This window comes from Catharus ustulatus, chromosome 4 (assembly GCF_009819885.2).
Source record: "Catharus ustulatus isolate bCatUst1 chromosome 4, bCatUst1.pri.v2, whole genome shotgun sequence".
Lineage (NCBI taxonomy): Eukaryota > Metazoa > Chordata > Aves > Passeriformes > Turdidae > Catharus > Catharus ustulatus.
In genome coordinates, this window is record NC_046224.1 from 66,982,011 (window position 1) to 67,270,368 (window position 288,358).

At 40.1% G+C, this 288,358-nt stretch overlaps 2 protein-coding genes across 32 annotated transcripts; both read right to left on the reverse strand.

Annotated features, from left to right (window-relative positions):
* Window positions 1-87,376: 87,376 nt before the first annotated feature.
* ST8SIA1 (ST8 alpha-N-acetyl-neuraminide alpha-2,8-sialyltransferase 1) lies at window positions 87,377-196,781 on the reverse strand. Its single transcript, XM_033057967.2, has 5 exons — window positions 196,490-196,781; window positions 167,757-167,901; window positions 138,889-138,998; window positions 134,563-134,655; window positions 87,377-99,028 (listed from the first exon to the last, which is right to left on the reverse strand). Exons 1-5 carry the CDS (start codon window positions 196,732-196,734, stop codon window positions 98,542-98,544), a joined length of 1,080 nt encoding a protein of 359 aa, XP_032913858.1. The 5' UTR covers window positions 196,735-196,781; the 3' UTR covers window positions 87,377-98,541.
* A 17,633-nt stretch (window positions 196,782-214,414) lies between these two features.
* On the reverse strand, window positions 214,415-267,942 carry C2CD5 (C2 calcium dependent domain containing 5). 31 transcript variants are annotated; one of them, XM_033057218.1, is made up of 30 exons: window positions 267,778-267,942; window positions 264,385-264,471; window positions 262,798-262,969; window positions 260,726-260,821; window positions 260,059-260,214; window positions 257,692-257,890; window positions 255,037-255,188; window positions 252,029-252,223; window positions 249,651-249,736; window positions 248,738-248,770; window positions 243,298-243,406; window positions 241,506-241,571; window positions 232,186-232,300; window positions 230,411-230,506; window positions 228,473-228,664; window positions 227,587-227,773; window positions 227,144-227,308; window positions 226,677-226,817; window positions 224,900-224,963; window positions 223,077-223,138; window positions 222,524-222,622; window positions 222,021-222,110; window positions 221,699-221,786; window positions 220,566-220,652; window positions 218,859-218,909; window positions 218,038-218,091; window positions 217,744-217,815; window positions 216,733-216,923; window positions 215,240-215,386; window positions 214,415-214,575 (listed from the first exon to the last, which is right to left on the reverse strand). In XM_033057218.1, exons 1-30 carry the CDS (start codon window positions 267,865-267,867, stop codon window positions 214,444-214,446), a joined length of 3,474 nt encoding a protein of 1,157 aa, XP_032913109.1. In that variant the 5' UTR covers window positions 267,868-267,942; the 3' UTR covers window positions 214,415-214,443. The 31 variants fall into 31 exon arrangements, with proteins under 31 accessions (XP_032913109.1, XP_032913105.1, XP_032913101.1 ...); XM_033057214.1 differs by having other exon boundaries at window positions 230,378-230,506; XM_033057210.1 differs by having other exon boundaries at window positions 230,318-230,506.
* Between the last annotated feature and the right edge of the window lie 20,416 nt (window positions 267,943-288,358).

Genomic DNA, 288,358 nt, shown 5'->3' on the forward strand with positions numbered 1-288,358 from the left:
TGCTAAGGAAACAGCAGCAGTGTATGAGTTGTTATTGGATCGCCATATATACCAGCCAAATTCTTGATGTCTTTCATGATTAAATGGTGAAACAACCAAGTTCATGACTAAGTAGTCCAAGAGTCATGTAAGCCATAAAGCCACAATCCAGCATAAAAATAAGCCATGATTTTTTTTTTATCAGCTTAAGTGACCCAGAAATCTGAGAAAGACAACTTTGCCCTTCCAAATCTTCAGTGGAGGGATGAGAGGAATTTCCCTGGTTGCCCTTGTCCCAGAATGCAAAGAAGGGTTAATCTGAAGCCTGTGGAAGAGACATTGTCATCACTCTTTGTTTTAAGTTGTTTCTGTTTCATAAAATCTAAACTAAGTTATTAAAACTCAATTATGTATCATACAAAGGAATCTCAGTCTTTGATGGAAGTGTTACAGAATCACTACTGGATCATACTTTTTTGGTAGGAACAGCTATCTGAATTTGTCATCAGAAGTCCTAAATACATTCATTTGTTTATTCGACAAAGCAAAAAGGCACAGGTTACATTCTCTCTGGAAGTTTTCCAAAAACTTTGCTTTAAAAACTACAAGTACACAAAAACCCAAGGGAAATTGGCACTTACAATGAACTTCAGTGTGGACTGCAAGATCATAGCTAAAACTGAATGAGCTCTGAACTTCTCTGCAGCTCAACTGGCTTCCATCAAAACTAGCATGAAGTTTAGCATAACTCAATTTCTATTAGAAATCTCTTATAGGATCAGAGCCTCACTTTGATGGATTAATTTGTGATTATGCTAGGTAGGTGAAATACCACCCCAATATGGTATCTTGGTGTGAGAAATACTTCGTTTTCACAGCAGGAAAAAACACCAAAGATTTCAAATAACTCTTGGTGCCAGATGGAGTCACACCACTCAGAATACTTTGATACCAGTCAAATGAATCCAGCTGCATTAGAAAAAAACTCTTCACTAGCAATATTCTCCTGCTTGGGTCTAATCTGCCTACTTACGTTTCTTGCTAGTGTAAATGCGAGAGATGATGGGCAGAGTTTAGTACAGCAGAGCTAGACAGTTCTAGCATGGAGAAAATAGTTCAGAGAAAGCATCAACTGATTTTATTACTCCCTGTCAGTTCCACACTGATATAAGTGCATCAGGAAGCAAGACTAGGAGTGCTATAACTGTGATCAGTCCCAGTTCCCAGGGCAGTAAAACTGGCTGATGTAGACTTATCTGTACATAGGAACCAAGCATTAATTCTTCCCCTGCTGACTGTGTTAATGACCAGGACAGCCTGAGTGGCAGCAGGAAAGTCCAAGGTGAGCAGTGAGAACATCTGTAGAAGTCATTCTGGGCTGGGCTGCTAAGCTTAAGGCAGGTCTTCAAGAAATATCGTCATTCATGCGTTGTTGGAGACCTTGGTGCTCATGTTCTCAGGCTGACAAAGAGACAGGAGATTGGTAAAGTTAATTTTAAGCAAACATTTCCTGATGCCTCATATGGTGCAGTGCATGTTTTTCAGATGTCTAGCTGTGGCAGCAGAAAGAGTTTTAAGGGCTTTGGGAAATGAAGGGTAATAGCCTGTAGTGCGGGGTAATAGCCTGTCCTCAGCAGTTCCCAATTATCAAAGCAAAGGTAAACCTCTTGCCTCCTGAAGTAAAACCTGCATAACAAAGCTATGGATGGAAGGAAATTCAGACCAGAAAAAGCACAAGAAACCAGAGAGCTACAGGAAGGACAAGTTAATGGAAAAAGGTTGATGTCCTGATACTGGGTAAAGGCTGTGGAAAAGGGCCATCTCACATTGTGGAAGAATATGACTGCCACAGTGGCCTTGGTCAAGCTGTAGCATGCCCACTCCAGGCAACTTCATTCCACAGGTATTACTGGAGGCAGATATTTCTCTCCATCTGCAAGAACAAAAACTCACAACTAGTCATTTTTTTAAACTCTTGAAGTAAGAGCAGAGACAGCTCAGTTTTCACCAGCTGGTTAAAATTAATATAAGGCCAGATATACTTTATTGGACACCGTTGCAGTTTTTTTGTGCACACTTGTTCTACATGTCCCTGCTGTTGCATCTAGGGATTGTTGTCAGGGAAATTGAAGATGTTAAGCTCAAGGAATGTCAAGACAAACTAGAAACACAACATTTAAAATAGGGCTTGTAGTGCAAAGGTGGTGGGAAAGGAAACCGACTGAGACAACCAAAGCAGAAGTAAGTGATTAAATAATTTTCTCAACAGAAGGACAAATGAGATAAAAACCTCTAACTTCTAGCTCTTAATGGAGCTATAGGCCTTTAGTTTCCTCCATAGCCTGAATAGCTTAGAAGCTGGATGCTTGTCTCAGGTTTCTTGCCTTCTCTAGCTACAAAGTAATAACCACCTTAGCATGGAAGCCTCTCTATTGTTTCTTGGCTAGTGAAATTGTTCGCTACATAAGTCTCTTTTTCATCTGAAAAGGAAAAATCTCTAATTAGGGATGCCTTCAGACAACTCTGTCTTGGTTTTTGCTATTAGCCAAAGATAAGTATTTGCTGTTCAGCCAAAGTATTTAGGAACAGAGTGAAATTTTGATTTGCAAAGGGATAATAATTTATTTTTCTGTAGTGTCTTTATCCAAGAATACCAAATGCTTCACTAATGTTAATTAATTGGCTCTGTTGTAGCATCTAGCTGACATGCTGATAACTATTTTGCAAAATAGCTGCAATAGCTAAAGCATCAAAATACATGTAAGGTTACTTACAACAAAAGAGGTGATATGAGTTGCTTAGGGATATGTAGCAAATCAGTGATGTACCTCTGATGTGTATGAAACATCCCATATCACATCTCCCATTGCTTCTCAGAGGTCCAAGAATTTTCCGGCATCAAGGTATTTCTAAGTGTCCTGGTAAGTTAAGCATTAGTACAGCAATATATGTTTGCCCACATGGGTTCAGCACAAACACATCTGAACATTAGAACCACTTTTTATTTTGGAGTTGTTTTGGCCAGCATTGGAGCATATATGAAATAAGTCAGAAGTTTCAATTTGACAGTCATCAGAAAAGGAAAAGAAACTGTGGTTCAGCTGGCATTTCAAAACCCAGCATCTTTGACGATGCAATTCAATGCAGTGTCAGCCTGAGCAAAACTCCTTGTAACAGCACTGTGGTACTCTGCAGAGATGCTGCCTGGGATCTCTGCTTTTTTTGCACACAGCACTGCTTCACCCACTCAGTGAAGTCTGGCAGGGGCCCACAGCCATGAATCCACCATCCCAGACAGGAGTTGACTGTGAACCACAGTGGGGCGAGAGATGCTCCTGTGTTCAATCTTGTCTTGTAAACTAACAGGTACCAGGTAATTTTTGAGTGATGCATTCATTAGGAAGATCTGAAATTTTTTATCCCGGTCAGTCAGTCTGCTTTGAGAATATGCAGTGCACCTGAGGGCTGAAAATGCTTGTCCAGGATGCCAGGGACCCAAAATCCTGCTTTGATTCAATGCTGAATTTGCAGGCAGGTCTCACACGGCATCTGTAGGAACAAAACTACAGCAGTGACTTGCTGCTTGAGGAAGGATCCATCTCCATCTTTTCTTTGCAGCTATTAATTTTGGTGTGAATTGTTCACTATGAACTGGGCAAAGAAACAGGCTCTTGCCCCTTGAACTTCCTGTTGGACATGAGACAACTGCACAGTGACACTGTGAATCCTGTGAGTCCCTAGCACAAGATACACCAGCAAAAAGAATCTGCCAAAGAAGCTATTGATGCCCTCTCTCCCCATTCCCACCCATACTGGCAGGGCCTGTGAAGAGAGGATCAGTTTTCCTCACCCTGCAGTAGGGCTGCACACACCTCTGCACCCCTGTCCTTTCATTTCCCAAACCTCCCTCGTGTTCCACCTAGGTGTATGCTGTCCCTGCCTCTCCAATGTGAGCAGGTACTGGGACTCTGCCAGCCAGGACACGGTCTCATGACCTCCTCAAAAGCAGTTCTAATAAAATCAAACTAGCAGACCAAAACTGGCCAAACAAACAAACAAAAACCAACAAAAGAAACCAAATCAAAACAAACAAAAGAGATAATAATTTGAATTTTGAAGTGTTGCAGGAGGTAAAAGCTGTTTCTGCAGTGCTCTGCTGCACATACTATAGGTAGCTTCTTGCTGTCGTGCTCTTGCCCTTCCAAATCAGTCACTTACTCAGGTCCAGGGAACTGGTTAAAGGATTTCTCTAGGCATTTTTCTAAGATTTTAGGTGATTAATAAATTTGGACAGTTGTTGGCTGTGCTACTAAGGGGTTGCCACATTCCATGCTAGTGTTGGCTATATTTCCCTGATTACAAAAAGGGTTTCTTACATCTCTTGTAATTAAAAGTTTAAGTGCTAGTGGTCTCTTTGACTAAAGAGCCCACATACATAATTCACAGAAATTTCAGTTTTCTACAAAAAACCTTTAATTTTAGTATTTTTCAGTTTATATTTTTGGGGATTTTTTAAACAATTTTTATTGCTGCTGAGGCTGTTCTTTAAGGTAGTCTGTTTTCTTCTTTAAGTACTGTTTTTAATACCCCAAAGAGCAAACTTACAGTAGCCCTATGTAGTAGATTTTAAATATTAGTTGCAGCACACTAGTAATGGTGTAGGGAATGACAATATCTTCTTTAAAATCCATTCACCAAAATTACCTTAATAAATAACATGAATCTGATGCTAGACTAAAAATAATGAAATCATAAATCTTTACATATTTGCTGTTTGTTGAAACAGTTCTTTCCAAAAATTACCATAAATGATCTGAAATTTCTGTAAGACTTCAACAGCATATCCTATTTGTCTTTAAACAACCACTACTTTTTCCAAATTAACAAAAAAACATAGCATTTGATTTCTCAATCTATCCAGATATATTGCTCCCATAAATACTGGCTGCCCAGAGCTGTTCAGCTATGTTCTACCTCATTTATCCTTTGGCTAACACTTGTTTGCAGCAGCACCTGTAGCTGACCTTTCTCCAACAGCAAATACAAATCTTATATATTTGAAGGTTAGAAGTCCTTTGAGCTTAAGCTGCTAGCCTCTACTGGCTCCATAAAGCAGCAAGGCATCAACACAGACACCTTTGAACAGCTCATTGTGAAGGAGAGGAGCAATAATGGAAGATTGAGAATATTCCAGCTGTTCCTGAACATTACTTCATTCAGGAAGCAGATGAAGACTTTGGAAGATGTACAAAACAGAATGTCGGTAGGTAGCTTATGCTCCATCAAGATCCAAAGTATGTAGGTTTCTTATTTTCAAAAGGCCCAGTTATATCTGTGCAGATAAGTACATACATAAATAGGAATGTAGCATTTGTGCCTAAAGGACAACTTTGCCATCATAAGCAACTCAGCTTCCTGGTCAAAACATCAGGACATTTGCAAAGAACAGCTCTCTGTGAAACATCCTTGATTGTGGAGCAAGGTACAGTTGTTAAGGCATTTTTTTGTGCTGATACCCTGAGGACAGATTGTTCAAAGAAATTTAAAAGAGAAAAATGCTTATCAGTACAGAAAAATGAACAACCCATCCAAATAACTGCAGGAAAGGCCTGTGTGTCATCAGAAATGCTGCCTGTGTAATTTGATTTCTTTGAAGAAGGTCTTTGCTCCGTAATATGACCATTATCCAGCAGCCAAAACATATAAGATTACAAGTATAACCTTCCTGCTCTTATCTAAACTGGGTTTTTCAACCTCCTTTTACCTTTGCAATTGAAACATCTTCCAAGTGACTGACTCTGCAGCCTCCTACATGCTGAATGTAAACCAACCTGCCAGGAAGATGGCTTTTGTGTTTGTACCTTTGGGTGGACCCCTGAAAATCAGAGACACTTGGGAGCCCCCAAGGAAAGAAGTGAAAGGTACTGATTTAAAAAACTGCCCTCAAGGAGCAGCTGGAATGTTGCTGCATGGAGCAACCAAGAAAAATGAGGCAAAAAGCATCCCAAGAGCAACAGCCAGAAATGAATGAGGTGGGTGGGAGCAAATGTAGGGCATTTGCTGGCTCCTGCCTGCTCCCTTGGTGGGAATCCTGCACACACATCTCAGGCATATTTTGTACCTGCCATTCACACAAAAGCAAGGTATGTTCTAAACACTCATTAGAGCTTCTTTCCTCTGCACTAGAGATGTTATGTATGCCACATGCTGCTCTAATAAATACCTTTGTTTAACAAATAATATGTAGGGGAAGATCCATGATGTAAAAGACTGGTTAGAACAGCTACAAATCCACTGAAGAGTTTCAACAGGATTTGTATAACATTTCTCAAGTTCAGCTATGTACTATTAATGTTTTTTAGTTTCTGGGGGAAGTACCTATTTTGCCTTTACTGTGGTTCTTTCTCACAGTGCAAGATAGTTCATGCCCCAAGAGATGCCAGTGGAACAGAGATGGAGAGGAGAAAAGCCAGGCACGGAGAATGGAAAAGCACCTTATCTTTATAGTGAGCTGATGATTCAGTGCCATGATTTTCAAAAATTTTGGTAACAGGAGAATAAAGTGTCGTTTACGACTAAAAATCATTGGCAATTTGGTAAGATTGCTAATTCATTTTATGAAAACCACTGGACTGTGTGATGGAATTCCAGACTAGACCTGGCTTTTATATAAATCTGTTGGCCTTTTCTTTCACAGGGAGCTCCTCAAAGACAAGTTAGAAGGTGTTCAAATGTAGTCTTCCCTACACCAAAATCCTGACTTGCTGACATTTTAGATCAGACGATGACAGATGTCTAGGAGTCAGTTGCACAGAAAAATAATTTAAGAGGTTTAGAAATACATCTCTCCCTGTTCATTGTGTCCTAGAAAAGCAGACCATTGCTCTCAAGCTGGCTTTTAGGGGTTTTGGTTCGTTGCAGCTATGCACACTCAGCTCTCTAAGATATTTTCTCTTACATAAGCAGGCTTGGAGAGTGGTTACAGCTTTACTCAGCAGAGTTTCATTTCCCCACTGTGCTGCAAATTGCTGCTTTGCTGCTGCTTCCTCTGGTTTACCCCAGGATCCAAATATCTCTCTTCCTTAGCCAGATTCAATTGCTCCCTAGGGGAAGGAGCATACTTTCTGTTTTCAGAGACCTCTTTACCCACCTACTTTCCTCTTACAGGGAGATAATCTACAAAGCAAGGATAATCAAAATACATAGTGCCTGACACACAGAACTGTCACTCTTAGCAGATGACAATAATATTTGTTACTCTCTGATCACCATGTGATCCAGTGACATGACTTGATTCTAGCCTTTGCTCATGGCAGCTTCCAGGATGAGCACCAGGACCAAGAAACTCACTTTATAGCCTCATTAATACCCCTAGGCAGGCCAGAGGGATGAGTGCAGAGGAGATCAGCCATCGAGGCCACAGGGCAGGAGCAACTGATATGCTACAGATGAAGATAAAAAGAGAGGACATCATCAGATCCTCCCACAAGCTAGACTTAATGCATCTGAAGAGGAATTTGCAGCATCATAAACTTGAAAAAAGGGCATTTCTAAAGAAAGGCACTTGCTCTGACAGTATTTTAGGGGTGGTGGGTGTTATATTCAGAGTGTTGAGACATTGAATTTGTCAAAAGATTGGGAAGATGCTTCAGCCAAGAAGCCCCAAATATCAGTTGGGAACAGATTTCTTTTTCAGATCTGATGGAAGTTATCAAAAGAGTCAACTTTAAAATGATATCACCATATCTGCTGCCAGTAAATGTTCTCGGAGTGTGTTATAAAACTAAAACTAGACTTACTCTATTAGATCTTATTTTCTGTCACAGTGGGCATCAGACAGGGCTGCAGAATCACACACCAGCACAATCTTCATTTTTTTTCAGGAGTTTGCAAAAAATGTATGGTCAGTCATTGTGCACACGGGTGTGTGTGTGTGTGCTATGCATGACAAAATAATTGTCAGCAAAAGCCTGATGACTGAAGAAGTAAAGAACAGTTTCTTCCTTGTTCTGCTAGCAGTTCAGGATTTCAGCACTTCAGAGCATATTTTTTTCCAGAAAGCACCTTTTTTAACTTATGCTGTATTTGTGCATGAGAAAATAATCGCCACATAGACATCCACATCTCAATTATACCATGGCGATCTCTGGAGCACTACCACGATAACTGCAAAGTGGGTAGAAGCTGTTCCACTTGCACAAGCACTGTGTTGTCTCATCTGTTGTCCTCAGAAAAAAGATATTGTCCATAAAAAGACCTTTCTGCCCAGGGCAAAAGGTTCTTACTCAGCCCCAACTGTGCAATTTCTGCAAGGTGCCCTTGAAGGAGCAGGAAGATACCAGAACACATCAATGCCCCCTCAAAGTCAAGAGTCCTTCCACACTGAGGAGGCTCCTTCTGCAGTCCATGGAGAGAGTGTGTTAAAACCAAGTATAAGCCAGGCAAGGTCAGCAACATCTGGAAAGAAGCACCTGAATCAGCCAAGCAAAAGCTGCCCAGTTTCCTGGGATGGTGTTTGATGACAAGGATAAAGGCCTATGGATTCTTACAGGACAAGTCTTCACATCATAGTACTACCTCCACAAGCCATCACTCCTCAAAATTTATTGCTCCTGTGCAGGCAGATTATTAATGCAGGTGATAAACTCCTGGGACTAGCAAAGTGCTGTTACCTTCTGCCTCTGTGCTCGTGTAATCCACTGTGCCTCCTGTGGGTGTGCAGCTTTCCAGTAGGAAAGTAGACCATCTTGCTAGCATTTTCCTTCAAAACCACTAAATTAATTAAGAAAGTATCTGCAAAAAGTCTCAGTGGCACACAATCTCACTGCAGAAAATTATTCCTCACTCAGCAAAAAAAGGAAAGTGACTAAAACAATGCAAGTTATTTATATCATCCCACTTCAACAGCTTTTCAAAGGGCTGTGTGGGCATGCTACAATTTTTCAGTTTTTAACTGTACCTCACTACTGTTATGGCTTCTGTCAGCTACCTGGCCGAGGCACCGCTGGCCCCTGATATCCTCTCCAGCCCTGCAGAGACCCTTCACAAAATCTCATTACAACATGTATAGTTTTCATAGTAAAAGAAATTGCTTATCCACAATGGCATCACAGATAGAACAATGAGCTGGGAGAATCCTGTGTGCAGAAGCACTGACTCAGCTCTCACAACATCCAAATTCAGCATTTTGTAGCAGGTGGCCACAAAACATGGATACACAAGGTGAAGTTTGTACTCTCAGAACTCCCTCAACCTACCATACTTTGAGCATTCAAGGTATCAGTATTAGCCCCTACAACAGGGATAACACTGGGGGAGAACAAAACACTTGAGCTAAGAAGAAAATGGCCTTGAAAAACCTTTCTCTTAATCTTGCTGTATATTCATTAAGTCACACAGGCACAATTAAGCACACGTGTGGGCAAACACGTGGACCCAGAGGATTTGGCTCTCAGGGAAACCAGCAGTAAAGAGCATAAACACCCTTTTGAGCCCATTTTCACTTCTGAAACAGTGTTAAATAGACCCCTGTGAACTAAAGTTCTCTTTTCCTGAACTACTTGGGCAGTAGATCACAGCCTGTGTTATGTGAAGGGGAGCAAATATTTAATTTTCCTCCATACAGCAGTCTTGCATATCACTCCCAAATGTTTCTGCTGCTTCATCTGGCTTTTGGGTAAGCACCCTCTAATGAACACCACTGCTAATGCTGTGCAATTGTCAGGCATACATGAAAGAACGGATCAAAATCTTAGATTTCTTCTTGAGCTTTAACTGATGTTTTCCTTAATTAGAGCATTCTTTTGTTTTTCAATTCTTTTTTCCAAACGTCAAAGCTGGTGGCTTCAAAGGATCGTTTCAGTCACCCTTACAAGAAGAGAGAAAATTGATTAGAAAGATTAAAGGGAGCATGAGAGAAGGAGGTGCAGACAGTCAGAGGAAAGAACAAATATTAACGTATGCCTGATCCTACTCTCACCACAGTGCCTTTGCAGAGAAAATGGAGAGAACAAGTAATTTGCATCTAAGACACAGTCATGGCAGTATACCAGAATAATAAATGCAACTTTTGTGACATTCAGGAGAGATTTTTTGCGAAGTTCCTCTACTCCAATAAGGCAGATCCTGGTAGTTTCCTACTCCAGGTGACATATTGCTGATACTCATTCCAGCCCAGAAGAGCTTCAGAAAAGCAAATTTTAATTCTTCATTCTTGATTCTTCCTTCTCACAGCAATTTAACTTAAGCAAGATAAGCCTTAAATCACAACACCTTATTTTCCAATGTATTAAAGCTTTAGGATAGAAATGTCTTGTTTGACATATTTATAATATTTTGATGCTCTGCCGTCGCTCCAGTGAGTTTCTGTTGTAGAGCATATTGACAGAGAAATGTGTACATGTGGAAGAATTCAGAAGAAGGAAGTTCAGCTGCATTATTGTGCACATATAAGAAATATTAATCTTGTTTCAACCTAGCTATAGTAGATATCCATGTTTTTAACAGCCGAAGCTGTGGACCTGATGTTTTAAACAGTCTGTAAATACAAACCCACTGACTTCAGTGGGACTCTGCATTGAAATAAGAATATCTTTAAGCAGCACTGCCCCATTCCATGCAGCCATATCCAGAAAGGAAAATTCACATTAGCTTCCTCAAGCATTCAGCTTAAGCTTCTTCCCTATTTGGAGTAATGCTTATACTGCTTATGCAACTAGTGAGTAACAGAGGTTGCATTTCCTGGTGGGGAATGGATGACTCAAAAAAACAACTTTTTGTGCCAAAAGCAGAAAATTTGATGAAACTTTCCTAAAAAACATTCAGCTACAGTGCTGTGAAGGACCAGGAAATTTTAGGGCACTAAATAGACCCAGACCAGTTCCTCATTCTTGTAGGAAAAACCTACCCACTTCTAAAAATCTTCTTAGAAAAACATACCTGCATTGTAGGACACAAGTCTAAGAACCATGGATATTTCTAGTCTAAGTCTGGTGTTTTTCAAATACACAAACTACAGGAAAAGACAAATTCAATATCAGAAATGAAAAGACTCAAAGATCATGGTCTCTCAGCTTTCCCATTTACAAGCCAGCAGTTTATCTGCCCATGACCACATTTCAAAGAAGCCAAAACAAGGTATAAGGATGTAATCTGAGACTTGAGGACTGGAAAGCCTATCCTTATTCCAACACAAAAGACAAGCACTTGAATAGACATGATAGTGATCTAACAATCTCCAACACAGGAAAGCTGTGATATTAAATGGATAATTAACCTAGTAGCAAATAGTTCTACAAAATGCATTGATTGGAAGTTGAAAAAGTTCATAGTTAGACGAAAGACATCTCTTTTTTTGAGGTATCACACCTTTGAAACAGTGACCAATGAGGGAACTATTACACTAGCATTGCTTCCTGGGTCCAGCTCTGCAGTGACCTAAACACACTCCAAGCCCAGACACATAACTCTTATGTTGGGTCTAGTTACCTTTCTAGATGCATTGTAGGCATAAACATATGTGTGCAGTCACATTGGTACATACCCAAAAATGGCACGTGAGCCTCTAAGACTACTGCTTTTCCTGGCTCTAACCAAGAAATGCATGGTCTAGACAAAGTTATAAATCCCATAGCCATCCTTTCCTCATTTCCTTCCTCTCTCTTGCTCTTAATTGGGACCCAGGATCTCCTATTCAAATCTTTTCTTTTGACACTTTGTTTTTCTCTTTCACCTGAGTATTCAAGATCAGTGACAAAAGCCTTAACCCAGGGAATTTTTATTTTGTTCAATTTGTTGTCTATTGACACAAATTTCTGATCATTAATTGAGGTCAATAATTTGAGGGGAAAGAGTACAAATATTAGAGACCTTTTCATCCTTCTAAGGGTGGACATTGTAACAATCTGAACATAAATTTACTACACATTCCACACCTTGTTCCTGTCAGCTGGTTCACTTAATGTTGTAATACTAGCTGCAGATTTTGCACCTTAGCCCTGTAAAACTCACAAGCAAGAACATCATACCAATCTAAACTACTCATTAAACCTTAGCATAAAAAAATACAAACTTTGTTCCAAGATTAGTGTAACTGCAAAAGATACTAATATGTCTGTATAAAAAATGCACTGAGGGGTGCCGCTCTCCTGGATCTTCCTCCATGTACTGCAGCATTAACTGACATCTCACTTTGTCCCATCACTTGCAATTCCTTAACCCTCACCTCAGATTCTGTGGGGCTTTTTCTCTCACTTCATCAAACATTCTCCCTCTTCAGGAATCTACACAAGTCCCTACAAAATTGCTAGAAATGTAAAATATTTGCTTACATTTACAATTCCAAGCAAAGAAGAAGTTGAAGAGAGTAGCTGTGGTGTTTCATTTAGTTTTTTTCAGGCAAATCTGGGCACAAGATGAAGTCTGGGATTCCTCACATATGTCTAATCTTTACATCTCTTTGGCCTCAGAAGGAGTTGGGTAGAATGTGCAGGATAGTCTATTAGTTTTTTTCCTTCTGCTAGTCTGAGGATATGGTGCTTATCATAAACTGAAAAAAAATTACATGGGAGAAGCTGCTTAGATAATTGAAGTATTAGCCGTGGACATGAAAAAAAAAAGGCTTTTTGATCCATTCTCTTGCTGCTCTGCCAAAAATTGGACTATAAGACATTAAATCATCTGCAGCCAGGGTGGAAATTCTAATGATATCACAATGAAATAATAATTTCCTCCATGTTTACCTGCTTTTCTCTCTCTTAGAGAATGAGACAAGTAAACAGTGAGGGCAGTGGGCTTCAGAAATAATTTTCTAACACAAATAAATACATAAATAAATCTTCATGCTTGAAAACTCAAATGCAACAGAAGAGAAACCAATTAAGGTACTTGTCCTAAGCCTCCCTCACAGCAAAGAAGGCAGAAACACTTTGATGCATTTCTTTACTTGGCATGCCCATATGGCAAGTGACAATCCTAAATCTTTACCACACTTGCTAGTTCTTTACATGTGCCAGGTTTTGCTTTTCACTCTATTCACAGACATTCTCTGAGGCAGCCCTCTTTCAGATAGATTTGCAGAGGAAAGAAATAGAATATATATTTTGAAGAGACTCACATCACTTCATGCAGGGGTTCTCCAAACTCTCCTAAGTCAATGCATTCCTCATCTGAGCTATTTATCATTAGGTTATACAAAAAACACAAACTGAGAAAAACAAGGAAGAAATACGAAAGTGAATGAGGATACTGATACTGATCTGCATGCAAAGTTGACTGTTCATGCCTTGAGGTGCAGATATGACCTGAGGACATGCTTCCTTACCTGAAGAGAGGCAAATTTGAGATAAATTAAATCTAGATAGCAATAAAAATACTGGTTGATACAAAACCTTCAAAAATTCCAAAAAGAAAGGATTGCTTTTTACAAAATTAAGGAAGCCTTATGTTCCCTGTTTGAAATTAAAATTAGGAAAGATACATGTTTCATACAATGAGATCTCCAAGAGAAATGGCATATACTTTACACAATCTCTCCTTCTATTGTCTACTCGTATCTTTGACTTGAACTTGCATTCTGGAAAACTTTGTTACAAGTAAGTAAATAATTACATTAGTCACTTGTAGTTATTTTTACGTATTCTAGTCTCCTGTTCAAGGATTTAGGAGCAACTCATCAGAACAACTGCTTTTAAACCTACAAATGATAATGATTTCAGTGTGACTCAGTGGTGTAGTTTACTATTATTCCTCACCTTTCCTTTCCTCTCTTGGCTGTATCCTCCCTCTGTTTTTCATTGGATCTAATACAGATTTTGCAGCCATGGGCCGAATCAGATCAGTTTGCAGAAACAAGAAAAAAAACTTATCTCATTTTCTTTGAGATAAGTGGGGTGATGTCCTGCCAGAGAGGCTGCTGATCAGCACGCGGGATGGTAGAGAGGCCAATAGGGACTAGGCTGCCCTTCTCCTCAGCACATCAAATCAGAGGGGGGATATCCAGGGAGGGAGTGGAAATTATGGGTGGAGGCCCCAGGGGAGACTGATCAGGGTGATTAGGGTCTGTTTTTGTCCCCAGTGCCCTTACAGAAACCTTCTCCAATACAGTAAAATTTCAGATTTTCCCAGCTTCCTCCAGCTATTCAATTTTGGGCAGATGAAGAGGACATCACTTCTCTTTTAGGCATTTGTTGAGGAATACTTACATTTTTGTCCATCCTACCATTCATTGATCTATGTTCATGTGTTTTAGAAATGACTGGTATTGCTTAGCCATGGACTGGTAATTCTCATGGACAGAAGATGAAATTGAAAACATTCCCCATATGCTGACATGTAATTCCAAAACAACCAGCTCTAGGATACATTTGTTTCTCCCCTGTAGTGCTGCAGAGTGCTGCTGGACATGGACCACAGGAGCAGCTGGACTGTGCTCATTTAGACCTAACTCTATCACCAGGACTAGTCAGAGAGCACAGCATCATCCAAAACATGACTGATGCATTTTCATTTAGAGCATGAATCACTTTGTCCCTTCCTAATGCAGCAAGACAATCCAATGTCGTTGGTGAATCCCTGTGAGAGCACCTTAGTGATCCCCTTCATCTGCTCCAACCACAGCCTGTCCTTGGATGCAGTAGTTCCCCTCTTCCATGACTGCCTTTGTACCTAAAAAGCAGGAGTTTGGCCAGGAATCCCTTTGGCCACAGAACTGCTGATGCTGTCACCGGTGGGAAAACAGCACAGCAGGTGAAGGATGTGCACTCACTGCTTCATGGTTTTTACATGTCCCTCAGCTGAAAGTGCTACCAACCCCTCATCTGCTGAGAAGAATGATAGAGTGCCCATAAGGCAGTGGTGGTGCTGGGAGGGACTCATACCATTAATTAATTACTATTAATGTGCAAATTATTTGTTAAAGACCTTTTATAAAGAAGTGGTTTATCTCTTTTTAATCTCGATTTGCTGCCTTTTCTGTAGCAGGAGAGGAGACTAATGTGCAGTTTTTGTCATTGTTGCTTTCCTTTAAAAACCTGTTTGCTGTACCTTTTTTCTCCCTACATTTTTTCCCTTTGTTTAGCAGTGTGCTAAGATTGGGAAAGGATATATGGAGACATAAATAGCATATGAGAGAGGGAATACTAGACAGAAGACAAAAGACTTTTTCACATGAAAATTTTTTGCAAACTGTGACAGACACACAAAATTATTTTATTTCAAAATCTGTAGACTGAAAAGGGCTTTAAAAATACCCTATTTTAAAAATATTGATTCTTTTCTACCAATTTTGTTATCAATGTTTGCAGGGATGCATTTGCGTGATAATGACTTTTCAAACTATAACATTCTGTGAGAAGCAGCCTCATCTGATCAGAGCTTCTGAGAAAGGTAGATAATATCTTCATTGTGCTCAGGTTCCTATGTCCCCTGCTGTCACTTTCAATAAACATGATCTCAGATCAAGTTTTACAGGGTGTAAAATACAGGAATAGTAAAGGAGGTGAAATAATAATTTGGTTACTTTTGAATATAACCAATCCACATGAAATATTGCATTGTGACAAGTAAAAAAGGGGTAACATGAAGGGAGTTACATTTTTTTAATAAACTGGCATTAAGGTACATGAAAGCAATATGAGTCATATATGCACGAAAAGCAATATTATCATGCAGAGTTACACCATGAATACCAGATGTGCATTTCTTCTCTTCACATCAAGGTATGTTCAAAGAATTTTTGACACATGAAGCTTGCTTAAAAGGCAGAGAGACTCAAGCAGCATAAATAGACATGTCTCCTTGCAATTAAGCTGTGTCAGATCTTATCACAGACTGTGTGACCTGTATTTTTTATGAGGCATGAATACAAGTTGAAATTTTCTGTCTGCAGTTCTAGCACGTTGATATATTTCTGCATAAAGAGCTACGTTGTTGTCCCAGTTTTAAAAAACCGGTACGTGCTACAGAAAAGCAGGGCCTTCCCTCGAACTGGAGCTGATAAACCCCTCCCTCTGAATTAGTATAATGTTGGAAACAAGGGGATCTCAGACAAAGTTATGGGGATAGGAATAACAGTTCTTTACTGATATATCTAACAAGACAAACAAAACAACAACAACAGTGAAGTTAAAAACAAACAGAGCAGTAACCCAGTTCCAGTCCTTGGCCACCGGCCCCCTTCCCTGCAGTTATCAGTGGTGGGGCAGGTCCTGCACAGCTGCAGGGGCTCTGGGGATGATGGTGGCAGAGTGCCAGGCAGGAAAAGGATAGAGGAGAGACTTTTGCTCATGATGTCGGTCCCAGTGCTCAGCAGGATGCTTGGAGGTAGCAGGCTGCAGCAAGAAGGCAGCAGGGCGGGGATCCAACAGCAGAAAAAGTTGCTCCCTGTGTTGGGATGTTGGGGGAGTTCTCTGACTCCACGAGCAAACGGGGGCCAAGCCACTGCCTCCCCTCCCTTCACTTGCTGCTGATCTCGTGGTTCCCCCCCACCCTTCCCACCCCCTTTTTCCCCCACTTCTCCCTGTCACTAGCCATCAGTGTTCAGGCCTAGCCATCAGGGCTTTCTTAGCATGTCAATGGGGAAAATTCCATACAGAGGAAAAGGAAAAATCCAACCCCAAACAGCTGTGATTCAGGAGTCCCAAATCCTCTTAAGAGACAGGAAATAAAGCTCCTGTGGTTTGTGCTCCTTAGACATTCTTCAGGACATTCAATAGGAAGTCAGGTGTGAACCAAACTACTGTGGCCCCTGTCACTTTACACAGAGTCTCCTCCTGTACTTGGACTCTGTTAAAGATGTATCTGATGACATTAATTAAAATCACATTTCTGCTGCACATATCATAGTCCTGCTGCTTTTCGGGCGAGGGTAAGGAATCGTGCACAGATGCACTTTTGGCATTATTTGTACCCCTACTGACTAAGTTGACACAGGATTACCTGCAGGTCTGAGCTCTGTGGTCAGTTGTGACAATCGTGCCTTCTGTGTGCTTCAGGATCTTTCAATATGAAAGATGTTAATTGTTATAAATAAATTGGTCCCTAAATTATTATGGGCTCCTGAGTAAAGACTCTTCCAGGGATAAAGGAATGAAAACTGGACTCTCCTGAGCTTGCAAATGAAAAAGATACCACCTGAAGAGGAGGAAAATCCATGCCAACTTGCTGAGGAGCTGCAGAGTAGGTTTGCCTGATGCTGTCATTGCAACGGAACTGCTACTGAACATCTGAAATTTAATGTGAGTGGCTGAGATTTTTTATCCTGGATTATTGCCATTCATATGGAATTGCATAAAATGTTTTGAAGCTAAAGGGAGCAGCAGAGTAAACAAATGTATTATATTCCTTACCGAAAGGATTGCTCTGGGGTTTTTTGTCTCATTTGAGTTCTAATTCAAAGTTTTGTTTAAATACAATTGCTATTTTTAAACCAATTTCAGACAGCGTTTTATCAGGCATTGAAATGTTGAGCATATTGTTTGTGTAGACACACGGCACGAGAAGCATCAAATTAATTCCTGCTGGTGAGGAAAGCAGCTTACATGCAAAGCAGCCAAGGACACTTGGCTGTGACAAAAATGGAAGCATATCATCAGACAACTTGAATTTGGATGGTTTTCCCAGTTGAATGCATGCAATTCCCTTTCCCTTTTCCCACAGCAGCTCCATGTTGATTCAACAGATTTGATTTATGTGGAGTGGCATTTTCTACGCTTCTGCGTGTCCTAGGTCACAATGTAAAGATGTGCCCTAAAGTATGTATTCCATCACCAGGTGTTGAAACCAGGTGGGGCAGTGATCCTCATGTCTGTGGGAGATACCCTCTGCTAATGGGCCCTCTGTTAAAAACCAGGTGGGGCAGTGCTCTTTATCTTTTCCACAACCCATCTTTTCTCCAGGAAGATTTCTTCTGTTAATGGGCCGTTGAGTCCCATTGCAGGACTGATAAAATTACATCATCCCATTGTGAGATGCTCCACCCAGGGGGAGGAGCCAACCATTTCCCACCTAGATAAATATTCAGATTTGGAATACCAAGGCAGCCCTTACCCACTGGTTTCCAGAGAACAAGAGTTACCAGACCTTTCTACAGGATCACTACTTCAACAAGACTACTTCATCTGGACTGCTACCACCACTCTAACTAGTGGGGTGTCAAGTTTTATTCTGGCTCTGTCAGTGGTTTTCTTTTGTACTATTGCATGTATTTTATGTTTATTTGCCTCTTCCCCCGCCCTCCCAATTAAATTGTATTTCTGACTTGGAGTCTTTCACTGGTTTTGCTTTCAAACCATTACAGTGTGCAACTTTTTAACTGCTGCCTTGGGTCCTAAAGATTAAGGAAGGTCTTTTATGCAAGATGTAGATGCACTCATCTTCAGCCAGATGTGATTTTGGTGCATTCAACTGATAAACTCAGGTGTTTTTTTCTGTAATCCAGGCTTCATGGTTCTGTCAAAAAACCCCATATTTTTCCTATCTTGAGAAGGTATGATCTACCTCACCTTAGTTGCTGAGATCTAGATTTCTCAGCTGGTTTTCCTTCCAGGAGACAACAAAGCAGTGGATGCACAAGTGGATGCCTGTCCTTTCAGGAAAAGTGAAAGGATTAACGAAAGTGAGAAAAGGGAAGGAGAAAGACATCATAGTTGCCAAGTTATTTTTCCAGATTTTGTACTGTCTCTATTTGATCAAAACAGGTACAGCCATCCTTGAATGTAAAAATAGGGTGTAGAAATAAGAAGGTCAGTCTTTGGCCCAATCTGAAGTGTTTCCGCAAACAGGGCAAAGCAAATATATGAGAAAGGTGTTGAAGAGAAGATATGGTTTTAAGAAACATTTATCATGCTTTGAAAAGGATACCAGAAAGATAATGTCATAGAGCTCAAGGCATGTATTAAACAAACTCAGCAACACACTCTTCTGAAGAGAAGATAAAGATGATTTCCAGGGCAAGATGGATAATCTAGCCATGGGCACAAAGACACTTTTCGTTCAGAAGTGAGAACATTAAAACAAAGATTTAGGAAGCAAGAGTCATTGTAGGCTTTAAAAGGCACACAGGAATGTTAAATTCTTTCTGGACTTTCCTTAAATCCCAAACAAGTGTCCAAATCATGTGTACACTTTTATATGTGATCATTCTTATTATGTTCTCACACAGTGCCAAATTGAAATGACCAGAGAGTTGAGCATAAGTGTGGGAAGCAGTTTGGCTTTTGCCATGGCTCCTTTCTTTACTTTGATATGATGGCTTAGAGGGTTCAGAAATAATTGTGATCACAAAAAAATCATCCTTCCATTGTCTCACTGCTGTAGGACAAGTATTTGATATGTCTGCATGTCTTCCTGGATTCTCCTTTTCTGGAAGCATTGCTGAATAGTTCAGGATTGTCTTAGCTGTATTTGCCTTGGGATAACTCACCTGCACAAGCTATTGCAATGTATATACAAGAAAAACAAGTGTTATTGTTGAGAAGAAAAATATGAGCTATTGTCATTGTCAGTTTACAGAGGTACCTTCTGCAATAGCCCAAATTCTTTCTTTGTCCCATAATGTGCAAGGTTCAAGTTCATGCCAGCCTATTCAGCTGAGAAAACCCTGCCTCTGTCAACAGGGGTGTCATAACTTCAGTATGAAATACTGGAAAAATAAGGCCAGTAGAGAAAAGCCTTACAGCTTTCTGGCAAGAGGCCTTGGACATTTTGAAATCCCTTCCAGAGTTATTGTGGAGTTATTCTAGAGAATAAACCCGCAGCCACTGGGTGTGATAACTAATGCTGCTGAGCAAGAAAATCAGCAGGGAGCTAGAAGACACACTGCTTGCTGCAGAGGAGGAAAAAGAGGCATGAAAGGCACAGGCATTTGCTCACAGCTGAGCAAATGAGAGGCTATCCAACAGCAGCCAAAGGGAACTGGTCACTACCAGACACAAACAAAGAGAGCAAAATAACACATTCTCATTCCATTTTCTCCAGGGATTGGAAGTGTTTTAAGTCCTATTACCTACACTGCCCCCAAACTTCAAATCAAAATTGGTTGATCAAATTGATTAATTCTTTACCAAAAAAATTAGTGTCATTGAGTTTCTTCATCTGTGCCAAGTGCTTATGTTCTTTTTCTAAGCCCATGGTCAGGCCTCTTTGTTATCTCCAAAGCATGCCAGCATCCTACTCAGCTTGAGTTTTCACCTCTAAAGGAATATGAGGCACATACTATGCCATACTATGAGGCAGTTGCTGGGCTCTGGAGAAAACCAAGGCAGTATCTCATATCAGTTGCTACCCCAAGGTGAAAGTCATCATGGACACTTACCATTGGGGTTCTTCAGGCTCTTCCAAGTAACTCTATGTTGTTATTGCCTTGCTCACCTCAGCCCTACCTTTGGTTGGGGATCACCTTCCCTTGGCCCAACATGCACTACTGGCACTGCCTGTGGGACCTCCGGCACTACCAAGATCTGGGGCTTGAAATATTTGCCAGCCATGGCTGCAACAGGCCCATCTATCCTCATGTAGCCACCTGGCCTTATGGCCATACCAACTCTGAGACATCAAGTTTGAGCCCTGATGTTTACACAGAATGGTGAATGCATCTCCTTAGCACAGCTGGCTGGCTGGGTTGCTTTCAGTTCCCTCCTGGGCCACCACCCACAATGCCAACAAAGAACAGGTAGCTTTGTCCTGCAAAGCAAAAGCACTGTGAATAGGTCAGGTACAAGCCTCAGTGCAGATGCCTCGCTGCATCTGCATCCAGGAGTAGTACAAGTATTTGGAGGAAAAGAGGAGAGTGTGACAGAGAACCAGGCAAGGAAATGCTCTGAATGCCAAACACTTGTCTCAGCGTTAGCGCAGACAAAATGGAAAGTACTGCACATGTAGCCTGATGGAGGTATTGATGCTCTTTGCTTTACCAGACCTGCATAAAGACCCAGGAGCTGCAGTCCCTCTTTCTAAGTCCCAGTGTCATGGTACAGAAGGTCTTTTTTCAGATGAGTCCTTGGGCTATGTCACTAGGTTGAGAGCAGTGCTCATTGCTCCTGGACGCCCCTGCAGCAAATACAGAGGAGAATGCTTCTTACCTTCCTTGATATCCAGTTCCAGTGTAAAGCATCATGTTACTCCAGATCATCTCATTTTGTCATTTATGGCTGTGCTTTTGAATCTTACTCCTTCTCCCTCCTTATTATCCCAGGTTTATGTCTCAGCACATGCAGAGACAAAGGCAGCCTGTCTTTTGCATTTGGGCTGCCTTTGGCAGGGACACAACACAGGGAGATGTAAGTTAGCAGGACCCCCTTGCTTTCCAGTCCCTTTGTCTGCTGGAACAAGAGACAAGAACTGGAACAGCTCAGTGCGGGACGGTTGCCACTCTGCATCACCATTCTCACCAGGGTGTAACATCTTTTCCCAGTAAAGGTAAAAAATAACTCACTGCTCAAGTCCTTTTCCCCATATCCTTCATTCTGAAGTGCTGCAATGAAGTGACCTCATATGACTGACTGTCTGGGGAAGCCCTCTCATTCCTGCAGCTTTGTTTTTACATGGTTTTAACTCAGACCAGGCGACCCATTATGAAGGCACTCCAATTCAAATTGGCCCAATGACTTTCACTGCATTTCTTATTTACTGAACACTGGAAGTAAATGCACATTTGTGTTATTCAGACCAGAATTGTATTAGAGAGTTGGGAAAGAAAGATCATAGCTCTAATGGGAATAAATTGAGCCTTTGTCACTATTAATACAAAGACATTATTATTACATATGATGTTATTTTTCACTTATTAGCTTTTAGTGACAGAGCAATCCACAGTAAAATCTATTCTTGTGTTTGCAAACATCTGAGTAACTCTTCTGGAAACCTGGAAATTGCTTACAGTGCATGCAGTCCCACTTTTTTTTCTCCATTCTTGCATATTCCTTGTGATCTGGAAAAACAATTTCACACACAGTTTCACAATTCAGTCATTCTGGTTCCAAAAAGAATCCAGCTATACTTGCAGCCTTATTTATTCCATAAATATTCTGTTCATTTTCCTTTCATTCTAATGCTCTTAACTCTTCCTCAGGGGGAGATCTTTCCTTGCGTAGTGTTGAAGTCAGATGCATATTGTTCATAGCAAATTCCAGGACGCAGTCTGGCTTGCTGGTACCAGAGTGAATGGGCTCTCAGAACACAAGTAACTATAAGCTAAGAATAATGCACACTGGTAGCCCTCTCTCACTACAGGCCCTGGCAAAAACTCTGGAAAAGCAGTGATACAGGCAGGCTGTGGATGTGTCATGCCTGGATTGGCTCCCCAGCTCCAGGGAGATCCTCCTGAACTCTAACCCATGGGAACATGCTCAAGGCCAGTGGGTGCCCTTCACTGAAAGTGGGGCCTGAGCCCAGCATTGGCTGTGCCCTACCCTCACCCCTACAGTGTGCTTTTGGAACTGCCCAAAATACAGTAATTTCATGATTACAAGCCACACCTGATTATAAGCCACACTTCCAGCTGCACCTGATTACAAGCCGCAGGTTACAACACAGAGTGTGATAAAAGGTATCTATTCTATCACCATCTGTTGAGGGTGGGGGCAGTGATCCTTATCTCAATGGCAGATATTCTGCTAACGGGCCATTATGCTGAAATCATGAACTAGCTAGTTTTCTAGTCAAAAAACAAGTGAGAAACCCCCTATTCTGGGCCCAGTCAACAACCTTTAATTACAGTCCTGAAAAAATGGCTGTTGATGACTCTACCAGGAAATGAATGGAAGAATGACGAAATTCAGCAACTCAGAAGCACGTGCATGTTTACCAAGTAAAATCATTAGCTGATGTTATTTAAAAATTAATTTCTTTAAACACATAAAAAGAGGATTTTTCTGTCTCAAGAGGCTGTACGTGTTGGCACCAGCAGATATTGTCCACTTCATTCTCTTTACCACTGCTTTGGTGCTCAAAGGTCCCACCAGCAATCAGAGAAAGGAAATCCACAACAAAATAAGTCTGTGCCTTGAAAAACCGCTGAGATCAAGTCCAACCTTTGGCTGATCAACACCTTGTCAACTGGACGGTGGCACTTGGTGCCACATTCTTTCTTCAGTTTTGATTAATTCCCCAGGAGCTTTTGTGGGAGAAGTACTGCTGTGACTGTGAATCTTCTGCAGCTTCTGATCCTCTTTTCCCCCATGCTTTTATACAAGAATGTGATAAATGATGATACTGATCCCTCTGAGACTTAGTATCATATCTTCCTGACAACCCTGCTAGTCTTCTGCTGGCAATTGATCACTAAACAACAGTTTCAACCATCTGTCTCCTGAGGAGTGTCCAAATCTGATGATGTAACTGTATTTTTTCTTAAATAACGCTTTGGCATGTTCTCCTGTCATTATGTCTGGGTCAGGCCAAGTTACGGTACTCCTCCAACTTTTGGAAAGAAGAAATGTTTTTTTCCGCTGAAAACTGTCCAGGTGTTCTCATTATTTTACTTTTCTTCTCAGATGTCTGTGAACCATGAGTCTGAGTGTCAATGACTATTACAGCAATCGGTCATTGTGGAAAGAGGAATGGCATCCTGACTGATGTCACCCCAACCAGAACAGTTCTACAGGACAGGGAGATGGCCTTTTGGTGGCAATTTCTAGGAAGTAGGAGCTAGGTCAAATTCTCACTTCTGCATGTTTTCAGCATCCACAACAGCTATGCCAGTTTCCTTGACATCTCAAAGATGTTAACCAAATAATTTCTCCGAGTATTTCTGGTGTATATCTAAACTTTAAGTCATTTGATGTATAGACAGCTGTTGTCTGCTATGCAAATGTAGGGCAAAAGGGTTGATGGGCAGGTATGTAAACATGTCAAACTACTTTACCCAGCTTTCTTCTTGCTATGGACTTACTGTACACCTAAAGATTCTGATTTTGTTCTGCCAGTAAAGACTTTATTCAATAAAATGGGTAAAATTAGGTCAAAATATGTATCCAGGTTTATACGCATATAGAACAATAAAAATGCTGCTGCTGGTGATGATGATAAAACCTATTTTCACAGTCCTAAGTATGGCACCTCAATTGACTTCTTCCTGCTCATTCTTTTAAATACCATGAGATAATACAGCTTTTTCTATTTGTTGATAAAATCAAAAGGTTTGCAGAGCTCCTCAGGCTCCCTGTACTAACAGTGCTGTTTCTGGTCCCTTCCCTGCAAATGGCATAAAACCTCAAAGAAAATGACATCAAAGTACTGACTTCATAGGACTTTCCTGATTTCTGTCAAAATCACATTGTTTTTACAAAGAGAGGAATTTCATTACAGATGATCCCACAGATGATCTACTTTCCATCTGTGGAGAAAGATACACATTTTTATATATCACATCTGCAGTACAGGGGAGTGAAAGATATCCTGCATGGCTTTAGATGACCCATTTGAAGTCAGTGAGCTGTGGGTGAAAACAACTACATCAACCACTTTTGTAGATGTATAATTCAACTTGCATTATACATATAAATGAAGCCATATAATCTGGGAACTGCACTATTAGCCGTATTGGTCCAACAAAATTAAACAAAATGCAAAAGTCAAATGATAAATCAGAAGAAAGAATCGGAATTGTTAGATGGAGGTGGAAGATACCAGTTTTGTAACTTCTTATAAGAACACTGTGCTTCCAGGCTGAATAATTCATCTGTACAGTCTCAGTAGGAAAATCTTGATTTTGAATTATAGGAAAATGAAAGTACTATTTATAGACTGTCTAATACAAAAGACACTGTGATGTCATATCACAAAAGAGGAGAATTTGAAATGTCTTTAGTAAGAGGAAAATCAGTTAAGCCAGTGCTCTTTCTAAGCATTTGTCTGGTTTTTTTAAAGATTAAACCTTTGTTTTGTGTCTGGATGTCATTCATTGAGCTGAATAAAGGAGAAGAAACCCACAGATTACTGCAGGTTACAAATTTTGCATCAAATACCAAAACCTATACTTTTATTTCAGCATGTCAGAGAATTGCAGCTCACCAGAAATTCAGCTCCATTGAAATTTGGGGTCTGAAGCACTTCTCAAAGCTGTTTCCTTTTGGCGTGCTAGTTGGTGGCTGGTGCTCAGGCCCTATTTTTTTTTTCAAGTTGGTTAAAGAAATAGTTTTAAAATATGAATTCATTTTCCTCTCAAAAACTCAAATGTTCATGAAAAATATTTTCAAGGGGAAATTTAAAGTAATTTCGCTTCATTGATATTAAATCTGACTATTATTAGGCCTTCTCATCTTCTCTGGGAATCCATTCAAAGAAACTTTCATTCTGCTGCAGATCAAGAATGTATAGAGCTCCTCCAAATCCTAAAAATCTCATTACAAACAGCTTGTTAGCAAAATTTTCACTCATCAGGCAGCAACAGAAGTGTGTGTTACTGATTCATTTTTCACGTTTTTGGGAGTGTGCAAGTCCAGCTGTTTTGGAAAATGGATCAGCCTGTCAGAGGCCATAGCACCATCAGCCTGAGTTGTTATTATCTCAGAATCCAGTGAGTTTCCCAAACTCTCAAGGTCCTTCAGACTCCCACCTAGACTTTCTACCATGTACCAGCAGGGAGACACCCTCCCAGCCCTGGGCTCCTTGGAAAAGAGTTCTCTTGTCCTTTGGCACATCTGCTGTGGAAAAAGCTTAGCCACCTCTTGGATTTTTCAATGTTTTGCTGCTTTCAGAAGGACTGAGTTTGGGATCAGAGGGCTAAAAGGAAGAAAGAATGTTACTACCTTCAGTATTCATTTTTATAACCTTAAAAATGCACCAGGAAATATTTTACCTTTGCTCTTTTTCTAAGCTGGAGTTACAGCAACAAGGTTATTGTACTCCACTATCCACTCCAGAGAACAAATGCAATTCTACCCATTGTTTTCTCTCTTAATTTTGCATTTTCCTTTAAAGCAAAGTGCAAATTGAAGTATTCAAAGGTTGCATATAATCAGGGTTTATTCTCTGCTACATGAAGGACATAATTACCACTTCTTGAAAAGTCTTTCACTGACCAAGGTTTTGTTACTATGGTGACTTCTGTCACCATTTGCTTTGGTGTTTGCAATATGAGAGTGCATCAAAAGATTTAAAAAAAAAAAAAAATCCACCCATTCTGTCACTTTTCGAAAGGAGGTTTTCGTTCTCTTATCTCCTGTCTTAATGACAACTTGCAAAGGTAGAAATGGTATTTTAAGTTTCATAATAATACATTTGTAGCGGAAAAAAAGATATTTCATGTCGACAAATCCCACTCCAACTATTTCTCTCTGGTATTTGCTTTGGCAGACACAACATTTTCCAGGGCACAGGGTGGCAAGTGGGACTCTGCAAATCCTGAAGGGCTGGTGCAGCAAAGACAGGACCAGCATTTGTACTCTAAAAAAATGAAAACAGAAGAGCAGAAAGATCTCCATTAGAAAAAAGGTTTGAGTAGTACAGACACAGACGCAGTGAGTCCATCTGTGTTGCAACAAGGAGACGTGGGTCTGATGGCAGGTTTGACAGAAGTATTGTGACAGGTCAGGTTTTTGGTTATCCTGGCATACAGCTGTGACACCTCTTTTGGTGTAACAATTTTGATAACAGTGCAGGTTTTCCCTATAAAAATGTGATGCACAGGGTAGAAGCAGTTTTACTGGTATACTATAAATATCTAGTAGAAAATACTTTTATTTTCTGATCTATGTAACTGATGTTTAATTATGAAATGTAGGAATAGTAGTATATTTTTATGGCAGAAAATAATCAGAAGGAAGGACATACCACTGAGCAGTCAGGATGTTTTCTTAGATGTGCCTCAGTCCTGGTCCTGTTTCAGCATGTCCCTGGAGATTCTGTCCAGGCTGTCCCAGCTGCAGGGTGGCATGGCCACATTGTGACCCCTGCTGTCCCCAGCTATGCCATCTGCCTTGAACTGGGGATGGATCCCCTGTCACTCTCATGTGGACTTGGGCTCTGCTGGTCCCTATGGTGGGTGGTGTCTCAGGAGCTCGAGACAACCACCTGTGTATGTTGAGAGTCTCTGTGTCCCAGCCTGAGCACCGGAGAAAGAGTCTGGAGACATCTTCTGTGGTTTCCAGAAGTTGTTTATTTTATCTAATCTAAAAGTTCTTTCCCTGATTAGTTGAGGTCCTCTCAGCAAGTCAGCCCCAGGCACACTGCCTGCCTTCAGGGTGGGATTATATTTTTATACTATAAACTACGTAAACATTATTTACAATTATCTTCCAATACCTATCACTTATATTGTACAGTCTGGTTCTACTCTAAACCAATCTAAAAATGCCAACATCACCCAAAAGATGGATGCTAGGAAGAAGGAGAAAGAAGGACAGAACACGCCCAGGTTCCTCCATCTTGACCCTGGACCCCTATTCTAAAAAATCTTAAAATTCTACTTTTTCACCTTTTGATAAACTAACTTATACTCAACTTATTTTTCGTGACTTGTAACTCTTCATGCAAAGATGGTAATTTTTCCCAGGGGCTAAAATCAAAGGCACAGACGTCTTGGGCTCTGTACCAAGGCTTCTGAGGCCCCTGCCAGGGTCTCAAGCCACTCAGGGTATCCAGAGGGATGTCCTGGGTTCCCACAGGTCCCAACACAACCTGCTATCCCACAGAATGGAGCCACAGAGTCATCAAGAGTGGAAGAGACCTTCAAGATCGTGCAGTCCAACTGTCCCCCCAGTACTGCACTGTAACCCCCTAAATCACTAAACCACATCACCCAGCATCAGGTCCAGACACCTCCAGGGATGGTGACTCCATCACCTCTAGCTCATGAAAGGGGCTTGTGGCCCCTCAAGATTGCCAGGGCACAGAAACTGCAATCACAAATGCGCCTTGGTTTTTGGTCATAACACCGAGCACACTTTATGGAGGTCAGAGATTTCTCTTCTTTAGATACCGAGATTGTTTTACTGGGAAACTGGGAATTTTTTGGATCATCCTGTACCAAACCAGAGAGCACGTCTGAGAGCAGAGGATCTTCCTAGCTACTCATGCTGCAGACAGGAAATCATCCATGTGGTACCTGCTTTCATAGATTTACAAGTGACTGAAAAAGTAATAGGAAACAAAAGATTAAAAAACAGATTATTCTTCGAGTGGGGAGAGATTAATGGAGAGTTCAGACATCAGGGCACTTAGTATTGGATTATTTATTATTAACTTGATGGAGAAAATGGGGAGCAGGTTGGCAGACAGCAGTACAAACAGAAGCAAGTTTGTTTCACTTGAAAGGCCACAAAGGAGACACAGAAAATATTTGCAATTACTATAGTTATGAATTTAATATTGTTGAGAAGTATGTTATATCATAATAGATATTAATATTCACATTAATATATTCACATTTAATCTATTGGGGAATATTCATCAATGAAAATTGAGGAATTCCACCATGTGAAGTGTGTTTAAAATTCTCGCTTTTGAAAGGGGCTGGATTATTTGCAATTGTGACTTTCAAATTAGAGTCCACAGATCAATCTGGAAATAACAGAGACCTGCAAAGTGCATCTGTAAAAACGGCTTATTTTTCACAGCACATTTGTCCCACTGAACCAACTGTTGCACTCTTTAGGATTTCACAGATTAAAAAAAAAACAAAGAAAAAAAGAAAAGGAAAAAAAATATTTTAGAGCAATGCTTTAACAAAAGAAAGTTAAACAGAAAACCAGAAAGATTTCCATATTTTCTCCAAAACATACACTCTCATGAGGGATTTAATCTACATTTTGCCAAAAGTACTTCTTAGGATCATATTTTGCAAATAAAATCACTACTTCACAATAATATGACTGTAATTTCCCTTTAGGCAAATGCCATTGGAGAAATGTTATTAATGCTGAGGCAAAACCACACTCTTTAAATATCAGGAGACAGTCTCCAGAGCAGTTCCTTCTGTGTATTTGCACTTACAGCTGCCTCAGATCAGCTTGTTCCTCCTCCTTTGTTTTTCCCAAAAAGATTTTAGTCACAGTCCAAGAAACATGTGAGAAAAATCTGAGGGAAAAAGAAATTTGCTGTCTCACGTGAAAATCATTAAACTACACACAGTAGTAACAATAATTTTGGGAATTATTACAGCATGGGGCAGATGCAACAGAATAATTTATGCTTCTAATTAGTATTAACCTATTTTATTGAATTTATTAATTCAAAGGCTGCTCACATTCAGCCCCCTTCTTTGTCAGGTAAAACCAGGTTTGCTAGCACTTGTCATGGCTCAGTGCCCAAATCACAATTTTACAAGTTACAAGGAAACAAGGGAGGAGCTCCAGGACCATACATCACCTCGGTGGCCAAGGCAGGAACATTAACAATGTCCTACTAATAGAATAAGTAGAGCAACTCTTACCTGGTATCCCACCTCTCGCTGTCTTTGTACTGCAAAAGAAAGGGGGAGAAAAGACCCAGTTCTAGCACTGCCTATATTTCATTGTGGCATGTGCTTCTGATCTGCAAAGCCAGTGGGTTGAAGGGGTTACTCCTTTCCAAAGCAAAGCCCTGTATAGCAGTCCTTGCTTAGCACAGACCTCGTTTCTGAAAGCCAAGTGACATCCTTTTTAAACTCAACCCGCTAAAGCAAACCTTCGAGTACAATAAGGAAATGCTGTTCCAAGATGAATAAAATAATGTTTGAAAATACCCACATCCTGCAAAGGGTCATGGAATCATTGAAACATCTAGGTTGGAAAAGTCTCATCTTGCTGTCTTAGTTCTGTGAAAATATGCCCCCTGGGCTTGTTCTCACTGGTTATTTTCATTAAAGTTCTGGCCTGAGGATCTTAAATAAAGATGGTTATTGCTAAGTACAGCAAGTAGCATATACATTGTCAAATTAATATTTTGAATGTTGTACAAGGACAACGTATCCTGTTTTCTCTAATTGAAGATTTATGATTTTCAGGAAACTGCTGTTATTGTATAGCCTAAACAAGCCTGACCTTCCACAGCAGTATCACTGAGTAGATGGTGTGAAACACTGTTTGACATCCTAATCTGACTCAAAGCTGTAAAATCATGCACCCATAACAGTAACTTTTTCTGTCAAAGCTGTACTGAAAAGTCCTGCTTTTCCCTCACAGCCATAGGACAGCCATGCATATTCCATCAAGGGAATGATACCTCTAAAAACACTACTAGGGGGATAACAGTCTTAGAAGTCTGCAAAATGTGGTTTTATAAATTTAAAGCAAATATGAGAATTTGGTCTTAGGACATTTTCTTACTCCTGTAGAAATAAGGGTAAGTCAGTCAGCACTTAGTTGGGAGCCAGATTCAGAGGAGGGGATGTTAGTTTTTAAGCAGTAAAATCAGAGCAATTTGGAAACTTTGTTAGTATCTTTTTAGGTTCTATCTTTTGCCTAGAGTATACCGCATATACTGCATTAACTGCATATAACTATATACCACATATAACTATATATAAATACAATAATATATCTACATGATATGCAGAGTGGTACAAAATCCATATACTACATTAAAAATTAAAATAACCAGAGAATATAATTAAGAGAAGTGAAATAACACTTTGTGGCCCTGTGAATAGTTTGTGATAATAGATTCTGACACAGTATTTTGGCATCGGTATATTAAAATTGTTAAATAATCCTATTAATAATTCTATCTATCAACACACAGATAGTAACAACAGTCCATAGATTACTAGCTCTTAAATGAATTTAAGTTTCAAAATCACACTCCAGATTTCTCCTCTCTTGCAGTTTTCCTGCTCTGAACAGCAGTAGCTTAATTACCGAAACACACTCTGTTAAAAAGGGAGCCGCTTTCTTCACCACACTTTCCCTTGCTTTACGGACTCCTTCATGTCCTTCCCTTGTCCTTCCTACCACTCCATTGCTTTGTATTGATTTGCTCACCCATACACCACCTTGATATCCATAGCCAATTTTCTTGGCCTTGCTTACCTGCTCCTCCTATGACTCACATGGCCTTGCCTATTCCTCCTTCCCCTTGCCTTGCCATTCCTACCTAACCTCACATTTCACTGCTCTTCCTGACCATCCCTTGCTTTGCCTTGCTTTCCCACACTTTCACTTGCCTTAAAGCCCCCTGCATGTTCTTCCCTCACCAGGCAAGGTGAGGAAGGCAAGGCAAGGCAGGGCAGGGCAGGGCAAGGCTAGGCCAGGCAAAGCAAGACTAGGCTAGGCTAGACTAGGCTAGGCTAGGCTAGGCAAAGTAAAGTAAGGAAATAAAAGGAAAGACAAGGAAACACAAGATAAGGAAAGGAAACAAGGAAAGATAGGACAAAGAAAGGAAAGACAAGGAAAGACAAAACAAGGAAAGACAAGGTAGGGGATGGGAAGGCAAAGTCAGGCCAGGAAAGTGAAAGAAGGGTAGGACAGGGAAGTATCTCATATTACCCTACACGCCCATTCCCCACCTAGCCTTCCCTAACCCTTTCTTCTCTGTCCTTGCCTTGACTTTCTTTCTGCAATTGACTTGTCTTGACTACCCATCATTATACTTGCCTTCCTCTGCCCTGCCTTGCTTACAGTTTCTGGGCCTTCTCTTGCCTACTCTATTGCCTTTCTTTGCCATTCCTCTCCATCCTCTGCCTTGTCATGCCTTGCTACCCGTGTCATGCTTTGCATTGTCATTCATACCCATCCCTCCCTTTTAACTGCCTAGGCCTCTCTTCCCACATCTTGCTTCCCCTTCTCTCCCTCTCCTTCCACTAGCCATGCCTTTCCTATCTTTCTCTTGTCTTGCCTTACCAATCTGCCATTGCTCTGCCATTGTTTTGCCTTGCCTTTACCTTAATTTCCTTTATTTGCCTTGCCTACCCCTACCTTGCCTTGCATACTCCAACCTAGCATTGCCTTACTGGCTGCTTCCCCATCTTGTCTTTCCCTTCCTACTCCTCCCTTGCCTTGAATGATGTTGCATACCCATTGCTTGCCTTGACTTGCCCGTTCTTTTCTGTCCATGCCTTGCCTGTCCTGCTCTTGCTTTGACCTGCCTTCCTTGTGTACCACTCACTTTTCTTTTCTATGCTTTCTTTGCCTCGCCATGAATGGTTACAGTTCCATTGCTGTGCCTTGCCATTCATTGCCTAGCACTCCATTACCTCCGCTTGCTCTCCCCTGCCTAGCTGTGTCTTCCTTTGCATCACCTTGTGTAGACATTCCCTCCCTTGCCTTGCTTCATCTCTCTGATTTAATTGCTTTATTGATTCCTCTGTGTTCTTTCCTTGCCCTTCCTACCACTTCATTGCCTTGCATTGCATTGCTCACCCAGCTCCTACCTTGATGTCCCTTTTTCCCTGGCGTTGCCTTGCCTTGCCTTGCCTGACCCTCTGATGACTCCCATTGTCTTGCCTCTTACTTGACTCACTTGAAAACCCACCCTTTGATTTGCCTAGCCCTACCTAGTCTTCCCTTCCCTTGCCTTTCATACACATCCCCTGCATTGATCTGTCCTGCAGAGCCTATTCCCTGCATTGCTTTACTGATATATCCGTGTATTTCCCTTGTCCTTCCTACTTCTCCATTGCCTTGCTCACCATGTCCCACTTTGACTTCCTTGCCCCTTGCTTCCTGGCATTTTTTTGCCTGCTCCTCCTAGGACTCTTATTTTCTTTTCCTCTCACTTGCCTTGCCTTGCAAAGTGAACGCTTGCCTTGCCCTGCTACCCCTCCTTTCTCTTACATGCCCATCCCCTCACCTTCACTTGCCTATAACTTTCTTCCCTGGCCCAGCCTAGCCACACCAGCCCACTTTTGACTTGCATTGCCTTGCCTATCCAACCATTGCTTTTCCTACACCCTCCATTGCCTTGCCTTACTGACCCCTCTGCGTTCTTGTCTTGATTTACATTCCATTTCCCTTCCTTGTCCTGCTACCCACCCTTTGCCTTGCATTGCCTTGCATAACCCTCACCCTCTTTGACATTAATGCTGCTTTCCAACTTGGCCTTGCTCTCCTTTCCCTACTCCTCCCTATCCCTGTCTTATCTACACATCACTGGACTTCCTCTGCTCTGCCTTCCCTTCCTACAGATTTCTGGCCTTCTCTTGCCTTGCACTGCCCTGCCTTGCCTTGCACGGCCATTCAAACCTAGCCCCTGCCTACTGCCTTCTTCCTTGGCCTTGCCATGCCATGCCATGCCATGCCATGCCATGCCATGCCATGCCATGCCATGCCATGCCATGCCATGCCTTCATCCCATTTGCCTTGCCTTGCCTTGCCTTTCCTATCCCTCCCTTGCTTTACCTTGCCCTACCAACCTTTCCATGTTCTTGCCTTGACTTGCCTCCAGTCCCCTGCCTCACATTGCCTTGTACACCTATTCCCTGTCTTGACTAGCCTGCTCTTTTGTTACCTGGCCTTGCTTTGCCTAGCCCTTCCTGTCCCTGCCTGGCCTACCCATCACTGCACTTACCTTCCTATGCCCAGACCCACCTACAATTTCTGGGCCTTCTCTCACCTATCACTCCACTTGCTTTCCCCTTACTGCTTGTGTCTTCTTTATCGTACCTTTGACTTCCCTGGAAATGCCTGCACTCTGCATTGCATTGCTTTGCCTGCATGTAAGGCAAGACAAAGCAAGGCAAAGGGCAGTGAGCAAGGCAAGGGGCAGTAGGCAATGCAAAGCAAAGCAAAGAAGCTGTAGACAGGGTGGGGCAAGGGAGATGTAGGCAAGGGAAGGCAAAGCAAAGATAGACAGGAAAAAAACTAGGCAATGGTATTGAAGGCGAGGTGACATCAAATGATTCAGAGTCATTTGATGATGAGGTCCCATGGGGAGGTAAAGTCCAGCAAGAGATATCTTATAGAGATATCCTCCCTTTGCTAAAGAAGCCAACTTTGGTTCCACACATTGTATGGTCTTAGTAGGTTTCATGGCTTTTCCTAATAGGCAGTTCTATGAGTTAGAACCATTGAACTGGTGCAGTGGGAAGGCAAAAGCCAAGCTGCTGAGTTTTTTGTCCTGGCACCCTTAGCACACGAGCAGTCCCAGGTGCTGTTCCACTTGGATCCTCACTCACTGAGACTGATGGATTATGATGAGATACATAGAGCTGAGAAGGACAGGGCAGATGCCAGGGGGTGTGCTGCTAGGTCTTTGCATGCAGCTGAAGTTGCAAACAGCAAGAGCTTTCTCAGCTGGCTCTTCTGTGGGCTCCATTCTTGCCAGGTGTTTTCAAGTCTGTAGCCAGACTCTGCGAGAGTGAAAAGATTTCCCAGGGCAAAGCAGCTCGTGTCGCTGTTTGAGTGTGGTGCAAATAGGAATTAGTCCATGGAAGGGGAAGGTCAGTGAAATCTTTTTGTCCTGACACAGTGTATTGGAGAGCAGTGATATTTTCAGCTTGGCTCTCTGCACGTGGGGAGGTTGAGGGCAAGGTGAGTGCTTTTCCTTTTTTTACAAGCCGACAGCACCATTGTGTGGTTGTTTTGATGGTTGTTTACTTCTCAGTTGTATGTACCTTTACATTCAATCTCTCTTGCAATCTGACTAAATGGAAAGGTTTACATCTTGCACAATCAAATGCACCAAGACAAGGAGCTTAATCAAACCATGAACCTTAGGCGTTTAATGCTCTTTTCTATTGTGTCATATGAACAGCACAGTCTCACTGTGTTCTGCAATTTTCTACTTGGCTTCAGGTAAGGTCATGCACTTTCAGATTTCCAGAGACCAACGTGTCCTTATCCTTTTGTACAGAAATGTGTTCTGCACAAGAAGTAGGTGGACACTTGGCACTCTGGAAGAATGAAAAGGTGTGATGATTCATAAGGCTGAGAATGAAGCCATGGACCACCATGCTTGTGTGCAAAGTGTACAGGCTGCAAGAGCAGCATGGTTACCACTTGCTTGCCTGCTGAATTCAGGTTAGCAGTTGTAAGATTGAACATCCACAACAGCTACCTGTGCTTTTTCTTCTTCAGCCCTTTTTCTACAGGATCCCATTCCAGATGTTGGAAAAAGACCTGCAGGAGTGGAGAAATGTGACAGCACATATCTGTGAGAAGGAAGGTGCATAGTCCCAGTATGCTGTGCTCAATTTTGGGGTTGCTATAAAAGTGGGTAATTTAGGAACACCTTCTGTCCTGACACTTCCTCCTCTATGAGATACAGCTGCTGAGACTCGGGGACACTGAAGGTGTGTGAAAGTGATTGTGCTGTGACTATCCCTGTTTTCACAGGGACAGTCAGCAGATGCTTTCTGTCCTGGCACATCTCTCAGTCCAAACTGCAGCTGGAAATGCATAGTTTAAGCAGTGGACTCTGCCACTTTGAGAGACTGTGCTGTTGCTTATCTATATAGTTAGAAGGATCATTAAGTGTGTTTAGCCTAGTTTACAGCCTGCAAGGGGAGAATGAACTCCAGTACTGGCTTTTTGTTGTTGAATTTTTTCTTTGCAAGAAACTGCTGGATGTTTTGAAGGGGTTCAAGATCAGCTGAGCTTGGGAGTGTGGAGAGGTACATAGAGCTTGCAGAAAAGTGCATATCTCCAGGGAGTAGGACGCAACTCAGTAGGTGTGAGTTACCTGTTGAGCAGCTTCTCCCACAGAAAAGGTTCTGGAAGAAAGAGGCTGTGGTGGAAATTGCCTTTTTCTTTTGCAGCCTACAAAGTGCACAGGCAGCAAGGCAACGATTCCTCTTCCTTCCTGGCTAGCTGCAGGTTACATTCTTCCACTCTCCAAGAGCCACTAACTGCTCCCGCACGAATGGTGCTGGGCCAGAAAAGTGGTTGGCTTTTTCCTGGACACTGACAGCGCTCATGAAAACAACCACACAATGGCGCTGTCGGCTTGTAAAAAAAGGAAAAGCACTCACCTTGCCCTCAGCCTCCCCACGTGGAGAGAGCCAAGCTGAAAATATCACTGCTCTCCAATCCACTGTGTCAGGACAAAAAGATTTCGCTGACCTTCCCCTTCCATGGGCTAACTCCTATTTACACCACACTCAAACAGCGACATGAGCTTCTTTGCCCTAGGAAATCTTTTCTCTCTCGCAGAGTCTGGCTACAGACTTGAAAACACCTGGCAAGAATAGAGCCCACAGAAGTGCCAACTGAGAAAGCTCTTGCTGTTTACAACTTCAGCTGCATGCAAAGACCTAGCAGCACACCCCCTGGCATCTGCCCTGTCCTTCTCAGCTCTATGTGTCTCATCATAATCCATCAGTCTCAGTGAGTGAGGATCCAAGCAGAACAGCACCTGGGACTGCTCATGCACTAAGGGTGCCAGGACAAAAAGCTCAACAGCTTGGCTTTTGCCTTCCCACTGCACCAGTTCAATGGCTCTAGCCCACAGAACTGCCTATTAGGAAAAGCCTTTAAATTCACTGAGACCACCCAGTGTGTGCATCCAAACTTGCTTTCTTTGCCAAAGAGAGGAACTATAAGCCCATCTCAAAAGAAACAGCATCCCCTCCCTTCAAAACACCAAGCCTCCAGGGGCTGATCTCATACAAAGGTGCTGAAACACCATTACTGGGCATTAGCTACCCAGGGCAACTAAATCAGCTGCACGCCAAGACTCAGCGTAGCTGCTTACTTTGTCCACAAGCCTACTGCCAGAATTTCAGACAGACACCTCTGAGAAGGGGAAGCCACATGCCAGACTGAATCTCTCAGGAGACCACCTTCCAAAGACAGATACCAACTCTCTAACTGTCCAGACTGAGGCAGTGCTTCCGCACCAAATGTGCCAGGGCAGAAATGCACCCTTGACCTTCACTAGGCATCTTTTTACCTCCAACTACAGCACTGGGACTACCTGTTTTTCTTCACATTGCCATTCTTGTTCAGGGCCTAACCCAGCAAGAGTTGCATACCCCCCTCAGTATCGAAAAATGTTGAAAAATTGCTCCCACACATGGTGCCAGTACAGAAATGTCTTCCTGGATTTTGCCTACCGCTCCTTTGCTTTGCCTTGCTTTGTATTGCCACGCAGGCAAGGCAGTACAGTTGAAGCAAAGACAATTCTAGGAAAGCCAATGGAGAGGTAGGGAGGGCAAGGCCAGCAAGTGGAAAGCAATTGGATTGTTTGGTGAGAGAAGGCCCAGAAGTAGGCAAGGCTGTAAGAAGGTAAGCTCAGTGATGAATGGGCCTGGAAGGGAAGCCAAGGCCAGGCAAGAAAGGGGCAGGCAAATCAAGACAGGGAATGGGTCTACAAGGAAATGCAATTCAAGTGATGGGTAGGCAAGGAAAGGCAAAAACATGAAAGGATTGGTGAGACAATGCAAAACAGGTGTATCTTGTTAGAGAGGGATGCCACCACATAGCCATGGAGATCAATCACTTCCCCCAAAGAAGCAACCTCCCCTCTCCCCCCAACTCTCACAGGAAATTCTGGCTAGACTCTCACCCATCGAGGAGCTGGGGCAGCAACCACCCCGTACACAAAACCAAAACAAAACAAAAACAGATATGGGATTAAAAAAACATCCCAAAGACAGGGCACTGGGAGGCATCAGTTCCAAGTACCCTGAAAGGATCCACTTGACAAAATTGCACTTCAGATATGGAGTACTCCCCTGAGTATTTCAGTACAGTTCATCAGTGGTGTTCATTAGCAATAAATGCAAAGTACAGAGATAAACTGTGTCATAGGAGAAATTTCAGCTTCTATAAATTTCCCTATAGAAAGTACATACTTGTCATACCATCCACCAGTGACAATAACCCACTGTCATGCCCTGCAAGGAAGCTTTAATTATTTAATTATTTGATGCCTGGGAAATTAACCATTCTGATATAGTACAGGCAGGTTTATTCAGTAGGGAAGGGAGATCTGATCATTTTGCTGAGAAACGAAAACAGCTAACAGCAAAATTAATTAACTGCTATATTAATTGAACAAGTGGCACTAGAATTAAACTGAGGTCTAAACTGAAGTGTATCTGGATGGGTACTTGAATGAACATCAATTGTCAGGTTTAAGTCTCAAATGACAATGGTGGTTCTTTAACCATCTGGATCTGGGGAAACTTGCTTTTCTTTCACTGATGGGAAGATAATTGTCCTTCCCTTTGTATAAATCCAGTTTCCTGGGTCAGGTCCTTATGTGAGGTGAATCAATCTTTCTGTGCACAGCATCCGGAGTGACCCCACTCAAATCAGCAAAATGAACTTACTAATACATGAAGAAAACAGTGAGCCAGAAGACAATCTGGTCGCACAGCCAAAAGGCAATCCAGCCCCAGACAGGAACACAGGCACACAGGGAATATGGACACATACACTGTAAAGGAATTTTGGGCTTGCAAAGTGAAGCACTCCCATGCTTCTCTCCCATACTCATTCCTTTAGACAAAAAAACCAATCAAAACCCAGGTGAACAGGACCAGATCCAGCCTTTGCCCTGTTGACAGTTGTATGGAGTATCACATATTTGTACAACTAAAGGTTTCTAGCCAGTTCCTTATATTTTGAGAAAGGTTGTGTCTGAAACCTGCCCATGTTGTACCAATACACAGCTGCTACAAATGAACAGAGAGAGTTTAAGGAGCCAGACATTCATCTTGAAAAGCTTGTGAGGTATCAAATCTGCTCTTTTCTCCTCTTTGGGGCACAAGGGTTGTTTTTCTGTCCCATTCTTGTCAGTAATTGAAAACGACCAATTGAATCTTGTGCCGAAAGCATTGGTGTCACAGTATCAAGCAGACGGGACTCCGTTTCTTCATGCAGGAAAAGCCAGTTCTTCATACACATCACTCATTTTTATATAGTTTTCACAGACCTCGTGTTGAACTCCAATTACCTAGTAGTTTTCTTGCTATTCAATTAATTGGTTAGAAACTGGTATTTTACCTGTCCATCAAATCTCTCTATTCTTGGATTGTTGACATGTTTTCTTTACTGATTTTCATGGGACAGATTCATTGTTTGTGCAGGCGCAAATTTATTTTCCTCTTTAAGAATAGGTTGTTGTGTTAATTCTTATGACTTTTCCTTATTGGAACTTACAAGCCACTGCTAGCTTAGCTAGAGTAGCAGGACCTAAACCATATTTTATAAAGCCTTTCTTTTATATCTTTACCTGTCTGCAACACATTGGCTGGATTTTTCCAGGAAGTTCTTGAGATTACAGAGGTTTTCTTTACCTCTCTGAAGGAACTCTTTCCCACACACCCTTAAACACTGCAGAAATTTGTGGCCAAAATAATGAAGAGAGTTATTCTTATAGATTACTTGAATTTAAAAGGTTTTGATGGTTTGTGTTTTGTTTGTTTTTTCTGTAGAGCTTATCACACCAGAAGCAGGAACCAGACATATCTGTATCTCTGATTTTGTCACTGGGGAGCTTCCATGTTCAAAAATCAGTAATTACAGTGGTGTTTAGGAGTGGTTTTTGCATGTAGGGGCAAGACTTTCTCAATAGACAGACAGGAGAGGTGTGTACAGCCCAGAGAACTCTTCTGAAAATGGTGCAGATTTACTTTTCTTTACAAGCATCTGTGCCAGACTATTTCAATGGTTGAATATTGAAGACTGGGGAAGGTGTCTCCTTCTGAGGAAAATATAACAGAGATAATTTTTTTCTGGTTTATACCAAGCTTATTGCAATGAGGAGCTGGCTGAGTTTGCTTCAGTTTGCCTTGTTGCTGCTCTCTCCTATGTGAGCCTGAGAGTCAGCCTTTCCCACAGAACAGAGCAGGTAGGAAGGCTCACCTGAATATCCACAGAGATTGTGTCTCATCCACCAGAATCCTTGCAGGAGGTGCCAAACCCCCATGCTGCCTGCAAGGCTCACAGCAGCATCAGGTGAGAGGGAAAGGACTGCCAGTGCTCCCCCATTCTGGCACAGTGTGTCCCAGAAACCTCTAAAGGAATCCCTGCTAATATTCCCTCCCACAGTCCCCTGTGATAGTGTGGAACAAAACTTTCCAAACTGTGGATTGTGATTTCCCCATAGGAAAGGAAGGTTGGGGACAAGGAAGAGAAGTGCGTGAGAAAAGACTCTTTCCCACCCCTTACAGTCCAGAAAAGATCTTTCTCAAAGTCCCCCAGAACAGGGAAGATCTGACATTTTATTTAGTATAAAGTCACCTGAATTGTTGCTGGCATCCAGCTCCTATCTCCGGTTGTGGGGCTGCACTGAGAGCACAGATGTGAGGGATCTAAGCTCAGAAATCAAACTTCCTGGGGAGAAACAAGTGATGCTTTCCCCAGGATCATTTCAGAGATGGCCTTGTGATGTCCCTGGACAGCTGGGATCAAGACAATCAGGACATCACCTGGGTAAGGAAAGTGGAGGGTGGGAGGAAGGGAGGGAGAAAGGGAGTGACCTCTTCTGGCAGCTTGTCCACCGATAGAAACCTAGACTCTGAAAGAAAAAAAGTGGGCAGCATTTCACCATCTGGCATTGCTCTCTCTTTACCTTTCTTAATTTATGTGGGTTTTAGTATTAGTCCTTAAAGCAACTGCACTGTACTTAGCAAGCTGTGGTTTCTATTTTGGTTAAAGAGTGCAATAGAGAGGCACCTGTAAAGAGCTGGAGTCCTCTGAAATGAAGAAGAAGGTAACTCCCCTGAAAGCAGCCTTTAGTAGGGCTTGCCCTCTCCTCACCCTCACTGACCACACCTGGGACTGCTTCATTCCTTCTCATCCTCACTGACCACACCTGGGACTGCTTCAATCCTCCTCATCCTCACTGACCACACCTGGGACTGCTTCAATCCTCCTCATCCTCACTGACCACACCTGGGACTGCCCCAAACATTGATTTACACAGGAATTTCATTAAATCTTACTCTGAGTCTCACTCAATAAGCTGAGAAAACCTTGCTGCTTTTTACATTACATATGAAGCTGACTAATATGGAAAAATATTAAGATGAAGAAAAATAGAATTGATAGGGATTGCTATTACAAAGTTAGCCCGGATCGGGCCTGGAATATGGTATTGGGGGAAACCCAGACTGGATTTTCCCGGAATAGGGAATGGGGGAAAACCTGGACTGGATTTCACCAGAATACAGAATGCGGGGAAAACCCAGACTGGGTTGGAACTCATTCCTGGAGTGGGTGCAAAATGATGGGTTTTGATCCCGGTCTTTCATACTAGACGTGCAGCAGAAACTACACTTGTGTTACTAAGCCAAGAAAATCCAATTGCTTCAATCATGTGTGCTTTGAATCGCTGGACTGCTGGTGATTAATGACTCAAACACTCAACCACTTGCCGTAGCCACCCGGGTGCTGCCAGATGCTGGAGTGTTGTGTCTTACAGTTCATTTGTGCTAGGGACTCAAACAGTCGGCGCTTAGGTAATGATGTGCAGAGTGACCTCCTAGGTGCAGAAGGCTAAGGCTAAAAACTGGGTTTCCAGATAAAGCAAAAGTCTGATAAGAGGAAAATCCTTCAAGGCGGTATAAATCCTTCTTGTCATGCCTCATGCTAGCGTGGCTCAGCTGGGAAAATTCCACTCTGGATACTGGAACATTCACACCTCAGAGGAAGGTGTGAATCTTGCCTGATGGGGCACAACACCTGGAGTTGCCCCACCCATTCCTCATCCTCAGTGGCCACACTTGGAGCTGTGATTTCATAACTTCCTGAAAGCTTTTAAAATCTTACCCTGACCATCAACAATATGATTTATTTTATTTGCAAGGATACTGAATAATCAAGAGTCCTGCTCTAGAAGTAGTCCATGCACTTTTTGGAGGTATTTGGACATTAGAAGTGGCATGGCAATTATCAGGAGCTAGAAGCTTTTGTCAAAGTGACACCACCACACCACGACACTCTTCAGGCAGTGTGTTTGGAGACCAAAAACCTTCACCTTTCAGTTTGAGCCATCCCTTCATCTGAACCCGTATTCTGGGTTCAGATTTCTGCCTGCTACCACCTTTGGAAGTGATGTGTCATGATTGACCTCCCCAGGCAAAGCTTAAAATATTCCTAAAAGGTTGGTCTCAGAACTAAGATTCAGGCTTTGCCAAGCACAGTTCTATCCCACATTTTGCCATTTTGGATCAAACTTGGCTTGTTGGAGAGGGCAGTTTCCTGTTCCCATCATATTAGTAGCTCAGATCTTTAGAGAAAGCATATCCTGAGTCTACTCTTCCATTGGTTTTGGAGGGATATATTTTACCAACCACAGGGTTGCCTGAGCCAGGAGTATGAGTAGGCACAGTCTCATATAAATGAATATAAATGACCTCCTAATTGTGAGCAGGTACAAAAGGCATACACGTTCCTATACACACAAAAATACATTTTCATACTTCAACCAGTGCCAGGAGTGTGGGAAGCAATTCTTTTCCTGCTAATACAGTTCAGAAGAAAACTACTGCTTGCAAGCAAGGAGAATGCAGGAGAGGATTTGTAACTCAGCACAGAGCCTGACTCAGATACTTCTGGGAACCACTCTGAAGTGGTAGACCCAAGATCTACCCACAAATCACATTTATTTCTGACAATACACTGAGAGACTGCCACTACAGTTCTACTTCCAAAGCACAAGCAATATAACCAATAATATTCACTAAAGTGGATGTTTATTGCTTAATAAATGCAGACATTGGCTAAGAATGTTGAAAAAAATTAAATATTCAGAAATATGAAATGTTTTACAGAAAATTTAAAGGAAGCTTGGAAAACAAGGCACAGTTTTAGCACAAAAAGGTCTACAGACATGGCAAGATACCCTAGGAAACTACATCTACAGTGATTTGTCAGAAAAAACATTGAGGACTTTCTTCACCAGTGTTGCAAAGGGAATTCATATGACACAGTTCATTTCAGGGCAGCTGAACAATAGCAATTTGGGGAGGTAGTCCTTTTCTGTACCACTGGAGTCTCAAAAGATTAGTGGGAGATGGATAGATAAAGTAAATTCTGTGGGTGGAGTGCAGCATTCTTGGGGCTACAAATGCAATTTCTACTTCAAGAATAATAGGAAGGGTTTTGGAGTAGTAAGGAAAGACATAACACAGGGCAGAAAATTAGTTGATATAAAAAGAAATAGGGGCTTTTTTTTACTATTTTAATTAAGCAGCTGGAGTCATGCATCAATTTGTGTGTATAATCTTGGAATTTATCCTAAATCTATTTTGTATGCATGAATAAATGTGGTATACACCATACTATCAATGGTAAGAGGCCTATTTAACAACTTTTAAGAAAGGCAACCAATTAAAACTTAGCAGAAGACAAAACACATGCAATTTTTAGGTAATTTCCATTAGCAGTGTTTTATATTATAGGCAAAGAAAATACCATGGAATCCTGCTGAAATGAAAAGCTGTCATATAAAATGCCACATTATCCGTGCACTTCATGCCTCCTAAACCTTGTGATTTTTACACCATGCTGAGTACAATTTAATTAAGAATCTTCAGGCAGGCACTGTTATCAAAGAGGGTGTTTTTCTCTGCATGCCATTGCTAAAAGTAAAAAAAAAAAAAAATTACAACCCGACAAAAAGTGGAAAATCTGCCGCCAGATTCCTGCAAAGCCTCTGAGATGCCAATTAAAAGAGATTAAGCAAAACAGAATGTAATTTTGAGTTAGTTATTATTTCAGAAAGCACATCCATAAGCTATAAAGTACCATTCCCACTAGGAAATTGTGTGAGTATGAGGGACTGTTGAGTCTGAAATAATATTGTTCTTGAAGAAAAAGAAAACTAATCAAAAGCACCACTATGTTTTAAGAGCAGAGTGAATTAAGCTGAAGGGTGCTGTGTTGACAGTGCCCTGTTGTCCTGTAGCACAGGGACAAGGCTTGCCCTGCCTCCCAATCCCAAATCTGACCATTTTTCCTTTGCTCTGAGCCTCTCAAGCTTTCTAACAAGAAGGGTTTGAAAAATCAGCTTCTCACCTGTTGTCTTGGGTTACAATACAGAGTGTGATAAAAGGTATCTATTCGATCACCATCTGTTGAGGGTGGGGCAGTGATCCTTATCTCCATGGGAGATATTCTGCTAATGGGCCATCCATTGAAACCAGGCAGGGCATTGTTCTTTATCTTTTCACAACCCATCCTTCCTCCAGCCAGTCATTTTCTGCTCATGGCCATTGAGTCCCACTGTGGGACTGATAAAATTACTGCATCCCACTGGAAGTTGCTCCAGCCAGGGGGAAGAGCCCAACATTTCTTACCAAGATAAAAACAGAGGTTTGGGACACTAAGGGAGCCCCTTTCTCCACTGGACTCCAGAGGAAAACCGGATTTCTCCACATCACCACTGCACCTCCGGAGGGAAACTGCACCTTGTACAGGAGCACTGCTCCAACTGAGCCACATCTGTCACTGCAGGAGGATGCAGCCACCATTTAATGGGACTGCTACCAACACCCTGCCAGACAGGGGGTCAGGTTGTACTCTGACTTTGTCAGGGTATGGAGTTTGTTTCTTTGTAGTACTGTATTTCTATTTTAATTTCCCTAGTAAAGAACTGTTATTCCTAATTCCCATATCTTTGCCTGAGAGCCCCTTGATTTCAAAATTCTAATTTGGAGGGAGTGGGTTTACATTTACCATTTCAAAGAGAGGCTCCTGCCTTTCTCAGCAGACACCTGTCCTCCAAACTAGGACACCTGTCCAAAACAGGGCTTAACCTTCTAAGTTATTCAGCCATACTGATGAGAGAGAGCCAGAAGCCAGAAAGACTGTCAACATCTGAATGCTATAATTTATGGTTTAAACACCTTCGTGAAGGACCTTTGCCTATTATAGTAAAACTGTATTACAAATGCTTCAGAGAAGACCACCAAAACACTGACTGAACTGCTCGATTCCCGTCGATGAAGATGAGAATCCATTCACAGTGGGATCAAGCTTAGCAGCTTTGGGGTGGAGACAGACCACAGCCTCGGGGCTGTCAGCTGCCAGGTTTGCACAGACCCTCACACCAAAGGGTGGGGAGGAGGAGAAGTTTTGGGTGGGTAGTGAAAAAGCCTCTGGTCAGAGGCAGTTAACACCCATCCTCAGCTGTGCAGAGCAGCTCAGCTGTGAGACCCCTTCACCCTGGGCAAAGCTGCATCCATGTGAAGGACAGCAGAGGGGCTGACACTGCCCATCAAAGGCCTCCCAAAGGGGTCCCCAGACCCTGCAGCAGAGCACTGCAGCACGATGCAACAGATGCACAGTGTTGCAAGGGACAGTGTCAAAATTGCCCTCCCCAGGGGAGGCACGAGGGTGTTTGAATACTCATTCTCTGCCAGAACAATAAAGAACCAGATGTTTGGCTTCATTCCATGCTGACCTGGTTTGATATTTTTTCTATCTGGATATAATATAGACAACATAAAACCCACACATTCTGTTTAAAACAGAAGGAGCTGGGGCAGATTCTGGCTCCCTCTGAATGATCTGGCTGGTGCTGGGGTGTTTAAATGTTGTATGTTGACTTTCCTATTCCTAAAGTCTTGATTACTTTAATTCTTACTCATCCCATCCAATTATCCTGGCTCTAAATCACTGGCATATTCAGAGTATGAGAATCCAACCAAAGAACTGCATAGAAAACATGGGAGTTTGGCATTCTTCTTCTTGCACAGAGAGAAGTGGGGACACCTCTTTGAGGTACAGGATCTAGGGAGACACTTGATGCTCAGATGGGAATTGAAAAGGGATGAAAATATAAAGATAAAGGTCCTTGACCATCAGCTTGACTCCAGGGAAAGTAGATGGCTGCAACATCATCTGAGATTCACTTCAGGGATCTTCAACAGAGCAGCCTATTGCTCAGCTACTTCTTATCGAGCCCTTATTTCTCTGCTATTACTTTTATGCCTCTGTGCTTCTGGAGTATTAAAAATATACTTACCCTCCAAATCTGGGAAAGAAAGAAAGCACTGGCTTTGCAGATAGAGACAGAGTATACAAGTACATCTGACACCCAAAGCATCAGAGGAGTTTAGGTACCTGCAGTTTGGGAAATAGCACATGTGCCTAAATTTTAAGCAAAAGTTGCAGTGGAGACCTGGAAGGAGAGGGAGCAAGGGAGGACAGAGGAATGGCCCCACGTGATTGACCTAAGTTCTAGATGCCCATACCCCAATTATTTACCCATTCTGGTGCTGTCTTCTTTATTCTAGCAAAAAAATTTCCTAGGAATGCCTGATCTCCTGTGCCAGCTCCATCGAAGTGCCTGCATAGCCCAATATGCCCTCTAAACAAGGAAGGCACGTCACTACCATGCATTACCAGATTCCGGCAGTGGGTCATTTAGGATTGTGAAATTGCTGTGTTTAATAGATGCCTGCAGAGCTTTCTTGTATGCCTCTGTCTGGATCCTTTTATAAGCTACTCCAGAATTTTGGCCTCCCAGTATCCTGTAACAGGGAGGGCAGTAATTTAACTGCAGGATCTGTGAAAATTGTACTTAATTTGTTTTAAACTGGCAGCACCATAAGTTCATTGGTTCACCCTTTTTCTTATAAAACAATAAAAAATGTGGCCAGGATTTCTCTGGCACTGCATTTAATTTGGGACTTTTTTGTAATAACTAAAACATTCAGAATGCTTTAATCCTAATGATTATGGGAAAATAGGAAAAAAATTCAACTGGCAGTGGGGCTTTGCTTTTTTTTTTTTTGATCATATAGTCAGAAATAGTTTGATGCAAAGTTATTAAAAACAACAGCATCTACAGAAAAACTACAATTTACACAGTGTACTTGGATTGTATAGTAAAGAAAATCCAAAAGTAGAATTCTTCTATATTTTTTTCTAACACAGAAGATCTCTGTTCTATATTAAATAAGCCTTATGCCATTTCCCTAAATTAAACAATATTCCTATTCTGCAGACTTGCACAGAATTCTTAAATTGAAGCAAATATTCCTATTGAGAAAGCTCCTGGGCACATGGTTAATTAATTAAGTGGAAATGGCTCCTTATGGCAGTGAGGCCTGTGCTTGCTTTTACACTGACCATGGACCTTTCTAGTTTGGATTGTAATAAACATAACCCTGCTACCTCTTGCCAAGTTACTCGAGTTGGGATTTCAAATGAACCTACAGGGAATCCAACATCCAAGTCCTATTGAATTCCAGCATCCCATTCCTTTAGTGATCTTTCAAAGAAACACTAAGCAAGCAGTTGTCCCTATGCTTTTACAAAACGGACTAAAGAATGGACTAAAGCTTGGTAATGTGTTTTCCCTACCTAATATGCCCCTTGGATAAAGCATGATCCAAGTCAGATGCCACACAGTGGAACTTGTGGAAACTGTAGGAACCAACATTGAATGGAAGCCATGCTAGAAACTAAGTTTCATGCTAGTGAATAACAAGAAAAATGTTATTCCAGGGCATGGCAGGTCCATCAGTCATTGCAGCAGCTCTCAAATTACCCAAATGCTTCAGAAGAGATTGTTGGCAGCTCTCTCACATTCTCTCATCCACAAGTCTCATATTGTATCCATCACATTAATAAAGTAATCCACAAGCTGGAAAAATAATCTTTCAGAACAACACCAAATGTATGTTCTTGACCTGTGCAACTGAGATCCAGCAAAATCACAGCCTCCTTGTTCCCCTCACAAATCCAAGAAAACAGTCACAGGTTCCAAACAATTCCCAATACGAAGACATGGGGGCCATAAAGTCTGAGACCTCTTCAGAAGTGACTGAAAAAAAGCTTTCTCCCTGTTAGATTTATAACTTGGAAAGGCATTACAAAATTCCTTTCTCTCCAATAAATTCCACATCTTCTTTTAGCTTTCTGATTGATCCATAGGGAGAATCCATGTGGTCTAAATGCTATGCCTGAGCTCAAACACTGTTTTCCAAACATGACATGAAGCAGTTAAGTGGAGAGTTGTGGGAAATGCCCATTGAAAAACAAGTAAAATAGTCCATAGATGGGAAAGAGATCCACAGACTTCACTGAGAATTCACAGAGAATCACAGAATGGTTTGGGTTAGAAAAAACATTAAAGATCACCTCATTCCATTATCCCAGGTTGCTCAGAGTCCCATCCAACCTGGCCTTGGGCACTTCCAGGAATGGGGCAGCCACAGCTTCTCTGGGCAACCTCACAGGGAAGAATTTCATCCCCATACCCATTCTAAACCTATACTCTGTCAGTTTGAAGCCATTCTCCCTTGTCCTGTCACTCCAGACCCTTGTAAATTGTCTCTCTCCATTTATCCTGCCGGATATCTTCAGGTACTGGAAGGCCATAATTAGGTCACCCCACAGCTTCTCTTCTCAAGGTTGGTCCAGCATTGCTTGCTAGCAAATGCTTGAGAAAAAGGAAGATCTAGATAAATATTTATTGTTGTGACAACTCTCAGCCATGTTTTTTGTCCAAAACCTAGTTTTTATCAATGTGTTTGATCCATTTGTTCATCATTTTAACTAAAGGGTTCAAGCAGAGGATATTTTATTTTGTAGAGATTTAAACAAGATTCTGAGCAATGCTGGAGAATGGATGCCCAGAAGGTAAAATAATGATGCTCAGTATGGCCCTTAACTCAAACTCCAGAGTTTGCAGTCTGAGGCACAGTCTCACTAACCTCCAATAAATATCTTGGGAGACTGCAACACATCCAGCTATTAGAGAGCAACACCAAGAGGGATCCTAGTTTCAGCTGGGATGGATCCTAGGAGCTGGGACAGTGCTGGGGTTTGGATTTAGAACGGAAACAACCTTGATAACACACTGATGCTTTGGTTGTTGCCTGGTAGTGCTTACCTTAAATCAAGGATTTTCTGGTTTCCCATGGTCTGTCAGTGAGCAGGTGTACAAAACATGGGACAGATGAACCAAACTGACCAAAGGGATATTCCATAGCAGCATATACAGTGGGAGAAATTGGTCATGAGCTGCTTGAGAATGGGCTGGGCATTGCTTAGTGGGGAGTTTATTCCTCTCTCAGGTGTTATTCCTTTCTTTCTCTCCTTTTCCTTACAATAACAACAACAATAACAACAACAACAACAACAACAACAACAACAACAATAATAATAATTAGTATTAGTATTAGTATTAGTATTAGTATTAGTATTAGTATTAGTACTATATTTTTACTTGGTTCCAGCTATTAAACTTTTCTTACTTTTAAATTTTTTTTTCTCACCTCACCTCACCAGTTCAGCATAGGAGAAGTGAGTAACTGGTACTTCGTTGCTGTTGCCACAAGAATCTACTGAAGTTTTCCTAATTCTGTCTTCTTCTTGGCATTCCTGAAAGGACCAGTGTGGAAACCTACATGCAAACATGTTGACATTTCAGTTTTGTTTTCTCATTGAATAAAATAAAATAATTGCTGCACTTTGTGCATAATTGTGACATTTAGAATTCCCTTTGCACCATCTTTCCACATGGATCATGTGGAAAATCCTGGTGTATGGATTTTTATTTACATGCTGCTTTAAGGTATGAATGAATGCTCTTCTCTGCTGCAGCCTCTTGGTGGCAACAGCGTAAGGCAACATTTCTGAAAGTGTACCAAAGGCTACATTTTCCCATGTTTTAGGTGTTAGGTAGAAATTCTCTCTGGCAGGTCTGGAAACGTTTAACTCGAAAGATACAAAGAAACTCAAGTTTTCTATTTAGTCATTAGGCGTCCTTTTCTTCTGCTCCCACCTTCCCATCACTGACAGCAGTGCCTGGCTTTAACCATATATGCACTATTCCAAAGGAGTTCTGACTGTGGCTGAGGGCATTCCAAATCCTCAGCCAGACCTCCTGGGCAGCTGTGCCAGACAAGGAGCAGTGTCCAAGTCAGAACAAGCAATCATTTTGTAGCGAGGTGCAGGCTCTCAGCCCATGCAGAAGGTGAACACCAGTGCTAAATGCTAACACACCACTGTGCTCACGAAGGGTATATTCAGTCACCAGAGTACACACAATAATATTTTGGGGCTGAATTATTGATTCCTGTGACCTCTGTCTGAGAGGTTGAAGAGCTGCAGCCCTCACTGAACCTCCTGTACATTTCAAAAAATCTTTCATTTGACAAGTGATCTTCACTTGAGAAATCATTTTCCAGTACAGTAGGAGGTTAAATCTGTTGCCAACTAACTCAGCTCCTACACCATTTTCCTTGTGGTGGTACATGCACTTTCATGACTTTTTTGGTGCCCCATTGAAGCAAAGTGCAGTCATGGAAGGTGACAACTTATGGACTTCAGCTCCTGGCAGGTTTTACCAGCCTATTCTTGGTGTGGCACTTGCATTTAGTTGAAACATTGCATTTATTGAAGTTTAGTGAATTGCTATTGAACAGCATTGAGCAGGAAGTGTTACCAGCCTTTCCAAAGAGAAATGAGCACTCAGGCAGGCAATTTTTCCTTCTGTATCCCAGGGTATTGAATACAGACATATAAATTGACTGTAAATCCAAAAAAGAAGCTGAACAGAAAATATATAAGCTGTAAATTTTCTTTTTATGTTTTTTCCCGAAAGACATAATTTGGTTAGGAATTAGCACCTGAGATGATTTTATTGGCATGTCTCTAGTGACTTAGAATTTATTTCATGATATTTGATTAAACTGCATGCAAGGAATACTTAGTGCTTAGTGAAGATAAAACAACATTTTAAAGTTATGACCTTTTTTCTTGCTTTGCTAGCACCACTTAGGTTTTAAAATCATGGTATACTTGGTTTATTGCCAAATTGGCACAATTTCTAATCACTACTAAAGGTGGGGTGTTTGGCTCCACATCCTTCAGGCAGCTTCATGGTGGCTGAATTTGGGTTGTGTCGTACCCAGAGATGACGTACAATGTGCTCAAAACTTCTGGTTATTCACACTACCCCTTAATAGCAAAGTCAAGGGCATCAAACTCTCAGGGTGAAGTTTTGGCACAGAAGAAGCACAGTGCTACAGTACAAGAACTTGTCAGGATTTTGAACTACTCTGCATTTGCTTCACCTTTTATGGATACTGGGGTTTTTTTGGATTTTTTTTTTTTTTACTGTAACAGTCATATCTATGCATCACCATCCAAGACATCCTATCTAAAATTCCTATTCCAGGCTCAGGTTGAGGAAAATTTTTGAAAATTGCCCAATCTTGATCTAAGGGTGGCAAATGGTGCAAAAAGCAACCCCCTTCCCTTTCGCAAATTGTTGTATTTCCAAATGATCCACAGTTCTAAAATGTGAGCAGGATTTTTGTCTCTTGGATCTAGATACCTACTACCAAGAGAGATTCTTTTTACAGGGAGAAAAGAAGCATTGCAAAAGCACAGCTCCTCTGGCCTATATTAGATCAGCCGAAGACTGACCTAGACAAGTCACTTCTTCTCCCATTGTCTCCCTCTTATCCCTACCTCGACTCTAATTTTGACATTATTTCACCTAATGAAAAATATTTTTGTTTCAGACTATGATTTTCAAGCGTGAAGTCACTCCATAAGTATTAAAGCTCCCTCCAGTTTTTCAGGATTATGGGGGATGATGGATGATTCTGACAGCACTTTGCAAGACTGATCCCAGTGTATTTGGGTCCAGAGGCACTGGCAATAGGCACCTTATTGTGGTGCTGTGTCTGACCTAATTAGGCGAGTGACTCAACCACTTAATTCAGGAAAATTGTCATAGTGACATAATCATTCACAAGTGACACTGTAATCTCTGCATTGCCTTGTGTTGCACAGTTTAGACAAAAGGGGGTTTAGAAAAATGTCTTTGTGAATTGGATATCACAAAGAAGTAGTACAGAAATTAATTTAGATTACTATAATAAATGAAGAACAGTGCCCAGGCAGAAAGAGACCTGGGGGTGCTGGTCGACAGATAAACATGAGCCAGCAGTGTGCCCAGGTGGCCAAGAAGGCCAATGGCTCCTGGACCAGGAATGGTGTGGCCAGCAGGAGCAGGGAGGTCATTCTTCCCCTCTACTCAGCACTGGTGAGGGCACACCTTGAGTGCTGTGTCCAGTTCTGGCCCCTCAGTTTAGGAAGGACCTCGAGACGCTTGAGTGTGTCCAGAGGAGGCAACGAGGCTGGTGAGGGGTCTGGAACACAAACCCTGTGAGGAATGGCTGAGGGAGCTGGGCTTGTTCAGCCTGGAGAAAAGGAGACTCAGGGGTGACCTTATCACTCTCTATAACTGCCTGGAAGGTGGCTGTAGTCAGGTGGGGGGGTGGCCTTTTCTCCAGGTAGCACTGACAGAACAAGAGGACACAGTCTCAAACTGAGTCAAGGGAAAATTAAGTTGGATATTAGGAAAAAGTTTTTTACAGAAAGAATGATAAAGTACTGGAATGGTCTGCCCAGGGAGGTGGTGGAGTCACCATCCCTGGATGTGTTTAAGAAAAGGCTGGAAGTAGCACTTGGTGCCATGGTTTAGTAGAGGTACTAGGGCATGTGTTGGACTCGATCATCTTGAAGGTCTCTTCCAGCCTGGTCATTCTGTGACTCTGTGAATAAAAGGAAAATTACAATAGGAAAAAAAACCACTTAGACACTTAATAAACCTTACAATGGGTTGTCCTGGAGTAAGCTATTTTGATAGTATATTCCGTGATCCTTTGCTTTGTGCCACAAAATTGTTGATGTGTATTTAAGGCTAGGGACTGGATATCTGTGGGGCCTGTTTTGGCATGGGCATTTTTAAAAGCCTTGCTGTCCAGGTTTTCTGTGGCTTGGGGGATACTGCAAAAAGTGTTAAGTTTGGCCTGAGATCCTGTTGCCCTGTAGCTTTTTTTTTCAGCTCTGTGACCAGGTTCTGCCTGCTTGCTTCCCAGCTGTGGCCACAGCTGCCCCTGTGTGTTAAGCTCCAGGACTTCGATCTTGGTTTCTACACTGCAAGCTTGTTCATTTTTTTCCCAGTTTCCTGGCCATTTGAGTGTCCAGAGCCAAAGTGTGGGGTGCAACCAGGACTGTGCCTGTCTGCCAGCAGGCCACTTCTCTGCATGGTAGCCCAACACTGTGACCAAGCCCTTCTGGTTGTTTTTTACTGGTTTTTGTAGTTTGCCTAAAAGTTGTAACTTTCATTTTACAATTTAGATTTATTCACTTGATTTTGCTTACACTTTGTAAGTTTCAAAATTTTTCAAAACAAAATTTTTATAGCTTTGTTTTACCATGTAACCAACTTTCATGACTTTGTTTTAATTAATGTTTAGACCATTAGATAGTAGAATGAAAGGAATGAGAAGAAGGTGTTTTTACAAACAAACTGTGGGCCAGATGGTAGATAAGGCCAGATACTGAAAGGAGAAAGAAGCAATGAGGGAAATCATAAATTCCATAGGAATTCTACTAATTGACACAGACTGTAACTCGCTCAAGACTATGCTAAATATCTCGATTTAGAGAAAAGGAACCAAGACACAAGTGAAAAGAAAAAAAGGGGGAAAGGGCCCTACATTAGAAGTGGTTCTTAGGTCTTAGGCATTCTGGAAGTCTATACCTCTCAAGTACCTCAGCCAATGGGGAAAGAGAGAGGGAAATGCAGGCAGGAAACTGGGACAAAAAGGAGGTTGTGTCCCCTAAAAATTTGAGAGACCCCATAGGAAATGCCCCATGGCCTTTCCCTTTATTCGAACACAGTCGCAGGACTCCTCTATCTCCCTTTTGGACATAAACCTCTGGTGTTTGTGGATTACTTTTCCTGATAAGAGCATTAATAACCAGGGACTGAAATAGCCACTAGCTGTGGCTTGATTCCAGTAACCTAAGACCCTCAGAGTACTTAATAAGTAGAAACCATTCTAGGTGAAAGAGTCTTGGGTTTTGCCTTGCTGAGGCTAATTGCATGTGTCTCATATTACCAAGATAAGTGGGCAAGTCAGCACAGATGGGCTGCACGTGTGCAAGCATGGAAGTTCAAACAGAGGACATGATGAGAAAGATGCTCTAATAATATATGATAGGAAAGATGTGTGCTAATGTCTTTACAAACAATGTGATGGGTGTTATAGTCTTTGAAATAGGTCTTAATGTCTCTACTAACTTTGGGCAGCAGGGTCATTACAGAGCCCAGACAGCTTGGCTCCTGAAGCACACAAGGGTCTGCATAAGCTGAGTTTCTGAACTTTGGGGTAAAAGAGTAGGTTCAAGTGGGGAACATATGGTAGGCAGGGACAGTTGTACCTTCCTAATACCTCCACCAATGGGGAAAGAAGAGGGCAACGTGTCTGGGAGTTTAGGATAAAAGGAGGCTGCACTCTCTGAAACCTCAAGAGAGAAAACCCCATGGGCATGTGCCCCAATGAACCCTCTCCCTTTATTCAAATAAAGTTGCAAGACTTCTCTGTCTCCTTTTTGGGCATAAATGTCTGCTGTTTGTAGTATTTCCTGAGATATAAAACATCCCAAAAGCCCCAAATAAATGCTGCAGTTCTGAACAATGAATGGCAGATGACAATCGTTTGCCATGAAAACCTAAAGGACCAAAAACACAAAAAAATTCTGGATTTAGGTACTGGTTACATACATCTTTTAAACCAAGACATGGGTGTATTTCAATTTCATGTGTTCCTTAAATATCACATGAAGTAAAACAGTTTCCCGAAATACATTTTATATAGGAAAACTTCCAAATAACTTAATCTGGAAATCCATCAACAGAAATTGAGCAACCTGATCTAGGGGAAGGTGTTTCTGACCAGGGCCAGGGAAGTTGGAATGAGATTATCTCTAAGGTCCCTTAAAACCCAAACCAATCCATGGCTCTATGAGCAATAAAACTGCAATTCCATGATCTGTGTTTATGCCACAGCTGCTATTTCAGCCCTGTATAGCAATTACTTAATTGCCTTGAGCAAAATGAATCCCATGCACAATTAATGCTCACCAGAATGCTCAGGTGAGTGTGTCTGCCACTGATGGATGTGTTTTTAATTTATATTTATGGCTCTTAGCTTCCCAGGGAGCAAATTCCCACCCTGACAAACTTGATGATGAGGGAATCTGCAGATCTTCAAACCACCGGCAAATGAAATTACACAGAGGGCTGCAGCTGCTGCTTAATTAGCAGGATGAGAAAGCTCAGGGAAATGTTTGCCCTCTGTATGACAAAACAGTACTGTGGCTGTGGGGAGAAAGTCAGTCCCTTGTGTTGGTTCTTCAAATTCCCTCTAATACTGCAATCCTGGTACGTGACCTGGAGCTTCAAAACCACCCTGGAGAGAGAATGGGGAAAAGAAAAACTGCAGAATGCTTGGAACAGCAAATTTCAAACAGAATTGCACTAACAAGATTTTTCTTTTAAATCAAGGCACCTTTCCTTTATAAACCTATTTTAATGTGCAACTAAGAGAGAGAAATGAGTGCTCCAGACCTCCTACCCAAATCAGGGCAATTCAGTGTGTGCTTAGATCTCATCTACACAGTCCTAGGAGCTCCAGAAAAAACAGAACAGGAAAACACTAGGAAATGCGATATTTATACTTGAGTCTACATCATTATTTCTTCTTTTGAGTCATAGATTTTGCTATGCACTAACAATATGATGGGGGCTTCTTTAAAAACCCTCTTACTTACACAATCATATCCCTCCTTTTAACCAGATCATTCTTTTAGTCACTGGATAAAATTTGCATTCCAGCTCCATGGAATGAATGGCATTTCCTTATGAAGAAGTTTTGTCTCATTACTACAAGGATGCCCTTGTCTTAGTGACAACTCAGAACAAGAGTGTATAGGGAGGGACAGCTGAGCAGTGCAGCAGTCTGAGAGATTAAGAATTACTGGTCCCTGTATCCAGTTTTCTCAAGAGACATTGTACTAGAACATCTGCCTACATGGGAAGAAATCAATCCAGTCTCATTGTCCGGATGACTTTCAGCAGAAAAACAATTTAAAGTGGGGTTTAATGAAGACCTTAGTAAAAGACCACTCTGAAATAATTTATTTCCTGCTTGGTATCTGGAATTCTTTAAGAAAACAACTCAGATGAAGTAAAATTTTTCTGTTTTGGGAAGACACTAAGACTATAAAAGAGACTGTCCCATAGATGGGTTTTTTCCTGTATATTCTCTAATTGAATGGTTTCTCTTTATTTTATGACCTCTAGCTTCTTTCAAGATAAAAGAGAGATAAACTCTTTTACAAAGTGATATTAATGCATGTTTGACTGAAAGCTGGAGCTAATATCCTTTCTATTACTTTTCTCAAAGGTACCACACAATACAGGGGTCTTTTTTCCAGTCAGCTGCAATAAAGAAATCTGTAACACTGGCAGTCATTCGTTTTTCTATTTGTAGAACAGGGAGACAACATAATATACAATATCCTACACGTCCTCCTGCTGAGAATAATCTTGGCTTGTTCCCACAGAAATGGATGTGAGGGTTACATAGGCTTTTTCCAAGATTAACTAATCTAGAGATGGATGGAGAGCTGAGAGAGCAGCTTGCAAATCCCAATTTATTTGACAAACAGCAACTGTCTTTCCGTTCCTGATTCCCTGACCCCCAGATTCAGATCAGCATCAGGAAGAATTTCTTCAGTGAAAGGCTTGTCAAAAGGGGATGTCCATCAAGGTAGTAAAGTCTCTGTCCCTGGAAGTGTTCAAGTGACTGGACATGGCACCCAGTGCTCTGGTCTGGTTGACAAGGTGGTAATTGGTCAAAAATTGGACTCAATGATGGATTATCCAAAGACTTGGAGGTGTTTTCCAACCTAATTCTGGGATTCCATGAGGTGAAACAACTGGAGGAAGCTGAGGAACTATGGAATAGTTGCTTCTTATTGAAAATCAGTTAGTGACAAATCCATGAGAGGAGCTGAGGTTGTGCCAGACAGCTTTTAGAAAAGATGTGATATTCACTGCCACATCCACAGGGTGTGGTCCTCTCAGGATAGGCTACTCTAGTTTGGAAGCAAGGGGCTTCTCTCTTTATCTCTGGAAGTAGGGGGCCTGTCTCCATCTCTGGAAGCAGGGACCCTCTCTCTATTCAGGTCTCCCACTAGATCACACCTTTCTCTGACATCATCTGCTCCAGCGTGAGCACTTTTCTAACAGGCTATATGAGTGGATCTCTGTATCCACTGTGGATTTCCTGCATTACAAGGGACCAATTTGTTTCACCATTTCACAGCGAAATCTCAGCTCCAACGCTTCGAATACCTCCTCCCCCTATTTTTTCCAATGACCTTGGTGCAATCATGTTGTTTCCCTCACATGTCCTCACTTCCTCCTCTTCTCTGACTAGAAGAAAAACTGCTGCTCGTAGGAACCATCACCAAGAAATTCCACCAATCCAAAAGATTCCTGCAGGATCCCTCAGTACCGACATCTTGATCCCATCTAGGCTGTACACTGGAGAGTCACTCACCACGTTTCCGCTACCAGTCAGGTGGCTCCGCGGCCACAGAGCAGGTAGTGGTGGCCACCATGGCAGTGGCTCTATTGAATGCCCCTCCTCATGTGGGGCACAGGGAAGGGCTGTCCCTGCCCTTCTGCCTCCCAGGGCCACACTGGGATGACCATAGAGCATCGCCACAGGCTGTGCCGGGATGGCCCCTGGGGTGCCTCACCACCCCTGGAAAAAACTGTCCCTGCGCTGTTTTGATTTTCTTCCTAAATATGTCATCACAGAGGTGTTACCAACCTCTCTAATTGGGCCAGCAGCAGGTCCACCTTCAGAGCTGTCAGAGATTAGCTCTGTTGGACATGGCGTAAGCTTCCAGCAGCTTCTCACAGAAGCCACCCCTGTATCCCACCCTCCTGCAACAAACCAGACCGTGCCAGATTAACACAGACCACTTCATGAATAATAGAATTTTATCCCTCCGTACTCCAAGAGTTAAAATGCTGCTAATTGTTCCTGCACAGATGGGAGCAAGATCCTCTGTGGTGAATTTGCTGCTCTCTGGAGAGGCAGAGGTCCATTAGACAGGGATGTAAGTCTAATTTAAAAAGAAATTGATGGCTATTAGAACAAAACATGTTTTTTCCTTTCCCTGTGTTGTAATACAAGGAAAGGGAAAAAAAGCCCTGAATGATGGGTTGGGTAACAAAAAATTTAGGGTAATGCAGTAACATTTCCCAGAAATATGCTGCAGTATTTCTAAGGACACCAGCAGGTGCTGCTGCATAATAAATTTTGAATGTATCCATTCTGTTTTACTGATAGCATTTATTGATAGCAATTAGCAACATAAATAACAGCAGATTCTCTTTTGTGGACCAACCCCTTCTCAATGTTCATTTTAAGAAGAGTAGGACAGAATAATCTCCATTTATAAAAGAGGCAATACATATATTTCAAATTCAAATGTAAATATACACAGAATGGCTTTTTTTTTTTTTTCAGGGAATGATCTTGTGCTGCCAGAGAAGTCACACCCAATAGCTATTTACCCTCTTTGGCCTCTGATTTTTGTTTGCATTTAAAAGGAATATCTTCCTGGGATTCAGGACTGGGACATGGATTTTTCAGCACGTATTAACCTGCCAAGCCAGTCTGTTGAAACAAAATTAGTAAAACCCTCTACAGAAAATAAAACTGTGTGAGACAGGGATTGATATATTGACAGAGCTATCAGGACATGTGCAATAACACAGAGTATTTAAACTAGAAAAATCACCCTGTGAATAGTGGGTTATTTACTGACAGCAAGAAACAAATCTTGGTTTGTTCCACTGATAAATCATGGATATTTTTGCTTCTGGTTAAATGAAGTCAACTATAAAAGAGGGTAAATATGATGCCACAGTAGCACACAGTAATGTATCTCTAAATTGGAGTTCTGCTTGAAACTAAGTTTATCCACCTTGACTCTTGGCACAGTTCTAGGGATGGGGCAGCTACAGCATCTCTGAGCAACCTGTGCCAGGGAGGCATTACATTGAGTGTTTGCCTAGCTCTTTCTGGGGATTATCCTCTACTTAAGAAGCAAGAGATATTCAAATCAGCTGAACCAGATTACTCTGCTCGAAGATTTGTGCTACAACTACACCTGGGATACAATCCATCTGTGATTGCAATTGATGTAGGCACCATAAAGCTGAACTTTAGGCACACACAAAAGGAAGCTCATTGTCTAAAAACACAAACTAGGCAAGGGAAGAGTGAAGGAACAAAGATGAAGAGGGCAAGGACACACCTCAGAGACAGGAGGGTGAAAGTCTCTAGTGCCACCTCATTGCCTTGTCTGGGAGTCCACATGCTGCTTGTCTCCATGAAATCCAGGAGGAGCTGCAGCTGGCAAGAGCAGTTCCAAGAAATGTTACAGCAAATAAATTGCTAATATGTCACTTCTTTTTGCCAGGGTCAGGATTAAATGTGCACAACAGTATTTCTTGTTCGGTCTCAGATGTTTATTAATTCTTATCTATATTGCATTCCCACACACAGTGAGTTCTACAGCACTTCAAGGTAAGAAGCTAAAAATGGAGATGCATCTCTCTCTCTACAAGGCCTTATAAGGGCAAACTGTCTAATTAAGAAATGACACCTAAATTATTTTTACTTTTAACCCAATAACCAACCACCCATGGCCCACACTGTGGACTTTTCTATCCAGTTACTAAATACCACCTAGACCCATGAAGAAGAAAGTGAAAAAGAAGGGCAAACCTCACCGTAAAACCTCCATCTTTCTTTATATTCTAAAACATTAAAATCTAAACTTTCCAACATGTGATATAACACACTTCTATTCAAACTGCACACCCATTACCCCAGTTCTATCATTCAATTTTGGAAGCCTTCTCCGTGGCCTCAGGTCAAATGTACTGTACTCCTGGGGGTCAGTGCCTGTCAGCACAGAAAGTAATCAGGGTTCCAGTACAGATACTTGTCCTAGAGCCTTTTCTTTAAGGCTGAAGGGTGTGGGAAATAAAGTTTGGAAGACAGAGTAGGGGTAAAATAGCACCTGACTATAAGCCGCACGTTACAATACAGGGTGTGATAAAAGGTATCTGTTCTATCACCATCTGTTGAGGGTGGGGGCAGTGATCCTTATCTCTGTGGGAGATATTCTGCTAATGGCCCATCCATTGAAACCAGGCAGGGCATTGTTCTTTATCTTTTCACAACCCATCCTTCCTCCAGCCAGTCATTTTCTGCTCATGGCCATTGAGTCCCACTGTGGGACTGATAAAATTACTGCATCCCATTGGAAGTTGCTCCAGCCAGGGGGAAGAGCCCAACATTTCTTACCAAGATAAAAACAGAGGTTTTGGGACACTAAGGGAGCCCCTTTCTCCACTGGACTCCAGAGGAAAACCGGATTTCTCCACATCACCACTGCACCTCCGGAGGGAAACTGCGCCTTGTACAGGAGCACTGCTCCAACTGAGCCACATCTGTCACTGCAGGAGGATGCAGCCACCATTTAATGGGACTGCTACCAACACCCTGCCTGACGGGGTGTCAGGTTGTACTCTGACTTTGTCAGGGTTTGGAGTTAGTTTCTTTGTAGTACTGTATTTCTATTTTAATTTCCCTAGAAAAGAACTGTTATTCCTAATTCCCATATCTTTACCTGAAAGCCCCTTGATTTCAAAGTTATAATAATTTGGAGGGAGGTATTTACATTCTCCATTTCAAAGAGAGGCTCCTGTCTTTCTCAGCAGACACCTGTCCTCCAAACTAAAACAGCAACTGTTTGTTCTTTGTCCATATATAAGCCACACCTGATTATAAGCCACACTTTGGGTTCGGACCAAAATTTTAGTCAAAATGGTGCAGCTTGTAATTGCAAAATTACTGTAACTTTGGGGGGGAAAAAAAAGAAAAAAAAATCTGCCAGCTACGAATTGAGGGCTTGAGAAATGTCTGCATTTCAAAAGTCTTCCACATTTCCCCCTCACTGGCCCAAATAAAAATGAACATGAAACCAGGCTCCAAACTCAGCTTGGTAATTTGGCCCAAAGACAGTAGATAGGAATAAAACCAGCAGGCTGATGAGTCATTTGGGATAGCAAATCTCCATGCAGAGGAAATGGCATGTTAGCAAAGCCATGGTTTTCAAAAGACACTCATTTAAAATTAGATATTAGTCTTAAAAACGGAAGTAAGTTTTTTTGAATAAGTTTAGGCACCACTGTATAATTATCAAAAGCCCTTTGAACATCCAAGAATTTGAATAGAGCAGATGAGTAATTAACTTAAATCATTAACAGCATTCAGATAAATATAAACTTCAACCTTCCTACACCTCAGTGTTTCCCTAGAAAAGTCACTTAATGGTTTAATTAGGGAAATAAAAATTTAAATATGAGAGTGAGAGCAATAAAACCAACTCCTCAAGAGCAAGACACATGAAGGAAGGGAACACATTCATCTGCTCATAGAGAAGACAAAGCAGTCAGAGAAGAGCACTTGGATAGCCAAGAAATACAAAGCAGGGAGCAAGGAAATTTGGAATTAAAAGCCCAAGTAAAATATGTGACACAAAGAAAGAGAAAGTAGTTTTTGTTTTCATGCACAGGGGTGTGCTACAGTGATTATCTATCACTGTGTGCAGTCATTTCTTCCCTGAAACAAAGATTAAGTGAACATAGATATAAAATAAGAATTTAGTATCTGGTTCAGACAATACTTGACAAAGAATGGTTATAAAGTAAATTAAAAATACTTTCCTTGTAAATTATATAACCCAATTATATTTTCAACCATGTCGGAAATACACAGAGGAACAACAAATGTTAAAAAAGAGTCACCCCAACACTCATTTATCAAATAGATGTAGAATTTAGCATCAGCTTGTTTGAGAAAATAACAGAATTTGGGCAAAATAAACAAAGCTTATTGTGCCACAAGAAGTGAATTCACTTGGACAAGCTGCCATGCCAGCAAGTGGTAGGGATGTAAAACATGTGCCTAATTCCCAGGAGAAATGAACATCCCTAAATCAGCTGGCTTCCCATGGGAGAAAGATAAGGTCTCCAAGCATGAGTGTACTGCACTGCTCCTTTCCTTTCACCGATTCTCCTTGCCTGAACTACATCAGCATCATCCGACTAATTGCCAAGCTAAACTAACAGGAAAATCCAGCAAGCATCAGCTCTGCTAACCAAGATGGAATATTTAACATGTGGAAGGGCAGCTTCTAATATCCCTGCAGTGTACTCGGGTTTCTGGGCAGATGGGAAAAACCTAATCCAACAAAGTGCTGCTGGCTCATCCCCCAAGCCTTGTGCAGCCTCTCTTTGCAGGGACACTCTGGAGAAAGCGGTGGCCTGGATCCATGGAAAGGTCAGGGAGAAGAAAAGTGGTGCTAGCTGTCAAAGAGTAGAGCTGACCTCTTCCCAGGACAGCTCACACAGGGCACAAAACCAATGTCTAGAGTATCAAAAGAATAATTTTGCTCTCCCACGCCTGCAGGATCCTGTTACTTCCTGGTCATCTCATTCTGCACATCATTGCTGCAATATTAGAGTTTGAAGTTCAAGCCCTTGATTAATCTGAAACAAATATCAAATAGTCTCTGAGGAGCCCCTTAGCCTCTAGCCTCAAGTGCTAGAATATCCTACATTCTTTTCCTTTCATCTTTCTTTTATTTTTTTTTAAATTTTTAATTAATCTCTTTTTTCTTCAAGCATTATCCATTAAAATGCAAAAATGGCAAATACTGAGATCTCAAGAAAATCTGGGGTTTTTTAGCAAAATTTATTGAGGACACGTTTAAGTTCATTATCAGAATTCCTTGGAATTTCAGGGTTGCTAAGAGTATTTGATCTTTATTGATATTGAAATGTATACCATGTATCAGTCTTAATATAATTAGGGTTCTTAGGCTTTTATTAAAGTAGTTTTATTAACCATAACATTTCATACTCATAAATGCATCACCTGGAAAAGAGTCCTGGCAAATACTGATCTGAAATAATCCACAAGATGTCTTGTGTTGCAGAAAGATCAGCTTCTCTATCCAGCAGCAGCTGCCACAGGAATCAAAATATTCAGAAATAATGATTTGTCTCAGAGAGAATGGCTAATCAGAAAAAGTCGCAAATCACAAATTAATGAGAAGAAATAAACAGAAAACAATCACACAAATTCATTCTCAGCAGCGATAGCTGGCTGGTTAATCAGTTCTCAAATAATATCTAGAAAAACATTTTGAGGATCCTCCTCACAGACAGCTGATGACAAAATGACAATCAAGAATTTTCCATCTCTATTTGTGTGCATCCAACATCCACATATTTTTCTATTTTATCTTCTTTCAGTGATGTTTGCAATACCCTTTTCACTCAGTCTAAGTCAATTTCTACAATGGAAAGATTAACTGCAGATAATTTGAGTTTGTTGTCAACTCTCTAGCTTCACACATCATCAGTTGCAAATATCAGTATATTCATCATCTAAAAAGACTTTCTTGGGCTTCATGACACACTCCAGTTAGTTCTCTATGAATATAAAATCAGCACGTAAATGGCTTAGCTAAAAAAACAATAAAATCTATAGGTAGCATCAGAAATAAAGACGATGAACGACTTTTTATAAGTGATAACTTATTCAAAGTACATAACAAAAACACAGTCTGTGTTGCCACAATATTTAAAAACAACTGGGAATTAGAAAATTTCCTAAAGAGTGTATTTTTCCAGGTCACCATTAGCATTATTTATTAGAGTTACTGAAATCTCCTGTGGCATCTATAAAATATGCTTGATTTCAGGATTGCAGAAAAGTTATATAAAGCATCTATGAATATTATACAACCCTTTCAATGGTGTAATGTGATGGAAAAAAACTGGAAGCTCAATAATGAGGAGTTTATATCTTCAATAATTAAGAAAGATCAGCAGCAGACAAATAAGGAGATTTTTGTTTCCAATGCAAAACATTGAATTGTTTGGTGATTTCATTAAAAGCAACAACAAGAAAACACCAAAATTAAATAAAACCAAACCAAACAAACCAACAAAAAAGCACACAAACAAAAAAGCAACCAACCAAACAAAAAACCCCAGAACTCCACCAAACAAACAAACAACTCCCCCCAAAAAAGAAAAAACAAAAAGTAGACCTGCATGGGTGCCACCTCAATGCTGTGGTGGGACCCAAAGCCACATGTCAGCTCCCCTGCCTAACTCGTCAGGATTCCACCTGAGAGATGCTGTTGCCCCATGGCGCAGGGGAAGAAGAGGCTGGGCTCAGCCTGTTCTGGGGGAAGGAGAGCCCAGGGCCAGCTGCCATGGACTTCAAAATGGGGCCCACCATCTCACTCTTCCCCATCAGAAACCTGGCAGACACCTTCTCTGGCATGACATAAAAGTCATGACTCTTTTGTTCCATTTTCCCCCTCTCAGGTTATACCTATGTGAACCTCTTTAAATCAATGCTTTCCTGAACTATTTTGTTGGCACATTTGTCAATGCCACTTAAGTCAAAAGTAAATAGAAACAGCAACAGAGATGTAAAATTCTTAGAGGTAAAAAGTCCTGCAACCTATGGAAAAGGAGGCATGCTAAAATATACAGGAAGGAAGGGCACTGGGCACTTCTTGAAAACATAATGAATACTGGAAGATTTTTAATTTCCAGATCCCATGGGATGTTTTCTCTTTCAGATCTGAAACAAAGCACTACAGATAGTAATAAAATACCTTGCTAGTCTGTTAAAAAGACTTACATCTTACAGTTAAGAAGTTACTCACAGCTTTCTCATTGGCATAAAGAGAGATCAGTCTCTCACTTGTGATTAGAACACTGAATGCAAGTAGTATTTCCCACCATTTTCTTTTTAAATCCTGTTTATCAGCCACTGCTAAATGTCAATGAACAGTTTCAGCAGTGTTTTCCCTCATCATGTAATGTCGCCATTAGTACAAAATGATCCATCATCAAAAGCCTGATGCTTTGAAAGATCCTAGGAAATAGTCACTTGGAGCAGCAAGACACGATGTGCACAGAATGGATGTGTGTGCGTGGCTGGGTATTGCAGACATTTCCTCTTTCTCACAAACGTGTCTAAATGAAACTTCATTTGGGAAGTTGGATTTCCAGTTTTTCCCAACCCTGTTAGGTTTCCTAACCATGTCAGGAAACCACAAGCAGTAAGCAGTAACACAGATTTGGTTGTTCCCAGTGAAAATCTAGGAGAACAATGACAATTTAAGAAGGGGAGAAGGGCAGCCTGGAGAGTTTCAACAGGAATCAGCTGTACATTGAACTTACCTGGAATGATCTCTCCAAAAGGTGTCAAAATCATTTAAAATTCAACAGAATTTTATTGAAATGTTATCTAAAAACTTAAAAGAGAGAAAAAAATCAGAGCAAGCATGAAAGGCAGAGTGCTTCCAGATCATGATCCCACAGCCTTTTGGAGGCACACAGAGCAGAGAAATGAAGACAGTTTACCTGCTCAAAGGGATGTTTCAAAATCTGCTTCTGTTCAAAACATTTCCTGACTTCAGATTTTTAGCTTTGTCTCCATCCCATCCTTTTTTCAGTCTTGAACAGGGTTTGTTGCAATTTGTGCTCAAGTTATGGACATATTCCTATTTCTCAACCACTTCAGAAAATCTCTTTTACTGTTGCTCCCGTTGATCCAGTCGTAAAATGGAAAAAGTGTGGGATAAAAAATAAAACCACAGGGTTTTATTTTCTTCTTCCACATACTCCTAGTTCCTCCAGGTAACATTGCTTCTTAAATAACTGCAAAATCAGTGAAAAACTTATGGTGAGGGCAACAATCCTAAAGGCTGCTAAATTTTAACTTGCACTGGTTATCTACAGAACTCGGAGGGATTCATGTCACAATACTGATATTAGCTGTTCCTTCATCAGAAGCCCATTCCCAGACAGCAGTAGAAGGGAAATGTGACTTCCCTGGTGCCCTGTAGCAGGTTATTAGCAGAGCTGCAAAAGGGGCATATCTGAAGTGTCCTACTCCAAACCCAGTCACATTTGACTGCCCAGCAGAGCTAGGATTCATAATTCTGGTTTATCCTTTAAAAAACAGAAGCTTTGTCCCAGGATTGCCAAGTGCTATGATACTAATTAGAAGAGGAAGAATGTGAATCAGGCATCTGTTAGTTTGCAATAGATGCTAAATGCCTGATTGTTCTCTTTGCCCTTGCAAATCAACATTTAATATCAAAAGATATTATAAATCTTAAACAGCATGATTAAGGCATGAAATGTGAACCTAAAATGTACAATGCACAAACAGGTCCAAAATCTTTGGTTTGTGTAAATATCTGAGCATAAAAGACAAATGATGCAGTGGAAACATGGCCCCCAGTGTGAATTTGCAAAACCTCTGTATTTTCATGCCACCTTACTCCTCAAAATAAAGCAAGGCTTTCCTAGTTTTGCAGCCTGTTCTAGTAATGGTATTATGTGTCATGGCTCCTGTTTTTCCAGCTGGATGATGTGCACTGTACCAGCTGCTATAAGTCTGCTCCAGATGCTCACCTCCCGTGTCTTCGTGATTTCCTCATGGAAAGGGTTGTCAAGCACTGGAAAGGGCTACTCAAAGGGTCACTATTCCTGGAGATGTTCAGGAAATGACTGGACAAGACAATCAGTGTTCTTGTCTGGTTAGCAAGGTGGTGATTTACCAAAAGTTGGATAAGATGATCTTGGAGGTCTTTTCCCAAGATTCTTCTTTTCTCCACCTTAATGGTTCCATGATTCTCCTGCCTATTCTCCAAAAAGCCCCATGCCAGGTCCCCAGGACCCTCTGAGGCTAGTCAGTGGGTCCCCACAAGGTCCCTTGTGTACCATAGAGTGGCAGGACTTCGGTTCTCACCCCCAGGTATTTCACTGGTGGAGAGCATAGCTGCCCCTTTTTCAAGTGATTAAAGACAGTCTGATTTATGTCCTTGAGCACTGGACAAAATCTACAAATAATCATTACCCATGATTCCAAAAAACCATATATTAAGCATATTCTGGTCAGAGGTGGCAAACTGTACCAGGGTAGGATTTAATTATCCCAGTGGATAAGTGTGGGCAAGTTAACAATATCATATGAACACCCAAGGACTGTGCATTCCAGAGTCCAAGGCAGGAGATATTTCTCCATGGTACAGACTGACTTCCATTCAGGAATATGGACTTACAATCTGGGCACTTTGCCTAAAGAGAGACAAAGACTCCAGGCAGAAAAAACAAAGTACATGGAAAAGGTCCAGCAATGCCTATGATGCATGATTTTCAGCAGAGAAAGCAGTAATATCTTCCTAATGGACAAAAAGATGCTTTCAAGATAACCAGGATAAAAAATGTTCTCATTAGCACTGAAGATAAAACAAACATCAATGTTTGCTTAATTAGCAGTCACAAAAATTTAGCCTAAACAAGAAGAATTTTTATAACCAATAGAATAAGCAACCAAGGGAGGTTATGAAACCTGGAACCATGAAGGTGCTTAAAGCTAAATAAATACGCATAAATTAGAGAGCATTTACTGCCACTTTGCTCTGATTTTACTGCTTTGCAATGCACTGGCAAAATAGAATTGATCTTCATTTGCCAATGTGATATTTTCTTCCATAAAAATAAATGTGTCTATCCATTATAGTGGTTATTCCTGGGATGGTTTTTATACAACTAATGGAGATTTTACTGGCATTGGCTTCACATGGCACATTCCAAAAAGAGGACCCTGCTGGGGACATTGATGACAGCTCCAAAATCCAGGCATCATTTCCCTTTGGAAGCCTCCAGAGCACTCATCCTTCCAAGGTGGGCAGAGGTCTGCAGCCTTGGAGAATTCTGCAGATGTTGGAAAAGCATGGGGATCAAGGAACGAATTCTCTGTGGGGTTTTAGGATAATTTTTTTTAAAACTCTGATATACTCTACTAAATAGTTGGCCAATATTTGTGTTATTTTTGCCCTAACAAACTCTGTTGTCACTGGATAATTGAAACTCACTGATAATAGAAGGGAAAGTGCATCTCAGTCATGAAAATTTCCTGGGGATTGAACTCTGCCAATAAACGTACCTTAAAATGCAGCATTATTCCAGACAGGAATTAGCAGTTTTTGAACAAAGAAGAAATGACTGAAGGGAGCTGTAATGGTAGTGTTCAAATACATCAAAAAAAGCTTTTGGACTGTGATTATTGCTATCAGGCACAAAGAAGATTATTTACAGTCCCTGTGTTTCCATCATTGCACTCACAGAGAACCCATCAAAACAACAACTAACTCAGGAATACAACGTGGCATTTCTTCAAGGTGATTATTGAATTATTACAGCTTTTCAAGGGGATAGGGAGGCAGTGTTATTCCTACCTTTGTCAGTCCCCTGTCATCACATTCCTACTCTCATATCTTCCTGCCCGCCTCGCCGCTGCTGGCACTGCCACCTTCCCTTATCCAGCTGTTACTGCTTGTGACCCTCAACAGGCTCCATTCCCATCCTTGTCAGTCGCAATTTCACGATTATAAGCCGCACCATTTTGACTAAAATTTTGGTCCGAAACCAAAGTGCGGCTTATAATCAGGTGCGGCTGATTGGACAAAGAAAGAAAAGTTGTTGTTTTAGTTTGGAGGACAGGTGTCTGCTGAAAAAGGTAGGAGCTTCTCTTTGAAATGGAGAATGTAAACCCCCTCCCTCCAAATTATTATAATTCTGAAATCAAGGGGCTCTCAGGCAAAGATATGGGAATTAGGAATAACAGTTCTTTTCTAGGGAAATTAAAATAGCAATACAGTACTACAAAGAAACAAACTCCAAACCCTGACACAGTCAGAGTACAACCTGACACCCTGTCAGGCAGGGTGTTGGCAGCAGTCCCATTAAATGGTGGCTGCATCCTCCTGCAGTGACAGATGTGATTCAGTTGGAGCAGTGCTCCTGTACAAGGTGCAGTTTCCCTCTGGAGGTGCAGTGGTGATGTGGAGAAATCCTGTTTTCCTCTGGAGTCCAGTGGAGAAAGGGGCTCCCTTAGTGTCCCAAAACCTCTGTTTTTATCTTGGTAAGAAATGTTGGGCTCTTCCCCCTGGCTGGAGCAACTTCCAATGGGATGCAGTAATTTTATCAGTCCCACAGTGGGACTCAATGGCCATTAGCAGAAAATGACTCGCTGGAGGAAGGATGGGTTGTGAAAAGATAAAGAACAATGCCCTGCCTGGTTTCAATGGATGGCCCATTAGCAGAATATCTCCCATTGAGATAAGGATCACTGCCCCCACCCTCAACAGATGGTGATAAAATAGATACCTTTTATCACACTCTGTATTGTAATGTGCAGCTTGTAATCAGGTGCAGCTTATAATTGTGAAATTACTGTAATTAAATCTCTTATTTGGATCCAAAATATGTACAGGACAAATCAATTTTCTCTGTCTCAAAGCATTCATGTGCCACTTGTCTCCTAAAAGAATTTTCATCAGAGATTATAGGGAAGGTGTGTGCTAAAGTCTTTACAAACAATGCGATGGGTGAAGGTATGGGTGTTAAAGTCTTTGAAATGGGTCTTAATATCTCTATTAACTTCAACCAGCAGGTTTGCTGCAGAGCTCAGACAGCTTGGATCCTGAAACAGATAAAGGTTCTGCACAAGTTTCTGAACTTTGGGCTAAAATGCCAGGTTCGAGGGGGAGTATGTGGTAGGCAGTTCAGGAAGGCTGCACCTTCCAAGTACCTCAGCCAGTGGGTAAAGAAGAGGGCAACATGAATCTGGGAGTTTAGGATAAAAGGAGGCTGCACCCTCCAAAACCTCAAGAGAGAAAACCCCATGGGCATGTGCCCCAATGGACTCTCTCCCTTTATTCAAATAAAGGTACAGGACTTCTCTGTCTCCTTCATGGACACTGGCTTTCCATAGCATGATTTTGCATACAGAAGTGACTGTTGGAAATGGAGCAAGGTTTTTAGATATTACCCTCATCTTCAACATTACCATAGTTAGTTTTAGACTCACTAATTCTGTTTAGAAAAAGTAGAATAAGAAGTAATAGCTGGAAATAAAAGCCAGGAGACTTCACCACTCAGTATTGGGCCTTATCTACCAGCAGACCCACAGTTTGTTTATAAAGACACCTCCTTCTCATTCCTTTCACAACCAAGCCCATTCTAGATTTTATGATCAAATTTTAATATTACCTGACCAAGTCATTATATTCCACCTGTTCTAAGTCTTAGGAAAGTTTTTAAAAATTACAATAAATTTCTCACTGTGTCTCAAATCCCAATTGCTTAAACTTGCATAATATGTTTGGGTTTTTTTAAATTAAATCAAAATAATTTAAATTATGATAAAGCATAATTTTAATTTCACTGTAACATTAAATATACTTTCCTGCAGTGAGAATGATTCATCTGGTCTGTAATTTTTTTTTCTTTTTAGTAGTTTGTTCTATCACTAAATTAAACTTAGAGCTTACAGCCTGTGATGCACTGTAAGACAAATCTGGGCTGTTGAAAGCAAGATTTATATGCTTAATAATTAGGTATCTCTGTTCTTTCTTTAATTTGGTTTAGGAGACAACTCATATTTTGGTGTCAGAGTAATTGAATCATTACTTCTATTTTAGAAAAAGCTAGTTCTTGCAAAGGAACACACTGATCATGAGGGTGGCACAGTGTCTATCCAGGGGGTTATTTTTACTTGCTAGTTCCATATCCGGCTCTGCCTGTACTCCAAGGAGACATCAGCAACACATGGATCCCACCTACTGCTATTTCATCTGTACTTCATCACGTGTCACCTCACCTATTCCTTCTCTTCTGGGCACCAAGAAGCCACAGCAATACTGAAAATGCATCAGGTCTCCCAGTAAAAATGAATTTGGCACTCAGGTCTAACACAGCTTGGTTTCAGCTGTGGCCAAATGAACAATAAAGCTGCCAAAAGTAGTGTGAGGATAGGGGAGCAATGTGGAACTATTCCACCAGAAAAGCTTGCTAGGACTCTAAATGAGGTCCATATAGACAGGAACAGGAGATGAAGGGGGAAAAAAACCCATCAGTCATATTTTTATAACAGTAAATTCCCTCCAGTTTCTAAAGAAAGAAGAAATTATCTCAGCTCTTGTGTCGTGGTTTAGGTTTAATCCCAACTGGCAGCTACACCCCACAGAGCTAGGTGCTCATTCCCCCAGCAGCGGGGTCAGGGAGAGAAATGGAAGAGCAAAAGTGAGAAAAGCTATGGATTGAGATAAAGGCCGTTTAATGGTGAAGCAAAAGTTGTGCACAGAAGCAAAGCAAAACAAGGGATTCAGTCACTGCTTCCCATGGGCAGGCAGGTGTGCAGCCATCCCCAGGAGTGCAGGGCTCCATTCAAGCTGAATAACATTAATAGAAAGAATCACTATTGTGCTGGAATTGTCTTTTAGGAGCACAAAAGCTCAGGAAAAGTGATGCCAAAGAGCATAAAATATATCTTTGAAGGGGAGGATGTGTGAGGGAATTCTTTCATGAGGTTTTCTTCAGAGGGAAGTACTAAAGAGGTGGTGTAAGATCACACTCTGCAGAGAAAAAGAGAAAAAGGAATGAGGAAGTAGTCATAGGGTTTTTTCCTAAATTTTTTTAAATGGAAAACAATGTCACCAGATTATATTTCTATCCCCTGGCTGAGGTCTCTTGTTATTTGCCACTGAAGCATCCTGGATTCCTCATGATCCACGCCAGCCCATTCTTGCATATCTCCGTCTTGCTGCACTACAGCAGGTGTACATTTCATCTTCCCAAAATATTCAGCTGCCAGAGATGTGAAAAAGACTTCTGGCAGTTAGCTGTAATTTCCCCCCTAACTACCAGACCTTCGGTTTTGTTTGTAATTGTGAAATCATGAGTGGTTAATTCTTGATGAATTTGTTTGTCCATGAAAACAAAGACAGATTGGCTGGAGGTTGTCTACTGAATCAGCTGAGCTGAAATCATCTGAACCAACAGGTCTGTTTTCCTTCAGTCTGTTTTCCCCTGACATGCAAATTGATGAAATGCTGATGCTACACTATAGAAGAGTTTTCGTAAGCATTTTTCTGATTTGGAAAATGTGATTTGAAAAAAATAATATTTTATTAGAATTATTGAATATGCAGTGGGAATAACACTAGCATGGGGAATTTCAAGTTTGAGTGGTGTTAGTTAAATGTTTGGTATGCTTCCCAAGAATGTTTTCCACTTGAAATGACAATTAATTTGTGGCTGTTGTTCACATGTATTTGCTTGGCACAACAGCAACACATCTGCATTGCTCTAGGCCAAACTAATATGAATTACCAAAAGAATTGTAATTTACCCAATTATGTGATTGCTTTATACGATTGCTGTCAATGGTTTGACAGCTGAAAAAGTTCCCTGGCTTTAATTATTCCAGTAGTCAGTCTTGCCCAGCTGACTAATTGCTCCATAAATTACAGGTTTTCCACAGAGGTTCACACTGCATGGAAACAAGGGAGCACTGAATAGAGCTTGATTAGCCAAAAGGTAACAACCAAATATTCCCCCATGGAGACAATCGAATTAACAAAGTCAAAATGCATCTTTTTGTTTCATCATTGATTATACGAATATACCTTGACCCTGTGTGGGTGAACACAGAATTTCTGGGACAGAATGTCCAATAGATACTGAAAGCATGAAAAACTGCTTGTGCTGCTGTGAAACATGCAACTACTGTGGCTTCACAAACAAAATCTAAATTTAAGTTGAAAGATAAACCTGCTCAGTGCAATGGTCTATCCTTTTGCTTAGTATCTTGATAAAGTTTTAAGTCTAGGCTTAATCTGTGGCAAAATACTCTGCTCTAAACATAGCTTTTACAGCTGATTTGACATATGAAATCTGTAAGAATATTAGGCTATCACCATATAAAAAATAATTATAAACCATATGGAGAAGGAAAGATATAAAAACTTCTTCCTTAATTCATGTAATTAAATTCTAGCCTTCTGTCAGGATAAAATGTAGACAGCGATTGATCCTACTCTATTAATTCTGCATTAGTACTGGCACAAATGCTTTGGGAATGTTACAAGTTGCTTTGCTACCCACATTTCAAGAAAGTGAAAAAGTAGAAGACTGAGAAGGACAATCTGGGAGTTTTTAAAGTATTACAAACCTTCTGCAGACAGTCTTGAGCAGCTTGCATTTAAATTTAGTGAGGCAGCCAGGAGACCATAGGTCTACAGATACTTCTGTAAAGGAAAATTAGTGCAAATACAACTTTCTTCAACCTAGCAGGGAGGCACAAGATGATCCAGGGACCTTTCTGAAGTCAGATGGCTTTAGAGTAGAACGAGGTCCACACAGCAGTCCTCTCTGGAATCCTGTAGCTGCTAATATTAAAAAAAATACAACCATTTTACTCAATCTCCTCTTTCCATTAATGGCTTTAGCCTATTTAGCCTTACCTTTAGCCTACTCTTTATCACACCTCAAATCCAGTTTTCTCAGTAGGTGTGATCATGGGCACACAGCTCTGCTAACCCACACTAGGGAAGGGTTTTGGTCCTGCTGGGAAAACATCTTATTTTTGATGGCTCTGGGGGAAGTGAGGGAAAAGCTCCACGTGATGAAGGATAGTACAAACCATACAAAGCAGGGCTGTTCAGTGGTCATTACAAGAGTTTCTCTGTTAGAGATCCTGGATGCTTCAGCCCTGGAGAGGCAGGGAACCATCCCATCACAGGGTACTAAGAACACTGAGGAGGCTACAATGCAGGTGCTAAAAATCATTTAATTAATTTTCCTCTCAGGCAGCAAATCAAGAACTCAAGGAGGATGTGAACTGTGCTGCTGAAGGAAAGAGAATGTGGACCTGCTCTGTGGAGCCTCTACAAAGAGTCTGGCCTGCCACTGAGAAAATTTAATTGATCTTTCTCCTCAAGCAGAGCCAAAATACTCACCCCCTCCACCTCAGGTGACACCACTAAAAGAATCACAGCTTCCAAAGATGAAATAATTACAGAGTGAAATTACTTACAGGGGCTTTGCAGGGCAGCAGTCTTGCTGAGGAAGCTGCAGAGGCCCCCACAACCAGGTGATCATTTTGCTTTCAGATGCTAAGGCAGCCAGTTCAACATTGATTAAGGTGCCATGTAAACCACTCATGAATTTTTATACCAACATTGATCAATGGCTTGGACAAAGCAAGAACATAATTTCCTCCACTGGGTAATTGTCTCTATAGGAACACATTAGTAAGAATTGTTCTAATAAGGTTTGTGGGACTATTCCAAAGAATTCAGTCTTATCCTTGGGAAAAATCTCAAGGCCTCTTAAAAAATTAAGGAAGAGTACATAGCATATAAAATATAGAGAGAGTAAGGTGCCCAAGTTCTTGTCAGTTAATTGTAAAAAATATTATATTATTTATTATATATTATATAATATATTATTATATTGATACACTGGTTAAATCTGAGACAGAGCATCTGTAAGATTTTTTTTTTACAAGTAAACATAATTTCCAAGTAATCCTGTCACTACAGTTATAAAAAAGAAACATTTCTGCAAGCTTCCTTGTTGATCTACAATCCCATATTTTTGCACACAGCCTCTGCTTATTAGATTTCTGATTTAATTGAAATGTATTAGTTTAATCTATTTTTCAGTATTACCTGATGACACAGACAGGCAGGATTTATAACCTTAGCTAGCATTTGAGCATTCAGAAATCTCTAGAGGACAGAAATTCACCTCTTCTTCTATTTACAGATACAGCAAAGAAACCCAAGAACTATAAAATGAACTATAAAATTTTCTTTGCAGATTTCTGAGACAGAATAGTGTAATACTTTACTAGATACAAAATTACCTCAGTGCAGGGAGTGCAGAAGGAGTCAGGAAGACTGAGACCACAAAGGGACCTGCTAGTGTAGCCACACAAGAGTTTGCAGGCTGAGAGCAGCAATTTTGGCACCAGTAGTGGGCAAAGGGGAGATGCCACTTCCCTGCAGAACAAATTGAGTGAGGCTGGAAAAATGTCACTTGGTATAACTATGGCAATTATTTATTAATTGCTATAAGGAGCAAAAAGGGAGCCCAGACTTTATATATCTCAGCAAAACATTGACAGTAGAAATGGTGTAGGTCTGCTGGAGAAAATCCTCCGTGCCAACACCTGAATTTCAGGATGAGAGTCAGGAGACTGCCTTACTTTCCCTCAGATTCCTTTGCAAACAGCACACAATGAACAAGAAGAGATTCAAGCACCTGTGACCCTGTATGGCTAGGACACAGTAACACGACCCCACTTGCAAGCAGCAAGAAATAGCAATTTATTGAAAAGAGCCATGGTCTTATCTAAGGAAGACCATGAAAAACAAAGTAGAAAAAGACTCATTGGTCAAAGAAGGCAACACCTCTTTGAAAACAGCTTCTGTAAAAAATACCATGTCTGTCACGTATCTAGCAGGTGTTTAATCATTGTTGTTAGTTCTTGTCCTTGGGCAGTTTGAGAACAAGGTTGCCCTCTTGGTTCCCAGCAGTACCCTAACGACAGTACTGTGTGGGAGATTGTCTTATCATACAAGAGAAAATGCATGTGACAAATGAGCCTAGAAATGAAACCAGCTCCTCTCCACGTTAGGTATTGGGGCAGAAAAAGAGGCGAGGAAAAGGGATGGAGGGGCATGGGCGGAGTGCAGGAGGAGGGAGAAAAGAGATGAATGCTAAGACTCTAGGGAGCTGTAAAAATGTATCCTCTTCAAAGTTGTCCCTTGGCTACGGAACACAGAATGTGAAGTAGGGCATGTAACCATTAATACCTACCCCTGTTTGCTAGAAACTAAGAACTAGGTGCTTCTAGCAGTTTATGGCAGGGGTAGAGATGATCTTTAAGGTCCCTTTCCACCCAGGTCATTCCATGATTCTGAGATTCCCTTTGCCTGTGTGTTGTGGTTACCACACATGTACAACATGAGGACACCGAATACCTTCCTGTTCATGGAGAGCTAACAAAACGAGCCCTTGGGATTCCTGACTCTTCAGAAGGCTCCTCTCTGGCCACTGTTGCATATTTAGAGCCACTTTTGGCAGGCGAAGGGGTAGAATAAATGCTTCAGAAAGCAGTTGCTGTGTGGATTCTGTTCCACAGCTCCTGTGAGAGAGAGAAAATATCAATCTCCTCAGAGTAACCTTGCAATAGCCAACAGTAACCAAAAGCAAGTTGGACCTGGGGGTAATTTTGATTTCACTTTATACTGAGGCTACACCAAAATAAAGCTTATACCATTGTTTTCTCCCCTTCTGCCAGCCCAACGTAACCATGGAAGAAATCACAAAGGAACGAAACCCTGCCACTCACACACATGTTCCTTCAAAACAAAGGCAGGTTGCTTCAATTCATCCTTTTCTGTGCCTACCACAGCCCCTTGTGAGGTGTTTATCTCTGGCAGAATATGCTGATGTGGGCAAATGCTCCCCTCAAAGCTCTGTTCACCCTGGTAAAGATCTCCACTGCTCTGTGGGTTTGGGAACAGGGTGGCTGACACATCCTGAGAGCCGTGACAGGGCTTGCCAGCTTGGAACAAAATCTGGATACTTTACACCCAGTCTGTGCTTTAAACAGCTGAAAATAAATAAATAAAAATACCTCACTGAGCACAACAGCCTTGTTTGGCTTCAGATTAGCAAAACTCAACCCATTTACAACATGGGGGGGCAGTGTTTTCTTGGGAGCAGTGTTTCCCCATAGCAGCAGGGAAATCCTGCTGGAGGTGAAGAGATGGGGAGATATTTTATTTTTATGCTAGTAGCCATTTAACTTCATTAAAGGTGGCAACTAATTTAGGAACTGGAAAGAGGTAAATTCCAACTTTTTGCAAATCACAAAATAAATCATCCCAGTAGTATCCACAGCTGAACAGTCATGACATGGATGTTATGAACAGGAGAGCAGTGGACAAACTCAGTTTCTTGGCTGCCTTTGGACCAGCACTCCAAGGCTGCTATCCTGGCATTTTAACAGAAGAGAGGTGAAAAAAAGTTTCAAATGTAAGCTGCACCTGGAGTAGATAAAAAGAGGAAAAAAATAGTAAACAAAAAATTAAAGAGAGGTATCTATATAAAAGGGAAGATGCAAAGCATCAAACTAAATCAAAGACAGATAAAGGCAGATCATCTTGGCTGCACAGCAGTGTGACTTTAAAGAGGAAATGAGTGCAGAGAGTTTTCAGCTTCTTTCACTTCCTTAAAAGCTTGTTTAAATCAAGAAAAATAATTCACTAATTCACTTCTATTGATTTTCCCCTGATTTTCTCATAGGAATAGAGCATTCTGCTACATATTTTACTCTGTTTTGTTAAAAGTATTTCAGAGGAACTCAAATTTATGTGTTGTTTTCAACAGTTTGACATTTCCAAGCCAGTCACTATGAAAAAATTCCTGGCATAAGAACTTTTCTGTCTTTGAGCCAGTCCTAAGCTGCAGTTCCTGTCCTATCCTGTCCCATCCTGTCCTGGAGCAGGATGTTTAAAAGCTGCTAAAATTTCTTGTTTTCTCACATGGGTGAGGCAGGGGGATGTAGAACAAGCTCTGACTCTTTTCAAACTAAGTGAATCTAGGCGCTGTTCTTCATGCCCAGTCTTGGCTCTCTGAGGGAGAAGAGCGGGAAGCACTGAAGCATCTCTCCACCTTGTCTCTAATTCCCCTGGAGCTACCAATGGCAGAGGCAAGGGGGCTGAGCCTGCTTCAGTGCACCCAGGTCTCAGCAAGGCATCTTTCTGCATTTTGTCAGCTCTAACTCTACTATTGAAAGACCTGCCAGAATTGGGGTGACCTAATTGTGGCCTTCCAGCACCTGAAGGGAGCCTGCAATAAAAATGGAGACACTACTTCCAGTACTAGTGACAGAATAAGGGGAATGGCTTCAAAATAAGAGTAGGATAAGACTGGATATTGGGAGGAAATTCTTCCTTATGAGGGTGATGAGTCACTGGAACAAATTTCCCAGAGGAGTTGTGGATACCCCATCCCTGAAGGTGTTCAAGGCCAAGTTGAATGGGGGTCTGAGCAACCCAGACTACTGGAAGATATCCCTCCATGTGTTAGGGGGTTGGAACGAGATGATTTTTTATGTTGTTTCCAACCCAACCCATTCTATGACTCTATCATTCTGTGATCCAATGACAGACCACAGACCATAGTACCAATGGGTTTTTTTTATTTGAGGTAGAAGATATAAAGAGATATTATTCATCTTCTATAAAGAGAAAGTCCACAAGCCATGAGAAAGCCCATGCTTGAGAGTCTGAATTTCCACCTTTGTAAATCCTGAGTCAGGATTTATCATGGCTGGTAATTGGGGTGCTCTGCATTTTATCATGGGGATGTCAAAAATCAATCTTAGGAACTAGAAATAAGAAAACTCCAACCAATCTGTTGCTTCTTCCTCCCACACAGACCCCAAACGACATCGCCTCTTTTTATAAATGGCCCTGTTCCCATATCCAGATCCAGAAGACTATGAGAGCTTTGCAGATACTTTTGGTTCACTTTTGTCCACCATAGCTATTGACAACAAGTTTTTTCACATTTGCAGAGCTGAAGGTATTATCCATTTCCAAAATCTTCATCCAACAGATGGATCCGGAGACTACACCTACACCAATAAATTATGCCCAGTGATTCTCCTGAGCCAGTCTTGCCTACCTGCATAATTAATAGAAACTTCTATCCAAAACAAGAGCCTGGGACACAAGTGCTTTTGGGAATAGCCTCTGGATTATCACAACTTCTAAACTGTGCCTGGAAAACATTTGGGAGACCCCCAGCTGACAAAGGCATGGGAACCATGCTTCTCTGTGTAAGTGGTTGTGTTCCTGTGCCTGGGAGCCAGCCCAGGCACTGTGGAGTTTACTGGAAGGAATGCAGCCAAAAAGTGACAAATGGCAGTGACAAATCATGGATCATAACTCATCCTCCCTTCTCCAGCACGGGAATCCACAGAGGACAACCCAAAACACCAGGAGTGTTACACTGCACTTTGACTCGTCTCCTCCTGCTGAAGTGAATGGTATTTCTGCTACAATCAAGTCATGATCAGACACAAAACAGCCTCACAGGTGATTAGACAAAAAGCTTTGTGCATGGTCCTCTGAGTGCTAGACAAAGTCCTCCCTACCAGTATTCAGATGTCAGCCAGTGTCAATAGCTGTGAATGATGGTTCCATTAAACATTTTGATGGGATTTGCCCTCCTAGACCCCTGAGTTTGCTGTTTGCCATCTCCCACAGAAAGACAGGAGAGTTCTGTAAGGGATATTTACTTCTTTCAGGAAATCAAAACAAAAAGTCATCTCCAGAGCCAGCTGTATTTTTAGTAAGTTGGCAAGGATCAATTTTTGCAAGTTTAAGAGTCTGTCCAAGAGCAGCTCTGTTCTTAAAAAGTGTAAAGCAGACAACTGCTGAAAACCAGGACCCAAAAATGTCCCAGGCTGAATTTGGAAACTTCCCAGAATTTAGCTAAACTACCACTGGTTGCGTTTGTAAATACAGATCGAAGTCTTTGGTTATCATAACAAAAAGTCGAGATTAGGTAAATCAAAATTAGGTATTTAGTATTCCGATTCTCACATCTGAAAAAGGAGATGTCTAGAGAGTGTCAGTAACTTCCAGCTCAAATCTCTCCTAAGGATTTCTGTTTCAGATGTCCTTCTCCAATGCTGCTCAGGTAGCACTGGAGTAAAATTTATTCTTCCTCTGGGAATCTGTCTTTGAATAGGTGAATATATATTAACCCTTTGTGAATAATAATCTGAGTCTGACAGGAATTTTAAAGGCTTGGAGGGATATTGATAATCCTCAACAATTTTAACAAAAATGTATACTGCTAGCAAGATTTTTCAACATGTATTTCCAGGCAGATTTAAGTCAAACTGAAATAGAGTTTCTCCTTTAGATTTTCAGTGAACTGAGTTTAAACGCACCTTACATTTTTATTAACCCTGTGTAATTTTTCTGGGAATCCTACTACTCTTGCCTTTAAATTCAGATCATCTGCCCACAAGTTTCTTTAACATGGAATTGAACTTTTCCCCTTACAAATCCATCTAAGAACAGGAATGTCTGGTTCATGTTCTCTTTCATTAATTGCATGACAAAAGGCTTATGAACTACTGAAAATAGATTAAAAAATGAACACATTCCTTGAAATCCCATTGTATCTTGAGACAGACTTCAACAATCACTTCCCAATGAGAAGCAGAGGGGAAGAGAAAATATTTTCTGGAAAGTTATGAAATAATAAACACCCTGCTCTGTAATCAAACTGGAAAAAGAGGAACCTATTATTTCATTTGAGGAACATTTCCACCAATGTAGCTGGTCCTATATTAGTCCATTATTAAGGAAAAATATATGTCCACATCTACATATTGTAAGCAAGTTTGATATTTTTTGAAAGAGAGTAAAACGTAAACAAAAAGAAGAAAAGAAACTTAGATCTAAAAATCTTGCCTGAATTGTTTCCATCCTGGCAGAGCACAGCTGATGCAATGTCCACACAAGGCTCTTGCTCTGTGAAAGGGACCAGTCCAAGCAAGCCCCATCATTGGTTACTCAGTTATTCAACAACTGAAAAAGAAATTATTACCTAGTTTGACCTCGAACCAAACCCAGAGTATTCTAATCCAGAAAACCAGCCAGCTGAGATTAAAAAAAAAAAAAAGGATACAAGAGTCAATCAGTTTTAATTACTGGACTTGCAGAACTCTTTGCTATTTATATTACCTACTAATCATAATCAAATTTTATGCTGTATCCTGGTGGAAAACAAGCAAAAAAAGCCAACAGGATGCTAAGTTGCATCAACAAGAACATGACCAGCAGAGATACAGAAGTCATTGTTCCACCCAATGTTTGTCAGGTCATGCCTGGAATACCACATCCAGTTTTTGTTCCCACTCCACAAAAATGATGTGGACACTCTGGAGAGGGTCCAGAGCAGGGCACAAAGATGATCAAAGGGTTGGGAAGCTGCTATATGAGGAAGGGTTGAGAGAAATTGATTTCTAGAGCCTTGAGAGAAGAGTGCTTAAGGGAGACTTTAGAACTGCATTTCAGTATTTAAAGGAAGGCTACAAAGAAGGTGGAGACTCCCTTTTCACAAGGAGTCACATGGAAAAGATGATGGGCAATGAAGTCAAGTTACATGTAGGGAGATTCCTATTAGATACAAGAGGAAAAGTTTTCACAGTTAGATCAATCAGCCACTGGAGTTATGTTCCCAGGGAAGTGACGGATCCATCAACAATAAACATGTATAAGATTCACCAGGACAAGGGGCTGGGCCATCTTATCTATGCTGTGCTTTTACCAAAAAGACCTTTTTAAATTTTTCTGCACAGATATCTTAGATCAGTAATTCCATCCTGTTCACAGGTTGTGTCGCTGTCATGGCCGGCCTCTGCCAGATACTTGTGGAAGAGCTTACATAATGTTTGTTTCCATTTTCTAGGTACAGTAATTTCACGAATACAAGCCGCACCAATTTGACCAAAATTTTGGTGGAAACCCGGAAGTGCGGCTAATATTCCGGGGCGGCTAATCTATTAACAAAATTCTAAAAGCTGCCAACACGGAAGTGAGAGCCCGCGGCAGCCCCAAGCCAAGCTGGGGCCCGGCCGGCCCCGGCAGAGGTGGGAAAGCCTGGCAGAGGCGGGGCCAGCAGTGTGGGGGCGGGCGGCAGAGCCTGAGCCAGCAGGGCGGGGCAGGGAGGGCGGCAGAGCCTGAGCCAGCAGGGCGGGGGAGCCCGGGAGAACTGGGGCTAGCAGTGCAGGGGAGCATGGCTGAAGCAGGAAGGCCGACGGGTGGGGCTGCCTGGCAGCGGGGGAAGCCCAGCAGAATCGGGGCCAGCAGCGTGGGGGAGCCCGGCGGTGCGGGGGCCTGCAGTGCCGGCCAGGGCGAGGAAACGCGGCGGCGGTGCAGACGGGAGGGGGCGGCCGGCGAGCCCGGCGGCGGGGCTAGGGAACGCGCCGCGGCCGGCGAGCCCGCCGGCGGGGCTAGGGAACGCGCCGCGGCCGGCGAGTCTGGCGGCGGGGCTAGGGAACGCGGCGCGCCGCGGCCGGCAAGCCCGCCGGCGGGGCTAGGGAACGCGGCAGCGGGGCGGTGCTGACGGGAGAGGGGGGCCAGCGAGCCCGGCGGCGGTGGCAGTACCACCCGGCCAGCCCCGCCGAGCCGTGGCGCTGAGCTGGGCCACCCGGCCCCGTCGGCAACCATGAGCGGGCCGAGCCTGCCTGGCCCCGCCCCGAGCCAGTAAAGCCCGCTATGCCGCGATCCTGTTACTAATTGGCCAATTTGTGAAAGCTGCGCACGGATTCTCGCGACAAACGAAAGTGCGGCTAATATTCGGGGTGCGGCTTATCTATTGACAAAGACAGCAACATTTTCGAGGCACCGGGGGTGCGGCTTATAATCCGTGCGGCTTGTATTCGTGAAACTACTGTACATTTGTTCTGAGCCCTGCCTAGTGCCAGCAGAATTTGCAGAATTACGCCGGGGGATCGATGAACCCAGAATTGCATATGCTTTTATAAAAATTAAATTTCATAAAAGGCTTAGGCAGTAGGTAATACCCATCTGAATTATGGATGGATACCAGTACTTGTCAGAAGGACGATGTTGGCATCATCCTCAAAAGCACTTTTACAGCAGTATTGGTTTTCTGTACTCCTTTTCTTCCTCTTTTGAACTACATTTTGGGGTGGGGGAAGTTTGTTTTGTTTTGTTTTGCCGAACAACAGGAATCTCTTCTTTTTCCACTGAATAAATAGCTATTTACACTTTTTTTATATTCAGTGTGGCTGCCATGAGCTTTCTAGAGTTCAGACCAACAAAATATGCACTAATGAAAAAGTATTTGCTTCCTCCAGGCTACTTTTGTGGAATTTTTCTCTACAGCATTTACCGCAGTCTGCCAAATGTCTCAAATGTCTTTAATGTGGAGTGGCAGCCTCAATGCCTCTAGGGATCTGAGTGGGAACAAGTTTGGGGCTTAGAGGATCCCTCAGAGTGGGGGAGTGGGCAGGGAACACCACAAACAACAAGGCCCTAAAGGGAAGTCCAAGTTTGAGGACTAGAAAAGGAGCAAAAGGTAGGAGATGAAATTGAAAAAAAAGAAGAAATGTGAAGTACTCAAAATACTGGGAAAGTTGAAAATCCTGAGAGGGCTTGGTCAAAGTGGCTGGGAGCTGGAAGGGATCTGGAAGGCAAAGAGAAACCAGCCCTCACCCACCATGACCCAATCCCACAGAAAGATGAAGGGAGATGCTCCAGCTTTCCATTTTCAGCCACCCTCCCATTGGCTGAGGATATACATACCCTTAACGCTGCCTGATTGTCCTCCTCCATGTCAGTCGGAACATTTGGACTTGGAAAAGCAAAGAGTGAGGTCCTTGGGCTGTTGAAGAGCCCCAGTGAAGAAACAGCCGCTGCCTCACCATGGAACTTGTTGCCAAGCTGGCAGAGCAATGGGATCAAAGGAAGTACTCATAGTTTGAAGAATCATTGTTTCAGTTGGAAGGGACTTTTAAAGGCCATCTGGCCCAACCCCAGTATCAGATGTAGCATCCCAGATGCTGATTCAATTACTCAATTACATGGGAAAATTCCCTGTCTCAGCCTCCTGGCCTCACCACATGGTTGCTGGTCATGGCAAGTCCGCATTATTGACTTGACACCCAGTCTGCTGCCCTCCCAAGCCCTCTTGCCACAAGCACTGTCCCTCAAAAACACCATTGCACTTGCTAGTTTGCTATTAGACATGAGCTCTGAGGACACCTGATAACTCTAACAATTATCCATCCCAACATTTGATAATTTCGAGAGCTAAACCACAGCTGACAGGCCATGTACAGTCTGAGCCCAAAGTGTTGTGTCATTTAATGGACCTAAGGCCATGGTGCTATCACTTGTGATTTCCTTTTGTTGTCATGTTTTTGTCACACTTTCCCCATCCCCAGACATGTCTAGTGTGCCACCAAAGCTGATTTCTCTCACTTAGCATTTGTTAGCAGCCAGCTGGTGTCCCAATGGCAATGAGTGGTGGATTTGGAGATGGGGAGTGTAAGGAAGACAAAGCACCTGATCTGCCATGGACGGGTTATAAAGTTTGCTTTTCTGAACTGTTGATGCCATCAAATGAAATCTGTGTTTCAACAACTCGAGTGAAACAACTTTTGGCAGACTTTTCTAAAAGGGACTCTTAAAAACATAGTAAGTCAAGATGAAAATGCTCCATTATGGCCCAAGTCTGTTACAAGAGAATGCAACTGACCTGTTTTGAACTTTGTATTCTCTCTCACATGCATGTTATCAGTTTCATCTCCTTACTGGAAAATCTCATACTCACTTCATTTTCAAATTATTTTAAAAATAATTTTTATCTTTAAATTTAATATTTTTAATTTAAATATTTTCAAATTATTTTAAAATTTAACCACACAAAGTCTGATAGTAATTCAGCATACACAGTTCTATTTTATTTTTAGTATCATGGCAGATAATTTTTGAAACAGGGATTCCATACAGCTTTTCCTCATCATCTATAAAGTCTTTTGGTAGTAAGCCTGCATAACATAGTATTAAAACATTCCCTTTTGGGGAAAGTACTCTATGTCTTATGAAACGTTTTTGCATAATAACATGGGTATAGATTGATTTCAACAAGTAGATCTGCAAGTACCACCATTTGTAATTCTAAATAATGAATACAAAGCTCCAAGAAATCGATGCATAAATCCTGCCCGAAAATTATACAAATTTTTTTTAATAGTATTGACTTTTTCTTTGGCACTACATCCAGGCACTTGATTTTTTTTTTTTAGCCATTTTTTTAAGATCTATACATTGCTGGTACTGGTTAAGACAACCCTGGGGTTTTGCTCAGTTTTGGGTACATAATATAAGAGGAATACAAAGTGGATGGACTGACATCAAAATATTGTTAAAACTACAGTGATCTTTTTGAGAACTAGATCAAAATTTTTTAGACAAGGACAGGGGCTAAACCACATTACATTCTCATCCCTGCTCTATCCCTACAAAATAAAAGGAGTCTGTAGCAGAGTGGACCAGAGCAAATGATTCCACCTCCCAGTATCTTTCAAGATAATTAAATTAGTTCTTTTTGCGCTTTACAAAAGGAGCCCCTGCAGACCTTTTCATGGAAAGTAGAGCCCTAACATTTTTCCTTTAAAACATCCAGATATTCAAAGGAGTTGCATTTAAATCTCTCTTTAGTCAGAAGTCTGCTTAAGATATCTGAAGCCTTCTCACCAAACCCCAGGATATATATATGGGTACATATATATACACACATATATATGTATACAGAAATCAAATAGAGCTATTAAAGAAAATGCAAAAACAGTCTACTTTTAATTCTTAATTTCAGCTGCTTAGCCCACCAGACTTCTAGATCTTGAGGTTCTCAGGGAAGAGGCTAAAAGCTAGAGGAGTAAGGCTTAATTTGACAATCACCAAAAACAAAACTTGTAATTGGGATTCCATGGAATTCTAAGCCTTTCACCTCAAAAAGAAAGAAGTAGGACCAGAAAGGCTACAGGGAAGAGCAAAGAGCAACAGGGATAATAACCACAGCTGCTGGATGGCTTTCCTCAAAAGCAGTAAGTAAAGAGGGAGTCCTGTCTGGAGAAGACTCAAGGGCTTTGTATTGACAGATGGAGGAAAAGCCCTACTACACGATGGGAAGTTCAATTACCCACCTGACTGGACATTAGAGGAGGATATTTTATGAAGTATCCAATCAGATATGCAGTACCTCGTGGTTGTGACACACTTAAAATACTCTCTAAGCACACGAAATGTCACGGTCAGCTGGGACTAGTGTTCAACTGGAGGAACTTCTGGGCAAGGCAGCTTGGTTCTTTTGAGTCTCCAATTCTCTTCACCAGAATTTTTGAAGTATGTTAAGAATATTTTACTTTAGTATCTGAGAGACAGCAAAGAATTGGTCCTTGTTGACAAACAGCAGCAACTTGACATAAAGTGGTTGATCAATTTGAGGGGGTAAGGAGGAAATCTGCAGCAGAAATCACAAATTAAGGCTTTTGTCCCAAGTCCCACCTTCTTCTTGAAGTTGTTCCTCATGTTGCATGTTTTCTGTGGTCATTAGGAAAACAGCACGTGCTACATAGAGGCTGAGATCTCACTGTTGTTGAACAGGTTCAAGCAAAATGTCCCAGCCAGCTAATAGATCCTGGTGTGCCTGATGCATCAACTCCACAAAACCTCTCAACAGAATTTGGCAAAATTGCACCAGATGGGAATATCTCCATTAATTCATCCTCACCAATACCACTGCAGCTCTCTCTGCCAGCTGACCTTTGCATTTAGGAGTGTATTTTCTGCCAGATACCCAGATCAAACCATAGAAGATGTGCAACACTTCTGCTAAAATGCCATGAAGGGATGAACTGGAAAAGCACATCAGTGTAACAGATATTTAGAAGCCAAAAAGTAACAGCCACACCAGGCTGTCCCAGCTGAGCATGCCATTGTGGGCTGGAAATCTGGGTAGAAGAGGATTTGAAGTGAGATACCAAGAGAATTTTCTGCATTGAATGTGCTTCTCTTGTCCTTCCCTGTGATATTCAAGCATCTCCTGTCAAAGCCATACAGAAGGAGTTCTAAGGCCCTGGTACTGACAATATTTTGCCTTTTCACGGTGTATTTTCATACAATAAAAGAACATCAGTGTAACAAGGTTAAAGTTTTAGGAAGAAGAGGCACACAGCTAAACAAAAATCCCTGGAATCGGTGGTGCAACTAAGGAAGTACTCCTTTCCAGAAGGAAAAACTGCAAGGCATCACTTTCAAGTTGCACTTCACCAGCTCAAAGTGTAACGTACCTTCAAGGACTTGGATGTTTGACCAGGTTTCCCACATTCCAAGGCAATTTTGCCTCCACAAGGAAGCACCCACAGAGAGATCCTGCGCAGAAGTTTCCACCCATGGAGCAATCCCCTGGCAGATGTCACAGACAGGGAGTTCTCATTTTCTGAGCCCTCACTGACATCTGACCCTCCTTGCCACAGGAAGTAAACTAGAGAGTGACCTTGATGAAGATGGTATATTTAAGAAAAAAAAAAGAAATATTAACATATTAACTGAGAAGAATGAGGAACTCTTATTTAATCACTATGTAGGAATATGCATTTAGAGAAATCAATGTGTGAGAGAGTCAAGGAAAGTTATGGCATAATCTGAGGATTTCTGGCGTAAACATAATCACTGGGATATTATCCTTGAATGGCTTCAGTAATTTATATCTGCCCACATCTGAGTAAACTGGAAGTTAAATGGTCTCTAACTCATCTTGAAACACAGAGTTTTGAAAACCAACCATCATGCTAAGGAAAGGGAACATCTGTCTTCCCCTCTTACCTCGCCAGAGACCACCTTTGCCATGGATAATCCTTCCAATAAAATGAAAACAGAAATGTTTGCTTTTTTGTACCTACCAGGCTGAAGAACCCTGCTCCAACAGTCCCTGCAGTGGCCAGGACCATCTGGCCCTTTATCCTCATTGTTTTTAAAGGGGGCTGAAGTGGGGAGTTTTAAAACGTAAAGAGGAACAGGAAATTGCCTCGATTGTTTGGACATATTGGGTTAGAGAGTGAGAAACAGAGAAGAAAAAGAAGCCCCCAAAATACTCTTTTCATTTCTTAAAATGGCAATATTTATTTTTTAAGATAAATAATTTCAAATAATGACTAACATAATAGTTTACTTTGAAAAACTTCATTAAAATTAAAGGAAACAATGAGCCTGTCCCTTCTGATCATGCTCATTAAGACTCTGCAGCTATGAAAAAAGGCATGGGCTACTATAAAATCATTATTTGTTTCCATCCACTTGCACAAACATTATAAATATGACTTTCCTTATAAAAATCACATAAGATGCTTGTGGCACATTTTGTAAAATGCAACTAGAAAAAGACAAGATACTGTTAATAAATAATACATTCAATAACAAAGCAAATTTTGCTATTGAGAGACATCTAGACATTTTGGGGTACAGTCACCATGAAACAACCAGAAAAAGGGACATTCTTCAGAAAAGCACTGCACAGTACTTGAGAAATGAACAAATTCTACTGACGTAATCATAGAAAATACATTATTGCAGGGCAAAAAAGAGATTCCCTTTGTCCTTGTAATAGTGTTGGCTGACAGCAAACATTTGCTACATTGGAGAGTGAATTAGATCGAAGCCCTAATCACAAGACTCAGAACAATACCACACTTTGGGATGCTTAACACACTCCACATAAGTACCTTTGCCCCTGAGTGTGCCAAAAAAACAATTATTTGAGATGTTCACTCAAGTGCTTCTGTCATTTGGGCACAGTATCCAGCCTGTAAAACTTACACACATTAGAAATGAGACAATAAATATTACATGCTGGGCACTGGAGGTAAAACAAATTCATGGAATTATACAATCTCAGAGGCATAGTCATTTGCTTATCTACTTTTAAATCACCTCATGACATCAAACTACCACATTACCATCACATTTTTTTTCAGTAAACAGGGCAAGAGAAGAAGGAATGCAAATAAAAGTACTAGAATTTAACAACTCACACTGACATCCGACATCACATGGCTCCTTTGGGAATATTGTGTGAGAGAGCAAAAACGGCAACTGTGTCCAGTCCCTAAAGAGCCTTCTGATAACACCAGGGAGTTGGGATAACCCCAGTTACATTCTCTGGTCCCCTGGCTGGGCAGATATTCACCATGGCTGCAACTCGAACAATTATTGGTGCCCTGGGAAATCAGTGACTTCTTGTAAATACCCAGTGAGGTAAATGCAAAATTAACGATTTTGAAAAACCTTTGCCCAGCCCATTCCTGCTCTGTGCCTACAAGAAATGGGAGGGAATTCACAGTTTCAATTTGCACTTTAGCTTCTAGCCATAGCAGCAAAATGTAACAAACCACAGTCACTTGTCTCCTGGCACAGGCACAGATTATTGGACGCAGGATGTGGGCAGGAAACACATGGCATGGCATCACCAGTGAGCCTGACTGATCTCCCAGCCGGTGCAGCCCTGTGAGCCTATGCCTGGGAATAAATCAGATATGCTGGAAATACAAACAGGTTGTCCCTTACAGTGCTGGAAAGAAGCAGATTTGACTTCAGGAACACAGCAGTTTGTTTATTACTAGCCTAATCGTAAGGGCCATGTTACGAAATCCAAGTCTGAGAAGGAAAAATAGTCAAAAGGGGATGTGGTTCACTGCAAAACCTGCTAGAAGTATCTTTTTTCCATTTCTCTTCCCTTTTCAGTATTTTTACACTACAGAGCTCACACTAATAATCCCTCTCAGGGACACAACATTCAAATAAAAACACATGCATGTTTTTACATTCATCATCATCCACATGCTACATTTCACAGTTCATTAACAGAATAATGCACTGCTCTTGAAAAACATCACAGCAAGGCACCTTTCATTTCCTTGGTGTCTTTGTTTTCTTGCTTTTCTCTGGAGCTTCCAGAAATGGCCAGATGAAAACAGCATTAACGCAGGTTAAAGCAAAGTGTCTGGTATGTGTAAGAAACAGAAAAGTTTAGAAGCCCTTGTAACTTCCATGAGCCATAAAAGTAAAATAAAAAATTATATTGATGATTTGGGGTTAGGGTTAGGGGTTAGGATTAGCTTTAAGTTCCATTTTGCAGAAGGTTCAGAGATTCATCATGTTAGTCAGACCAACAGGACTGGACACACCTGCCCATCTGTTCCAGTCTGGAGACTGGGTCTGTGTTAAATGGTGGGACAGTTACCCTTGCAAATAAAGTGGAGAGGACCATTCGAAGTCCTGACTACTCTCACTCAAGCCAGGGTTGCTGGCAGGGAAACTTGAATTCACTGCTCCAAATTTAAGAGACCTCTCTCCTGAAACAACTGGAAACAGAGATTGATAGAAATCAGTATTATGGGATTTAAATGGTTCTTTCGTGCCTGTTATCTGCACAGCTGGTAACTGTGGTGCAGATTTGGTCCCAAAATTTGCACGTGGTTTTAGTCCAAAATGTATCCAAAAGCTCTTCATAAGAACAACTTGTGAAAATAAGGTCTGGTAAGTTTTGCTAGATAAAGATTGGGCCTGTGCCGTGGGGCTGTAATTCCAAACTTAGTATTTGATCACAGTAAGGATTATTGAACATACTGAAAAGCAAATTTCTGATGCAATTTCGGCCTTACAAGAAGAAGCCCATAATTTGTCTGGTACAGTTTTACAAAGCAGAATGACACTCAATTTCCTACTAGCTGCAAAATCATTAACACTACTTGTTGTTCCTATGTAGATGAGAGTGAAAGAATTATTAAGGATTTGGTTGAAACTTGAAAGTAAACTCAAATTCTACATCAGGTAGCCTTCAAAAGACCCATTGAACTTTGAATATATCTTTGACAGTCTCACCTTATGGTTACAGAACTGGATCTGGACAAAAGGAACTGTTAATATTACTTACATCTGTAGTTGTTCTGTAAGTAATAGCTGGCTGTAGGATACAGTGGTGTGGCTAAATATGGAGTAGAGACTAGACAAGGTAGAGTCTTGTTAGTTTCTAGAAATGGGGCGAAATTATGCCAAATTGATTTTTGCCTTTTTCCTTTCATATATATTCTCTGTATTCTTCACACATATTTGTAGTTCTGTAGCCTATTGTTGTATTCTAGCTAGTTTCTCCAGTACTTGTCCCTGCAGAAAAACAGGCAGAAAGACAAAACACATTCCAAGGCCCCTATCCTATCTCAGCTCTGTCTAGGAACCAAGGTTGAGATCAGTTCTTCGAGATGTGCTTTCATAAACAAAGTTTGGTTTCCATCTAAGGGGTGGGGGGTGGCAGGATTCAAAGAAGGTTGAACTAGGGGAAATTGCCTCACCGCTTATGCCTCTAATTGGTGATTTTTGTCCATTATGCTAATTTGCTAAACTTATAAAACTGTATTCACCCCCTGTGGGGGCGAGCATTTTGTGGATTATTTTCCATGTCTGCCCCTAGAGGCCTCCAATAAAGATCAGCCTTTATATTACCTCCTATACTAACATTATCTCAAAAGAGTGTTGTCTTCTTTCTAGGTTCTTTAGTCCTCAGCATCACCACGGCAGTTACAGGCCCTTATTAAGGAGAAATTGTTTTTAACTGAATTAGTTGAGATTTCATCACTGAAAACATAAGTACTGTTATGAAATGAAAATACTGTGCACTACACAGAAAAAAAGTGTAAGACCAACTTTTTAAAGAAAACCAGCATTTGAGATTGGAATAATACCTTAGATATAAACAGTCATTAAAAAAAACAAGAGAGAAGAAAGAAGGATTTCTTCCTTGCAAACACTATCAGAAAAGAAGAATTCCAGTTTAGAAGTGGAAGCTTTGAAGAAGTATGGACTTGAATACAAAGCTAGAAGTGCAGAATAAACTGGAAACCAGGGAAAATTCACATATCTTTTAACATGGGTTTTTTTTAACATGCTTTTTTTAGTTATTAGTGCATTTTAGGAGAAAAAAAAATAGGAGATATTTTTCACATGTGAAATGTTTGCAATTTTTTGCCTCTAAATGATTTGAAAGCAATTCTTCAAGATACTAACCAGCATCTGAGCTATAAACTTCAGGTTGTTTTGTTTATATTTACATAACTGTCTGCCTATTTATTACTTAGGGAGTGTCCAGAGACTTACTTACAGAGACTCTTACCCAGAAAAGGGTAAGAGCTCTGATTGACTTTTTGTTCAATTTTCAATGAAAAGTGACATGCATGAAAAAAAAATCTCCTGTTTCTGCCTTTAAATGGAACAATTATTGGAAGTGCTTATGGAGTGGGAGTTTCAAGAGCACTGAAAGCTGACCTAATCCAATATTACCTCAATGGGGATTTCATTATTGATAGAAATAAATCCAGAGTGGTTTTTGCACTCTGTAGCATCAGGGAGTCACCTTCCAGTGACCTCCTCCTGTATGCAAGTCTCATACTCAGATAAGATGATTTTTGGATACTCAGATAAAATGATTTTTATGTGTGTGTTCTGTAACAGGACAAACCACTTAGTGACCAAATTATAATACACTAAAGGACATGATTTCCAGACATTTCCATGCTCCTTGTAGTTTTCAGTACAAAGTCCAGGCCTTTAAAAACCAGTCAACACATGGTTGATCTGTACAATCAGTCCTTGAATGGTCCTTACAGAACGAAGACACAACACTCAGTGGGAGATGTCAAGCAGGCAGACCTGTGGCTAAAATACCTTTCTTTTTTTTTTTTTTCTGTCAGTGCAGCACACTCTGCCCAAACTCTAAATCCTGCCTGAAAATTATATAGATTTTTTTTTTAATGGTATTGACTTTTTCTTCCTACAGCTCAAGAGGCAGCAGCCAACTCACATGCTCAAAGGAGACCCGCCAGACACTACAAACCAGTATTTTCCTGAAAACTGGGCATCTTCTGGCAGTTTTACTCTGCATATGATGGATACCCAAAAAGAAACTTGCATTCCTGAAAAAGGAGTGTTTATTTTCAGCCCATGGAGGGTTTATAAAAAAAATTCCAAGCATTTCCTATAAAAACGCATGCACAGAAGAAAGAAAAAAAAAAGCTGTGATTATGGCAATTTTGCAGAAGACAAAAATCTTTGTTGGAGATATCTGAGTAGAAACTCGAATTAGTGTCTCAGATTATGCATTTATTTTCAGTGAAGAACTTTCATTTACTATCAAGATAATCATGGAATAACAAAGCTTCCTGAAGAAGGAAGACTCCTTAAGTTGTTGACAAGAATTCAGCTTGAAATGTAATGCAATTCTGTAATTGTTTCCTTCCAATGAACAGAAAATTACACAACTCATCTCTGCTATGGGTCCCATCTGACTGAAACAATTAATTGAATATACAATTAGAAATCAGAAGGAACTATTCAAATGTACTCCAGTGTTTTGTTGAACACTATCTTATTCATAAACGTAGAGAACAATTACTAATGGCACTGCTTTCTTAAATTCACCCTGGATTCCCTCACAGGAGTTAAATCCAGGATAAAGCGAGGGAAAAAGAAAGATTTTACTAGGAAGGTGAGGACATCAAATAACAGGAAATTCCACACGGTCAGAGTGCTAAAGGTTTTCTGGCCTTAGAGGGTCCCAGACACGATAAATATTCAGCTCAGCAGAAAGCTGACCCCCTCCACAGCAGAGGGAGTACACAGTCAATAATTTAAGATGCAGCTTTAATAGGCCTGTCTGAGATTTGCCAGGGATTTCAAGTGCTGTTAAAAGCAGGTTGGTCTCCAAAGGGATGAACTACTACCACTATTTCCAGTAAGCCCAGCACTCCTGACTGTGAAGCAGGACAGGGCTTGTCATGCCATGGGTAATTATCTGGGATCATGAGCTGGTCATGGAGCTGCATCCCCTGGTCCTGAGCCCAGTCAGGGTGGCATTGGTGGGCACTGGGCAAAGCCACAGCAGTGGCCACAAGAAACAATCAACCTTTCCCAACAGGCAAAAAGTTCCAGCTCCTGTTCTGTCCTGCACAGCTCGGTCTCACAGCCACAGCTGGAGTATTTTCCCAGTCCTGCAGAGAACTCAGAATGGCCAGAAGAAACCTGGATCCGGCAGCGCCTCTCTCCTGGTTGCACCAAACCCAGCACTTTCAATTAGCATCACTTTTTTTTCCCCCAGCACAACACTCAAAAGCAGAGTGAAATTCATTCTAAAGCATATGCATTAAACTGAAGAGGCTGAATACACCAGGGCTCAGCTTGCTGCAATAAAAACTGATGAAAATTAATAATCAAGGAGGAATGAGTAGCTGTTTAAGTTCTCACTGCTGCCAAAAAAATATCAGCCAGGGAGGAGAGGTTATGGCTCCTGTTGGTTCTTTGCATTCCACTTATGGAAACAAGTTTGTTAATATTTAACAAAAATAAATCTAAGTCTTTTACTAATTGTTCTGTTCAGAAACTACAAAAACCTCAAACATATGATAGATTCCAAGAGATGAAAGATGGGAATTCAAATAAACAGGTATTATTTTACAACAACCTCCTTGAGAAAACACAATCTTCTTTTATCTTCTTTCTTTTCTCCAGTAAGGGAATTACCAACCTCTGGCTGAAACCGTATTTTTTATCTGGAGTTATTTTCAACTCTTGGTGGATATGTCAACAGTTTAAAAGAAAAGCTTGTTCAAACAACAAAACATATTAGCTGCCTTACGGCTGGATTTTTTAAAATCCCACTTCTATTCACAAAGGGAATGATCATCTCTAAGAACACGGAAGAGAGATCCTTTAGGATGATGGTTTGAGGCAGAAATAGAAGTCCACATTAAGAGGAGGTCACTGCACACTAGGACAGCTACAGTGCCCAGAATACCCCTCAAATAACCACATAAATGGGGAATAGGCATTTCTGGACAAAGCCTAATGAATTTTGCTTACTTGGAAGAATCAGCTAATGGAAAATCCACCATATGAGCTTTTGAAGGAGGCCATGATTCAAGATAGCAGCTCTTTAGTCCATTTTCTATCTGTGTTTTAATGGGAGTGGCTGGAAAGCACAGTTTGTCCTTCCTATAACCTGGACTTCTTCCAATACTTACTAATCTATTAAGCTGAAGAAGAGTCAGAGAGGCAGCAAATGGTGAGATTGCTGTCACCTCCTTCATTTTCCTCACTTCTAGATTAAAAGTTCCCTTACATCTTAATTACAGGCAAGGGTGAGCCCAATATTAAGTTAGCATTCATGAAGCTGTTCCCAGGAATTTTCTGTAACTACCACATTTCAGGACACTGAGTTTCAAAAAGCAGATGCTTTGCTTAGTTTCAGCTCTCACAGAGGTGCTAACTCAGCTGCCCAGATAACAAAATGAATTTTGAGGAAAATAACAAAAAGATGAAAGTAGTCAAGCAAAAAAACCCAGCCATTCTTTCCATATTCTGTAAAACTTCAGCTGTAACAGAGGCTTAGACCTTTGACTTTAGTAGCTGCCTCACACCAAACTTGCTATCATCATTCCAGCAAAAATATAAAAACACAACATTCATGAGAAAGAGTTCTTAGCACTGTAACAAAGTCTGTGCCAAAATTAGAGATGTTTTTACTCTCATGAGCACGCCTCCCACTCCCTTCTCTAGGACTTTGCTTTGCTGGTTTCTCTTTTGCTTGTCTGATCTAGAAAAAGCTCCGAGAGGCTTCCTAATCAACAAGCAGAAAGAGTTTTACATAGTTTCATCACAAGTTCAAAAATGGGTCTTGATATCCTCAAGGACATATATAGCCCCAAAAAGATTGTATCAAGAGGGATTTCAGTGCATACCTTTCTTGTAAAGGTATTTATTTTATTCTCCTTACAAACATGGAACAATGATTCCTATCCAGGCAGAGCAACATTCCAGCACTTCTGTCTCTTGTCAGCTCTATGATAAAATTAATAACTATGAATATTAACAAATTATTTGGCCAGCATTAACCAGTTTTTATTGAAGATGAACTGCAGTCACTTTCAACCAGGAAGATTTGTGCAGCTTTACCTACACTATCAGGGAAATTCAGGACTGGCAGTGGAAACAGAGGTGCTGCAGGAGGGAATTTCACTAACAAATATTAAGATTTCAGAAGACTTCACTAAAAATATAGCAACACAAGCAATGACTTCCCTCCTGAATACGGATAAATTCTTAGGCACTTCCATGTAATGGCGTATTTCATATCAGTGAACCTACACATGGACTGCCTTCCTCCGAAACATCCAAAAGGCAAGCTCCACACTCCACGTGCATGGAGAGCCTTCACTCCAACATTTATGTCAGGTAACAGCCACTCTTGCAGCTGCTTGATTTTGTCTTTTTGGCTGCTCCTGCCACAAAGGACTTGCAGAGTTCTCCCACATCCCTTTTGACCTGCTGGGCAAAAGGCTGATTACTGGCCAGTGTTTCCAAGGACAACTAAAACAGATTTTGCCTCTCAAAAGAGGCATTTATTTTTGTTTCTCTCCTTTTCTCAACTGCCAGTTTTCTGGAAGTTATAGAAAATTGTTTATCCTTGAAGCCATTACTTTCTCATCAAATGTGGTTGGCTTTGTACTGTGTGTGCCAGTTATACTCACTAAATGTAAATGTGAACAGAGCCAGAATTATCAATTTCTCCAATATCAGCCACACATCACACACAGCCTGGGTCTCTCCTGCCCCCCTAATTCCTTGGAAGCTATCTCCTAGCAAACATCAGGACTGCAGACACCAGAAGGGACTCGCAAAGGTCTCAGGTTCAGTCCTACAGATGTCGGGAATACAACACCTCCAGATATCCGGGCACTGGTTCAACATAAACAAGCCAGAACTCATGAAACACTGGACAGAGTTTTTCTACAAAAAACACTTGTACTTTTAATCCAATTATTTTCCCAATATGTGGCACAAATAATTACCAAGGGGTTGGAGAGCTGTAAGAGAGGTTCAGAAGTGAATTCCTAAGTACTGCTAAAAATACCAAAAGATGACCAACAAAGAGGTAGCTTCCCCCTACTTTCCTTGTTCCCTCCTGCTCTCAAGGAAATGCTGGCATCCTGCTGAAGTGCCATTTATAGCACATCATATTCCAACTGTTGTTTTCACAGATCTATAAAGCACTAAAAAACGCAAACTCGATGCACCCAATAAAAACCATACAGGCACCTCTTTGTCTCTAAGAAAGGCAGCTCAGTCAAATTCTGCCATAACAAGTAACAAGGAAAATATTTTACTTTCAAATCGTCCTCACCGAGTCCCCACATTACACATAATGCACTAATGAAACTGAATGAATTATCAAGTGATGTTCCACCAGCGTGCTCTCTGTACTTTTAATGAAAACATGGAAAAGATAACATGGGCTATGAGGTACATTCAGATTCTATCACAACAGTAACTAGAAGACTCCAAAATCTCCACATTACCCTTTAGCATTGCCCTGTAATCCTATGAAACAGTACCCACTTTATGTTTGGAATATCCATAATCCAAAATAAAATTTTTGTTATGAAACATAGGTTTAAAAAGAAAAACATGACTATTTTCCCCCAGTTTCCTACACAGAGAGTTGAACAGTAGCTCAACATATTTAAAGAAGAGCCATGGATTTAGCTTTTTTTAAAAATTATTTTTATCTATAGAATTTGCAGCTGGTAGTCTACAAGGAGAGGCCTTATCAACACTTGAGAAGACACATCCCCCAAAATACTAGAACTTTGGAGCTAGAACAGCACAGGAAGTTGTTGTGAAAAGTTGATGACAGTTTTGTTGTTCCAACACCTTGACTAGATTTTCAGTAATAAGGTAATAAGAAAGAGAACACTGATCTGGATTTTTCAAGTTAATGGTTGGTAACATCTTGCAGCTTAAATTGCACCGTAGACTGAGGTGGGATTCTTCTCTTGTCCTCCAGTGCTAAACCAAAGCAAACAAACAAAACAATTTCTCATTTCCATGGTGAGAAGACCATCTGCTCCCCAGGTAATAACCCAAAATAAAACAGTCCTTCAGGCACTGTGCACACTCACAGAATTTACCACTGCCAGCAGGGCAGCCTTACATCAGGCATGCCTTCCTCTTTTTTCCTTTTTCTTGCTGCCTGTGCAGATTTTTGGTGCTCCCAAAGGCTGTTTTATTTCCCAGACTCTCTTTAAGCAGAGACAATCTCGTGTGAGAAGTACAAGTCTTTAAGGCTAATGTTACAATCCAAGCAGAAGAGCGAGTCACACACAGAGAAACGATTTTTGAAGCTTTGACTAATTTTAAATGACACTTACATTCATTTCTGCAATTTTCCTGCTATAAGCACATGAAGAACCTCATTCTGCATTCCACTGAACCCCTCAAATACCCTCAACAGTCCATGAACATCTGGAGTCCAAATGAATACAGAATTAATCCCTAAGGCTGGACAGCAAAAAGCAGATCAGGAACCATCCCTGCTATGAAGGTCACTGTGGAAATCTTGCAGCGGGTCACTGAAATCAGGTTGCACTTCACTGCTGGTTTTGTAACGTGTTTTCTTTTCAGACCAATTTGCCTTAACCAGCTCTTGCCCACAGTACAGCACTGGCATAGCTGTAAGTACAGTGACCTGAACTACCCTGATAAAACCTGTCCATCCCTAGTAGCAAGGTATTCCTATGACATTCTAACCAGATTCTTAGCACCTTCACTCTCCCAAGAGTCTTCAGAGGAGCTGATGGTACTCAGCTCCTTGGGCTTTTAAGCCCTTCCTTTTCCTCCTGGGGAGGGAGGGCCGGGGAAGGGCGGGGGATCAAAATAAAAAGGAATAAAAGGAAAAGAAATAAAGAGTCAATGACACACATATGCTGTCCTACACACACCCACACACCCAAACAGGAAAAAAGCAAGGAAAAAGGAAAGTTCTACAGGGTGCTGATCTGGAATGAAATGGAATTTGGAACAGATAGTCATATTTGGCACTGTCATCAAAAGCTTATGAGTGGCCTGGTGACTCTCTGAGCCTTAATGCCCTTTTTACACTTGTCACTTAAAAACGTCCCTGGAAAGTTTAGCTGTGCTGCTTCTGACATTGTTTTCCCACTGCTGCTGAATGGACTTGATGGAGAGACACATTTCATCCCCTCCCAGTTCCATAAAGCACTAAATAATTAGGACATATTCCATTTGGCCTTCAAGCAGCATTCTTATGGTCCATGCAGATCGCTTTAAGAACAACCAACATAAAACAGAACTCTCTGTTGGAGAGTATGGAAATTAAAAACTATCGGATCGCCCAAACTGACTCCTATGATCCTCAGGCTGAAGGCTGGATAAGAGGGTCCTCACACGGTTCTAGCTGCATTCTCAGTACACCACTTTTATGAAGAAACCAAAGCTGTAGAAATTCCTCTGGCATGGCATGGAATCCGGAGTCAGGCAGGACATTGTCATAGTAGTGATGGCTGATAAACTTCCCATGCAGGTCCACCGAGAACGGCCAGAAGCCGTAAATTGTCACTTCCTCACACAAACCAAGGGCAGCACTGACCAGGAAAAGCCCCGTGGAAAGGCGTTTGGCATGAATACCTTTGCTCTTCCAGAACTTGCCAATGTCCCGCAGGAAGTTTGGGTTGGCAAAAAGGACGGCCTGCTTGGCCCCAAAATCCTCCAGGGTGTAGTAGACGCGGAGGGAGGGTCCCGTCCCTGTTTTCATGGAGAAGGCTGGCATGTAGATGTAGCTGTGGTTATAGACCTTCACGCTGTCCACAAAGGCTTTTCGGGACCACAGCAAATTCTGGAACCTGGAAAATCACAAGGGAAAATGAGTTGGTCACACATAGGTTTTCCCAGATGTTCCATAATCTGCCTAAGGGCTGCTCTTCGTATGCACATTTACAATTCCCTGTACACCTTTTCCAGCCCAGAGAAAGTCCAGACAAACTTCTGGCTGTCTGACACTGCTTCTCTTTTGAAAACAGACACCTGAATAGACAATTGAAAACTATCTGGTACCCTGCTAACTCCAAAACCTTTCTGATTCCATCTTTTTAAGAAAACCCAAATGAACACTGACAACATTCTGTAAGACTCAATCCTTTTTAGCAATATTTTTCATCTGTCTGAAAACCCACTTAGATTTTTCAGGTATGGGAATCTATAAAATAAATTTTCAAATCTGTGTTGTTCTTGTTTCTTAAAGGCAGACTAAAATAAAAACCCAAGTTAGATTAGGAGGGCAAGGTATATGTACAGAATATTTCTTTGATATGAAAACAGCACATGACAATTTATTTAATTGCCAACAGCTATTTGCTGATGGCGGTTCTATTCCTGACGTTTGACTGACAAACTACACAACCAGTATCACAAACTACAAACTTTCCTTGCCTATGTTTCCTCCCCACCTTTATCACTTGACAATATCCAAAGCCTTCAGAATGTGAAGCTTACTACACTAAAAACCACTTTTGTACAAGCCTCAACACAGTCATTTCATTGCAGTTAGGCTGCTCCCGTGTGTGATCCCAATTTTTAACTCAATTCCCAAATGCCTGTGTTGCTGCCTCCTCTCCCTGTTTCCTGAAGCCAAGGCAGATGTGTCATCACTAATTCCCTAACACCAGAAGAGTCAGAACAAGAAGTTAAGTCAGCAGCACTGGATTTTTTTCCTTTCTGTTGTGCAGGCAGAAATAGATATAATAATACTTTTTTAAATGGTTATAAAGAGATCAATTTTATGTATAAACCTCTTGGAAACTATAACAAGAATGACACAAACAGGTTTAAATAGAATGCCAGATGAGCTCAAGAAGAATTAGACTAAATTTCAGCTGAAATTCTTGGAAACAAAAAAACCCAAACAGCTTCAACAGCATTGAAATGTCTCATAATATATTCCAGATCTTTCTGTAGTCTTTGTTTTAGCAAAAACACCCCTTGAAATATTCTTGATAAATTGAAAGGTTTTTGTCGTTATTTTTAATATTAAATATTTTGTCTCTGGATTTGCTACAAGGCTCTTGCAAAACATCCTCCACGTGGTATTAGAATGAAGTTGGTTTGAAATCTGAAGTCTGTCTGGGTCTTCACTGCTTCTCTGCTCTGTAGTCTGTTCCTACTGCATGGTGCTATTTGCTAATGGAGACACAGCCACTGGCTTCCAAGCAAGACATCAATTCAACCCCATCCTACAAAACAAAACCCAGTAATTTCCTAACTTATTGTATTTGGCACTCTTTTCTAGAACCAGCCAAGACACAGTTTAGTGTAGAAGGTCAGCCAAGACCAAGGCACCTTGGAAGAAATTAATTGTCTGCCTCTTCACATGGCCTCTCCCTCCATCACTACCACACCTATGACTGTTCCTCAAAATAAGCATTACCAATCTCTCTTTCCAAGGAGTTGCAGGACAACCTACAGATTACTGGGCCCATGAGTTGGCTCCATCCTACCAAGCCTGTTTTGTTTCCATCAGGACACTGTCACTGAGGGGAAAAAAACGAATTAAAAAAAGAAACTTCAAGGTTAAGGCTTTCATTATTCACCTAAGTGCTCAGACCGCCAGAACCCAAATATTGTTCCAATATCCCTAATCACTTCTGAAAGGTCCTAAGGCCACCAGCAGGGTTTCAGTCCCCATTCAGTCACTGGACATTGCAGGCTTAAACTTCCTTCCACAATAAAGGGTGCTGAGTGAACAGCTTGATGTTGTGGGGTCCTTGCACCTTGGCTGAGGAGAGACCGGAGGCACATTCACTGTCACTCCTGAAGCACCATGTCCTTTCCCACTTAGAACTAGTCCACAAATTTTACTTCAGGGGGCAAATAGTTGTGTTTATTCTAAACCTGCATTTTCCAGCAAATTTATCATTCTTAGAAAAGCCCCACGCAGCTCAGGGTGACCACATTAAAATTCCTCAGCCTCAGAGGGCCAGAGATTGTGTGTGAATATTAATTTGCTATCAATACCACAACATTTGCAATTCTTCTGAATAAATCTCCCCAAGTGCCTTAAAGTAACAAGAAGTGAACTGCAGTGCCATGAGACCAGTGCATGGGAGGGACTCCATGCAGAAGGGACAGCTGCATTTGTCACCCTGCTGCAAATTGTCCTTAAGGAACACCATCACCTCCTGGAAACCCATACCTCATTCCAATGACCTGGATGGCAGTACTGGTAGGTGTCCTGCCCAGTTCAGCAGATAGACATTATACATGTGTCCAGGAGCCCATGGAGAAACATAAAATATGCTGAATTATGGCTGGGCTGGTGGTCTAACAGCCAAAAAGCTGCTGCCCACCTTCAGCACCTCATGAGGGGACATATTAGAAAAATAAATGAAAATTTTCTGTTCCCTATTTCTAAAAATGGGAGTGCTCTCCAGCATTGTGACACTTCACAGGCTGGATAGAAGCTGAGAAACCCGGAGACAAATGTTGTGCATAAGCAAGTTTCTGGAGATGGTGCTGGAAGCTCAAGTGTGTTTTCCTTTAACTCCCAATCCAGACAGGGAGCCCTGCAGGCTTTGAAGGTACCATACCACACCCATCTCAGTAGGCAGCAAGAAGGCTACCCCATGCTTGACAGAGAGACCAGGAAGGCTTTTCACTTGAGGCTTTGTAGTGCCCACAGGAGCACGACAGTGTTTGTCTCCTGCATGTCCTGGCATAGACACCACCAGCCGGGTGCAGCCCTTGCATCCACACAGGCACAAATGCCTTCCTTCATGCCAATCCTCGCCCAGAATGAGGAGCTGCTGGCTCCTGGTTAGTGCTGGCCTCTACTGAGCATTCTACTGCCCAGAAGCTGTGCAGCTCCACCACACCCACACAGCTTCCAAAGAGTTGCATCAAATGATCTAATGCTTTGCACACAAGTGCATCTCAGGCAATGTTATCTCCCCAGGGCAGCCTGGAGCAAGAAACAGCTGAATTGCTTTCAGGGTCCTCCCACGACCTTCTACAGTCAAGCTCACACAAACCTGTGGTGAGTTGCTAGCATTTGGATAAAACTGGAGCTGGAACCTTCCAAGTCCTGAGCAGCACATGGAGACTCCACAATTTGCAATTAAGTGTTCCAGCAGCTCCGCAGTCCAGAGAGGCACGAGTGACTATGAATCCTGATGAAAACAGATCCACACAGCAGGTCCAGCCCAGACACTCCTGTTTCCACTGCACTCATCAGTGGACAGTAAACAACTCCAATCATCAGCACCACATATTTCTCTCAGGTTCCTATGAAAGATCAACTTAAAACCAGCAACTTTTCAGCAGCATGTGGAGGCAGAGCAGCACAGATATCAGAGAAATCATTTCCTTGCTATCAGCTGGAGAATTCCATCAAATGCTCTGCTCTGCTTTTCCAGAGAGAAACATTAATCCAAGAGAAAACTGCCATGGCACATCGTCTTAACAGAACAATCAAAGACTTAAGAGCATTAAGTGTTTTGAGTTCTGTTTTTAATCTGTTTTGAATGTTCTTATTGATGTTCTTTACCAGATATCCAGAGACAGGGCTGCTCTCTGGTACTGAGAGACAGTTTTCAGTAACCACAAGGAATTTGCTGCAGTGACATTGAGCTAACCCTCTTGTGGATAATTATGGAAGCATTCCCTTGCATCTTGGTTTCTTTTTGATCTCCCCAGAGAGTTGCTATCTCATGCCTGTGACGATATCCCAGGCACTGACTCTGTTGGCATCTGCAAAGTCACAAATTCAGCCTTCTGGATTAACTGGGAGTTGACTTATCAGAGGGAAAAAAATAAAATTATGTAATGAGGGAAACAGCTCAGATACCAAAGAAATAGTGTATTATTTTAAAATTGCGACATAGAGCTCAAGGGAATAGAGCAGAAGGCATAAAGACTTATGTTTGTCATATCCCTATGACAAACAATAGCCTCACAAAAACTATTTAGATAATTTGATGGCAGCATTAACCAAGAATGATTTAGCAATTTGCTGCAGCTGTTGGACTCTGCTTACGGCTGGGATCACAAGAAGTCAGCTTGCAAACACACATCTGAGCCTCCTCCTCTGTGACAGAGGGGTTGTACTGCACTCATTTCTCAGAGTGCTTTTCAAGCAACAATGCCCCCCTTAATGCCCTGTGCTCTCACTCATATCTAGCTCTTCTTGATGATGTGCCCATCTGGGGCTTGTGCAGAAAATCTTACTGACACACAGACTGTATCTCAATTAACAAATTGTTCCCATGTGCTCATTCCAAATGTGGGCACTTCTAGCATGCTTTAGGTGCAAGGTAGACTTTCTGCTTGTCCACACAGAGAGTGAGAATTGAGCAATTAAAGCACTATAAATGGACCCCCTTTCTTATTTTATCCCAGCTTTTGCAACTACACAAGCCAGTGTTGACTCACCTGAAGGACAGCAACCTGAGTTAAGAGTCAATTATAATCCCATTAAAGTCAATGGCAAAACCAGTTCTGATCCCCAGTGTTCTGTCATCACCCTCATTTCAAACACCTTCAGCAGGAGATATTCTTTCCTGTTCTCAATGTGGGTCCCTCCACAGGCACCATGGTCACCCAGCTGAGAATTTCCAGTATGAGTGGGGTAATGCTATTCCGATATTTTCCTTCCCCTTTGCCCTTCTTCCCTGCTGGTTCTTTGTGGATCAGATGCTCGCTCCTCTCAGGGGGTGACTGACTCCCAAACTCACCCCAGCTCATCCCTTCTGTGCATCCTGCAGCCTGCTGAGACCCCACACTGCTTCTTCTTTCTGATGAACAGGGGCTTCCAACCTCAAAGGGCCTGTTCTTCTCTGTCCTCTCTGATACCAATAATCAAAGAAAAATTTGCCTCATTCTCCTTTTCATAAACCTTTTGAATGGTGTTTTCCAATGCAGGGATTCTGGGTACTTCCACCATCATCTTTAAATACACAAAAGCAGGGAAAAAACACTCCTTGCAGTGACTTTCTGCAAGGAAAGTTTCTTACTGACGCACTGTCCTTTGTACATGACCTTCAGAATAATTTGATGCATTCAGAAAGTCCAGTGAGACATGGCAGAGGTATGTTTTAATCCCCATGAAGAAGTAGGCTCATTTTCTGCCCGAATTAAACATTAATTACAGCTTTTTTAAAACCTCCACCCATTACTGCTCTGTGGCCCTGGAAATACTATATATAGTGCCAAGGGAAAGCTGACTTTTTCAATGGAACACAGAGCTGTCCTCTACAGCAAAACAGTGAAACATAAAAATCAGTATTCACTGGTATTTTGGGACTGTGTGTGATCCTTATTCCACAAACTCAAAATAAAATGTGTTTTCAATAGCCACTCTTTCCAAAGCCAGCAGAGGTAAACATCAATCCTTTCTGTTACCTGAGAGCTTAGACCTTAGCTTTCACAAGAGGAGCTGCTTAGTCTGACTCCTTGAAAATCGTGGCTGCTGTAGTCACACACAAGTTGGAAATAATAAAGAAGGACAGGCAGAACAAGATGTTTGGAAATTACAGTAATTTCATGATTATAAAGCGCACTTCTGGGTTGGGACCAAAATTTTAGTCAAAATGGTGTGGCTTATAATCGTGAAATTACTGTACTTGTATTGTTAAAATTGCTGCCTGGTACTTCTATGTCTTCTGAATACTTTGAAACTCTTACAACTGGAAGTCAGGAAGACAGGCAAGTAGGTGAAGCAATGAAATCAGCTAGGAAAAACCACAAACAACATAGAACTAAGTCCAGTATCTTTGGCACAGAATTTAAGAAAGAGCTGAGAAGAAACATAACCAGATCACATACTTCCTTGGGTTTTAGTGGAAAAGAATCACAACAGAGCCCAGACAGCTTTTAGGAGATTAATTTAGGATTAAGACAGTGTCCCTAAGACTGTCTGTTGTGTCTTTGGGACAGCAACAAAACAGGAACAGAACAGAGAATCATCTCCTGGATCTTTCCCTCAGATACATTCCAGACACAGGTCCCTGCAGATCACTGCCCACAAGAGCACTGCAGAAACATAAGGCTAATAACATTACGCCCTCCGGATTGCCCTGGCTCCTGTGCTTTATAACTCAAACAAAATCTACCAAATAAAATAAAATCTACCAAATTATGGCAGTTACAAAAGACCTATTCATAGCTGAGAATATTTTAGCTGTCTTTGAGTTCTCTCTTTAATGTCATTACATCCTTTACACATTAACAATTTGCAAATATCAGTGAAGGTGACATTCAAATACATCCTCTCTTCAGTGTCTTGGAGCTCTCTCCAAAAAAAACTGGAAAGAGAGAGGAAAACAGCAATGTTTGAATGTGTATTCTTTCTAAAGGTGCTCTCCGATACAGAAATTATAGACTGAAGGAAATTATTTTAAGCAGTAAATGCTTCTTTTATGCATTATTATTAGGGATTATGGCAAGAACTGTAACTAGGATGGACTCTCTTTGAGTATATAAGCATCCCTTTTTAAACTTTAATACATGAATCACTGGTGCTTTCTCAGACCATGCCACAGCTGTAGGACAAATCCCTCTTAAACACTGTCAACTAGAAGCTTGGTAAGAAAATCAGAAGTTCGGAGCCATAGGAATATGTGGTGAATCTAAAAATCTTTAAATGGGGTAAAATAAATTCACACAACTCTAAAACACATAAAAGAAGATCTCTGTATTTTTTCTGTTAGCTGCTCCCACTGGCCAACCTCACCTGCACTCCCAAGGGGACAAGCATTGCAGCTGAGCAATGAACTAGTGGTCACCTGAGTATAAACAGGTGACAAATTGCTCTGGAGCCAAACACGAGGCTGAAATTATAGAAAATAGAGAGAAACAAACAGCCATTCCACAGACAAGGAAGCCCCCTCCAGTCCTTGGCACACAAAAGATCAGGTCATTAGTAAAATTCCTGGAAATAAACCAGGAGGATTCAAACCAGCCCAGACTTTCTATCCATCTAATATCAATTTACAGCAATCTTGGTACTGTTCAGCTATGCCTGGAAGCATTAGATGCTCCTCAAGGCTTCCAGCAGGGCCCAAGATGTGTTGATTGCTGCACATTGGGTCTTTGAAAGAGCCTTCCTTCCCTTCTGCAACCCACACACAGAATAAAAGGAAGACTAAGGAAGACTAAATACAAAACCAGCATATTTTCAACTGTACATCCCAGTATTTTCAGCTCAGATCTCCTTATAATTGTGTAGTTTGTCAATGCAGTAACCCCAGCGAATCTTACTTCCAAATATTTGCCTAATCTGTTATCCTCTGCATCCTCCTAACCAATTATTTCACCAGTACTTTCTCTCTTACTTCATTATTGTCTTGATCACTTCATCCAAAGCCTTTTAAAAATTCAGATATACTCTATCTACTGGGTAGCCACATGCACCTATTCGAAGAACCCCCAAAGTTTTTACAAGAGCACATACATTTATCCAGGTGTTCACTAATATTATCTTCTACTACAGTCTCCAGCAAATCAGCTGGAAGAGATGTCAGCCTTACAGATACACTTGAACTATTTTTAATTTGGACTGCTTTTAAACACTGATCCCATTTCTAACACCTTCCAGTCTTCAAGTACCAAGGCAGTTTTCAGTGAGGAAGTACATACACGACTTTTTTTTTATGGGTGAGCCCAGTTCTTCCTATAAATGCACATCCATCCTGTATCTATACCATAAATTCACTTAAAATTATCTCAGTCTCAGCCTATGAGCCTCCTCACGGGCACAGGGGATGATCTGAGTGTCTTCCACATTGCACAAAGATGCCAATCATTCATACAGCCTCCTTTTTATACCTGTTTTTTATAGCTGGCCATAAACTAACCATAAACACACAGCAGGTGGATGTGGGTGTTTGCTTCTTTTTGGCTTATGTGGTTCCTGGAAAGAGGTTGTAGCACAAGGCTTTAATCCCTCTGATTAGCTGGTCTTGAAAACTTTTTCTACTTGCCACATAGATAAAATATTTAATCAGCCAGAGTTTAATATAGATTCAATTTCCTTTGGAAACAGCTCTAGCTTTTGGTAGGGTGTTTCTCTGTTTCCCTTAATCTCCTTTTTCTCTGTCCTTTAGTGATGTCAGCTTCCTGTTACCTTTTCCTAAGGCTTGACAGATGCTCCTGGAACTTTGTCCAGTATGACACCCTTAGGAGAGTCCATTATTTTGGGTAGATCATCCAGATGAATTTTCTAAGATGTTTCTTGAGAATGCCACCTAAATTTCTTTTGAACACAATCAAACTGCCAAGGTTTTTCCTCAAATCTTAGTACAGCCTGTACTCAATTTAAAATGCTATAGCTACAACAATCTTGACCAAAATAATGAAATAGAATGAGAGTACAGATAGCTGAAATATGTTGGAGCTTTTTTTGTAGTATCTTCAACTATTTTGATATCTGTGCAAGTTCTAGTTCCTACACCTTTTTACCCTACATTAACTTCATTTAAAGAAGACACAGTGTAAAAGAAGCAAAAATCAATTTTTTTTTCTAAGGTAGAAAAAAAGAAAGAATTTGCTAGGATAGAATGATACTTTTGAAAGCCATTGAGTACTTTAGAGCACTCTATGCATTGCCTGAAGAAAGTGGAGTAGAACATTCAATTCCCTATTTCTCTTATTTTCCAAATACCAGTGAAGGTTCAGTGGCATTCAGAAATATTTATGTTATTTAGGAGCAACTTGATAATTGTGGTTGTTTCCCTTATCACACATGTAAACATGCTATGGCTCTTTTTTTATATAATATGCCATAACTCAGATGTGGCCCCACCTTCTCACAATCTGAAATACCATGCAAAAATACCTTTTTCCCTTTTGCTCTCTACCTCAGGAAATGGTCAATCCCAATGAATTGTCAGAACTGGATGGAGCTTGACTCCAGAAGACAGCACTGGCACTTCTTTCAGATTCAGTAGGACAAAAATAAGCTCATTTTCTTTAATATTCAGGGCATTTAATCCTGAATTACAGTAGAAATTCTATCAAAGGACTTCTGACAATCACATTAATACTAAATAAGTTCCACATGTTTAGGTGATTACAATAAACACCAAAGATACCATCACAGATTAAGCCACTATTTTAAAGTATTATTTACCAATCAAACATGAACAAAAGCTACCATTAGTGCCTTGACTCCCTGAAGCAGCAGTAACATATTACCCAAAAAAAAATCCAGGGACGAGGGAGCTCTGGTCTGAGGCCAGACAAGTCCGACACAGGAAAAGAGAACATCTTTAAGGATACCAGTCAGAGAAGGCCAAAGTATTTTTCAACAAGTGTTTTTCAAACAATTCCAAGCTGTAGGTTTGAAAGTAGCTATAAATGTCAGCAGCTCCAAAGAACCTGAGGCTGGCCTTAAATCACTGGAACAACCACAGCCATAAACTCCCCCTTGAGGAATCAGTCACACTCCCAGAAGACTTACAGATACTGGAATGATCATTCAGGGATGATGTCTGACCAACCTTTATATCCCCAGCAGCTCAGCACACGTATTCCTAAAGCAGCAATTCAAGCAGCACAAGTGGTGAAATCCAGCTCCATATTTTCATAAACTAGAGCCAGAATAATTTGTGATGTGCAACAATGGGAAGCTCTTGCTGGGATTTTTATCTAAAGGCTTTACCCAGATAAGAACTTGGAAAACAAATATAGTTTTTAACAAGCAACATATCTCTATCTGAATTTGTCTCAGGGACAGAATTTCCCTTCCTTAATCTGCTACTCCAGCAAGTCACTGATTTACCAAAATATGAGTATTGGTATAATGCTGATACTCAACTGTGACGGACAAAAGACTCTCTAACAATTTAAAGTTAGAAAGGGTGTGTTTATTCAGCGCTGGGCAGCACCGTGGGGTAGCCCCCTAATACACACTGCAAAATTACAGGTGGTCACAGAGCCTATTTATTGACAAAAGGTTCAAACAAATACATATTCATAATACCAGCCCCTCACATCCCTGCTTCCTATGGTAATTAGCTTGAATAGCTATTAAGCATGCGTGGTTGGGTTCTTGAATTAAGTCTGGGGTCGTTTTTGTGGGGAGGGGTCTTAGAAGGAGGAAGTAAGGCGAGTCTTCCTCACCCTGACCTTTTCTATTAATGACAATACAAATGGCTTTTGGGGCGACTCCAGTTTTGCAAAGAATGAGTTTCTGGTTGCAATTGTTTGTGTTCTTTGGATCTAACTACTAGTTTCATCCTTTCCCATTGCAAGCACAGCTAAGCAAACATAAATTGACAGGAAATCAATTATTTAAGTTTCAGGTAACTATCTTAAGTTCAATTTCTTTTAACTTTTAACTAAAATCCTAATTTCTTTAAGATCAGTGCTTCATCACAGCACCCAGTGCTGCTCTGCTTCACCAAACTAGGCAGTAACTTACACGCTCCAGTAAATCCAGCACTTTGCTTGGAATACCAAGTCCTCTTTAGACTGGTCTTACATGTTCTAAAAACCAGACCATTTTTTCTACTTTCTCCCCACATCTGCATTTTTATGTTGAAAATGGCCAACCTAAAAGTGCTAAGAAGTCCTGCCAAATATGAAAAATCTTCGAATATACTTTGACATGGAATAAAAATACAATCATAAAGATCCAGTCTGAAGTCTTTAAATTGACATAATTCCTCTGGTATCAGTGGATTTACACCAGCTTTCATCAACTTAGGATATAGCTCAGTCTTGATGATATCATAGGCCAGACATTTAAAGTTTCAGGGACCACCAGCACACTGTGAACATACAAGTAAAGACAATGACATCATCTGGAAGCACAAGGCTGTGGAGATGATTCATTCAGCATAATCATTTGCATTCCTGAACCAAGTTTAATGTAGCAGGAAAAATGAGGGATGGCAGGAACTATGCTGGAGTATGAAGTGAGAAAAATAAACAGAGCACTAGTGCTCTGGCATAAACAGTCCTGTGTGCTGTGTTCCAGAAGCCATTCCCAGTTCCATTTCCAGCTTAATAGGCCTAGGAGCGTGTAGTGAAAAGCAAAACAATTTGCACCAGAGCATGCTAGTGTGCCTAGGGAATTCCCTCTCCTAAAGCCAGTCTGCAAAAGCACTTCAGCCAATATACACCATCTCCTTCCTGCCCTGTTTTTCCCAGTGCCAGCTCTGCATTCCTAAGAGCTGGAGCACCAGGTATGCGTGGGGCAGAGGATAACCTAGTTCAGCTGCATAAACCAGCCTCCCCTGGGCAAGCCCAGCAGTTGGATCTTTTACAGTACAATTTAACTCCAATTGTTTGGGAACAGCTCGTTTGCATGTAGCAACACTTCTAGATTTCCCCAACAGTCAGGGAACAAAGGATCACCTGGGTTTAGGGTTTCTGCTAGGGCTGGGTCAGGGACAGATATTCTGGCAGAGCTGAGATGCCACAGGGGAGCCCAAGGAGGAACAGAGAAGAGGCAAAAAGCTCTGGAAATCCTGCAGTGTCAGCACTGTAAGAGATGCTGACTTCAAAAAGCTCTTTATAAGCTTCCAGCAGCCCTGAAACATTTCGCAATGTCTTATAACTACCAAAAAGTCTGGGATAAAAAAATCAAATGCTAGACTGGCAGATGATGGAAAAACTAAAAATAAAATGAGCGGAAGAAATCAGGGATAACACCAGCGTCTTCTTGCTTCTAAACTCTGATGATACTTGCTATATAAAAAGCTCACAGATGATCTTAAGCAGTTATCTGTGGCTATATTGCAAAATCTATGAGTAGATTCACAATTCACACTCTTGCTCAGCCCAGATAGAGCATTTTTTTTTTCAAAGTCAGATGCACAGATGCACTGAGTGCATCCACACCATCTTCACTCCAAACTTTGTTCTAAAAATTCTTCCTGAGAGAGCAGCAAGAACTTGTGCAAGTTCCCATTTTCAGGACAATGGTTTTGTACAGCTTTCCTGTATAACAGGACACAGTGCTGTGATACTGCTGAGAAACAGATTGTCCCCTTTCCATTCAAAAGGATCTCAAAGCCAGCAGAAGAGCTGGATTCCTATTTGCTCCAGATACTGCCTGCAGGAAAAAAGTCAGGGTGAGGCCATCCCAGGCTGGGTACAGGGCAGAACAGGGCTGTACCTAGCTGTCAGCTCAGGGAGAAAGGACCCAAGGAAGGACAGTAACTCAGTGCCTCCCTTTGAAGGATCACAGCAATATATTCCTCACACTCACAGGAGGAGATGGAGTATTGCATAATACTCTTTACAGCACAATCTGTGCACTGTCCACAGTTTTTTGCTTTATTTTTACATTTATGCTGACTACAGTGCTATAGGCTTTCACATGCTTTCAACTTCCATATGCGTACAAGTTCCACTGAAAATAGCCTGCTTGTCATCCTCCTGAATTCTATTTCCTTTGGGAAACGCCTGAAAGATTCAAGTAGCCACCTTCTGAATTACTCTGCTGAATTGGGGAAAAAAGCCCTCAACTTTTTTCTACAACATTCTGACACTTGAGAGCATGTTATATTTTTTGACATAATTAGCAGCCCATTCCCTCCACATAAAAACCTCATTTAAAAACTTCATTACCATGTTTGAAAAACAATGATGATAAAGAAAAAAATTCTAGGATCACAGTATTCAAATCCATATTTTAAAACGTTATGTTACCAGTTCAGCATTTCTAAATATACAGCAATATTTTAAATAAAGCTCCCAATTAGCTTAAAACTCTATTTGTAATAAAGAGCTCCCTATTTGCATTTCTTTGCTATTATCCCTTAGCATTCACAGCTAAGCCATAACTTTACAAGAAACCCAGTATGTAAGAATAGTTCATTACAACCATAATGAAAGAAGTTACTTCCTCATTTTCCTTTCTCAAATCCTCATATTTCAGTGCCATAAAAATTTTAAGCATCTGCACTGCTCTTTGCACGTTTGTTGAAAGATTAGTGAAGTGCACATTAGCTAAAAAATACATGAAAGCTGAAGAGAGAATTTGGCTAAGGGTTTTTCACCTAGGAGAATTCTCCATGTCACCTGCATGTCAGGAATTGGCTATGGAAGTAAATATCTCCAATCAATTTTTCCACCTTCATCTATTCTCAAAGTTCCTTGAAACTGTTATAATTCTTTAATTGCTACTAAAACAAGATGCAGAGATTCAGGTCCTACTTTTTATTCATTCTGGGGCAGTTGAATCATATTGTTCTCTGCCCTGTTGAATTGTACATCCTGACAGCTTGGCTTGCCCCATCCTGCATTATCTTTCAGCAGTACCATTTGGTTCTCTTTCAGCACAACAGCTTTTGGCAGGTTTCTGTTTCCTCTTCCAACAAACCAGCTATTGTGGAAAAAGGATGAAACCAAGATGAAGAATTCCAATGGGTCAGCTTTAACCTACCAAATTGCTCCTCATACCTTGAAAACCTTTTCAAGATATGTCCTTTCACCAATTACTCTTTCAAATCAGGAACTGGAAAAGCTTCATTGCCAGAAGCAAAGCCCCTCCACAGGAAAAAAAAAAAGGTGATAGAAAGTAGAAATTGAGTATTAAGGTGGCATATTTATCATTTAATTAACTAATTCTGTAGAAGTTTTTGCCTGTAGTATATTCCAGACCTGATGGCAGAAAACTGCCATGAAAAACTGATAAAACAAGCTTCCTCAAAAAGAGAGTGGCTGAACTTAATAGGAAAGCAGTCTGTGCCACTTCCTATGATACCCAAATAAACCAGCCAGAACTAATTTCAGTTATTTAACTTTTCACCAAAAACTTCATCCCAGAGAGGGCTCTTATCATGTTCTCCAATAAAAAAAAAAACTTGCTGACCTGGGATCTGACTGACACACTTATTTTTGTGTTCATACTTGGACCTTTTTTATATTTGCTTCTGGACTTTCACGGTTATCACCATGGTTATCCATGGTTCTCACCATTGCAGACCATTTAGAAAAAGTAATATTTGCAATTAAAAAAATACTAACCTGAGAAGAACCTGTAAACTGCTTTTGAAAATACAAAAAATTTGTAAATTTTATTTTTCAATTAATAAATTATTCTTCTGAGTAATGTACCTCAGAACTCAAAACACCATTAAAAGTGAATTTTACTGTATTAATACTGTGACTGGGGCAAATAACACCCACATCTGTGATGATCAGTGTATAAACAGGGAATGTTAATGAGCAAACAGTCCTGATAACCCTTGAACTGCTGAAGCCAGATGGAAGCCCTGTGCTGACTCTGACAGAGCACACACAGCCAGATACATCCTCCCAAGTATGTTGTATCTTCAATGAGACCGAGTGAAAAAACAGTGCATAAACTCCAGATCTCATCAGCTCAACTGGAGATCCAAAAAAGTGCTAATGAGAGTAAGGGAAAACAGCCAGAAGCAGTCATTAAAATGCAAGTAGAAATAAACAGCTTGGAGATGGTGAAACATGGAAAATGCCAATGTAGTCTAGAAACAGATGCCATCAAAGAAAAGTGACTTCTTTCAAATAAGAAGGTCTGATCCCATTCTGACAGAACCCCAATAGAAAGTCCTGTTGACTTTAGCCTACAGAGGAACACATAGCACAAATCAAATAAGATAAGAATTTTATGGAAGGGAAGCTGTTATTTGATGACAGATGACCTACAATCCAGCTGCATCATTATCTTAGCAAGAAACTCACTGGAATTAAGTTATCTAAATCTAACAAAGATTAATTCAGTACTGCCCTGATGTAGATCCCGGATGCGTTTCTGAGATGATATATATCACCTCAGCCTGAGGGATTGCCTTTATCCTTGTAAATTCAAGGGATGACAGATGGGTCTATTAGGCACCAGCAGTGCACCCTGAACCTGTTTTGACAAGTAATCTGCCTGCAAGCAAGGAATAATCCCTTTTCTAATGCCAGGATCTTAGATTGAATGTGCTGCTTAGACAACAAAATCATTGATAACAAAGACATCTGCTTTGTTTCTGCAAGTGCAAACACTGACCACATCCAAATCCCTGTGCTGTGTCTGAAGTGCTAAGACTGCACCCCCTGTAGAAAGATGGTGATCATTGGATATGGTTACACACCCGATTTGGGACTAGGGAAGAGTGTGTGGCACGGGAACAATGGACAGAATTTGCTGCTCGGGCAATGCTGCTGATGTCACGTCTGACTCCAACAGAGTAACTCCGGGATTTTCCTCAGTTAGGTCCCAATTACCCCACCAGCAGCATTTTGAAACATGAAGTGTCAGGGGAAGGAGTAAAGGAAAGGAAGAGGGACTTTTTTCAAGCCTTTTGGAGTCAACAGCAGTCCATCAGCCTCAGCTAAACCCTGTGCAAGAAATGAACCACAATCCCTCAAGAATGACCGCTCAAAAAACTTCCTTGGCCTTTAAATGCTGAGGCCTGTAAATAAACAATGAAAGGACATGTGTGGAGATATCTTATCGTGCAGGAAGAAACTGGAATGATGAAAACAATTTCCCCACAGTTCAGGGAAAACACTGCAGCTGCAGTTGTGGATAAAAACAAAGCCTCATCAGCATAGCCTAAAAGTCTGCTTGTACAACACAAGTGCAGGTAGCCAAAGATCAGGTATAAGAGTGTCTGAACATTTTTTAATTCTCCAAGGTAATGTTTTGCCTAGAAATGGCCCAGCCTTTTGCCTTTTCATAGTTAACACTTGTCTTGAGCTGTTTAACTTCCTTCACTCTGAAACAAAAAAGAAAATGGCACTGTGCAAAATCATCTTTACCTTGGAGTACTTTGAGAAGGTTAGGAAATGAGGTGGTTGCATGGACTTGAATCAGTCAGTAGATGCTAACTATTCACTCTGTTTATCATGCCTTCGTTGCAAAGCTGGGATTGCAAGATAATAAGACAAGTAAAAGGCAGAGACAAAAACAATGCAAAGGCTATATAGGTTGTCCAGGAACAGGCTAAGATTAAAGTCATGCTTTGAGAGGTGCAGCCTAAAAACAGAGGGAGAAAATTCCCAATAAAACATTTAAAGATAATTATGTGGAAAGAAATATTTAAAGCTAGTGATGTGCAAACCACAAGGGAGTCACAGATTGAGTTCATTTTATGAGAGGGTGACAAAGACAAAGATGACCTAAAGTGGCACAGTCAGCCATGTTATATAGAAGTATATAAATCTTTAATAATTCAAGAACCAATAGATATTATAATATGCATTACTATAAATCTATTATTATAATAATATAAATATAATATAACAGCAAAATTATATTGTATTATATAATTTAATTACTATTATAATTATATAAATATAATATTACCATGATTATTATAAATAATATAATATTATTCATAAATATAACCTTTCAAAAATCTCTCCATTGCCTTCCCCAGGCTATGATGCCTGCCCAAAGGAACATTGTTTTCATGCTTTGCTAACATCTGTTAACAAAATCTTTTCTCTCTCTTCTTAGTGAACATTAATCTAGACCCCAGAGATCACCACTGTCCCTGCCAGCCACCTGCTGACCCAGCATGGCACAGTCAGCTCCATCATCCACCTGCCTCCTATTTCCAGGATCCCAGGGCCACTCAGCTGAGAGCTTCATTAAGAAAAAGATGAGCCTTGCACCGTGTCTGGCAGAGCCAATCCCTGATGGCTCTGAATATGGACATGCTGCTGGCCAAGGCTGGGCCAATTAGAGATAGTGGTAACACCTCTGTGATAACAGATTTTAAAAGAAAATCAAAACAAAGGGCGCATAGTTTTTTCTAGTTGGAGAAGAGGAGGAGGGACAGGAGGTGCTCCAGGGGCCAGTGCCAAGATTCCTCTGCAGGCTGTGGTGAGACCACGGGGAAGCAACTGTGCCACTCAGCCCATGGGGATCCATGGGGATGCAGAGATCCACCCACAGCCCATGGGGATCCATGGGGATGCAGAGATCCACCCACAGCCCATGGGGATGCAGAGATCCACCCACAGCCCATGGGGATCCATGGGCATGCAGAGATCCACCCACAGCCCATGGGGATCCATGGGGGATGCAGAGATCCACCCAGAGCCTGTGGAGGAGGTGCCCACACTGGAGTGGGTGGATGTCTGGAGGAGGCTGTGATCCAGTGGGAGACCCAGCAGAGAGAGGGGCTCTGCTTCCAGGCTGGAGCAGGCTGTCCTTGGAGTTCTGCACCCCATGGGAAGAGAGACCTGCCCTGCAGCAGTTTTGGGAGGATTGCTGCTGGAGAAGTTCACAGAGAACTGTCTCCTGTGGGAAGGGACTCCACAGTCTCACAGGGGAAGGACTCCTCTCCCTGAGCAGTGCAAGAAAATCTCAGTGATGAACTGACCAAAACCCCCACACCCTGTCCCCTGTGCTGTCACTGGGAAGGAGGGAGGGGCTGGGGGGGAAAAGGTGTTTTAAGGGCTTATTTTATTTCTCATTATCCTCCTCAGATTTCATTAGTAATAAACTCACTTTGTATATCTAAGCAAAGCCTGTTTTTCTCCCGGTCCTTATCTCAACTCATGAACCCTTCATTAAATTTTTCTCTACTCTGCCCAGCTGTGGCAGGGCAGGGTGAGGGAGTAGCTTTTGTGAGTGCCTGGTGTTTTGTAACCACGACACAAGTACCTATTCTGGACAGCATTTCTCCATATATCCTTCCCTCTTAATCTCTATTGCCTTTCCTCCTCACTTCGCAACAGTCACATGAATTCTCAGAAGTCACCACAAGACCATTTTCCAAGACTTCCTTTTTTATTTTTTGACATCCTCCACAGCAGAGTAATGCACAGGTGGTTTTTACCACAAAACTAATGCACAGAAACATGCACAGTGTTTGCATGGAGTGATTTTGCTGCCCGGCTGGAAGCAAGACCCCAGTGAACAACAAGGACCTGCCTTATTCCATGTGAAGCCAAGAGCATTTCTTCCTTTGCTTCCAGGAAGCAATGCCTGACAGGAATAAAACCTACTGTTGCAACTGAGTCCAAACTCAGTGAGGAAATCTTTAATCATCTTTGGGACTTCAAACCACAGCTTACACTCTCAGATCTCTTGAGCACTCATTTATTGAGCTTCTTTCATTTAATTTGTACCGAGACAAAGAAATGAGTGCAGAACAGCATGTAAAGGCCAAGCAGTTCTAAGGCTTTTCACCTTCATCATTGAAATGTCACATAAAATATTTCTTTCCTGCAGGTAGATCTACATCAGAAGCAAGGCAGACACACCATCTCTTTCTTTGTGACTCTGCTAAATGTGCCAGACTTTTTTCTCTGACCTGGGACTGGGGGAAGAAAGGACTGCTTGTAACAGAGGAGAAAATAAACAAGGACCTTGAGCCCTGTTTCAGTCCTGGAATACACTGAATCATGTGTTTCTCCCAGCTTATCAGGGCAATAAAATATTACATGTTCTTTTTTTTGTGAATGAGAGAACATTTTTGGTTATCTGGAGAGAAAGCTCTTGATATTGAAAACAGCTTTTTCTGACCCATTTTTAGCTGGCATGGTTGTTGTGTAATTCAGGGATCAATTTCCCCCTTTTGCTGATTTTAAAAAAGCTTTACTGTAAACTCTCCCCCTCATTCCATGCCAGGGAACTCTTAGAACAATCATACAAGCTTTTGCAGTGCTGAGGCAAACAGGCTGACCTTACTGAAAAACTTATCATCTCTGTGGAGCATTCAAAATTATGGACTATAATGTTCTCTCCAGATATCACAGTTTGGCCTAATTCATCTTCACTCACCGAACAACTTCTATCATTCTCTGAAAAACCTGAAATTCCCTGTACCTGTGGGTTTTTTTCCCACAAATCATGGCTGATTTCTCACTTTTAAGTGTAGTTCAGGGGTGATTCTTTTTAAAATCCAGGAGTTGTGACATTAAGAGACACTGATGCTGGTAGATGTGACAGACTCACAGCGCCACAAGAACAACCCTCCCAGGTTTGATGGGTGACTGCAAGGACATGAAGAAAGGATGTCTCTCTTAAAGGGGTTACAATTCACAGTGGGAAGCTAAACAGAAACAGTTGGAAGGATTTTCAGAATTGCTAGAGGCTCTGACTCACATTCATTGTAAGATGATTTAAAATATAATGTAACCTGTTCTCCCAAGTGTTTGTTCTCACCTCCTGGCGAGGGGTTACTAACTCCAAGGAAAATCAGGAAAATGAAACTTGTGAAGGCTGGCTCCAACCAAAGCTCTGCAGCTTTGCTAAAGCCACACTTGGAGATTAATTGAGCTATGGAACATGCACCAAACTTCACAAACTCCATCTGAAATCAGTAGCAAGCAGCTAGGAATGACACACTTAAATCCATGTACAGCATTGGGTAAATAAATACACATATAAGTCATAAGGCCCTAGTGTGTCTATAAAAAGGGGCCAGAAATTCAAAGTTTACCTGAAGAATAGTCATTCTAAGAGATTTCACCAACTGAAAAAATAGTGCTAGTGCAAACTAGTGCAAAAATACATTTTCTTAGAAAATGATTAATCGACCCTAAAATTATTATCTTTTAATCAGAATTTTTTTAAACATCCAAAGTTAAAGTTGTAAAACTTTACTCATTAGCTCAATTTTAAATTGTTAGAATGGTAAATAAACCGGAAAAAGTATTTTCTTATTTCAGAGCAGAACTGAAATAACCAGCTGGTGGAGATTAGGGTCTCCTAATGTCCTGCAGGGAGGATATAAATTCCTGTTTCACTTCTGCTGGAACAGGGTGAAAGAGTAGGTAGGCACTGCTGCTGCACATGAGCCCTCTGTCTGTCCAGCTCAGCTACCAACTCTTGGGCTTCACATATTTGCTCTGTATGAGCCTACAATTACCAGGTGCTACTTTCAGTTCTCAGTGCTCCGCTAAAAGATTTGTACTTTTTCCCTCACATTGTGACCAGGTAAAACTGTTATAACTAGAAGTGAAGTCGTGAAGCTGCACCCATGCTGGACATTTACATTCAAGCAAAGGTAAAGGAGCTTTTCCTCATACTTAAACTACTCCAAGTGTCCCCTGCCAAAAGCAAAATGAAGCATTAGGAAATTAAAAATGGAATAATAAGAGTAAGAGTCCATTTTTTTATAGCATGCTGCTGCTGCTACACACATTACTGGCTGATTCCTAGAGAAAGGAATGCTGGTGTTTTGGTGGCCAAAAGCACATTGCTGGTTTACAGGTAGTCATCATAAAGTCAGGTTGCAAAATACAAGGCAGCCTACCCTGCTATCCACCATAAAAATAATCACACTCTAAAGAAATCATGTGAATTTAAAGGCGTAGGCATTGGAAAATATATAGCAATTGAGAGTGAGAGGCTTTTGGAAACACTAAGGTTTCTATCAATGTTAATCACTGTCGGAAGGGCTGTCTTAGTCATGAACTACAGAATGACTAAATTGAATTAAGACAAGAAATTACCGTTTTAGCTAATAACCGGTAGCTTCTGGTTCCTAATAAGTTGAGTTTTCCTACAAAACAAACCCAAATTCAGCTTTTAATTACATAATTGCAAATCCAGAGTAACTGATCTGGGAGATAGAACACTGCAATGAGAATAAAAGGCTGTTAAGAGTTTGATTCAGAGTTTTCTGCTTGCTGACCTTAAGTGATGGGAATTAGGCAATATTTTTCATGGGGCCTTCCATTCCAAATGTTGAGATGCATATATAGTTAGCAAAGATGCTTTCTGAAGTGCAATACAGTAGGTGCAAACATTGTTCACCAGGTAAAGCAGCTTCTCCTGTCTTTGAGAGACTGGAAAGGATTGGTTTTGGAGGAGGGCTAAGACAGTTCAAACTACTCCTTTTAATACATTTGGCCAAAAGCACAATTAGTGCTGGAGTATAGGTTTTTTTGTAATAAAAATTTTCCCAAGATCTAGGAAAAGATACTTATTTCTCTGAAAAATACTCAGGAATTATTGACCTGTGTTTTTATGAAGTACAGGCTTGTTTATGTAATAGATTTCTGTAATAGTTTGTATTTGGCTGTGTTTGACTGTGGACAGCTGGAAAGTTGACACAAGTGCAAATAATTTAAATGTTAAAGGAAATGGGGAATCTGTCTCTAATTAAGAGTTATGCTATGAAATGGGCTTATGAATTGCTAATTTAAATAACCAGCCCTAGTTCTGCGCTACCTCTGTCACAAATGAAGGATATAGTAAAAAATACCAGTACCTCACATGTGACCTAAATCTGGTCCTCCAGAAGTGCTGCACACACCTCAGTCTTGTGGAAAGGCAAAGGTAGCTCCCAACACTAACACTCACTGGTTCAAACCAAAGCCTATCTTTTATAGGGCACTCTGCCCAATTCAGATGTCATTAAGTTCTGCTGCAGAAGCACAAAGGCACAAACATAAGCTTTGGTATTTGAGAGAAAGAGAGCAATTGCAGGAACTGTAGCTGTTCAGATGGTGAGAATTAGTGTTGCTCCCTTGGCTTCCCTAGAATGGATATAATGCACCAGCTGAGGATGTTATTTATTATCTGTAACTCCAGCTGTGCATGCATGGCTAATCCAGACAGATCTCTAAGTCAAGGTTTATATGACATGAAGCATGCTGCTTGATATAATATAATTTATCAAGAAGAGACTCATAGATAATTTCTACATCAACTCACAACTCAGCACTAAGTGAATATGAGTGAGCAAATAAACCAGGATCAGAGTTATTAGGAGGGCTACTAAATGATCCAAAGCCCACTGAATGGTCCATGAGCACGTCAAATAGTCATTGAAATTATTTAAGTGTTGAAATGACCCGTGCTGTGCAATTTAAAAGCAGTTTCTTACGAGCACCGAACACTTCATATTCAAGCTGTTCTCATTCAAAGTCCACAGCTGCTGCAAGATGAGATAGTTGATGAATTCCTACCTTATAAACAATTTACTCTTAAAATTCTTTATTCAGCCACCCTTTTTTTTCCCCCTCTCCTTAACTTGCCCTAGAATTCAGGGCAAATTTACAGCAAATATTTTAAAAAGAATTCTCATCTCTTGTGAGCAAGTGTACAGAGGGAGGGAAAAAATCTAGGTTTGAACCAATTTTTCTCACCAAGTGAAACGACATGCACATAAAACCAGTGACAACATATGCCTGGCTCTATTAGTGAGCCACCCTTCTGAAAGCTGTCCCTTTATCATGTTATAGAATGTTCTCTTTCTTGAGGCTGCTGCTGTCAGAGCTACCTGAACAGCTTGCATTCACTGATCACAGTCTATGCATGCAACCCCTGTGTCACTTTGCATGGCAAACTGCACTAAAAGAAATGGCAAAGTACCTTATCAGCAATTCACGGACAAGTCCTACAGCCAAGAGGCTGCAGAAGGATGTTCATGGCTGGTCTGTGTGCAGTAGAGGGAACATGTGCCTTCTTAAGGGCACACATTACCCCCATATCAGTCCCATGTGTTATCCTGGCCAACTATCCAGCAGCACTGACATAGTTTGGCTTCCCTCCACGCATATCTGGTGTTACATCTTCAGTGAGAGAAGGGGAAAACACAGTACAAGAAAGAGGAGAAGCAGATCTAGGGTTTAAATCTTTGTTGTCTGCCAATACCCTCATTCCCCATCCCTAAGCTCTTCCTGCGCCTTTGTCTATGCCTGCCTGTCCACCCCATTCCTTCCTGGTTTCAGCAGCAGCAATTTTCACTCTGTTGGGTGGGGAAGGAGTCACTTGGCTACTCAGACTTTGCTGATGGACCAGCTATCCCCCATCTCCTCCACTGGAAGTGAGACTGGAAAGAAGGTTTCCAAAGCTGGATTCAGCCCCCATGCACACCCTCAGTTAGACAATGTTACTTTACACTGAAAGCCAGAATAAATGGTTGAATAAAGCATAAACCAGAAAATGGAAATTAGAATACCTAATATTAGGAACTTCATCCTGTTTACAAAAGCAAAACCAGTCTCACTTCAGTTCAAAGCAGATGTTATGTTATTTGAGTTCTAACAAAGGTCATCAGATACTCCACACCTACTCTAAAAACCAATCCCCTTCTTTGCCAGTAACATTACAGCCAATTTCTCAAACAAATATCTAAAGCAAAAGATCTTTCCTGACACCTGAGACTTATCACACAACATAGACCTTGCTTCTCAGTTTCTACCCTGACCACTGAAATGCTGCTGCCACTATGAGCACTGAGTGTCCTTCAGGGAATGAGAAGCCCCTATGAATAGTGCAAGACAAGTAAAATTAATATGGAAAACTCTGATTCAGGGCTCCAGCTCTCATACCTCTGTTAACTAAACATTTCCAGCAGAGCCTCAGTAGAGCCACCTGAAGAAAATAAAACACAATTTGGAAGCTTGTCAAGCATGAATTCCCTTCATGTGAAGAAGGTATCAGTCCCGTAAAAGGCAGTTCACTCTATAGGACAAAATTTTCCTTTGCAACTGCTCAGCACACACATGGGATAAAAAATTCATTGATACCCAACACCCACTTTATTCCAAGTAAATAATTTAAAATAATTAATCACCACCACTATTAATTTATGATTTTTTTTCACTTGGGATTCCAGGACAGTTGCTAATGGTGGTTATTTAAGGATTCATGTCACAGAGACGTATTTTCATGCAAGGTTGCAAAGGGCAAAATGAGAAGAAGGGGAAACAGTACTGTGGAACTCAGCTGACCCAGCAACGTCTGGGAACACTGCCAAAAATAAAAGGAGGATGTTGAAGGTCCTTCTCTGAAGTGGCTCCTCAGTGATTGTGGAAAACTAACAGAAAGAGACACATCCCTGATGGGCATCATTGGCTCCAAGCTAAGTAGGATGCCTTAAGGCCCTGCCAGTCCATGCCAGAGGAAAATTTCTTGGACAGTAAGTTTGTCACCTGATGTGCACTTCTGCATCTGAAGAAGAAGCATCAGAGATGAGAGCCGAACACTGCAATAACCTGACAGGGTGTGAACAGCAATTAGCAACTCTGTGGACAGAAACAGATTTTCTGGCAGGTCTCATTAATGTCTTTATGCAGATTTAATACTCATGAAATAAGCGGTGTCAGTGGCCAAGAACATTAAGTCTTCTTCACAGAAGATACATCAGCAAACACCTGTGATCAAAGTCTGGGCAAAGAACCAGGGATATGTTTGTCTGGGCTTCACTGACTCACTGCTGGACTGTGATGGCTCCCTTGTGTTTCTGTTATCCTGTCTGAAAATGAGGGACAGGGGTTTTTGTCCACCTTCCTAAATGCATATCTGCACAAGTCTGTAAACAGCAGCTTGACTTAAAACTTACCAAAAAATGCACCTTCTAAAGCAGAAGGGAGATAAAATATTTTAAATCACTCTCCACAAACCATTTTGTTCCTGCTCTCCACTACAGAACCAGCAGTCAGGAGCTGTTCCCAAAGGCCAACTCAAATCTCACTGCTTGCTGTTAAACATGTCTTCATCCCAAAAGCCACAGTTTTTCTAAAGATTCCTTTCTGCCTGACACAGAAGGGTGAGATCAGTCGTCATTCCCTGGGAAGCTGACTGGGACAAGATTGAAATGGACTACAGCCAGGAGACAACCTGTGAAGGAACTGTATTTCTGAACTGCTTCTCATTTTCCTTAGTGGTATCCAGGTCCCTTCGTGCCAATATGAGCACCTGGATTTATTGCTGTTCTACCTCCACACACTTGTTGGCCCATGCCATGCGTTGGATCCCACAGGTGGATGACCTCATAACAGAACACAACTAGGACTCCTGGGATGTCCATATGTTTGGCACATCCAACTGGGCCACTCCAAAGTAAACCAGCCTTACCTAATCTTTTTGGGGTTGATGGGAAGAGCCTGAGCAGATGAGAAGCTGCCCATCTCCTGGAATGAACCATTTAGAGAAAAATGAACCTTGCTGGCTAACACAGCTGTGCTTTACATCCATGAAAGCACTTGGATTTATACATGCAGCATGATCATATTCTGGTCAGCACAGAAGCTCCACCTTTGACTCAGATTTACAGGGCTTTCCCCTGGCTATTCATCCTTCCTATCTTCCACAAATAACAGGAAGTTGCAACAAACCTGGCGCTGATGCCAGGACTTCGCCATATTTAACTGGCAACCTCTGATATATATCTGAGTACAGTAATTTCACGATTATAAGCCGCACCTGATTATAAGCCACACTTCCAGGTGTCAGCAACTTTTCATTCTTTGCCCATATATAAGCCGCACCTGTTTATAAGCCGCACTTTCGGTTTAACTCTTATTGTTTTCTTCCCATTGCTACTGCTCAACAAGCCCACTGTTAGGATACACATCTGGCTACTTCTTGGATTCCCCAAACATTAGTTTGGCATAGCCATAATGGAAAGTAGGACAGATTGGTCAGAAATATCTGAAAAGTAACTCTTTATCAGATCAACTGCAAGTTTAATTAATCTATTGAATCTAAGAATCACACCCTTTTACCTCGTAGGGTGTAAGTAGATCTTTTCAGTTTCTGAGCTGACTTTCATAAAACGAAAATATAACTAAGTATTATTTCATCATTTTATCTGATTACTCTATTTTGTCTTTTATTATTTTTGAAAGTCTTTACTATTGTCATTGGGAATGAGTAGTGCCATGAGTATGTCTACAGACCAGATTTCAAGTTTTTTCTAAAAATCTCTAAAGGAATACATAGGCTGCCAGGACTAGGTGGCCTTGCTTGAGCAAAGGCTGATCTCCAGGGGTCCCTCACAATTTATGCCGTTCCATGATTTTGTGAATTCTCCTCAAGCTTAGCTTTAAAAAATATTTCAACCCAAACCTGCCAAGGTGGCAGCTGCTTCCATTGTGCATTTGCAGCACTGCCAAGACTTGGGTAAGTCATCTCAGCATCACAAATCTCCAGAGAGCAAGAAGAATTTTACAAATTACATGCTTAGATGTGGGGATTTAAAAGTCTACCTACAGTGTTTAGCAGTCTCTGCCTGGAATGGGGTTGGAAAAGGTAACATTAAATTACTCCCTCCTAGCTGGATAGTAAATATAACCATCTGGTGTAAGTCTACACTTCTGATTTACAGTACTTCATTACTGGATAGTACAAGAGAGCAGAGACTAAAATTGGTAAGAGATCAGAGGAAGGAAATCTTGATTGAAGTTTTAAAAGAGCCACAATCTATTAAACCATAGGATGAACTTCTGCCATGGAAACAGTGACAGGCTCAGCTCTCTATTCTACACTGAGCCTCATATCAGTGTTAATCAATGTCAACCTGCTGCGTGAAACAGGCAGAGCATTGAAAAATTCAGCTATGAGTTTCTGAGTACAAATTCACGACTGCAACTAATTAGAAATGCTGCTCTGGGCATAAACCCAGGCAGAAACACTCTTGTTTGCAAGTAAGGCCTGCCAATAGTAGCAGAAGTAATAATTATCACACAAGAATCAACACCCTCCCACAATATAACTGAATAAATTAATTAGAAATGTAATAATACATGTACTTTTAAAGAATCATAGAATGGTTTGGTTGGAAGGGACCTTAAAAGTCGCCTGTTTCCAACCCCACCGCAATGGCAGGGACACTTTCCACTAGACCAGGTTGTCATTTTGCACATGTTTGCTATCCTTGTAGAAAAAGCAAAAAAGGTAGGAAAGTCACAGTGGAACATTCTAGTCTGAAAAATTAATTTCTTTTTCCTTCTAAATACAAAGACTCCATACCCACCCCAGACAAGCCAGTTATAGGGACTGGCACAAATGAAGTTAAAAACAATAAGATTTCCTGTGCATAAATTTCACAAAGTAGCTAAAATTTCTTATTTTAAGACACTTGAGAAATTTCTTGTGTATTGTTTCAAAACACATATGAAATAGACCCTTAATTTTACTGTGGAATTCGAATTAAAGAATCAGAACCTTAAGGGTCTGGTTTTAGCACCTGTCCTGCCTTAGTGAGAAGTGCACAAGTGATCCAAATGCATAGACAGCTGCCAAAACCAGCAGTGCCAAATCTAACAGCTGTATGGTCACATACTCAAGGGAGAGTGTTAAAATTACTCTGTTGGAGATCTTTTATAGTCCCACTTTACAGCTCCATCTTTTACTATCTGTTAATATGGTTCAACATTACAAGCTGTCTACACACTCTGATCTAGCTTTGTATTCTAATTTTTCTAAATTTAAATTTATGGAAACCTGAGCTTATTTTATGATTATTGCCCAGACAGTCAGATTTTAATTAACACAAGTAAATGGACTGAAAACTTTCAGTCTCAAAAGGGATGACAAAACTGACAGGAGATAAAGTTCAAATCAACACAACATCCCTTGATACGTCCTGTGTGCTGGTGTAATTCATGAGAAGTCTTTGTGGTTCCTCATAGTCAGAAAACAGAACCAGAAATTGAAATAACTGTCTTCCCTGTTTACAAATAATCACAACAGTCTCTCACATCCCATCCTAAAATGCAGGCATCTCTGCTGTGTGTTTTCTGCATTTATATTTGGGAGAATTGGAGCACATCAGGAGCATCACAGATAGTAGGACTTCTTTCTTCACTAAACTGTCTCCCCTGACACTACCATCCACCTCTTGAGGTCCTCTTGCCCTCTTGTAGAGGAATTCCTGCTATTAAGCTCTCTGGTGGAAGATGCAGATGAACTGATGCCCCTTTAGGCCATACATTACAGGTTTATTTGAATCCCTGTACACCACAAAATCCTATCTGAGACCCAAGGAAACCATTAGAGGAACACCCTGCAATCACAACTCACTGTCTTGGCTGCTCACAGACCATCTTCAGAAATTCAACTAAGTCAGAAGAGAAAAACAACAATTTTGGGAAAAAACCTCCAAAATTTATATTTTTCTCCCTGTTGTGTCATTTTGAAATGTTGGTTTTTATAAATATTCTACCCATTTTGCATTTACACAGCTACCTTATTGTTCATTCTGTCAGCCTGCATACAAGTGAAACAGATGCATCTATACAATAAAATCAGAACTCCAGAGACCTCTTAATGAACAGTAATGAGCCTGTAGGCAGAGCTGCTCAACACTTTCTTCTCCCACTTGCCCGCCTCCAAGTTTAAAAACACATTCTAGAATGGTCAGAACTAAGCTGTTCACAAGGATTCTTACAGAACATAAATCAGGATCAGCAACTCACAACTTTCTGAGACAGACTTGGAAATCTGTCTTTCATATCTTGCACACCTTGGCTTTGAAAATAGATTTTAATCCCTGACAATACTTCTCCCTCAATAATGATGCCATTTAACTTCTTTGTTACCTCCCAGGAAGCACCTTCTGAGTATGGAGATATTTCTTCAATGTTTAACCATTTCCACTCTCTTTCTGTAGACTGAACTAAGTCAGAATAACTGATTTCTGCTGCCCTTAATTTCTTCCACCCCCTACCCTGACAGAATCATGGAATCATTAAGGTTTGAAAAGACCTCTCAGATAATCAAGTCCAGCCATCAATGACCACCATTTTCACCATTATACCAAGTCCTCAAGTTTACCGTTTACCATTTTCACACTTTTTTGAACACTTTCAGGGATGGTAACTGCCCATGGCAATCTGCTCCAATGTTTTAAAACCCTTTCAGTGAAAAAAAAAATCTTTCCTAGTATCTAACCTAAGCTTCTCCTAAGGCACTACTCTGCTTCTTTTGCCATCTCCTAAGAACATTTGGAAAAAAGTCCCAAAAATTCTTCCTTGGTGGTTCTGATACTGTATTGGCTGTTTATTTATCAACTCCTGAAAAAACATTTCTCAAGATCCATCCACCTTCTGGTTTACCTAAAAATCTTTTATGTTTGTGAAGCACTACAGTGTTCTACAGAGGAAGATTATTTCCCTAAAGGGATTATGCCCCTGAAGGATTCCACTCAAGCGTTTCTCTCTCCATTTATCCTTTCCTTCAGTATCTATTCCAAGTGCTACTGATTCAACCTTTTCAGGTGGTTATCTCATTCTCAGCAATCCCCAGCTGTTTAATGAGAAAACCCTAATTAATCCCTCTGCCTCTGACACGTGCTTTAACCTAAAGCTTTTGGCCTGCTATCCATAAGGATCATTTCTGCACTCTGTGTCCATCTCCTGAATTTCCAAGTTTTCTTTTAAGTTTATAGGATCACATGGCTGCAGATGCTACAAACTGTGATAGTTACTTAGGGGCAGGAACAAAAGAAAAAGTGGAAATGTCACAATCTGGCAGGCTACAGAGAAGTAGCTGTTTTCTCTGTGGTCATTATCTGCCATCATTCAGATTGCAGAATGCCTTGAATCTTCATTTGAAAGAAAAAAAGCAAAAAAAAAAGAAAGAAAAAAGAATATATACACATTTCTTTTCCAATCAGTATCTGAAACTATCCAAGAGATGCAATACTGGTAAAAAAACAATTAAAAATCGAGGTTAACATTAAAGACTGTAAAGAAAGACTGGCTACCTAAACACAGATTAATCATACTTAATTAAATACACTTAATTAAATATACTTAATTAAATATAAGCACTTAATTAACTATTCCACATATTGGTAGTAGGATTTAGAAGTTCTCCTATCAAGTCCTACTGGAGGAATATGAAGATGAAAAAACCTCATCTTAGTTAAAATCATTGTTTCCTCAAGGACATATACAGCTTTCCCATTTCACAGACCTAATAATGGAAAATCAGACAGCTGGTTGTCTCCCTGTTTGGTAGTACTGGCAGAGTCTTGGATACAGTGGTCTGAAGAAGACACCAGGAGGTAGGAGAGGGGGGAGGAATGAAAGGGAACAGTCTTCCTGCCATAGCTTGCCAAGGAAGAGAAAAAGTGTGAGACAATGTGTTAATGAATATCCCCACAGATGAACAAGCACTGGTGATTTCAGTAAGGCAAAGATTTTGCAATTAAAATGTCATTCACAACGGAGATAATGATGATTATCATCAAAATCCCAGACAAGAAACTTACAGATGGGTGTGTAAAGTAATGCATCCTATTCCTCTCCAATCCTACAATAAACACACAATAGAATTGAAATTCGAGTGTATTTCAATCAGAGACCCAAATGGATTATTTTAATCCTGGTATCTTCTATCTCTACTTTATGACAACTACGATTAAAACATTTATTTTTAATAAAAAGCATCAAACCACGATTTCATGAGATCTCATTTATCATTTTCCCATTTCATCCCCGCATCAATTTGCCCTTTAAATTACTGTAAGATGGAGATTTCTGCAGGTTCTCTGGGAAGTTCTTCCTAACATCTAATAATTTCTTTTGAGGTAATAATTGCTGATGAGGTATCATCCCTAAGCATATCCTCAGAAAACTCTTACTGTTCTCAGTCCTTCCTTCTCCCTTCTTTCCTCATACCAGATTAAGTAACTTTTCCTCCAAGTTCCCATTTCCCTAACCCAAAATTTTACCCTATTGTTTTTCATCTCAGCAACAGCACCTGACCATTCTTTCTGGAGCCAGTGGTGCATTTTGAGACACCTCTAAACCCAACAGTCCTGTCCTTGAGGCTGAGAGCTCCTAGATCTCCTCCTTCTCCACTGCTGTATCTTGTGCTTAAGAGAACGTGGATAAGAGAGTAAAAGCCACTTATTTAAATGGGGTCAAAGCATGGCTATAATAACAGCAAACTGTTTAATCACAGCAGGACTTCTTTTCCAACTCCATGTATTTCTGTTCATCGGGTAAGAAAACGCAAAAGCAAACCAGAAATTCTGGAATTTTTCTTTCCTGGCTCTGTCTTTGGCCTGGTGGTTGCACTGGGCCAGTCCCCCCCCCATCCCCACAGTTTTGCTTACTTCTCTGTTCAAACAAGGACAAAAGCAGATGTTCCACACAAAGAGAAAGTAAGGTATCATTTATAAATGTAAAGTTTTTTAAAGAAACTTTGTATTAGAGGAGGGAAAAAAATTATTACCAATATATGGGGCTTCAAGCAACCTCCATATACAGAAGAGTTTATCAGAGGCTTGCCTCTTAAGAAGTACTTCCCAGAAACTTTATTCCTTTGCTGTTGGCACAGATGTTCAGAGAATCTTGTAGAACATAAGATGTGAATTAAAAGAATTATTCTTATCACTTTATACTTCTTATCCATGAAATAATCTGAGATATATTTAGATACTCAGAATGAAAATAGAACCTCTACATTAAGTATTTAAAATCTGGTGACTAATTGACTTTGCAGGGAAAGATCTTCCCATCATTTGACTTGTACAGAAAGGACAAGAATTGTTTTCTTTCAAGAACGTATTTTATTGGTAGTTTCTACTTTTCTTTTTCTGATCTTTCACAATTACCAAATAATGCAACTACCTAGGAACAGAATATGTAGTTTTTACATGGAGACACACTGAAGATGAATTCTCAACATTTTCAGGCGTGTAAGCAACAGGCATAATATTGTACATTTGTTTAATGAAAGATGAAGGAAGCTTTTATCAAATTAAATTATTGCTTCAATTCCATCTTTTTATTCCTAATAGTCCAAGTCAGCTGGATTCAGAAATGTCTTCAGGACTGAATCCGGGAAAGATTATTAGTTGCCTCTAAAATGTAGGGGACACTGGAAATAAAATCTAAGCCCACTCAAAATTCATGGGAACCTAATAAACAGCAGTGATATTTAACTGGCATTTCCAAGCTGAGAGGCAGAATCATTGCATTTGTTAATCTTTAGTCTCATTCCTTCATCATGATTTAGTGCAAGACACTGAATGCAGCAAAAACTTGTCAAATATCACAGAAATCAAAAAGGTGAATTAATTTACTGACAGGAAAATATTTCCATTCAGTGACAAAATTCATACTTCCACACAGGCCATAAACACACAGCTCATGGATAAAATACTCACCAAAAAACATCAGCTGGACTAAAACTCCCTCAATGTTGGGAAACATCTATTTGGAGTATTACATCTATGTTATTGATGATAAAAGTGTGCATAGGTTAGACAGCTAAGCAGACATGGCACCAGAAAGGAATACAGCATCTGTTTGCAGATTTAATTAGAAGTTTAGACAAATTATTGTTGCCTAAACTATAAGTCTATATAAACTAATGTCTATATGGCATTTGCAGGAGTTGTTGAGGATGATAAGAAATTCATAAAATTTGCTTCTCTTAAACAGCCCAAATGCAGCGACTTCAGAAAGAGATAATAATCCACATCCACAAACTCTCTGTATTTCTTAGTTAAAAATCTTCTGCTCTTGGTCAAAAATCATCACTGCCTCTTAAGCATTTTTATGTTCACTGACTCATCCCTCTCCATAGCTGTAGACAAGAGTTCAGAATATGAATACAGCCTCTGTAAGTGAGATAACCTTGTTGATTTTTCCCAGAGTCTTAAGAATGGCTCTTTCCTGTGAGGGACTTAGAGTAGCTACTCTTGGAAAGAAAATAAGACCCAGAACAAATATAAAATAATCTTCTGCCTACCAAGTGGTTCCCTGAAGATGAAGCCAAGCTGAGTAGAATGGAAGGGGAATGAACTGGAAACATCAAAGATGTGGGACTGCAGTCCCACAACAATACTCAGGGTGGGAAAGGTCACCTTGTCCCCAGGAGCAGCTTTACACAAAATTTCAATCCCAGCTTCAACCTTAACACAGGCTTTGACAGAAAAGTTAAGTTTTGAATGAAAAGTGGTAAAAGGAGTTTCACACAGATTCACAGACATCTGCGAAAAATTTTAGACATGAAAAGAAACTGGGACAGTCAACACACATCCTCTTAGACTGGAAAATTTCTGCCACAGAACATCTATTGTCAGTTGTCCTCTATTATAGTAACTGAAGTTAGGGTAGGACATTCCCAAAACCCAAATGAGTGGGACATTCAAAGGATAGGACATTCAAACCTAAATGAGAATGGAACAAAATGTTTCTCAAGTGACAGCTGTCCTACCTGCACAGTCACATCTCCTGCTGAAAACAGAGTAGGAACTTGATCTAAGTTTTGCAAAAAGCAATGTTTAGAAGTTATTTTTAAAGTCACAGTACTCCTAGATTAAAATTGTGACTCTTCCATGCTAAGGTGGCTAAGTCAATAGGGAAATGGTGGTATCTCTGCAATAGCTACTGCCAATGATTTGATTTTCTAAAGGCGCTGATTCTGGTTTTACAATCACACAGAAAATTGCTTTCACACCCCTGAAAACATTGCCCTACTCAACATGTGTCACCACAAATTATCTGGTAAGGGCAAATCTTTTAGAAACCATGAATGGGGTTGCAGAACCATTTCACTAAACCTGCCATAAGACACTTGAGAGATAATTGAGATGTCAAGTCTCATCAATATCAACATACTTCAAGTAAGGACAAGAGGAGAAGAATAACATTGAATAATCCCATTATGTGATGCTAGCTAACTCACAGCTTAGAAACAGATACATCAGTCACAAATCTGAATGCGTTTGAATTTCATGAAAATCTGGATGTATAAGCAGCCTTAATTCCTACTTCTTTCCATATGAGTGATTACAGAGTTGAAGTCTTTTTTTTCTACTTTAACTTCCAAGATATAACCTTTTTCCCCCCTCTCTAACTTACCACACAGGAGATAAAATAATGATTTTGGGCAGCACACAGGAAACATCAGTCAATTATTTTAAAAAATTTAAAAATTAAAACATTTCTTCCTGACCAGGCAGAGGAAGCAAAGCCTCAAAGGAGGTTTCTTCCAATTTTCAGTGCTACGAATTTATTCCCTGTGTCATTCTCAGTTTCTGGTTGTGTATTTCCCCCTAATCAATACACATGCACATACATTGCACTATAGTCTCTCATCCAAGGTCTTGCATCACAGTTACTGTTCACTCGCTTTGAAAGCTGACATTAATCACAATCCTGCATCCTTCCTCTCTTTTTTCCCATTTCCCACCCTTCCTCCACTCCTCCTTGTGATATCCACCCCTCACAAAGTAGCACATTCCTCTCTCCATCCGCTTCTTCAACCATCTCCTCACTCCATCCTTCCTCTCTTGCTGGAGAGCTCCATGCTCTCTCCAGTGTGGGTCCAGAGTCTCCTCAAAGCATCACTAAAACTTTTTTCCTTTTTTGTTCAAAAATAGTAAGTACAGTCAGCTTTCTGCTCCAGACCTTGATGGAGGGGAGGGTGCAAAATAAATATGCCTGAGTTAAATAACCCTGTGTCTTAAAAACTGTAATACCCTCTGTAAAGGCTGTGTTTCACACTGCTCCTCTTCATTTCATCCCAAATGCCATGGCCAAACTGATCCTTCATGATGGGATGTTGTGGCCATTTCATTCCACTTCCTAAATCAATTTGCCATCTACATACCACAGGAATTTCAGATTCCTCCCTTCAGATCTGCTGCCCTAACTCCCTGGTTTTGCCTGGCACCTGGTGCCATCCCCTGCCAATTCTGCTTGCTTTGCTTTGATCTCATCCCACAAGTATTTCTGTGCCTTCTCCTATTCAGCACTCTCTACCAGCAATCAGCTCTTGTACCTCATTATTACTGCATTTCCCTCTTGCTCACCCTCTCTGTTCTGCTCTCTCAAAGACTGCCATCTCTTCCGCACACAAAACTAGAGAACCCTTCAATTCCTGAAAGAGAGGAAAAATGTTACATTTAAATGCCATCAAACATCCATTTCCAAGCCAGTGCCTTTCTTTTTAAAACACCTGGCTTTCTACTATGTATTTAATTTCCCGGCTTTGCTTCCTTTCACAATCCTTCACCTCACAGTACCCACATTATATATTTCTTTAGGCCTAATAATTTCCTGCTCATCCCCTTGGTTCACATCTTCTCTCTTGTGTTTTTCAGTGAACAGGGCAGATTACTACCAGATTTTGTTCTGCCTGTGAACAACCTACCTCAGTTCAGATGACAAAAAAAACCCCATGGCAATTAAAATTCAGGAAGACAAAATCAGAGATGGCACTGACATTTTTCCCCCACTCCCTCTTCCCCAGTATTATCAGTGACTGACATTTGGAAAATTTCAGCCAACCCTAATAAACAACCCAAATTTGTCCCAGTTTCCTAAGAAAGTACAGCTTGTATGATCACACCCTGCCAAGAAATTCCATCCTAACCCCTTTTATGCCCTCTAAATCAGTATCAAACAAATAATGCAAAGGCAGTGAGGATTCAGAGGTCGTCTCTGCTGAAGTAAAGAGAAACCCAAATTTGCATCCTCATTAAGCAGGGCACGCAGCAGCCAGCTGGCCTGACCAGTTTGGGGCACCCATCAATATGCAATTCCCTTAGCTTCCCTGCTTATATTGAAAGGATCAGAGGTTTAGCCTTTAATTATTTCACCTAACACCAAACCATTGCCTATTTCAGCTTATCCAGGATGAGATTATTAAGAATACGACTCTGATGTACTGATTTCTGTAACACAGATGAAGAATTTTTCTTTTTGTCTAGCCCCAGCAAGAAAAGGAAAAATCTGCTCCTACCTTTTCTGAATTATACTGGGATTTGCAGTCACCAGTTGGGTTTTGGATCCAACGTCCTTGCTGTATTCACTGGAGAGAGGAGGAAGGTTGCACCTGCACACAAAGACAGTCAAGATTTCAATGACATTCAGGACTGATAGGTTTCAGAAAATGTAAAAATCCTGTATTATTGGACCAGGCTACAATTGTTCCCTATTGTACCACACCTATAAGCATTTTTGTACCAGATTGTGGGGAAATAGAGAAATAAAACCTTTTGCAGAGATGAGATCTGTGTAGCTGCTAAGCAAAACCAAAGGCTGACTTGACATTTTTGACAGGCTGAAAGGCTGTGGAAGAGGCTGTTACTATCTATAGAAGAGCTTTTTGTTTTAAATTCAAACTCTAAAAGTTCTGGTTTTCACTCTGTTTTGTTTTGTTTTGTTTACCAGTATCAGGCTCCATATTGATACCACTCTGTGGTATTACAGGCATTATAATTGGCATTTTAAATATGTGAGGTACCATCATCTCATAGAATTTACTGAGAAAACACAGAGAAAAATATTAGGTGGCTTTTAAAATATGTGTCTCTCAGTTCTGCTCACAATCTTGTTCTGGTGGGCAGGGTGATAATAAAATAAAGCCAAAGCAATTGAGCAATTGCCAAAGCAATTCCCAAATTTACTTTGAGAAGCAGAGAATCAAGACTCGAAAAAAACCCAGAATTAGAGGGAAACATCCACACAGCGAACAGTGCTAAAAGCTCCCTTGTAAACACCTAGGATAAGGAGGAAGGTGCAGAAGATAAAGACACTTTCAAACAGTATCCAAGCCTATGCACTGCCCCAAAGTTAGTCAGGAGAAATCTACTCAATACGTAAAAATTACACTAAAAACTGTTTTCCAAGCATTTTTCATTCAAATTTCTCCTTTAAAACAAAACCACAAACAGTATTTGGAATGCTTAAAAGGCAAAAATGAACCCATGATTCTCAAAGACAGCAGAATTTGGAATTTTTTTCAGAGAAAGGCTTTTAAGTGTTCATGTTGTTGGGGTTTGGGGTTTTCTTTCTGCAGTTTTTGTTAACTCATCTAAAAAAACAACAAAGTAAACCAAAAGCGACCAAAAAACAACAAAACCACAAAAAACCCCAACCCAACCAAAACCACAGTGGTGCTGTGTCAGCCTCTATCTGCATATAAATACCAGCTCTGAAAACCTTAAATTCTCATCATCGAGAAATGCCAAGGAAAAGGACAGCAATATCCTACCTACATGGAATATAGATGAATTAAATCACATTCACCGAGAAATACAAAATTTCCGGGAACATTTTCTCCTTTTTATGACTGTATTTGTTAAGATGTGTACAATGTATTGAGATTTCAGTCAGGAAATAGCTTCTAGTTCACTCTACCACAAATTAAGAGAAGTTAGACAATTTCAAAAGAAGACAGAAAAAATAATAAAAAAGGGAGGGGAGGGGAGGGGAGGGGAGGGGAGGGGAGGGGAGGGGAAGGGAGGGGAGGGGAGGGGAGGAGAGGAGAGGAGAGGAGAGGAGAGGAGAGGAGAGGAGAGGAGAGGAGAGGAGAGGAGAGGAGAGGAGAGGAGAGGAGAGGAGAGGAGAGGAGAGGAGAGGAGAGGAGAGGAGAGGAGAGGAGAGGAGAGGAGAGGAGAGGAGAGGAGAGGAGAGGAGAGGAGAGGAGAGGAGAGGAGAGGAGAGGAGAGGAGAGGAGAGGAGAGGAGAGGAGAGGAGAGGAGAGGAGAGGAGAGGAGAGGAGAGGAGAGGAGAGGAGAGGAGAGGAGAGGAGAGGCATAGGGAAATTTTAATTCTCAGACATAACAAATGATAAAATGATAAAACAAGAAAGAGCTCCTTAAAATAAAGTAAAATAAAATTAAAGTCAAACAAATATTTATGAAGGAAGATTTATAGTTGTTTTGCCTGAGGGTAGAGAGGTGGCATAAATTCCTCTGACAGATCACAGTTTAATGCTCCCTGCTTTGAATAAACAAAAGCTCAGAAGGCACACTTTCAAGAAAACATTTCTGGTTAAAGCTGATTTAAAAGCATTATGAAGGACTAAGACCTCACCCTAGCTTTTATCATCTCAGCATCTAAATAATGATAATTCTTTCATAAGACAGTCTCAGATGCATAATTTAAATACATCTAATTCCTTTCGTAAGTAAGTCTGATTCCCACTTTATTGTGCAGGAAACATTAAGAAATGGCCAGAGTATCCACAGGAAACTGCAGGAAATCTGTTGCTTGACCTTCCTAATTATTTTCTTGGATAGGTCAGCAGAGTGCTGAGTGTTCTGCAGGTCAGAAACTTGCCGAAGCACAAGATTTATACTAAGAAACTTTATTTTTAATTCTCTTACTGTTATATCTGGTACTGATAAGTTAAGTACATGAAAAATAGAGATAAAAACAGACCACTACCCAACACTTCTCTCTTAAAATAAGCATTGGCAGGTAGAGGAGGGAAATATTATTTTTCCTTTGAAATAAGAATTACAAACTTTAAAATCAGAAGAGCCCATTATAACCACAATACCTAAATATGTAGACCATTTACACCTTTCTCATTGCATATGCAGTTTGCTGTGCCTTAGGGGCTGAAAACTGCTGCTCTGTTCAGCTCTGTGTTGGAATAACTGGGTTTGTAGAAGATGTTCAACAACCAGATCAGTTTAAACTCATTAAATAACCTCAGAATTTACAACAAATGACTGCAGCCATCTTCTCTCACGTGACAAAGTTCATGGAAATATGCATAAGCAAAATCAAAACTCATGTGAAGGGAATTAACAAACCAGGGCAAAACCTTGCAGGACATTTCACACTGCAGAAATGCTTTGAAGATATTACACAAATTTCTTTTCAATAAAATGAAAAGTGTTATGGAAGTCACCATTGTGCTCTTTCTCTCTCAGCTCTCAGATTAAAGAAGTGAAATTTAGAAAACAACTAAATTTTCCATTCAAATTATTTCATATCACTAATACAACAGAGCCTGCAGACAAAGACTGGGATTTTTGCAGGATTCTCCCTATCACTTATTTCTAAATCAAAACAAGCTCTGTAAATATAGAGGTTGGTTTATTATGTTCAAGCTAAAATAGCTACTGTTTTATTGGGAGGCTTTTTGTTGTTTTTGTTTGGTTTTGCTCTTTTTGGTTTTTTTGGGTTTTTTTTAAACTTCTGTTGTTTCTGTAACAGGTTTGGTTCTACAGCATTCTAATTTTCTAGAAAATACAACCACAGCATACACCCTACAGTTTCTTGTATTTAGTCTGTGGAACACCTAAGAAGTTTTGCAGTAATGGCAATCAGAGTGCTGCTCTCTCTCCCTGTGCTTTACATCTTCTCTTCTGTAAATGTTCTAAGTATATGTTTGCCTTTAATTTGTTCTATTTCTTTGCGTTAACAGGCATTTATTAATGAAGGCATTTTTGGTCATTGAGATGCAAAGCAGAAATTATAGTAATGATTTAGTGCAAATTTGTATGGTTTTATGATAAGCCATCAGGATCTAATAAGGAGATTTGTTATAGTGGGTGCTCATTATGCATCCATCAGAAACCCAAAGAAACTCCATTTCTCATCTGTTTTGGAACATTCCTCCAGTTTCTCCCTGACAACGTTTCTCTTGTTCATGTTTATCAGGGATGAACTAATATCTGTCTTTCTTCCTTAAGGATCACAGACCTAGAAAGTGCCAAATTTAATCACAAAAGCAGTAGCTAGTTCAGCATCCTTCCTGACAGGTTCTTATAAATTAAGGAAGGCTGGAGGGAAAGGAAATGTGAAGAATCACAAAAACCTCTCATCAAGGGAAGAGGTTTGGCCTTTCCTCAGTCAGCCAGCCACAGTTCAGTCTTGAGGGAAGAAAGACAAAGGAAGATTTTTGCTTTTACCAACTCAAGCCTTGCCCCGTAAATCAGCCCCTACTCATTCTGAGTTCCACAGGTTGCATTCATGGCAATTTAGTTTCAGAGGACAGAGCACAGAGCAGGATGAAGCACCTTGGCTGTCCCTGCACAAATGATGAGAAAAGCTACTCCTCAGTACCTCCCTGAGACACTGCATAAGCTGTCACAACTTTGCTGACCAGCAGATTGTCCCCACACCCCATATCCCTTTGCTGAACCAAGCCAAAACTCCTTTTTTGCCTCTTCTCGCACTTTGACCCAAATTGCTTGTGTAAAGCATCCTGCAAAGGCAGGGCAACAAAGCAAATTATCATTGATTAATCCCAACTGAACAACTTTGAAAAGTCTGAGGCTTAGCAGCTGGAATGGAGGACAATGAGTCATTAAGGTTTCTGTCTTACCGCATGACAAAATCTGCTTGATCTATTTGTTTGCCGCAGCCACTCTTTTTCAGGATCCCACCGTTTCCCACCACGGAACATTTCTTCAGTGGCAGCTGGAAGGGAGTAGCCTAGCAACACAAAACAAGACCAGTTTTACAGAGAACACAAATATCTTTGTAGTAGCCACTCCTGGAGAGCCCAGGGAGCTGTTAAGGCTCAAAGCGACAGAAAGAAAAAGGAGAATTAGGAGTGAAGGAAAACAAAAAGTACAGAAATTAGCTGGTAAGTACATGTAGAACCAGTCTGATCCCCACTCCCCAAACCAAGATGCAATAAACATGATACAGAAGATGATTTACTGCAAAATCAAAACTGTCTGAAGTCCTGACGCAGACATTGACCAAAGTCAGGCAGTTCACAGCCTTCCAGGCAAGCTGCAAGGACACAGGGGGAAAAAAGACAACCAGGAAAACAGGGGGGAAAAAAAGCCATGAGAGTGATCTTCCTCAGCTGATATACAAAAGACACTTCTGAGGAAGAAAGGAAGGAAGGAACAGAGAATGCTATAACGACTGAAGTATACTGGGAATCTGGAGTCACCCTGGCTCTCTCCATGGTTGTGTTGCTGGGACAGGTCAGACCAAAGCCTTAGGCAAAGATATTTGGAGCTTAACAGTAGCTCCTTAAACAGCCAGCTGCCCAGATACATTACAAATTAGTATTAGCATGAATTAAAATCAGAGTGGGACCATTTTAGCTGAGGAGCTCTTGTAGCTGCTTAACAGGGCATGAAAGTGTAGTCAAATGATCATGGGATCCAGTGCACCAAACACAGTAATATATTAGATCTGTACAGTCCTCATTCCAGAGGATCTCAAAACTATGGATGGGACACGTTCCTGCCAGCCCCAAGCCTTTTGTGATCTTAGGGCAGTCATATAAGCAGCACACAGCACTTCAGAGCAGCCTAGAATATGAAAAAAAAAAGGAGGTAAAGAGACATGTGAATTTAAAGTAGTGTGATTTAATTACAGAATGTGATTTGTCTACAATACAAGAGTTTATATTCTTCTCAAGAAAAAAAAAATAATAATTGCAGAGATTTTTATTTATCAAACTTGCCAAAGCCTGACTTTGCAGCAGAGACAGGAGTTACTGCACAGGTCTCAGAGAATACAGATGCCCAGGAGAAAGGATGCAGCATCACAGAACAAATCTCTCTGGGTGGCCTCACTTGCACGTACAGAGCAACGTCTGACATGGCATCATATATTCACCAGGCATTGCAATACAGGACATGGTCCAGAAAACAGACCCAGTATTACAGCATAGACTCTGCATTTTTTAGAACTTATTCCTGCTGTCTTATTTTCTCTTCTTCCTAGATTTACTTGTTTTCCCTACCTTTCTCTGCAAACTAGACTCTGTTCAGCTTCTATAAAGTCACAACCTGTTTTTTAATGAAAGAACCAACTCTGGATTAAGATATACATAAGCAGAAAAGTAAATGTTAGTTTCCTGAGACCCAGTAATGGTTAGAAATGTACTGATAGCACAGAAGAGCAGTACTGAATATGCAGCTGAATTCTTGTCTTGCATCTGCCTTCTCAAGAGTATTTTTAAATTAAAGTTTTTGAACCAGGAGAATATCTTGAGATTCAAAGGACATCTCATCTCTGAGGTGACCCTGATCAGATGAGAACTCACATTCTCTGTAAAGGGGTGGGAAGCAGAGGAAATGGAGACTAGATATGTCCTATACATAACAGAACCTCTCTTGAAGATGCATCAAAGCTCCTTTCAAGACAGCTGGTTATACAAAGGCTGTGCCAAACCACAAAGGCAGCAGACATTAACTCTTGCTTTTAAGAGTAGTGGGCACTGTTACATAAATTCTGTGCCTTTAGACCCCCCAAATAGACATTTAGCAGTCACTAAATGCTTCCAAATTCCGTGAGTTGCAAACAGCCTTTAATATTGCTAAAAATTGCTTCAAGGGAGGCTTATTTCCTGTTCTGCTCAGAGATGATAATACCAGTTCTCGTTTGCATGCATACTGTGGTTTCCAAAAGATAATGAAGTTTTGAGACTCTTGTCCTTCTGTTATCCCAAACACAGGCTTGCTACCTGATCTGTACAGAAAATTCCCACACCAAGATGAAGTAGTTCTATGTTTTTAGTTTGTGCAAAGCAGGCAGCATGGTGGGAACCCACAATTTGTATAACTATACACAATTTCTACATTTTAACAATGGCATCAACATATATTGGTTCAATTACAAAATTACAATCATTTTTCATTACTTGAACCCTTATTTGCTTCCTGTTTCTCTTGCTTATCATTCTAATTCTTCTTCCCCCCATTTACTGCTTAGTCCTCTTGATTAAGCTGGTGTCTTAGCCCTGTTCACTCCTGGTGGCTCTTGTCCAAACAACCTATTCATTTCAGAATAGCATGCCCTTTCCCTCAAAGCAAAGGATTAGCCAAGCCTATAAATTTCCACAAGTTTCACAATGCAACTACTTAATCATACCTGCCAAGCTATAGCTGCTGATTAACAACAAAATAATTCCCAAGTTGGGATCACACAAGTTGGGACTAGGTATCACTTCAGGGAGTCTAAGAAGCAAAAGAACAAGATCAGGGCTGACAAGGTGATGTGAAGAAGCCAAAGGAAAGTAGAAGAAGCAGATTATATCATCATGGTGGTCTTCCCTCTGACTGATCTGTGAAGATCCACTTCCACACAGGAGGAAAATCAGGCTGAACACAGTTATTTGCCTCCCCCAGGAAAGTACTGATGATTCAGGACGTGGCACAGACATCAGAGTCTACACACCATCCTTTAGCTTAAAATGTTCAATGGCCTATTTTCCATAAGAGAATACTTTCAAACTTTCTACATACATTAATCAAAAGACATAATTCCAGTGTCCCCTGCCCAATAGGGGGTTGCAAAGTCCAAAGGATTAACTGTCTCTGCTGCTTGGTGGTATTTCTGGTGCTTTGAGCTTATTGAAGAGCAATTACTCAGGATGACCTGGGAGAAAACTGCATTTGTTATCTTGCACGTGGCTTTTTTTCAGACATTACAGATCCGTGTTATTGCTGAGATTGCAGGGACATTCCAGGAACTCTTTGTCCAAGCAAACACAAAACTGTCAGGTCACACAAAACTTACACGTGTCCTAGACTCAAGTGTTGCCCATAAGCAACTATGAAGTACATGCCTTTTTTTCTCTCTCTCTCTGCAAAACCTTCTAATGCTTCCTTCTTTGCTTTCCACATCACAACACTTTTCTAGGCAATTTTTCAGTTCATAATTGACAGTGTGAAGGGACCCAGCTGTCATTTATGCTAAATGATCACAAAAAGCTCAGCTGCTTTTCTCCTTAGAATTCTAAGCCAGCCTAACAAACGCTGGCTTTAGGCAGCATAGTTGTAACAAAAATATTTCCACTAGTATTAACTTCCTGAAACTCTGTAATTTTCATTGTTAACACATACATTATTTTCTTCATTCATGAAATTTTTATGAACGGCCAGAGTCTTGTGGGTGGACTGGAAAAAAACAGCCTCAGTTTATTTACTCTGATAGAGAAAATGTACCAGGAAAACACCAACTTATCCCCATTTTTATGCAATAATTACCACAGAATTTACAAATACTTTTAAATAGTGACATCTTACATATTGGAAATAAGTGGGATGAATTCCCTTGTAAACACAAGTCATGTAATTTATTAAATGAATTGTGTAAGGTATTTTTTTAAAAGGTATCTCCCAACGAAACCAAAGATAGGAAGGCCCCATTGTCTCATTTCCCCCTTTTTAAACAATTAAACTCTACTGGCAATCAGTGATGGTGCTCTAGTTCATATTCATGTAAACAAGAGAAGAACCTGCATAACCCCCTGCAAATTCAATGACAAATAAGCACAGGGAGTAATAGATTAAAGACTACCAATTGAATATAGGACTAATTTAAAAAGCATTTCTCAAGCAGTTCATGGATTAGTTTCATCATTCATCTAAGTAGAAATAAATCATTGTCATTAGTTGAAAGAACATTACACATACTAACAAAAAATAATTTTAGATAATGCTACTTTAAATCACTTTGATTTCATTGTTAGGGTTGTTAATGCACTAATTTTTTGCCCACTCACTGCCAAAGACTTTAATCAGAAACCAAGTTCTTACTGGAAAAACTACAGTATTCAGCCTTTGATTTAATGCCAAAGATACAAAAATCATTGAAAATACTGAGAACATAAATTAGAGTAATCTATCTTTTAAATAAGCATTTTGAATCTGAAAGAGATGCTGTGATTTTGCTGTCCCTTTTGAGAAGGCAGCATCCTGATGAGAAGGGTGAAATTCTACTGAATTTCTCGGAGGAGCCAGCAAAACCTTGAGAGTTCACGGTGGCTTTTCACACTGGCAGATGCTGCAGGGTGGCACAAGTTCCCTCTTCATTGTTTACAAATCATGTTCGGTCTGATGAGCCCCTTTGTTCTGCCTACAGAGCTGTCAAGACATGACAGCTGGAGGACAAAAACCCATCAGTGTCAAGGAAGGCGTATTCCCAACAGGGTAAAGGGAAGGGGCACTGTGATTTTTTCCATTTAATTCACTCCTCTCCAGCCAGTTACCAATTACATCCCAACCAGGTGCAGGAGCCCAGAGCAAGGAGTGACCCAGTGATAGCAAGGTAACAGACACAGAACCACAGAATGGTTTGGGTTGGGAGAGACCTTAGCGATCATCCAACACCTCTGAGCAGGAACAGCTTCCACTAGACCAGATTGTTCAGAGCCCCATCCAAACCCACCTGGCCTTGAACACTGCCAGGGATGGGACACTCAGGGATGGGACACCCACAACTCCTCTGGGCAACCCGTTCCATTGCCTCACCATCCTCACAGAAATAAATCTCAAATTCCACATATGTAGTCTAAACCTACTCTGTCTCACTGGAACAGGTGGGTCTCTGATTAAAATGTGATTATTACAAGAAGAAATGGCAGTGACTGTGAAAGTAGATTAGGAAGGAATCCCACACTGGACCTCAAACTACCTTCTTCAGTTTATTCTGGCACTACCAGCTAGTACATGTTGAAACCTGAAGCTCACTGTTTGTTCCAGGTGGGAAAAGCCCCTCTGTAGGTCCACATGTCTCAGCCATGACAGCAGTGTTTTTATTCAGCCCTGAAATGGAATTCAACATTCAAGCTTATGCAAACTTTATGCTCTTCACAAATATGTACTTTAGGCAATATTGTTTTTCATGAGATTAGAACCTCAGGAGCTATTTATGCAGGGGCACAGGGATACAAAGACCACTTGGAAGACTGAATGCATTGCTGTGCTGCTGCAGGAAAAGCTCTGCTATCCAAAAGGATGCATGAGCTGCAGAGCAGCCACACATTAATGAGAGGACACTTTGCAATATTTTTCACATAAACCACAGAGTAGCAGTGACTAAGGTGGTAGCCATTTTTAGCTGCAGCTGTACTTTAAGTTGGAACTTCAAAATGGTGTGACTTTAACAGTTTTTCACCCAGCATGATGTCACTGCAAAGTAGCACTTGCAGGGAATTAAAATAAAATTTCAGATTGCTGATGTGGTATTTAATTCAATAGGGTCTGCCTCCATACAGCTAAGGACAGCACAGTGTGGGGATTATGGAAAAAATAAACAAAAAATCTTGTCTTTGTAGTTTGGAACGGACTATTGACTGTATATTATAGACAGTATTTTAAACAATAAATGGTCTGGGTATTCTCCCTGACAAGACAAAAAGAATAAATAGGTGAGAAATTCCAAAGATCTGCAAGATTTCTGGATCCAAACTTCACAACCTACAATGCATTAGGACCCCAAATTTTGAATTAAAACTTATAAAACAAAAAAACTATTTGGTGATATTGTGGGGGTGGAGAGGGTGTCTCATTCTGGGATGTGTTACAGTTTCCAACATTTCCACAATTGGGAAGCCTCAAGAAAAACTTAAGTTGTCTCCTAAATAGCTGCATTTAAATGTTCTGTGGAATCACCCAGTCTCATGTAAATGGTAGAAAATGGAAAAATAGTGTACAAATTCCTTGAGGACCAGCACGACCAGAATCCATAAACAACTACCTCTGGTGACTTCCCTTATCATTTTCTCTTGAGTGACTCCTTTGATTTCTTCTTTTTAAATCCTGTGATAAGGCTAAACATCAAGCTATAGGACAAAGCACTAAACTCTTCCAACATGCACAGGAACACTCAGTAAATCCTTCCTTTTCCCAGATCTCCTCACTACCCCAGATGCCATGAGGTCCAGAGGACACCACCATCCTCTGTGTGGGATTGCCAGCCCTGCTCTGTTTTACCAGCATCTTTGGAGGCACAGACACAACAGCCTCCCTCTCTCATTTCAGCTGACTCAGGTTAAATGTGGGCACTGTCCAGTATTCACACAACCTCCCAGATCATGAGCACTAGGTGGAAGAAAGACATATAGGAACAGCAGGTATTCCAGCACTTATTTCTCTGTTTCTTAATCTGCTCCAAGTCTGAGCAGAAGAGAAGAAGCTGTGTATCAAACACTGGGGTTGCCTTAATAAAATGGTCTGAGCTTAAGCCAAAAAAGTTCACCAGAACCTTTTCAAGTTTTTCATGAAAACAAGAATGAACACAAATCATCACTTTTGGGCAGAAAAGTACTTTTTTAATGTCATGGAAATCTATTAAACAACACAAACAGTTATATTATGACAGTTTAACGAGTTTTTCTGCAGGTCTGGGAAAATGCAGTATAAACCTCAAGGCAGTTCATCTCCTACCTTGCGGTGCACAATATCCTGACTGAGGAAGTTACTCTCCATAGGCACACACTGACTGTCATGCACATGCCTTATTTACTTTGTTAAAGTAAATAACTGATAAATTCCAGACAGAGAAACGAAGACAAAAACAAATAATATGACTGCCAAGTCACAAGGTCATCCAACTCTGTACTTTCTCCCTCCCTGATTTCAAGATGCACAGTTTGAGTAGCAAGCAGAAACCGAAAGAGAATAGGGAAAATTGCAGGGTATCTGCTTACTTATGTCTGGTGTAGGAATAAGTAAAGAATGTTGAATTGTTCTCTTGTGGTAGTGTGGGACAGCACAATCAGCAAGGAGGATATCTGGGAATTTTGCAAGACCACCTATTGCTCAGTAAATGGTGCTGTTTACTTTTCCCAGTTTTACAAAGGGTTTATCAACAATTTCATGTTCTTTAAAATCTTATTGGCAAGACCCAGTATATGCAATAAATAAGGCTAGTTTCAGCTCATAAAAAATAAAAAGGGTTTCCAATCCTAGTTGTAGAAAGGACAATAACAGTTATAGAAACTAATGGATCTCTGAATTCCTGATCCTGACACATTGATATGAATAAGCAGGTACAGCAAAGGTAATTATCAATTTATATAGGCATCAAAATATGGATTTAGTTATCATGGGAAGTATCAACACACAAAGTAGTAACACACTTCCATTTTGACAGTACCTCAGACAATGAACCTCTACAAGGAAAGGATCCTCTCATCAACAAGTGATCTTTGCCTTTCTGTTACCTCTGAATAGTTCAGATGAATCACTAACATCTTTTGAGATTCACTGGTTAAAAAGACATCAAAGACAAGTAGCAAGGATTGAGCTGTCCCAGAAATTTGCAATTAGAGTTTGAGCAGAGTTTAAACACTGAGATTGGTTTTTCAGCAGCATGGAAAGACTGCTTATGTTAATACTTACACACTTCCATTTTTTCCTCCTCTATTAATGAGAAAATTTAAGCCTCATGAGAAAGTTTCTCCTTATAGATGAGGCAAAACATAACTTTTAAGACATATTTCAGGCTTTGAAAACTCCAAATTTTAGTCTATCCTCCAAGCAGAAAACTATATAGCGCATCTAGCTCATGTAACTATCAAGACATGAAAAGCTGACACATGAGACTTGAAAAGCAAGTAACAGCACGCAGAAAATAACACAAAGAATTTCAAGGACTGCACATTAAGCAATGGTACAGGTCTACATTCAGAACACTTTCTTCTGGGACAGTCTTTCTGCAAAGAAGCAGAGCCAAGGTTAAAAGCCCTTGCTGGAAAGTCAGACCGGAGGTAAGCATCATCAAAGGATTTACATATAATGAGAGTGTTTAATGAATGTGTTTATAAAGCCATGTTTACCAAATAAGGAAGCAATTAGAGGGAAGTGCAGTGCCACGTAATGTCATGTCTCAAGGTTATGAAAACAGAAGTTTAGAAGGCCAAGGAGGTAAAGGAGAATAACTACTGCAATTACAGAACCAATGAAATTTCCATTAGCTATGTATTTTTTCTGGTAATGAAAACAGAATGTCTTAAAACCTATTCTCACTTAGAGACATGAGAATAATTAATGAATAACTTATCATGACTTGAATACACAACAGTCACTTCTACATCAATAATAAATCACTTAGAAACATAAGATTAAAAAGGGGGAAAGTGCCATTTCATTATATAAAGGTATAGCTTTCCTAAAAAGTAATCAGAAAATATAATTTGTTGCAAGTTTACATGAAGCCTTGTCCAGAGAAGAGCAACAGAGCTGGAAAAGGGTCTGGAGCACAAGTCCTGTGAGGAACAGATGTGGGAGCTGGGGGTGTTTAGCTTGGAGAAAAGGAGGCTCAGGGGGAGACCTTACCATTCTCTACAAGTACCTGAAAACAGGATGCAGCCAGGGCTCTTCTCCCAGGTAATAAGCAACAAGACAAGAGGAAGTGGCCTCAAATTGTGCCAGGGAAGGTTCAAGTTAGACCTCAGGATGAATTTATTCACTAAAGGGTTTGTCAGGCACTAGAATGGGCTGCCCAGGCAAGTGGTGGAATCACCATCCTTAGAAGTGTTCAAGAAACACTTGGATGTGGCACTCAGTACTCTTGTCTAGTTGACAAGGTAGAAATCATTGAAAGACTGGAATCAATGCTCCTGGAGGTCTTTTCCAACCTAAATGGTTCTGTGATTCTATGAAAGTGCTTTTGGGGCTCACTCGTCTACTGAGAGTGCAGCCAAACAGGGGTCCAGGCCTCAGGGACCCAACCCAACCTGAGACCAGGATAGCACAGTCATGCATTAGAGTCTGAAAACTAATTTCACACAAAGGCCTTTCCTTGCTGACTCAGAGTTTCCCTTGCTTTTAGCACCATAGAATTCACATAATCCAGTCCACCTCTGGCTCCAGCCAGGGCCAGCTGGCCACTCACTATGTCCTGATTCTTACGTGCCAGGACCCTGGACAGCTCTGGAATCCACTAGGGCCCCCAGCTTTCCACCCTCCTCCCCAACCTTTGCCAGGTGTAATTACATTCCCTGAGGAAAGAGGCTGAAACAAATGATGTACCACCCTCTGTTCGAGGTTGCAATTTGGAGAAGACAATTGCAAGTTTCAATAAACTACAACTCTCTTCTGGCAGCTGAACAAACAACCATGGAAATGAAGTTTCAGAAAGAATTTCTCCATGGAGAGGTGGTTAAGCATTGGAATGGACTGCCCAGGGAGGTGGTGGAGTCACCATCCTGGAGGTGTTCAAGAAATGACATTGCACTCAGTGCTATGCTTTAACTGACAAGGTGGTGATTGGCCAAAGACTGGACTTGACAACCTTGGAAGGCTTTTCCAACCTTAAAGATTCTATGGCTCTGTGAAATAACAGTAGCTACTAAGACATAATATTATTTTTTATTTTTAAGATATTGTCAGATCCAGCAAGTAAATTTTGAGCTTCCTATCAAGCTAAAACCAATTTCATTTTTCACTTAAAGAAATGCCCAAACCTAATGCGAATCCAGAGCAAACCAATGAACATTCAGAGCAGCAGGAAGCTGTTAACACAATGGGAATGCACTGGGTTGAATATTCCCTGAGTAATAAGCAGTACACAATGGCAAGCTGCTTGTGTCTAGAGCCTTTCTCTCCACTTTGTTTTTGGGGCCTATTTCAGCCCCAGTTCAATGGCTAGGCTGAGGAAGGACTGTTTCCTATCAGCAAACATTTGAGCCTTGTGACCTGGAAGAGGATGGGGCAAAAGAGCAAACAACTTGGAGTGTCCCAGCAGATAATATCTGAGTCCCCAGCAGGGATGAGAGGTCATTAATTAGGCTCACGCTGAACCCACTCTCTGTACTTGCTAGCATATAACAGTAACACTCAAACATGATGACTGCAGTTTCCATGCAACATTTCTAAAGCCACATCCTTGGACCAGACTTCTTTCTCTGGCTGAGAAAATTACTCCATTCTGTCGGTTATACCCACTCTGTTGCTTTAGTTTTCATCCTTTTACCAAGACGTGTCACACAAAATTTGCCATGATCTTTTGAAAACTGAATTGTCTGATTTTCATAGTCCCAAAATAAGCTTCTACATTTTCCTTTAGCTTTCTCGATTCACATGACGAATCTCATGGAACACAGCACAGGTTGGTTGTTGGCTTTTGATGAGAAATATATAAAATCATGGAATGGCCTAGGCTGGAAGAGACATTAAAAGTCATCTTGTTTCAACACCTTTCATTAGACCAGGTTGCTCCAAGCCCCAATCAACCTGGCTTTGAACACTTCCAGGGATAGAGCACCCACAGCGTCTCTGGGCAACCTGTGCCAGTGCCTTTCCACCCTTACAGAGAAGATTTTCTTCATAATGTCCAATGTAAACCTACTCTCTGTTAGTTTGAAGCCATTCCCTCCTGTCCTGTCACTACATATAACTGTGCCCTCTAGTTTCATCTTCCCACACTATCTCTTCTTTTTTTTAGAGCTCTCTAAGGCAATTAAAGAGAGATACTCAAGTGTTGTTGCTCTCCACAAGTCTAGATAGCCTTTAAAGGGTGGACAAAAATGATTGTAAAATGACTTTTTGAATGTTGTACAATGTTCTTTCTCAATTGTGTCTAGCCAAAAAAAGTCACACTTAGAGAAAATGTTTTTTCCCCTAGGCATATAATCTGTTATGATATGACCTGCAATTAGAAAGCCAGATTAGGTTCTTTTCTCTCTTTTGTATCACTAGTAAAGATTCTAGACAAGTGGACCTCCTAGACCTTCCACTTTTGTCTTGGTCCTCTGACAATGCCATTCATGACACCTGGAAACAGTCGATATTAGACCATCCCACCGCTAACAACCAAGTTGGCAACAATAACATCCCCTTTTTTTTCCCAGTCAATAAGATTTTAGTGACTCTAGAACAAGCAGATTAAACAGAATCCTTTTAACAGCATCCCTCTTGTAGTCTTACTCACATTTTCATACCTTTCAACATAGATGTGTGCTCTTTTCTCCACAAACAAATACGTCTCTGTCTTGGACTGCCTGAGCCTACATATCCTTTTCTTTTTCTTTTAGCTTCTCCTTTTTTCAGGAAAGCAATGGCACATTTGGGTGTTTCATTTCAGAGTTAAATCCCAAAGAGAAACCTTGCCAGAACTAATGAGTTTCATTGAGCTTTTGTATGAAAATCTTGGAGACCTGTGAAGTTTGTAATCCTTCATAAATCAAATCAAGATTCAGCTGAAAAGTTTATAGATATTAATAAATTAATGGCCTGCATTTTTCATTCATGAAATAGTTTGGAGGGAAAGCTTCCACTTAAGCAGTGAGAATTTTCACCAATGTTTCATTAAACCTGAAGAGGACACTTTTAGATACAACTGACTGGTAGACTCTGCACTCCAAATATTCCAGTGAAGAGGAGGTTGTTTTACAACACATTGCTAAAGATAAATTAGCAATGATTCCACATCAGAATTCAAATTGGGCAAGTCTTTCACAGTGAGTTTGGCAAGTGGTGGGTCACAGGCTACACTATTTTGTTTAAATCACTTCTCCCACTCCTACTTAAAATTCAGACATCCAAATTCAATGCACCATAAAAATGCAAGAGCTCCACTGAACTTGCAGTAATTCACATGTAATAGGATTCCACACAGAGCTCGTTCCACTACAGAACAAGCGCAAACTCCACATGTTTCAGAGCAGGAGCTCTGCTCTGTCAGGTCAGCCAGGGGTAGAGATTAAACATTCTCTCAGGTCTCTCAAGCCTCAGATACTATGAATGCCACTCATCCCAGGGAGCGGTCCAGGGAATAGCTGCACACAGTTTCATATATTGGGTGAGTAAAAGGTGAAAAAATCCCCTTTCCAAGAGCACTGCATAGAAGGATGCAAGATCTCAGGCAGCCAGCACTCAGCACTTCTCCCTTTCTCCCAGCTGCCGCACACAACAACGTATTCCAAAACTGAAGGCATGCAAACATGTCTGTCTGCCTGTGACAGAACAGGTTGCTAGGTAGAACAGACCTACAAGGCAAAAGTTCACACCAGAGTCAGATAAACCCCCCGCCCCCATAATTGCTAACATGAAGCATGTGTTCATGAAGAAATAGCAAGCCCTAACTTGGTGAGTTTTCAACAGATATTTCTTCGGTAGATATAATACTTTCGGTTACTTCCAAAGTGCTGAATGATGTAATTGTATATTGTTATGCATCACACACATACATCTCCAAAGAGAGACTACAGCAACAAAAATGCAATTAGAGACCATAACATCTGGGAATAAGCAATAAACAAAGAAAATAAACTCCATACATGAATGAAAAAATACCACCATGATTTTGTAATGAATATGTGAAAAGAGCAAGTGCTCAGTGCTGACCCAGCAGATGAGGTAATAGCCTGCAGAGCTGATTATAAAATCCTGAATTCATTTTCTCTAAACATTGTTGTAATTTACATCCATTTTCACAACCACAGTTGTGCCTTAAAGAATCTAAAGCACAAGAGTAAAGCTCAGTCATTCAATTAACAGCCCAAGCAGCTGTGAGGATAGAAATTAAAGTTATTTTCTCCATAAAAATCTGTAATTTCTACAGTGAATTTTAAATTTGAGATATTCTATGTATGAATTTTAGTGGGTGATTTAGGCTAGCATTTCTCAGCATTCTGATTGCAACCTGGATGCGTGGTATGTTTAATTTCTGTTTTGATTGTTCATGCATTTCCAGGATTTGGCTTGGGGTCTGATCTCCCAGTAGTTTTTCTATGGCACTCTAATCACAGAAGTCCAAACCCAGAGAACCTACAGGCTGCAACACAGCCTGTACTGAACCTGCTTTATTTTCTGTTCCTTCCTTCAAATAAAAGTTCTCTCCTCCATCCATATAAAACTACTGCAAGACCCAAAAGAGTGGGAAAAATATCAAAATACAGAGTAATTTGCTCTTAACACACCAGCAAAGTAAAAAATAATTTTCACTCAGCTCATCATTTTTGCAGAGACAGCTTTTTTATTCCTCGAATAAGTAGCTAGACATCCACTGAAGGCAAAACATAAAGACATGGTAATCAAAAGACAAATTTTAAAGTGAAATCTGTGGTTTTTAAATTTACTCTTTCTGACAGGAATTTGGAACGCACTGCCAGTAAGTGGTAGTTAGGCGTATGTTAATGAAAGGAAAAAGACTCTGAAAGCATAATTTCAGAGAAAATGCTTTTTGAAAGACCATGAATTCTGATGGAAAAACTATTCATCAAAGTCAAATGCGTACTTTTCACATTTTTGCAAGTTGTACTGTATTTAGCTTCTTTGAAAGTAGAATAGCATATTGACATATTTGCCATAAGATGGAAGAAACTTCTTTAATTTACAGGGGAAAGAGCTGTGAAGTGACTGACTTGGATCGCTGCCAAATGAGGAATCCTGCACAACTTATGTTATCTGTATTGACTCAAGTTTTAAGGAGATTTCAAAAATCACACCTGACCTGCTAATGAGATATTTAACAAAGTGATTTTATATGCTTTCCAAAACCCCGATCTGTAGAGCATGAAAATAAAATCAAATTAACGGGAAAATTCCACAGACTAATATCATGACAACATGCTAATTGAGAATGGAACCAGGGTAATTTTGTGATCTGAAAAGATTAAAATGGCAGACAGAAACAAACGGAGAGAGCAAAGGAAAAACACAATCACAGAATAATTTAGGATGGAAAATACCTCCAAGGTCGTCCAGTGCAACCTTTGAGCCATCACTAGCTCGCCAACTAACCCAGGGCACTGAGTGCCACATCCAGTTGTTTCTTGAACACCTCCAGGTTTGTTTCAAGAAACAAAGGTACAGAAGTAGTGACTCCACCATGCTCTTTACCATCTGAGGTCCTCTTTCACCACTAAATTTTACTGGATAAGATTAGAAGCAACTGTGGCTTAGATCAGGCAAATCCAGAATGCACCAAAACTTTGTACAGGCATTTAAAACCTTAAAGAATTGTTCACTTTTTCCTTCAGATGTGGCAAACCAAACATAAAATGTGTATTATATAACTTAATTCCACTAGAGTTCTGCTCTAGGTTACAGATTCACCGCCTGGATGAAGCAACAGCCCACAGTGGGGTCATCTGGTCCCACCTCCCAGCTCAAGCAGGACCATCCCAGAGCATATAGATTGTGTCCCAATGGTTCTGGGATATCACCACTGAGGGAGACTCCACACCCTCTCTGGACAATCCTGGTCACTGCACAGGGAAGTTCTTCCTCATATTCAGGCAGAACTTCCTGGGCATCATTTCCTGCCCATTCCTCTTCCCATTGCTGCTCTGAGCCCTCCCTGCTGACAGGGAGAGACAGGGATGAGGGCCCCTGTTAATGTCTCCTCTCAAGGCTGAACAGCCCCTGCTCCCTCAGCCTTTCCTCATCAGAGAGATGCTCCAGGCCCTAAATCATCTTTGCTGCACTCCAGCAGCTCCATGTCTCTTCTGTCTAGAGGAGCCCAGAACTGGGTGCAGCACTCCAGGTAATCCTCACCAGGGCTGAGCAGAGGGGCAGCATCACCTCCCTGACCTGCTGGCACTTCTCTTCCCAATGCACCCCAGCACACCACTGGTTTTCTTGTCCTCCAAGGCACTGCTGCCTCATGCACAGCCTGTGGTCCACCAGGACCCCTTGGTCCTTCTCTGCAAAGCTGCTTTCCAGCAGGTCAGCCTTCACCTTGTGCTGGGCTTGCTTCTCCTCAGGTACACGACGCAGCATTGCCTTTGTTGAATTTTAGACAGTTCTTCTCTGCCCTTGCTTCCAGTCTATTGAGGTCCTTCTGAAGAGCTTGGGATCAGCCACTCAGGCCAGCTTTGTGTCACCAGTGAACTTGCCAAGTAAGCAAACTCAGATTCTGCTAATCCCTCAGGTTACTGCTTGCTGCCCCAACTACAGAAGAGAAGTGAAACCTGTCTTGCGGGATCTGCAGAGAAGGAGTGCTCTGTAAGAGCCAAGCATACCTTGTTTTATAAAAAAAAACGCTTCCTCTCCTGACAAGGTTTGTTTTATCTGTGTTCTTATGCCTTCAAAGCCACAACAAAGCTATCAGAATAACATGAGAACGTTATTACACAGTGTTACTACAGGGAGAAGAAAGCCATCTAACCAACAAAAGAATAGGCAGCAGCAAAACAACTACAGCTCCTACCTGACACCAATGATGAGCAAATCATTTTACAGTCCATGAAAATGTGTTCTTTTCTAGAACACTTTGAATTTCACTCCAGGTGTGCAGATTACTCCAGGATTGAACTAATGGAGTAGTACTTCCATGGAAGGGGGCTGTCTCATCTTTATGCAGGAAAAAGCAGAGATGCCAGAAGCATTACACTGTAGGAAAAAGGTGCAAAATGGATTCGTGCTTCTTGCCTGCATCCCTGCAATGACTCTGCCTCTGAGGTCTGTGCTAAGCTGCATGGACTCCACACAGCATGACAGCAGCCCAGAAAGCATTAGTGGGGAGTCAACTGATCCCCTAACTGGGATTAAAAGGCCAGTTAGAAGGAGATATTAATAACAGCAGTAGGTGGAGAGACTTGGGAGCTACCTAGGAGCGAATGCAGAGACAAAAAGGCGGTGAGAAAAGTAGGATAAAGAACTGAAACAGCAGACCGGGAAGTTGTCACCATTCTCCATCAGAGAAGGGGACACTGACCTAAAGGGACACTGTGGGTAGCAGATGTCTTTGACAAAAGTCAGCACAAAAGTATACTGGAATGAGAGAGCTTTGAAAATTCTCGCCCTCTTACCTGTAACAGAATTAACCACAAATACACCTTTAGTAGAATGTACATGCTAGTTCACCTTACTTCTACATTACCAAAATACCTGTCACTATCAACAAAAGATGTAGTTACTGTTGTTTTACAATTTTTCCCTCTCTCGGACAGACACCAGCTCAAAGTTCAGCTCAGGCATGGAAAGATCCTGTCCTGACTGGCAGGCCAGAGTTTTGCCCTTACAGATTTAAAGACAAAGTGTCTGTTACGAGAACTTCTGAAATTAACACTTCTGTGAGGTCTCTCAGCAAATCATTGATTTTGATCTGTCTTGCACATTGTCATCTCCATGGAGAAGTAAGGGTAGCAGAGTCATGGAGAACATTAGCCCTCAACAAATGTATGTCAACACACCAATTAAGCTGGTGACACTATTTAGGAGGAGGGCAACTTACAGCCCAACCTGCTTTTCTGGAGATGCTCTGAAGGAATGAAAATGTAGTTCATCAGTGGGAAGATAAAACTAAGTGGGATATAAAGAAGCAACTCTGCTGAATAAAAAAAGGTAGCATTTTTGCAAGTTGTAAATATCTGTGCATTGTGTGACTTGACAGAGCTGTTACACCAGATCCCCCTCACTGCAGCTCCCCTCAGAACCAATCCAGAGTGGGTACCACCAGCCATCACATTAAGGTCCCTGCCAGGTCAAGTTGGCCTTTCAGGTCACCTTACCCTGGGCAAATATTACGCTCAGCTAGAGATGGCAGAGAGAATCAAGTGCAGTGATCCATAAAGCAGAGAGCCAGCAGTACTCACAGGAAGGGAAAGAAAAGAGAAAATATAGCAGGGACATAGTCATTAGCATGCATTTTACAAACCAAATGAGTGTGAAAATCAAGTTTACATGGTTAGCAAGTGTAATATTGCATGGAGGTAACCGATATATCAAACCTCGGGCTAAAATCTTATATTTAAAAGAATAAAACCAGGTCTTATATCTTGCATAGCTAATGACTGTGAATGAGGAGTTCCTTGCAGGATCAAAATGCTAATAATGAAGAAGAATCTAATTTACATTGGAGTAGAACCATGCTGAACACTATCTAACTTTGCCTCTACATTTTTTATCTCTGTTGAACAAAGTCCCTTTGAGAGCAAATACAGCAAATTTCTGGTCTACTTGGAAACGTTATTTATTGTGTAGGCTTCATGTAATAGCAGTTTTCAGAAAAGTATTCAGTCTTACATGGGTTCAGTGGGAGCAGATATCAAACTTTAGAGAGAAACCAACATTGCTAATTATCACTATATAGGTTTTCTCTACAATTTCCTTATCGCTCAGATGGTCTATTCTCAAGATACTCAATATGAAATTTGCAAAACATAGGAACTACCTTGGCACCATGACAACAATCTGGAGAAAGTGCATACCTGAACAGGGTAGTATCTGATCATATCTCAATAAAATGTTGCAGAAAATAACATAGAATCAGAGAATAGTTTGGGTTGGAAAGGATCTTAAATATTATTGTTCCAACCCCACTGCCATGGGCAGGGGCACCATCCACTTGACCAGGTTGCACAGAGCCCCATCCTTAAATAGTTCCAGGGATGGGATATGCAGAACTTCTCTGTTTCAGTACCTCACCACCCTCATGGTAAAGAAATTTTTCCTAATATCCAATCTAAACCTACTGTCAGTGTGAAGACATTTCGTCCTTATTCTGTCATTCCAAGCCCTTGTAAAGTCTCTCTCCATCCTTCCTGTGGACTCCCTTTAGGCACTGGAAGGCCACAATGGGGCAACCCCAAAGCCTTCTCTTCTCCAGGCTGAGCAGTCCCACTTCTCCCAGCCTTTCCTCACAGCAGAGCTGCTCCAACCCTGTAATCAACTTTGGTGTTTCTCCTCTGGACTCACTGCAAAAGATCCATGTCCTTGCCATGAAGGAATCCTCCTTCAGTCAGACTAGACAAAGAGAACTCATTCACTACATCAAAACAATGGCTGATAAAGGCTGAGAAACTTGGGAAAAGAAAAAAAATTGTTAACCAAGAAGCCCCAACACCAAAATTATGAATCCTAAGCAGAACTGCACTCAGCTAAAGGGTACTGTTGGCTAAATCCTGACTGTGCTGAAGTCAGCTGAAATACTGTTATTTTAAAGTAACCAAGCTTCACTTCACCTCTTTTACCACATACTCATTTCACCACCGCAGTTTTTTTTCTGTATTCATACACTGGCCTGAGTATCACAGGGGTTCTCTAGGTCTTTTTTCTTTTTTTCCCCTTTGTGTGAAGGAAAAGAAATAGTGGTCCAGCATCTCTATCTGTTTACTGTGTGTTAAAAAGGGATTTTGTAATACTTCTTCACCACAAACTCTATCTGAAGAAACCCCCATTTCAATTTTTTCCAGAGGTCTCTAGGCATAGATTTACTTGTGCAATAACAGCATACACTGAATTTGAATGACCATGAAGTGCCCAAGGGAATTGTTATAAAGAGCATCAGACTCACACAAGAATTATTTCTCTTTGGCTTTCGCATTTTGACTGGCATAATACTGGATCACAGAACAGATCTGTGTAGCCTTTGCATTTATTGTCTTCTTTCACCTAAACTCCTATTGAGCCCAGTCTCAACACTTAAATTTGCAGCATTGCTCCACAGTACCAGCTACACTGTGCATAGAATAATCAGCAACACTAAATACAAGCTTGTTGAAGCAGAAAGGCGACATTCAACTCTGCTTTGGAGTATTTGATATTGATAAGTATGAATCTGAGAATATATTTCTGAGGGCACCTCACAGTTAATTGGAATATATTTTCCTTACAGACCATTAGAAAACCAAAAAATATTCAGAATTTAAAAAAAAAACCCAACTATTTGAGTAAAACACTTGTGGTTGTTCAGCCTAGAGAAAAAGAAAAGTCTCTCTGTGGAGAGACTTGATAGCAGTCATATGTGGAAAAGACAAGAAAAAAAAATAATCTCTTAACTTATAGCCAGAGGGAATTTCAAGTTGGATGTCAGGAAATATATTCTGTACATAAGGGCAGCAACTTACTAGACTGGACAGCCTCGTGGGTTGTGGAATTTCCATTAGGAAGCTGTAAAAATTATTAGAGACATATTTCTAAAAAACCTGAAAGATGGTAGACTTAGACTAATGTTAAAAAGAAATTCTTTACTATGAGCATGGTGAGATGCCCCAAACTTGGAAGTGTTCAAGGCCAGGCTCGATGGGGTTCTGAACAACCAGGTCTGGTGGAAGGTGTCCCTGCCCATGGGGCATGAGATGATCATTAAGATCCCTTCCAAACCAAACCATTCTATGATCCTGGTAGAGCTGCCAGCCACAGCGCAGAGGCAAGAGGGCATCAGGGATTGGCTCTGCCAGACACGGTGGAAGCTCCCAGCAGCTTCTCACAGAAACACTTCTGTGGTCACCCTGCTACCAAAAACCAGGCCAAGTAAAACTAACACACTCATGAAGGTGCAAGCCTGACTTTGTAGAACTGAATCATAAATAGTACTGTAATTCCGGATTACATGTGGTTGAATGCATTTCTTCATGCATTCTTCATGAACAGTGTGAAAATGGGTGCTGATTTGGCTTTGGTATGACAGAAGCCCTTTTGTTCTTGTAGTTGGTGCTTCTTGTGCAAGTCCAACAGGTAAGAGGATGGAGCTCACAACAAAACCTGACAGGAGGCTGTAGCCAGGTGAGGGTTGTCCTCTTCTCCCAGGAGGCAACAAGCAACACACAAGAGGAAATAGCCTCACCTTCACCACACTGACTTCTTCCTTTTGGCCACTCAGGAATCTCTCATTACCATGGGACTTAACAGGCTGCAAACACTTTGGTCACATCCCATAAAACAGTAAGTAAGGATCTGTTATATACATGAAAAATTGGTCTATCAGCCTTCCATAGCACATTTATCCCTATCTGACTAGCTCACTAAATGTCCCCATCAGCATAATGCAGCAGCACCCTTCTATTACAGCAGTATACCTATGCCTAAATTATTCTGCAAATCTAGAACTTGTCCTAAAACAAGCCTCCTGCCATGCCAAAGAACGAAGGCACTCAAAATCTGCATGACTTGGGAGGTCCAAAAAACTATTTCAGGTTTCAGAGCTAATGTTAGGGATAGAATTTGGGTCATTTCCTCCAGAAAAAATGATCATCCAGATCCAGTGTCTTTCATCCAAACCTTCTGAAATTAGACATTAGTCCAGTACATTTCACACTGAGGAAAGTACAGCCATTGGAGACTGCTTCCATGAGGTAATATTAAAACAGTTCTACTGCAGCCACCAAACTGGCAGGCAGAATCTCAAACCTCTGCCCCAACACCACTCACAGGATTTTATAACTAGTTTTCAGCTTATAGACCAAGGACTCACCAAGGAAAGTGTGCAGAATTGTGCAAGTAATAATGTACCCTATAGGAAAATATCCTCTGAATGCCTCCAGCAGTCACCCTGGGACTGATGAACTGGCCTAAAGTCAGTGAGCTTAAGTCATGGTCTTGGACTCAAGTATTCTTCCTTCAAACCATCTGCAAAGCCAGATATGTTTTAATGAAAACTGGTCTTCTCCACAATGTACCCAGACTGGCACTGCCAGCTGCCCCCATTTCGGAATGCCTATCATTGGCAGAAATCTCTAGGCCACTCTTTAAAAAAGAAATTACAGAAGAAGGAGGAAAAAACAGAAGACACCATTTCTGCACTGAAAAGAACTATTTCTTTCAGCACCTGGGATTCACAGTTATATTACACAAGTCAAAATTCACTAGGCCATTAAATGTCATATATTGGCTCAGTTTGTACCAGCACTTTCAGTTTCCTTTCCTTTGCCTGCCACTACAGACGAACCCTTTGGCCTCCAACATACAAAGTTGCCTCAGGTTAGTAGTTACTGGTCGGTAGACAATCTACAGCATCAATGTAATTGCCAAATTTCTCCTTGAAGACTCCAAAAGAGTATAAGCTTTGTAGATCAAGAAGGAGAAAGCAGCCTGGATTCTTGGTCTGAGCAACCTGCACATCCAGGATTTATCCAGTGCATCCTGATGGAAGAAAACCAATGCTGTGTTATTTTCCCTATGTCCAAGATGTCAGTGCCTGCCACGTGGGAATCATTCAGGTGATAAAAGTAGCTCCAGGAGAGAACCAAAGCCCTTCCCCTCCATGTCATATCAGGTTATAAGGACTCTAAATCAATAATGCCTGGCTACATTAAGTTTATTTCTGAACTGTAATGCAGCAGAGCTCTCACTACATGTACAGCTGAGCTTACACTGCCCCCTAAGCAAGGAGACATGAAGGATGTCTTGAAAGTCACTATTTAATCTTCCTACAAGATTTGTAACTTCGCTACTCCTTCTTAATTGCTTCAGCAGTGGCATAACCTTCCCTGACTTTGTCCAAGTCTGCAGACTCCACTCCATCTGTGTTTAGGAATATGTGGGAGAAGAGGCGAGGGCTGAATCTCTGCTACACAATAAATACCTTCTGAACATAATCTGATATCCTGTTATGTTCCAGTAAAATTTACATGCGCCATATCAAGGAACCAAATAATAACAACACAGAAAAATAGAAGTATATAGCATTCCATGAATTCTGACTCACTCTTCTGCCAGCTGGTAAGAGCCAGGTACAAAATGGACCCAAACCTAAGCCTCAAATATGCGAGTAGATGTATTAAGCCTGTTTTAAGAAGTATCTTACCAAAAAAGCCACCCCCAGCCAGGAAGCTTATATGCCCTGAAGTCAGTTATAGCCATCACAAGTTTGGTGTCCCTGTAGCTTCTCATCTCTGCCCACTTCCTTTGATTATTCTTTTGCTTGCAACAATTCCTGCTTCTAAAGCAGCAAGTTTATACATCACCATAAAACAGATGAACATTGACAAAACAGCCCATAAAATTCCCAGGGCTTCTCTGTCCCTCTTTGCTTGCAATTCCCACTTCCTCTTTGAGTTCAGCCTTTTAGCTCTGTACTTCGCAATCCCACAGCACAACATTTGTAGTTGTGACCTATAGATAGAGTAAAGGTGGTACTTCAGGGAGAACATTTCAGTTGTGCAGCCGATTAATACAAACATGAGCTCTTATATTACCTAGGAAAGAGAGTAATGGATGCTCAGTCACTTTGGATTTGAAACACAAAGGCTGATTAAGGGCAGCAGATCCTCTGTCATCCCCTCTCTGCCTGCAGGCCAAACTGACACTTTTCAGGCAGATCCAGTCCTTGCCTTTCTGTCTGTTAAATTTGGAAAGGTCAGCATCTCTTTATGTGTTTGCACCCTCGGAGACAAAGCCCATTTGGCATGTGCATTATTGCAGATAAAATCCACAAAAATCAGACTCCCTCGAGGTAGTCTAGCTGAGCTGCTTGGTTGGACACATTCAGCAAGCCCAGGTTGACCAAAGCCCACATCAACAGAGGACATAAATCTCCTTGGTCTCACTAAACTCCCTTCAACAAGGGTATGTTGCCCATCCTTAACAAACTAAACATGTTCCAGCTCAAATTGTTTAGCGTGAATTCGATTTTCATCATCAGGTATGCTTACATCTTGTCTTTACGGAGCCGTTTCAGAAACACTGTGGCTCTTGCCACAAAACACGCCTAACAAACCACACAAGCTGTCCAATTACACAGCTCTTAATTAGTCAGGATGGAATCATAGTGAAGGTAGGGGTTTCTCTTAACTAAATATGAAACCACATTTTTGTTTTGATCACCCTAATGCCAAAGGCTAGAGATTATCCACGAGTGAAGGTGATGCCTTAAGTTGTAGCTTTCATATTATCCAGATTCTGTACTGCATTAGTATATAACTCTAAACTTCATATAGACTGTTAGCAAGTTCTCCTCACAGTTTAGTCAGACAAAACAATCATTTGGCAGCCTGAAAACCAAGGACACCATTGCAGCTTCAGGCCAAAAAAGTGCGAACAACAGCAAATTGAGGAGAGCAAACTGAGAGGATGGACTTCATAGCCTGAGGCTGTAATTGGATAATTAACCCCAAAATGTAAATGACCCAAAACTTAGAAAAGTGTGAAAACTCATGACCCATCATCCATCTTGGGTGTAGCCATGGCCAGGCTCTTGTACTGCCCAAGGTGTATCCTTTGAAGGCCTTTTTAATAACTACCAACTTTATTCCTTTAACACTGTCGAGCCTCTATTCCAGGTAGCCTCTCAAGGCATCAAAGAGAAGACTCATACTCCAAAAGAGCACAATTTATCAGGTCTCTACAGACAGTATTTCTTCTTGCAATTTATGAAAAGCACTGTATAACATAATTACTTGAATGATAAAAATACATTACTTCCTTTACACAACTTTTATTTCATATTTAAATACCTCTTTAACTCTTTGTATACAATGTTTTTCACATTTCCAATTACTAATGTTTATCACAATATATGTATATGTCAATAATGTTTATGTCAATATATGTAACCCAAATCAAGAACAGAGTCTGTATATAAAAGTAGGCATAGGGAGCAGGAAAAAAATGAAGGAGGAAAAAAAAGGACCAAAAGGGAAAGCACCAAGAAATTTCCCCCAAATCCTAACTAAATACAACTCAAAGGCAGACAAGGAAGTATTATTTAGACAGCAGAATTAATGGAAAAAGAAATAAAAGGTGCTTAATAGAATGTCTGTAGACCTAAAATTTACATCCATATCCAAGATATCTAGGAAAAAAATACCATAAATGACAGCCAATATTCCACTGTATTTCTCCAAGCAGTTATTAATTACAGAGCATTACTGCGAACAGAGTACTCTGCTAGCAAAAAATTACCAGAGCACATCCAAAATCAACAGCAAGGGCAGTAATTCGTGCCTCCTGGCACCACTGCAGCCCATCCATCAGATCCTAACCCACATTGCTTCAGGCAGTTTCCTATTTTTCACACAATTTTTGGATGAACTGGGTCTAAAATCGGTCCTACACAACAGACCATTGGCCCTAAGGAAGGTAACATTGTTCTATTAAAGGGGTTTACTTTCTTTACACAGCTCTAACTTCACATTCCACCCTCGATCTGCACAGCAGCTGGCTCCCATCTAACCTTTCCCAGAACCCGCTGCTCCCACACGTCACCTTTTGCCACAACCAAGGTGCCATTTCCTTCCTCAGGAGGTTTTTCCTGTTACTCTCAGCATGCAATTAGGGAAAAAACTTGCAGACTCTACACCAAACTCCCAACCTCATTTTTTTTTCTGGAAATAATTACAAATTATTCTATTTGCTAAAGGCTATAACTCTAAGAGCAGGGAATTTACTTTGAAACAGCACCAGTAGGATGACACAAAATCTCTGGCTAAATGAAAGATGTGAGCACCCAAGAAATACCAAATAAGCTCCCAAAATTTAACAGGTACCCTGAACAGAAAGCACAAACCACACAGTACAATCACCAAATAATTCACTGTTACCCAATACAACACTCAGAAAATCCAGAAAATGTCAGAGAATGTCTCCATTTGACATTTACAATTAGAGAAACTTTTCCCCTGCCTTTATATTAATGGTGGGAATTTAAATAAACATTAATATTATATATGTGATTTGGAAAATGTAATCTTTCTCCTGATCACAAAGTATCCAGAAATAGATGCCATACTTCCCAGTTTCTTTTTTGTGGTTGGCAGCTATTTCCTTTGGATTTCTCAAACACCATTTAATTTGTGATGACTTCATGAGAAGTTCAGTCCAAGTAGCCACTCTTGTAACTGACAGCTTCTACAAGTGAAACTTTACAAGGGATTTGAGCAGTTGAGGAATTGTATTTTAGTAATTTTACCAGTCATTTACTGATACTAAAAGTGTCTAACTGCTTTGAGTTAAATACAATGAAACCAGAATTTTTTTCAATTAATACTTTTATTTTGCCAGACTGAAAAGTTAAAGTTTAGCATTTTAAATGTCTTTTGAAATGTATTCACTCCTCTACCGTCCAAAATAATGGCAGAATGAAAAGTTACATTGATTTAACTGGGGTTTTTAAGCTCTTGGAGGATGGAGAAAGGTGACCTCAGAAATTTACTGCAGTTCGTCCTTGCTATAGACTTTTGTCAACAAGCACCGAAAACCAGATATTTACATTATAAACTAACTATTAGGGTAAGCAGTATTTTCTCTAATGCTAAAGATAGTCTGAAATTTGTTTTTGAAACTCTAAGGAGGAAAAAGATAGCAAGGAGTGAAAAATTATTTCAAAAAATCTTTTGAAACTGGGGCTTGATGCTTTCTCTACATCCAGAGCAGGTGAGTGTCAGTTCACGTTTCTCTCATGTGGTTTTGAGTTACATCCTAGCTACTCATGTGGTTACATCCTGCTTACTCAGAGCAGCTAAAAATGACTGCAGGGATATATGGGAGCCTGATTTCTCCCATCCCAGTCAGGCGGTGCAGGGTGGGAAATGCCAGTCATGCCTTATGTCCTGCCTCAGTGCAATGCTGCAAGACCAGAGCTGATGGCTGAACTTCCAGACTCTGGGAAGAGTGTGTCTGTCCTGGGCACTCACCAACACACAGTTCTGTGCTTTTTTTGACAGAGGTGCATGATGGTGACAAGACACATTTACAAGTTGCCCATGACCTTTAATGGTCAGTCTGGGCTTCCTCCTGACTGCTGAGTATTGACCGGGCTCTCCGCAGAAGGGAAAGATAGTGCAGTCAGTGCAATATCTCATTTCTGCTTCCAAAAATTTTAGTTCTCAAAATCAAGGGGTAAAATGACACAGAGAGATAGACTAAGAGGAGCTGCTTCCAGCATCTGGAATTACTGGTATGTGCAAAACTCTGCAAACATCAAATTTTGTCCTCATAAACTGAAATGGAGCACTGAATTACTATTTCCACATAAAAGCTTTTCTCTTTTGCAAATTTTTCCCTTGGTGGGTCAAAAAATTGAAAAAATAAAAGGAGTAATATAATCACTCAAAGTATGAAGAAAAAAGAGGAAACAGAGCTGGCAAAAAAAACCCCCAACATCAAAAGTATTACATTAAAAGAAAGATTAAAATGACATGTCATAACACCACAAAAACCTTTTAACCTTTTCACTTCAAAGAAAAATTGAAAAACTCATGAACTGATACTAAAGTTATATTTTCATGAAATAGCATTTTTAGTGGAAAAGCACTCTGTCAGAAAATGTTGACCCAGCTGTAAGAATTTTATCTATAGACAGCTCAGAAGAAAAAGTATTCTGTTTTGTATTGTTCACATTCAGAAGTAAGTGACTTTTCACATGTTCATTTTGGACACGTTTATTTTTGTATAACATGAAATACAACAAGTTCCCTATTTAGTTTTGAGTTACATTAACCTATAAGTTAGTCACTGGTTCAGGACTGAGAAATCTTCTGCAATCACCAAATTGCTCAAGCCCAGCAATGTGGATGGAGCCATTTTCATTAATTTCAGAGGAAATATTTTTTTTAATTGTATCAACACAGCTGTGGCCCTTTACATTGCTGTTACATCCCCTTGGCATTTCAGAGTATTAACCATAATTTGTGAAATGTTTTAAGCTTTGGGATACTTTTTAAAGGAATATTAATCTTCAGGAAAATTACTTGCAAGCAAGCCAATAGCAGACATTATTCTTCAAAGTAGGAGCCTGAAAAATTTAGGCAAGTACTTCTCTTCAAACAAAGAGAGAAGTAGAAAAATGCATTTAAAATTTTACTGCAAATAAATCCTCCTTAGCTTTTAAGCCTTCCAAGGTTTTGTTTGATAAAGACCTACAAAATTCCTCTGAGCACAATGTATAGGAAAGAAGGAGCAGTAGTGAGTAGCACTTGTCAGAAACAAACCGCCCATCACCTCATTAAAGGGATAGCAGTCCAGGGTTGGAACATTCCAGGGCTGGAACATGATGAAAATTCCCCTTTTCCACCGCCAACTCTCCAGCAGCATCTACCCATTCTCTTTGCAGCCTGTCTGACAAACCTAAGAAAGATGAAGTCACAGCTGCTTAGCTCATGTTGTCCCCCAGAAGCTTCTTTCTTCTGGACTACCCAGATCTTTACTCTTGATCTGGCCAACTGATAAACTTTAAGGACAGGTGTTAGGATACTGGGAACCAGTGGAGTTGCAAAAACCACTATTTCTCTCTAACCTCTACAAAGGAGTCCATCCAGCAAGCTGCTCTGTGCTCTGAAAGGAGATAAAACACCGCTGTGGCCAAGCAGAGTGCTAGGTTTTAATCCAAAAAAAGCCCCAAATCTGAAATCCCAAATCCATCACAAAACAGTGACCTTCCTCTGCCAGCCCTGGTGGGGCTTTTCTGAAACCTTGGAAAAGACACACACACTTGGATCTTCTGCTGCCAGTATCTTTGTGGTACAAAGTTCACAGCTATACTAAGGATGCTACTTTTCTCCAATCAGTGGCAACAAATCACACTAATCATCATAAACAAAACTTACAGCCACTTCTCTGCAACACATCATGAACTTTCTATCAGTCTCCAGAAGTTCAATCCAGCTGGGGAGCCCCTTTCCAGTTGTACTGCAGGAAAAATCCCCTTGCCAGGCAGGTTTCAGCATCTACTTGTTTGCTGGGCTTGCTGGGACACAAAAGCTAGGAGCAGGCTGAGGGAGGCAGAGGTCCATCATCCAGATCATGGCAATAAGGACAAGTCCTGGCATCCTGAACAAGACCCAGCTGTAATACAGCTCCTCTGGATCATGTCAACACAGACAGCAGCTGCTCCCATTTCCTCTGCCCCACAGTGCAGCTTCCCCTCACTCCTTCTCCATTAAAAGAAACTCACTCAAAGTAGTAACTCTGGGGTTTTTTTAGATCTAAAAACTACTTCAAAAAAAAAAAACCAAAAAAAACCAACTTCATCCTGAAAATAAAACATCAAAGAAGTTAACAAGTAAGAACTCTGCTATGCATTTAACTGAAACAGCAACAAATGAGAAGCCCTGTGTGTGAATGACTCAACACCGGGAGGCTGAGTAAATCCCTATACCTTGAATTTGGCAGATTAAAGTAGCAGGTAAATCAATTAATACAGCCAGAAGTTTGGCTTTCTTTAAGTGAGTAGCCATATAAAATACTTATATTCAAACTCACTATTTAGTACCAGTTCCTGTATTAATTAAAAATACAAGCAGCAGCCTAGATCAGTATTACAAATTGCCCGCTCTCAAAACCCCTGCACTTAATCAAGCACCTTGATAGGTATTAATAATCAGTCACTTCCCACATTCAAAAACACAGCAAGAATCAATGAAGTCAAGCTGCTGGCTTCTCTGATTGGTCTTATGTTGTTTGCCATCAATGAACTTCCTTAACTTGGAAGTAACCTGGGACACCTTCACACAAAGCACTGTCCCATCTTGGCTACAGATCTGAACTGAAGTAATTGTAGGTGAGGGATCCGGCTCACAATGACTGTGATCCCTGACTAAAATGTAGAAATCACCCTCTTAAAATAGCCAGAACAAAATATTTTAAAAATCAAGACGAGTGACCCAATTTCATCCCTTGGGTAATTCCCTAAAAGCAGTCAGGAAAGTATTAACATTCATACAACCACAAAATTTTCAGAACGTGGAAGTGAAAAAGCAGTTTTGTTTTTTAGTATTGAGAAATGAAGATGCAATTTCTTGATTGCCCTTCAACCTATTTATACTCATTTGTATCATGTTATCATTTAGTATTTTAATACTTAAAATAAAAATAAAACATGGTTACTAACCTGTGGGAAGAGAGAGTAAGTTGCATTGTCAATTGTGACAGAATATAAAAATTCCCCATCAAACCAGAGGTTCTTTCCCATAGGGGAATTCATCTTTGTCATAGCAAAGAGCTGCCCAGGGTCACAGCATTCTTCCAGCAGCTTCCTAAAGAAGGGAACAAAAGAGTAAGTGGTATTAATTGGATCCTTTGTTAGTCATCACTCCTCACATCTGTGTTCCTGCTACTCTCAGATAGGTGCTCCAAAGCCACACTTCCCAGCCAGCAGATGAATCATATGACTCTTTTTTACATACAGAAGAGACAGAAAGCCTGCTTTTATTTAAGAAAATCTTAGAAATAGACAGGAAAAAATATAGATCTAAATTTTCATTCAGACTAACACAAAAACGAAACCAAGATTGAGCAAAAGAAACTGCATCCTATACAGCCCATTTTAATGGATAAAAATTGGTCTCCAACACATACAGGAATCAGGTAAGTTCCTTTGAAAATTTGATCTAAGGTACATAAATATGCAGAACCAAACATTACTTATGATGAGTAGGCCTCCTAAAATCCCACAGTTACATGCTTACGTATGGAAATTTTGGCACCTCTCTTCAGTTACTGAATGTCCTTGTGCTACATTCCTAGCAGCATTAGAGCCTACTTTGTAACTGAAGGGCAGCTTGAGTCATCCCAGTATGATGGATATATATAGAGAGAGTGACTAGACTTGTTAGTGTCCCTGCTGAAACTCCATATCCTCTTACTCCTTCGTTTCCCAAAAATACTACTCAGCCTGAGTAGAAATTGGAGAGTTGGTGAGGTGGTTGAAGGTCATCCTGAAAATTCTGTATCACATAAAACTCAGCAATTAATATCCTAAAATACAGAATGATGAAAAGCTCTAAAGGTCCAGAATATCCTATCTTCCCAAAGCCTACACAGCACTAGGAAGGGTAACACAGATCTATGTAAAACACACGTTGCAGAATTCCACCCTTACAGTATAATATTATGTTATCATATACATTCCTCATATATTTGAAAGGTAATCCCAAAGAGACTGGAACCATTTCCAGTGGCTGCACAGTAGCTGTAAGCTGAAAATCATCAATTATTCATGACTACTAAAATGCTGCTATAGCTCTTCTCCTCTACAAAAGAAGAGGTTGCATTCATAACCATAAAACTACTCAAAGAAATTTGAATTGCAGCATTTTTTTTAATTTTACTGATACTTTTCATTTCTAAAAATTGATATTTGAAAAAACATGTTATTTTTCCTATCAAGAACTGATTTTGCCGTAAATTCATAACTCTCTGCAGATGTGTACTATTTTTCAGACACACCTCAACTGAAGCAGCAGCAAGCTCCCAGCAACAGCTTCCCTTAGAATGTGGTCGAGTCTACAAGGCTGGAGATCTTCAAGACACAACAGGACAAGCTACTGCATATTCTCATGTCTCCCACAAAAGATTGGAATAGGTGATCATCTGAGGCCCCTTCCCACCTTGGTAGGTCTGTAATTCTGGAACAGGCTGTTGCAGAGCTGGTTTATCTCCCTCTGAGCAGGACACAGCAATGTGTCGGCCAGAGCAGCCATTTCCATTCCAAGAACACCAATTACTTTATCTACAACCATCAAGGAAAGGCTTCACATCACCCTCCTGCTGATGCCCAAATAAAGCCTTCATCACAGAATTGTGAAAAACAGATTACAGGAAATTTGGAATCTCTCATTGAATAACCTTTGTGAAACAGTGTAAAAAGGCATGGAATACTGCTCCAAATACAATATTTGACAGTGGAGATTTTTCTGGCTGTCCGCAAACCAGTTTGCAGATTTTGGAAAATTATTTCTCTCTCAAGTGGAAAGAAAATAATTCCACATATTTTTCTATTCCCACAGCAACTCTTTCAAAAAACGTTAAGTTCATCCAAGATCAGTTGGAGTCATTTGTTAAAAAACTGTAGAACAAAATTAAAATTTTCCAGAGAAATTCTGCAATTCACACCTCCTCTGGAAGTCTGGTCTGAGCAAAAAGCATAAAAGAAACCCCAAATATCATAGAGGAAAATTATATAGGGAGTGTTTTATACAAATGAGTCTTTTCTTAGCCTGGGCAGAATGAAGAGCTAAGGAACAGCTCTTCATACAACTCCTGCCCTATTCATTAGATGATATATATATGCCTACTCTTTCCTATCTCCTAAAATTTCTTTCAGTTCCCACTGAATCCTTCATTAATAAAACTATTACAAAAAGCAGCAGGGGTCTCCTGGAAGGGCCACAAGTAGGGAGGCCACTCGTTCAAGTATGAAGCTGTGTGTATGAACACAAAAATCTTGTGCACTTGTGTGTGATCTCTGTCAGAAAAGAATAATTACTAAAAGTCCCTCTTTCTGCTACAAATCCCAAAGTTACCAAGCAATAAAATTTCACAGGAAAATCTTCATTTAAAAGCAGAATGAATTCAAATACAAACCTATAGTAGGACATTTTGCAGGTTCAGGGAGACTGAACTGTTTGCCGAGTTTGATTCAAATGTACATAGAAGCATAGAAGTTGCAACAGAATTTGCAGAACTGCAACAGCTTTTAGCCAGGAATCTCCGTTCACTGCAAGCATTCCTTCACTTGCAAGACATAAACAGTATGTTTTTGATTCAAACCTCTCTCCAGAGACAATCTGTATGTGAAAGGACTTAATATTGGGACTGAAAAGACCCTCAGATCTAAGAGCACTTAGGGGACAGATCCCTACTTGTGAGAGAAGCAGGAGAAGTGTTCCTTGGAGAATCTCATTTAAAACCCCTCAGATTTCAGTTGTAATTGTGCACCAGGCAGATCATTAAGCAAAAGGCAGCCTCAGCACTGAGGTCGTAAGCTGAATTCATCCACAAAACTTTTATGAAACTCCAAAACTACTTATTCTTCACCTTAAGTTAACACACTTTGCAGTCTGATTTCAATTTGTAGAAATGCTTAACTGCACCCTGGTTTGACTCAAGTGCCAGTCAATAATGACACATAAGCTATTTTGAGCATCCCAAATGCAGCCAATATAACATCTAAAAGAAAAAGTGGACAATTCTACAGCACGGGCTTTCAGCCAGGACATCACAGTTCTTTAGTAGTCTTTTCTCTGTAAGTGGAGGGGTGGGTCCTGCTGCCCCAGCACAGCCCAGTTTCTCTAGCTGCCTTGGGATGCTGACCTTCATGGACAATGTAAGCACCACCAGCACCACCATCAAGGCAGGGGAAGCAAAATTCTTCCTCTCAGCTTTTTTCTTTTAAATCCATACAAGCCAGGTATACTGCACTGATGTGAAAAAGATCAGATTCATGGAGAGCCATTTGTCAAATAGCAGCAAGAGAAAGGCATCTTCACAAAGTTTCTACAGGGAAAGTGATGCCTGTAAGTGTTCAAAAAACAAGGGTGATCCAGAGCACATGGATAGGGAAAGGACAGAAAAGACTACAGCTTGATGCTGCTCCTGCAGGTCCCAGCAAATGCCAACAGTCCCCTCACTGAACAAGGCCACTTATTCAATCGTTGCGCAGAAATGTTAACATGAGACTTATTATTTCATTGCAGTATGACTTTAATGGAGCATTAAAATAATGACTGAGGCTCACATCCAAGTTTGAGATAAAAATAATTTATGAAGTGAATTGCTTTAGTCAGACTCTGCTCAGCTGCCTGGATTTAGGTGGCATCACACTAACCTTAATCTAATGACTGCAAAACAGAGCCAGGATCTGACAGCACAGCCTGACACAAACCTTTCCTTTACATGGCAGCTCCCATTCGCCTCAGCTTCCCCTGTTTTGCTTTGGGATCAAATGAATCTGAAGGCTGGGAAAAATGTGCTGTATCTGGCTTTGGAGTTTCAGTTGGTGTCAAGACAAAATCATTAGGCCTTCATTCACAACCAGGGTTTTGTGGAGCTGCTGGAATCCAGAGCACAGGTGGTCACTTGGGGAGATTTGCAGAGATCCATTTCACTGCAATTTATTAATTGCTTCCATCTACATTCCCCCAGCAGAGGCAGGAAGAGCTATAAAGAGCCTTGTGGAGTCTTAAATAAACCAGCACCTATTTCCCGGCATGCGCATCCCTTTCTGGAAAAACTTCAGGGATTAATATCAATAGTGTCTCTGAAACACATCTGGCTTGACCACCTCTTACAGTCTCAAAATCTAATAATGAAATTCTCCTCATTATGTCTTTGGTGTAATGTTTCCATAAAAATAACGCATCCATATGTTTTTGCAAGAAGTTTTGGTGGTAGGGGAAAAACCAAAATCACTGCTTAATATATTGTCTTTAGTAACCCTCTTCAGAGTCTGATTTTTTGGCACTTCAGGTTGTTGGCTGATTTTTAAATTACAGCAATTTCACGATTACAAGCCGCATCTGATTATAAGCTGCACGTTACAATACAGAGTGTGATAAAAGGTATCTATTCTATCACCATCTGTTGAGGGTGGGGGCAGTGATCCTTATCTCTGCAGGAGATATTCTGCTAATGGGCCATCCATTGAAACTAGGCAGGGCATTGTTCTTTATCTTTTCACAACCCATCCTTCCTCCAGCCAGTCATTTTCTGCTCATGGCCATTGAGTCCCACTGTGGGACTGATAAAATTACTGCATCCCATTGGAAGTTGCTCCAGCCAGGGGGAAGAGCCCAACATTTCTTACCAAAATAAAAACAGAGGTTTTGGGACACTAAGGGAGCCCCTTTCTCCACTGGACTCCAGAGCAAAACCGGATTTCTCCACATCACCACTGGACCTCCGGAGGGAAACTGCACCTTGTACAGGAGCACTGCTCCAACTGAATCACATCTGTCACTGCAGGAGGATGCAGCCACCATTTAATGGGACTGCTACCAACACCCTGCCTGACAGGGTGTCAGGTTGTACTCTGACTTTGTCAGGGTTTGGGGTTTGTTTCTTTGTAGTACTGTATTTCTATTTTAATTTCCCTAGAAAAGAACTGTTATTCCTAATTCCCATATCTTTGCCTGAAAGCCCCTTGATTTCAAAATTATAATAATTTGGAGAGAGGGGGTTTCCATTCTCCATTTCAAAGAGAAGTTCCTGCCTTTCTCAGCAGACACCTGTCCTCCAAACTAAAACAGCAACTTTTCATTCTTTGTCCATATATAAGCCACACCTGATTATAAGCCGCACTTTGGGTTCGGACCAAAATTTTAGTCAAAATGGTGCGGCTTATAATCATGAAATTACTGTAGCTTTCATCCCTCCTTTAGGAGATCCTTAAAGGAGGCTGTTGAAATTTCAACCTCCCCTGAGAAGAGCAAAAAGGTTGGAGTTTCCTGAATTTCTTGCTATGGACCAAGCTTTTTACTCTTTCCATAATTCCTGTGACTATTGTCTCTTTTTCAAGATCCACCCTTAAATATTTCATTCTAAATAAAGCCTAGAGTAGCTACCTCCTGCTAACTACAGGGACAAACTGACTTCTCATTACTCAAGCATCCCATGCCATCCAAGAACAGCAAAAATCTAGGTTCATATCCCATCTCCCACAGTAGGCAGCAGCCAATGCCTGCAGCTGTAAGACAGCCCTCTCAAACACTACATAATGGCTCTACTTGTGGCCATTTTTTGCTCCAAGCTGGCAGTCTCAGAATTTTATGGGCCTACAGAATGCTACAAAGCTATTTCAAAACAGTAAAATCACTGGTTCTACTACTATTGGTGAGCTTGGAGCTGCAGTTGGCATTTGGCTTCTGAATATTATGTGAAAACATTGTTGGGTTTGGTCACACACATTTAATTTCTCTTTCCCAAAATTCTCTTCTCCTAAAAAGCTGAATCTAATACTTGTAACTGGAGATTAGCTTGAATAATTCACTGAGACTTTGAGGTGTTCATGGTATTTAAAGCACTTTACGACTCCAGGCATAACACCACAATCAAGGTTAAATTGAAAATTATCCTCAGCAAAATTGGGAATATGATCTTAAAACCTCCCTCCTAAGAAAGATCACCTGGACAAGTACCAAATAAATAAAAGAATGACCAGTGCCAATGCTCTTGATATCCACAAAAGCATACCAAATTGGAATTTTGGGACAACAGTCATAGTTGAAGCTCTAGCTAAAATTAAGACCTTTGCCAAATACAATATCTAAATCCAGAAAACGCTGCTGTACGCAGGTTCCCTTCTGAAAATACCCAGTTACCCAAGCTTGAAGAATAGGTCTAAATGCAATGAAAAAGAAATATGACGAGAGTGGATACCACAGAGCAGGACAGAGATAATCTGATTTACTCGGCAGCTGAGGTCTCTGCAATATGGTAAGATTTTATGAAGACCAAAGTCATGACCATTTTCCTCCTCACATTTTTTATTATATTGTTTCTCGATGTGAAACTTTCAGCCTATTTCAATGCCACCTGCAGCAATTTCTGGTGTCTGGACTTCACAAGGATCATGCGATATTTCCCCAACTTCCCCAAGAGAAGGAAGTTACCAGGACAATAAAAAGCTCACAGACAGTAAATCATGCCTGGCACAGCATCCTGCATGGAAGGAAAGAGGTTGCATTGCACAGACCACAGAATAAGAACAATTCATGAAAACCGTCTTCGTTAGCTCAGCAACACAGCTGCTATGACTTTTTAAAGTAAGAAATTAAACTATAAATTAATTATAATTTGCTACAAATTGCCAAATTAATAGTTGAGGAGGAAACTATAAAATCAAGAACTTGCACCTTTTCTGCTTCATCAGTATCTTCTTAGAAATTTCTTTCAGGTTTTTTTTAGGTCCTCAGAAGGGAAGCAAAGTATTTTATTTAACCCGAGAATCTGGTTTTCACTACCTACTTTAATTTATCCAGAGAATATTTGGGTTTTCGTTATCTATTTTAAAATCACTGATCTGGTACCACCTACGCAGTAGTTCCCAGTTCTGTTTCCCGGATTGCAAAAGAAATATAAAACTGCTTTTTCATCCTGTGGGATGATAAGATTACCCTATCCTTGCTGCCTTGGCCTTGATCAAACAAACCCTGCTGCATTCTAGAAGGTAAAATCTGAGCTGTCTGTCATCCTAATCTCTGACTGATTTTAACTTTTTTTTCTTATACAACTAATACATTTCTCTTCCAGACACATTCAAAGTGTCAGAGAAAATGGGGGGTTGGATTTTGATTGTACATTTAGTCACATTTAGATGGGAGAAGTACAGATGAGGCTAAAATTTGCCAGGAACTATTGTTTTGATTGAACAATATTTGTGAACTAGAAGAAACTAGGATATAAAGGTGAGAGAATTGGGATTTTTCAGCCTGGAGAAGAGAAGTTTTGGGATGACCTAATTATGGCCATCTAGTGCCTGAAGAGAGGTGGGAATGATGAAGATAGACTATTTCCAAGGGCCTGGAGTGAGAGGACAAGGGGGAATGGCTTCAAATTGACGGGTTTAGATTGGATATCAGGAAGAAATTGTTCCCTGTGAGGGTGGTGAGGCCTGGCACAGGTTGCCCAGAGAAGCTGTGGCTACCCCATCCCTGGCAGTGTCCAAGGCCAGGTTGGATGGGGCTCTGAGCAACCTGGGGCAGTGGAAGGTGTCCCTGCCCATGACAGGGAAGTAGAATGAGATGATCTTTAAGATTTGTTCCAATCCAAGCCATTCCATGATTCTGTAACTGAGTGAATACAAGTCTACCAGATCACCTGACAAGCTTTTAGTCTATTTTTCCTCCTGCCAATTTTTTTACTTAAATATGAAGCTGTTTTGATCTGAAAAGCTACTGTAACACAGAATTGTTCACTCCCTTTCAGAGAAACACATTTTGATTCATGCAAACTTGTCTCAAATTCCTATACTCAAACCCTGCTTGCAAGCCTTGAAATACAAATTATAAGGTATGAATTATAGAGCATGAATTCTAGAACTTGGTCAGATGAAATTTTTCTAAAACTCTCATATCGGATGTATAAAAGGGCTGTATTATAAGGAAACCACCACAAACTGACTAGCAGTAGCAAAGATATCCAAATTATTCATGCAGTAAAATCTACCAGAATGCAGGATGTCTCTGAGCCATCTGTATTTTCCAAACCACATCCAGGAGAGACAGCAGCAGTGACATGAAATCCCACCTGAGAACTGCAATGAACAGCCACATTGCCTGGAGAAGTGAGGAACCTGAACATAAGCCCAAATGATGGTTTCTGGGTGGCAGACAGAAACCTCACACAGTGCTGAAATCCAGCCTTTGCTTTGGTAATGCTGCCACCACCACCATTCCCTAAATACAACAGTGTCAGAGAAGACACAGGGTTCATCTCATTTACAGTGCTTGAAATGCAAACTGAGATCACTTCAAGCCTTCCTCATGGAGAGCACACACATTTTAGGGTGGGCTTCATCTCAGACTTAACACCTACCTCCTCTCTAATGACCATAAAGGAACATGTACATTTGATAGCTTTATTCCAATCCATGAAGCTAGGTCTGCTGCTCCAGATCCTAGGAAGTCAATGGAGGCTTCTGCAGCAGAGCTGTGAGAAAGGGACTGCAACTCTTCTGCTTGTCTTCAGCACCCCTTGGAAGGATCCTGTTTGCCAGCAGCCCCATCTGATGGGTTTTCATCTCTGCTCACCATCCCTCACAGTGTCAGGAAGATGAACTGGAACAGCTGTACTGACAGCTGATATTGTCACAGAGAATTCAGAGGCAAAGGGGAATGGGGCAGGGGAAGATATTAATTGCTATATGTGCTATCCTTTTTCTTTTCTTTTAAATCTTATGAACCCAGCAGGAGGAGAGCAGTTTTCACAGACATGAGGTGAAATTAATGAATGGCTGTCTTGCAAAACAGCAGAACCATCAACTGAGACATGAAGTTACACTACATGAGTTGCTGCTGCTGCAGGAGGGAATAGTTATTCTCACCACTTCCCTCCTACCTTCCAGTGAAATTGCTGCCTGCTTTGTGCCACCACACACGCACAGAGAAATATTTGGCCTCAACAAGGGCACAGGGTGGTTGTTTTCTTCCAGGAGAAGGCGATTCACTACAAATTACAGTAATTTCACAACTATAAGGTGCACCCCTTTAACTAACATTTTGATTGAAACCCGGAAGTGCGCCTTATAGTCCGGTGTGCCTTATATATGGACAAAGTTGGGAAATTTGCCAACCCAGAAGTGCGACCGTGAGCCAAGTCGTGAGGGGGGCCAGTGCCGTGGGAGCCCCAAGCCGCGAGGGGGGACAGGAGCAGGTGGCCGCGGGCAGCCCCGGCCAGCAGGAGTCAAGTAGGGAGAGAGGGACCGGGCGGCCGCAGAAGCCCTGAGCCGTGGCTACCCTGAACCAACCTGGAAGTGCAAGCAACGGCCATGCCATGGCAGCCCCGAGCCGCCACTGGCTGCCCCAACCACAGCAGCCCTGAGCCTCGAGCCATGGCCACCCCAAGCCCCGCCTCGCCAGCTGGCACCGGGGGCAGGCAGGAGTGCCAGGGCCCACACCACAGGGAGGGTGCCTGGGGCTGCGTTTAAAGGCTACACCAATCCGTGAAAAATGTTTGCAAATTGAGCACCTGCCAGTAAACCCTGCGATCGCACGATTCCGTTACTAATTCGTTACTTTGTTGTGTGCGGCGCGGATCTTTGCTGCAAAAAAAAAAGTGCGCCTTATAGTCCCGTGTGCCTTATATATGGACAAAGTTCGGAAACTTGCCAACACCTGGAAGTGCGCCTTATACTCGTGAAATTACTGTAATTGAGCAGCTCCAATCGTACATTTAAGCTTGCACTATCTAAAGTGTTGATCCCACCTGGATCTAAGCAGTCAATTATCACACCTCAGTGACTTCTCCACCTGCTTCTTCAACCCAGATAAAAGCCCTGTAAGGCTCCTTGCAAAAGTATCCCTATCCAAAATAGTCCATAGAGTGCTTTCCACTAATCTGATCAATTCACTCATGCCTCTTGATAGAAGGAGAACTAAACAGAAAGAAAAAAAAAATTCCTTCATTACACAGATTTCCTAAGAGCTGAGACAACAGAAATAAAGAGGAAAGAAATACTCTTGCACTTGTCACTCAAAGTGGTTTTTAGTGCAAAAACTGTAGGTGACCCAGTAGCCATGGCCTATACACGTGACAGAGGCAAGAACATGTAAAAGTATCACAGGAAAAGGCATGAAAAAACAATGTCTTTGTTTTGTTATCAAGGCATATGAAAGTGCACATCTGGATAAAAGTTTTAACCCATCAAAGGTGGATGAATAAATCTGAAGTAATAGACTGAAGGGAAACCCCATTTAGAAGAGAAACTTGCTCCTCTCCTTTCTCAGAAACTGCCTCCCACATCTCCTAACTATCAATTGCTTAGGAGGTAGAATGAGTTTTGCCTGGTTGGGAAGCATCCATCTGATGCCTGCCAGCCAGCAGGATGAGCTGATTAGCCAAATAGGAAGCCAAACAAAATAGGAAACCTTGGGCTTGACCGCTCTCTTTTCTCCAGTTTTTCATTAAAGTGGTAGGAGCTCACGACCTGTAAGCCTTCTATTATTCCATTTAATTTGGATGAAATGTGCCAGTGAGAGAAATTTCTTAAAGTGAGTGGATTATGATTGGAGATTCCAGTTGCATCACATTTCCAGCAGACTGAAAAGGGGAAAAAAAATACACCATAAATGCCAAATAATGCCTTGCTTTAACTTCCTTAAAATGGACACTGACAAAACTGTGTGCTCTTTGTTGCTTCTGTACACCCAGAATTACACAGCAGTTAAGCTGTAAGAGTCTGATTTTGGATGAAAGCCAGGATTTACTGCATCACCGAGCACTGACAGTGGACTTCACTTACAAACCTAGCTGCTGCAGCCACCACCATCACTACTGTAAACAGCTGACCATCAGTTGGCTGAGGATCCAGAAATATTTTTGAACTGAGTTCAGTGGTCCTTCTGTGTGCTGATAGATGGCTTCTAACAGATAAACAAGAATGGTAAAATTATCGCAGATTTAAACAGAGCCATTTATCTGAAACACACCTTGAACTTGCAATTCCTCTATTTGCAGGCAAAAGCTTAATTTTTGAAATGTTGCTAATGTGTTTTAAACCTTGTCCAAGTGCTAGGTGCTATAAAATCAGCTTTACTGATGCAAATACTTTGCTAAAGGCACTAAGATTAAAATAAAGGAAAGACATATCCGTATTTGAACCTCTTTTTGTTAGAAATTCCAATTCCTAGTCTTTTTAAGTCTCTTTTGGTGAAGCTACAGAAAAAAAGTTAAATGGTAGTCATCTTGCACTCATATTGAGCTCCATCATAGTGTAATTATTTTGCCTCTTTATATACTTACTGAAATAAGATCACACCAGCTCTGGGTTGAAATGAGTCTGTTCTTACAGGGAAGATCAAATGAGATGCTCTCACAAATCTGCTTCAGACAGCAGTCCCAAGAACAAGAGGCCATATACCCTGTTTGTCCTCACACCTTTATCTCCTGTAGGCCCAGTGAAACCCAAAAATCAAGTTTATTGATGATCATCAGGGACTCTGTTATGATGAAACAAAAGCAGAAGCAAATGCTGAATCTCAGAATTTCTTTTTGCTACTCTCTTACTTCCATTCCCAGTGGCCAAGTGACAGTTGTGGTGATCAGTTGTAACAACTGTACCAATTGATTTGAGGTGGTCAAAGCTCCATTTTTCAGGAGCAAAATCACTCAGGAAAGTGATTTTTTTTTTTGTCTTTCTAAACATATCTCAGCAACAAACACTGCTAGCACTGCATTAGGAAGGACAAAATGCTGATGCAGAAGTAGTATTTTGCCATTTGGTCTCAACAATGCTGCCAACTTACTAACAACTCTGTAAAACACCTCTTGTGATTACTTAAAACATTCTCAAAGCTGCCCTCTCTGCCTAACGCTCACTATGGCAAAGAAATCTCAGGAGTCTCTAACAGGAGGTGGGGAACAGCCCAGGAGATATTTCCTGAATTTCCTCCCACATCATCTCATTTCTCAGTCACTCCTCTCCTTCGCTGGCAACCTAACCCAAGCCAAGTCTCTCTGGACAAAGTCACAACACTAATCCATTGCTCACCACAAACATCCACTTGGATTGCAGGGTGTACAAAACACTGGGAATTCCCTGGGTGAGACTTAAGCAGAGGGAATCTAAGCACTCCTTGCTTCATCTAAACATGTAATCTGCATTTCTATTATTTAACAGTTGCTTCCAAGGGACATGCAGAGGCTCATCATCTGAGCTATTCCAGACCCTGGAAAGAGCTGGCAGAACTTCCTCCAACCCACAAGAAAGAATTTTCCAGTGTAATCAATAAATCTGGCTTTCACTACAAATATTCACATGGCTCTGAAAACAGTTTCCAAAACTCACTTCCAAAGCTTTCAGAAGCTCACAGGCACCACTACAGCTTGTCAGGGTTCTGAAACAGTCCTTATAGATTATATAACTCAAACAGCTCCTGCCACCAAGGCCATCACACATATTTACAACTTTCATCCCATTGCACACTGTTTTGCCATTATCATTTAGGAAATTATATTTGGTAGCACTCCCTACAAACAGGGAGTTTTGCAACACGTCACAATGTTTAGTCTTTCTGGGGTGGGGAGATTTCCTGCGCAGGCACAGAAGAAGCAGAAGTGGAAAACAGAGAGCTGGCAGTGAAAAAGAGGTGAGCACAAGACAGGAAGCATGTTTGAGTCTATCCTAATCTAAGCAGTTTGCTGTGTTATGCTCTGTGCTGCTGAGAATAAACCAGGAATGCACAAACTCCATTACCCAGAGTAATCAAACAGCTTCCAAAGGGATAAACGTGATTTATGTACTAAGCTCTTATAGGCCTGAAGTCCTGGCAGAAAATGCAATTTAAACAACTTCTCCCTCTGCTCGATCTGGTGGCCTTTAACAAGCTAACACTCCATGTGAGATTAGAAGCCCTAAAAACCTGTCAAACACAAACCACAGAGATTATTACATGCTATGGCTCCTACCCATCTTGCCAAGATGATTTTTTTTCCATCCACGTCTCCTGCCTCTGCCATATGTCAGACCTGCTCCCAGCTATACAATCCCATCTCCCCTGCACAGCCATGGGTGGGTGGGTGGGTCTGGGAAACCCTGGGCTTCCAAGTGCTGCAGAACAGCTACAGGAAATGTTCCTGGCACAATCAAGTCTGGAGTTTTAGTTTCCCCTCCTCTTTCTGGCTGAGCTTCCCATCCTTTATAGACTCCTTTATTCTGAGAGAACTCCGTTACAAGGTCCATTAGAGTAAAGGTAGTAAACAGGAGAGCTGTTGCTGTTTTGGGAGCTGCCTAGCATACTACAACAAAGCAAAACACACCACTTTGAAACCCTGCAAGAGTTATATATACTGCAACACTATGAAATCCTAAATAAAAGCCAAGCCTGAAGAGTTTGACATATACAGCCACACATATCAAGGGAAACTATTTTGGGTTGAAGTACTGTCAGATTTCTAAGTTTAATTAGCTGCTATGCTCCAGTTTTCACAGACTACCCATAATCCAAAGAAATCTAAATATTAAAAATACTTGAGCTGGGTTCTGAAAAGATCTGAGGGAGGAACTTATAAACCAGCTCTTTCAAACAAGACAAGACATAAAACTCACAGACATGTAGTCTCTCAGGCTCGTGTATCTGACCTGAGTTTACTTTTAGCCAGGAATCAATGTCCCCAATTCCCAAAGAATGAGCCATAGTGCTGAGAATAGAAACCTCCTTTAAAAGAGTCAAGGAAATCCCTGGATCACAAACTCTGGATCCATTAAGAGACTTGTATCTATCTCCCTGACGCCCATAGGAAGGGCAACACATGCAAGCAACCTGGGAGATTTCTGGAGTGTGTCAGGGTAATTTTTGATAGAGATACTGATGGATCAGCTTACAACTGGATCTGCTATTCACTAACAAGAAAGCCCTGATTGGGGATATATAATCAATAAAACCTCTGGCCCATGAAACAATGCATTCAGGATCCTGAGGAGAGTGAGGAAGGAAGGCGGCAGATTCTCTAATTTATTGATTGATCCTGAACTCCTAATCCTTTGGGAACATTGTGGAAACTACATGTTGGAAACAAGAATCCCACAGTCCCTGGCCCCAAGCACCCAGGGCATTTTCTCTTTCTGACCCCTTCTCAGGGCAGCACTGACTTACTCCACAACGAACTAACTGAACCTGTGGTTTTCCTTGCTGCTACTCAGTAGAAATAAAAAATGTGCCCTATCAGGAAAATAAATGTCATTGTCTTGACCTACATGAGAAGACTCCCACGTTCATACCCACAGGATGTATACTACACAAAAGTTAGCCCAACATACTTTTTTCTTTGAGCCTCAGTTCTCAGGCCTGATACAGCTGATTTGAGAGCATCCATCGGCTGGGCAGTCTGACTGCCACCTTTTTAAGTCTCAAATTCATCTTGAAAATTCACCATGAGGCTCAAGAATGCATTAAAAGTCACAGAGCTCTACTGAATCATGGCCAGTTGGTCTATGCTACTCATTTCAAGAAACTTAAGCAGTGAATTATTTAGGAAAATAAAAAGTATCAGTTCAGAAGCAACAACTGAACAATTTTAGAGGGCAATAATTCAGTTTCCACAATAATTAAACTGTTTACTACAGGGTTGAAGATGAGCTATTTAGTTTTTAACAGCATGGTGACATTTTGTCTTCTAGTGCAATGTCACAATCTAAAAACCAACCAGATAAAAAAGCAAATTAGTACAAAAAGAGTGTATGAGCCAAGGAGGAAACACGTTTTTTTAAATTGATTAAACAGCAATCTAAGAGCAAGACAAATATGTTTAACAACTAACCATTCCAAGAACACCTGCACTTCCTTAATTAAACATGATGAAGGTTAAGATGGAATTGACTGTTTATGTAAGCACTAAGAACATGAAAGATTGTTGTAAGTAACAACAGTAATTTGGAATGAGGTATTAAACTAAGTTACCAAAGGCTAAATTAAGTCTCAAAATGCTAAGACCCTGAGACAATGATTTATTTGGGAGATCAGACTACTACTACATTTCTTGCATGACTTTCTCTGCAGCATTTGGTGCCAGGCCTTGAGCAGAGATAGGAAACTAAACTAATAGGACTTGATGCAACAATTAGTCCTGATAAAGACTTTTCTGTGGTTCTGCAATAAAAGCCCATTATCAGTTGATTTTTGCTGCACACCTCTCACAAATCTCCTGGAGATCCCCACAGGATTCCTACAACCACTGGGAAGTAGGCATATTTGGGGCAGAAGCTACATGATGAAAATCCTGCAGAAGCTACATGATGAAAATCCTGCAGAAGAGAGACAACACCCAAGACCCAGAATTTCACTGCTTTGCACCCTGCCTCCCACACAGAAAGATCACTCTGGAGAAGATGTTGGCATTTTGACACCCAGAAGCGTAGAAGCTCCATGTCTGCCCTCACAAATCCCTCACCTTCCCAGAGCTACTCCAAAGCTTGGAACCAAAACTGGCTAAGTACGTGTGGAGTTTTGAAGTAGTTAAATATCCCCAAAACACTGAAGCTTGGAGTTCTTTCTAAATACGTGTTATGGATGCATCCATTTAATGCCAACAATGTGTATGATCCTACTAAACATACAGTAAGAAGTCATCTCATCAGAAGTGCTATGGATGGCATCCAGACAGAACAAAGCATGCTTTTGTTTTAGAGTCTCACCCCAAAACCATAGTAACCAACCCTAGTTTGAGATATGAGAAGTCAAAGCCTGCTGCAATTCATGATCCCTCAGCCTGAGCTGCTGGTGCCCCAAAGGGCAATCTAACCCTCAGCAAACATAAAGTTCACTAGGTGTCCCGCCTGTGGACTGTCTATTTGGCAAAATACAATCAGAAAATGAAAAAAAATAGAGCAACAAATGTTGTTTTCCTGTCTTTTTGCTAACCATATGGACATTTTCCCTACCACAGCTCTTAAGTAGGACAGGTACCAGAGATAGCTGCAGTGAGTGGGCTGTGCTCCACATATTTCATCACTCCACTTCCAAATCGCACTACTTCAACAGTCATCTCTAGAGCAAAATGATTCTCCTATCTTGTAGCATGAAAATGCCCTCTCCTATTATGGTTTCATAGCCTCTCTTATACCTCAGGCCATTGAAACTGGACCCTCAATTTACTCAAGTGATCTGCTTCCATCCGGTACTTGAGCTTCTTCACTGAAATTAGATTTTACCTCACACTGTTTTAATTAATTGTTACTTCCTTGGGTTATCTTGCTTAACCAACTGAGCGGCCCTTAAACTGTCCACTTCACTGAATATTTTACCCTTAATTGATTGCTTTTCTGATTTAGCCACATACTTGTTCTCAAATTTCCTAACCATGGTCTTTCTCTGCTATTCTGCTTCACATGAGTGTTTCTTTATTTTATTCTCTGCTTTTTATATTTCTTCTTCTTCAGTGCCCCTGCTGCTACAAACTCTTTGTCTCTATTGTGTTAAGCCCCAGCAATCTTCCACCTCCCTCCCACCCTCCCAAGGCTTCTCCATCTCACCACCTTCCCACCTGCCCTCCAAGAGCATTTTCTTTCCTTCTGGAGCACTCCATTCCACAATCCTTTCCTTTCAGCTGGCAAGAGGGTTCTGACGCTTTTCCCAAGAGAGTTTTCCAACTTAGTTTTTATGTAAGAATATGAATATATGAAGGAAGGCACCCTGCTCCTGAGAGTAGCCAGCAACCAGGACAAGACCAAATGCTGTCAGAGCTGTGCCCCCTGCCCCAACACCTGCTGCCTCTCACTCCACAGTCCTATCACCAGGGACAAAAGAAGTGGAGGGATCTGGGACACAACCACAGCCTAATTTGCACCACTATTTATAGAAGATACTACCCTAAAGTGGGAAGAGTAGTTGGTGACAGCTGAGGTAGTTCTGGAAATCATCCAAAGCATTAAGGCAATCCTTTTCCAAAACACCAGGGCACAAGTTATTCTGGAGCTGGCATGCCTATGATGTCACCTGTAAATTCCCAAGGGACAGCAGGCACAGCCATCACCTCCAGGCAGGGAGGGATGCAAGGGCAAGACCAGAGAAAGGAGGGAAGAAATACCAAGGGTGCCTCCCCACTCCTTTTTTCAGAGGAGGTGCATCAGCTTGCTCAGGGAAAGTATAAGCCCAGAGGACCCAGAGTAGTTTTCACTGTGAATTAACTTTCTGAAGGTTTATGGTCTTTTACAGTATCAACATTTAAAAGCGACTGCTAAAAAGAGCAAGTAAAAATCCTATCAACCTTCAAGAAATTTATCCAAGATATCTACGCAGTATGAGGATAAAAGTAAAAATTCACTAAATAAATCATTCAACCTACTTAGTCCGGCAACAAATCATCTAAAGACAGGAATATTGCCTGAAAGTTGGTTTAAAATACTTTTAAAATCATGTTTTATGTGCTCAATCACTTGTCCAGTGTGTTTTGGGAGATCTTTCTCTGCAATACATTCAGCCCATTCACTTTAGACCCAAAAAGGTGATGAAATTACGATGCCTGGCCATTTCTTCCTTAAACTTGTTTAAAGTCAATCCGTTCTAAGCAGTTATCCAGGTTTTTGAGAAATACCTCTACACTGGCAGTAATTTATGAGTGGAAATAGCTTACTTCTCAGGACTTTGGGATCTCTTTTTAATTTCTCTAAGGCAAAACAAATTATTGATCTTGAATGGAAAGGAGTAAGAGTGTCACCAGACAGACTGCAGAGCCACATGAGACACTACGCGAAACCAAATGATTAAGCTAAAAATTCTTTGGGAAAGGGCTGATTAAGCTCTAAAAGCTCATATTCATCTAGGTTGACCCCGCATTTCAAGTGACAGCACACTGCACATGTTCTCCTGGTTATGCCGCAGAGAGGAGAGCCCACACTCCAGCTGGAACCCCAGCAGCCCATTTCCCTTCACACCAGCAGAGGGAACTGTGCTTTTCTCCATGATGCAGATCTGATGCTCTGCTCATCTGCAGCAGATGAGAAAACAGATCTTGTACGAAATTTGTAAAACCACTTCAACATTTTCCCACAGGTTAAGTGGGCAAAAACAGCAAACTCAACTCTCTTCGACCTTCAGTAGCAATGGCCTATTAGACAAGCAAACCACAAACCAGTTTGTTCTGGTTTTTTGAATGAGAGAAAGCATCAAAGACCCAAGGCAAAAATAAACATGTTCTCAGATGTTGGACCCATTAGCATTTACTGATCTACACTAAATAGGTGTTTTCTACTTGTTCTGTTGTCTAAACACATCTATCAGAATTATTTCTCTGTTGATAGGCTAACTTCTTTGTTGTTCTTACCATTTGTGGATCAGGAAGTTTGAACAGCACACTGCCATTCCCTTCTGGATATAGTTAAAGGCAATGGCTTAAACAGGATAGAAAGAATAAATATCTCGTGTGCATTTTTACTGCTTCATCCTGCTTGGCCTGCATTAACCTGTAGATGTTCAACATTTGTCCATAAGGCTCAGCAAGTGTGCTTGTGCTAGATGTTTGCTGGTTGCCAAGACAAAATGTTCAATAATATGACCTATGAAGGAATGCCTGGATTGGTTTTGTTTCTCCTATTCCTTTCACTGTTGCAGTTTCCTTAATTTAAAAATACATCTAATTATAGGCTGATATGTAATTCTCACTATAGCAATCTCTAGCACTTAAAAACTGTGAGTCAGGCCCCAAAATGATGATGAAGCACAGAAACTAGGCATCTCAATTACACCCCCCCACACTGGATTTTTACTTGCCTTTTGGGGGCCAAGTCAGTATTCACATTTACAAGCACTTCCCTGTAGTTATGAGGACTGAAACACTCTTTCATTTCTATCCCATAAAATCAAGACTGTCACAAATTCACTTGACTGCAGGAGCTGGCACAGCTATTAGAAGGGTGGGCATTCTCCAAGTCATATTAAGTGCCCCTAGCCTCAAAATATGTAGGTCAGCATCCTCTTCTGCTTTCCTCTGAGAGAGGAGTAAACATCACCAAGTCAGGTGGAATTTTGCAGGGGGATATCCCCTGGCTGCTGAGCCTCAGAGCTTCAGAGCCTGAAAACTGAAAACAAAGACTCCTGCTCCTTGGCAAGAAGTGTCCTCCTCGTTAAGACCATCACAGTGATAAATCTTTAACTCCTCTCCACGTAACTGAGGAACACTGTTAGCTATATAAACTTTCTGAGAACTTACAAGTGAGCTATTTGCTTTACAGACTTGTGTAGACAGACCCAAGTTTCTCAACCCATTTCTTAATTATATCACAAAAATTACAGAGGTCTAAAAGTGCATAAAAATTAAATACAGCATGCATTTATCTCAAATTTATTTTTCAAATCAATCTTTAAGCAAGCTGTAGACAGAGTGCTCACTTCATCATTCCCATTCTCATCTGATCCAACAGCATTCCTCTGCTCCTGCCTCACAAATTTTGCATCTTCTTTCTATCCCATCTATCTCACAGATGAAGCAGGAGAGAATCTGAATTTCACTAGTAGTTGAAAATCATTCTTTATACTGTAAGTAACTGTGAGTTACTACTCAGGAACAGGGATTCATATCCCTAGTGAATGCTCCAAATGGAATAAAGAGCTCTTCTATTCTCTTTGAAATAGATAAATGTTTCAATGGAAATCACAGAAAGATGAGAACAACTAAAACAAATGCACTGCACACTTCACAAGGAGTAAGCTGGTACCCCAGGTTCTAGCAGCAGGAAGAGCTGGTACCCACCAAACCTTCAACACAAGTATTGGATCACTCCTCCAGGGAACATTCCCACAACCTGTCACTTGCCCAGGTATTCTTTCACATTAAAAACTGCGCTAAAAGATGGAAAAGTCATCCCATTAATCAAAATTCCTAATCTGCATAGCCAGGATCTCACTACACGCTTTCTTGACAGGAAAATCCTTCAGAGCACAGAATGTCTCTCTCCAAGCTTCTGGTGCTGCAATAATTTCTGGACAGTGGCAGCTACTGACAGAATTCTCAACCAATGCCAGGGATGACCTAGACCTGAAGTTCAGTTACAAGAGATAACCGTGTCATGTACACAGTTTCCGTAATTCCCTTTATAACTCTGCTTCCTTTGCTGTATAGAAGTACATGGGTAACCAAAATCCAGTGGGAGGACTGAAGCCCAGATGAGTAACTTCATAGTCTTCATCCCATTTGCCATTAGGCCTGAATCTTACTGACTCACTGAGAAATGCAGGCATCAATCAGAGAGCTTTGGGTTCAGCATCAGCTTTTTGGACTGGTTTCCTCAACTCTTTTGGCATTTCTAAGCGCTACCTACAGCAGTAGGTCCCTCATCAACCTGCCCTGGGGTAACACCACACCACAGGACCAACAGCATCAGCAGAACAAGGGAACCTCCAAACACTGTGACAGACGAAACGGAATCCCAGAACTGACATTTGGCCAAGATGTACCACACAGGAAAATATAAAAATCATTTCACTGGGAAAAAAAAACATGTTTTGTTTGTCTTCCATCTCTGACAGGAAATACAAAGCTATTATTTCTCAATTACAGCAACAGCCATTCCTGGCATTCTAGAAATATGCAGAGCAAGTTTTTCCCACAAGAAATCAAGGAAAATAACTGATGATCTGTTTTCCCAGCACCACTTAAAATAAAGGATAGCTCTACAGCAACTTTTAATTTAAAGCTTCTGGTGCTTCTTCAGAGCAGAGGCAATCTGATAAGTAGAGCCTTTATCTTTCTAATACATGAAGGCAAAGTCTGCAATTTACCTGGAAAGCATGAGAGCCAACAACTGGAACATCAAGGATGCAAAGCAGATGCCCCGATCATCAGTAGGGGTTGCATGACTCTGGAGAAGGGTGTTGTTAGTTCACATAAGGAAGGAGATAAAGAAGTAAATAATTTCACAGTTCTTTTTATCACAGCTGTGAATGTTAATTGGATAATTATAAAAGGAGCCACTCCTATAGTCTGGGGCTCCCCTTGAAGCTGAGGAGGTCCTCAAGCAGCTGAAGATGAGAAGAGGCTGAAGAAGAGGTGAAGGATAAAAAAGAAGGAGGTAATATAAACACAATGGTTGTTCAGGAAATGTTCAGGATGCTCTCAGCAATCACAAAAGACATAAATCCCAGCAGCTTTAAAAGCCTCGCTGTAGCCACATCTCCATTTGAAAAGAGCATCTCTAAACCAAGAAATTAAGGAGGGCATTTTTCAGTAAATGGAACAGAAATCAAAATAAAAGTGTGTTGATTTAATGCAATAACAACAAAAGCCCCACACCATTCTGCTAGCCATAAAATATTTTATAACAATCTAATTTCACAACCTTCACCTTTATCCTAAATGGAGCAGTGGGAAAGTGACCTCCAAAATCTCAGTGAAAGCCAGGATTTAGTTCTCCACAATATAATTCACTTTGTTAAAGATTTCAAATATCACTAAGGTCAAGGCAACAGGCACAGCTTCTTCATGACGCTCAGAGCTTCTGTAGCAAATACTTTACAGGAAAAAAAATGCTTTGCTAGGGTCCAGGAACTTACCAGTGCCTTGTCCCACCCCATCTGCTGTTTATCTAATCAGATTAAATTCCAAGACCTGGGAGAAGAATCTCTGATCTTGTGTATGTAAAAATTGTGACGTGACAGAACCTGAATCTACACTGAGGTTTACAAACACTACTTAGCTTGGATTAATGTGTTTCAGTCTGAAATCAACTGTATGCAGCTACATTAAAATGATTTAGCATTAGTAGAAATTTCCTTGCATTTTGAGAACCTCATGCAGCATACAGAAAAAGATTAATGTCTATCCAGGGATTTAAAATTTAAGTATTTTTTGGTGCTCAGAAAACTGGAACAACAGAAGACTACAGTCCAAACAGCTTCCTCATTTCAGTGCGGTTCATCACACTGGGGAAAGACAAATTCTAAAGGGTGAAAGACAATTCATTTTCCATGCATTTAGATACTAGGAACTAGCCTCAAAAATAGGAATTTTCATATATGTCATTGAACATATGTCAAATGGGAACAACACTCTTGGTTGCTCTGAAGATGAAAATTACAACTAGAGGAATAAACCACTCATTGCTACATTGTATGGATGATTCAGTGCCCATTCCATCCACTATACAGCAAAGAAAAGGAAAACATAAATGGGAAAATACACACATTCAGCAGTGTCTGGGTACGTACATAAAAGACTTTCGGGGCCCCGGCTGGGTAACCTAAATTCCAGCAAAGTCTCTGCTCCTCCTGCTTCCCAGTGCCTCTGGCCGTGGGCCTTTGGCTGCTCCCTGCTAACAGGAAAAGAATCTCAGGGAGCTGGCTACATCCTCCCATATATACTGGGGCTTTTACAAGTCCAAAGGGAAGCAGCAATCCAACGCTTTCCAAGACACCAGGGATCTCAACAGTCTGTTTCAGTAGGATTGCTAATCAAAGTCTGTTAGAAAATGCTACTTAGCGTCAAGGAAGGAAGAGAGGAACTCAGGAATTTAAATCAATTCTTGTCTTGTCAGTACAGCTCTCATCTGCAAAGACACTGTGAGCTAACTCAGGTAACTATTTCTCTTTGTTTTCATGTCATTCAAGTATCCACCCTGAAGATACGGAGCCAAGCCTCTCTACAGCTTGCTTTCTTCATTACAGCCTCCAAATATAACATGCAGTAAGAACATTTCTTTCCTCTCACCTTTAACCTGCTTTTCAAAATTGTACCTCTTCACCAAAATTTCTCATCTCAGCTGGAAACCACAAATTACAAATACTGCATTTATCACCAATGAAGCAAATACCACAGCAACAACAACAAAATCAGGTAAAATGTTAATAAAAACACAGCCAGGCAATGGCAACACCTACTCAGGACAGAAAAGTGAATTGGATTTAGATCAACTTGTGGGCATATCCATTAGTTTTGGGTCAGGCTTCTCAGTCCATGGAGGCAGAACTAACCTAATCCAGCATCTCCCAGGTCTACTCCTAACGCCATCCTTCATATGCATCTAGTGAAAGCAGGAATAGTTCTGTATCTGATGAAGCTGTTTAAGAAGGGCCAAACTCTTATCTGAAGTCAGCCTGAGCAATGCAAAGTTTAATTTCAGATTTGCCTTGAAATAGCCCGATGAGGACCCCAACACTCATGTAATTTGCAGTGCTGACATAAAAAGATAAGGGAAAACAAAGCCATTCAAACTAAGGAAAACCTTGCTGACTCGGCAACAGCATCTGTCATACCCAGCTGGAGAAATGACCTGGAATTCTAGTTCTGTGTTAACACAATCCAGAATGAATAGTGATGTGCACAGGGGGATGGATGTTCCTCATGTCATTGCACTCCAGGTACAGACAGGAACAGCCAGCAGAGAGCAGCTGACAAGAGGAAGTTACAGTGGAGAAAGCCCCTCTGGCACACTGGGAACAGAACAGGATTTTTGCAAGGCATGCAAAGGTAACAGTAGGAGAGGTTCCACAGTCTATTCACATTTATACTGCAAACACCAGAGCATAGATATTCTGTCCAATTCAGCCACTGATCGTGCTGTGTAATTTCAGGACAGTAGCTTCTCTGCTCTGTCCATGGAAAATGGACAAGAGGACAAATCTGGTGGAAAGGAATGGAGAAGCCACCAGAAAAGGTGAGCATAGACAGCTTGGCCATGTCAGAGAAACATCACTGGAGAGCAGAGACAAGTTGTAGCAGATGCTCTGGACTGCAGTCAGGTCATGAACAGTGAGTTTGCAGGGGACATCTGCCACCAAGTCACCTCCAGAATAATCCCTAGTACCTTACAGAATCACACAAAACTGAAGCAGCAGAAGCAAGAACACAAGCTAAATCTCAAAGGAAGCCTTTCTGCTGTCTTTGCAGGGACTGTCCCATCTCTTCCTGAAGAACCCTTAAGACACTACCTTCATCCAACCTATTCAGTGGGACTCCTGACAGCCCAAAACCCACTGCCCCTCACAAGCATATTCACTCCCTAGAGAAGGTCCACCCTCTACAAACAAATGAAAGAAGTGTCATATAAATAGTGCTTGAGATTTATGGTTGTATGGAGCTTGTAAGGCAGATAAAAAGATCCAGTTCTGCCTTTAATGAGTTGCAGTATTTTAAACAACCCCATCCTAAGGGTATCACTGTATGTACAGTAATTTCACAACTATAAGGCGCACCAGATTATAAGGCACACCTCCGGGAGTCGGCAAATCTCCGAACTTTGTCCATATATAAGGCGTACTGGAGGATAAGGCACGCTTTTTTTTGCAGCAAGGATCCACGTGCAACAAAGTAATGAAATAGAAGCAATCACGTCAACCATGCTGTCTTGGGTTACAATACAGGATGTGATCAAACTATCACCATCTGTTGTGACCACGTGTGGCAGCGATCCTTATTTCCGTGGGAGATATTCTGCTAATGGTCCATCCATTGAAACCAGGCAGGGCATTGTACTTTATCTTTTCACAACCCATCCTCCCTCCAGCCAGTCATTTTCTGCTCATGGCCATTGAGTCCCACTATGGGACTGATAAAATTACTGCATCCCATTGGGAGTTGCTCCAGCCAGGGGGGAGAGCCCAGCCTTTCCTACCTAGAACTGAAAAAAAACAAATTCTGGGACTCCAAGTCACCCTCTTTTCCCTAGACTCCAGAGGAAAACCGGACTTTTTCTCCACATCATCGCTGGACCTCCGGAGGGAGGCTGCACCCTTCTGCAGGAGCACTGCTCCAACTGAACCACATCTGTCGCTGCAAGAGGATGCAGCCACCATTTAATGGGAATTAGGAATAGCAGTTCTTTTCAAGGGAAATTAAAATAGAAATACGGTACTGCAAAGAAACAAACTCCAAACCCTGACAAAGTCAGAGTACAACCTGACACCCCATCAGGCAGGGTGTTGGTAGCAGTTTGATTAAATAGTGCCTGCAGTCTTCTTGCAGTGACAGATGTGATTCAGTTGGAGCAGTGCTCCTGTACAAGGTGCAGTTTCCATCCAGAGGTCTAGTAGTGATGTGAAGAAATCTCATTTATTTCTAGAGTCCAGTAGAGAAAGGGCTACTCGGTGTCCTAGAATTTCAGTTTTTATCTTGGTAAGAAATGTTGGGCTCTCCCCTCTGGCTGGAGCAACTTCCAATGGGATGCAGTAATTTTATCAGCCACACAGTGGGTCTGAATGGGCCGTTAGCAGAAAATGACTGGCTGGAGGAAGGATGGGGATGCAAAGATAAAGAACAATGCCCTGCCTGGTTTCAATGGATGGCTCATTAGCAGAGTATTTCCCAAAGAAATCAATATCACTGCCCCACCTGGTCACAACAGATGGTGATAGAATAGATACTTTGATAACATCCTGTATTGTAACCCTTTGTCAGTGTTTGGGGTTTTTTTCGGCTGCAGCTTGGCTCGCAGCTCACGCTTCCGGGTTGGCAAATTTCCAAACTTTGTCCATATGTAAGGCGCACCAGACTATAAGGCACACTGCCGGGTTTGGACCAAAATTTTGTTCAAAAGGGTGCACCTTATAGTCATGAAATTACTGTAATTTACCTTAGCAAACAGCAGACAAGTAAAAACATTTTTGCCTAAATAATCTCAGAAGTACTAGGCCCTAAAAAACCCCCTAAGCAATCTGTAAAAGCATTTAGGGCTCAGTATCATTAACCGCCTCAGAGGATGACAAACCATTATATTGTGGCCAGATTAGACACATTAGCTCTTAGTGGCTCTAATGATGGTCTTACTCCTGTTTTGACCACTTTGTAGTTCGAAATTGAGCAGTTTTGCCATCTGACAGAATATTCAGCATTTGTCAGACAGGAAATACTTTCGTAGTATGACTACCCTGAACTTCTAATGTCTTGAAATTTAAAGGCATCCATGGCTAATTATACAGGTGTTTATATTTGAAAACCAGTTCTGGAAATTCATTCAAACACAAAACCACCATTGAATCATTCCATGAGAACCAGGCCAGTCTGGATCCAAGCATAGTCAAGGGTTGACAGATCAGATCTTTCCATAAGGCTTCTGTCTGTACAGAGAAGAAGGAAGCAGCAGTGGACACTGAAGAGCTACCAGTACTTGGTTGCCAGGGTTCAACTCAAACTACCCCAGATTACCCAGATGGTTTTGCTAAACTTGCTAAGTCACTTAGTGAAGTTGTCCTTGATCCAGGTACAGAAGGCAAAGCGGGAATAGTCTTTCTGAAGTTTGAAAAGTATGATTTCATCAAGTTAATTAACCAACATCTACTTCAGCAGTAGGAGTCCAGTGAGTTTATATGAGGAGAAAGTTCCAAATCTATCAGGTGTTTGCTCTGTGTAGCAAGAATCTGTCTATGCGATACCACAAATGGCACTGTGTTACACAAAGCAATACTAGGAATATTTGCATATGGATTTTTAGCCCAAATTAACTCAAATTTATTCTTCAAACTGTGTAAAACCAAAATTGTTTGTTAACCCGAACATGGCAGAAGGGCCAGGGAGAACAGCAATTAGCACTGTTCTTAAATAATATTTTATTAATAATACATTAAAGCACATTCAATATTAGACTATTATGGAAAGCCATATTACTTTATAGTTCAAATGCAGGTTTTCTGTGAATCTCTATTGCTCCTTTCCCATTCAAACAGAGACTGACATTGTCTGGAATTTTCCAGCAGAAAGTTAAATTTGGAGTATTTACAGCTGGCTTGCTTAGGGACAGCAGGACCAGGGCAGAGTTTCTGTTAACCTCAAATATACATCAGCTTCCCTGACATGGGCTTTGACTTCAAAAATCTTCTGTCATGAAGAGAAGCAAATTTAAGCAACAAAGATAGAGTTCTACTTCACAACTCTTGGAATAATACAGTTTACTATAATCACTACACATCTCCAGCATGCAACTTCTCTGAAAAGCTACTTTTAAAGCAGATTGATTCAAAGTTCATTGTATTTAGTGCTGCACAAACTCATCAAGAGTCTCAGACAAGAAACAACAGCTCCTTTTATTGCATGAGAGACTCTCTTCAATAGCATCTCTGAGATAATCACTATGCTTGGAGCATAGAAAAACACATGGACAAGTGGAATAGCTGATAAGCCACACAGCGTTTTTGTTACTAAACCATGTGGTGGAAAACGTCTAAAGCTATTTTGTAAACTGAAACTGCAGCAGCACTACAAATCTTGAAACAGTATTTGGTTTACTAACATGACAACAATAGACCAAACTCTTTCCTACATAACCTATGGGGTAATTTTTAAAAAACCTCATCTACCCCCAAGAATGGGGGTCTTTGGTGCACAGGATCAAGATTAATTAATATTCAAGAAGATCAACATAGCTTCTACTGTGAGTTAAGTGCTTTAGGAGGGGGATCCTGCATCTACCTTATTGCTAGTTCGGTATTAAATGGAGGGCTTCTTCCAGGCCTGCCTAATGAAACAGTATTAACACATACCTGCTTATCACCTATCACTGCTCAGATTTCCTGCAGGCTTTGGGGGCTAACAACAAATGTGCCTTCCAAGAACTATAAAGTTTGTTATCCCAGCAGACAACATACATAAGCAACCATATCAGCTCCAGTTCATGACAAAGGTGAATATATTCACAAAATACTGAAGAACTTAAAATAAAACTGTATGCCACTAAAATCAAACAAAAATCTTTTCAAAAGGGAAAATAAGTCCCTTGAATTTTGGCTCTGATTCATTTTACTAAAGAGGATTTTTCTGGAGGCAATTTGATTACCACTCACTCTTATCTTTAATTTACTGCTTGGAGGACAAAGAGAAAAAAAAAAACAACTTCCCTCCGGAAAAGGGAGGGAAATCTGTCTCTCTTCCAATTGCCTGTATTTCACCCAAACATGTGAGAAATTTTTGAGGGGATGCAAATTTCCACTGCACACGCTTTTAAAGCAGAGCGATTCAAAAAATCCTCCCCACCGCGGGGACCCGCTCGGTTTTCCACCGCTCCCAGCTGTGGCAGCTTGGTTGCAACACTCGTCCTCTCCCGTGCAGCTGGGCAAGGTGAAATGGGCCCCAAGGAATATCGCCATTTCCCAGCCACGTCAAAAGCAAAGAGGAGAAAAAAGGTGCCTTTTCACGTGGCTTCTATAATAAACCATATATAGTGAAGGAGCAGCGCGGAGCTTCCCAAGCGCTGCTCCGGGCGGGCATGCTGACACGAACGCACATCCATGCAAACCTTGCCTTGCGCATCTCGGGGAGCTCCACAAGCTGGGCTTTCTCCCGGCAGCAAGCCGGCAGTCCCCAGCACTGGGGGAAGCCGGGCTGGCAGCCTGGGCTTTGTTAGCAGCCACAGGGGCTGCCAGTGCCTCTGATATCCGGGAAGTGAGAAGCATCCCATTGTGCAGGCAGCCGCCGCAATCTCCGGGAACCTCAGTCCTCTTGCGAAGGTATCCCTGCGAGGAACAGCCTCCATCCCGCGCGCCAAGCCCCTTCTCCTCCCCGCAGCGAATGGAGCCACCCCGAAAAAAGTTTTGCTTGGGCAGAAAGGGCCCTGCCTGCCTGCCTGCCGCCCGCTGTGAAAAAACAAAGGCTCGGGAAAGAAAGAATAAAGTTTGGGGTTCGGTGGGGTAGGGAGGGCGCCCGGGTGGGTTCTGGGCCGCGGATTCGCCCCGCTGTCCGTCCCCGCTGCCCTTGGGCCGCGCACGGCGGTACCTGAACAGGGCGACCGCAGTCTGGTTCCTCCTCCACGCCTTGCCCTGCTGCAGCAGCACGCCCTGCACGATTTCCTTCTCGTCGGGCAGCCGGTACACGGGGAACACGTAGAGCCAGCAGAGGACGAAGACGCCCAGGGCGCTGGCGCCCACGGGCAGGCGGGTACGCGGCCACTTCCACGCCAGCCCCGCCATCCTCCTCCTGCTCCCGCAGCGCCGCCGCGGCACCGAGCCGCGCTCCGACATCAGGCCAGCGCCATGCGGCGCAGCTCGGCTCGGCTCGGCTCGGCCCGGCTCAGCTCAGCCCCGCCGCCGCCATCACCGCCGGGGGAAGCGGGGCTGCTGCTGCCGCTGCGCCGCGGCTCGCTCCTCTCTCGGCAGCGGCTACCGCCCTTGCTCACAGTCATTTGGTCCCTCGCGTTCCCCGCCAGATGATGCTCCGCCGCTCCCCGCCCTCCCTCCGCCTCCTGCCGAGCCCCTCGCTCGCAGCCTCGCTGGAGACCGACCCGGTAAATTTCCACAGCGCCCCGGCCGCGGGGTGCTCCGGCCTCACCGCCCGGCCCGCAGCCGCCGGGGGAGGGAGAGAGCGCAGACCCAGCTGCTGCGGGGCTCGGCTCCGTGCCACGCCCGCTCCCGCCTCACCGCGGCACCGAGCGGAGCGCGGCGCCGGAGGGAGAGAGGGAGGGAGGTCCCGCTCCGGATGTCTCCACCGGCACCCACCGACCCACCCTCCCTTTCTTTCTCCGTCCCTCCCTTCGTCTGGCTCTCTTCCCCGGCAGAGGCCGCACCAGTCTCCAACGCGTCGTGGCGGGCACCGACCCCTGCCCGATGGTGTCAGCGTCGCCGACCCGCTCCGTCCCGTCCCGCTCCCCTCGGGCTGTCCCGAACGCTCCGCATCTGCCCCGGCTCAAACCGAGAGCACCGGAGCCGGGTTCACAGCGCCCGCCCAGTCAAAGTGTATCCCGCACAAAGTACCTCCTGCAAAAAGTGCACAGAAAAATCTGTGGGTTAAGATATTCTTGGGAGCATATAGCAAACCGGGGGTACGGCGAGCCCAAAAGCAGAGCAGCACCGATTCCAAAGCAGCAGCTCTTGCAAGGAGTAGCTGAGGGCACTTGCTCTCTTCACCCTGGGGGAGATGGTGGGGACACCTCGCAGCTGTTCTGCAGCTTCCTTGTGAGGGGAAGCAGAGGGGAAAACACTGATCTCATCTCCGCGGTGATCCCCGAAAAGACCTGGGGGAATGGCATGAAGCTGTGTCAGGAGGGGCTTGGGTTGGAGGTTGAAGGTTCTTCACCCAGATGATGGGCACTGTAACAAGCTCCCCAGGGAAGTGCTTATGGTATTGTGAAAAACACGTTTCACTGTCCTGGTAAAATTTAAAAGCTTTAATAAAAGGACAATAGGAGACACACCTAAATCAAAGGGTTGAAACGGCCAGGTGCTTGGCAAGCTTCGGAAATGCCCCTTTAAATACCTGCATGAAGGATCATGCTGTTCCAGAGCAACATGGGCTGTGGCTGCTGAGCAGTGTGACAAAGAGCCCCAAATTATCATCTTCTCCTCAGGGAAAATGTTCACTCCTGGCATTTCAGAGTTGTGCTACTGGGAACCCTGCTTCTGAAAGGAAAAGAAGTCTGAGGGATATTTCTTCTTTTTACAAATTGACATTTATGAAGTAACACTTTTGTCTGCAACCTGTTCCATATTCATAGTCTTTCTCGTATAGCAAAAAACTTTCTGGGAACTATTTAGCATGACCACTCCTTTGGTCCACCTTTTTAGAGCATACATGTTTCTTTACTTGTGGTTTTAATCCTCTTCTTATCACCTTTTAATTAGGGTGGTCCCGGCCCTTTGCTGCCGGTGAGTGTTGATAATTGTTGTGCCAGCTGCAGGGTTCCCATCACACGTTCACGGGCTGTTATCTCAAATAGGCAGGGAGTTTAAGCATACAGTCCCTAAAAACTTATGTCTAACTTTTGCTATTAGAAGAAAAGAAAAGAACCTATATTCATACAGAAAAGCTATTTTAACATCATACGTATAGCATTTATCCCAATAGTTGTGAAAAGCCAACAATATGTCATGCACTTACAACATTATCAACCCTGACAAAGTCCAAGAAACATTTGGACAACACCCTCAGGCACACAGTGAATTCTTGGGGTTGTCCTGTGCAGGAGCAGGAGTTGGATTTTGATAATCCTTTTGTGTTTCTTCCAGTTCAGGATGTTCTATGATTTTCTGTGCCCAGTAGTGTGGTTGGCTCTTTGAAGAGAACACAGTGAGGGTTATACGCCAGGTTGGAGTGTGGGTGGTTGATGGGTGTTCCAGCCTTCTGGAGTTGTTGTTGCAGTGCTCAGGGTGAGGGAGAGTAGGCAGAGAAGCCACCCACAAACAAGGAGCAGCAGCATGAACCTTGTACACCTATGTCAGTGCCCAGCTCAGGCTTCCCATTGGGAATTCATCTGCACATCGGGATGAGGGTGCCACATGCACCTCACAGCCTTCAGTCCTCCTAAATCACCAGTGTCATCGTTTCATGCCAACAGATTGACTCCAGCAGCAGAAAGCACCTCTCTGTGACAATCAGGTAGGCTGAAACATGGGACACACTGTTCAGCTCCTCTCAGTATCTCAGCGGCAGATCCTAGTTTCAGAGCCCTGTCCCTAGTCCCTGGCAGATTCAACCAGGCTGGTACCGCCCATTTGTGTTCACTATCTCCAGACACACTTTTCAGACCAACTGAGAAACACTGCAGGCTACCACATAACCTTACAAAGAGTTTTGTATGAGTTAATAGCCGGCTGCTTTCCAGACTTTCAGCCCCTGTCTATTTTGGGGCAACTTTCAGGGTAATTACTACTTTGAGTCGTAATTAAGGGTATTAAGGGGTAATTGGGTGAAGGAAGAAAGAAACTTCAAGAAGAAAGTTTGATACAGTTAGTTTAGTATCTTCTGGCCCTAAGGCAGCAACAAATTAACCATAAATACTAGCCGGGTGTTTCAACAGTGTTTCCAGCTAGAGATCCCAAGATACTTAGTTCTCAGTGAAAAAAACAAACCTGGAAATCTCAATGCACTTTCGTTGCTCGAGAGAAGGGATAACATTCTCATTCACAGCGTTTTGTTATGTAGAAATATACGCTGAGAAACAGAACATTTACTTCATGATGTGTAATGAACATAAACATGTAATTGCATAAGAAATACAATATTTTCATTCATATTTCATATGCTAGAGCTCTCTGGAGTGTTACAGGTGTTTCCTCTGGACAAAAATGGGAAAAGAAATTGAGCAAGACATTTTGGTTAACCTCTAGGAACAACAATACTTTTGTTTTGGTGAGGAAACTACTTACCAACAGCAGAATAAACCAGAATCTGTTCAGTCACATCTATTAACAAAAAGAACCATTCACTGTCTGGATACTAATTCAAAGCATAATTAGCTAGAGCCATTAAAAGTGGCTGAGAAGAGAGACAAAGTGGAGCCTCTGTATTGCTTTGGAAACGAGCAAGTGGAAAAGAACAAGAGAGAGTAGGAGTTACTTATTCTTTCAATACACAAACTGCTTGCAATGAATGAAGTTAAACCACACACAACATACACAAGATTTTGGGATATATTTTATTTGTGACCCTAAGCATTTGCTCCTTTGTTTTCTAAATCTATTTCAGCAGGAAGCCCTCAGGCTGTTCACTGATTTCATAGCAGACCATGGTCTGTCTGGCACCAGGGTAGTAACTCCACCACTGCATCCTGCCTGCTGTCCTCAAGGAGCCACATGGATCAAGCCAGACATGAGGCAGAGCTTGTTATGTTGCCACTGGCTTGTCACAGGGAACTGAAAATGCCTGACCTTGCTCTGCTCTTGCACAGGTGGGAATTACAGGCACACCAGGACAAGATCAAAGCCCAGTCTGTTACTCTGAAGTCAAATCTGTTTCCATGCAATGTTATCAGTTGCTGTCCTTTTCCTCTGTCAGTGAGCCCTGAAGAGCAGCACACCACTCCTTTGTTCAGGGAATAACAGCTGCAGGTGGAGAGTAAACAGGAGGTAAGAATACACTGCCAAAAATCAATCTTGCTTACAAGCCTAAAGTACTTCAGTGACACTTTGCAATTGTTGAGAAGATGTAGAGATGTCATGATCAACAATCTATATCTTTAAATCGAAGCAGAAAATTGATATCCAAGCATGATTTTACTCTGTTGTTTTAGTGAGAATTAGTGGTGAGTTTAACCTTACCTCCATTACTTGGTCCCAAGTAAGATCCTAGCCAGAAGGGCCAGGTATCTTGGGTGGGGTCTGTCCACTACAGAAAAAAAATAAAATAGTTCCTGAGAGATGCTTTTTAAACCAGCGCAGATAAAAGCGAGGAATGACAGCATAGAATAAAACGCCTTTTAAACTTTCAGGTGAAACAGTGTGACTATTCACGGATCGGAAGGAAAACGCCGTGCTGTGATTTTCCCGGCTTCTCTCCAAAATGCACCAGAAGGATCCCCTACATTCCCTGTTGCATTCCTCCGCTGCCCCTGCGGGTGGAGCTGACACTCTGCTCAGCCAACACCTTTCCCCAGCAACAGAATCCAGGTTTTTGTCTTTCCCTTGCTCCCAGCCCAAAAGACTCGCGAAGATTAGAACTACACCCTTTAAAATATCCAGCTTTTGCCTGCTTTCATTTGAAGTATCGTGTACTCCTACAGGCATCCCCTTGTACTTCGTCTTTGCATACTTTTAGCTCTCTCACTTCCAAAATAACAGGGAATTTCCCTCCGCTTCAGTATCCCACACACTTTCTGTTCTGCAGAATTTAGCAGAGGAGTTGCACTGGAATCAGTTTTCAGGCTACGGCATCCTTTTAGTTGATGAAAATGCTACCGTGCCATATACCTGGCAAATCCATTATCTTACCAATGCATTCCGTTACCACCTGACCAAAATTCCTTGCTCTACTCTGTGCCCTCTGTTCTGCAAGTACTTCATGTTATTTTCCAAGGGAAAATGAAGCTGAAACAAAAAAAGCATTCTGTGTGGAAGCCTAGCTCTTATTCCCCACTGCCATAAGTAACCAGAGCTCCTTTGGTACTTGTTTTTTGGTTGGTTTTTTTGTGGTTTTTGGTTGGTTGGTTGGTTGGTTTGTTTGGTTTGGTCTGGGGTTTTGGGCGTTTTTTTTGGTTTTTTTGACTCAATGTGCAATACAAAAACATTCAGAAATCATCACCTGTCTGAGCTACAATTGTAGGCCAGCTTTTGTGTGTTGTCAGCTGTGAATAGGCTGATTTCTCTGAATTCCTCCTGTTCACACAGATCTAAAAACTGGCATCTGAATCTCACTCTGTAAGAACAGCACAAACACTGTAAACTGTATGAATGGATGCACAGTCGCCCTGTTGGCAAATTCCCATTATAGTATACCTCTCCCTATCAGAACTTACACTGCAGCTCTGCTGACACCACCCACAAATGTATATTCTCAATGACAAAGCATTTTAAACCCCTAATTTGACAGACAGTTTTATATAATCCTACCAAAGGGGAGAATTGTAACTACAATATCAAATTAATTCCTGCAAAGTCATGGTGTCGAAAAACTAATCAGTTTCTACCTGGCTTGTACCAGTTATCCTCTGAAAAAATATTTCCAGTTTTGCCACATGTTTTTCCCCCTCAGCTGTCACACTGTAACAGTATCATTACTGTGACAACATCTACAGTCATCCTTCCAGCTGCAGAGAGGAGTTAGAATGCACAAGAATGAAGCATAAAATGGGGGGAAATGATTTACTGGTGAAAGACAGAGCTCATTCTCTAAAACAGAGAACCTCTTTCATGAGCAGTGTTTAAAGGGCTTTCAAAACATCTTTTTATGCAAACAGTGATGTTGGCTGGTAAAAAGGTGGAAGAAGAATGAGTGAAAACATGCAAGAGTAAGTGACAAGGAATGTACCAAGGCATTAGCCACAGGCACTTCACTTTTTGGTTTTGCATGGAAAGGTTTTCTCTTAAAATGGAGAAACAGGCAATTTTTGTCAACCTTACCATCACTGCTGTACATTATTACAGTATCTCTAGGAAAGCCATCTGTTCTACAGCACTGGCTTCAAGATGGTTCTTTAGCACGTTTTAATGCATGTAAAGATGCCCATGTAAGACATGAATGGGCAGGAGCACCAGTAAGGTGAAGATAAGTACAGTGAAATTCTAGGTGAAATTCCTACCTGTGCAGCTCTATGAATTTGTCCTCATTGTTAACAGGAGCGAGCTGTGCTGAATATAATGGGTTTGCTCATAAAAACAGCTACTCAGAAGGGTAAGGGACTTTCTGGATTAGTATCAATTAAGTTCTGTTCAGCCTAGAGAAAAGAAGGTTGCATAAAGACCTCATGGCAGCCTTCCTGTGTCTGGAAAGGACTAAAAGGAAGCTGAAGAAGGACTCTTCAACAAGAAGTGGTGGGAAGAGGGGGAATGGGTTCAGACTGAAAGAGAAGGGAAATTAAGTTAGATTTACAGAAGAAATTCTTTATTCTGAGGGTGGTGAGGCCCTGGCACAGGTTGCCCAGAGAAGCTGTGGATGCTCCATGCCCGAAGTTCAAGGTCAGTGGAAGGTGTCCCTGTCCATGGCAGGGTGCTGGAACTGGATATCTTTTAGGCTCTTCCAACCCAAACCGTTCTATGACTTTATGTATTAGAACTTACATGCCAAAGATATTGTGGTGAGAAGGTCCTATTGTACAGTGCACAATTTATGAAGGAAATAAAATGCATACAAAAGGCACAACAGTACATGCACAGAGACAACAAGCACATCTCTGAAGCAAACAGGCTCTTCCCTTTTAAGTTCAGTTCCTTTTCCTTGGGGACTCAAACAGATTCTGATCTCTGTCTGACATTTGCTGAAGTTTCAATTTGAGCAGTTGCTATCAGGAAACCATCATTCATAATTCAGTTTTGGTCAGGAATCCTAGAAGGTTGTGTCTGATATGGTGAGGCCCATAATAAATTTGGTCTCACCATAAGAAATCCCTCTAGACCAGGATGAAGTGGATAGAAGAAAAGTAGAAGAGAAGTAAAAGCTTGTTAATGCTGTTGTATATCTTTTTCTTCTTTTCACAAATGATCTTTAGTTCTGACTAGGGAGAAACTTGAATTTGTGTGAGGCATCAGGAGACTTCTCCGCTGCTGAGAATTAACAGCAGATCTAAATTACGTGATTTTTTTCAGCTGTCCACCCTGGAAAAGGTGAAAGAGAAATGGATGAAGCAAAAAAAGAGGATGCAGGAGTGTGTAAAGACAACCTTTCACCAAGGGTGGCTGAAATGCTCAAAGCCTGGACAGACAAACGTCTAAAGAGAAGTCTCACAAACACTCTGGTTGTCAGTGCCCTCCTCTGGCAAACACTCAGACCCTGAGCATAAGCTGTTACTCTGGAGGCTGCAGGATCATTGGCAAAACCAGATCCAGCATCCACAGTGAAAATGGAAAGCTGACTTAAAATCGAGTAAAAAGCCAAGGCTTCAGTGATGGGAAATGAAACAGCCCAGCCAGACAGAGAATTCAGGCACAGAACTAGTGCAGAGTGCTGAGTTCTGTGCAGAGCTTGGGTTGATTGTTCCATACATCAAAGGCAAAATTTACTATACAGTCTTTCCAAATATATTCATTGACATACAGTTGTGTGCACCAGCAATATGCATATGGTGACACTGGAATAACGAAACCATAACCAGGATCTCCTTGCATTTTTAAGTAGGCCTCAGAAGTGATTTAAATTTTTTCTGGAAAAAAAAGTTGTTATTACCCTTATCTCCATTTAACAGAGAAATCAGAGACTTGAAAATATTTCACTGATGACTGAGGTAGACTAGTAATAGAGACTTCTTCAAGCCTTGTACAGTGCTGTGGGACACATATTCCAGAGAAATTCAGCTGTGATTCAAACTGTTGAATGCACCAACAGCTGATATTAGTGAAGTGCTTCAAGATTGTAATGATTTTTTTTTTACCTCCAAAATTAAGTATCATTTCATTGGGACCCTGACAGAAAATTTAAAGTTTGGTTAATGGGCAAACAACAGTGAAAATTTCTTCTGTCTCTTCACAAATATAATTAAGAAAAAAGAAAGGTTCGGTACAGAAATTGTCCACCAAAGGACAGAGATGAAATAGAAAACAGCTGGAGTGTTATTTTTCATGCTGAGTGACAATACAAATTGCTAGTGAAGGAAGAGGAAAAGATCCTGTGACTGATGTGGTTTCCATGAGAGAGAAGTCTCCCACAGGGATTTGCAGTTATTGCACAAAGACAACATCAACACCATGACTGAAAACTCAAGAAGTGCAGGACCAGGGACCAACAAGCACATTCCTCTGCTGTACTTCAGCCGTACTTTGCATCCCAGACCACAATAGCTCTTTCACAGCTGTCAAATAATGTGATCCTACCATTAGACATTAGGCACACAGACATCTTTAGTTCTGGAGTTTCGTCATTTTTATTTTTCTCAAGTTACTTATTCAAATGTGAATCTCTTTGAAAAGATTTGAGGGGCTGTGCTTTCACTCTGTTATGAGATTAGTCCTATAAACCATTTGAAAGGCAGGGAAATAAGTTTTCTGTCTTCAGAAGAGACCCAGGAGATGGATGGTTTTGTCTTACAAAATGTCACACTGTGATGCCTGTCATGTAAGAAGGGAAGTTTCACAAGCCATTAATTCAGCCAGCTGGTGGGAGAGAGTCTAATAGATAGAATAAACTGGTTGAGAAGACAAATACCAACAAAGCCCTTTTATTTGGAGACTCAACATACTTTTCAAACTGCCTATTCACTTTGTGGGAAATATGACATCATAAGTTTATTATATTTTAACATTGTTGCACAAATAATATTTTTTGAGAGGGTAACAAAAAATTGCCAGTGTATCAGAAACTGAACAAGGAACAAAATCTCTGATGTGCAAATAATCAGTCACCTGATTATTACAGGTGTAATTCTACCATCATTAACACGATTTCTGCTGAACTGGAAGGGCCAAAATATAGGTTGCTGTGTATAATACACAGTCTGAATTGAGATAACACATTATTGAGCACCGTTCAAAAATCAGTTATTGAAATAAAGTCCTTACTTGCATAGTATGATAACTTTTGCAGACTTGGAGATTCAAACAGACATGACATTCCTGAAAAAATGTCATTGTAAATTGTAAATTGTAAATTGTGATAAAAGCTGTTATTTTAGTCACTGCAATCACAAATTGAGAGAAAAAGAAAGACACAGATATCTCTTTCTAGAGTAGTCTTCAGAGAGGGAAATGGAAATGAAAACATCATTTGTGAATCCTCAAACTGAAGCTGCCTGGACTCTGCAGAGTGTAAAAGAGAATGAGCCTGTCTCTCCAAGTGAACAGAGAGCCCATGATTTGCAAGATAGAGGGTGGGTTTCTCTAAGCTGACCCTGTGTTCTCCAGATGCTTGACTTCAACTTCTAGATTTGAACTGGTTTTAGATTTGGCTTCTGTTTGTAGGTCTTGAGTGTAAACAGGAGGTCTCACACATTCTGCAGAGATGGGTGGCGTGGTGCCTGAGTGTGATTTCAGCCTACATCATCACCTACTTTCTCTTCCCAAACAAGAAGGGAAAGTCTGCCAGAGATGTTTCATTGCAACATGACGGGCTGCTGGCGTGCTCTCCCCATTCCAGGGGTCATGATTTATAGCAACTGGTGCCAGAAATGGGTGGAATGTGCCCCTGGAAAGGCTGAAGGCAAGCTCAATTTCTACATCCAAAGCAATGGAAGGGTGTGAGGGAGGCTTGCTCAGAGTCAGATTTATTTTATAGTCCCAGGTGTCACAATTTTGTGACAGGAACCCATAACTGGCTCCACCAGGAGCAGAGGAAGCATTTCCAGAGGGTGATACTACCAAGCACGAATGTGGATATCAACTTCCCTCCCTTGGAAGTGAGGGAGGTATTTTAGTAGGAAAATGTGCTCACATGTCTGGGATTTGTGGCAAACTTGAAAGTGTCTCTTCAGCAGCAAAAAGAAAACACAACTCGGCTCTGCCCACATGTAGTTGCACACTGTGCATCAAGCTGTCAAAATACTTCCCACAGCTGAGACCTGGAGGACAGGCAAACACTGTTGCTGCTGAGACCTATTACTGGAACAAATAGTGTGCTGTGTTTTGCATTTACAATAATTAAAAACATCAAACATCTTGTAAACTTCTTGCATTTCTTTTCCTTCCACAGATTTTTGCAACGGTGAATGTTGGATAAGCAGATAAATCCTCAGATGGAAATTTGGGAGCTTTGTTGGCATCTGTAGTTTTACAAGGATAAGTTTGATAATGGAGGCTGAAGGGGAAATTAATGGGGAAGGACACCTGGGTAAATCTGCAAGCGATGCTTTTCATCAGCACAGAACTGCTGTAACAAAGGATGTTCTGTCGTTGGGGTCAGAAGCTTTATGACTGCTAGGTTTGGAGCGTGGGTAAGGGCTACAGTCAGGCAAAATTTCAGCCTTAGGATTTAGCTATAGCCTTTGCTGTTCTGCCTTGGGTGCCATCTAGATTAACTGAAAAACTGTGTTTTTTCCTACATGACACAGATAGCAGCAGATTCCCCTGCGTTTTCAGTCAGTGTGTGTCCAAACAGTGTCTCCACATTTTTGGGTGATGAGTTCAAAATATTCTCATGCCTAATTCCAGTGATTCATTTTGTGATTATTCAACAAGAAATGTCCTCAGCTGTCAGATTTCCAGAGGGGTTAAATACTCTCAAATGATTCAGTAGCTCTAAAATACTGTTATAAAACCACAGGAAGTTCATATCAAAACCAGAGAAATTCAGCAAGACATTTCTGAGCTAACTACCCATCATCCCTTCTAACAAAGAAAGGATCTTTTAGACCAACTTCTACCAAGTGTATTACCTAATTTCATGGGGAACTGAAATATTTGTCACAATGTGGAAGCAAATGGGGACCTTTCAGAGTTTAAGTTGATTTTCAGTGTTTGTTAATATTTTCTTTCCCCTGATTGTTAACTCAGAAACGTGAGTAATGTACAGCAGTGTTCTAACCAATTCACTTACCTCCATTCTCCCATAGGATAGGAATTAACCCAAGCATAAGTTTAAATATTTCAAAAATAACATAATTACCATGATATCAGTGACTTGCTGTTTTATTGGTTTCTGTGTTACCTCTGTGTCAGACCAGAGTTTGATTTCCAATGTCTTCAGTTCTGTATGTAATTGTATTTTCCAATGTCTTCAATTCTGTTTTCAGGAGCAGCAGGTTTTGTCCTTGTTTCTCCGCAAACCATCCGGTTGTGCCTCTCAACTTTTTGCTGGGTCACCTCCAAGCATTAATTAGAATTTTTCAACAGTTAAAACCCCATTAAATCAGATGCACATGTTTGCATCTTTAGGTAGGAATTTCCAGAGCACAAATAGGTTTGCACTGCTCATTTATATTTGTGATTGCGTACATCCAGAAATAGAACAAATGTATTTGATAGAATCACAGAATGGCTTGGGCTGGAAGAGACCTTTAACATCATCCAGTTCCACCTCCCTGCCATGGGCAGTGACATTTCCCACCAGATCAGGTTGCTGAGTGCTCCATTCAACCTGGCCTTGAACTTCCAGGGATGTGACAGCCACAGCTTCTCTGGGCAACCTGTGCCAGCACCTTACAACCCTTAGAGGGAAGAATTTCTTCTTGATACCCAATCTAAACCTTCTCTCTGTCAGTTTGAATCCATTCCCCCTTGTCCTGTCACTCCAGGCCCTTGTCAATAGTGCCTCTCCATCTTGTAGGCTCCTTTCAGGTAGGTACTGGAAGGCCCCAGTTAGGTCATCCCAAAGCCACCTCTTCTCCAGGCTGAGCAATCCCATTTCTCACAGCAGTGCTGTTCCATCTCTCTGATCACCTTGGTGTCCCTCCTCTGCACTCAGGCTAGGTCCATGTCCTTCCTGTGCTGGATGCAGCACTGCAGGTGAGGTTTCACCAGAGGAGACCAGAGAGGCAGAATCCCCTCACTTGATAAATTGGAAAGCTAAGGATGAAAAGAGATTTTGTGAATATTTAACTGCCTCGTCCATCTAAGATTAAGAGTTAATTTTCAGAAGTTTCCTTAATCCCACAAATGAAAATTTTCCAGTCTGTTCTAGGCATTTGAAGATGTACAGCTCAGGTGACACTACTCAGAAGTTGTATCCAGAATGTGGGTGCTTCCCCTCTTCATTCCATCCATACATGCTTATATTCTTCGCATGGTTGCATTTTTTTCCCACCAATTCTTTCCATTAATTCTGGCTCCAGGTGCCTTCAGTCTCCTCATTTTAGCAACTGAAGAATTTTTTTGGATGTGACGCCAGAGAATAGTCAAAAAAAATTTGAATTCCCTGTCATTAAGGTAGTCAGGGCTAATATAATATGAGATTTTCTTACTGGAAAAATAAGCACAGCTGGTAAATTCCATAGAAGTAAAATTTGTATTTCTTTTGGTTTCTTGTCATCTCCATATATCATATTTTCCTTTTCTCTTGCTGCTTCACTTCCACCTGTTCTCATAATCTGGAAATTACTTTAGTCTGAGATATTTCCTGTTCAATAACTGCATTTCATTGGCTGCCAGTTCAGTTTTCTGGTTCTGTACTTCCATTTGTATTTAGGAAACATAATGAAAATTAATATCATAATTATACCATTCAAACAAATCATATGAATGAAATATGTGTCTAGCCAGCCAAAAATATCTGTGGTTGTCATTTGAGTGTATATTATTTTTCCTTCTCCAGTAGCATCATAAGACAGTGTCATGGTTTAACCCCAGCCAGCAGCTGAGTACCACCGAGCCACTCACTCCATGCCCCATCCCACTGATAACTCTATCCCAGATGAAACCTGGGCAGACAGTGGAAAATACTGCTTCCTGTGTTATTCCATGGACAAGTACTCCATAAAGGAAGAACAACACCCAAACTCTTTTCCCATTGTCCTGCCTTAAATTTGGGTCAAATTTGGGAGAAAACTCTGAATCGGGTCCCTCTAGGAAACAGATTCAGGAAGTCCCTTACACAACTGTTTTGGGGAAATATTTTCCTTGGAGAGAAGTGGGAAAAAATCCTGTTTATTTAACAGGCAAAGTACAGCAATTTCACAATTATAAGCCGCACCTGATTATAAGCCCCACATTACAATACAGAGTGTGATAAAAGGTATCTGTTCTATCACCAGCTGTTGAGGATGGGAGCAGTGATCCTTATCTCCACGGCAGATATTCTGCTAATGGGCCATCCATTGAAACCAGGCAGGGCATTGTTCTTTATCTTTTCACAACCCATCCTTCCTCCAGCCAGTCATTTTCTGCTCATGGCCATTGAGTCCCACTGTGGGACTGATAAAATTACTGCATCCCATTGAAGTTGCTCCAGCCAGGGGGAAGAGCCCAACATTTCTTACCAAAATAAAAACAGAGGTTTTGGGACACTAAGGGAGCCCCTTTCTCCACTGGATTCCAGAGGAAAACCGGATTTCTCCACATCACCACTGGACCTCCGGAGGGAAACTGCACCTTGTACAGGAGCACTGCTCCAACTGAATCACATCTGTCACTGCAGGAGGATGCAGCCACCATTTAATGGGATTGCTGCCAACACCCTGCCTGACGGGGTGTCAGGTTGTACTCTGACTTTGTCAGGGTTTGGAGTTTGTTTCTTTGTAGTACTCTATTTCTATTTTAATTTCCCTAGAAAAGAACTGTTATTCCTAATTCCCATATCTTTGCCTGAAAGCCCCTTGATTTCAAAATCATAATAATTTGGAGGGAGGGGGTTTACATTCTCCATTTCAAAGAGAAGTTCCTGCCTTTCTCAGCAGACACCTGTCCTCCAAACTAAAACAGCAACTTTCCGTTCTTTGTCCATATATAAGCCGCACCTGATTATAAGCTGCACTTTGGGTTCGGACCAAAATTTTAGTCAAAATGGTGCGGCTTATAATCATGAAATTACTGTACTTCCCAGCACAAAAATGAACAATACTAACCAGTAAAATCTCTCGCTGCTCTGAGGAGATGACAAATTCAGAAGGGTCCCTTCCGTGGGTTGCAGCCCGGCTCACTCAGTCTGTTCTCAGTCTCTCAGGTGCTGGGAAATGCCCAGGCCAGGCCTGCTAGGCCACAGGTGTGAGCTTCTGGTGCTCTTCTGGAGCAGCTTCAAACAGTTCCAAGAAAAAGGAAAAAAACACAGTCCAGGGAGCTTCTGTGCCTCAGCTAGCCAGGAACTAACCAAGAACAATAGAGAGCTCTCTCCTGCTTCCACTGCACACAGCACAGTCTGTGTGAAAGACGCGGGTGAGCAAGTGCAGTCTCTGATAACAAACTCTGCACCTTTTCTCTCCCCCTTCGCTCCTGGAACCAGTCTTACAGCTCAGAACTCAATATTCAACACCAACAGAACAGACGACTGGGGATACAAGCATCATAAAGTCACCCCAAGACAATCCCATAAGTGTGATCTCTTTGCTTCCTTTGAAGCCCTCAGTGAGTTTTTTGGACAGAATTTAAGAGTACAGCTCAAGCCCAGTTAATGAAACATCAACGTAGGCCTTCACTTTGCAGAAGGTATTTGAAACAAGGTGGCTGTGGAACTTTGTAATAGAATGAGCTGCAAAGAAATTAATGAAACACTGTTGGTATCTTCCCCAGAGCAGCTGTTTGTTATCAAACAAATCTACGCTTTACCCACCCAAGTCATTAATCACTCCCAGCCTCTAATGTCAGACTTCCTAATGGCTTGGGCAACTGCTCTGAGAAGTCTCACATCATTTCCTGTCAAATTTGTCTCTAAAGTACATCCAGCATGCTTGAGAGATCAGCTGCTTGTCCCATACACCTTTATAATTGCAGACACTAAGGACTTTATGGTTCATTAAATTAAATGAGACAACGTAGTTATTTTATTACAGAATATCAACAAGTTAAATTTGAATTGTTGCTTGCACTGAGCAAATTTCTGTCCAGGCTCTTTTCACATTCCCATTTAGTTTGGATGCTGATTTAATTGCGTCCTTTTATTTCAGAGGTGCCTGCTTGGATTTTTTAAACTCTTTACAGAGTTTAGACAAATCATAATAAACCTTTCCTCAAAGGAAGTAAACAACTTCATTGAATTTGATGCCACTCTAATTACATTATTAAAATAATTTATTTGTAGGACAGGTGACTGTAAAAAGCAATGTCCATGTGTTGGAGGTTAGGATTTTTATTTTTTTCTTTCCTTCAGGGAACTTTTCTCCCATTTGCTGCCCAAGAGATGAGAATGAGGGCACTTAAGAGGGAGAAAAGATGTGGCCGGGGAGGAGGGTGAGGGGGTGCAGTTGAGTGTAGTCTCTTAGCTGGGGAGTGAGTGTGGTAGCTGGAGGGATTTTCCCTTGGGAAGTGCAAAGATAACAAGAGATTCGGCCCCTCCAGAGGCAACACCTCCCAGGTGCCTGTGGGAGCCCGGCTCCAGTGCCCACCCTGCTGCTTTCTGCCCCTCAGTTAGGTTCTTGCTCTGCTTTAACTCAACACCCAGCGCCCGCCTGGACTCCCACTGCTCCTGCCACCGCTGCGGGTTTGTTTCTAGGTCTTAACAAACTCATCAGTGCAAGCTGTGACATTTAAACAGCTAGAAATGAAAAGAGGGTATTAATGCTTCCATAGAAGCAACTACCACACCTCAAAAGGAAAAATAATCAGCATGCTACTTCAGATATTTCATGCTGAATACTTACGGTGGAAACAACTTTTTGTGCCAGATCCAAGATCTTTTGAAGTTATTCACATTCTGCCATCAGCTTCAAAGGGAAACAAGATTTGCCTTGCAAAATAATCAAGAGCTGAAACTACTTACAAATTAATTCAGGGCAGCTTTGGTTGTAAGAGCTACAGAATTTAGCAAGATGATGTGTTCTGTTAAGGGCCAAATTCAAACTTCAAATACAAAGGATGATTAACTCCCAAAATATCAGAATTACAGGGTCATAGAATGGTTAGGGTTGGAACAGCCTTAGAAATTCACCTGTTGGGAGGATGGGGAGGTGTTGAGGAGGGAGTTCAGGGGTTGTTTGGTACATGCTGGGAGTGGACACCTTCCACTAGACCAGGTTGCTCTGAGCTCCATCCAATCTCACCTTAAACTCTTCCAGGGACGGGGCAGCTAGGCCTCCCCTGGCCAACCTCTGCCAGGTCCTCATCACCCTCACAGGGAGGAATTTCTTTCTAATGTCCCATCCAAACCTAGTCTAGGTCAATTTGAAGCCATTTCCCCTTCCAGACCATTGTAAATAGTCTCTCTCCACTCTTCTTGTAAGCTCTCTTCGGGGACTCAAAGACCACCATGAGGTCACCCCAAAGCCTCCTCTTCTCCAGGCTGAACAATCCCAATTCTCCCAGGGTTTCCTCACAGCAGAGCTGCTCCAACCCTCTGATCATCTTGGTGCCCCCTCTGGACTGACTCCAGCAGCTCCATGTTCTTTCTGTGCTGGGACCCCAGGGCTGGAGGCAGCTCTGCAGGTGGGGTGTCATCAGAGTGGGGCAGAATATCTAATGCATATATATTAAGACAGTGAATTTTATAAAGATATTTATTGTGTAAGAATGATTTTCATGCTAATTTACAATGAAATAATTAAACAAATAATCATGCCATTGCTTAATTTCAACACTAAGCAGAATATTTACATTCAAGTTTACATCTTTGTTCAAGTTCCATGTACAATATTGTCAGAATTGAGCAAGAATGCATCTTCAAATCAAAGTTATTTGTCTGGCGCTTTTTTGGTTTGTTTTTTGCAATAAAGTATCAACACCTTTCAGACTTTTACTGGAAATGACAAATTTCCTCTCTTTGTAGTACCCTTTTTTCCCAGTTACAGCACTGGAAAAGAACAAAAAACCACAAACAAAACCCCAACACAAAAGCAACCTGCAGGAACCAGTGTCATATGCACACATCAATCTCCAATCAGCCATGCATTTAAACAGGAAGGAGGCTGCAGAATAACCTCTGCACAACTGATTTTTGGGGGACTGTTTATGTCATCCTTGAAACAGATCCTGCCTTAAGAAAATGAACCTCAGGACAATTCTTTCACAAAGTCTTAAATAACAAAAGACCTGCTTTGTCAGTACTGAAGCGAACATCTTGTAATAGCATCAGACATACCCTGGAACTTTTTGTTGTGTTCTTCTGAGATTGTTTTGTCCCACCACAGGGGTGCCCAGGATCACAGCACTGTGGTGTGGCAGCTTCTAAAAAACGATTTAAAAAACAAACAACATGCCCCAGCCACCAAATATAAAAACAACAACAAAACAAGGAAAAATACTTTCAATGTGCAGAAATTCAAACAGTAACTTTCTGGTACTGCTTTTCCCTCTTCACACTGCAGCAGTGTAAAGCAATTTCAGACTCCAGAGTTGTTTGTGGTCCTTCATCAAAGGTTTCCAACGCAGACTTCTCAGGCACCTTCCTCCCACCCTGACCTCAGAATCAGCTCAGACAACACTCAAACTCAGAAATGCTTCTGAATGACAGAACCTATCACAGTGAAACTGAACAGCTCAAAAATGCAACAGAGTTTTTCCTTCCTTCCACAGTTCCATGTGATGCCTGCTACTCTAATCCATGTTCTCCTGTCAGTGCCTCTCTTGCTGCCTGGTTTCACAGAGGCCAGGAATAGTAACAGAAGAACCAGAGCACACTTGCCAGTTCACTGTTCTGACTTACTTGTGTTCTCAAGTTATATGACAACAAAAAAAAAGTGATTGTCCTGGATTTTGGTTGTGAATGTCATGGAGGGATACTGACTTTGAAGATGCAAACCTAAACATTCCCACATTTTAAATAATCTTTATATAGCAGAGACTACTCCACTTTTTCTGCCTTCATGTTGTGACATCTCCTGCAGAACTTGTGGGCTGAGGAGCAGCTGTCGAAGGCTGCACTGGCAGCATTTCCAGCTCAGATTCACGGACAAAGATGACGGCATCACCACTGACATTTATCAAACACTGAGCCTGAGAAAAAAGACAATACCCAGTTACCAAACCTTAAACAATAATATGTTTACTTGTATCTGCTAAATATAACTACACAGAAAAATCAACAGAGATCAGGAGAAGGACAAATTATTAGAACTTATTGGTGAGGCAACCTGTGCCACATTTCCTTTTCTATCCACTCACTTGTGTGCTACCAAACATGCAGATGGATTCTTGAAAGACACCACAGATGAAATATCTGGATATCTATACTTGCTTCCATTACTGTTCTGAATATATTTAATTTACTGAATATTCTGTTATTGCCTTCACAAATTAAGGTTTGTCCCTTTATGTACAAATGGAGCATTTTACATCAGCAGCTCCAGGTATTTTTACATGGAGATCCTACACTGCAACATCAGAAATACCAAGTAAGTTCTGCACTACTGTGTAACTGTTTCCTGCAATTTACTTCATTCTAGCAAACTTGGTTCTTTTATCAATCTGGGTATTTATGAAACATCCTCATAATTTTTTTAATACAAGAACAGTCTTGGATTCTTCAAATATCATACCAAAATATCAAGAAACATTGTGCAGGTATGGCTCTACAGCACTGCTGGTTTTTAAAGACATAAAATGTGTATTTGTGTCCTACTAACCACAACAGCACTTGTTATTTCACATCCCAATGTACCTGATTTTTGTTTGGATTCTCCATGAAGACACACTGCTTCATTATATATGACACAACTGCATTCCCTCCCAGAGCTGCAACATGAGCTCTAACCATGGCAAACACTTCAGCAATAAAAGCATGGAGGAAGCCACTGACACCACCCTCCTAGAATGGAAAAAATATACATTACATATTATATTAGGTCTAGCTACAAGATGCTGAGTACTTCTCTTACATATTTATCAGCTGAATAATTTAGTGAATCCTAAATGGTGTGAAGAACTTAAAAGCCATTCACTGTTTAATGGGTCACAGTTACAAATTAGATGGAGAGAGACCATTTACAGGGGCCTGGAATGACAGGACAAGACAGTATAGCTTCAAAGTGACAAATACAGAATGGATATTGGGAAGAAATTCTTCCCTGTGAGGGTGGACAGGCCCTAGCACAGGTTGCCCAGAGAAGCTGTGGCTCCCCCTGGATCCCTGGAAGTGTCCAATCTGCACTTAGTACAGGAATGTCCTGTAACCATTTCCCTGTTCTGACATCCTTTTGAAAACATTGTCCTTTTCACACACAGCTTTCTCAAGTTAAAAGAGAAAGTTAAAAGTAACTTTCAAGATCCAAACAAAACATTTGTCTGATCCAAGTTTCTCTAGAGAGCTCACAGCCCATTTTCAGGAAGTATGATCATTTTTATTAACATTTGCTCTGTAATTTTAGCAATGTGTAATTAGGGAAAAAAAAGCAAACTCTTCAGCACTGACAAACGAGGCAAGAGGTACACTCTAGTTCTGTGGCCAAAAGCAAAGACACAGCTACTTCCCAAAAGGACAGGTAAATTTTAAGGACCATTGGTTTGCATTTTGACGTGCTTAGAGAATTTTGTTTTCCCAATGTAGACTGAGGATCAGGGTTTGAATATCACCTCTAAGCTCGCTGTGTGGTCACAGACTCATGGTGTAATTTTTGATGCTCATCAAAGTTTTGTTACAGAGAATGCACAGGATGTGGTATTAAAAATTAGCATAACATTATCTATGGTATGGGCAATGTTCTATTAACCAAAGAATTCTAAAATCCAAATACACTGTGAAAGTTCATCACTGAGCTTATTAAATGAGAGAAGAATAGATTACTTATTTTTTTCTTTAGTATTTAATTTGGATTCAAATGGTCCCAACTTCTACCACTGTTGGTCAAAGACATTTTTTTTCCATATAGTTCTGTTTAATAACTCACTGGTTTAGTGTTCTGTCCAATTCAACAGCAATGGCAATTATATGACATCTTCCTAACAGTGCCAAACACAAAACAGCTTTGAGTGCTCCCTGACAAAAGCACTACAATGGAATTTGCTCTGCACTCAGCACCACAAGCAACACAAATTCTACTCCCTGGCTGTGCCACACATCAATGCAAACCTCTGACTCTTACAATTAACAAAAAATTATTCCCTGACATAAAACGAAATCCCTGACATAAAATGAATCCTTGCCATACAGCTCACCTCACGCAAAGAAGTGGTTTCTCGTATAAAAAACATGTTGATTATCCCAAGATATTTGGTTATTTTCGCCCCAGGGAGAAAGGAAAGAGGTGTCATCTTAACAACTGAGACAGTGGAATTGGTGCATGACGGGACAGAGCGGTGCCGTAAGTATCCCTCAGCCAATGGACTTGCTTTTTCAAGGGAAGTAGCTGAAAAATGGGAAAAAACCAGGAGAAAATAACTATCAAGATCCATCATTGTTCCTCAAAATACAAAAACTCTTCTTTATGGTTTTCCAAATAGCTTGGTGACAACATTCAGCTGCCTGTGATGCTCAGCCATATATGTGAGAAAGGAAAGGAAATCATCATGCAAAGCATGCAAGAGGAGACGAGAAGCTGAAATGACATTTATTTGAAAGAGTGGCATTCCTGCAAAAGGAAAACATTGAGGCGAGCAGCTGCACATACAACCATTGGTTATAATGTGAAGGTAAAGAAAAAAGTGCCAACATTTTGAAACATGTACTCTGCTGGAAGAACAAATTATAGGAAGTGTGAAAGTTGTTGTTTCCCCAGTGCAGCATTTTCCATTAAAACAGGTATTAATCTCTGCTAATTTAAGCAAGATAGTCAGACCTGTGGCCAAAGAACTACTGAAAACCAACTCACCACTTGCTAATTTAGTGACCATTGCCTTGACTGTCCCCTTGGTGATTGCTTCCTGTTTCTCACCCCCAATTTTCCAAGATCACACATACACCTACATCCATGCAGTGGATGTTATACAATTAGTAGGCTTACATACGTATGGAGAACTAATTACAGCAAGATTTATTTTGCTTTTTATGTTACTGGTTTGTCAACCCTACATGAGGTTACAGAACAATGTCAGCAGTTTTCACACTTGGGAATTCATTCTATATGTGATCTGCAATGCTACTGCTGGGCAGGCCACTCCACTAAGTCACCACTGGGAAATCAGAGATATGTCTCAGATTATCAGAACGTGGTAGAAACAGCCGCCTACTTGTCTTAATTGATCCGCGCCTTATGGTCTGAGCTTTCAGTTTAATGAGCTCTATCCAGCTGTTGCATCTGTCTGCAAAGGAACTGTAATCAACTGACGTTGCTGGAAACACAGACAGAAAAACAAAAGAAAAAAAAAACAGAAAAAAATATATGGATGATGTCTCTTGCTCATCTCAATGCTCCTTTTTGAGGAAGCAATGATTCATGTCTGAGAGAGAACAACCATCCGTTTGCAGGTCTGTTTAAAAGGAAAAGTTACAGAATAGGTTTGGACTTGTCCAAACCAAAGTACCGATTTCTGGTGATGTCCCAGCTCTGAACCAACTGCCTGAGTGGGACTTCAGCACTGAAAAAACATGCAAATACAGTCATTAAGGACTTATGCTAGATTAGTTTTTTTAAATCTCAATTTAGGCCATAAGCTATAGCTTTTTAAACTTAATTTAAGCCTTTTTAAATTTTTTCATTGGGTTTTTTCCTTACAAAGAGCTGCTGATAAGCATTTCAATTTCTCAACCCTCTTTATCAATAACTAACCTACAGACTCAAAAAAAAAAAAGCTTTGGTGATGAGGATAAGAGTCACAAACTGAAACAACACCTCTCTTTTAAACACAAATGAATATTCCTTAGAGAATAGTCTTCCTTGCCCCAACATCCTCCCTCCAACATCCCTCCCATTATAATTACAACAAGAAGTAAGAGTTGTTTCTGCTAGGACTTTTGGTATTAGTTGCAGGGGTGTTTGCATATCTTTAAAAAAAAAGGGGGTGGGGATTGCAAACATAGTTTCTTCATTGTCCTGAAGAAACGGGAGGAATACATGCTAACTTCAAATTAACACAGGCAAAACAGCTCTATTCCCAGGGACTCATTTTCTGTCAGATAAAGTTCTATCCATTTACCTGACAGAGAGGCTGTTATTATTAACAAATCTAATTCTTATAATGAAAAATCACATCAAAATATTAGGATATCATTAAGCCACACCAGAGCATGCATTCTCAGTTAAGTAGTAAACACTTCCTGGATTAAGACACATCCAAAAAGAGTATACCAATATCCCAAGAATGCTCATTCTGCTCTGGTAGATGGCTAAATTAAGGAAACTCACCTCTCTGAGCAGCAGGAATACCTGTGTGGGAACTTGCACCCTCCAGGACTTCTGATAAAACAAAATTAATTCTGTTCAGATTCTATTAAGCAGAGTCAGGTAGTACAGGACAACAGCTTCCAAGAAAGATGGGAGTGACTATTTCCAAGGGCCTGGAGTCACAGGACAAGGGGGAATGGCTTCACACTTTTAGACTGGATATTAGACAGGAATTCTTCCCTGAGGATGGTGAGGCCCTGACAGAGATTGCCCAGGGAAATCGTGGTTGCCCCATCCCTGGAAGTGTCCAAGGCCAGGTTGGATGGGGCTCTGGGCAATATGAAATAGTAGAAGGTGTCCCTGCCCAGGGCAGGGAGTTGGAATGAGATGATCTTTAAGGTCCTTCCAACACAAACTACTCCACAATTCTATGACCCTTATAAAAGATTTTAGGGTCAAGTATGAAAAAACCCCATCCCCTATATGGCATAATGTTTACTTAGGTAACAGAGTTATTAGAAATAATTCACTTTACTAAATCTACCTTGTAATTTTAATATGTTTATTTATTAAAGGTCGCTACTGTTTAAGATTGCAAACCAATATTTTTAAAACAATAATCCTACAGAAAAGCAAAAATATATTAAATAACCTGCTAAGTAAATGTAACTACAATGAAGTTGTGAAGAAATGAAAGATGGAATAATTGTCTGGCTGAACTGCTCTGTCTACAGCACCATATGGAATGTGGAGAACATCAGGAAAAAGGGAACATGGGAACAGGCTGCCCTCCACTGGTCAGGGCCAGCACACAGGGAGCACAGTCTAGTAATGTAGAGAAACACCAGCAGAAATTTCTGGATAGTTTCTCTTCTTTAAAATAAAAAATGTAGTAAATTAAAAGTTAAGCATTAAAAAAATTAAAAAAAAAAAGAAGATTGTTGCTCAAATTAATCTGGCCTCTGAAAATACAAAAGCAAGTGTGGTACTTACTTTACATGACTTATTTACACAACTGATGTAACAGGCAAAAAAGGGAGCTCAAACATTTACAGTAATTCCCAGATATTTAATTTCCTTTCAGTAACCATTTTGGTAGATAATCCAACCAGGGAGAAGGAATTAAAGACAGCGGATTTCAATAAATGGGATTTCTAATGAAGTCACAGAAGAACTGTGACAACCATTCTTGAAATGCAGCTCTATCTCAGGTTAAATAAAGCAGCTGTTTAACAGCTACAATCTGCTGCACTGTACAGATTATTTATTATAGCTTAGGCTTATAGTTTACGCTCCTTTCACTTAAAGGAAATTTGCATGCAACAAGTATTTGGTAGGTAAAGTATTTCCCATCATGAAAACAATGAGATTAATTATGTGAGGCTGAGAAAACATGGAGGTACTTTATATGGGCCATTTACAGTATGAGACAAGCCTAATTACTAGGTAATTGAGTTATGTCAAATGACACCCAACACCCAGTGGTTTGCAGCATCTTCAGTATTCTAGATGCAAAGACAGGAAATACAGACAGAATGATCAGCCAAGCCATCTTCTGTGTCTCTTAAAATATTTGACAACAGGAGTAAATATACCCATTATGCTTAGGCAGCAAAGCACATTTAAAGCCTCTGAAAGTACAGATATTTTAAAGCCCCTATAACTATGAAAGAGCATAACTCAAAATCCATAAAAACCAACAGTTTAACATTCTCCCCCTTAACTGACCTTTAGCTGGAGAGAATGGTTGAGAAGAAAGGGGATCAGAGCAAAGTTCCAAGGGAAATTGTAGCTGTTCTTCATTGTCTGTAGATGCTTCAAGAAAACATGGCCAACTGATAATTAATCTCCAAAATAAGATTTGCCAGTAATTACAAGCAGAGTCAATTTAGTCAGATCTGACTTGAACAGGTATTTTCAGCACGTGCATGAAATGATGCAGTTCTGCAGAAACAGGTGTTTGACAACAAATACAGCTGCAACATTGAGCAGAACTTGGGTTCCACGGAAAAGGATTTGAAGTTTTCAGGAAAAAATGAAGTCCATTCATGGATTTTTATTTCGATTCTGCAGTTGAATCTAAGTCAGCTATTATAATAAAAATTATCACTTCTTTCACATGAAAACACTTCATTGTCACTACTGAAGAAGTCAGCCATATAACTACTGTTTCAGAAATACATGGCTCTGTTCTACTATCTAATCCCATTCTGAAGAATTGAGTATCCTCAGAGATCTGTCTGAATTTCCACTTCCAGACTGCACACATACATTTCTAACATAGGATGGTACTTAATTAGCAAGGTGACATAGGCAGATCACAACAGTCTCTTCCATTCCCTCCATGTGCTTCACTGAGCTCCAAAACTATTACTGACCTGCTTAAGGATTTTCAGAAGGTTGGGTTTTTTTAAAAGTATTATGAATTTATTTTCCACCTTCTTAAAGTACGGACAAAATTTCTACTTATAAGAACAAGTATTCTTGGATGATTTACACCACATGTTCCAAAATACAACAGAAATGTCATCATCTGTTACACCTACCTTTTAGAGAAAAACAATTAAAGTAGTATAGATGGAATAAGAAAGTACTATAAATTTGTTGATTATGGAAAATAAATACCTAATAGTTGATAAGTAAGTCATCCTGCTGAAGGTCTAGTACATGAACCCTAAAAAACATCTATGTGTTGAAAGAACCTCCCTGAAAAATATGTATTTTTGAACATGATGGTCCCTGTGGGTCCTTTTCAACTCAGAATATTCTGTGGTCTGTGATCTGTATATGTAACTGAAATTAAAACCCAGACTCATTAGGCACTGATGAAAAAAAAAGGAAAGATGCCTCACAATATTTACCTCTTTGCTGTGATTTTTCAGTAGGTGCTTTGTTGGCTTGTAGTGCTTGGTTTTTGTCATATGTAATAGCAACAGCTGTGACTGCAATCTGCAAATCAGAAATATTTGGCATATTAGGTAAGGTGATCTCTTGTGCAATCTGAAAAAACAATTTTGCAAACAAGCAGTTCTTTGCATAGAATCATAAGGAAAAAAAAAATCTAAGAACTCACCAGACATAGCAGTAAATCAAATCCTAGCCAGGTTTACCCTGAGCAGCAAACATTAACTCAAGGAAGTTAAAAGTTTTAACTCTGGAAGTTAAAAGCAGCAATTCACTTACCTGAACTAACTCATCCTCTGGCAGAGCAACTGTAAAGTTTACATGGCAAAGGCAGCAGGGAACCATAGACCGGAGCTTAAAATACAAACTCTGTTGAAGACAGGATATTATTTTGTGTTACTCAGGGAAAAAGGTGTGGTTTATTTTAGAGAAATTAAGGATCAAAACTATTTTCACAGTAGAAGTCATCTAATGATATTAATTTTTTCTTGGAGAGGAATTACATGTGTGAAAAGTCAGGACAGAATGCAATCTACTGTAGAGCTCTCTTTCTATTTCTAGAGTATACTGCCAGTCAAAGACTCCTTCAGATTCCAAAAGCTTTGGAAATCCCTAATATACTAAAAAAGGCTGAACCTATCTTTACAGAAACTCACAAGCTAATTCGAGACACCCTGCAGTCTATTTTCAAGATTACGAGACACATGCTATTTTCAGTATAGCTGAATTTCACTTGGCTTCCATTTGAACACTTAAAAAAGTATTTGAAATAAGATTCTTACCTTCAACAGATTCTCACAGAGATCATTAAAGTTCTTATTGAGTGTTTGATTTGTCGGGTTAATGGTGCTTAATCTGGACACTCTAACTGCTGTGAACATCTGAATTAGAAACAAACATGGGTTTTTTTGCCAACATATGCCAATAGATTTTATCCTGTGTTTTAAACTCAAATTAATAAAGAAGGAAAATAATGTAAAATATGTTAACACATATGTTAACTAAGTAACAAAATATGTTAGCTAAACAACATAATCAATAATCTGTTCCCTTTAAGGGGCTTCAAACCTAGCCAAACTTTTCAGAAGCTAAAACCTTGAAGTTCATATTTACTGTAATTACTTTCATATTTCTGTATTAGGTTATTAGTTACATAAGAGCATTAAAAAAACCAACAAAGAAACAGGTTCTTCTACCTTATTGTTCTTACCAAAATACTAATTTCATTTCTGTCACAAGGATGTCTATTAATTTACCTTTCAATATATACATTTAAATTACTATCACATATTTCAATACAATTTAGCAAAAAGTTTCAGTTTTGAATAACCTTACTTGAATTTCTGGTGTCCAGTTATTTATACCAGGCATAATTTCTGTGTTGCAACTGTAAAAACCTGTGAAGAAAATATTGGGGAAAAAAATCTATTTTATACACTGTAATATAAAAATACTTGTAAAGAAGACATATGTGAAACAGTTTTGCAAGTATTTTCCCTCATGTGATTTTGAGTATTGAATAATACACCAGAAATGAGACCAACATTCAAAAAACAAATACAGAATTCTTGTAGGAGGGGCCAACACCCCAAATCCACAACCAGTCCACCTATTTCTGTTAGATAAACTATGCACAAATGAGGAATTTTTTAAAAAAGGTGTGATATGTAAAGCTAAAAAGCCAACCTTTAATAGAGAGCACAGTAAAGGCTGCAAAGGAACTACTGTAGTGACTGAATGCAAATAAAAATCAGAAGTATAATGACTAAACAGTAGAGTAAAGTCAGTTACTAACAGGAAATCAGTAATTAGGAAAGCCTGAAGATACAGTTAAATAAGTAGAAAAGGTAGGGGCTATATAAAAGCACAGAATGAAATGAAATTGTGTAGCAGCTTGCAGAGGGTATAAATATTAATAGACTGTCTCTCAAAACATCAAAAGCAGAAATTCTGTTGAAGAATCAAATAATATTTAGAAAGGATATGCAGAAATAATAACATGAGAGCAGAAAAAATGCTTTTCTTTTTATAGCAGTGTAGCAGAGCTTTCCATAACAGCAGCAAACCAGTCCCTTGTTTATTTGTCTTGAACAAATGAAGGAGATATTGAACAAAAAGGTAAATGAAAAATAAAGATTCTTATAAACCATCGAATAGGCAAAAGATCAAACAGCTAATTCACTCTGAGCTCTTAACTTACTCCCCTACCAGAGAAGAACACTCTTTAATCTTCAAGTAATAAGGTGCTAAAGTGACTGGTCCTACTAATCTCCTCAGTACAGGTATCTCTATTACTGATCCACAGCAACTATTCCAGAAAAGGATGTTCATGAGGAGATGGAAAAACAAGAAAGTTCTCAATCAGCATACAGACAAAAGGCACCTGACATATACCACTTACTCTGGACATCACCCCAACCCCCAACAATTTGGCAAGATCCTTCACCAAGTTCTCTTTTAAGAAACTAAGAATGAAGCATCATCAAATGAAATGGAAATACAAGATTAGAAAAGGAGGGACAAAAATGCTTAATTTTCACAGTGAAAACATCTGTAATTTTGGATTTTGTGCTTCAAACACATTCATAAATTATATGCAGAAGAGAATAAAACAAGATGATTGCTGATGGCCTTAATTTAGGGCAATAAAATCAACTGCAGCAGAACTAGGTAATCAGTGAGGAAGAAAAGATTTGGTGACAGTAATAGATAACTGCAAGGACAGTTCTGAGCTTGACACACCTCACAATTATTAACATTAATATCAGTTATTAGGAAAGAAACTAAGACTTTCTCAGAAGAAACACAGTGAAATTCACAATGACATGAGGAAGGACAAGGACAAATCAAATGTCCAGAGCAATTTCTATATAATGGACAACTATACTTGCCTCTTATCCAGACCTGTCAGGGAAGGTATGACATATCTATACAATGATAAATAACATAAAGACAACTGATACCAGGCAATAATTAGTTCTCTATTCTACTTTCATTAACCTGGAACTTATAAATTCATAATTCAGTCTAAAAATCTTCAGAAACATTCATATTGTCAGTTCTCTTTGAACTTTTAAAATAATTTTTAATAAAAATAGTCATATTTTGTCATTTTGCCGCCTACAGCATAAATTAGAACAATATCATTGTAACCATACCAGAAGGTGGTGGAACATCTGTCAGTAAAGAATGTACATCTTCCATTGCATCTGTGTCATCAATCTGCAAAAAGAGAATAATTGAGAAAATCATGTTGCTGTGCCAGTAAGAAATTCCAGAAAGGAATAACATAACCACTACTTGATTCAACCTTTAACACTCTTATCTGAGATCAGACTGAGAGCCCTGCTACCTTCTGTAAATAATTCTGGTGCGTCTTTTACATTCATCCTGTCTTATTGACCTGCAAGAGATCCAAATCTACCTCTAACTCCCAACATTTTCTCACCAAGTGTTTTAGAAAAGGTTTATAATTTAACTCCACTATTGAAGGGTTTTCTGTCAAGTAATGTGTCTCCTTCTCACTCTCCATGTAAAAGGGGTTGTCTTTATTTTCTTCAAAAAACAACCCAAAAACTACAAAAAACCAACCCAGATATCTTTACCTCTCATAACTGCCTTCTCAGCCTCTTTCAGCATATCCCCATCACAATGAAATTTTTATTACTTTTTTTACATAGCTCCAGTGAACACTGATTCTACTCCAGAAAGCTTAGTCAGGAGTTTAACTAAATCTTCTGCAATATTGTTTCTGATATCCAATAATCATCAACCAATTATCCAATATCTCAAACAGACAGTAGTAAATGATTCCATAGATAAGTAATTTTTTTCTATTAATGCCTTAAAAAAATCCTCATTCTTTAACAACGGTATTCGACCCTTTTTGCAAAAGCACCAACCAATCTAAATTTATTATCCCAAACTCCCCCAACCCATTATTTTTTCACTCCCCTTTCAAATCTGTTTTCAAACAAACTGCTGTTGTAGTGCTCCCTCATTCTTCTTATCTACAACCTTTCTTCCAGATTACTTTCTATGAAGATGCGACTTGTGAAGATTAACAGAGCCTTAAATGTACCTTAGGTTGCAATTACAGGCTGTAGTTTGTAGTGGATTTTAGTCAGTGGTAGGTATTTGTATACTACCTGTATCTACAGGATGATCAAAACTCCAGCCCTTCTTTAATACCTGAAGTATTAGAGACTTCAAAATGGACAATGCTCAATCACATCTTTGAATTTTAGTGAATAGAGAGGTAAAAGAAATTTATGTCCTTTATCTGTAGGTATTGTTCTTTTTATTTGCAGTTGCAGAAAGAACTGGAAGGCATTGTCAGAAGTTGTGAATTCTTAAATTGTGAAAACCAATAGCTGAAATTCGGAAAATCTTCTTTTATGTGCTTGGGACATGCAGTTTTTTGAATGCTTTGAATACAATCCATTCTGGGCTGTAATTCTGCATATATATATGTATCTAATAATTCTGAATGTTTGTTTACAACAGTAAGAGCGCTGAAACAGGAAGAAAATACAATCTTCTAATTTGCTAAATATAAAGTATGGCAATACAGAACCTCAGTGTTTACAAAAATAGATCTAAAGTTTTTCATTAGTCTGATCTGCTACTTGAAGCAAGCAGACTGACATTTCTTAACAGCTCTTAATTATTATTCTAGAGATTGCTACACATTCATGAACAGCAGGGCAATTTTTTTTCAGATAGTCTGTAGACAGTTGTGCTTTAAGCGAATAGAGTGAGAAAAAGACAAAGCAAAATCTTAATAATCCATTTTTTCTGTTGGTACAGAAGGGCAAAAATCATACACAATTTAGAAACTGTTCTTGAAGATTAGTGAGAAAACTTTTCTGGTTTTTTAAATATATATTTCAGGAGAAGGAACGTATGAACATGAGTAGTGAAAATGTTTATCACCTCCAAGACAAAAGCATCCTTCTTCCCATGTGAAAGGTCAAGCTCTGTAACTTCATCAGAGCTTTCTGACTGAGATCTCAATAGCCTGGAACGTTGTCTTGGCTCTGGAATGGGAGACCCAATAATTTCTTCTGGTAACTCCTAAAAGGAATGTAAGAATTAGCAGATGCTCTGCCCAGCTTAAAAATAATTCAAATCTACACAATTTGTTAACAATTCTAAGAATCAGATCATTCTTAAAATTATTCTACTAGGAAATATATCTAAATAATACCAAACTATGATTTGGTTATATGATTAAAGAGATCTGAAAATTCCAGCAGCTTTCCAAAATACAGTGAAAAAATTGTGTATCTCTATTTGTAAATAAACTTATGTTCTGAATGACTCAGTAAGAAAAAAATGGATATACAGTGTATACATTTTAATCAGAACGTTTTATTTTTAAGAATAAAAGATTTACTTACTGGAGGATTAATCTCATAAAGTTCCTTGTTTTTTGCTATTGTATCATTTATTTTCTTTTGCATATGGGATATATGCTGATCATAGGTGGCATCATTTGGAGTCTTCCCAGCAATCTGAATACCTCCAGGTGTTGGCAAAGCTGCTAAATACACACCTGTTGCAGACTTTTTAAAAGTCACAAAGAAAAAGACAAGTGTATAAGCATGAATTCCTAATATATTCATATAAAGCTTTCCATAATGCTTATGCTAAAACAGCATTGTGACACAGAAATTACAGTAGCATGTCTGGCAAATAAATAAATGATTTTACAATAATTACGACACCTTGCTCTCAAAATGACACTTTAATGTGTGGTTACCCCAAATCCCATAACACCTGCATGTCTTCCAGAGAAAATACTGTAAGAAAGCTAAAGAATCCCAGAATCCCCTGTACTTACTGCCAAGCCCATCAGCATATTTTCCCCCACAGTGATCTGAATTCTCAGCCCAAAGAGGGCATTCATTCCTCTCAGCTTGAGTTTGTTCATCAGTTGTGTGTGCACTTCATACTCCATGAATGGCAAGAGATTACTGATAGAGGTTGCATTTGCTTCAGCCTGAGCTTTCTTCTTCAGACGGCACAACCTGACAACAGAAACCAGCACAGAGTTTTAATGAATTTGTGAAGACTGAAAGGAATCACAAGTTATCTTGATTTTTTTTCCTCATTGTATAACCTAATACAGCTTCTTTTCAATTATTTTAGATTGCTGCAACATTAAAATAAAATGCCAGTTCTTTAGAAGAACTGCTTGCAACAGTGTCATCTGAAAACTTCTATTTTCAGTTTTTCTTCTAGTAAGACTCCCAATGCAAACATTTATTTTTCTTGCTGCAAGCCTCCAACATTTCAGGCACAAGTACAGAAAATTACTACTGCAATTTCTGGTGGCAGAACTTTTAAAAATTCTATTAATACAGTTATTCAAGACACACATTGGAAGGAAGAAAAAAGCCCCCAAACCAAACCCAAATGCCCTCACATTAACCATAAAGTATTAACCATATTTGTCTGAAAGGAGAAAACAAAGAGCATAGCAATACTATCTCCGACTATACATTAGTTCATCTTCCACTCTCTGGGTTTAGTCCTACAAGCTGAAATTCAAAGCTCACACGAGTGCAATGATATTTTCAGAGAGAAATTTTATTCAAGAACACATGCCTATTGTATGTTTTGTAATATAAGGTTTGATGACACATTGGAATTTAGCAACAGGAATTCTTTCTAAGATCTTCAAAACTTTACTAGACTAAATACTAAGTAAGTATTTTGACAGATACCTGGCTTGAATAAGACATCCCTTCCCAACAACTATTGCCTCCACAGGAAGGTCAATTGTGGTGAAAAGGACATCAGGAACTTTTTGCTTCCTGCAGTTGTAACAGTAAGTAAGGTGAGCAGGAAATGGCATGTTCAATTCATCATATGGAATATGGCAAAATCCACAACCTGGTGGTGAAGCTTCTTCAATCCTAAAAATACATTATGGATAGAATACTTAAAACATCTGCATCTTGTTCACCATGGTCAGTAAGTGCACATGTGTATAAACACCTACAGAGACCTACTTGAATCATACACCACAACTAAACTCTGCTCCATTATACCAATGTGACAAGTATTACAATATGTGAACTAAAAGAAGAAAAGGTTGCACACTACTTGCTAAAATGCTATCAATAAAACTTGCATTGAAACTTCTTATGCAGGGATTGAGAAAAAGGACATTCAGTGACCAACAATTCATATGAAACTGTAACATTACTGAATTGGCTTTAAGCAGTGCAACTTCCAAATATAATCCATGTTACAAGAGTTGTACAAAGAATTTTCTGTACCAAACGAACCAAAAAAATCTCTTTTACATTCATTGTGCCCAAAACCCCATAAGAGCAGGATACAAACTACATCATCCTTTTGAGAAGCAGCACAATATATATTAACATTGTGAGAAGAACTGCAATATTGTTTCCTTCCTGCATAAGGAATCAGGTAAAACTCATTATTTCCTTAGAACACAGTCTCTCTCCCCCATGAGCAATACCCAGGAATGACCACTATAAATATATGAACAGGGAAAGCACAGCCAACTGCAACAATGCAAATTTATACTGTATCATATAAACAATTCTTCTCAGTGATTTTGAAGAGGTGTGTAAGCAAATCTGACAGATTTAGAACAATAGTTATCATAAGACTATGGCAAATATATTTTGAGTTGAGTATGAGCTTTGTCTGTTTACCCGTTTTACCTCCCTCTGGCACTACTAATCTATGCCAAGACTCTCTGTAGCACCAAAATACATATTTTCATAAAAGTGCTATTTTCTTTATATTATGAACATGATATTTCTTTCTCTCTATCATATAGTGATTACAAAAACAAGTATTTTAGTTCTGGTTACAGTTTTCTAAACTCTATGCAAACCAGAAGACAATGGTTTTGCTAACAATGTAAAAGAATCATAAATAATACTAAGCTGACTGGTTTATTACGGAAAAAGCAATGCATGTGTAATAAATACCCTTCCTTACAACTATAATAATCCCTTGAAATATTTGATTAATATCCTGATGAATAAATGATAAATTGCATTAATGCAATATGCCTTAATTCATCTTTTCTTTGACAAAAATAACTTTGTGGCAATAGTCGTTCTTCAAATTTTATTCGCAAGAGCAGAAATAAAAGGAAACTTCATGTTTGGCCTTCAGTCTCATGATTTTGTTCACCAACTTCAACAAACACATATCCATTTTGGAAAAATCTGGCATCATATTTGTTTTATAACCAAGCTATTTTATCTCCTACTCATAAACAGCATTGAATGGAGCATATATACACATATTACAGACATAGCCACTTTTGGTTTATGGAAGTTATCAAATTTCTGTCATTTTTTATTGTGCGAGACAAAATTGAGAAAAGAGACCTGAGGAGCAGCTAAGGAAAAAACTGAGTTATCTGTGTTAGTAGTCAAATGTGTTACCTTATTGAGACTGTTAGAAATAAAAACAGAGTATCTAATTTGGCGCAGAGCTCCATTACTCCTGTGGTGGTGGTTGTTAGTGAAAAGCAGTAAAGTGGTTGGTCCCGCATCCTGCACTGTAACACTGTAACCTACCCTAATAGAGAAGAACTATCTTGGCTCTGAGGAAAAAAATCAACCTCTCCCTTCTCTGACCCTATGGAAAAGAAGCCAGGCTGCCATGACAACCTTTGTTCCAAACAGCCTTCCATGGTGCCATCCTGAAGGAACCTAGGGTTCAGTACAGCTGCTGTGCCAGATGCGGACAAAATACAGACCTCTTCACTATAAGAGAAAAAAATAACAACAGAGTGAATTCCTACTACATAGTGAGTGCTTTTATATAAAATTATCAGATTAAAAAGCTAATACAAATCTCAGTGAAGTTCAACATCACCACTACTTTAGTGCACTTGTGCAATTTTATCCATTAAAACTACAATCAACCCTCTTCTCGTATTTAAACCATAACCATTGCATAAGTACAAGATGAAGAAGGATTGAACAGAAAGACTTAAGAACTTTGCTTCATGTTACAAATAATACAACAGAAAGGCTAACCAGATATAAGTATGGTTTTCAGTTCTATGGTTAACAATGGAAAGAAATACAGCAAACCAAACAAACATTAAATACAAACAAGGCATAATGTTTTACCAAAGTAAAAGGGAAGTTGAGAGCTTCAGTATTTTATTAATACTCAATTTTCAAAATGAAGTTAGAACCCAACACCGACAAGGGTGCTTCTTGAAGGATAAAAAGTGGCAAACCAATAAAATTTTACTAGGAAGAACTACAATAATGGTACATTTTGCATGTAAAGAAACCAACCATACTTAGGATTTAGTGGAGTTGAAGCTCTCAGAATGACCACAGAGCTTTTAATAATTCTCAAGTTGTTAAACAAGAAACAAACCTCTAGTATTCAGTATAAAATACTATACTGAAAAAAAACCCAAGAAAATCTTCCCCACATTTTCTAGAATGATACACGTCTTTTTTAAATTTGTTGTTTCTCTTTCCACAATAATTTTTCATACATAACATATCTGGCAGACCAGTACTTACACACACAAACTTGTGCTTTAAGCATGGAATAAAGCTGAACTGGCAATAAATATGGGAATTCCAGTAATTTTTTTATCAATAATCAAACAGTACTACATTAAATTCCTTTAGAGAAATGCAAGCATCAAATAACCCCATAACTGATTGCCTGTCTATGTTCTGTACATTCTTAACTACCCATAGTTAAGGTAGAAAAGATAATACAAACTTACATGCTTTTTACAAGGAGAGTGACAAGCAAAGAAATAAAAGCTTCATTTTGGTGTGTTCATCCCTCAGTGATGGTGCTATTGAGGTAAATACGGCAAACCAAAATTTTCCAACTTCTCTCCTTAAAACGCAACTCTTTAGTGCTTTTACTTTAAAATATTTAGGCAAAATCAAGTTGAAAGAAAATAATTTCAGATGTTTGAATTTGCTCGTTACTTCCCAAATGCAATTCAAAATATTGAACCGGAGTAATTATCTGACTAATATAATCAGACGCACCTGGCTCCAGGAGAGCTTTTTCTGGGCCTTAAATGTGAAGTTTTCTATTCAAGTTCTGGTCTGCCAGTTGTTATCCAATAATGAAACTTCAATAGGAACAGTCTTAATTATTTAGGTAGATTAGGTTTAGAAAACTTCATGGATAAATTAATATTGTTACTACAAAACAAACTGAAGTTTTAGTTTAAAAGAAATAATGGTAATGCTCATTAGAAAAAGTTTAAAACCCAGATGTAAACATATAAAAACCATCCATTTTGAAATTTCAAAATCTCACTTTAACTCTGTAAAGCAGTTATAGAATAGACAGCACCAACAACTGCACTGGAATAGTTAATTTTTAATCCACTGATGATGAAATACGTTTTCTGTGGCATTTTGAAAATCAAATCATCATCATGATTTACCAAATGCTGGTTGATTCACTGTAGCCCACTACAGCATGACAACCCAATGCTTTGGCATGGGATTTTATTTCTTGTCTGATTTCTGCCCACCAGGCATCTCGTGTCTCTGGTTCATCTGAAAGACAAAGTATAAATCAGTTCACTATTCTGCACTATGCCGACACAAAGCTTCATGCAATTAATCTGAAAAGCTGAGTTTTTCATATTCAAGTGCTTTGAATATGCACACTTTATTTCCTTCCTATACATCATACTTCAAGGAAACACTAATGGGACTTTTTCACTAATTATCTTGTTTCTCCCCATGTGAGCAGGTTCTCACAAGTTACTGCATTCTTGTTGCTCTCCATATGACAGATAACACCAAAATACTGTAGATACTGTCCCAATCTCTATTCATTTTTAGTTCCCAACCACATTCTCAGCTTCCAACAACACAAGAGCGGTGTAACTTGCAACAAAGCATCACAGATACTCTGTAACACTGAAAAACGAAGAGTAATGAAACAGTATTTGTAGCAGTAAACTAGTATTTTACTTTGCTGTACAATCAATATCTTTGAAATAACCTAATAGTTTTTCCTGCTGGAAGCAGTTCTCTCTGTTAACCAGAGTTTAAAAGTATTTGTTCAAAACTGTATCACTAATCAGACAGTTCTGTGGTACTTCTAACTGTGAGAAGCCAGAGGGATTTGAAACTACTCCAACATTTACAATATGAAGAAGTACAGGATGTATGTTGCCAGTGGTTTATTGCTTCAGTATCCTGAAAACTGTACCTTCCCTCCATGCCCATGAATGGATTCAAATTACCTTTATTGTCCTCAAAGTTATGTAAATATATCCTGCCTGCTTTTCTTGAAAACTATTAGATATAAAAATACAAAAAAAGTGTGCTGCTAGAATAAGTTCATGCAATCCATTTATTTTAACTGTTCAGCAGTTAGTTCCCCTAACTAAAGCTCTTGTCTTGCAGGCTTTTTACATATGGAGCCAACAAATACTGAATTTACCACTAGAATTTGTCAGCTGTTTCTTCTCTCAAAACTTACCTGTTTCAATGAATGTAGTTGGCAACTGTGTTAATTGCTGATACAAAAAGGGAAAACCAGTAACAAACAGCCTGCACTTAGATATTTACCAAGGGTTCTGAGTAGAGAGATTCTCATGGAATTTCCCTGAAATTAACTGAACTTAGCACAGATGCAAACTTCTGGCCACTGAGTTCTCCTTGCTGAATCGTAATTTAAATATCAAGGTCAAATCCTGAAATTTATTTGGAACCTATTTTGTATTACCAGGAATATTTATCAACACAGTGTATGATAACCACATTATCATACACTTAGTTCTCTGACAACATGACAAACAAAAATGCAAGATGCAGATACACACATAATTTAAAAGCTACTGAAACAGAAATATTGCAAAATAAGATGTATTCATTCATGACTTTACCTCAACTTTGCATTTAGAACTAGGATTTAATTTTTTTAAACTAAACTAATTATAATTTTCTAATAAGAAGGAAGAGCACAGAGGTCTGTATATTCAATTATCCTAACTTTAGATGGCAATGCTTGTGTAACTCACAGCATTACACTGACCAGCAGCAGCCTGGTCAGACTGAAGTTTATTCAACCTTTGCTTTGAAGAAATGAACACTGAACAGAAAAAAACTTACAGTGAGAGATCATAGGAATGTTCTCTGCAATCAACAAAAATGTACATGTTAGGACACAAAAGAAGCGATTTCTATGAACTGTAGCAATCATGTTCTGTTATATGCAAGTCCACTTTAGCAGGTTGCAGTGCATTACTGGCAGAATCTTGAGGTGCTGCACTTAACTCTCAGTGTGAAAACACTGTTTAAACTCTCTCAGTGACTAGGAAAATAAATGCTTAAGGTGATACTCAGCAATCCTGACTCAGACTCCCGGAGCACCTCTTCTCAGCTTTGGAAACTCAGATTCCTATAGAAATAATCCATCACAACACAGGGTTGGAGCTCCCCAGCTCAGCTCTCTGAACCATTTGTGGTACAAAAAGTGGGAAATGTCTTCTCTTTGCATATACACCTCTGGACAAAGGCTGCTTCTGCTGCCACCAGGTAACAGCAGTAGCAGTAGTTGAATCAAAGGGGAATCTTTGGAAAAGGCCAGGCTATAACATCTGACGAATTCAGAGTGTATGAACATGTGAGATCACAAGCACATTCTGTGGAAGTTCTCTCCTAACTCTTTTTGGTGAAATGGACAAGGATCTTGGGAGCAATTCCTCTTTCGCCTCCAGCCATGGGCCAGAGATTGTTTTTATAAGCAATGTGCTTCTCCCTATAGATGAAAAGTCTAAGGTAGCAGCAAAAGTGGTTCTCTGACCATGCAGAAAAACACAGCTCAATGAGACTGGATCACAGGCAGTTGGTCACAAACACTAAATAAACAGTCACACAAATTCTTGTACTTCACAGAAAAGCACCGGCAAAGAACTAGCCTTTTTTCTAGGCAAAAAGCACCAATTTTCAAAGTAGTAATTTTTTACACCTTTTGGTTTCATGTGGCAAAAACTACTTCTACTTATCACCAGTGACATTCCTATGTCAATGTGCAAGAAGTCAGAATGAGGATTTGAGAGTTAGCAACAGGTGAAGTGACAGAAGATGAACACAAAATGTGCTGTGAAATAAAAAGATTGATAAAGACAAGAACGACATTGAAAAAGAATGTAACCACAGTGAAAACTGAAACGGGATGAGATGTTGAAAGGAAATATGGATCCTTGAAGTGTACCTAAAATGTAGAAATAGTGACGGGTCCCCAAATTCTATGCAAACATTTAGCTTTCCTCCACAAAAATTTACAGTTTAAACTGTTGAAGTTAAGAGACTTAACAATTTTCTTACCTAACATCTACAAGAATACCTTACCATTATGGCAAACATATTGTTGTGAAGTTGCTCAATACTGTGACTTTCTAAAACAACATTTAACCCTTTATTCTAAGAATCCGTTCAATATCCACACTAACAAAACTATTAACTATAGAAATGTAATGGATCATTTTCACTCTTATTAGAAGTAAAAAGTATTTTCCAGCCACTGTCTTCAGTGTTAACAGGATCACACCCAATATCTTTCAAAGAATCCAACAATTTCTTATTGCACAAGAACAAATATTTCTATAAGAGTCATGCATAAACAACTGTAAAGAAGACTGGGACCTCTGCTTGACTATATTTTATTCCAGAAAGAGGATATGTTTAGATATAAATACTGCACATTCACAGTTAACATGAACTTACCTTTGCATATTAAAACACAAAATAATTCTCTACAATTAAAATCAAACACCATGACATTGCAATAATAAGTTGATACAAAACACTGAATGTAGTGCAATGTGTAGCATTCATATTGTTCTGACAAATATTTTCACAAGCAGCCTTTTTTGACACATGAGCCACACAATTTCACATGGGGATGCTGTCGTAGCATTTACAAGTTTAGTAAAGCTAAGGATTTACATAAACAATTAGAGGAGATAGGGAAGCAGGATGGCATGTGTCCAGCACACTCCATGAGAGTGCCTGTCGGTTTTTTTTGCTAAGGCAAAAGCTTAAGAACTAAGGGTTTGCAAAGCAGATTCAGCAGACAAGAGCCAGAAACGGTGGGTATTTTGGCGCATGCTTGGATCAGGTGACAGTACAGACTGAAAACTATGGCAGCTCACTGAAATGGTTACAGAAAGTAATGGCCCTGGATTCTAGGTGGAAGCAAAAAGGCAAGCATACAGAGCACTCAGTCACAAGCTTTTCTAGCAAATGTACCGAGTAGTTTGGACCAAGGTTTTTCTACAACTTTAAGCAGGAAAGTTTGCAGGAAATTCCACTGCTAATTATGCCCTCTTTGTGGGAAACCAATGGCTGAATATTAAACATACTTTCTTAATGTTTCCAAATTGGCAGGATATTTATAATCAAGTGGAAACAAAACACACTGTTTCTAAAATTGAGGACTTGAGAAACAATGTTGTCAACACTACAATGTTCCACCAAAATTGTGCCAAGTCAAACCTCCTCCAAATGAATCTTTCCTAATTTATTTTATTCAGCAGTTTTGTAAGACACAAACTTCTGTACCTAGAACATTCTTTGATTTAGCTCTACACACCACCATGTCACCCATCTCCTTTAAAATGCAAGGTTTAGCTGTACTATCCATGGGACAATATCCTGCATTTCACCTAGAAACTCACTTTCTCTTCATAAGAAGTAACACCCTTCCCAAGTTATTTCCTAGTAGTTCACTTTTACGATTTAGCCAGATTTAGCCTTGAAGATTTATCCAGAAGCTGCATTTTGCTAGTCTATACAGATTTTTTAAAACTGAAGACAGATTAAGAAGAATGGCCTCTTGATGACATGGTTCATCCCCAAAAGTTGTTGCATCCTTAAAGCTGAATCTTTAGACATCCTGAGGCAATTACTCCAAAGTTGAACTGATTAATTTCAACCAATTTTACATTGTATAATTTAGTAAATATTTACATGTATAACAATAGTCTGACAGGAGGAGGACAATCATCCAAGGAAAATTTTCACAAACTATAAATGACTCATTGTTCTGTTGTTTCAAAAATGGCAATGGAGGCCAATAATATTCTTTCAGATCAATCACTGAATCTTTCATTAGGCAAAGCCATTATCCACACGTCCAGTATTCCCTTATTTTTGTATCTTCTTCATGAAATATCTACTAAGATCTTATACAGAAAGAAATGTGGTATTTTTGTGTCGGTTTGACTGGTTGGATTTTTAACAGACACCTTTGTTAGGTTTATAAGCAACCTTCCCTGGACTTTGAAGCTTCATTAAATCCTTTCTGGTTATCCCATCAACATTGATACTATCAATTTCCTAAAATATTTAGATACATATATAAATATCTAAAATATTAAGATACAAATATCTACAACTCAATAACTGTACAGAAACACAAATCCTCTGGCATAAAGATTAACACAAAATTCACACAGCAAATAACTATACCTACAGTAGATTAACCTAAAACTTTAAAAAAAGTTTCCAAGGCACTCCATCCTTGTTTAAAAATACTACTACCTATAGTCATCTTTAAGACTAAAAGATGTGCAAATGCAAATTTTGTTACAGAAAGTGAAGGAAGTAGATTATAGGGATATATCAAAGGAAAACTAGGATAACACTAAACTAGCAGGAAACAGTGTAACCACACCCAAAGAGAAAAGGCACACTTACTCTTACAAAGTTAAACTCCAAATAAAACATTCAGCCTGCAAAATATTATTGATAACCAAGATGGAGAAGCCAGAAGGGTTGTTCCCCTTATGGCTTAATACAGCCACAACAGTAGCTATAATTTTTTCTTTTAATTGTGGATGAAAGTCTGATAGGAAGAGTACGAGCTGAAAAAAATATAATCTAAAAAAAAATAAACCTTGCAATAAAGTCAAAGCAGCAGTAATAATTTAGTGTAGAGATAAAAGAAAACCACGTAATATAACTTAATTAAAGTGAAAATTATGATGTCAAAATATAAGGCATTTGAAAAAAAATACATTCAGAATATATTAAAAATTAAACTATGAAATGACACTTTGAAATACTTAAAAATGAAGGTTTAAATTGGATCATACTTAGAACTACAAAAGTTCAAAAATACTGCACAAAAATTAGAAAACATTAAATATAGGAAATAAATTTGCCTCTGGAAAATCAGTTCCATGAATAAATATGTGCCTTTGTTACTTCAGCTTTCAGTGATTATTTCAGTCATTCATCCTAGGATGGTGACTCATTAGGTAATAAAGAAACTACTTATTCTATTTTATGTCTCTGTTGCTTTGTCACCTTGGCACAATAAATACAACCTACTTAAAAACATGAACAATCTTCAAAGAAAAGCTTCAAACGACTACAACAAAGCGGCTGTTCGGGTACACTATGCTGTAACAAGACAAGGCTTTCTAAACCACATTTTATCTATTTTATTGCTGCAGGGCAGGGATGGCATTATTTGGTACAAAACAACACTGTCTCTGAATTTCCTATTCCTTGTTTGCACTCCTCAGGAATGCAGAACCACTGCATTCATTATTTCTATACACTCATAAATGTTTATTTTGTTTTAGGACAAACTAGGCAGACAAGCCTCGTTTAACTTCTGGATACAGAGTTAGAAAATATCTCGTGCCTCACATTATCCATGGACATTTATCAGTTATTCCTATAATCCTGTTACAGTCAGTCAGAACTTGTGCTCTCTGTATGTTTTCCTACAAAACTTCTATAGACATTTTACAACATCATGTTTAGCTGTAATCACGTAGCAGTTAGGAAGGTGTTGATTCAACCAGAATAATTCTGGCTTTTTCCTAACAATGATATATTTGGAGCCATGCAAATAGTTCTACAACTGTATGTTTGCAACCAAATACCAGAAGGCTGAAAAAACTCAATGCAATCCATGAAGGAAATTTTATGAAGACAATAGCTTTAGTCAAGCTCCATATTTTGAAATTAGGATGAGATATGTACAAAAATACCATTTTTGCAAGACCAATGTTCTCTCTCTTATGTACTATCAATTCAAAACCAGACTACATACCATAAAGTATAGTTGTGCAATAAACAACAGCTTTTTCGGAGCACTTGTGCAAGGAAAAGTTTATACTGGCTTTCACACCACTAGCCAGAATTTAGGGAGAGCTTTAAAGCAGTATGAACAGATTAAATAGCATTACTTAGGTAGGCAAAGAATTCTAAACAAAGATTTCAAATGCCAAATTTATGAATCTCTAACAGAACACGTGAATACTTATTCTATGCTCAGTGACTGCCCTTTCTTCAGTTATATAAATATCTACTTAGAACTCTCTCTCTCTCAAAAAAAAAAAAAAGGTCTCAATGAAAATTATTTCATTAACATAAAGGTGCTTCTAGAAATAATATTCAAACACCATTCACATTAACCATAGAAATTATTTAGGAACATTCACTCCTCTGAAAAGGCTGCAGAAAACTGGAGTAAATGATTACTGGAGAACATCACACCCCTCAGTCTTTTCAGAAGAAGCCTATGACAAGTGCCTTAACCTCTCATTTTCATTCAACACACAAAGATGGACAAGAAGTCAACCTGGAAATTCTCCAAGAAAAGGCAAGAGGTCAACCTTAAAATGTTGGGGGTTTTACTACTAGAACTAACATCAGGCACCAACAGGAACAATATGACATTTCCTGCTGTGCTCCTACAAATGGGCCACACTTACACCCCAGAAAGCAGCTTGAAATGTAATTTGCACATTCTCTGTTTGTATTTCTATGGAAGAAAAACATGCAGTTACAGAAACAGCCAAGCTTTTGTCTTGCATTTCCTCATATGCAAAACTAACTCTGAAGGATTTCACACTCCAACAGCAAGACTGGATATCACCCAATGAACTCAGTAGATGCTGAGGAAGTTTTCAACAATCTTTTATCTTTCCATATTTCTACCTACTGGAGCTGGAGATGCACTGCTGGAACTGAACGATGCCTCCTGAATGATGAGTTTAAAATTTAGTTATGTGAGAAACAATATGTTGGGGCTCTGAAATAGCCATATGGAAAATCAGCCTCTATTCAACAAATTCTTGCACTGCCTACCTTTCGGCTCTGTGTTTAACCTCAGTGTCAAACTTTTAACAAAGATCCAGTCTTCTGGATTGAGGATTCCTTGCATGTTTTGATACTTCTAGTTCATTCTTTCTCAGAGACAGTACCAAAGGGTATCTTCCACTGTATTATGTGCCCTCTTTTCTACGAATTTTTACTCAATACCCTACTTTTATTTTGCAAATTCATCTTCATATCTACCTTTTTGTATTTTACAAACATTTAAACAATTCTTCACTGAACTATATGCAATTTCCAGAAATTTAAGCAGCTTCTTTTCCATTCATCAAATAGTCTTCATTTCCATGTTTGATTTTCAAGTACCTTCAAATCTCTAATGTTTCCCAACCACTGGATGCTCCTGTTGTACCTCATACACAATTAAACCATTGTCAAAAAAAAGGAATGGAAGAAATAAATAAATATCCTTTTGTGCTTAGGTTACTAAGAAAGCTGAAATGAAGCCTGAACATTTTTCAAAAGGAAAATAATTTTAGCTGAAATGAAGCCTGAACATTTTTCAAAAGGAAAATAATTTTAGCCCACTTATGGTTATGATTACATTCCCTGTCCAGCAGCACACCTGCTGCAAAAATCCCATCCATCCAGGAATAGGAATGTAACCTGCTCAGTCCCAAACCAGTAGGATTAAGCAGTTTTTCCTACAGACCTACTGACACACCAAGGCTACAGAAACACAGCCAGTTCTCAGGAAGGTATTAACTCTACAATTACTGTGTGGTTTAGACCTCTCTATTCCAACCAACACTTAGGTAACAAGCACCTCTGGCTAAAATGTTTTATATACAGAGGGGAAAGATGAGAGAGAGAAGTCTTTATTTCATCTAGATTGCATCAATTCACCTCCTACAGCTGTATAAGGAAGTTACACACTTTGATTACTAAATCTGCATAAAAATAGAAAAACATTGGGGTTTTTTTCAAGCTAGGTAATGAAGTGATTAAAAAGTTCAAATGATTGTTTTAAGTCTTGAAACTGGTTGCATTTTACAATACAAGATTTATGAACCAACAAATGCTGGGCTACATACTATCCTTCTCTTTAAACTGATAGTTCTCTATTTTTTTTCAACAATTTTTATGTCTATTATCTATAACACAACTATTGATTTAGAGGTATTATTAAGAACAAACACATTCATTGATTTCCTGAAATTAATAGGAGGAAAGCCTTTGTTGAAGAAAGTGCAAGCCCATGCAAAACAAAACAAACCAATAGGCCAAAAAAAACCCCAAAAATCCATTACATAAAAAGCCCCCATACCAATCACACCTGAAATGATCCCAACTGTGTAAGGAAGAATCCATTCTCTAAGACTAAATTACTTCCTTCATGGATGCTGAGCTGAAAGTACTAAATAAACATCTGAACATTCAGCTTTCCAAAGTGATATTAAATTACTCTTAGCAATACTATTTTATACTAAAACAATTCTGTAATTTTAAAGGAAGTCTTTAACAACATGAAAACATGACATTTAGGCATTTGATCGTTAAAATTTAAATTTGAAGCATTAACCTAAATATCCTAGAGCATTTCTAATAACTTCACTGAGCTGCCATAATTTCTGTCAGCATATGTAGTACTGAATGACTAATAAAATACCTGAATTGAAACTATTCCAGTCTAGCAGTTTGTATGATCTTGTGTTACCCATAATTCCGACAAAGGCTGAGTTCAAAACAGCAAATTAGTAGATCAGTTATAGAAGCAGAATAGTGAAAAAAAACTACCAACAAGAACACAATTGACAACACCGCTCCACAGGAACTGGAAAGACACAGACAGCAGAGTTAATAAGAGGCTGAAATAGAAAGGGGAAAAGGAGCATGCTATAGCAATCTGGCACTAGGTGACCAAAGTGGACAGTATATGGCAATTTTGTCTTATTGGCAAGTTCTTAATCCACCTTCAAATGTTCTCTCCTCTTCCATGTTTTCCTGATTTATTAATTTGCCAGTTTATTTGCTTCCATTAATATTTTACAGACTTATTTGACTCAAATGTTTCACGAGCATAACAATATCAGAATTTTTCTTTACTTCTCCACCTTCCCTCCCACAGCCATATGTCTTCATTCCCCCTTTTGTTCCCACTATTTTGCAATATGAGTTCCAAGGATAATGCATTTTACATTCACTTGTCAGGAGCAATCTGCAAGACTCACAGTAACACTGCAGCTGTGCAAACATATATCTCTATTTTGCCTTATGTCTTATATTGCTTCCAGTCAGCTGGTAAAAATGAAGTAGTGCATAATGCAAGAAATTTGTTTTTAAAACTCCTGAGCAAAGTGGATTTTTTCCCATTCTGTCCTACACCTATCACATAGTAAATTTTGCACATAAGAGATCTGTATCAGTAATCTGTTGAAAATATAGAAACCTAAAATAACTTTGTGTCAAAGAAACACTCACATATTAATTATAGTTTGACATTTATTTTAATCTGCTCTTCACTGTGTAAATAGAACTTAGAACAGGAAAACAAAAGAGCAACATTGTGTACTAATATACTTGAAAAAAACCCCTTAAAGTAGGGAGATGTAATTCAAATTAAGTCTTGGATTTAATTTCATTTTGCCAGTTTACCGAATCTTTAGATCAGCAACAATTTGATATACCTGCCTGGAGAATTGCTTGCCTCAGGCCAAAGGAAGAAAAGGAAAATATTAGTTTTTTGTACTTGTTTTTATTACTCCTGACTAGTGCATGCAAAATCATTAGAGGTGCTATTTTTACTCTCCTCTGCATTTTTAAGTGCACTATCAACTCCAACTTTTTGCAAAGCATTCCTCATCTGGTCTCAGTGATTAAACCAACCAAGTCTTCAGAGTCAAAAGTCACTCAGTTCTAACATTAGAACTATAACTTGCAAAACATACATGTTCTGTTACTGGGGTTCCCAGGAAAATAATATATAAAAGTCTTGAAGTACTGATCAGTAAAGGTTTTTAAGAATAGAAACAAAGCTGCAAAGGTTAAAAACCATGTTGTGAGCTAATTTGTAAGCATTAGTCCTTAAGGATTTCAAGAAGCTGAAAATGGGAAAAACATTCATAGTTAAGATCAAGCATTTAATCTCATTTTTATTTCAACAGAAAACTTGCATCAAGTTTTAATCACAAAAAGTGGCAAAAAAATTACCCCCTCAATAATTCAAAGCTAGTTTTCAATGCAAAGTTACTGACTCAAAGTATTTTTATCACTGCTTTAATTTGCTGAAATGTTTCTCACTAAAAACATAACCTTTGAGTAACTTATTTTTCAAGCTTAAATGATTATCTGAAACACACTGCTTTGATATCCATCGTTAGAACTGATCTATTCAAGCACTGATATGTTATAAACGTTAGATGACAGGCCTTGTGCAAGAAGTCAATCCTATGCTGACATACCAGGATTGTGGATGCGATCCAGGAGCTTCACTGAGCGAGCACTGACCACTCCCCCAACGTGGACAAGAAAGCCTGGTGGGAAGGTCGTCAACGTAAAAAACGGGAATTCCTGTTATGATTAAAAACAAACATTAAATGACTGCTTACAACCACTGCTGAGTGCCAGTTAACATGCAATGAACTGATCACTTCCCTGAAATACAAGCAGCGCAGTTACTCTGATCCAGACATGCCTTTCTTGCTTACTGAGCACTTCAGAACCACATGTCCTCATGGAACCATTGTATCAGAAAAGGAGAGGTTTCTACATAGTGAAAGAACACTTTTCCCTCACAAAGTTGTTTCTCAGCATAACAGTGATAAATAATCAAAATTTACATATTTAGAAGTTAACAAAACCTCTATTGATCCACTTTTACCATGGGTGCTAAATACCAGAATTCTTCTTTCATTAGCTAATAAAAAATAAATGTTTTTCCTCTACTTTTAGGTGGTCTTGTTACAACTGACTGCAGTTTGATTCTGAAGCACAGGGTGAAACAAACTGAAGTCCTGCAAGAATGAGGAATGTCTTATTACAGGAAAGCACACCTTAAAAATATCAAAGGACTGCTTAGCTCGTAAGCTCTAAATGTAACAAGCAAATATCCATCTTTTAAAATAAAGCATAGGTCCTGAAACACAACTGTAAGTTCTTAATCTAAGGTAATTCACTTCCAGTTCATAAGTCAAATGAAGAGTTAAGTTTCAGCAACTATGCCAACTTTAAATTCATAAAAGAGGCAAAGTAAGTAATAATGGCAATTTTTCAAGACACAAATCATGAAATAGAAGTTATATTCAAAGAAGTTGAGCCCAAAACTAGATTTTAATTTCTCCAGCAACGTTCTGTGATATATCTAATATTTATACAATAGCACATTTATGTGGGAAAGGCAATCAGCAATTCTAAATGCAGAAAGCGGAAAAGAAAAAGAAAAATCATGCAATCATGTTTTAGATAATTGTAACTGATTAAATGGAACAAATAAACACCATATTTTTGTATGAGAGAAAGTACATGATAGATTCCTTTCTCACATACTTGGAAGCAGTATAATTCAACTGAGCTTCTACCTGAACAGCACACACGCTGAAGATTCAGCGAGAATCAGGTTCTTCCAGTAATACATGGCATTAAAAGTCATCCTAAACTAAAGCGCAATATGGGTTTAAAAATTATTACCTCAGGATTCTTGCCACCTTATTATAAGAACTCTTAGAACTTTTAAAAGGTGCTTCAAACTTTGAGTTTTCTGGGTTTTCATTTGGACCAAAATTTCTAAATTAAGAGGCAAACTTGGAAATCAGCAACCATAGTATCAATAACCTGAAGAAAAAGAAAACCAATCCCAAAACCCGAACCCTGCAGTTCTGCTGTATGATGCAATTTAAAAGTAGGAAGATTTCACCCCAGGATTCTGCAAACCTGCTTGACAGATAAGTCTTCAGAAGCAGCAATGGATTCTAGAGAGGGATGCAGTAAAGATTCCCCCAGAAGGTTCTAACAGATTGCAAAGTGCTTTGCAAGTTATCAGAATGGTCAAAATACTCAAAATACTTGCAGACTGCAGAAATCAATAAAGAAGTTTTCTGAATGTGCCACCTAAACGAAATTCCATTAAGCCTATACTACATTTACATTTTATATATACACACACATTTATGCTGCGCTGAAGCAGTATGGAGTGAACAAAGTAAACAATACTCCATGCTCTAAAGCTTAAGCAAATGTTTTTTATTGTATATGGAAATTCAGAAGTTTTTCCACTTTCTGTTCCTTTCCATAAGGCTGTGTACTGCAAGTAATTTTAACTTGTTCAAACTTCCAGTTCACCTGATTGCCTACACTAGAAACCAGGAATAAAACCTCAAATAATAACATGGTTTTATCTCAATACTCCCAAGTCTGAATTATGACACATGACAAAATAAGGTTTTCTATCAGTTAACGTGAGCCACAGACAAATCTGGGTAACAGACTCAACTGAACCATTCTGATAAAAATCTATTAAGAATCTCCCTTTCATTCTGACACAGATCATTTACTACTTCATATGAAAACTTGTTTTATCTCATTGAGAGTTTTTTAGAATTTTATTGCTATATTACTCAAATAGAAGTTCCAGCCTCAATTAGGCATTGTAAGCTGTAATAGTTCAAAATTACAAATCCGCAGTTATTTCAGGTAAAACAGAAATATCAGGGAAAATTAGATGCAGTTCCCATTTTATAAATCCCCTCTATTACTTCCATTTGCAAAGGACTCCTTTACATCAAGGTGATGCAACCACAAAGTATTTCAGTATATGACAAACCAGGATGATTTCCAAGCTACAACTGAAGATGGTCAATCATTTTACCAATACCAATTCACAGTCATGGACTGAAGACCATGAAACAGCTGTCACTTCTAATCCTCACAACTACACAGATTTTATAGTTGGTGTTTGGGGTAAGTTTGATAAGGTTACAATCAAATCCTCAAATACTTGCTTGATATAATATTTAAAAATGTGTATTCACATACAGTAATTTCACAATTATAAGCCGTACCTGATTACAAGTCGCACTTGCAGGTGTCAGTAACTTATCATTCTTTGTTCATATATAAGCCGCACCTGATTATAAGCCGCACGTCCAGGTGTCTTGGGTTACAATACAGGGTGTGATAAAAGTTATCTATTCTATCACCATCTGTTGAGGGTGGGGGCAGTGATCCTTATCTCAACGGCAGATATTCTGCTAATGGGCCATCCATTGAAACCAGGCAGGGCATTGTTCTTTATCTTTTCACAACCCATCCTTCCTCCAGAGAGTCATTTTCTGCTAATGGCCATTGAGTCCCACTGTGGGACTGATAAAATTACTGCATCCCATTGGAAGTTGCTCCAGCCAGGGGGAAGAGACCAACATTTCTTACCAAGATAAAAACAGAGGTTTTGGGACACTAAGGGAGCCCCTTTCTCCACTGGACTCCAGAGGAAAACCGGATTTCTCCACATCCCCACTGGACCTCTGGAGGGAAACTGCACCTTGTACAGGAGCACTGCTCCAACTGAGCCACATCTGTCACTGCAGGAGGATGCAGCCACCATTTAATGGGACTGCTACCAACACCCTGCCTGACGGGGTGTCAGGTTGTACTCTGACTCTGTCAGGGTTTGGAGTTTGTTTCTTTGCAGTACTGTATTTCTATTTTAATTTCCCTAGAAAAGAACTGTTATTCCTAATTCCCACATCTTTGTCTGAAAGTCCCTTGATTTCAGAATTAGAATAATTTGGAGGGAGGTATTTACATTCTCCATTTCAAAGAGAAGCTCCTGTCTTTCTCAGCAGACACTTGTCCTCCAAACTAAAACAGGAACTTTTTGTTCTTTGCCCATATATAAGCCGCACCTGATTATAAGCCGCACTTCCAGGTTGGGACCAAAATTTTACTCAAAATGGTGCGGCTCATAATCCTGAAATTACTGTACATGTATTGCTAGTGCTCTTCTTTTTTAAATACATTTCATTGAAAGACATACAAAACAATGAAGCAGCACATGGAACAAAGTTACACACACACAGTTTCGTGTAAGTGCCAGCTGAACCAGTTCTCCGATTCCCTTCCAGCCATTCACTCATTCCCATAATTGAACCACTCCCTCAGGTAATGCTTGGGTATGCTCACGGAGCATTTGGGGTTAAACCAGAGCAGGGAACTGGTCTACATCAAGATGTTGCTCATTTCCTGGTTAATTATTTTTATTCTAAGAAAATTTACTGTGCCATCTCACAAGGTGGCCAAACGTTATAGTTTTTCTTGACCTGAACTGAGGGTGGATAGGAAGTCACTGGAAAGAAAAGATGCTTAAGTCAGGTTTTCAGCCAAACAAATCTCCCATGAAATTGAACTCCTAACACAAGAGATTTCCTGCAGTGCCCTTCAGAAATGAAGGCTATCTCATCCCCATTTTGAAAAGGCAGCAGATAAGATCTCTCAAGCACTTGCAGAATGTAAAAACAAAAAAAGAAAACAGAATTTTTGTCCAAGTGGAAGTGAGAGACACAAAAATACCATTGAGAGTAGCTTTTGGTCATTTCTACAAAAACATAGGCTAATTTTTTAGGAATAAGATAAACTCAAATTTTCCTACTGATAGAAATACAGCATGTATTTTTTTAGTTAAAAATATAAAGACAGCTATGCTATAGTTACTCTTGCTATCCACAGACAGCAAGACAGGGAATTGCTAACAGTAATGTACAAAGTAACATATACATGAGTTTTCCACAGTCGTATTTTCTACAGGTTTATTTTCAGGGAAGAAACAGAGGAATATTACCCTTCTTACAAATTCTGTTCGTTTTGCAGTTAGGGTTAGTTAAGTAATACACCAAAAATGCATTTGGTTTAAAAAAGCTGTTGAGACATGCAACTAAATGAATTTATTTTAAAGTAGCTTAGCTGGATATACCATATACCCGAATAATCTGATCTAATACTCAAAAGAACTACTTGAGCAACGTGGTCTTGTGGAATATGTTCCTGCCCATGGCAGGGTGGGTGGAATAAGATGATCATTAATCTGCCTTAAAGTATTCTGGATTTTATTATATATCTAACACATGTGAAACTATATTACATATAATGAATTTATTCTTGGTTTTCCCAAATACTTGCTATCCTAAGTAATCCAGACAAGTACAGTGCACTGTTTTTGTCTCTTTTAATATGACACACACAGTAAATGTTATTCATTATAGTTAACTCAAATTAAAGGTAACCAAACGAGGTAACACCATAGCAAAACCACATCCAATATGAAATTTTCAGAAGACAGAATTGACATTTTTTATCGATTAACTGTCCACGTGGTTTGCTGCTACATCATAATCGTCATCAATAGCATACTCAACATGTCTCCATCCCATTTTATGTTGATTTTTTTCTACTAGTCAACAGAAACACCTTATCAAAATAATGAAATAATGTATAAATAATTTAAACTCTAAAAATACATTAAGAGCTCTTAATTTACATTTTTATTGTCTTTAAAAATCTTCCTAAGGAAATATAAAGATCAGCCATGAAATGTCTGAAATGCTAGCAAAATCAAAGGTAAACAGAAAAAAGGTTTGTTTTAAAGCATTCCTTCAGCCAAATTAAAAAATTAAAAGCAAAAAGCCATGGATTTGTATTCATATCTAAACAAAAATTTTAACTGAAATGTATCAACATGCAAAATACACCGATCTAAAAAATGCTCTTCAAAACAACGAATTTAAAAACTTCTGCATAAACAAAATTACAAAGAAACCTCCAAAGCCTCACAAAAAATATATATATTTCAGATAAAGATTTAGAAATCCCAAATACAAGAAGAAAGGAGTCACGCAGTGGTTTTCAACATACCCGCCTTCTACAGAACCTATGAGGCGATCCTCCCTTAGCCATGGATAACACAAGAAATAAGAAGAAAATCATCCACTTACTCAAAAATAGCAGCTGAGCATTTATATTTCACAGATGCAAGTGATTTTGTTCCCAACTAACACATATGCTTCTATGCCATTAGTTTAGGTAGTCAGAAATTACAATTTAATTTGAGCAGGAATATACTCACATTTCTTCCTTCAAGACACCTCATTATCAACATTTTGATCAAAGCTGTATACAATTTATTTTAAAAGTTGCAATTACCCACCCAAATGTAAACAATTAATTAAAAACACTGTTTTCATCATATAGTCTACTCAGTAAACACATGGCATTTTTAGTCCAATAGAAGAAAAGTTTAAATCTCTAAGTGTCTTTTACTGCTTGGCAAGTACTTTAGGTTCAAGTTCCCAATTAAAGGCTCCCTTCTGCTCCACAAAATGGGGCATAAGGTATCAACTCAATTCCCCAAAACTGAAATTTTTCCCAATTCCAAATGGGATTTTCACCTTGTTTAAAGCTATGGCAATGTTTCTGAATTTGGTTTCTGTAAGAATTTTATCATCATGTGCTTACTCAGGTATTAAACTTATCATGCAGCAGTACCTTACAGAGACCACACAAAAGTAATTTCTTCTATAACTTCTTAATACCACTGGAATTACTTGAGTGCTGTCCACAGTTAATTGCTTCACTTTTCCTAATGCTTTAGTAATATATTAGTATTCAAATAATTTGTATATTAAAAGGGCTTTTAAACAGTCAACACATAGTAAGTTCAAACCTAAAATTACATGTTTTCAAACAGAACGTAACAGCAAACATTTAACTTACTACAAAGTAAATTTTCACTTCAGTAGACCAGAAATGGAAGTATAAAATGCCTTACCCTTTGTTCCAGAGCTGACTGAGTCTGTTGTCTTAAAAGAGTTTTAAATGGCCCCCCTTCTTTTCCAGCACTCCCACTGCCCATTCCTGAAGAGTATCAGTACAAATGACATTCAAAGAAACATATATTATAATTTGTAATTAAAGGGTGATTTCAAAATAGATAAAAATGAGTCATTGAAAACAGTCAAATTATCCCCATAATTTTACTTCTTAAGGAAAAAAGCATCAAAATTTAATTTTGGTTTGAAGATTGTTCTAGGTTTTCCTTTTTTCATGACTAGCAGTGATTTTTCAGTATTTGGACAAACCCCCCAGTCTAAGATTTTCTTCCTGCTCAATTAAAATCAACTTTTAAATAAAAAACTTAAAGATTTTGGTTTAAAATTCTTTCCTATGACATATAACTTCTTTTTGTTTTCTTATTACTTTCTGCCTAAGATTTAAGTATAGATCTTCTTTTAACAAAGTTTTTACATAATCTGATTATCTGCCTTTATCAAAAAGTCTCTCTGACAGACTAGTCTATAGTTGTGTATCTCTCACTAATATTATCACAATATTTTTATGTAAGAGAAGTAATAAAAAACTGGTTTTCAGAAAGTTTCAGGTAACTAAACCACCTTTCCTAACTACTAGTAGGAGACTGTACACAGCAGCAGTTACATAATGCATCATTAGGAACAAAAAGAAAATACAAAGGCAATGCATATCCTTTGATTTGAAATATAAACTCCGAAAAAAATTGCAAATTATTTTATGCAATGAAATACCACCTGATTCATTCAAATAAGTTAAGGGCTACTACTACTGCTCAGCATTTAAAACTGCACTTATTTGATTACTGTATTTGCACACACATAACCTGCAGATTATTGGTAAATTAATATGAGATAAATTCCAATTTTGCATAATATGACAATTCTTGCTTTCCTTTCTTCCAGACTTTTACCTCCAGCTTTACTCCCTAACCACAGGAGTTTTTAAGCAGAGAAAGTTTATCAGATTCACTGCCATCTTTGTTGCTGAATTATTTGCTATCAATATTATTTGTCCCCTTAACTGAGCATGTTGAGATGCAGGTTATGTGTCTGACAGGAAATTATGAGTTCTGTGCTTAAAAAAAAAATCACTGAAGTAAACACATACCAAGATTGTGTTTTTCCTAAAGTAAACACGTTGCTAGATAATCAGATTTTCTTGGTAATGTCATGCCTAAAAGCACACTATCATTGCTATACTGTATATCTAAAGCCATTAGGGCTAAAACAACAAAGCAAAAATAAGCCCCCATGTAGTAGAGGAAAACAGAGCATAAAAACCAAAACAGTGTCAGGACCAGGATGAAATACAAACATCACAGTGCAAACAGTTAGAAATGAAGTCAAGATTTACTTTTCCAGAATTTGTATCTAATTCAACGTAATAATTCCTTGCTACTACTCTTTTTCTTCTGATCAATCATCTGATAAAGATGAACATGACTAAATATACATCCAAGTGCAGTTATTTGTTTTCATCATAGACTGGAAGATCTAGAAATAATACCAGACTTAGTAATGTATGCAAATTCATTCATTTTCAAGAGTTACTAAGCCACCATTACCATATAATTAGATATAAAACCACTACAATTTTCTACTAGTATTTTTAGCTGTTCTTGGATAAGGAAACAAAAATATTAGTATCTGTATAGTCCCATTAAACAAGATTAAATTGCTTTTACTATTTAGCATTGATTGTAAACATCACTGTCAGGGACTATACAATATTAAATGCAGACAAACATAGCATAAATACTACACATGAAACAAACTCAAAAAATACAAACTAACCAAAAGAGTTTCTACAAAAAAAGCGCAATAATATCAACTATTTAATTGAAATCTATGAAAACAATGCATGTCAGTGAAATGAAAAAGTGGGCAGTAAAAGTAAAAACTATGGGCTTTGTTTAAGAGGTTAAATTAAAAAGCAGAGTTGGTAGCATCTGATAACCATTATTTCAGCATTATGAATGAATTCACGAACAAGTGCAATGAGCATTTACTCCATGCAAAATGCAGGAACAACAAAGTGAAGAGAATGTGTGGGATTACAAATGAAGTAAGTTATTTCAGTCCAATTAGCAAAGGATATTTTCCAAGGGTAAAGAAGAAATTCTTTAGCATAAATGACATTGTTTCAAATCCTCTAAGAAGTTCTGAAAGTGTTTCAAGCTTCTGGGGCAGAGGTGAGAGATGGAATGAATAGTCATGTAGCCAGCAGTTTTCAGAGGCTAACTGAGCAAACCCAGGGTTATAGAAGCATCTGTGTGTTAATCAAATAACAACATTTCCTTAAAAGTTTGTTTAAAAGGCCATAATAGATAGATCCTACCAGAAGCAGCCAGAAGCAGCTCTTCAGTGAAAGAAACACTTTTCCTCAGAACAACTGGGCTGACATGGCTAGAGTGTAGAGGTTTAATGCTAGACCCCAAGAGGAGGAGACAGGACTTTTTAAGATGTGGGGAATCACAAGAGAGTGTAGGGGAGCTGGGAAACAGGAAAATCCTAGGTCTCTGTGGGGAAGGTGCTGTGGAGGAAAGTAATAGAGACAAAGATGTAGATTCAGAAGATGACTAAAGAAACGGACAAAAGAAATCAAAATGAAGCATTTTTGTTTTCTCTAAATGAATCAACATGTACTGCAAATTATTTCTCTGCATACAAAGAAATGGAATGACAATACAGCTCCACAATGTGCATGAGAAGCATGTTTTTAAAAATCATGATTTGATTAACTTTATTTTGAAATTAATTTTTTAGAAACATGGTAATTAAACATTTTAAATGTCAAACAAAATTTGATAGCAAATAGTATGGAATAAAACCCAAACAACAGAGTCTTTGCACACATTTAATGTGATTACTTTCATTATCTCGGTAGAAAAGGTTATTTTCCAAAGAGGTCACAGATTTGTTTTATGATTTTCTAGAGTAATAATCTTGTAGAATACTAAGTTCACACCAAGAAAAGGAGTTCCTACCTTCTCCATTTCCTCCAAACATATGCTATGGCACATCAGAAAGTATTATCTGATGAAAAGACATCATGCTTTTTGTCAGCCTGACTCTTTTCATTTGCAGTGGTATAAAATATATGCCTACTCCCAGAATTCTAACTTCAAACCCATGTCAGCAAATGCATTTACAGACCAGAAGGGATAACACAAGCACAACTGTATTTCACAGAAGATATCAAGGCAACATTCTCCTTGGAGAATTTGGAGCTATTGAAAATTAGGTGCTTAAGCAGATCCAAGTTTCAACCTCCAGTGTTTTGTTACTCATATGGGGCAATTGTGGTATCTGCACCATTTCTCCAGGTTAATCTCCATGTCAGACACATCAGCACACTACCTACCTGACTGAGAAATAAAGAATATAATATATTGCAGAAGAGATGGGCATCTCAAATTTCATAATGTTTGATGTGTCACATAAGAAGTCTGCATTTCTTTAACTTTGTGTAACTACTAAGATCACCAACTCACACACTGAGATATTTAACTTGTTAACAAACTTGGGAAATTAAAACAGAGGTCTAAACACATACAGTAATTGTTAAGAACAACATACAGAATTTAGTATGTTATGGAAGTGTCTTCTGCATGTCATCAAATTTTGGTAATAAAGCAAAACAAATGACTCATGAGATATTGTCTTTTTAATCTATTAAGAATCAAAAAGGAGTTTATCATAACAAGATACAGAATTTTTAAATGTAACTAGCAAATCCCCTTCAGACAGGTTTCAGTAGTAGAGTTAAAAATTGCCAAAAAGACAGTGCTAATAAGCAAAATTGTGCCCAGTTTGTTTTGATACTAGAAAGACAGCTAAAAAATATCTTTACATACTTGAAAAATCCCTACAAACAAGAGGCACCAATTACATAATCTGTTTCAGTTCTGAAGGAACTGACTAAAGACAACAGGGTTTATCCCCCTACCTAATATTGACAGGAAATATATTAAGTCTGCTGCTTTAAAACCTTAACACATTCACAGTGATTTGCCACATGTCTAAATTCACAGCACTTATGTCTATACAGATGACCACCTATGTTACATTTAAATCTGTTACATGACATGATCTTTACCATGGAAAATCTGATCGAAAGAAACAGGTTTTCAAATATTCAGTAAACTAAACACATGAATTTGGGGTGCTCCTAATAAGCATCCAGTTATATCTGTAGGTCCTTTAAATAAGCAACTACCATAGGTTACCCACAGGGCAGACATAATTTAAAAAGGTCAACAAATATAAAGTGTGCTCTTTTTTTTGCTTGATTGTTTTAAAAATGGGACAGAGAAGACAGGACTAAGAAAGCCTGCATATGCTAATTGGGAATATTTTTAACACAGATAGGGAATAAACTGCATGAAATATTTAATACAACTCCATTTGAATGCAATATTCGAATTATCTGCTAGGAACAATTATTGAAAGGGGTGCTATCAAGTAAAGCTGAATCAACTACTTTAATATGCTTAAAAAATGTCTAATTAGATGGAGCCAAGAATGTTCTGAGCTTCAAATACCACAATTTAAAGCATCATTTAAAAACTAACCACACTTCTTTAAACAAGTCTGGAAAATACTTTCCCCTATGGTAGCAAAATTCACAGCATTGGTCATATAATGAAAAATAAACATACAATAAGTGAGTTGTGCTGACATCATTATTACTGACATGATTCCAACCACAGACTAAAAAATAAAAAGAGAGGAAAAAACAAGTTGAAAAAATTATGATAAAGCAATGGAGAAAGAAAAATGATTTTTGAAGATGGCTGGATTACTGCTAATGTAATTTAAGTTGCTTTTAAAGTGTATACTGTATATGTAAAGCTATTTCCATATACCAAGAGAATAAAAAGACAGTGGCTGCTATATGTATAGTCTTGAATTTGCAAAAGGGAGTTCAAAATTAGATAAATGTATGCAGTAAACTTAGGGCACAACACAACAGGCTTGAAGGCTACGTAGTTTCAGTAACACTATCCTTAACATATTGTGAAAATATACTCCTATGATCTGTGATATGAAATGGAGGAAATAAGAAAAAGGTAATTACTTAGGACTCCCTTAATGTTCTGAGATGTTTTGATTTGAATACAATTGTGGTACAAAAATAATTTTATGTTATCCAGATCAGTGGAAATACAGGCAGGATTGAAATTTTGACCCTGCAGAAACACTTCTGAGCTTGAGGTGTGCCGTGTGAGGTCTCCAATTTTCACATCATTTTGATAACTTAAATGCCAAAAAGCAAAAAGGGGTTGAATGAAAATATAAAAAGAGAAATACAACTTAAACAAAAAGTGGGTGGAAGTGCCTTACCAGTTTTGGGTGTCAAACTCAAATCTGTGTCAGAAGAAGAGGACTGTCGACTGTAGGACTTGGAAGGTGAAAAGGAATAGGTTTGGTTTTTCAGAGGGGTGGAGGGTCCTGATGAATATGTATTGGGATTGGGATCTTCATTGAAAGGAATCCTGCCAGAAGAAGGTGGAAACATATTCAGTAATCCTGTGCCAAAGGACCTGGCTGACAGCAGCATGATCCAAACACCAGGATGGAATTGGGGCAGGGCCAGCAGCTATTCCTTAGGTGCGAGGCTGGGAATGAGGCCAGAGGCAAAGAAATGCTGTTTTACCCTCTCAGCATCCTACAGAGAGATGCTCATCATCTACAATGAAACAATTACGCCAAATGAAAGGCATGAGATGTGACCAAAAAAAAAAAATATATATATATGCAAAATAAAAAAATTGAAAATTTATGGCTTAAAAATCTGGTCAAATACACAATGCTTTGAGTTAGTTTAATAAAGAAAAAATGATTTCAAATTACAGTTGTGTTTATACATATTTATACACTTATGTATATACACATATGCATTTTAAGGTGAAAAAAAATATGTTTCCTTATCCTATAGCATCAGCAGCATGCCACAGCTAAAAACAGAGCAAAGAGGAGAATCTTTATGGGAACACTCTATTGACAAGCAATTTACTTATGCACAGCTTGACTTACCTGCTCTCTAAAACCATCTCTTCCACAAATAGCACAGACCCTTCCTAGAACCATTTTAAAACCTACTGTATCTGAATTATGTTTGAAAGCAATTAATCGAATCAATGTTTCCCAGATACATCACCTTATTTTTTTACTTAATTTCACAGGAAGCAAGAGCATGTTAAAGTGAAGAGTGTGGCTTTGTGGAAGAGACTCCGAGGCATCTCCAAGAAACTATTCTGCATTTCTTTGAGCTGCTGTACCCTGGGTGCTTCTTCCCTGATAACAGAAGGTGTGTCCACGAGGAAATGAGGGAAGAAAGATGGGTGGTACCTGCCTACACTGCCTGCCTGCCTGCCCTTTGGGACCACTGTGCCTGTGGGCTGCCTCTCCCCAACTTTGGAGTGTAAGCAGTCTCATACCAGTGTAGATGAGAGTGGGAACAGACACAGAGAAGTTCTGAGTAAGTCGTGAGCCAGTAGCAGTGTGAATTGGACTGTTGTGAGTCGAGCGGCATCCATGGCTTGGCGGATGAACCAGCGGAGACCTGAGAGAGTTTGCAGCCAAAGTGGAAGAAAAGAAAACAATACACACAAACAGGTTGCAAAGTTATGTTATCAATGATTTCAGGGAAGTTTAGCTAGAGGAGATCTCTTACTCTAAGCAGACTCTAAGAATTTCAATTCCTAGCATGCAAGAGTCCAGATGAAATAAAAGGAGGGAAAGGAACAGCTTAAGCACTTGCTTGCATCATTGATTTTGGCAACAGGCCGTTCAGTTAGTAAAGCCAAGAGTAAGAAGAATCAAATTAGTTGATTTTGCTGCCTTAGAGAAACAGTCCCATTTTTTGAACTGAGACAATACTCATCACCAAGTAGAACATGGATAATTTGGGAGGTGGAATTTCCATACTTTGCTGCAGAGTGAAAGCCACTGGTTTATGTATGGATGCTTTTTAAGTTGATAATTACCAGGTCTACCTTTTTTGTTTTTAAACACCACACTCTTGTTCTATGCTGCACTGTATCCAGAAGTTCTTTTAAAGGCAACTTTTGAAAATCAAGACAGGTCAAAAAAGTTATGCCATGAAATAGAAACCAGTAATTTTTAAAGGTCAGTTCATATTTTGCAAAATTTTGCAGAGCAAGTGATGCCTGCACAACAAACATGCCTCATCTCTATTGCAGTGACACAAAAGTTCAAGTTAATGAAAATGGCTATTTCAATTAATATATCTAGAAATACAGGATATGCAATACACTTCTTGGTGCAGTTTTTTCCTTCCTGGATTGCTCTACCAAACAGAAAATAACTAATTCATCCACGTACAAAAGTTGCAAGAAGACCACAAGTATATTTCTATTAATTCATATGCATATCAAAATAGTGCATTCAAACTGTTTGGTGCTACAGCACATACGACAAAAATCACAAAATTCTACTTCTCATTGTAAAAAGATTTCTCTGCAAGTTCACGGTCTTGCCATAGTCCTACTTGTTTTACAACAGTGAAAAGCAAAGCACACAATAAACGATGAGATCTCTTTGAGGTCATTGGCTAAATCATTGACAGAACCATCAGAATTCAACATTTATCTTCTCTTACATGCTCAAAGGTATTTTGTGAGAGAAGTCCTCACAAAAATGTTCATTGCACAAACACAGCATCAAAGTAGAACTAATTATAGTTAAACTGGTGGATTACAAGCCAAGGATATGTAGCACTATTGTTAAATAAATACAAAGAAAGTCATTTTAAGTAAGAATTACCACTCCAGCTTCTACTGAAATAACAAGTCATCCAACCTAAAACATCTCAGAATTGTTGAATATAAAACTGGGTTGCAGACAAATAAAACTACAAAAGAAAAACAAATTCTGGGGAAAAAACAGAAATCACATCAGTTATGAAAAACTGAATGAGTATGAAAAGAAGAGAGGTGAAACTTTTTCCCCTACAAGCTACTAATTCATACTTACTCTTTCATTTCTTTGGATGGGGAGTTACATGCAGGTAAAAATGCTGATGTGTTACTTAATTTATCCAATGTGCAGGCTGTTCCTATGGCTCTCACTACAAGTCCAGACTCGCCCTCCAAATCAAAACACTGCAAATAACCAACAACAGCATTTCCTCTCATTTCAAGCACCTTCAAGCCAATCTTCCTTTGCAATTCACCTACAAAACAAAAGTAAAGAGCTCATAGTTGCAGTGAACTTTTTCTATTCTCTTTTGTGGTCTTTGACCTCTGGTTTTGGAGCACCAGCCAAGTCAGCAGAACAGGTAATATATCCAATCCTACAAAGCTAGGTCAAGGAGCCAATCACAACTTCTGTCTCCTACAACATTGTGTGATACAACAACATTGTACAACTTACACAGCTTTTTTTCTTTTTTCTCCAAATCCATTCTGACTGCCAAAACTTGTCATTTCAGAGGTTTTTCAGTTTTTTCCCCACTAGTCTTTCTTTTCAGTAAGCTTTTAAAATATTTTTTCTATTCTTTCAGAGAGAGAGAGAGGTCAAGATGTGCTCTGGAACTCACATAAGTTTCTAAATATTCATATAGTTAAACAACGCAATATCTTTGAAATCTATATTTTCTTCATTTACCAATTTATTTAAACATATTTTAATTTAAATCCTACTTTTTGCCCCTCTACTGCAAACCAAACACCACCACTTCTATTAACTGCACACAAGGACTGAAAGACTGACTATAAAAAAATATGATCTGCCATTGATGCTTTTTTAGGAGGACGTAATTAAAAAATTGCTCTATATAGCTGGATTGCCTTGGTAATATTGCCTTGGTAATAACTAAGGTAGAAAATGTCATATATTTTCTTATGAGAATGAAAGATTTCCAAAATCCTCCGTTAACAAACTGAAAAATCCTCACTGTCACACAGGATGGTCCTAATGTCACTGCTGCTGAGAAATCATGTGGTATGAAACGTTCACAGAATCACAGAATTTCCAGAGTTGGAAGGGACCCACAAGGATTATTTAGGTCCAACTCACAGCTCTAGTTTCTACTGCTTTCTTGAAGTTCGATTCTAAAATTACCAGCACAGGTTACTATTGTAAACTTCTTAACTGAAACCATGCCTTGAAAAAATTCTATGGTTGAGGTAGAGTATGAAAGTCTCTTTTTCAACTTAACACATAATGAGAAAGATCATGAAACAGCCTGGCTCACTCTCAGAAGTCAGAGATTTCTTCAAGATTCTTTATCTGTGACCACAAAGAATAGTATTGCAATATCACACATTTTATTACATGAGATGAAAGAGTATTGCTTTAAGTTCTTTTGGGTTTTCACTCTCTTATCTATGCCACAAATAAATCTAGCAGAATACTTCATCCACCTGCACTACTTATGCACAGCAAGAAATACGCAAATGTGAATTCTGTAAACTAGTTTGGTGCTATATTAAAAAGATATCTTCATGTTAGTTATGACAACAGTTTATTTCACTTTTTCCCTTACAGTGTGCTGGCCTTCCCAATGGAGGTATATCTCCATAATCTTTTATGTTGTCCCATTTACTGGAGATCTTAAGACACCTTCCACTAGACCAAGCTGCTCAGAGACCCATCCAACCTAATCTCAAACTCTTCCAGGGATGGGACAGCCACAGTTTCTCTGGGCAACCTGCACCAGGGCCTCCTCACCCTCACAGGGAAGAATTTCATCCCAATATCCAATCTAAACCTGCTCTGTGTCAGTTTTAAGCTATTCCCCTTGTCCTGTCACTTCAGGCCCTTGCAAATAGTTCCACTCCATCTTTCTTGTGGCTCCTTTCAGGCACTGGAAGGCCACCAAAGCCACCCCAAAGCCTTCTCTAGGCTGAATAATCCAAATTCTCCAGTTCTTTCCTCACAGGAGATGCTTGAGAAACAATGAATTGAGCCTGACTTCAAAGAGACGGGATGAGGACCACAAGTATTGATGCACACTGTATTTGAAAAAGTGTGCATTTGTTCACACACTTCAAAAAGTTCAAAGAGGGTGAAGTTCATTACTTTAACTGTTTGCGTCAAAATTCTAGTGATACTCCTCATATGGGTTAGGAACATCTTCCAAAAAGTTTCACAGGTTTTTTTGACCTTGCTAAAAGCAATCAAAAAATTAGGTAGCAGCATGGCCTCACCAAGAAGTGAGAAAAAAAAAAAAATCAGGCACACTTCCATAAGTTAGAAATACATAATCCACAGTAACAGAAGACCCTGTGAACTGAAAAAAATCAACATAATTAACAACAAAACTCATATGCAATCTTAAGCAAGGCACTTATTTAAATCCTGAATATTTTTAGAAGCAGCAATAACCATGTTTAATACCTGACATGAGTGAAATGAGTCTTTGCCGAGCTTCATTCGATGCCCTGGGAGTACGGATTCTGTCTATCCACTGGTACTCTGGGTCCTCATTAACTACAAGTTCTTCCACAAACCCGTGAATAATTACTGCTCTGTAACACTTAGGAATAGATGTAGCTGTTAAAAAATATATACATAAAAGATGTAAGTGATTGGTCTATGAGCCAAGGATAGCAAGAAACATATAAAATTACACATAAAAGTGATTTCAGGAAGTTTTCCAGACAATTTTCTGTAAAAATGTGAACATACCTAGGAAGCTTTGCTCATGATATCATGGAACCCTGATAAGATAACTGTCCAGTGTACCAGTTACAGCATGTACCATTATGAAACCTTTTCACTTTGTACCCCTTTAAAAGAATATGGGCCAAAAATAACACCATGTATGTATGCACAGGCACTGAAATGCAACTTAGGGACATTACAAAAATCCCATCATTTATTTACATTGTTTTGAAACATGAACAATAAAAACGTGTTAAAAAAGAAAAGCAATTTATGTCAATGTTATCTCCGCTAGGTTTATGCAAGGAGCTGGTAAGAGAAGGGAGACCAACAGAAGACAAAAAGAAAGGAAAGGAGGGAACAACATTTTTGTTCAAATAAACTTCTTTCCTCTACTTACTGCAAAAAAATTTGACTCCACAGGATGACTGCCTAAATCTGTTTAAATCATTGAAGAGATCTACTTTCACCACCACATTAATCTCCCCACGTATACCTATCAATTAAAAAAACAAGAAATACCAGAAGTTATAACAATATAACTGTATCAATACAAAACTAGACCCAGAAATTATTTCCTATTATTAGTAATTAATGCCAGAGGAGCAGGAAGCCATATCATCGCCTCTCAATTCTGCTGCAGAGACACTGACTCAGAGAAGTTTCTAATTCTGTCAAGCCTTTGAGGCTGAAGCCATGAAAGCAACACTCCTCCAAGGCCTATTTACACCAAACACAACTTTATAAGAAAGGTGGGACTGGGGAAAGAAGCCATCACCCTCTTGATGCTGCAGTGGCCTCTGCTGCAGGGTACCCTCTCTGTAGAATTTCCTCCCTGAAACGATTTCAAAATTGCAGTAAAGCTCCCCTCTGAAGTTCAACCCAAAGAGAAAGATTTTTTCTAGAACCACAAAGTGGCACAGGAAGTGTTTGCAAAATACTTTAACTGCGATAAGAAATATATTAAAAATAAGGTATTGTAGACCTTTCAGACAAAGCTTAATTTTCAACTATGATTAAACCTTACTAAAATGGACTATTTTATATCACAGAATCATTCCTTTTTGACTTCTCTGCTATCCTGTTCTAAGCTTTTTCTTCTTTTTCCCCACCCAGTAAGAAAATCATTTCACATATTATAGGTTCTGACATATTGAGGACTAAACTTCTTGATGAGCCTGATCTCTACTGTCTTCAGAAGACTTTATCACATATGACACTGAAACAGCAGCACTGGATTTGTTGTTCAACTCAAATATTACTGCAATAAAATCAGCTACATCTCCCTTCCAAAATGCCAGTAGAAAGAAGCCTTCAGTTATTATAACAGAAAACACCTCAGGTTTATATATTTTATATATTTTCATAAACAATCCTGTCAAGGTGAAAAAAAAATTAATACAAAGCTATGAACATTATTATTTTTTAAGGTAGCATCAATTAATGTTTGCCAAGAGTCAAGATAATTGGAATCTCTGGCTATGAGCATGAAAATATAAGAATTCCAATTTAAATTAAATAGAAAAAAGTTGTGAAATACAAACATACCTGAAAAAAATATAGAGAAATCTAACTCTCTAGCTTAGCAGCTGTACACATCTTGAAACAAGTGTTTGTACCACTTAGTTCCAGAAAAAAGCATGTGATAGGAAAATGTGCATAGGGTTAAAAGGTAATTTAAAAATACATGAAATATTTCTCAATATTTCTGTTCACTATAACTGGTGTAAATGTAAAAAATACTTCACACCAGTTATAATGAGCATCTGCAGATCACCATTAATTATTTCCCAACCATGATTTATAATTAGCTTTTAACGTTGTTAGGTCATTTAATTCACCCTGAATAATGAACGAGGGGGATAATGGCAGCCACAGAGATGTTCTGCACTAAGGTATTCAAGCAGCAAGTTAATTGCTTTAAACTAACATTGGCTCTCTGGCTGTTTCATTAAAATCAAAAGTAAAAGTATCATTAACTTTATTTTCCCATAGCTTCAAGACATTCTGATGAAATCCACCTAGCACTGAGAGTACTCACTGCAGGAAAAAGGAATTTCATGGTGTTGAAAGCATCTCACATCCTGTCCCTTCATCTCAATTGAAGTTTATCCCAAATCCCAGAAAGGCACACTTCAAGTAACTCCAGCAAAATTACATTTGTTTAGCAAACAGGTGGTAATTGGACAACTACGTCCAAGTCTTTTTTTTTTTTTAATCTGAAATTTGCAGTAACTAGTGAAGATTTTTTTTCCACTTGTCACAAGTCCTATGGAAGGCATTCTGCCAAGCACCAGCATTTACTCCTATGCCAGAAATTCTCTCATGTCAGAAAAAAACGGGAGAAAAAGCCAAGAAAGTAGTTTTCCAACTCCAAAGCTAAAGTTATTACAGATTTCTGAAGACAGCTTACAAGATTATAAGAAGCAGATTACATTTCAAACAGGACTGTTTGAAATTAGCAAATCTTACCATGAATGGTATCATAAATTGGAAACCATCCTGAAATAACTGTGGCTGCTTCACTATAGAGCAGAGGATCAATATCTATGTACACTTTGCCAATGGCATCATTGGCACTGTATGTATCATGATCAAGAACTGTGATCTGGAGAGGCTCATCCTGGAGCTCTTCATCATCTACCTGGAAAGCAAATACAGGAATCTGAGTATTTAAAAATGTGCAGGGAAGCACTGCTGAAAAACAAACACAGAAGAGAGTTAGTTGTGAAGTGACCTGACACAGATAAATCTGTAATTGCAGTTTCCTGAAGCTAAACAACATATCCACTCATTTTGATTTTATCCTTTAAAGACTAGTGAGATCCTGGAAACAGAGCTGCCACTGGAGAAGGACAGAAAAGCAAGATTACAATGATTATTCATTTTAAAATCCCACAATACTTTAAGTCATACTTCCTAGATTGTCTACCTATCTCCACAATACATACTGATAAGGGGGAAGGGGAAAAGGCGGAAAAGGAGGAAAAGGGAGGGGGAAAAGGGAGAAGGGATAGTCCTCAGAGGACTATTATACTCTGAAGCTAAGATTATGGCATTCTCATCACTGGTCAGTGGCTTAAAAGAAGATATTTTACACTGCCTGCAGTAAAAATTCAGTGATTCTACACATGCAATCACCTTAAAAAATGCAATAATCCATCTACAGATAACAACTATTTTCTTTCAGGACTAAGATAGACATTTCACAGTTTTTTGTGTTCAGTGTCACAAACCAAGAATGAAGTTTGCTAATGCAATGGGATGACTGATGTGTCTGCAGAATTGTGATACTGCCCCACAGCACGGCAAATGAACCAGAACTACGCATGTCAGTGTTTTAATAATTAATTTATTCTAAACATAATCCTCATTTTTTAAGTAGTAAAAAAATGTAGTAACTAAAAAAAAATGTGTAAAGACTTGTTCAGGGCATCTGTCAAATAACATCAACAAATTGGATCCTGGAAAGCAACAAGCAATTACAAGAAAATGCTACGTGCCCTCATTATTACATAAGAAAATGGGAAGAGAAAGTGTCCAGTGATTCTTGTCCAAGCTCTTTATTTTGTTAACTTCCCATAGGAATTTTCCATTTTCTCCTTTAACAAGTGCATTATCTTTGCAACCAAATGTAAGACTTCAAATACCAATTCGCTTTCCTTGCTCAAAATTAAAAGAAACTGCAAGAATACCTGTACTTTCATATATATGTATTTATTTATACATACTTGTACTGATAATTACTGAAAAAGCCTAACCCCTGCTACATTTCCCTCACCTTTACTGCAGTATTCTCTCTTCTAATAGAACAACATTTAGGTTGGATTCAACCTGGCAAGTTTTTATCTTCACAAACACTCCTAAAAAGCCAATGAGACACCCTCAGCAAACAAGGTCTGACTGGAGCTGGGTTTGCTGAAAAGGCTTTGTGCTTTTCAACACAAAATCACTTCAGTGCTCAAAATTCATTTTCTGCTTGAAATGCAATTATTTAATTAACGGCAGCTAAACCAGAGTGTCTATATAATTACAAGCAAACTTTAAAAAAATACTTACTTCAAATTTGAACCACTCAGAATTCCATTGAGGATTAAGTGATTTGGGATACACATCCGTCTTAAATGTTGTATTTCCAAATTTCACCTAAAAATACAAGCATTCAATTATCAATTACAAATATTAATAAAAGAATTTTGAAACTCATTTAACTGACAAATGCAAATAATCTCAAACACATATTTCAACAAGTAATTTTCTTTTCACTGAGTGGCTTTTAAAATCAATTTACATATATCAGTATCCACGTATCAATGACATTTCCAATCAATCTCTCTCTCATCCTTTCATGCTACTAAAATTGTTTCTTTTCCTGCTCAATCATTTGAGAGGCAAAAATATCACTCACCACTATACTGGCTATTCAAAGTCACTTTGCATAATCTCCTTGCCTTTTATAAGGAAAAATATTCTAAATGTTGATAGTTTATGACCTATTACTCTTCTCTCTAGGATTTTTCAGTCAGCTTCACAGACAATTGATGAAATAAATATAAAAACAAACTGGATTTGAAATATATAGAAAGAGGACTACTAAAAATCAAATATTTTCCATATTTTTATTGCTTATTGCACCTTCAACCACATCATAACCCACTTCAGCAGTACCCATATGGTCTCCACAGGCATCTATTTCAGGTTATGCCCATTTGAGGTTTGCGGGGGTTTCTTGTTTGCTTTTTTAAAGTGAAACTGAATTTCTCTGATGCTCCATACATCAGGAAGGCACACAGCATCATGTAAGAGCCTTTATTTCACTGCAGCTTTCATTCCAAACCATTTACAAACACTTGCAGTTCTCTGAATGCTGCCTCTCAAAACAATGAGCACTTCACCTCATACCAAGTATTTACAAATACTAAAAGTTACATTTTAAAATTTATTCAAGATTCTTAAGGAAAATAATGAGTAGGTTGATAGAAAAGAAATGCTGGAGTTAGAGGTGTGTAGATTTTGACAGTTTTATATTTTAAAAGTCTAAAGTGCATTTTGGAAGCTAAACTTAGGTCTGGATTTGAAAACTGTATAGTAATTACTTTAATACTTTTGCTGAAGACAGTATTAAGTGACTGCTTTGTACATTTCAATAATGTAATGATTATTTTGCACAGGTGCATTTCCCAACTCTGAAGAGATTTTGCACTTGCTTAAGTACAATAAAGTGATGTTAGCACTGGTTGTAAGGGAGCTACCAATTAAATACCAGTTCTGACTCCAGAAGTTGCCAAGATGCAGCAGTCCTGAGCTCCACCCAAACTATCTGAACGCATTATCTTGGGAGTAAATCAGCTCCTTTAGAGCCCCAGGCAGTTATAACCGAATTTCCCCAGTACACCAGCTAGCTCATTGAAGCTTGTAGAGATAATAAAACACCACACTACCGTTCACTGTGCAAAATTAAAAGCACATTTATGGAAGAAATTGTAACACAATATTCTGAGTTGGGACAAGGATCACTGTACTCAAGCTAGTGAAGTCCAAATTTCACATAACCTGAGCCAAGTAAGAGTCCTTACGCCTTGTCTCAGTTTTTTTTTCTACTTTTAAGTTTATATTACAATAGTGAGAAGGAAGTTTAAGGTTAGTAAACAACTAGAACCTTAACATTTGCTTTTCGTTTTTATTTAAGGAAAAATGCGTTGTAAAGTTTTTCAGCAATCTCACACAGAAAAAAACCCAATGGTTTCAACTCAATTTATTTTGAAATAAATCTCACCTGCTGTATTGCCTACTCTACAAATGGAAAGGGAAGTTACTTCACACTGTTCCTAAGTAACAATCCTAAAAGCAAGGCCCCCATTTGTGTATTTGTACCCTGATTTGTGCCAAAACACTCAGGGAACTTCAAGTTAACCCAGCCAAGCAAACTGATCTTAATGAAAATTTTTATCTTCCTGTTTTGCTATGCTTAGTATTTTACTATATGAATTTCAAAAGTCTATTTTGCTACACCAACAGTAGGGTTGGGAACAAGCAACCCAAAGAAGAGGAGAGCTGTTTCTCCTAACACAGAGTAAAAACAGGCCAAATGAAACTTGGTGAGCTGTATTTCCTTGTCCTGTTTTCCCTGTCTCCTACTTGCAAGTATCAGAATTGTAATTTTAAACTGGATTAACAGGCAGCCTACAAGAGAAGCTTTTAAAAATTAAAACCTGACTGGTGGAACAGCTGACAAAACAGTGAAACACTGTTTCAAGTAATAAAATGAAACTACGTACTATTTCAGCTCCACTGAAAAGCTGAAATACATCTTCACTTTAGTACCAGCTTACTTGCCCATTAAGCAATGCCCCTAGAGTCCAACCAAATTTTTAAGCACCAAATTAAATCAGGATTTATATTCAAATTTCTTTTTTTTATATTAATATTATCATATTTTTCAGTGGATACAGGTCTAAAAAGGCATTCTGTCTTCCTACCTTAATCAGCCACTAATTTGTGGTACACCTCAATCACTATTTGTGGTACAAGACACACATTTTCACAGCACATCATTTTTAAATAGCTCTGATTTTTCTGAGAGTATGATTCCTGAATCTATGGAATACTTCTGAAATGTTCCAAGTCATCCACATTGGAAAAAAAGAATCAAAACATAAGGATCGTGTAACAGAAATCATAAAAAGAATTGTATTGGAGGGGACCTTAAAGTGCATCGCATTCAAACCCCTCTGCCATAGAAAGGGATGTCATTCATTGCATCACGTTGCTCAGAGCTCCATCCAAACTGGACCTTAAATAGTTCCACTTATTTTGCACTTCAACTTGTTTTACAATCCCTTCCTGATAAAGACCGTATATACTGCCTGTTAACTACATGACTGCAAAGAAGTCAGATTCTCTAGGTACAATAACGTGATTTAAACACGCAAATAATATTAACGATTTGTTGATTAAAAGCCTCCTTCTTAAATATTTTAGTATTTAAAATGTTTTAAAAGGAATATGAATATTGGCCTTAAAAGTAAAGCCTCTACAAACCACTCATGAATTCAGCAACACAACTTATATAAAGATGATTTTATTACTTCTCCATCCTCCTCGCAACGTGTGTCTAATCACAGAATCAATCAGGTTGGAAACGACCTCTGAGACCACCGAGCCCAACCACCACCACTACAATAACCACACCATGGGACGGAGCTCCACGTCCAGCCCCAAACACCTCCGGGGACAGCGACTCCACCGCCTCCCCGGGCAGCTGCTCCAATGTCTGATCCCCCTTTCCATGAAGACGCTCCCGCTGATGTCCCTCCCAGACCCCAGATAGTGCAGCTCACTGTCCCCTCGCCCTGCCGCTGCCTCCCGGCGGCACCGAGGCGCCCCACGGGCCGGGCAGGTGCCTCCGCCGCGCGGGCCCGGCGCGCCCAGCCCGCTCCCCCCGCCGCCAACCTCCACGAAGGCGTCAGTCAGGTCGCTGGCGCGGTCCATCACCGGCAAATGGCGCCCCGCCACGATCTTGACCTTCAGCTTCCCCGGCATCTTCTTCCTCCCCTCCCCTCCTCCTCCCGCGGCCGCAGAGACAGCGCGACCGCGCCTGTGCCATGGAGCGGCGGGCGCGGCCGCTGCGCATGCGCGGGGCTCGGCGGCCGCCCCGCCCTCGGAACGGGGAGCGGGAAAGGACTGGCAGGATGGGGGAATGGTTACAGCTGGAAGGGAGCTCTGGAGATCACCCAATCCAACCTCCCTGCCCAGGCAGGGTCACCCAGAGCAGGTGACATAGAAACGTGTTCAAAGGGATTTGGACTTTCTCCAGAGAGCGAGACTCCAAGCCCTTCCTGGGCAGCTGTTCCAGGGCTCTGTCACTTTCAGTGTGCAGAAGCGCTTCCTCACTCTGAGATTAAACTGCTTCATAGCCATTGCTGTTCTGTCGCTGGGCACCACTGGCACCATCCTCTTGGCACCAATTTCAGATATTTGTATGCATTAATGAGATCCCCTCTCCGGAATGAACAGGCCAGCTCTCACAGTCCGTTCTCATTAGTGATGCTCCGGACCACTCATCTTTATTACCCTCCACGCGACCTTCTTGTTTTTCTTGCCCTGAGGAGCGCAGAACTGGACACAGCACTCCAGAAGTGGCCTCACGGGCATATCACCGGTTTCACACGGGGCCGAGGGGCAGGATCTCCTCTCTCCGCCCGCTGGCCACCCTTCCCAATGCACCCCAGCATATCGCTGGCTGCCAGGACACACCGCCTTCTCGCGGTCACTTTGTCACCCACCAGAACTCCCAGGTGCTTCCCCGCAGAGCTGCTCTCCAGCAGATCACCCCCAGCCTGTGCTGGTATTTGGGATTGTCCCTCCTTCCCCAGACCCTAAGCCTGCCCTTATCAGAGCCCTTATCGCCCCTGCCAAGCTCCAAGATGGCGCCCGCGGGCACGGGACCCGCTGGTACCAATCGAGCTCCGACTGCTCGATGGGCTCGGCAGCGCGGCGCTGCCCGGGGAGCTGAGCGCCGAGCCATCGATGCCCGGGACTGCGGTCCGGGATTGCGTCCGCATCAGGGCTTGCGTCCGGATCCTCTGCTCTCCAGAGAAAGGAGAACCGATGCACCCTCGGGATCCTCTGCCTTCCCACGGGAGGAGTTGTTCCCATAGAGATCAGTTAAAAGGGAGCCTGGAGCACGCCTGCATCCCCAGAAACTCGGTGGGAGGGTCCTGTAAAGGGTTTAAATACACCACCCCCCGCCCCCTCCGTGGGTTTCACTTTGTTTTCTTAATCGAAAGACAAATATTTACAGTATTTGAAGGATTAGGGGTAGATTAAGTGGAATTTATTTATCAGAAATAGGATTTGATAAGATCCTTGTAACCAGGTTGTAACTTTCTGATGCCTGAAAAAGCTCTTTGTTTAGGCAATAACACTGTGGGAGCTTGGCAAAAAGCAAAGGAGCAGGGCCAGAAGTTGGATCAGGTGTGCTCCTACAAGTGGGGTTATGGAACCGGGTTGTGTGTGTAATATATGTTGTTAGAATTCTAACATGTGAGATCCAGTGGGATATCTGTTGTGCTGCTGGTGCGGTCAGGAGCAGGGACATAAAAGAACCCTTGTGTTTTGGTTAAGCCCTCGCCAGGTGTTGAGCCAAATATCTGCTGATATGATTTCCCTTCTTTCTAATCTTACTAAAAGACTAAATAGTGTTATGGGCTGGAATGTGATACTCCAAACAAATCATGAGACTGAAATGCAGCCGAGTGTGGTGTAGAGAATTAAGGTATAGTAGATCTTTGGCTGGCTGCAATTAGTCCCACCAACACAGCAGTTTGTCTCTTGGGCTTGTTTGGAAGTTACCCTTGGAACAATCCATACAATTGCTAATATTCATCATATCCAAGTGCATTATAAACAGGCTAAATGCTTGTTTTTAACTAACCCATCTACGTTTAAATGGAATACTGTAATGAGACAATGGGAAGGGACCTGGGGGTGTGCTGGTTGACAGCAGCTGTGCCTCTCAGGACAAGAAAGGTGTTGAGAGGCTGGAGTGTGTCCAGAGAAGGAAACAGCTTGGGAAGGGTCTGGAGCACAAGTCTGATGGGGAGCAGCTGAGGGAGCTGGGGGTGTTTAACCTTCAGAAGAGGAGGCTCAGAGGGAATCTTCTCACTCCCCACAACTCCCTGACAGGAGGGTGCAGCCAGGTGAGGGTCAGGCTCTGCTCCCAGGAAACCAGACAGGACAAGAGGAAAAGCCTCTCAAGCTATGCCGAGGGAAGTTCAGGTTGAGCATCAAGAATTTCTTCATGGGAAGGGTTGTGAAGCATTGGAATGGACTGCCCAGAGAAGTGAGGGAGTCCCCATCCCTGGGAATTTTAATTTTCAAGAAATGACTGGATGTGGCACTCAGTACTCAAGTCTAGTTGACAAGGTGGTGACGGCTCAAAGGTTTGACTCAATCTTGGAACTCCTTTTCAACCTAAAATGTTCGGTGGTTCTGAAACTACTCCTAATCCAGGTGTCTTAGTTTGAAAGACAGGTTTTCGCCAAGGAAGGCAGGAACCTCCCTTGGAGTGGAGAATATGACCCCCTTCCCTTCCAGTTATTATAACTTTGAAATTAAGGGTCTTTCCGGCAAAGATATGGGGAAAAGATAAACACAAATCCCCGGGAGCTCTCTCCCGCTCTTTGGGCAGAGTTCCGATCGCTGCAGTTCCCAGCGCAGCCGGCAGGGGTGCTGGTGGCTCAGGTGCCATGATTCCCTCCCGGCTGCAGGGGGCGCTGCGGCGCCGGCTCGGCCGCGCCCGCCCCGCGCGGTAATGGCGGATAGGCTGAATGGTGGGAGTGGGCTGCGGCAGGAGCCTCGGAGCGGCGGCAGGACGGCAGGGCCCGCTCACCGAGACAGCAAGCAAGAGGCGTCGGCAATTCGGCAGGGGTGGCAGGAGCCGCGAGGTGTCTCGACGTGCGGGGGGTGCGTGGCTGCAGTGTGGCAAAAACCGGACATGTGGCAAAGAAACGGCGGAGCTGGGCGGCGGGAGCCTGGCTCCCGAGCACGGCCGGGAGAGGCTCCTGTGAGCGGGGAAAGGGCTCGGGGTTCCGGGGTTTCCCCTGAGGTGCTCGAGCAGATGGTGAAAGTGAGGTAGTGTATAAATAAGGTTCCAGTGCAAAGTCCGCTCCCGTAAGCAGAGCTCCGCTCACGGCAGAAGGAGGCAGAAGGAGACGGAGGGCCTCAGTGGTGGGCAAATCTCCCCACAGCGACCGCAGCCTGTTTCCCGTGGGAATGCCAAGAGGGGGAATGAGCAAGGAGCTGCACCCAGGCCTTGTTCCCAGCGCAGACCTCGCTGTCTGCTCCTGCGAGAGAAAAGAAACACCCCGGCTAAGCTCGCAGCCAGCCCGCTCGTGGCAACTTCTTTGTATCTCAAGAACCGATCGTTGTGGGTTCGTGGCGACTGATGGGACAGAATTCCATCAGGCAAAGAAACAAAAAGAAAAATCCTTAACCCCGACAGCAGTAGAGACAAAGAGCTGTCCAGAGCAAAGAAACAGGCAGGAAAGAAGCGGAAGCAGAAAACATGCTGCTAATGTTAAGGGTTCCGTTTAGACCAGAAATGAACTTTTTGAGTGAAATCTCTTGATCTCACCTGCTTTAATGCTCTTATGGCTCGCATAATCAGTCAGTTATGCAGCATCTGAGCTGAAAAGTGTAAGGTAGCAGTACACCAAATATACTGTGTAGGTGTTTTAGGGCACTTGGGGTGTAGTAGCAAACTAAACCAGGATTAAATAACCTACCAGAGCTGTGTGTGGTCTGGATGGTGCGTCCTCTGCACTGCTTCACCCTAAAAAGCCACTGATCCCCTACACGACTTGTGAACACAACCATTCTCAACTTCCCTGTTACAGCAAAAAACTACCAGCAGATGGGACTACAAAAACCCCCAAACATTCCTTGTCCATGTTAGATTCAGCATTGTTTGGCATTTTTTTGTTTCTGGTGCACTGTTTTAGAGCCCAAGATTAAGGGAATGTAAAATAAATTCTTGGACTTCAAACAAGTAAAAACGATATAGAAGTAAACTTCGTCATGTATCCTTTATTTCTGACAACACTTCTGCTTATTTGCTGCTTTTGCCAACTGGCTTCACAAATGTTGCCTAGTGAACATCTCCTGTTCTCTGAGATTATGAAATACAGGGGTTAATGCAACGCATATTTTTCTTGAAAGGTTTCTGAGGATCCATCTTTTTCTATTAGTCAAGGGACTAGAAATCAGGAAGTACCTATTTTGGAGAGCCAGTTCCAATCTGGGTTTTAGGTAGTTGGAAAGATGAATTAGGTATGATTTAATGCATTACAAAACCTGCTCGGTGTATTAGACCTACCTTGGGGCTGGGAATTGTCTATACTGTGGAATGAGAACTGTCTTTCTGTAAATTAGCATTTTACTTCCCACATTTCCTGCCAATAGCATTCCAGTTCTCTAGGGCCAGCAGGGACTTGTGAAAGGTAGCAGGGACTCAGCTGAAAGTATACTCAGACCCCTAGAATTTATAACCTACTTGAGGCTTCCAAAACAGCATTAAATTTCCATTGGTTCTAGGCAAATATAATGGATATACTGGAAACTAAAGCTGTAGTATGTACATGCTCAGTAATATGCATGCCAGAACTCCACAGAAAATACTAAAAGGTGTATTTTCATAATAAGGAAAAAAGGAGATATTATATCTGACTTTGCATTTCAGTATCTAGATTGTTTCTCGCTGAGGTTTTTCCCTTCTGCTTAGAAGTGATGTTTTAGTAGTTCATGACAACAGAATTCCTGAAGTAGTTTCAACTACTATATGCTTAAAGAACAGCATTATCTTACTTGAGGAGGTATTGCTATGTATTAAATGGCATTGTAACTAAACTAAACTAAACAAGCAATAATATTGCTAATTACAACATTAAAGACATCTCATGTGGAACAGTGAGTGTCAGAAAAATAGGAGTATTTTGTGTGTGATTTTGCCATTTAAATGTGTTCCATCCATGTGTTCCTTCTTTTTCAGTTTTAAGTAAGATACAGTTTGTGATAGATATGCCTGTTGTACCCTTAGTTTGGAAATTGATACTTCAAAGATAAGGTTTTCCTTGTAACTTCAGTCTGCTGACCCATCACATCAGGGTAGGTTTCAATTATATTAGTTTACCACCCTTCAAGATACAGATTAGAAGGTGGTGGTCTAGGTATTCCTCAGGTTACAGCAGGGCCTGTGATGTGGTGGGTTGTCTCTTATCTACAGGGAAAAGTGCTTTTGGTTTAGATTGCCTTGAGTTGATTTAAACAGAAACGAATGAAAAACTTTTTGGAGAGATTTTAGTTTGTTGAAACAGAAAAATGCTCTTTATCTCTGGTCCACAGAAGATACTGGCTCTGTTTCTACTGCATTTACTGTCATAAGTAGTCTTTGAAATAGGAATCTTTCAGCTACCTACTATGAACACAGGAAATTGTAGTGTCAGGTTCTGGTTTGTGGAAAAATCCCCATATTTCTGTGTAGAACTAACCACACATTTCAAATCAATCCAGCTTAAATCTGGTGGATGCCAATCCAAAACTATTTTTAATGATGCTCATAGGGGTTCTGTATCTAGAGTCATGGAACCTTAGTAAAGAACCTCTGCATCCCAGAAAAAAAAACAAATTTCATTTTGGTCTGTATATGCTGTGCTGTGTGTCCACTGCAAGGATTTGAGTGGGCAAATCCTGGAACAAGGGGAAAATCCCAGTCACTTCTGTTTATAATTACCTGTATCTGATAGACCTTGCAACCCTAATCCCTCTCATTAGATTAAAAGATGGAGTGAAATCCTCTCTCAATAAAATCAGTAGGATGAAAATGAAATTAAGAGATGGGGTTTATTAGGAACAAGGCCTCACTCTTGTGGTTTCTGATTTACACTGGAGGAGCTCGCTGTAGCTAGACTGTTTAAACACAAGGTTAGAGCACTATTAATGTCTGTTACTATCTACTGGAACAAAACCCTGCTACCATAAGAACTCTAATATAACCTGTAATATAAGGGAAGGTTGGAAGCCTGAGCAGGACCAATTCAAACTTGAAATATGTACTTCATTTTGACTCTTAATTACCATTACCCTAACACTGCCAATTCTACCACTAAATTACCTAATTCCACATATATGTGGTTTTTAAATATCCCATAATATGTATGAAAAATGCTTATCCAATGAAACTCTTATTCAAATAATATTCAAAGTAATATTCCCATGAAGATCTAGTGAATTGAATAAGACCTGGTTGTTCTTTAAGGAAAAAAAAGAATTATTCTCAAGGCTTACATTAAAGTGGGTAAAAATAAAACCCATATGTCATAGTCCTAAAATTATATTTCTGGGGTTGTTTTATGTGCACTTGTTTCCTGCATATCAAATGAAATTATTTGCTTTGGAAATGAGATCTCAACACTTTGTGTTCTTCTGAATGTGACACCTTTCCAACAGCACGCTCATGTCAATCTTCTGTGGACTTCAGCAGTTTGGGGTTTGGTCCATATCAAGCAGCTTGTAAAAATAATAATTATAACTCTGTTTCATTATATTATTGCTGTCTGAAGGTCTCGTTTTCCATCTAGACTTGAAAGAAGTTGGATAAAATAAATATTCACTAACAAAGGAATGAATGGAATTACCTACAGAGGGAATCAAACAATTGAATCTGATGTCACGTTCTCAGCCATAATTTGATATCATTTCTCTTTCTCACAGTTCTGTGAGGGATGTAAAATTGGTTTTTTTATGAGTGGCAATGGCATAATTGGGATATCAGTTCACAGAGACTGAGCCAGAACCCATGTGCACGTGCTCTAGCACAGATATTGAGTTACAAGCAGTAGAATAACAATAGCTACTCAGAGTCCTTCCCATGTACCAGGTCCTAGTTAATTAGTCAATACCTAGTAAATAATTTAATTAAATGTAGTTGTCAGCAGCAGTATTTATAGCATTAAAAAAAAATAGTCCCTTCAGTCCTTTCAGAATTTCTGCCTTTTTTCCTTTCAAGAGTCAAGACAAATGAGATATTTAATTATGTCAGTAAAATGTATCACACTTGCACAGTTATTAAAAGTTGTATTTGCTGGGTATGTTACTTTATGATATGTTGGTTATGTTATGTTATGTTATGTTATGTTATGTTATGTTATGTTATGTTATGTTATGTTATGTTATGTTATGTTATGTTATGTTGTGTTATGTTATGTTTTCTCCTGCCTAAATGTAATAAATAGATCATTTATTCAGGTCCCACACCAAACCATGGACGTATTAATGAATGTCTGTATTTATATACGGAAATTGCTGTCATGATCAAAGGTAATGATCCTGCAATCTTGAAGTATTTTAATGCTTATTAAAGCCATTGTCCCTGTCTCATCAACAGCTATGGCACAGACAACAGGAGCATGTAAGTGCTGCTGAGGAGATTGTTTTAATTGTAGTAACTACATAAACTATCTTTAGAATAGTCTTCAAGATGCTTTACAAGATATGCAAGATATTCTCTGGTGCATTAAAGACATTAAATTGGATTATAATCAAAACAATAAATCTTTATATTCTAAAACATGGAGTGAGTGCAGTTATTAATAACCATGTGATGCTTTTGCTTCCTGTGTTCTGTTTGAACAAGGTGATGTGAGTTATTAAATGTTAAAGTATTAAATATATAAAAAATAAAACTCATTGACAAAGCAAACCACTGTGTTTTGGTTTTAGAAGCCTCACATCCAGTGGAATTACAAAAGTGGAATTCAAGCTTGTGTCTACACAGTGATACCTATTTGTTGTCAAAACATGATACAGAGGGGTTTGTGTTTTGCCAAGCCAAGGGAGACTGCGGAGGCTCAGGATCTGAATTCTGAGTCTTCTTATCCATGGCTGATGGGTTAATGGAACAAGATTAATAATTCTAACAAAGCAAATAATTATTTTAGGCCTATCTTTATTCCTGAACGCATTCCCACCTGATGTCAGACAGAAATATCCATTCACAGACAAAGCAGAAAAGTTCAAGAACTGCAGGAAAACCCCACAAACCTTTTAAAAACTCTTAATATATGTATCACTCTGGATTCATATAGCTCAGTTATGTACAGTGGAAAGAAGATGATCTTGGTACTGATCATTCCTTATTATCCAACAGGAATTAATCCAGTTCTCTTTCTTGATTATTAGGTATTTGAACAAACTCAAACTACTTACCATCTTAAAAACTCCTGTCCAGTAAAAGCAGGCTGAATGAGCAAACTATAATAGCTGCTTGTTCTATGAGTACTGTCTTAATTCATTCCAGGCAGAGCTGTCTTCAGTGCTGCATTTGACCCTGTTAACAGAAATTTATGGGGCTTTTGAAATGCAAGGACAGTGTCTTCAGACTGCCATCAAAGCACAAAAATTCTCATTCATCAGGCCTGTGCCACCTTTCTCTGCTTTTATGTATGGAAGAATTATGATCATCACCTTGGAATTATTTCTTGATAGCAGCTGAGGGAGATGATGCTTTGATTTTCTTAGCCAAGATTATTATGAACAGGATGACTTGAGAATTTCTTGCTAAATAAATTGCTTAATTATACAGGAGAATTCTGCAAAGTAACTGTGCATGTTCTAGTACCAAAGCACCTAGCAGCTGGGAAAACTCTGCCAAAATTAAAAAAACCCTAATATTAAACCAAAATTAGGACACACACTACTGTATTTTAAGAAGTAACAAAAAAAGTATGTACCTCTCTACAGTAGCTGAGAGTTTTCTTGTACACAATTATATGACTGCCATCCTGTAAGAGCTGTATCCTACAACTTAAGCTCTTGGAGTTAGAAAGATCTCCACTATCTTGCTGTTATTAATATAAGGACAGATCATCTAAGAACAGATCATCCTTTGCTAATTTTAGCAGTCTGAAAAAGGCAAGGAGAAATAAAAATATTCCAGTACATCCATCCTCATTTTTGAACATGTTCACTAAAGTCGTGTCATAATTTTACACTCCCAGCCTTGAGATATTTCACAGATGACTTTTCAGTAGTATGGAAACCTACTGGGCTTCCTGATCTTATTGCTGTGAGTGCTGAAACCTCCAGTGAAGAAATGTATATAGTCAGTTTGCAAAGGACAGCCATTCCAAGAATTTGTTACAAAACCTAGCTGTTAGCTGTGTGAAAGCCTAATTCTAAGTCTGAAGAATTAACTGCTATTACATGGAGTTTCTTATTTTTTTCTGTAGCTTTCCTTTCCAGTGATTTTCCATTTATGCCAGAAATTATCTCAATGCACTATGGTAAATTTCAATGTCTCAAGTCAATAGATTAATCACTTCATCAGCCTTCACTTAATTTTGGAGGATTGTTTTGAAATTAAGATGGATCTAATATTGTTTTAACCTTGTTTTTGTTTGCATGTGTGGGGAAACGGCTTCATAGCACTGATCGTCAAGTTTAAAAATGCACTGACTGTCTCAGATAACATTTGAAACATTTTTCTTGAGTATTTGCCATGTACAATCTTGCTTAATAAACACATGGATGTAGGGCTTGGTTTTGGTTTTTATCTGTCTCTGAGATAAGACAACATGTAAACTATCCCAATAGATGAGTTGTACTACAGATAGATTTGAAATTACACGTAGCCACTGATGTGGAGTTGCTAGTTGGTGTAGTCAGATTACTCATAGTCCAAGAACTGAGTTAAGGCCTAGGGGAAACTGCTAGGAGTGTCTGGCTTATCATGCAGGAGTATGAATACTCATGGACACATTATGATGACATGCACACACACAATCTGTTAAACTGTCATGGACTCTGACATTCCTCTGAGCCAGGAATACTTAGTGTAGTGCCTTAGACAGATGAGACCATGGGAGAGAACTGAGAGGCAAAAGATCTTTGGGATTGATGCTGCCGAGGTGGGGAACCAGTAGAAAAGTGTGTAAAGGATGATGACTCCCCCTGCCACTTTAGATATTTGCCCGCCCTTTGTAATTCACAGCTTTCAAGGTTTTGGGGGCTTTTTTGCTCAGGAATTTTTAGATAAGCATAAAAATGGTTTCCATGGACACTTTTTGTTATCTGCTTGAGGCAGAGAAGTAACAGCTCAGTCTTTCAGACAGGTTTTGCAGCTCTGATCTTTCCCAGCCTCTAACTGAAGCTGTGTTATCCGAGCAGGCTGTTAGAGAAGTTGTATTTCAAATCTCTCTATGATACTGAGTGGCTCCCAGGGGAAAGGGAACCTTTACCTCATGAACCAGATATGTGTCAGTTTCATTTTCTGTTCATGCTGGTAGATATTTTTTTTCCCACACAGCCACTGAAAATTACAGTAATTTCATGTGTATAAGGCACACCATTTTGACTAAAATTTTGGTCTGAACCCAGAAGTGCGCCTTATACTCTGGTGTGCCTTATACTTGTGAAATTACTGTACTTTGTTATGTAATAAAATGCAATCCTCACTCACAGCTTTGTTGACTGGCACTATCTAAATTGTGATGAATAAAATCAGATAGTTGAAATTGTTGCAGCTGGAAAAAGAATAATTCTGTTATAACCTTATTGTCAGATGCACAGAAGTATCAAAACTCTTAACTGCAGGATGGGCTGGTTGTACACTGGGTTATGCTCCTCTGCATAACTCTCCTCATTCCAAATTGCAACAACTGAAAACATTGGGATGCTGATTTTAAAGTACAGCCCTAGCATTCCTGGGAATGTCTGGTACTCCTTACAGATATTACACTAACCAGAATTAAGAAGCCTGCTGTTTTTGATTCAGTCTTGAAGAAGACACAGTGATTAAGATTCTCGTAATTTAATTATGGTTGTTGGTTGGTTGGGGGGTTTGTTTTGTTTTGTTTTGTTTTGGGGGGATTTTGTGTGTGTGTGTGTTTTTGTGGTGGTTTGTTGTTGTTTTTGTTGTTTAATTGAAACATTTCTTGTCCTCATTGCTCTTATTTGTTAGGACTTCTGTGCACAATGAGAAATTTCAAGCTAGAACTCCAGTATCAGTTTATGCCTGATTTATTTTTTGCACACTAGTGTTGTTTTATAGCCTAAATGTTTATTTTGCCTTCAGGACACACCTGTGCAGAAACTTGTGATGGATGGCTCTATCCACACACAGCTCCACTGGTACTAGGTGGAACTAGCCAAGCTGCAGGCCTCTCTTACAAGAGGATGGGAAGTCCTTTTCTTTATTATGCTATTACCCTTTATCCATACTTGTTTTGTTTTTCTGGTTTGTTTTTTAATGTATGAGACCCGAATTGGACATGGTGTTTCAGATGAGGTCTCAACAGTGTTTGTACCACAGTCCCCCTGCTTCTTTAATCCTGTGTACTCCTGGATTTGCATGTAGTCCCTGCTGTGACTACCTTTTCTAATGCATCCTGGGATTCCCTCTGCTTTTTTGACAAGTATATCATATTAGTGAAACAGACAGGTTTATAAAAAACAAAGTAATGCCCATTCACAGTGCAGTTATAAAAACATTAGTACAGAAACTAAAACCTAATCTATGTGTGTTCTACACATGCAGTATCAGTTGATGGACAGCTGGGCTTGTGCATGAAAAAAACACTGAGAATTATCCCTCTGGGGACCTGGATTTCCTCAGCAGCCCCTGAAGGGCAGGGAAGCTCATTAAGGCAGCAGAAAGGCTTGGTGATAGGACACCGTTTCCCTCAGATCTCCAGGCCAATGTGCAGCACACTTGTTCTGAATACTCAATGTAGGAAAAGGTTCTAATTCTTCCAGAACAGCAAACCAGGAAATTTAAAACATACTAAAGATAATTAAATGAGTATTTTACACAGTGCAATATATGGCTTTCACTGCAAATTTCTGCAGACCTGGTGGCTTTCCACCACAGACACCAAAAATAATCTAATGCCAGATGATATCTGTGATCCACTTTTCTATTACCAGCTGTATCCAAGAGACAGAGGCTTCCAAAAACAGGTGAATACATTTAATATTCCCTAAAATTATACAGTGTTCAATGAAAAAGTTTGGAAGAAAAAAATACCTCCTGACTTTTGACAATTTAATTTATACTACATGAGAATGAGATTTAATCACCTTTATCTTAATTATCCTTAACTTGGTATGTGGGATAACTGCATATGTTACTATCAGCTCTAAAATTACTCAGCCACAAAATTTACCTAAACTGCCCAGAGCACTATTTTCTACATGCCTATCTCAGCTAAAAATGCCTTTCTTTAATTTATTCTAAATTTATTGGACATAAATTTTATTGCGTGAATTCCCTGTTTTGCTGATAAGGGTTATAAAATTAATAATTAGTTTTTGGAAAAGGTTTCCATAGACTGTACCTATGGAAACAGCTTATCTTATTTTTTAAATGCCTATACTGCTTTCATTCACCTTGTGTTCACATGGAACACCTTTTCCTCGTGTAAAACTGGAATTACCTTTGGGGTTTTGTAAAAGAAGGTCATAGACATGAGAAGTGCTTCTCCATGGCTGCTTCTGTGCCTGATTCAGCTGATTCTTGAACTTCAAGCCTAAGGTTGCAGCTTTTCTATCATCCCCCTTGTCCAATTAAGATTGTGTTTCCCAATACAGTATTCAAAACCCAAAACCCTGTACTAACTACATTTCATTTTCTAATTTTCTGATCTTGATTGTGGTTTCAACAACAGCATCAAAAGTGTGCTTTGTTCTTGTATTTGTATTCTACTATGTGGTCCTTCCAATATGAAATCCAGATTTTGCAAGGCTCTTTAGACCAAGTAAAACCTCTTATCTGTGATCCTTGCTGTCCAGGAGAAGCCTAACTTTTTGAGCAACTAACTGAGGAAAGAATGCTGAAAAACACCATGAAGATAAAAAGGGCAAATTAAAATATACCAGAGAGGATCAGAAGCCCAGAATGTCTTTGAAGCAATTAAGGAGCTTACTTTATAAAAGAGCAAGCAAGGGAGATGTTATTATGGGGAAACAGTTTTGGCCAGAGGTTTAGGTTTTGGCATCAACTTTCATGGTAGAAAGGTTTTCCTTTGTGGAGGAAATGTAAATCCCTGACCACCAGAAAGTGAACTACCAATAAGCTGTGACCTTAGATTCATCAAGGGGACTTTAAAAGTGATTTTTTTAAAAAAAATGGAATCTGAAGGTTCAGGTATTTGGGTTTATTCTACCGTCTTCATCACACTGTGGTGCTGCCTTGTGGTGCTGTGTCAGAGCTGGTTTGGGGACCCTTTAAGGATCACACAGGAATTGACCTTGAACCAATGACTTTATGCAACTTGGCAAAGCCAAGGAAGAAAGTGATTTATTGAACTAGAAGCGGTTGTCCCAGAGCTGCTATCTCATGAATTCCACTTGTCCACCACTGAGGGTCTATGAACAGCATTGCAGGTTTTTATATAAATACATGAATCTGGACAATTAATCCATGAGATGACAGCATCAGGCTACCTAGCCTTCTAACATTCCTTCAATATTCCTGCTTTTGTGTACTTGTGGGTTTTTACAACTTGGAATTTCCTGTTCCCAAAGACAGTGGGAAACAAACACTTCTAAAGGTAAGCAGGGGGTTCAGATCTCACAGAATAGTTTGAAAGCATTTTTGCCCTTTAGTTCATCATAAGAAAGATCAGTGGATAGCTTTTAGCACCTTTCTCTTAGTAATATATTTTGATAACATGATCAAGAACTACATATTAATGGCTTTCCACTGTTACTTTCCGCTGTAAGTAGTTACTGGCAGGGGCCAGAAAGATTATTTCCTATTGGGGAAAAAAAAAAAAAAAAGGAAAAAAAAAAAAAGAAAAAGAAAAAGAAAAAGGAGGAAAGATGATTATCAGGAATGCTGTTAGAATGTAAAACACTTCTAGAGAAACAAAAAGGAAATCGCTCAAGTTCCCTACTTTTTTGCATTATAATGACTGGTAGCAGACATTCAAAAAAGCTGCTGACTGGCTACTTTGCTCCCTGTAAGCATTCCTTTAGAGCTGAACATTAAATAAATACATTGCTACAAAACATGAACAAGTGATTTTTAAAAATTATTATTGTTAAGAAAAGGGAGCTGGATTAGATAAAGTCATTCCTCTGAGAAGTAATACCTCCAAAATAATCTTTCAATGAAAACAAAAGTAAAACCAAACCAAAAGAAAACCAAACAATACAAAACCAGAAAGAGTCTTAATTAGCAGAGCTAGCTGACATACTGTTCTTTAAAAGTTAAATATGTACATCAGCTGGAGATAGGATATCAAATATCAGTAGGGAGAGCAGCAGGAAACTTTTTCCACTGGATGAAAGGGATAAAAAGAAGAAAAACAAGTCTCAGTTGCAGGAACAGCTGACTAAGCGCCTGACATACTCGAAACACAGCCAGTTGTAACAAATACCAGGGAAAACAGTATCTTCTGAACAAAAATTCTCCTAACGTAGAAACTTAAAATCTAGATGAAAATGTAACCGTCAGAATAACATTGAAGCAATAGATACACGGATCAAAAAAAAAACCAAAAACCAAAAAAAAAAAAAAAATACAAGCAAAAAAAAACCCACCAAAATGCGGCAGCTGCATTTGCTTGCACGAGATTTTCTCTGCACTCTGGGGGGACCTCAGCCTTCAGGGATCGGCATGGAGGCCCAGCTGGCATAGAAATGCAAAATTCCCGTGAGTGAGAGAGAATCAGAGGCATGGCTCCACACATGCCTCTGGTGCTTTGCGGGGGAGGAAGGGGGAGGGCTGAGGGGGGAAGCCAAAAATGAATGTTCTTTGCTTTTCACATGTTAAAAGCTTGGTGGATTAAAAAAACCCCACAAACCTTACTAGTGTGTCGTATCTTCAAGTGCAAAGACTGCAGGGTTGGATCTGCTACACAATCCAAAATATTTTAAGGTGAGAGGAGAAAGAACCAGAATTTAGGAAAGCTTGTAAAGATTACGCATTTGCTTACGCTACAGTGAGACTTCCAGTTCTCTTTCAAGATGTTTTGATAAAACTTAAACTCAGAATTACGCTAGCACTAGGAATTCTTAGTAAGACACAATGTTCTTGTAGCAACTCTTGATACCTTCTCCTTGGTTACCCTCCTGATTGCTTAATGGTGGTTGTCCAAACTGCAGGAGCCAGGGAAGCAATTCTCCTCCCCTGCAGTCCTCTGTGCTTCCTGTGGCTGTTGAACTCTATAACCCTATAGAAGGGAAGACAGAGAATTGGGCAAAGTTTGGCCTTTTACCTTTGGTAAAGTTTCTATAATTTTATTATATTTTATTTATTTTCTATCATAATGTTGTTTTACTTTTCCAAGAGGAATATATAGCTTTATTATCCTTAAAATGTAATTTAACTAGCATTCCAAGATCTCCCTTAAGAAAAATATACATGAAGCTGACTAATTTAGTAATTTTCTATGCATAGTGACAGTTGCAGACAAGTCTGTAAAAGATATTTACAACCTATGATTAAATATCAGGCTGTTCTGAGCTGTTCTTGTCTTCTGCCCACGATACTTTTTTGGCCAGCCCCCTGAGAATCAATGCCTTGGGAGTAAATAAAATCTCTAAGGTGGATAATGAAATAATCATGAAAACAATAATAATAATAATAATGCATAGGGCTTTCAAAAGCAGCCCGAAGTGATGGCCTACAGATTGTAGGCTCCACTTGTTCAGTAATTCTGAATTACAGGATGTAAAACTATCTTTGGAATTTAATGACCTAGTGAAATTCTAAAGTTGTTCCTTAAATCATTAATGGAGGCCAGACAAAAAATCTGGACACTTTAACCTTAATTCTGTAGGAAATGAACTATGAACAAGGTTGAAAGTAAAACCTAGGGAAAAGGTGCACACAGAGGCACCAAAAGTGCATCCAGCTTGGAGTCTAGTGGACACATGGGCCTCAGCGCACTAGCTGGAATGCTTATGAAAAGGATGTTGTGGTGTTAGCCCAGAGTCCTCCTGGTCATGTGTAAATTTAATATAAAGGAACTGGTCATAAGCACAAGAATACAGTGCAACTTTTTGCATTATTTCTGGCTTTTTTAGTCCTTGACTTCTTGAAACTACCAAGAAAGCTGCTGGGAATGTTTTTGTGAAGAAGACACATAATCCAGTTTAGTAATTTCTTCTCTCATTAACACAGAATTGCAATGCAGATTTTCATAATCTTTTCCTTCTGTGTCTCATCTCTCCTCCTTGACACCCTGTTTTGCCTTTCATGGAATCACAAAATGATTGGGGTTGGAAGGCGCCTCTGGGAGATTCTCTGGTCCAAACTCTCTACTCATCTGGAGCAGGTTGCACCTGATCAAGTCCTAGTGAGCTTTGAGTATCCCCGGATACAGACACCCCATGGTCTCTCTTGGCAGCCTGTCCAGTGCCCTGTCACCTTCAAAGTAAAGTTTTCCCTTTTATTCAGATGAATCTTCCTGTGTTTGTGCCTCTTGCACAGAGCACCAGCACTTTTTGTCAATTGCCCTTAAGAAGAATTGATAAGGTCCCCTCTGAGTCATCTCTTCTCCAGGCTAAACAGGTCCAGCTCTCCCAGACTTTCTTTGTAACTTCAGACCCCTAATAGTCTCCACAGCCCTCCACTGGGCTGTCTCAAGCATTTTCTAGCCTTTCTTGTCCTGGGGAGCCCAGAACTGGTCACAGCACTCCAGAACGGCCTCACCAAAGCTGAGTAAAGAGAAGGATAAAAGCCCCCTTGATCTCCTGGCAATGCTCTTCTCAGTGCACCCCAGGATGCCTGCCACTGGTCTTCTTCTCACAGGGTCACAGTGCTGGCTCATGGACAGCTTTTTGTCCACCAGGATTCCCCAGTCCTTCTCTGCAGAGCTGCTTTCCAGCAGCTCATCCATGGGCACAGGCACTAGTCTGTGCTAATGCTGGGGCTCTTCTTCCCCAGGGACAGGGATGGTATTTGCCCCTGTGGAAGTTTGCTGGGTTCCTCTGTCCAGCAGTCCAGCAGTCCAGCCTGTCCAGGTTTTACTGAGCTCTCAGGTGGAGCAGTCACTCCTCCCAGCTTTGTGTCATCAACAAACGTGCTGGTGATCACTCATGGATTGAACAAAACTGACCCTTGGAAACACCACAGCTACAGGCTTCCAATGGGACTCTGATCATAACCATCTGAGACCTGCCATTCTGCCAGTTCTCAATCACTGAGTTTTCTCTCTTCTTTCTCATTGACTCAGGTTGAATGTAAAGCAGCAGTCATTTATATGTGATAACTGTGCTCTCAGTCCCTCAATACAATTCCCTACACAAATTTTAATTGTTTTAATTTAGTTCAGCCATCTCCTCTCTGCCTCCCTTTATACTGTGAAATTGATTAGAGATTTCACTAGAGAATGCACAATGACGTTCTGATAGTGCCTCAGAAAGAGGAAAAGTATTCTAGGCTTCTTTTGCAGCTCACATGACATTTAAATGCGTATTTGATATTGTCCTTTTCACAGACTGTGTTTTAAATTGCTGATGCTTATAACTTTCCCTTGTAGGAAGATGCTTGTTTAGTCAATAAAACATCAGATAAGCATAAATTTCTAGAAAGTACAAAAGCCATTCAACTCCCTCTCCGGTATTGTTGCAGGTGAATTTATTCTTGAATGCAAGAGAGCTCAAATCTGCTGAAGTAGACTCTTTTTGGGTACTTACGCAAGATATGTACTTGTTGCCCTTGAGAAAAAAACCAGGATATGGTAAATCATTGGACACGTGTAGAATTCAAGTTCAGTTGAGGATCAGTCAGCTTGTAACTACTTTTCAAACACAGCTCTGTCTATTAAAATGAATACAAGCACTGGCCTTAATTATGATTTTGTGTTGCTTTGTTTAGTCCCTATTTTTGTACAGGTACTTTTTTGGGAGTGTAACTAATATGAAGATTTTTTTCTTCTTTCCTTTAACTCAGTGGCTTAACTGCTTTATAAGTAGCCTTAAACAAACATACAGCATGGAGAAAACAGAGAAACTGCGGAATTCCTTTCAAAGCTGCTCGTTTTGATTTAGTGCCTGCTTGAGTGTAAGCATATCTTTGGTCCTACTGACTAAGGCAGGTTTTATCTCTTCCTGGTGTTGAGTTTAATTAACAGACCTGGCTAAGGGTTTTTTTTAGTTTGTACAGATGTCTAGACTTCCTCTAGAAATTTCTGAGATTTCCATGTGAAACCTTGAACAGCTGAAGGAGCTGGAAAACTCTTACCTGCAATCACATCTGCTGCCACATTACATTATGCACCACACCACTCACATGTTGGAAAAAGGACTTAGATAGTCAGGAACTAGGTTGTCACGTGGAATATGTTAAATGAGTGTCAGTAATAAGAAACCTACTAGAAAATCAATCTGTAAAACTGTAATGAGCCTTGAGGCTTTTTACTCTGTCTCATATAGCTTTCAAAATATACTTGAAAAAGCTATAACCTATTATTGTGCCACGCATCTTGCACAAGACAGGACTTTTTACCATTTCAACAACATACCAAGCAGTACCCTTCTCCAAGAAATTTCTAAACTGTCAAGATTTTTATAAAATAAACTATTTCAAGCTCATCTTCCCTGAGATGACAACAAAATCTGTTTACAGAATACAAAAAAACATAACAGAATGATCAACTTTGTGTGTTAAGAGCTGTTGCTAGGATGCTGTTGGATGCTGCTGGATGGATGCTAAGCCACCAGGCACTTCCAAAGTTAGTATAATAAATAAATATATATATATATAAGAGCTGACTTGCAGTTAGCTTACCATGTGTACAGAGACGTGATTAATCTTGACACAATTAATACATGTGGGACAATGAACAGAAATTATATGCTTGAATGCACTGAAGAAATCCTGTGATCAAAGGACAGGAGTGGAAATCAGAAAATTACGTTCAGGCCCACTGTCTGGTCTAATGGCTGATTTAAACTTTCTGAATAATCAGGTTTTTTTATTTGTGAGGTTAGGACAATATAAAGTGTATTTAAACACTACTATGCAAAATTTTATTAAAATTAGTATGGCTAGAAGGAGTCCTATTTCTAGTCACATTTATGCAATGAGTCCTTCTGAAGCAATTACTGAATTACTGGCTTTGGAAAGCAGCCAGGTGAAGTGCACCTGGGAAGTTAAAACTAGTTCTGATGTTGCTCTTTATGTTTATCCTTTATTTTATTTTTTAAAATTTTTAAAGCATTTATAAACCCTCCAGCACTGACTTAAAGGCAAGGTGAAAGGTGTAGGAACAAATTAAATGGTAGATCCTGGTTCCAGATTAACAGAAAAGGAAAAGAATGGCAGAACAAGGAGGATGATCAGGTTAGACAGGCTGACTGGTAGAGCATCTGTGAACATCTCTCACCAGCCTTGGAATGAGTTCAGTTTGGTGTGGTGTACTTGCAAGTGTATCAAGCACTATGAGAAAACACATTTTTGGGGGTTTGATTTGGACACAGCAAATATTTGTGGGAAACAAAAGGTAAAAAGGTAAGGAAACCAGGTGAGCAGCTAACTGTAACTTTTATTGATTAAAATAACACTCATTACAAAAAATAAGAATTTTTATATTTTTTTTAGATAAAAACCTAGGAATTTAGAATTTCCAATGCACCATGAGGACAAGCCAAAAGGATGTGTTTTTATACCATAACCAGAAAGATGAGAGTGCTACTGTCTAAGTATTCAAGGCTCTTTCACATACTTTATAAATATTTAATGTACAGATGTTCAGCTCTCATCATTCCTAAACATTCTAAGAACCACAACTACTCCAACTTCCCCATTTTATGTTAAAATCACAAACAACTTATGGAAATCTAACCAGACTTGGGTAAGTGCACAAGGCTTCTCAGAGTTAATAAGTGAAATCTTCTGGTATTATTCTCCGAGTTAGCAAGATTGGATCTCTGTTTAGACCAGTTCTTGTTAAAATTAACATTTGGAAGGTGGAGCATTTGACCTTTGCTATTTTATTTCAACAAAATATCTCTTTGGCCTTAATCTATGAATAAATCTTAGTTTATCATCTACCAAACTGCCTAAGCAGAAGCACAGGCCACTATGAATCACATGCTTGATATGGTAGAGTGATATCATACCTCTATGGTAATATTGATTTATAGGGCTAAGCAGTGTATGAAGGGGAGTGTGTTAAAAGTAATCTATTCTTCAAAGCATTTAAATTTCAGAATATCCTTACTTTCAAAGAAGAAAAAGTGAAATGGGCTAATGGAAGAAATGGGTAAAATTTTATGGCGTTTTAAATTTGATTCAGACCCTGATATTCTTTCCCCTTTAATGCTTGATAGAAAAATCTTATTAATGTAGAATAACATACTTACACTAATAACATAAACCCATAGACATTACATTTTAATTTAAAATACAGCAGAAGAAAAATTTATTTATTGAGCTCTCACAGACAGATTGCTGGCTCTGAAGATTTTAAATACTTGGTGCAAATCAAAGTTTAGATGGAAAAGATAACTAAGATTAAAGATC

What these genes read in the sequence shown, in the direction of transcription:
- ST8SIA1 (XM_033057967.2), bottom strand. Translation starts at nt 196,734, where the DNA reads ATGTCGGAGCGCGGCTCGGTGCCGCGGCGGCGCTGCGGGAGCAGGAGG. An exon ending in CAAGCAGATTTTGTCATGCG is followed by an intron (nt 134,656 to 138,888) that starts GTAAGACAGAAA and finishes CTTTGTGTGCAG; the next exon opens with GTGCAACCTTCCTCCTCTCT. An exon ending in CCCAGTATAATTCAGAAAAG is followed by an intron (nt 99,029 to 134,562) that starts GTAGGAGCAGAT and finishes GTGATTTTCCAG; the next exon opens with GTTCCAGAATTTGCTGTGGT.
- C2CD5 (XM_033057210.1), bottom strand. Translation starts at nt 267,867, where the DNA reads ATGCCGGGGAAGCTGAAGGTCAAGATCGTGGCGGGGCGCCATTTGCCG. An exon ending in GGATGTCTTATTCAAGCCAG is followed by an intron (nt 227,774 to 228,472) that starts GTATCTGTCAAA and finishes TTCTGTTGTCAG; the next exon opens with GTTGTGCCGTCTGAAGAAGA. An exon ending in GCGCGGATCAATTAAGACAA is followed by an intron (nt 216,924 to 217,743) that starts GTAGGCGGCTGT and finishes CCCATTTTTCAG; the next exon opens with CTACTTCCCTTGAAAAAGCA.